This window comes from Amborella trichopoda, chromosome 3 (assembly GCF_054954075.1).
Source record: "Amborella trichopoda isolate Santa Cruz 75 chromosome 3, AtrichopodaSantaCruz75HAP2 v2.0, whole genome shotgun sequence".
NCBI lineage: Eukaryota > Viridiplantae > Streptophyta > Magnoliopsida > Amborellales > Amborellaceae > Amborella > Amborella trichopoda.
In genome coordinates, this window is record NC_142338.1 from 52,553,690 (window position 1) to 52,809,734 (window position 256,045).

At 35.5% G+C, this 256,045-nt stretch overlaps 10 protein-coding genes and 1 long non-coding RNA gene across 25 annotated transcripts; 5 read left to right on the top strand and 6 right to left on the bottom strand.

Moving 5' to 3' along the window:
• Positions 1-8,460: 8,460 nt before the first annotated feature.
• Positions 8,461-23,193, top strand: LOC18429263 (pre-mRNA-splicing factor of RES complex protein). Its single transcript, XM_006838550.4, has 7 exons — positions 8,461-9,843; positions 12,727-12,791; positions 12,928-12,986; positions 20,229-20,332; positions 21,909-21,981; positions 22,064-22,244; positions 22,791-23,193. The coding sequence occupies exons 1-7, from the start codon at positions 8,519-8,521 to the stop codon at positions 22,874-22,876; spliced, it is 1,893 nt and encodes a 630-aa protein (XP_006838613.1). The 5' UTR covers positions 8,461-8,518; the 3' UTR covers positions 22,877-23,193.
• A 1,351-nt stretch (positions 23,194-24,544) lies between these two features.
• On the top strand, positions 24,545-29,189 carry LOC18429264 (dimethylallyl, adenosine tRNA methylthiotransferase). 2 transcript variants are annotated; one of them, XR_016051632.1, is made up of 8 exons: positions 24,545-24,668; positions 24,764-24,910; positions 24,998-25,095; positions 27,825-27,897; positions 27,993-28,053; positions 28,190-28,275; positions 28,694-28,803; positions 28,926-29,189. XR_016051632.1 is itself a non-coding variant. In XM_006838551.4 (8 exons), exons 1-8 carry the CDS (start codon positions 24,564-24,566, stop codon positions 28,986-28,988), a joined length of 723 nt encoding a protein of 240 aa, XP_006838614.1. In that variant the 5' UTR covers positions 24,545-24,563; the 3' UTR covers positions 28,989-29,189. The 2 variants fall into 2 exon arrangements, 1 of the variants encoding a protein (XP_006838614.1); XM_006838551.4 differs by having other exon boundaries at positions 28,714-28,803.
• A 24,835-nt stretch (positions 29,190-54,024) lies between these two features.
• On the bottom strand, positions 54,025-54,684 carry LOC148782956 (uncharacterized). Its single transcript, XR_016051633.1, has 2 exons — positions 54,518-54,684; positions 54,025-54,411 (listed from the first exon to the last, which is right to left on the bottom strand). It is a non-coding gene; the product is annotated as an uncharacterized LOC148782956 (long non-coding RNA).
• Positions 54,685-73,363: 18,679 nt separating this feature from the next.
• LOC18429266 (21 kDa protein) lies at positions 73,364-74,366 on the bottom strand. Its single transcript, XM_006838553.4, has one exon. The coding sequence runs from the start codon at positions 74,285-74,287 to the stop codon at positions 73,670-73,672; it is 618 nt and encodes a 205-aa protein (XP_006838616.1). The 5' UTR covers positions 74,288-74,366; the 3' UTR covers positions 73,364-73,669.
• Positions 74,367-89,248: 14,882 nt separating this feature from the next.
• On the bottom strand, positions 89,249-95,876 carry LOC18429268 (vacuolar-processing enzyme). Of its 2 annotated transcripts, none has more exons than XM_006838555.4 (9): positions 95,589-95,876; positions 94,628-94,792; positions 94,373-94,529; positions 93,912-93,997; positions 93,603-93,802; positions 91,848-91,896; positions 90,933-91,145; positions 90,625-90,831; positions 89,249-89,689 (listed from the first exon to the last, which is right to left on the bottom strand). In XM_006838555.4, the coding sequence occupies exons 1-9, from the start codon at positions 95,796-95,798 to the stop codon at positions 89,501-89,503; spliced, it is 1,476 nt and encodes a 491-aa protein (XP_006838618.2). In that variant the 5' UTR covers positions 95,799-95,876; the 3' UTR covers positions 89,249-89,500. The 2 variants fall into 2 exon arrangements, with proteins under 2 accessions (XP_006838618.2, XP_088717390.1); XM_088861264.1 differs by having other exon boundaries at positions 95,489-95,848.
• Positions 95,877-102,326: 6,450 nt separating this feature from the next.
• LOC18429269 (pectinesterase) lies at positions 102,327-108,643 on the bottom strand. The gene is made up of 2 exons (XM_006838556.3): positions 107,740-108,643; positions 102,327-103,210 (listed from the first exon to the last, which is right to left on the bottom strand). Exons 1-2 carry the CDS (start codon positions 108,620-108,622, stop codon positions 102,519-102,521), a joined length of 1,575 nt encoding a protein of 524 aa, XP_006838619.2. The 5' UTR covers positions 108,623-108,643; the 3' UTR covers positions 102,327-102,518.
• Positions 108,644-118,839: 10,196 nt separating this feature from the next.
• On the top strand, positions 118,840-152,856 carry LOC18426890 (methionine aminopeptidase 1A). Of its 6 annotated transcripts, none has more exons than XR_016051636.1 (17): positions 118,840-118,990; positions 121,372-121,474; positions 121,649-121,699; positions 122,799-122,984; positions 123,950-124,025; positions 124,671-124,718; positions 124,822-124,866; positions 125,958-126,057; positions 142,923-142,978; positions 143,090-143,131; positions 146,489-146,550; positions 146,688-146,786; positions 147,326-147,399; positions 147,534-147,603; positions 147,850-147,915; positions 148,024-148,112; positions 152,716-152,856. XR_016051636.1 is itself a non-coding variant. In XM_088861266.1 (17 exons), the coding sequence occupies exons 2-17, from the start codon at positions 121,401-121,403 to the stop codon at positions 152,737-152,739; spliced, it is 1,158 nt and encodes a 385-aa protein (XP_088717392.1). In that variant the 5' UTR covers positions 118,840-118,990; positions 121,372-121,400; the 3' UTR covers positions 152,740-152,856. The 6 variants fall into 6 exon arrangements, 3 of the variants coding, with proteins under 3 accessions (XP_088717392.1, XP_088717391.1, XP_088717393.1); XR_016051635.1 differs by lacking the exon at positions 152,716-152,856 and adding an exon at positions 150,443-150,647; XM_088861266.1 differs by having other exon boundaries at positions 142,923-142,974.
• Positions 152,857-163,290: 10,434 nt separating this feature from the next.
• On the bottom strand, positions 163,291-169,766 carry LOC18429267 (legumain). Its single transcript, XM_011623409.3, has 9 exons — positions 169,510-169,766; positions 168,547-168,711; positions 168,292-168,448; positions 167,856-167,941; positions 167,547-167,746; positions 165,776-165,824; positions 164,859-165,071; positions 164,563-164,769; positions 163,291-163,626 (listed from the first exon to the last, which is right to left on the bottom strand). Exons 1-9 carry the CDS (start codon positions 169,717-169,719, stop codon positions 163,438-163,440), a joined length of 1,476 nt encoding a protein of 491 aa, XP_011621711.1. The 5' UTR covers positions 169,720-169,766; the 3' UTR covers positions 163,291-163,437.
• Positions 169,767-178,562: 8,796 nt separating this feature from the next.
• On the top strand, positions 178,563-199,857 carry LOC18429272 (methionine aminopeptidase 1A). 8 transcript variants are annotated; one of them, XR_016051637.1, is made up of 18 exons: positions 178,563-178,731; positions 181,160-181,262; positions 181,438-181,488; positions 182,589-182,774; positions 183,740-183,815; positions 184,457-184,504; positions 184,608-184,652; positions 185,718-185,817; positions 189,987-190,060; positions 192,017-192,072; positions 192,185-192,226; positions 195,689-195,750; positions 195,888-195,986; positions 196,525-196,598; positions 196,733-196,802; positions 197,049-197,114; positions 197,223-197,311; positions 199,653-199,857. XR_016051637.1 is itself a non-coding variant. In XM_088861272.1 (18 exons), the coding sequence occupies exons 9-18, from the start codon at positions 190,054-190,056 to the stop codon at positions 199,722-199,724; spliced, it is 633 nt and encodes a 210-aa protein (XP_088717398.1). In that variant the 5' UTR covers positions 178,617-178,731; positions 181,160-181,262; positions 181,438-181,488; positions 182,589-182,774; positions 183,740-183,815; positions 184,457-184,504; positions 184,608-184,652; positions 185,718-185,817; positions 189,987-190,053; the 3' UTR covers positions 199,725-199,857. The 8 variants fall into 8 exon arrangements, 4 of the variants coding, with proteins under 4 accessions (XP_088717395.1, XP_088717396.1, XP_088717397.1 ...); XM_088861272.1 differs by having other exon boundaries at positions 178,617-178,731; positions 192,017-192,068; XR_016051638.1 differs by lacking the exon at positions 189,987-190,060.
• Positions 199,858-218,383: 18,526 nt separating this feature from the next.
• On the top strand, positions 218,384-219,415 carry LOC18429273 (auxin-responsive protein SAUR29). Its single transcript, XM_006838559.4, has one exon. It carries the CDS (start codon positions 218,426-218,428, stop codon positions 218,945-218,947), a length of 522 nt encoding a protein of 173 aa, XP_006838622.1. The 5' UTR covers positions 218,384-218,425; the 3' UTR covers positions 218,948-219,415.
• A 5,760-nt stretch (positions 219,416-225,175) lies between these two features.
• LOC18429274 (TNF receptor-associated factor homolog 1b) lies at positions 225,176-247,610 on the bottom strand. Its single transcript, XM_006838560.4, has 12 exons — positions 247,508-247,610; positions 247,141-247,417; positions 243,630-243,741; positions 243,381-243,469; positions 243,210-243,278; positions 242,967-243,096; positions 239,673-239,831; positions 239,120-239,471; positions 232,849-232,961; positions 229,750-229,897; positions 227,695-228,291; positions 225,176-227,088 (listed from the first exon to the last, which is right to left on the bottom strand). The coding sequence occupies exons 2-12, from the start codon at positions 247,292-247,294 to the stop codon at positions 225,601-225,603; spliced, it is 3,411 nt and encodes a 1,136-aa protein (XP_006838623.1). The 5' UTR covers positions 247,295-247,417; positions 247,508-247,610; the 3' UTR covers positions 225,176-225,600.
• Positions 247,611-256,045: the final 8,435 nt, after the last annotated feature.

The following is a 256,045-nucleotide window of genomic DNA, read 5'->3' on the forward strand; positions in this document are numbered from 1 at the left end:
ACTTCTTATAGAAAAAGGAAAAGACTTCTTACCCATAAATCTTATAAGAATAAGATTGACTTGTTTTAGATTTCTTTTGTTTTTAACCCCTCATTTGAACCGGCACCATCGAGAATGCGACATTCAATAGGATCCTAGTCGCAGCAGCACCATTAAATATGGTACGTTGTCACTAACTATATACGGTTATGTGGTTGTCTGTTTCCATCAAAGTCTTTGGTCTACCCAATAGTCCAAAATGCAACGAAATGTAGAAATGATGCACATCAATGATTTAAAAAACATTGGGTAAGCACGGAATGATGCGGTCTGATACGGGAGTCGGTCATCCAATTCCAGTTTTGCTGATGTAAAAACGGCCTAGTCTAAAAAGAGTAACAATTCTCTGCAACAAAATGATAATTTAGACCGTTAATTTGTCGATCTGAATAGGTTTTTGGCCGGTTCACTGCTGTTTTGTTACATATTTTTTTGCCTATTCATTATTTTTTCTGTACAGTAAACAGAAATCCAAACCGCCATTCACTGATCCATACTAGTTTTTGAACTGCTCGATCCGAGTCACTTACGTTTTGTAAATCAGTGATGTATATAATATGGAACACATTGTCTACACAAAGGGGTCATACACACTCTGCCTCCCCAATGGACGGTTTAGATGCTATGTTCATCCCCCATTGGTCAGTGGCCTACTATCTAGTGAACTAACGATCAATCTGTGCTGTTTCTTGAGGTGAACGAATGGCAGATTTTCTTTTGTGCACCGCATAATATGAACTTTGTGAATATGACATAGCATTACCCTCACATAATAAATCACATTGTCGGAGGGCCTGCAATGAGGGGAGTAGCCCAGCATGGCCCAATCTGCCCGGCCCTAACAAACTAGGCCCTGCACCCCAAAATGGGGCTTGAGTACTAGGCCAGGGCCCGGCCACCACGGCTCAGGGACCTAGGTTTGACAAGGGCCTGGGCCAAGGTTGGCCCAACCCAGCCCTTATTTTCCCTCTTTCGTTAGTTCAATTGAGCCCATCCCCGCCCAAATAGGGTCGGTCCAAGAGAATCCCTCAAGATCGGTACAGAGGAGGGTCGATCTGATACCCAGTATTTATATATATATTTAAACCCCAACGTATACAAAATCCCTCTGCAACATGGTCCCCTAAAATTATCAGTTTAGAGAAATAAATTACCTTGCTGATATTTAATTGTGGAATTAGCAATACGAGTTTGAATTCCAGCTTTAAATTTAAATTTGTAAGCATGCTCAACTTTTTTTTTTTTTGCAAACGATCGTGGTGAAGACATGCATTATCATCATCATCGCCACCATCATCATTCATCAACATAATTATTAATTTGAGAATAAATAAATTCAGATAAGCAACATATAAAGTTGGGTGAGAATTTTTAACTGAATGCAGTGATGAAAACTGCATGATTTCATGTTGGACCTGCTTTTTCTGCGTGGCAAGCATCTTTTCTTACAAAAACACGAGTTCATAGCCACCTTCCACGAACAGTCAACGAAAATAAAAGGACCAGGTAGCATACCGGAAAATGAAAATATAAACAATGTCTAAGAAGAACAATAACAAGGGAAGGGAAATTTATTGAAATATACTTTTTAATGGATTTTAAAATTTATGAAAAATAAACCTTGGGTAAACTGTAAAATAGTTCAAAGATTAGGTGGATTTTGATGAGGTGTTTATAAATAGACCATTTATTTTTTTGTACACGGAGATCACAATCATTTCTACTTATTAAATGTCGAACTGGATGGCTTGGGGTGGGGTGAGTTAGGAAGTCTGAATTTTTTTTTGGAAGTTGTATTTATTTAATGACACTCTTACGACCACCCATTTTGAAATTTAAATGACAATAATGATTGTAACCTCCATGTACAAAAGATAAATGATCTCTTTGTGACCTCCATATACAAAGAAAATCTCCCATAGAATAAACTGTGACAATTTCAAAATGTAAGTTAAAGACAGTAAAGGGCCATGCAGGCTGGCCTGCCTTTGAAAATACAGAGCTAAGGCCGCAAAATGTAGTCGGAGGGCTGGTTGGGGCTAGAGCCTAAACAAGATCGCTTCGCCTTAGCACTATGTTTTTTTTTTTTTTTTTTTCTATATTTATGTATCTTAGACGCCCAGCCTAGCAAGGCCTATGGCCAAGACCCTTCAGACCTTATCTTTGAAAGGCTAACCCAATATGGATCCGAACTAAGGCTTGGGCCTATGTGATAACTCTCGTTTACCTTTGGTACAAAAAGGTCACAACTATACCGCATAAGCCAAATTAGGTGGCTAAGGGAGTGCAATTTTTAGCACAAAAATTGTCAAGCAAAAAAAAACTATTGGGACTTTGAGCATTGTAATGGACATGTTGATTATGGCACAATGAGTAACCATGAATACTTTCTTTGGGAGTGACATATTCCTTCAAATTTTTACTCATATCTGAAGAATGATAACCCTATGAGGACTTCAAAGAAGAGCAAAAAATAATTTGAATAATTGTTTTAGTTGTTTTGAGGCTATTTTAGATATATTATTTATTTATTTCATTGCTAGACCAATTATAAATTTTAAAATATTTTAATTAAAGTTAGTAAGTCTAATTTCCAATTATACTTAAGTGATGAACTTTTGGTTAAACATTTAATTATATGAAAAAAATATTGTTCAAAACATGAAATAGGTAGTATTTAAATGGAGCATGGATGGCCGGAGAGAGATCGTGCATTTCTTTTTTCAGAGAAAAATACAACAATTTTAATTGTATCTGTCCAAACATTAAAAAGGCAGTATTTAAGTGGGTCGTGCACTTCCTTTTTTTTTTTTTAAAGGAAAAATAGAAATAAAATTAGTTTGAAATGGAAGTTTATTCAAATGAAAGCTTCCTACAAGGCCTTCACATTTGCCCATAACAGCACATGAAGTGAATAATCCACGATCGAACAACTACTCTCTCTTCCTCTATATATATATATATATAATATACTAGCAAGCAAAACTTGAGCTCCACGTTCTTTCAATGAAAAAATTAAATGCAGTTTCTCTATTTGATTTTAAAAGTCAACATTATATTTCTACAACTTTTGCTAATGCAAGAAATCTTGATTCTATAAAACTTTCTAATGCAAGAGGTCGTGATTTGTATATTCTATGTTACTGAAATAATCCAAAATTGATAACGATTCACATAAAAGTTTATTTAAAAAGAAAGAAAGAAAATAAAGTATCACGATTCATATAAAAGTTATACATTTGTAGTAATTTAGTAAATTAAGCATTTATAAATAAATGGAAAGGAAATATGCGGATGGGAAAGGTTGAGATTTCACAAGGCCATATCTAATGGCCAAATTTCATATTTTATTTTTATTTCTATTTAAATAAAATATTTATATGAATTTTTGGGTATAGATTTATTTTTATAAAGAGAACTGCATAAAATTTATTAAAATTAGTTTAAATATAAATAATCAAAATACCCCTAAATTTTCTTTAATCCATATTTTTATTCAATATATATATATTTTTTATTTAATTATGATTGTAAAAATGAATCTAAAACTCAAATCTCAGATTAATCTTATTTCTAAATAAAATTATAATAAAAAACAAGGTTCATTTTTTGTCTTTGGATGAGGCTGGTTTAATCTGAAAGTGCTTGTGCCAACCTTAAATAAATACCAAATATTCGGCTCAGTTTTGAAATAGGACAATTTCGGACATTCATGATTCATCAATACAAAAAGAAATCGCGTAATAAACTTTATCGATATATTGCCTAATTTAGAGAAAATCTTGCACTTTATTTGGAATTGTAATCCGAGTATCGTTGGCTAGCTATGTTTTGCAGCATGACAAATGTGTTTTACGCGCACCTAAAAGAATACTTATGTGATTATAATTCCACTACAATTGCAGCTAAATACAGTGGTCCGAAATATCTTCTAATATTTTTAGTTGACTTATAGGAGAAACTCTGGGCCGTCACTTGGTTTGATGGTAAAAAGCTTGGGTAGCCAGCACACTGTACGGGTTCAAGTCTTGAAAGTGCGGGTTCAAGTCTTAAGAACGGTCACTTTGTGGATAAAAAGCTAAAGGTTTCTATTATCATTAATGAAAGAAAGGTAGGGTGCCATTACCCCCACTGACTTCTAAAAAAAAAAAAAAAAAACTAAAAGTTTAGGACCACCCCTTCTACTTTGTTACTGTTGTTCTTAGACATTGTTGGAGGTAAAAAGCTAAAGTTTAGGAACACCCCTCCCACTTTCTTACTGTTGTTCTTAGACATTGTTGGAGGTAAAAAGCTAAGTTTAGGACCACCCCTTCCACTTTGTTACTGTTGTTCTTAGACATTGTTGGAGGTGCATTGAGAGCTTGTTCTTTGACTAGACATTGTTGGAGGTAAAAAGCTAAAGTTTAGGAACACCCCTCCCACTTTGTTACTGTTGTTCTTAGACATTGTTGGAGGTAAAAAGCTAAGTTTAGGACCACCCCTTCCACTTTGTTACTGTTGTTCTTAGACATTGTTGGAGGTGCATTGAGAGCTTGTTCTTTGACTAGACATTGTTGGAGGTAAAAAGCTAAAGTTTAGGACCACCCCTTCCACTTTGTTACTGTTGTTCTTAGACATTGTTAGAGGTGCATTGAGAGATTGTTCTTTGACTCAAGGTATTTGTCTCTTGTGAGTAACTTGACGAGCATGTTTGCCATCTAATAAGATGAAGGGATAAAGATAATAAAAATAGTGCCTGATATGACTTTTTTCTTTAGATGAAGTGCTATTCACCTTTTATATATTTAGTGTGAGCATCAAAGACATGATTTATTGCTAGTCGCATTGCACTGCGATGAAGTGATAGTCACCCTTTATATATTTAGTGTGAGCATCAAAGACATGAGTTATTGCTAGTCGCATTGTACTTTGGTTTGTTGGTGGTATAAGATCAATAAGCTAGAAATGCAATCTTTAAAAAAATTTTCATTGTATAAAAACTCAAGGGTAATGAATGAATATCTCAATACAAAACCATAATACATATATTTCAGCCTACAAACATGGTTTATACACATTTGAATAATAAAATTCAACCTTAATAGGTCCCTTACAAATCCCTTACTCAAAAATTCAATTAAATTGAATACAATATTCAAATATTCACATTGTACATCTCTACAACATATTGCATGACTTGTACTCGCAATTCTTCATTATATAAAAAATATATGATAATTTCAGCTTCATTCTTCATCATCATATATCATAATATCTCATACACATCATACACTTGATTATAATAATTCCATAAGAGTTCAATTCGCATAAACAATAATGCATAGCATTAAAGCTCAAACAACAAAATTAAAAAACTATCTCAATAGTCACACAACATACTCAATTTAACCAATAATGAATCTATTTAATAACTGTAAATACAACAAATTAACATGCAAACATATATGGGGAAGCCATGGTTCGAACCCCTTATGCCCTGGCCGCCAAAAGGCTTTTTGAGAACTTAAATTTGTTACATTATCTAAGACACGTGTGATAATAATAACTCAAGGAGATCAATCCAATGGGAAGCAAATGATCACATTTATTTCACTTAATGTGGATCAAATCATGAAAGAGACATGTATCAAAATAGCCCTTCAAAGTTTGAGAGAGATGCTACACAAAATAAAGAAGTTATGGTGAAACTACACCATGTGGTCCATAAAGGACCACCCAAACTTTTCAACATTAAAAAAGGAACTCAATAGACTATTTCTTATACTCATATATGATGAAATAAATCTCTCGTCAGTTGTAGATTCTCAGTAAAAATTTCAAAAAAATAAGATTAAGAAATCAAGTTGAAACTACTTAAGATCATGTAGTAAGCAAGCTAGTCTACACATACCATGTGTATGGACTACACTATTGCTTTGGGACTCTTCAAATATCAAATTTTCATGGCAAAAAAAGAAGAAAGCTACTGTAAATTAAGAATTACAGCAAGCTTTAATAATGGAAATGATGTAGGAATTAAAAATATGAGAAGAAAAATCAATACCTTAATGAAACAATAGTATGGGCTTGATTACATAAATGATGGACTACTCCATGGAAAAGTTTCAAATGAAAGCTCAAGGAAGAAGATAGCCTCATGAGTGACCACATTTTTGTCAAAGGCTCTCTCTCTCTCTCTCTTTGAAGTGAATACTCAAGTTAGGGTTATAATTGATTACATAAGATACTTTTATACATAGATCATAAAGATGGATTTGATCTTGATCTTTGATGCCTTAGATCAATGGCACATGAGAGACTTTTATCCAAGCCACTCATCCATATCTTATCAGCAAGATCAATGGATGAGCTTTTGACACCTTTCACTCCTTAAAACCTAGGCTTATAGTCATTTTACCTTTACGCCTTTAGCTCTATGTTTTATTTATCATTAAATCCAAATTCATGTTTACACTTATGCTCATGGTTTTTGAATAATTTGTGAGAGTCAATAAAATACAAAGACATGGACAGAAAGGTAATATGGGACATCCACACATATGAATAAAATATTTTATGACACCACCAATAGGATTTTAACAATACTAAAGTTTCATATGGGTTAAGCCTATAAGGTGGTGCCACATAAGATATACTCACATGCTACTAAATCATATGAGTATAATAATATGAATTAAATTAATTCTCAAAATTTCATGACTTCACACATGCCAAAAATGACACATATGAGCAAAAAACAAAACATGTGATTTAAATAAAACTTAAGTCACAACAATATATAACACTTTAAATAACAATATAATATGTTATAACATAATACCAACAAAAGAATTAATGACAAATAGGTCCCCACATAGAAATGACGTCAGCATGATTTTATCCACGAGTGGGGAGGTGGGGGTGCCACGTGGTATCCCTATGGCCACTTGGGATCTATGTGGCATTCCATAGAATGCCCTTGTTTGGTATTTATGCCAAACAATTTTGAAAATCATATTTTATTGTTTAAAAAAAACTGAAAAAATCTCAAACAATTATCTAAATAATTTCTCAATATTATTACATAATTTTCATCAATGTAAAATATTTTCTCATCAATTTTAAATTAATATGGGCCAAAGGTAAATGAGATCTCTAGACTTATAACACTAGTCGGAGTCTTCCATTGAGCTAACTTAAATGACGTTCCATCGGTGTTTCAAGCCGACCCAATGGACCTATGCTCCATAATCTATAGCACAGACACATAAATTGGTCACATCAAAGTCGCTAAGCCAGAGTTTCCTGTCACCAGGGGTCAATGGATTACTGGTGCACCCCTGTGGGACATGTTCCTACTCATATATATGGGTTCTCTCAGAGCACATGCGTACTAGCTCTTCTAAGTCAGATAATACTATAGAAGAGTGTCTTCCCCATATGACTGTGGGTGCACATGCCATGGAATGATCTCGTATCAGGATACTGGCTCATGGCCCATGAGCCAACCATTTCATACAGGGCGAATATTCTTTTAAATACTTGGGTTCTATTATTCTCGATTGGATTCTCCAAGCCCTGGTATATCACATCAACTATCAAACATTTTAATCAATATAGTCCTGATTGGGAGGTGACCCTTATACCTTCCTTAGAGTTCAGACTCTCAAAACGTATACTCTTAATGCCTCAAATACTCGGGGTATATGAATCTGAGCCCCAATGCGCTAAACACCCAAATTCAATCTTTCTCTAACTCCCACTGTGAGTAAGACTATTGGTTTTAAGGCTTTGAAAGACCACATAGCCAATATGATTATCACTCGCTAGTAGCACTGTACTGCACTTTGATTGTTGCGAGTAGAAAACCAAACCAGCCAACACTCAAGAGTAGAGAGGATTGTTGCTTCATTTGTTCCGCTGCACAAATCACACACACTCTCTCTTTGTCCTCATGGCTGTTGACACTAAAAAGAGTCTCTCTCCCCCTTGTCTCGAGAGAGTTTTTACTTTTGATCACCTAATTTGTGGTATGACATGGTTTCTATGCGACCATGTAGAAATGAGTCACCTCCTAAAAACCTATTTTAAAGATAAACTTTTGGACTTAATTTTAAAGGACATGTAATCTCTAACATGAAATCATGAATATATTTTTTAAAATTAAAAATAATAATTTTATTAAAAAAATATTTGAAAAAATATTTTTTTAAAATTAAAAATAACAATTTTATTAAAAAAATATTTGAGCCATTAGTTTCAATGGTTTTTAGGTGAACTTAAAATGGATGCTTCATACCTTGAGACCGCATATTGTTTCGTGCGGGCTGGCCGACATGAAACAATTACCAAACTCTGCTACTCGCAGTACCCGTTATGGTTGGAACCTAATCTCTCGTCATTTGGATTTGGGCTCCATTTTCCCGCTATCTTATTAAAAGCCTAGAAAAAAAAGTGAGAACCAGCGCACCAGCAGGCATCTCTCTCTTTCTCCCTCCTTATGACTTCGGTTTCGACTTCTCTGTCTCTGAAGGACTACCTCAAGAAATACACAGACTCGGACCAGGCCAAAAAGGATAAGACGAAGAAGAAGAAAAAGAAGAAGGAGGAGAGAGAGAAGAAGACCGGCCCTAGTGGCGTACTTGTTGTGGATGAGGACCCAATATGGCATCGACAAGTGGGAGAAGAAGATGATGAGAGAGAAGATGGGGATTGTCCTGATGAGAAACCCCAAGTTGACGAAGATATAGAGGTTAAGCGTATGAAGAGGCTGGAAGAAATTCGTGCTAAGAAACCCTATCTTTCTGTATCTTCAGATGGGAGTGGATGGGTTTCTGTCTCTGATTCAAAACCCAATTCCAAAACCCTTAGCTCAAGTGTTAGAGAAGAATCCCCTGATTTATCACCAGCTCGCCATCCACCCCATTTGCCTTCTTCAACTAATCAAAGACACGATTCACCTGATTTGTCGCCTCCTCGCCAGAATGATCGAAATTTTTCTCCCCCCAAATTGCCTTCACACTCGAGAAAAGATGAATCATCCAGTTTATCACCTCCTCGTCAAAATTATCGAAATTATTCTATACGCAAATTGCCTTTTTCTTCAAATAGGAGGCATAATTTGCCTGATTTATTACCACCTCGACAAAGATATCGCAATTCTCCTCCACCTCAGTTGCCTTCTTCTTCAAATAGGAGGCATGATTCACCTGATTTATCACCACCTCGACAGAGATATCGCAATTCTCCTTCAACTCAATTGCCTTCATCGTCAAAACGACACAACTCGCCTGAGTTGTTGCCTCCTCGCAAAAGGCATCGAGATTCCCCACCCCCCAAATTGCCACCATCTTCAAATAGAAGAAGACACGATTCCTCCAGTCTGTCTCTGCCTCGACGAAGACATGATTCTACTGATTTCTCTCCACCTCGTCAAAGAGGTGGAAATTCTCCGTCTCCCAAATTGCCTTCTTCAGAAACAATAAGACATGATTCTCCTGACTTGTCTCGACCTCGTCGAAGGGGTCGAAATTCTCCCCAATTTCCTTCATCCAGAACTATAAGACATGATTCTCCTGATCTATCTCCACCTCATAAAAAATGTCGAGATTCTCAATCCCAATTGCATGGAGGAAGAGATGGGGGCTGGGGTGAAGTGAGAGACTTGTCGCCTTCGAGGAGAGGTGGGTCTAAGGAGATTGATCTCTCTCCTCCAAGGAAGAAAGCAAAGGATCCGAAAGGGGCTGAAGCTGGACGGTCTGGTCTCTTCATTGCAGGAGAAATCAAGAAGGAGATTGAGAAGAAGAAGAGAGAAGAGTCCTTGAGGTAAATCCTTACAATGCTTTTTATTAGGATCCTCTCTGTGTGCCAAACTATCATACACTGAGTCTGCCTTCATAGGAACACAACTAGCTTCCTTTATGTCTTAATTTGATATGTTTGATATGCAATTATTCAACCTCTTATCTATACATGGAGGGTGGTAATCGAATGACATTGAGGGAATTCTTTGTATCAATAGTTGATATTAGATATGATATTCGGCAGCATGATTTCCATAATACATGAGGTTCTAGGAATTTTGCTTGATAATGCACAAGCCCATGGGGTACCTAGCAGGAATACATTTTGCCAACAATTGAGGGGATTCTGGCTTCTTCTCATGATGAGGTCATTTGATGTAATGGAATTGCATTCTAATATACACTTTTATCCCCTTGGGCATAGCTTCTCCTCTGCATGCTGCTCTGAAATTTAAACATGGGTATGAGGGACTAGCCCACATCTTCAGTATGCTCCTCAATAACATCAACGGAATTAATTCATTCTTTAATTCCTGTATGAATTTGGTTATGATTGACCTTCCAACTGCTCCTTGACAATCAATTGCTCTCTCTAATCTCAAAAATATCCAACTAGTTTTCATTAGGAAAAGAAACAAATTCTCTTTCCATACATGCTGGAACGCAATTCATTTTGCCCCAAATCCCTGCCTAGACACCCAATATTTCAAGCAATGATACTCTCGACCAACATATCCCTAGGACCATTTTGAGATCAGTTTTCTAGATTACACTTAATTACTTCGATGTTTGCAGTCCAACATACCTCGAGCCACGAAAGGCCTATTTACATGTTGCTTGGAGAGAGATGAAGTTTGTGGCCTCCCTAATTCTTTTAGATTTTAATGCCACCTGGAATTTTGCATGAACCTATTGAAAGGCTTAAAGCTATGTTCCTTAATGGTCCCATCCTCCTCTCTTTGGGGGATTAAGGAAAGGAACTTGCATTCATCCCCTTCATCTTTACCTGTTAAGCTCATCAAATACATTCATCATTACTTCTCCCATAGTGACAGTTCTGTATTCCTTGAAGAAAGCTTTGGGAAAGCCATGGGAACCAGGGCCATTATGTCTGGCAAACCAAACTATATGTACTTCTGTGACCTTCTCAAAATAAAATTTAAATATCCACTGGAGGAGTAACTTTTCAAGTGATGAAGGCTGCCAAATCTTATTCACGGGGTATCGCATTTTGAATTACAAGGGCTTCATCCCTAAGATTGTTATTAGCTATGGCCCGGTATGGATAGCCCCCAAAATGCATCTTGTCACTCTTTTGAGGGTATTTTGGACCTTGCCAGAAACATACTAAAGGGTGAGCTTTGTATACCTTATGGGGAAGGCAGACACCCAAAACCTGGTCACTTTTGTGAGTGGAAAGAAAAAAGTTTTTGTGATTGAGATAAAAAGAGGTTGACTTGGTTTTATGGTTTTATCTCACTCGTACTTTTTGACCTTTTGAGTCCCCCCCCCGCCCTCCCCCCCCCCAAAACAAAAAAAAAAAAAAAAAAAAGGTGTGGGGGGTGTGCGCGGATCTGAAATGTAGTTGTTTTCAAAACTGTGCTGATATTATCATAATCTTCTGTATTAATTTTTTTAGAGCATTTCTTCTTTTTTACACCTCTTTGTGTACTGTTGAGATTATTATATGTGTGATCACATTCTTAAGCCAAAGAGTCCTAGAATTCTGTGTACCTTACCTTTAGGACTTTGATATGTATATCTGCGTTCTTTTTCCTATCATAATTAAACCACATTCTTCTTGCATGTCAATGGCACCCATGCCCCTTTGAAATTGTAGTTCTAGTCCTTTTCTCCTAGATCACTATTTCTTGCATCATTTTTCACAAACATCTACACACATAAAACATGTAGGGTTCCTTATCCCCCTGAGTGCAATGTCTAAATGGTTTCTGTGAGGACTTACCCTTTGGCCTAATAATAATTATCCTCTATTTATGGATTTAGTCATGGGTATCTAAATTAAGTTTTACTTCGACCTGCCAATAAGCTGTCTGTATGAGGTGGCTTATTGGTGATTGAGCAAAAATGTGTTTTGTAAAAGGTGACACCTTTGTGAACTGTGCCTTTGTTTTGGACAAATTGGCAGAAAACTATTGATGTCATCAACAAGAGTCTTGTCACCATAGAGCCTTTGAGTTTCTGAGCTTGGCACTTTATACACATCAAACAGGACCTAAAGTTTGCATGGTGACTTTGGAAAAATGTGCCTCACTAGGGAATTGTGCCCGTGGAAAAATGTGTTTTGTAAAAGGTGACACCTTTGTGAACTGTGCCTTTTTTTTGGACAAATTGGCAGAAAACTGTTGATATCATCAACAAGAGTCTTGTCACTGTAGAGCCTTTCAGTTTCTGAGCTTGGCACTTTGTACACATCAAACAGGACCTAAAGTTTGCATGGTGACTTTGGAAAAATGTGCCTCACTAGGGAATTGATATAATATAAGTTGGTCATGGGTATGTTATAGGTGTAGATTTCTAAAATTTTAAGTCTGTTAGCCAAGGAAATTTTCAAAGTTGATAGTTTTTATGTTTTGGTTGAATTATAATATTTAAACTGTCCTGGTGATATCGATGATTTCATGTGGATCGGATCACCTTTGGTCTCATCCTTAACATCTATTTGGGATGCGCCCCATTGGAATCCCAGAACATAAACATTCATATTTGTGCTGTTTCAAATTTACACGTGTATATAACATTCAGAGATGGTTTATAGATTTTTATAGAACTCTAGGGATATTGAATGAGATTCTTTCTATGTCTTGATTTTATTATAGTCACATTGTTTATCGCTCTCAAATGTCTTTTCTTTTTTTTTCTAATTCTATGTTTCTTTTTTCAGGTTCTCCCAGATGGATCCTTCTGTAAGTGGGCGTGGTGCAGAACCTGTTTATCGTGATAAAGAGGGTTAGTTTGTGGGCATAAATGAGGAACTCCTTGTCACTTAGGAAGATAGAATTCGTTGAAAAATGAGTTTGAGGACATAATTACAGTGTTCTATGCTATTAGAAAATTGTAACATTTTTTTTTTTGTATTCTACAGGAAAAAAAGTGTCGATGGAGGAGTATATAAAGTTAAAGCAGGGAAAACCAAAACCGGAGGTATGTATTAAAATGTATATTGCATTTATAGACATTGTTGCTATGGAACCTATTAGGAAGGTGGCTGTGTTTTTCTATGGGTGGGCTAGCAAGACAATATTTGGTTTACCCTTCTGCAATTACATTCCGTTTGGTAGAAGACAATAGTTGGGGATATAAATCTTTTATGGTAAAGCGTTTTATGCCCAAACTTCTATATAATCTTTGGTATCAAAGTCTTTTACATTCTATCTGTGCATGCTAGCATATAAATTAATCAACGAATTGTCTCACAGTGCATTTGAAGAAACTTCTTTTAGCTGATTTCTTGTTTTAGTGACATCAAGCCGAATGAAACTTAGGAAAATTTTACTTGTTCGCTTATGGTTCAAATGTATCCTGAAAGTGCTTGTGATAGAGCATCATGTATTAAGTGTGAACTTTTAAGAGAAATACACTCTCTCACCCTTTATTATATTGGAGAGTGAGGCTCTTAGTTTTTTAAGTGTTATGATTTCCCCCCCTTTCTTTTGTTTTTGTTTTTGGGGAGGCGGGAAGGGGAGGTTGTTGAGTGTGGGTGCAAAGTGAGCTTTTCTATGAAGGTTGCCGATTTTAGTAATGCTCCAACATAAGTGTGGTTAACTTCTGGTTCTGGTTGGATCTGGCGTGCTTAACCATCAGGGTTTCCGAAGTCAACGAAGTTGATCTTCAGAGAACTAGGCATTGAGGCTTCTGACAAATGCTTGGTTTAGGTTGGCAATACTCGCTGTTGACCACTGTACCACAATCTTTGATGGAGTCTTGAGCCTCGAACCTTCTTTAATGCTTTGAACCTTAAGCAAATTATAGAAATTGCATTCCACAGTGAAGAAGATGATATCTAGCAAAGGTCTTATCTGGGGATGTCAGCTACCCAAATGCTAGGATTCTTAGAGAAGCATGGATGCATGAGGTGAGATGAGATGAAGAGCTGATTTTCCAGGACTACAGACTGCAACCAGTTGGAGAAAATCTAAATGACATCAAGCCAACACTATCCCTAGGTTAAAAGAATCCAATTGGAAACAATGTCTGGAATTGATCTGGACTCGAGCTAAATTAAAACCTGACACAAACTAAAAGACAAATATACTTTAAAGGAAACTATTCATTTTTGCTGAACAAAATGAACTATCATGTAGTAGCTATGGGTAATTCTTCTTATTAAGGTGTCGCTTAGGGATAAACATGCAACAAAAATTATTATAGGAAACTCTACCAAAATTAATAGTAATCGGTAGTTATATTTTTCTCATCCAGTGCAATCCTGTGAATTGGTACAGCCAAGTTTCAAATGTTTCTAACTTTTGCTAAATCTTTGGCATCTTGGCATGTCATTTCATGTAAAAATGTTGTCAGACTTAATCCAAATTGTTCACGTTCTGTGATACATTATTTATAATTATTTTAACATGATCTTCCTCTTTTCAACAAGTCATTGAGTAGGATACAAGCGTTTCATCTTTCATATGCTATGAGCACATGCACATCTGATACCATTACAGCAAAACCATCTATTCTGGGACTTCTTTCAATGAATTGTGGTGATCACGCCTCTAGTACCCATGATTTTAAACATCTTCAATGGATAATCACGTCTTAGTTATGAGAACAATTGAAGTTCATTTAGACATGATACGAATGCTTTGGAGTTTGAATAAGTGTAATGAGCCATTTCCTTGGAAACAGAACGGCGAGAAGACTGTTTAAATGCGAAAGAGGAAATTGCATGAAACATTAAAAGAAAGATTGAATCATTTAAATGTTTTTCTAAATGAAATGGCATTCGGAGATATTGAATTTGCTAAGATGCTGCAAACAAGTATGGATTAAGGGCCTCTGATATTCCAGTGCATGCTTGGAATATTAACGCTTTCAGTGCAGTTGGTATGGTCTGATGGTTGGGTTGTGAAAGTGGATTGGGAATCCATAGTTGGAGAAAGGTTTGGAGAAGCTCAAATCAGAATACAAACCTTCCTCCGCCGTTCCAAGTTTCTCTTTTTGTGGTCGACAGAAGAGATTATGACCAAGGATATCAATATTGGAAAACCAACCTACCATGGTCCCTTCATCTAATGCCTCTAGCCTTGATGCAGTCCCAACCTAATGACCCTCAGGGGTAAGTGAAGCCAATAAAAATAAAAAAAGTCCAGGTTCCAGGTGCTCAAGTTTGGCAAGTAGTTACTAGGTGAAGGGCCAAAAGGCTCTTGTTCAAAGAAGGAACTAGATCTGCGGAGGATCAAGAACCAGGGGAAACCAGGGTGCGGGCAGCTTGGGGAAGATGATCCCAGTCAGCAGCCCTGCTGGCAAGAATCTAAAGCGCAGACCAATTAGCAGAGATCATGCGGATTCCTTCAGCACATTAGGATCGAGATATATTGGTTATCCTTGCAGCTACCAAATAACGCAAAAATCTGATCAGAGGAGCATTTAGGATCGAAGTACCCGACATTGGATGGCCTAAAATGATGAATCCACTGTCACAGACTCATGCCAAGTTGAATTGACAGTTAGGATTCAGGTAATGGACATGCGGGAATGGTAGATGGTTGAGATTGAAGGATCCTCCTGCACCATAGTGTGGCAAGCTCAAATGATTGAGAGGATGCATGAGGTCCCCCAGGAGGAAATAATTTTGATTATTTGAGAGTTATCTCAATGTGCCTACCAAAAAAAAAAACAATTAGAATTTATCCTTGTCTTCCCAATTCCAGTTAATCCAATTGCCAAAAATGGACTGCTGCTTATCATACCCCATCCCAACCCAGAAACGTGTAGTGTGTGCATTCGACAGCGTTCCCCCCCTCATGACCAAAGTGACCCTTTTCCACCTCTTACTTTCTCCACCCAAGATTGAGATCGAACCGAGGATGTGTTTTCTCTTAATCCACTAGAACTTTTAACTCTTTTGCCTTCCTAACGAGCCTAAATTACCGATCAGCTCCAAAACCATTGCACAACAGCCTAAACCAAGTTGTGGGACATATTCTTGCTGGACTGCTCTGGAAATCATAGAATACTACTAAGGGTTGAAACTTCATCCAACCTGAATCAGCTGTGATGGATAAGAAGTGCAATCCAAACTCGGGAACATTGAAAGATCAGAAAAATGATATGGCAACAGTGTCTATCGGCCTGGTCTCTTGCTATATCTGTTCATTTCCAGCCCCAGATCAATTTATTCCAAGGTCTGTAGGGACTAAAAGGGCCACTCTAGGTTTTGTGAGGCCACAGTTCTCCTAGGCTTCTAAATGGGACAAGGGTGAAGCTCTAGGAAAACCTCAAACAAGCATTTCATCTACAGTCTTGGTTGCTGGAACAGTTACGTCTATGCGGCAGCATTCATTGGTTGCTCGTCTCCCCCTTCTGCGGGTTTTCTTGCACGTGTTCATGCTTTACAGTCAATTCCTTGGGGACTGGGTGTACCTCTCCACTGGTTGTTCCCTCTTCAAGGTGGGGCAAAAGATGGGCCGATATAGACGAAGAAGAAGAGGGAGACATCTTCACTGATGATAATACTTCAAACTATCATACCACTGATCATGAGGAGAAGTAAATAATAGTGATAGCAGAGGAGAAAATGCCTGATGTAGTGGAGGTTATGGCCTGTCATATGAGGAGGGCATGGAGGATATTGTAGAGGCAATTATATCAAATGCCAAGAAGCAGAAGGAATGTTGGAGTGGTAACTGAAGAACTTGGCCTCCTGTATCAACTATGACAGAGCAACCAATTACATTCATGCCCAGTATTGTAGGTGAACCTTGGCACGACTCAACCCTCCCCATTCTAATGAAAGTCTTAGCATGGAACATTTGGGGCCTGGGACTCCTTCAAGCAGAGGTCCAACAAATACTTTGTCAGGTTATATACACCTCAAATTTTGGCAGTGATAGAAACAAAGAAAAGTGGATAATCTGCAACGAACTTGAGAGCAATTGAGGGAGAAAGCTGGCAGAATGTACGGCTGTCCTAGCAGAAAGGTCCATCTGGGGGAATTGAGTTTCTGTGGCACAGAAACATTCTTGTCAAGGAGCATGTCTTAATGGGCATTTTTGATATCCATTACTTTTCTAGAAGCTGGATCAGGATTCAGATGGGATGGGTTTACAGTTTGCTCTATGGACTGAACCATCTGACTGCCCGAGTCATTTTGGAATGGGTTGAATATAATAGCAAATTGGACACTTCCTTAATATATAAGACACAAGCTCTATGAGGTTATATGAGAGGAGGGAGTAAGACTTACTGCTAGTATGGACGGTTTCGCTGCTTTTATCAATGGACATGGCCTGATTGATATTTCGCTTAATGGAGCCTAATTCACTTTGTAGAACCATTGCGAATTCCCTACGCTTGCCAAAAATGATAATGTCTCTGATATCTCCAGAAGGGGAAGCCCAATACCTAGCCGGCCACCCATGTGCCTTATGAAAGCCTATTTCAGACTATGTCCTGACTCTCCTTGATACGTATTGAGTAGTTTTAGGCCCTCCGCCTCTTAGAATCGAGCTTTATATGGATGGAAAATAAGGAACTTCCAAGGTTGACTGGGAGCTGGTATCGATCTTTCTAAATGACGGGGTGAGTAGGTTTTAGACTATGGACTAAGAAGGAGAAATGAAAGACTTGGAACAGGAGAGTGTTCTCCAACGTATAATCAATAAGGAATCAATTCTCAACCATTAAAAACCTTAATTGCTTGGAGGAAAGTAGAGACATTGGTGGACAAGAGTTCACAGATTATATAAAAGCTAAGGCCTTAAATCCGAGGAAAATGTTTTGGAGGCAATTATCCAAGGGTCAAATGACTCAAGGAGTGGGTCAAAATGCTAAACGTTTCCTGTAGACAGGGAGTCGGGAGAATGCCATTCGAAGTGTCAGGGTGTCTGGCTGAGGTGACTTCTGCAAAGGAGGGGTGATTTGAAGATGTTGTAGGGTTGACCAGCCTTATTAAATGCTGGTGGTTGATGTAGAGAGGGGGGAAAGGGGAAGACACTAAAGGAGGTTTCAGAGAGGGGGGAGCAGTAAAAGAATTTCCTTTGTACACAATCCAATTTTGATATATATGCATGTTAATGTTTCCCCAAAAAAAAAAACAGGAAGAAAATAGATGCATGGATTTGCAGATAAATGACGAGGATGGATTCAGGCATACGTTTCATCAGTCTCATTCTCCATCATATTAGATGATTCTTTTATTTTCTTTCTTTCCTAATAATAGAGGCATTCGTTAGGGTGATCCATTGTCTCCCTTCCTTTTCCCTGTTATAGGGCAGAAGAATCATTATCATCCGAGCCTTATTCCAACTATATGGGTTTGGCTGTGATTAAGAAGATTCATGGGTAAAATATTTTCCAAGGATTGTAGGCAGCAGCAGCCCAGTGATCTCTTATACGTAATATGCATATGAAACTTTGATTTCTGCTGAACCACAGATCCGGCAAGTGGACCGTTTGGGCTATTCCTTAGATCTATTGATGAAGCATTGGCCTGCCAATCAATATGAACAAGACTACCTTGATGGCGGTCAGATTGAAGCTGTGAGACTATAAGATTTGGTGAATTTGAATTGGTTGCCAAACAGATTCCTTGTCGAACAAGTATCTCGGATTCCGCTATTGTGTAGTGGGAAACCTTGCGAGGCATTGTGGGAGATGGTATCGGACAGGTGTTATAGGATATGGCTACTTCGAATAGTAACCCTCAATAACTAGGTGATTGGTTTTTTTGATAATGTTAACATTTGTATTGCTGAGAAAGGGAATTACAATGTATTGTTTCTCCAGGAGAACCCTCTAGACGGGACTCCCGGTAAAAACGTCGAAAACCCTTGTACAATAATAGGATTTCCCTCCTAAATATGATTTACAAAATAAGGCTAGGATAGGGCTTATAATTCCCCCCCCTTCAGATGTACAATGACGAGGAAAACTAAAAAGGCAAAAAGAATGTGGACCTAGTTTGAACTGCCTCGCCCTATCTTCTAGCACCCTCCTTCGCCAGCCGATCCGCGAAGTCGTTGGACGTTGTTTTACCTTGTTTAAGTCAACTCTTCATATCTACCGGTCTATTTTATGTCATTGGTTAGGATGCCTGTGACTTTATTTTGGAAGATCAAGAGGTTGCAAAATGAATTCTTTTGGAAGGGATTCAGCTTTGTCATCTTCTAAATTTTCAAATACCATATGGTCAGCCAGGGGCCCAGGATCCAGTATGCCTCTTGAGAGCTGGGATTGGACTATAGTTGTTAGAGATCATGAAAAGACTGAAGATCCCAATGGCTGGGAGCACCATCCATGCAATGCATATGTTAGGGGTCAGGACCTTCAAATCGCAACCTTTTTGGGGACCTTAATCCCGACCTTTTGGGATCTCAATCCCAGCCTTTTGAGGATCTTGCTCCCAACCTTAGCGAGTGGATATAGTCTGGGACTATGTATGCTATTTCAAATAGGGATCTCTTTATCTATAGCCAGCAAGTATTGCAACTATATTAGAAGTATAACTGCATTCCTAGCTGGGTATTATAAAAGAAAGTCATCAGTTTGGTTGTTGTCGTTGTCTTTAAGGTGGCGATCAAGATCCCTAACAGTGGGGATCGAGATCTCTGAGGGGATCAAGATCCCAAAAATTTTAAAAAATCAAGATCCATTGAAGATCATTTTCCCGGAGCACTTTGCGAGATTCTGGAATGGGGTCATCATCCAGGTTGGGAGATTCTTGCAAGTATGGGGTGGACTTGGTATAAGGAGGACGAAAAGCTTTAACAGAGCCTCATGAGAGTGGTTGTGGAGGTATGTAGTGGACTCATTGGCAAAGGAAGGGACATACAGATCAGACTTTTTAATAGCTCCAGTACCCCAATAATCCAACTATGTAAATTTGTTTTTTCTTTGAAATCTTTAATGTAGTTTGTTCAGATTTTTGAGTTAGAGCTCAATCTATAAGGTTAAGAGATTCACTTTGAATAGGAATCGATTCGTGCCTATTGACTTCCAAATTTGAGGACATGAACTGCCGCAAAAGCTTATTCTTTACATTTAGAACTTGGAGACTATGCTTAGAAATCACTTGGTGATTGCATCATTCTGTTTATTTATAGAAAAACGATATCACTTTTTGTATGAGTCCTTTTGGCATTTTAACTAGAGAATTGGTTCACTTCCAGTCTTGTTGCATATCAAAATGGAAAAAATTCATCTGCGTTTTCTGTTGTTTAGGAAAAGAAGTTGGAATGGGGCAAAGGCTTAGCTCAAAAGAGAGAAGCTGAAGCTAGAGAACAGGAACTGGAACTAGAAAAGAATAAACCATTTGCCCGGAGCAGGTAAAATTGTGTGGCTACAATTATTAATGTGTATGTACATTGTAACTTGCCTAGTGTATTTGATAGAGCTTTGTAAGATTGAATTGCTATGATATGGTTGTGATATTTTTAGCATACTAAAAGACAAAACCCTTACCCGATCTGATGTACCAACAAGGTACCATGTGGGAAACGATGATGATACATATACACATGTATGCATATGCATGCATGTGCATATGTGCAGATGAGCAGGTCTTTGTACCAAATAGGACATGGTGATGACACATAAACACATATATGCATATGCATGCGTGTGTATATGTGCAGATGAGCATCTCTCTGTATCAAATAGGACATGGTGAGATGATACATACACACATGCATGCCCGTGTGGATGTGCAGCATGTATGTGTCTGTGAAAGCAATTTATGAATCCCATAGCAATTGTAAATTCTTCTATTGTTACATTACTCCGGGGCATTGTTGATCAATCCCCCAGCTAGCTGCCACATTTTGCCTCTGCCCATAACAAAAGATGTTTTGAGCTCCTCGATAGGCTGAACACCTTAGGCCATTTTTGGACGGACCATTTTTAGGAACTGGCTCCATTATTTCCTTTGCTCAATTAGGAGTGAGAAACAGCTTAGCTGGGTTTGCTCCACTACTCATGGGTGCGGCCCTTGTCATTATGCTTGCTTATGAAGAAAATTCTGCCACAATGCCCTTAACCCTGCAAAAGGAAGGAGAAAAAAAAAGAAAAGAAAGAAAACTGCTTTTCACTTATTTCCAAATAAACACTTTTCTTAATAGAATTGTTGGGCCGTCAAAATGGGGCCTTAGTCATCACTCACTTGTTGCCAATCATCTCTAGGGAAGATATATACAATAGTTGAGTGGATGATGAAAAACTATAGCACATATATGAAATGGACAGTTAGGGATTGGGAATGGGATTCATGGATTGGGACACCTCCTAATGTATGTGGATCCCAGTCCTTCTCCATGACCATCCATCATTTCACTGAATGTTGATGGCCTAATGGTCTATAGGTTCCCATAATCTGTTTGATTGTAGTTTATTTATGCCATCTCTGAATCCATCAAAACGTACACTTCAATTGTTTTCTCGAGAAAATAGACCTACACTTAATGTATCTCCATTCTTCAGTGGTGTTTCATAAATCTGTACAGTTACCATGTAATTGGGACTTGCAAATTCAGTTTCTTTAATAATCACATTATTTGGGTTCAATCGCAAACTGAACTAATATATTTGGGCTGCATATGTAGGCAAACTGGCAAAGGCATTTTAGTTATTTCTCCTATTAAAAATTGGACTCTCTACCCCTTTAATTTCTTTCTTTGTAATTGCCATGGTGTTAAAGTCCATTTATGTTATTTACGTGTCCCAAAAAGGAAAACTAAGCCCACACTGATGTTCTTTGAAAGAAAAATCCTCTTTCGGGTAATATATTGATGTCCTTTCAATGAAAAAATCCATTTCCATTTTTCTAAAGAAAAGTACTTGATGCTTTTGAGTTCACCTCCTGAGCAATTATAGTTTCATTTGTTTGATAAAGTTCTTGTGTTGCAGAGACGATCCTGAACTTGATAAAATGTTGAAGGAGAGGATCCATTGGGGTGATCCAATGGCTCATTTGGTTAAGGTTTATGTTCTTCCTCTTACTCCTGGTGTTTTTGGATGACTGAAACTGGGAGCAGCCACTAATAGTTTCATTTTAATTCCAGAGGAAGCTTTCTGAGCCAGTCCTAGAAGATCTTGGCAATAATGAGGAAATGAAGGAATCAGGTTTTATCATACCACAAACTATTCCTAGTCATAGTTGGTTAAAAAGGGGAATTCATCCACCTGGAAACCGCTATGGTATAAGACCGGGAAGACATTGGGATGGAGTTGATCGTAGCAATGGTTTGTACTATTACCATCTTTAGTTTGTTTTTGTTTAACAATTTTGTGTTTCCTTGTTGTTTAGTATTTCTCTATTTCGTAGAAGAGTTTGATTTCTTTCCTTGAAAACTATCATTTCAGTTTTACTGGTTGAGAAACATGAATTCATACATGCATAGCAATACAACTCTAGGTGTTTTAGTTTTATTCTAACTGGATCCCTTGGTGTCCTTGCACCTCATGTGGGAGATCATTCGGATTTTCAGAGAATACATAATTTCCTTTTGGTTTCTGAAATTAGGTTTTGTTTGCTCAATAGATTTTTTTTACTTGTCTACCAAATGATTGAATGAACCCTCCACTATCATTTGCCATGTTAAAAGTATTCCATTTTTGGTGAAAAACCTGGCCAGGATTGCCATTTGAATACCATGTGGAACCCTATTGATTCTCTTAAAGAAATTACTCCCTTCTTTTTATGTGAACAGATCACAATGAAAAAGGCTATGAAAACCATGAGAAGGATATGACTTTTGTTCTAAAGTTTAAGCTACTTGTGTAACACAGGTTTTGAGAAGGAGATGTTCAAGAAACAAAACGAGAAACGCGCCAAGGAACAGGAAGCCTATCTCTGGTCTGTGTCTGATATGTAGGAAAAGCCCTGTTTGAATCCTTTTTCTTGGTCTCTGCAGAGAGAGAGAGGACGGTGATAGTCTAAATGCCACTATACTTCCCAAACAAGATTAGTTCATGTTTCCGACGAGAATCCGCTGTCTCTATGTTGGATGTGTCGAGATTAGTGCTTTTTGTACGTTAGTCTTTGGAAGGCTGGCTCCACAATATAATCGAAGATGCTCTCTCTCTCTCTCTCTCTCTCTCTCTCTCTCCCTCTATATCTCTCTACCCCAATTAACTATGGTGAAAATTATTACGCCGTTGTTATAGTGGATCTTGAATACTTCCCCAAAAATTTTTATGCGCATGCACGTACACGCTCTCTCTTTTTCGCCATTTCGTGTTCATGCTCAGCTTGCTTATAACAATGCTTCTTCATGCATTCAAAGGATTATGCATTCCAGGTTTTAGGTGCTTTCTTCTGCAAATCAATGTTATCAGATTCGCTTTATGGTCTCTTTCGGTTTGGTGAGAAAAATGAAGCAATTTGGTGGTTAGGTCGATTCAGGGGAAGTTTTTGGATTTTTTTTTTAAAATAATATAAATAAATTAGATATTTATATATAGAATAACTAATGAAAAATATAAAAAAATAAAAAATAACTTAGTATATATTTTTTTCTTTGCTGGCCGAAGTAGATCCAAAGAAGACCCGAATCATATCTGAGGCGGTTCAAATATGGCTGAACCAGCTTGAATTTTATTGAAGCAGCAGCACTTGGCTTTGCTTCTTTTTGGTTTATGCCCAAAATCCGAAGGCGAAGATTGAAGGCTAATGAATATGATTCACTTTCAAGAAAAAGAAAAAAAAAGAAAAAACAAATGTTTGACAAGCATGGGAGAAAAGAGCATCTATTTTGAAATGCATTTAGGCGGCATAAGGGCGGGTCTCATGATAAAGTCTGAAGACTAAACACAAGTACATGTTCACTAAATTGGAACGCGTTTGGAGAAAGCACAAGTGCGTGAAATTTATGTGTGTTTTCATCACTTTCTTGCTTGCATCTCCAATTAATTGGAATACCTCCAATTACTAATGTCGAATGCATCTTTTTCCTTGGTTCTTATTCTCACTTATGGGAACGTATAACCCAACACTTGCATTAAAGAACGGAAATTAATGCATCTTTTTCCTTGGTTCTTATTCTCGCTCATGGGAACGTATAACCCAACACTTGCATTAAAGAACGGAAATTAATGCATCTTTTTCCTTGGTTCGTATTCTCGCTTATGGGAACGTTTAACCCAACACTTGCATTAAAGAACGGAAACGTTTGGATGCATTAATTCTGTATTTACTTCACATATACTGCACTTGGGTTTTCAAAAAAGTAGACATATGTGTATCTCCCAATGCATAGAGATGGAGTCAAAAAATAGTCCTCACAAATAAATGGTGGAAAAATATATATAATTTTTACTTTGGTACAATTAAAATTTCCATATTTACAACACCTAGTTTAGATTAACAAATCCTAAAATTTTGAATGAAAAAAACCATCTTAAAGATGAAATTTGAAAGGAAGTCGCATATCTGGCTTACCCATGTGAAGGAATTTGAGAGAACCGTCAACGGTTGGAGAAGTGCTAGGACACCAGTGGATAAAGGGGTGCAATTAAAGCTGGGGAGCTCGGCCTATGAGGGTGAGAAACTGATACAGAGACATGGCTTCTCTGAGAAGCAATTTGGTCCCGTCCCTTAATTTTCTTCTTCCCCGGCCGATGAATAACAACTTCAAAACAAGGTCGAGGATCCTCTGCGTAGGATGGGTGAGTTTCTCGCTCTTCTCTCTTTCTATGCCATGCCCCTCTCTCTCTAAGCATGGGTATGTAGTTTCTCATTTGAATGGTTTTGGTTAAGGAAGGACCCCGAGGGGTTGTTGGGTCCTCCTCAGACAGGGCATATTACGAGATTGGAGTTTAAGAGGACGCTCGAAAAAGACGCCGGCGCTCGCGAGGCCTTCGAGCGCCAGGTCCGAGAAGAGCAGCAGCAGCGCCGCACTGCTAGACAGGCAAAACTCTCTCTCTCTCTCTCTCTCTCTCTCTCTCTCTTTCTCTGCCCTCTCTCGCACCTAATTTATGGGTAATTTATGCTTCAGGGACGTGTGGTGCCTGATACAGTTGAAGGCTTAGTGGAATACTTTTTGGACACTGAAGCCCGAGAGCTCGAATTTGAGATTGCAAGGCTGAGGCCTCGGTCTGTATATTTCCCTCAAAGTTTGTGTATTCTCTCTCTTTGTTGGAGTTTTATTCATTGTACAAGTTTTTTTAGGATTTTGAAAGTATAATAGGAGTGTCAAGCATTTAAATATTAAAGAATTATGGCCATGTAAACTTTATGAGCTTAACAGAATGTCCTTGTTGCTGTATACCTGCATTTTCTGTTCGTAATATGTATTTTCCTTATTTTTGGAATATTTTGCAATGATTACATTTATGTTGAATATCTTATTTTATGCATATGACCAGTGTACATAAAAAGGACTCGGCCCTTGGCCAAGGTGAGTTACTCGAGCAAGTACAAGTAACTCAGGCATGTCCAGCTGAGTTTAAAAACTAAAAATAAAGACAAAAAGATATATATATATATATATATATATATATATATATATATATATATATATATATATATATATATATATATACTGTAACCTCCCCATTTCTTACATCAACCGTAAAATGAGGTAGTGGTTAGGTGGGTCGCTCTTGATATGCCTTTTTATGCGAGGTTTCGGTTCTATCCTCACAACTGCTCTTTTTAGAATTCCTATTCTTTTGACTCCTTAAAGGGAGGGCTAAATCTTCTGGAATTTTTTTTTTTTTTTTTAAAGGGCAGTGTTTTTCGGGGGTTCGAACTCCCACCACATTGGCAAATAAGGATACATGCTAACAAGCCATTTGAACCTTTTTTAGTCAAAATTAACATATTGATGTATATAAAGTATATATACATGGGTGTACAATGCACTTGGGTGAAACTTGTTTAGCCCATAGGGCGAGGCCGTGTAATTCGGATGAGTCCAAGTGGACTCGGCCAAGTCCTGGAACACTGCATCTGACTGTTGCATTCATGATGATGTGCTTTGCATAGCTGGTATCACAGAAGTTTTGAAGCTTTGTTTGAAGCATACAGAGATTCTAATACAAAGCATGACAAATTAAGAAAAATGTTTGATCTCTTCAAAAGCAAAGTGATTTCATAATTTATTAAAGAGATGAAATCAAAATCGTCAAAATAAGTCCATATTTCTGTATCAATCATTTGTTCAAGTGAAAGATTGATTGGGAGTGATAGACAAAGAATATTGATTCAGAAAACAGCTGTAGTCATGTGGATGCTTTTAGTGAGGGAGAGGAGATAGGTACACATGCAAATGGCTAGGTATACAAATTTGCAATGTGCTATGAAGCAAATTAGGAATAGTATTAATCTCACCAATTTCATTTCAATACTTCGACAATCAAACTCTTATGTTCACATGACCAATAGTTTTTTAGTAGTATCTACCCATGAAAAAGAAAAAAGAGATAAATAGTTTCATAATCTTATCTCTAAAAGGAGGGATGTGATATGAAATTGGAGTCCAGTATCAGCCCACTGTCTCACTAGTTGTATTTAAGCTTGACCTGCATTATTTTGTACTAAACTTGGACACAATGTCTTATTTTTTGTTTTACCATGGAGTGGAGAATCTCCCAAGAATATTCAATAACTAGTGACCAATCATCTAGGCTGCAGTTGCTACTTATGCACTTACAGAATTTGATGTTCTACAGTTAGAACATGAGATAAGTCGGGTTCGGTTATTTTCAGACATGGCTGTACGTTTGGACCTGAAGGTCTGCATCATGTGGTAGTGGTTAACACTAAGCTTAAAAGGCACACCCACTCCAATCTTGCATTTAAAAGGCATATCCACTCCAATCTTTCATTACTTCAAGTTGTAGTGATGGCTATAAATGAGGCAAGGGAAATACATGATGGCCCATGTACTTCATACTGAACATTGTGGGTTTTTTGATCTTTTATTTTACTTATCAATAAGAAGTTTTCTTCTGTTGTTTTTCTTTAGTTGCAATGTGGAGGATACACCATTCCTGTAGTTACTTCATCATCCATATTGAATAGCAATTAGCAATCTAACTACCTCAATGGAAATCAACAAAGAGGCATACTATTTGGCTTTTGGAATGTGTTGTGCATGATTTCCTTTTATTCCATTTCAGATCAAGCATCTCCTATGTGTGTCTCATTTGCTCAAATGGCTCAATCAGAATTCATTCTCCTTTTCCCCAGGAAACTCCATGTTAGCTTATTTATCTCTGACTATATTTTGTGACCAGAAACTCCCTGATTAGACTAGGGTATAGCCTCCTTTCAGATATATGCATGTTGTACAAAGCTTGTAATCACTTAAAATTCTATGAATGCTTTGTTCATAATTTCTCATCATTCTTCCTTATTGAAAGGAAAAAAAAATCTCTCACAATTTCTAAGGGAATAGCCCTGTTCCCACCCTGGCCCTTACAGATGTTCCTTAGTTGTTTCTAGTCATTGTTGGCAATGATACGACTTTACTTCCTTGGAAATTCCAAGTCTCTTTCTCTCTCTCTTCATAGGTTGTGCCTCTGATAGATGTGCAGATGATCTTTTGTTTTGCATGTTTCCCCTTCTCAAATTTTCACTGGTGAAAAGAGTGGTTAGAGGTCTTGAACAGAATATTAAGCATTCCTTTCAATATAAAGGCTAAAGCTGGGTATCATAAATGTGGGGATGTTCTGATGATCTCAAATTTGACATAATGAATTTAGTATCTTGTATCTGTACCACTGTGTACGTAATGTAACTGGGCATCTGTACCACTATGTACATAATGTAATGGGCAACAAAGGAGAAGGTTCAAATATATAAGGTTCACGCTGCAGGTTGAATGAGGAATTTTTCAAGCACCTGCAATTTGAACTTGGCCAACTACGGTTTGCAGTGACGAAAACTAAGGTTTGTATTTGGCAAGAGAAACTTGCGCATTCTTTTAGATTGGCTCAAATAAAGCCACAACGTTTTATACAATTGAATTCATGATGTACTTGTAGGATATGGAAGACAGATTGATCGAGTTAGAAGCTATGCAGAAGGTTCTCTTGGAAGGAACAGGTGACTGAACTAAATACAAGATGTGGGTCATGGAGAAATTGATAAACTCTCTCTTTTCTTGAAAAAAAGGGTGTCATTCTCCTTTTTTTCCACAATAATCCAGGGACAAAATCAATTTTGTGCTCTTTTGTTGCAGAAGCATATGACCGGATGCAAGCAGACCTTATTTTGGCGAAAGAAAGGTTAGCTAGGATATTTCAATCCAAGGACAAGAAGGCAACGGTATGTTTAGTGGTTTGGAATTCTAAGTTTAGGAGTCGCATGGCCCCAGCATTGAAGCATAAACTTCAAATTTTGTCCAAAATACCATTGTCATCCTTTTTTCTGAATGGGAAAATACCTTAAACTTAATAAATGTTTCCAAAGGGAGATTGGAAAAATGGAATTGGCATTGAAGCATAAACTTTGAATTTTGTCTGAAATACCAGCGTCATCCTTTTTTGAATGGGAAAATGTCTTTATGTTAATAATTATTTCCAATAGGAAATGGGAAAAATGCAATTCAGTTCTTTTCCAGAAAGAATGTGAATGATAAAAAAAGGGGGCTGACATGATTCAGTTCTGACAGTGGTTAAGTACTTCAATGATGATTTTATATTTGTTTTATGTCATGTGTTATGTGTCTCCTAATGAGCTGCAGAAAATTTAACTTTCAACCAGTTGTTGGAGATGGTTGAGAAGAATGAGATCAATAGGTCTTTATTGACTATTCTTGATGAGAATATAGCAACTGCATACAAAGATGACCAGGTGAAGAGCTGGTTTTTCTGTGAAAATGATACCTGATAACTGTTATTTGTTTACCCTTTACAAGTGCTTTGATTTGAATTGTTAACATCTCCTTTCCCTGGGTCTTTCTGTTGATTTTGCAGAAACAAGCGGCAGAATTCATGGAGAAGATTCGTGCTGCTATCCTCAAATACATGACAGTATGAATCTTCAACAAATATATTGAGGAACTCTTCTTGTAACAAATATATTGAGGAACTCTTCTTGTTATTCCTGGTTGTACTGAGCTCCTTTTGTAGGCAGTTTTTCTCTCAGGTGTGTGTGTGTGTTGTACTTGAAACCTTCCGCAACCTTCCTCTTAAGTATATTATTAAAGAGAACATATAATGTTCTCTTTTGTTCGGGTAGGTTGGCCGGTGGGATTCGAACTTAGGATGCTATGCTATAGTTGCTAACACTAACATCTTTACCTGTTAGGAAAATGTTTTGATAGGGCTGTAACCCCATCAAATTAAGTAAAGCCTTAACTCAAACATCACCGAGAATTGCAGTTCTGGAGTGGGAAAACTTTAAAATCGAGTCTAGATAATGTGGTTTCTAGATTTGAAATTCTAATTTTTAGGGCGAGGTAAGGTGTATGTTCTTGTGCATGAGGGTTGACCACCCAAGAAGAAGCCAGGTCATGAAGTTCCCAATACAAATTCCTTACGCATGGAGAGGCCATGTAGGAATCCATTTCTCTATCCGACTCGGTTAAAGGGAAAACAACAGCTTCCCAAAAAATAGAAGGGGGGGCATTTTAGTTAGGACCAAAGGCTAAAACTGGTTCGATCCCATTGTAGTATTCTGTAAAATATTTTAGAAGTATAATTTTCACTATTATAAATGAGAATATTAAAGGTTGTCCTGTTTTCTTTTCAATTCTAGCATGAAAATATTGAAGAATTTTAGAGATTTTCATAGCAAGCATCCTCTATCAAGGTAATAAAATAAGAAGCACCACCAACAAACTTAGCTTTCATAGGACTGCGCACTAGAGTGAATTGATTCACAAATATTTGTTTTTTGTTTTCAAATGTTTTTATTATGAAACCCTTTGCTATTTGCTAATCAAACAATGAGAATAGTCATTTAGAGGCCATCTTTGAGGCTAGGGGGAGATGTTATTTAAGGTCATTCTCACTAATATGACCAAATTGCTTGTGCGATTTGATGGATTTTTCTCAATATTGTTCACCTTATCTAAATTTAAATGCACTTGCATCATGTAAAAAATCCAACACTTGTTTCCTCTTTCCACTGGAAGAGAACCCTATGCAAGCTTTCAACTCCCATTAACAAAGTGATTATCAGCCAATGGAAATCAAATTATGGCGGCGATCTAGAACATGCCGAACATATTTTTCACAACTTTGTAGACGATATGGGTTACAACACATATGTTACTCATTCCTACAAATTTTGATGTGCAAATGTTTTCCATTATTACAATGCCAAGGTCTCCGGACTTTAAAATGCAAAGAAATCTTTCCGTGTGTAGCATGGTAGGAAGTATTTAGTATCATAGCCATTGAGCTAACCAAATTTAAAAAAACGGATCGACGACCCAAATCGTCTACTTCAAAAACTGTCTGGATTAACAAATTGGTCGAGTCAACAAGTTTCGTCCTACCATAAATGTTTAGGTAGCATTCAAATGTTGCGCTACGGGTAGATATTGGAAACTATTTCCGACTTCCCGCGAATAATGGAAACTCAATGCGCTATGGGTGCCTATGACTTCCCGCGAATGTTGGAAACAATTTCTGAATTTCATGGGAAAGAGAGGCAAACAAACAGAGAGAAAGTGGAGAGAGAGGTAGACTTGACGCAAATATTGAGAACTATTTTTGAGTTTCCTGAGAAAGAGACGCGAACAGAGAGAAAGTGGAGAGAGAGGTAGAGAAAAGGAGGTGAAAGAGAAAAGAGAAGGGGAAGGCATGGGCAAGGCTCGACGCGGGCCGCCTCCATGCCCATGCGTTATGGGAGAGAAAGAGAGAGAACTATTTTTGAGTTTCCTGGGAAAGAGACGCGAATAGAGACAAAGGGGAGAGAGAGAGAAGATAGAAAGGGGAGAGTGAGGTAGAGAAAATGGGGAGAAAGAGAAGAGAGATGGGGAAGCCATGGGCGAGGCTCGACGCGGGCCGCCTCAAGTCAGAGGCGCTATGGGCACCTTGTGACTTCACGTGAATATAAGAAACTATTTCCTGGGAAAGAAACGCAAATAGAGAGAGAGGATTCCGCCTGTGTCCTCTCGATAGGTTGAGGAGAGGCGTATTTACGTACGTTCTGGAAGGGATGTTTGTCAGTGCTCTCTCTCAGTCCTTGTTTTTTTTTTGTCAAGAATTATAGGTCATTCCTTGTTTATTTTTTCAAGAATTATAGGTGTTCTGGAAGGGGTGTCACTCAAAAGTGCACCGGGTGAGGCCTCGAGGGTTAATATCCTCTTCAAGCACATCCAGATTAGATGCTATGTTTCCCTCTCTTGAATAACTTATAGTTTATTTCTCACTCTAGTGTTTTAATCTGTTTCTCAATCTGGGTTTAGTTTGGCTCATTCTATATTTTATTTTAGCCTGACGGTCTTCTTAGCTCTTTTTAACTCTTCCTAGCACTCTAGTAAGAGTGAAGAAGTTTTAATTTCAAATTTTAATTTAACCATAGTAAAGTAATCGATGCTCCGTTCTGGTAATCTTGGGACATGTAACCCAAGGGAGTGGAGCAGTATTGGTATCCCCTTCCCCGTCTCCTCATTGGGAGGTGGATGGTGAGGTTTATCTGCCCCCTCTCATTCCCTCCCCTCCTCAAAACTTTAACAAAGAGGTTTGACTTATTAGACCAAGAGATCGAGTATTGTGGAGTGAAGTAGGTTTGTTTATACTAACACCGCATGAGCCAGTTAATATTTTGGGGATTCCATCATTTCATTCGGTTTGGATTATGGTTCCTCCTTTTAATTCTAGTGTTAGTTCTCATTTTTGGAGGATTTTGGGAATTACAAGGGAAGGAAAGACTAATGCGATCTTGCTGGGGAATATATATATATATATATATATATATATATATATATATATATATATATATATATATATATATATATATATATATATTGGCAAAGATCAATTACAAGTAGTCTTATTACAATAATTATTGCTTCAAAGAAAATAAAACTAACAAATCCAAGATCTTAAAAACCTTGATGCCATTGAACTAATTTTCTTTAAACAAAAAAATATCCACAATTCTTATGCTTGATAATATAAAGACAATATAATTAAATATGACAAGAAACAAAAAGAGAGTATCGGAGATTACCTCAATCGGGCTGTGGGTCACGACCATTCGATAGCACGGGATCAATGATCAATGATCAATCTCAATCGGAAAAGCAAGTTTAGGCCAAGCCACATCAATAGAACATGAACCCCTTTGATCACAAACTCAAATCCTGTGTGAATTCGTTTAGCAACCTAGTTTGAGAGAGATGAATTATCTTTTTGTTATACCCTAAAACCTTTAACCTCCATAATTGAGAGATGGGAGAGAGAAAAACCCAATAACCTAAACCTTTAGCCCCTTTTTACAATGTGGGAGAGAGAGATAAAAGATGAGAGAGTGGGACGTGCCCCTTTTGTGCTTTCATGAGAGAAAGATAAACTTTCTTAAGAGATAGATAGAAAGAAAATGTGTAGAGATTTTGGGTAGAGACAATCCTTTTTTTATAGGTTTTGAACATGATTAGAGTTTTTTAGGGTTTTCCTTGGCTTGCTTCTTCATGTGAGATTGAATATGAATAATTGATCTTGGGTGATTTGTAGGGTGAGAGATTTGAACCATCCATTCCATAGATGGGCCATCAATATTATGGAAGGTACTAGAATATTTATCTCTCTTTTCAAAAATTCATTCAAAGCTTCGTCAAGCCAATACCATTCCAAAACACATAGCAACTTGGCCTACAAGCCAAAATCACTTATCACAAAAATAGAAAGCTTCTGCATGGGTGGGGCATGCCACCCATGAGAGGATCTCATGGGCCCCACCATCTAGGGCATGGTAGGCCCATATGCACAATGGGCCTCCATACAATTTTAAATATTTTTAAAACTCAATAAAATAATTTTAGAATTTGTTTGAATATTTAAATCAATTTAAAATCAATATCTCTGATTTTATAAATCCCAATTTGATAAATAAAATATCTAGAGATCTAGAAAAGTTTAAATAATAATTCTAAAATCATATATATTATAAAATAAACATAATTAAATTCATTAGATGGAAAAATGATCTAAATAGTCTAGGAATTAAATCAATCAAACACTGGGGCACTTCACCTTTAACTGTGGATTTCAGGTTCTCCCCTAGAGGCGTGCAAAGGTTACTTAGACCTGATACGATCACAACTCCTATGGCGCATAGGAGTATCTCTCGTACATGCATACGCTTCACCCTAAAAGGTGACTTGCTTTCTCGAAACGGTCTATAAATATGCACACTGTGTGATGGTACATGGATGAGGCTTTGGCCCCTTTCTATGAAGGTCACCATCACACATAAAGGTCACACAGTCTTTCGACTCACTCATCCGGGCATACTCCGACCCCATCAAGGGATGACTCATTAGAACCCTTATTGGTTTATACTCTATGCCATGGTAACATGCATTTTTTTCAACCGACTGGCTTAGATCATCAAGCACAGTCCAGTATCAGCAAACATCGTTTGCTTAGTATGATCTACGAGGGACCACACACCTAATGAGTTCATGTTCTGATATATCATTTCATTTTATAAGCATTCATAAAGTCTTTAATGGCCACACTGACGCAAGAATTGGACTAGATGGTCTCCCATTGTGTAGACCCTTTTATTGCTAACTTTGAATAATGGCATACGATAGATAATATTGGAAATAGGGTGCATAATATGATGGGCATGTTCTGCCATTGGGGTTTCTTTATGTCTGTATTGCTTAGTTGGTAGGGAGTTTGGGGGAGTGAGGGATGGGTAATGCCCATGGTAAAATATGTGTCGTCTCCATTTCTTAGAGTTTGACGCAGATAGTGATAGTGGTTATGTTTGTCACTTTGATCTGGATTTCTAAGAGACCTAATTTGTGCCCCCTACTGATGACGATGACTCTCAATTTTTTGTGAAGTAGACTATGGCTGCAGGATGGGGTGGGGTGGGGTGGGGTGGGGTGGTTCCTTTTTAACATGGGTCTGGGTTCATGTAATGAGATAGAATATCATGGCTTTGAATATAGGGTTGCGATTCTCCAGGAAGCGCTTGGTTTCCTTTTTTGGAGGAAGATTCCCAAACTTTATGTGAGGTGGCAACTACCATCATTTTGTTGTTAGTTCATCCACTACCATCATTTGGTTCATCGTTTCCTTCACGCTTTGAATTTGTTGAGAGCATGAGGTCTGCAGGAGCCAATTCTGGTGGTACACAATTACTTAACCATGTTTCTCCACCTAAATCAAGCAGCTTCTGTGCTGATTTTGGAATGGACAGTGGAATCGAGAAAAAGCCAAGTTCCACTTACTCTAAAGTGCTAGTAATTCTTTAATGACTATTCAAGTTTAGTAGAGTATGGGGTTCTTCATACTTTTGCTATGCATATTTGCAACTCGTTTACAAGGATGGTTCATGTCTACGCATAGGTTGTTGAAAAATCTTGGTTCTCTCTCTTCCTCCTTCTCTCGCTACACACACATGATAGATAAATAAGCCCATCTACATACAAATTTCATTCTACAAGCTCTTTCCCTCTCTCTCCACACACACAAATGTCAGTGCACACGCTGTCTTTCACTCTCTCTCTACACACACGATAGACAAATATAACAATTGACGCACACAAGTCAGTCCAAGAGCAACAGAAATTTGTAGAATATGCACAATTATCGCACGCAAATTAAGAGTACGAATCCAGTGAGGGGGTTTGAATAAGTACGAATTTAGTGAGGGTGTCTGAATAATATGCACAGTTATTACAGGCAAATATTAGGCAACATTCAAATGTTGCTTCTTACTGATAGCATCATGTTATAATTTTTTTTTCTCCCTTCTAATCATTGAATTACTTGATATTATTTTTTATTTTTAAGCCTAAAGATATGTATTACTTAGTTTTTTAATGCACTTTCATCGTTTATGGTTACGTGCATTGTCTAGCATAACTTACGTTTCAATTTTTTTACTAGACTTTTGGGGTAGGGGTGAAATATATAAATCCCCATTAACTGGTAAATTTTCCTATTGATTTTTTTTGTTTGATCTGAAATTATCTATAGTTTGTTTAATCTTATAGTTGACGTTCATTTTTAAAAATTTTAGGCTAAAAAGATATTCTCGGTCGAAATTTTTAACGTATCCTTCTATTGGACTTCCTTTGCTTTATCTGGCATTAGGATATTCGTAGTTAAGTATTTTAAGATTTTCTTTTATCCATCTTCGTTCTTTGCATTATTGGGTAATATTTTGGTTTTAACTCAATGACAAGACTTTGGGGCCAGGGTGAAGTCTGTCGACCCTTAGAGATTTGTCGATTTTCCTTCAGATTTTACTTGTTTCATTATAAATTCTTTATAATTTTGTTGAATTTATGGATTGGTGTTTCTTTTCACTGTAATTTTGGTATGTTATTACAGCACGTTGGATGCGGTGTAATATTATTGTCGTTTTTGTTGTTTTAATAAGATTTAGAATGAGAATCAGGATTCTGACAAAACTGTCTCATTTTATGTAAATTTTGGTTGCTGGTTTATAGAAAATTGCATTACAACCCACCCAATTAGCTGGTTCTAATGCTTGTGATTATGTCATATCAAATATTATGATGTTTTCCTGTGGATTAACTTTAAATGGGACATTATAATTGAATCATATCAATTGAATTTAGGATGACATTTGATATTGGTCGGGAATATAGTTTAAAAGGTCAAATATATAGTGGTGGTGTTTGTATAACTTTTCAGGCATCATTTTTGTTAATGGTGACATTAACTATTGTGAAACAAGTTTTGGGCAAAGATTTAGAAACGAAAAAAAGTTTTTGATGAATGTTTTAGAATGTTCAAAACTTGGGATGGGTAGTTTGACTCGTACCTGTGGGAGACTGGTTTCAACCACTGGCCCGAGTTTTTAAACATTGGTTTTATTTGTTGAATTGATATTCTCTGATAAACGTGGATTATATGAAAATTGATCACGCCTTTACGACATTGTAAATTATGGCATTTTTATACTTCCTGAAATGTTATTAGATATTGACATATTCCTTCTCCATGTTTCACGATTTGTTGCCTATTGAGTTCCTGGACTTTCCTCTTGGATTGCATTAGAGTGATAATCTACACTGTAAAACCGTGGCTTCTTGTGGTCTCTTTTTAGGTTTGGAATGTTTACTTGTGAAAAAAAAGTTTGAGTTATATGCCCTTTACTGCCATCCAAAACTTTCGCTTATTAACAAAGCGGTTGGGTTTACTAGACCATTCCTTCTTCGAAGAGATAGAGATCAGTAGTGTGGAGTGAAGTAGGTTTGTCTGTACTGTTACGATAATGTTTTGGGGATTTCATCATTTCATTCAGCTTCTATTCTGGTTCCTTCTTTTCTAGTCTTAAGTTGTTCTATGGGAAATTTGATTCACGCCTTGCAAGGTAGTCTAAGTTGTTTTATGAGAAATTTGATTCATGCCTTGCAAGGTATAAAGCCAATTCTTTGGACAAATCTTCTTTCAACCAAACCACCCTAAAAATTGAAATATAAAAAATTTAATGAGAAAAAATAAAAATAAATCCCAAACTACCCTTCAAGACCCAAAAATACGTAATTTTTAAATTATGAAGGTCCAATTTTTTTTAATTGATTTCAAGAACCAAAATATGGGGGCGGATAAATTATTAATGTGACTTTCAATAATTTTTACAATTAGTTTGGGTTGTCTCTGGCGATTGAGAGAGCTCTAACGTCATAGTGATGAATTAAGGCGGGAACTGTATACAGAGATAGATCTTACAGGGTAGTGTGAGACTGATAAATCTTACACAATAGTGCGCGAGAGAGATTACACATTAGTGTGTGTGAGAGATATCATAGATAATAATGGTCTGTTTCCTTTTGCTTGCACATTAGTGTGTGTGAGAGAGATCACACATTAGTGAGTGAGAGAGATCATAGATAATAATGGTCTGTTTCCTTTTGCTTGCACATTAGTGTGTGTGAGAGAGATCATAGATAATAATGGTCTGTTTCCTTTTGCTTGCACATTAGTGTGTGTGTGTGAGAGAGATCATAGATAATAATGGCCTGTTTCCTTTTCCTTGAGCATTAGTGATTCGAGATCAATTCATACGAGAGATATAAATATACAAAATAATCATTTTAAATGGAGAACAACCTTTCAAAACCAACCCTTGTGGACTAAATGTGGTACTGGATGCTCAAAAAACATTTTCAATGCATCCAACGTGGACAATGCAAGGAGATGCCATGTAAAAAAGAGAAAATTTTTAAAAAAGAGATGCAAGAGGTGCGAGAGACGAAAGATGGGAGAGAAGTACCTTTTGAAATTTTGAAAGAGAAAAAACTTAGTAATTTCAAAAGTCAAAATTTATGAAAAGAGATGGGAGAGTTTTAAGAAGGGATGTACCTTTCTTTTTTAATAGAAAGATTTATGGCTTCGAGGTAGAGTGGGTCCATTGAACACCCCTCACCCGCATATATTGGAAGACGTTTTGGAAACCTTGAAAAACAGATGCTGTCCAACCGTTTCCAAAATAACGTCACACTTGGTATAAACAAACATGGGAAGTCATACACTTGTAGAAGCCATGTCTGCCGCAAAATAAATAGACCTTGTTGTTTTTTTTTCGCTCATGGTTATCAATGTTAGGTTTGGTGATAGTTAAAATCCCCATGTCTATGTTTTTATTAAAATATAGAGGGCATTATAGTAAAAAGAGAAAGGGTTTCTACATGAGCAAGAAGCTCAAGTGATCCCTTTAAAAATGATCAAAGAAAATATAATACCCATCCCCTTTGGGGTTATGGAAAGGGATCTCCAAGATGGAGATGGGTCTCCAAAAAAGAGAGTAAGAGAGATGCGGTATTCCCATGTGATTTTGGATTAGTTAAGTTTCCACTTCTAAAGAGAAGAAGTATCTTAGTTGCCCTCAAGATGCCTTTTTTTATAGCGGTGGGAAAGATGTTACCTGGTCAGGAGAGCGAATTTAAAAGGAATGATCGGTGATGATTTTTTATCGATGTTTAAAAAGATGTATTATCTCTCATAACAAAAAATTGTAATCTTTATTAAGATAGCGGATTTTTACTTGCCGAAGCCATGGACGTAGCTCTATAGGGTGAACCGTGTAACTCACGTGTTGTGGTGATGTGTTTTTATATTTGCTTTATTTATTACACTCAATTTATTGTTGAATTCATCTACTTCGCATTTAATCAATCATGTACATGATTTTGAGTGAGATTCCAATATATGGGATTCTCAGTTTCACATGCGAGGCGTTCCCAAAAACCCTACCGTCAAAGTCTTTTAAGAGTTTGCGTTCCCAAAAACCCTACCGTCAAAGTCTTTTAAGAGTTTGCAAAAAAAAAACGATGAGATAGCCTTGAGAGAGCACGTAAAAACATCCAAATACATAGTACTTTTAGAGAGATAAGAAGCACCTCAAAACACCGGAATACATGATACTTTTAATGCTATTAATTTTAAGAAAAAGCTTATATAAGGTATCAAGTTAAGGTGCACCTAAAAAACCCACCAGTGAAGCTTTTTTTATATCAGAAAACTCTCAAATCGATCATCTCTACCTCGAGATTCCTATACATGAAAAAAAAAAAGAGAAGGGTTTTTAGTCCTAAAAATAATTCATCTCTTGACACATTATCTGGACCGTCCATTTTCAAGAATTTCAAATGCATATAGATTATCATCACTATTTTTGAAAGTTTAAGGGTCAACTATAGATTTTATATCATCGTAAGGCTTTACAGCATGGAAATTACATTTTCGACACAATTTTGAGGTGCACCTTACTTCAATTGTATAAAGTTGACACCTTATGCAGACCTCACCCTTACTTTTGATGTTAGGTGATAGGGACTCCCCTTAGAGAGCACGTAAAAACACCGAAGCACGTACTAATTTTTGTGCTATTATTTTGGGTATTGGGTGAGTGGGACTGTCGCTTGGCTTAGTTTAGTAGATGTAAATTTTTGACGAGGGAGCTAGACGGTTTAATTCTTATACATTTGTCCCGGGAAACCAAACAGGCTCACTCACCCTTACTTATTTATCGACTTATTTGTTGGACTTTGGATCTGATTCCATACATTCAATTTCTATGCTTTTAAGCATCGACACCTCCAACTCCTGAAAGGAAAAGTATTAAGTAAGACCATATTAATATTTAGTATGAGGTGTTCACAAACAGTTTTGGTAGCTAGATTTTAAATCAGGTTGTTGGAAGTGTACTATTGAGTACATTCAAAATTCAAAAAAAAAATTATCTAGCTTTGTGCTACACCCTCAAGCTGTTGGATTTGACATCTTCCCACCAAGAGTTATTGTGACTTTCTTCTATAGAAAGCAAATGGTCGTATAGTAGAAAATATCTTGGTGGGTACTCATCCCAAACAAACCACAATATAACCCATAAGTTTTGTAACAATTAATTTTAGCTTCTAATCATATTCTATTTGCCGACCCCAAATAGTTAGAAAAAGACTACGATGATGATGTATTATATTCTATTTAGATGTAGAGTTTGCAGCAATTGAAGCTAGAGTTTGTAGCAGGAGAAGAAATACTAGGTTCGGAAGTTTCCTAAACACTGGGAATTGTAGCAGGCAGCGCAAGGAAGTGAAGGGGAAAAGGTTCGGAGCGTGCCACCGCGAAAGGGTTCGGCTTTGCAGGCTTTTGCTACTTCACATGCAAGAGGAAACTCTGGTCACTTATTACTATCCCAATGCCTAATGTAATAATAAGAAGTGTCATTAGTAGTAATAAGGCCCTATCACAATTCCTAACCTAGGGATTCTTTGTGGGCTCTTAAATAAGTCCATGCCACACCACTTCTCATGTGAAGTTGTGGCGTTGGAGTGGAGTGCTTGTGTTTATGTTCTGTTTGGTGTTCCTCTTATTTGTGGGCTGTGTTTGTGGCCTTTAGTGTTCTCATCTATGTATTGTCAAGTTTGTGTACTATGCAATGTTATGTTTCCTCCTGGTTTCAAACAATTGTACTTATGGTTTTCACCCCCTATGTTCAATATGAACAAGGATAGCAAATGTTAGGTCAACCTGGTTTAGTTGTTGGGACCGGTCTTTAAAAAGTTGGAATCAGACTCGGACCTGTTGTGGACTCGAGCTTGAGTCTGACTCCAACTAGGGCAGTTTTATAAAGAAGTATTTAACGATTATGAATCAAACGTTAAGCTAAACATTATGTAAATGGTGACAATAACTCTTGTGAAACAAGTTTTGGGCAAAGATTAAGAAACCATAGAAAGTTTTTGATGACTGTTTTACAATTTTTAAAAGCTTGGACTGGTGGTTTGACTCGTATATGTGGGTGACTGGTTACCCACTGATTCGAGTTTTTAAAGAATGGTTTAACTTGTTGAATTGATATTCTCTTGCAAACATGTATTATATGGAAATTGATCATACCTTTACGGCATTGTAAATTATAGCATATTTATACTTACTGAAATGTTATTAGATATTGACATATTCCTTCTCCAGGTTTCACGATTTGTTGCCCATTCTGTTCCTCACTTGGACTTCCTCTTGAAGTTGCATCAGAGTGATAATCTAGGTTGTATTACTGTAGCTTCTTGGGTTCTCTATTTAGGTCTGGAGGGTTTACTTGTAGAAAAAATTGACTTCTATGCCCTTTAGTGCATTTCAAAAGTTTTACTTATTAGCAAAGAGGTTGGGCTTACTAGACCTTTCCTTCCGTGAAGACAACAAGTAGTGTGGAGTTAAGTAGATTTGCTTATACTGTCACCGCATGAGCCAGTTAATGTTTTGGGGATTCCATCATTTCATTCAGCTTGGATTCTAGTTCTTCTTTTAATTCTAGTGTTAGTTCTTATTTTTCGAGGATTTTGGAAAAGGGAAGGATTTATGACGAGCAAGAATTGGACCAGATGGTCTCATATTGTGTAAACCCTTTTGTTGCTAACTTTGAATAATGACATGAAAATAGGGTGCATAATATGTTGGGCATGTTCTCCTTTGTTCATTGGGGTTTCTTTATGTCTGCATCCCTCTGTTGGTAGGGAGGATTTTGGGGGAGTGAGGGATGGGTAATGCCATTTGTGTCGTCTCCATTTCCCTCTGAGTTTGAGGCAGGACACTTAAGGGTCATGAAAGATTTTCTGATAGTGATAGTGCTTATATTTGTTACATGGTCTAGATTTCCAAGAGACCCAATTTGTACCCCTTACTGATGAGGATGACTCCCAATTTTTTGTGATGTAGACAATGGCTGCCAGATTGGGTGGGGGGGTTTCTTTTTAATATCGGTCTAGGTTTGTAATCAGAGAGAATGTTTTGAATCTGGGGCTGCGATTGTCAAAGAAGCACTTGGTGTCCTTTTTTTAGAGGGAGATTCCCTAAACTTATTGTGAGGTGGCTATCCAAAGAATTGAAGAACCTCTCAGCATTTTGTCGTTAGTTCATCCACTAATGCTGGTGCGACACCATCTTTTGGTTCATTGTTTCCTTCATGCTTTGAATATGTTGAGAGCATTTGAATATGTTGAGAGCATGCAGTCAGCATAGGCTAATTCTGGTGGTACGCAATTACTTAACCATGTTTCTCTCCTAAATCAAGCAGACAGTGGAATCAAGAGAAAGCGTAGTTCCACTTACTCCAAAGTGATAGAAATTCCTTAATGACTATTCAGGTTTGGTAGATTATGGGGTTATTTGTGCTTTTGCTCTGCATATTTGCAACTTGTTTATAACATGCACAGTTAGTGCAGGCAAATTAGGAGTGCGAATTCAGTGAGGGGTTATGAATATTATGCACGACTATTGCATGCAAATTTTAGGCAGCATTCAAATGTTGTTTCTTGCAGATTGTAGCAGGTTATAATTTTTTCTCTCTCCCTACTAATCATTGAATTACTTGATATTCTTTTTTATTTTTAGGCCTAAAGATATTCATTATTTAGTTTTTTGGTGCACTTTCATCGTTCATGATTATGTACATTGTCTAGCATAACTTACATTTCAATTCTTTGATTAGACTTTGGGGGTAGGGGTGAAATCCGTAGATCCCCATGTAATGGTAAATTTGCGATTTTCTTTTTCGATTTGAAATTATTCATAGTTTGTTTAATCTTATAGTTGATGTTCCTTTTTAAAAATTTTAAGCCAAAAAGATATTCTCAGTCGAAATATTTAACTTATCATTTTACTGGCCATCCTTTGCATTGTCTGCTGCTAGGATATTTGTGGCTAAGTGTTTCAAGATTTTATTTTCGTCATCTTCGTTCTTTCCATTGTTGGCAATATTTTGGTTTTAACTCAATAACAAGACTTTGGGACCAGGGGTGAAATCTATCGACCCTCAGAGATTTGTCGATTTTCTTTCAGACTTTCTTTGTTTTATTTTAAATTCTTTATAATTTTGTTGACTTTATGAATTGGTGTTTCTTTTCAAAACTTTAAGCTAAAGAGTATTCATGATTAGGTTTTAATATAATATTGTTCTTTGTATTATCTTTCAATATATTTTAGGCAATTTATTTCATGTAAAATATTTAAAATTTAAATAGTACCGGACATCCATGATCGTCAGATCGGCATAAATTCAATCTAGACCATTGGACTCATATGTTCACATGAGCTACTGGGCTAATTCCCGCTTTTATTTTTTTCTTTTTGGGTTCGGGCCCCATAATTTCTTTTTGGGACCAGATTTGGATTCAACGAGGCTTGGACCTGACCCTACGCCGTTGCCACCCCTAGCACATGGCTTTTGACAAAAGAAAACGGAATAGCACAATATGAATTGAAATTGGAAAATCTTCAAAACGTATATACTACAATTTTTTTTCTTGCAGTTGGTCTTAGCTGCCTATTCAGTTAACAATTGACTGCACTTCAGTATTTAAGGTTTAATGGATTATTTCTGGTAAGTTAAAAGCAAGTAATTCATAAATAGGAAAAAATTGAAATAAAGGACGTTATGTTTTGATAATGTACATTGGATAGAAAGTAAAAGTAATTAATCATGGAAAAACACAGACATGATCAAAGCCTTACTGAAGGAAAGAAAAGGAAGTTAAGGCGTACAGAATTTGAATTTATTAAAAGATGTGTAATCGAGCAAATGGGTTTATATTAAACTTGAACCATTGGAAACTCTATAAGAAAGTTTTATATAAATTTGTAGCTTTAAGGATTATTTCCAATTTTGAACAAATTTTTTGTTAGTAATGTAGTTGTTTCTTTTACGATTGATGTAATATCTCTCTGTCATCATCATCAACAATAAGTGGTCTCTATAAGCTATCTCCTATAATATGATCCACATAACCATTGTGACCCCATAACGATGAGGCATCTCCTAAACTGTGATGGAGGGACAAGAAGGCTGTGAATTTCAATTAGTCAAATGTATGGTGAAAACCACTCCTCTCAATTACTGTCAATGATTGAATGTTGATGAACTACATGATCATGACGACTCAAAATATTTTCGTCTTATAATCTTGGCCGACATTAACTATGTAATCATATAGTATATTGGTTTCCATGCTTTGGGTTGCTCTCTAGAGTTTTTTAATCCAATGCGATTCCTATCAATCATTTTTCATAGTCTACATTGCCGTCATCAGCTCAAGACTATGAGGTAACCTCAGGTTCAACACTATCTAGGAGTAATTTTAGGAAGAACGACCCTAAGAAATAATTTTATGCAGACTCTATATCACCTCAAGACTATGAGAACCTCAGGTTCAACACTATCATAATTTTATATCATGGAATTGAACATAGATCGTCCAATTACTAGATGGTCTTGACATAATTGATACAGAAAGACAGTTATCTCCTATGATTTGCCCATGGAAGCTTGAGAACATCTTCCACCTCCCTGCTGTTTGGCCATATTTTCATGGATTGATATCCATTTTCTATATGAAGACTTAAGCTTTTTGGCTTAAAGTTTCATTCAGAAACTCCTCATGTCCTTCTGGATCTTTGGTTGACCAAATATAATTTTGCAACATACTTTGTTTTAGGCTGCACTTGCGTTTCAATCCGCTCTTCAATATTGTAAATAACCACAAATGCTTACATAAATCTTGAGGGATTGGGTGCGAAGCTTATTTACTAATTTTCAGCTCCATTGACCATGTGGTTTGGGGGAAATCGATGTAGAGGCTGCCTGGGTCATGTTTAGTGTACCCTTTCAATCCTTGTTTTGATTTCTAATCTACCCATGGATAGGACCTCATTGAGCTATATATCACCATCTTCATGATCTGATCTTTATCCCAGCTATTTGGTGCCAACAACACGAATCATGTTATGCATCCGCTCTATCTAAAGTTCTCTAAATTAGACGATAGGTCACCATATCTTTTCTTACTACTTCCATCCATATTCTTTTAGGCCTTTCATTCAACTTTTTTAAAGCCTTTAACTTGAAATAATTGCCCATCCTAACCGGTGTTGTTCTAGTTCGACATTACTCATGGCCGGTTTACCTTAATCTACTTTCCCTGTTCTTATCACCTAGTAGAGCCACCCCTAAGCCTTGGATATATCTATAGTAAGGGGATTGAGTGTAGAACAATCTCTTCAAATTCAAGGGAAAGTATATAATGAGACCATTTATCATTGGTATAAGGTAGTAACAATTAATCTTGACCATTGGATGTGAAATTGGGTGGCAACATTTATTTCATTGACCAAACTCAGAGTCCAAAGAAATTTTTTTGAACTTTGTGTCACACCCAACCTATCAGATCTCACATCAGATGGTTATAAATAATTGTGACCTCATTTTACCGAAGGTAAATAGTCTTATTGTACACAATCCCATAATTTAAACATACTTTGGAGGTCATACTATTTGAAACCTGCAACGACCCTGTATAGAAGCCTTGTTTTAATCTCCAACCCGACATTGATCAATGGCTAAGACAATCCCTCCATATTTTGTTTCATTTCACCAAAGAGTTTGGGAGATATACCCAAATTGAAGTTTTGGGCCTGAAATTCTCACCGGTAGCATCTGAAGAACATAAAAGCCATATATAGGAACAAATCAATTACATCTTTTGCTTAAATCCTTCAAAATCCCTATAAAACGTCTGATGGGGATTAAATTTTGAACATGGTGTTTATGGATTTGATCTACGATCTAGGGGTGGTGACGGACCACGTTGGGTCCGGGTTTGGAAGAACCTGGACATGGCCCCAAAAAAAATTTTTGGGACCAGGATCTAGACCTGATCGGACCCGACCCCAAAAATTAAAATATATATATTGAAATATATTTTAGAAATTTGGACCTAACAATATAATGTGGGATCCAAACCCAAACCTAGACCCAATCGGACCTAGACTCACACCCAAATTGTTCGAGTCCAAGATTTGGACCCAAACTGACATGCTGAAATTGTCCGAGTCCAAGATTTGGACCAAAATTGACCTGCTGGGTCCATTTTTTGGACGCATACCCGGAGCCAAGTCGGGTCTACATGTCAAGTACTCGGTTGATTTCATTTTAATTTGAAATTGTTTGTGTTATCGTATGAATATGTATCTCGGTATCCTAGATAAGTATGATAGGGATCTATCTATAACTGTTACTGGTTGTATCTCTTCATTATGATACGATTAGGTGGTATCTATCCATAACTGTCATAGAATGTATATTTATACTGGTACTCCATATTCTTTATATTGGCCTTCCATATTCTTTAATACATCAATCTACGAAGCGTTCTATGTAGATATTCTAATACTTTATCATGGTGGTCTTCTATATTCTTTATATTGGTCTTCTATATGCTTTGATACATTAATATCATGGTGGTATATTCTTTATATTGGTCTTCTATATTCTTTGATACATTAATATCATGGTGGTCTTCTACATTCGTTATATTGTTCTTCTATATTCCTGATACATCATTCCACATAGGGTTTTTTTATAGATACTTTGATATTCTATCATAGTATCAGAGCCTTGATATTTTGTATAACCTTTATATTGGTCTTTTGTATTCTTTGATACATCAATCTACAAAGAGGTCTATGTAGATATTTTAATATTCTATCATGGTGGTCTTCTATATTCTTTATATTGGTCTTCTGTATTCTATGATACATCAATATCATGGTGGTCTTCTATATTTTTTATATTGTTCTTCTATATTCTTTGATACATCATTGTACAGAGAGTTTTTTTTGTAGATATTATGATATTATATCATGGTATCTGAGCCTAGATATTATGATATTATGTATATTCTTTATATTCTTTTTCTATATTCTTTGATACATCAATGTACAGAGAGTTCTCTGTAGATATTATGATATTCTATCATGGTAGTTTTCTATATTGTTTATATTGGTCTTCTATATTATTTGATAATCAATGTATAGATAGTATATTATGATATTCTATCGTAGTATCAGAGCCTAGATATTATGATATTCTATCATGGTATGGTATTAGAGCCTAGATATTTTGATAGAATATTCTATTATGGTATCAGAGCCAGCCTAGATATTTTGATATTCTATTATAGTATCAGAGCCACTTTGCAAGTACGATGGCATTTGAGATTCTATCATGGTATCATTTGATATGATATTTTATTATGGTATCAGATCCATGAGATTTTATCATGGTATTTGAGATTCTATCATATTATCATAGAGCCAGAGAACCACTCTACGACTATTTTAAAATTCTATCATGGTATTTGAGATTCTTTTTAGATTCTAACATACTATTTGATATTCTATCATGGTATTTGAGATTCTTCTTAGATTCTATCATACTATCTGATATTCTATCATGGTATTTGAGATCCTATCACGTATTTGAGCCACTTTGCATATTTTTTTATTCTATCATACTATATTATGATAGTATGAGAACCACTCTCAGAATATTACGAGATTCTATCATACCATATTATGATATTATGAGAACCATTCTCAGACCTACTGTCGAATTGTGAATCTCTAATATGAGCATGAGCCCTACTTTCGAGTCCTCTCCGCCTAACAACCAGGAATTTCTTGGTCAATTTTAGAAGACAACATTGCCCGATAAGCCTTGGAGTTGATTTTTACAGCTTCACGCCATACCAAGCCTTGAAGATCTCCAAGATGCGTTCCCTCAACATTGGGTCCAAAATAACCTTTACTAATTTTCAATTTTCTGCAATTGTCAAATGCTCGCTTCATGTCACATAAGTATACAGCTGCAATTTCATATTCCTTTGATAGGCGCTCAGCTCCTGCAATTGCTTCTTGTAGTCCAACCTCATTAAGCCCTGCATCCAAGTGACCCTGAATTCTTTGAGATGCGTTCCATGTCGTCTCTCCGTGGCGCACTACAACAATCTATGTTCTATCAGGTGTGAGTGTTCGATGTTTGGTTGATGGAATTGGTCATTTCGACTCTCTCTATTTGCTTAGTACTTACAACCATCTGACGTGAAATCTGATAGATTGGGTGTGTTACAAAATTCGAAAAAATTTCTTTTAAACTTCAAAAAAAATTATTTTTAACTTTGAGCTTCGTCAATGAACTACATGTTATGCGCAAAAGTCTAAACCGGACGGGTTGATTTTGACAAATAAAGTATGATAAATAAAAGCATGAAACACACATACAATGAAATTTATGTAGTTCACTCCAAAAATGGCTATATCTACGGGTATGGCAAAATGAAATCCATTATACTAATGAAATTTACATCAAAGATTTTGGAACATAGAGTTACCTCTCTAACCCTCGACAAAAAACTCAAATCGAGCAAACCATTTCAAACCACTCTTCCTTCTTTCTCTTTATTTTTGACAACCATGATCGACAACACCAAATAGAGACAAAGCAACGAGAAACTAACTTTCTCTCTAACTAGAAGGAACACCACCCAAAATCTTTATAGGAACCGTTTTTCTACAAGAAACAAACCTCTCAATTTTTGAAAGTTTAAAAGATGTATCATCACAATGCTTGTCTCCATATAAAACTCTTTTCTCTCTAAGGGCCAATGCTTGTCTCCATATAAAACTCTTTTCTCTCTAAGGGCCTGTTTGGGTACATGAACTTTAAGGCATGTATTCTTAATATCTTGGATATTGTCAAAATCGACCTTTTGGAGTGTTTCAATGACTTGGATACTTAAAATCAGGAAAATCAAAATCATAGAAATAAGACGTACTTTTCCATGAGTTCATTTCTACACCAAAACCTTTTTTTTGCATTTCCAAGCCCTATGGATTTCACTCATTGGCTCCCCGACCTGAAACATAGGGAGCAATTGGTAGGTATGAAAATTTTGGAAAGAGAATGTACCTAATTTTTTTAAAGGTAGAAAGTATCTCAAAATTTTTTAAAAGAAAAACTATCTCAAATTTTAACTTTTAGAGAGAGAAAGTATGTTAAAATTTTAGAGAGAGAAAGTACCAAATTTTGTTAGAGAGATTAACTACCTCAAATTTTAACTTTTAGAGAGAGAAAATATGTTGAAATTTTAGAAAGAGAAAGTAGGTTAAAATTTAGAGAGAGAAAGTACCAAATTTTTTTAGAGAGATAAACTATCGCAAAATTTTAGAGAGTGAAACTATCTAAAATTTTAAGTTTAAGAGAGAAACTGTCATATTTTAGAGCGAAAAAGTACATGCAAATTTTTAGAGAGAGAATGTACATGCAAATATTTAGAGAGATAAACTATTTCAAAAAGTTTGAAGAGAGAAACAATCTCATATTTAAATTTTTATAGAGAGAAACTATATCAAATTTTAGAGAGTACCTAAAAATTTTTAGAAATAGAAACTCTCAAAAAATTTAGAGAGAGAAACTATATCAAATTTTAAGTTTTAGAGAGAGAAAGTATTCTTAAACTTTTAGAGGAAAACTACTATAAACTTTAGAAAGAGACATGGCCGAAAACATTTAGAGAGAAATATCTATGTTTTTAGATAGAGAAACTATCTCGAATTTTGAATTTTAGAATGAGAAAATATATTAAAATTTTAAAAATAGAAGAGAGAGAAACTACATAAAACATTTTAGAGAGAGAAAGTATTTCAAATTTTTTAGAGATAAACTATAGAAAAATTTATGTTTTAGAGAGAAAAAATATATTAAAATTGTCAAGAGATAAACTATGTCAAATTTTAAATAGAGAAAGTCCATGAAATTTTTAGAGCGAACAACTATCTCAAAAAAGTTTAGCGAGAGAAACTATCTCAAAATTTAAGTTTTAGAGAGATTAAGTATCTCAAATTCCAAACTTTAGAGAGAGAAAGTAAATCAAAGTTTAGAGAGACACTATATCAAACTTTAAAAAAAGAAACTATTTCAAAATTTTAGAGAGAGAAACTATCTCAAACTTGGAAGTTTTAGAGAGAGAAAACATCTTAAAATTTAAGAGAGTAACTATATCAAATTTTAGAGAGAGAAAATACATAAATTTTTTTTTAAAAAGAAGCTATTGAAAAAATTTTAGAGAGAAATTATCTCAAATTTTAGCTTTTAGAAAGAGAAATTATCTTAAAATTTGATAGAAAAGCTATATCATATTTTAGATAGATAAACTACTTAAAAATATTTAGAGAGAGAAACTATCTCAAAATTATTGAAGAGGGAAACAATATCAAGTTTTAAGTTTGAGAGAGAGAGTATTTTTAAATTTTAGAAAGAGAAACTATATTAAATTTTAGAGAGTAAAGCACCAAAAAATTTTAGAGGGAGAAAATATCTCAAAAATTTTAGGTACACAATTTCAAATTTTAAATTTTGGATAGAAAGTATATTAAATTTTAGAGAGACAAACCATATCGACTTTTAGAGCGAGAAACTATCTCAAAATTTTTATAGATTCACTATAAGAAATTTTGAGTTTTAGAGAGAGAAAGTATATCAAAATTTTCGAGAGAGAAATTGTATCAAGTTTTGTTACCAAACAATGGACATAGAAGTGATTGCAAATAATCCATGAATTTTGTATAGTTTATCCAAACAAGAGATTTGAGGAATCCATGACAAAAATCCTTAATATTGAAAATCCATAGATTTCCCTGGATTTCAAATATCTAAGATTCATAATTTTCTCCTATCCAAACAGGCCTTAAGAGAAAAAATTGTATCTTATACACATGAGGCCTTACCCCCATCTCTCTCTCTCTCTCTCTCTCTCTCTCTCTCTCTCTCTCTCTCTCTCTCTCTTTATATATATATATATATATATATATATATGAAATCTCCATTCCCATATCGTGACCCAAATAGGACGCACAAATTATCTGTACTTTCATCCCGTATATATAAGGTTATGAATCCACATAAAATAGAAAACTTCCTATAAATGTCACATATCTCAAAACGAAGAGTCCTAATTGTTTTGGATTTCTATTTTCTTTAAGAAGCTTACCAATATCAATCTCACATAATAAGAAAATATTTCAATCCCATATAATATGAGATTTCTCTATATGGGTGATTTTGAATAACAACAAATCCAACAATAAATGCAGCCACCCAATTTCATATCTAATGATCATATGATTAATTGTGACCAACTTTGTACCAAAATAAATGGTCTCATAATATACTTACATTTTTTAAATGGTCTACAAACGTGTCATTTATAAAAAGGTGCAATTGAGGCTCTAAACAATCAAAGTAAAGCGTTGAGAAACGTGGTTTCAATACTGAAAATCTTTGTGATAGCCTTAAAATATATTATCATCTTTAATTATAAAATTTTAAGCTTAAAAAATAGTGCAGATCGAGCAAATTTATGAAAACTTGAAATATTGAAAATTAACGGTCCTAAAATGCGTTACAAGATGCACTATTTTCAATAATTGAAATCCATTTTTTTCTCATGTCCATGCATCTTGATGTCGAGATGATCAATTTGAGGATATGTGGGCATTAAAGCAACCTCCTCTAGTGAAGTTTTTGAGGTGGGCTCTAATATGATTGTTGAAAGCCTCGGCTCTATATAATAAACCTTTCCCTTTATAAAAAAGCCATTCTAAGATTGGTATTTCTTACACTCATACATGTCTTAAAGTCACTCATACATGTCTTAAAGTCACTCCTACATGACTCATACATGTCTTAAGTCACTCCTACATAGCCTTATCTTTTGTATTCTAGATTACATGTCTTAAGTCACTCCTACATAGCCTTATCTTTTGTATTCTAGATTATCTGCTTTTGTTGGAGCAATTCTTGCTCCCACCTTTTCTACTGATTATGTAATGAATTTTTTTTTGCCAAGTTTCAAGGATCCACATAATGGCTTTATCGACTTCTATATGACCCCTCTCTGTCTCTCTCTACAAAAACGCTCTCTCTCTCTCTCAATTAGCTGAGTCCATTATTATAAAACAAATGTAAGACTTATGAGATACAAAAATAACAAGGGAAATACCTCTGATCGATGTTATAAGCATCAGACTGCTTTTGCTCTCTCTTGTCTCGCCTGCTCTCGAGCTCTCTCTCTCTCCCCCTTTCAAAGCCCTGCTCGAGAAACCCTCATGTGATTGTTTGACTTCTGGCTATGCTGCTAGATGAAAAGTCTCTCCCTCTCGTGTTTGATGGCACAATTTTTGTTTTCATTTCGATTAGAACTTAATGCGATTTTGCTACTACGTTGTTTGCAGCGCCTCTAATCGGAGAGATTTTCAGAGCCAAATCAATGAGGAAACCGTGTGTTAACTTCAAAGTTCAGAGGTAGCAGATGCTTCCCTCATCATCCATCTATGGTGATCATATATTGAAGTTGATGATTGAGAGAGAGGTACGATTGAAGTTGGTGTCATCTGAAGTTCTTATGCTTCCATCTGCATGGAAGAGAAGGCTCAGGGTTAAGCCTTCTTTGAGTGTATGAAACAGACCCCAATTGGGTCTGTACTTTGTTTCTTTTCATTCTATTTCTTTTCTGTTTTTCTTTTTCTTTTTCTTTTGGCATCTTTTGTTTCTCTCTTTTGATTCTTTGTGAGTGGTTGTTTCTGATGATCTATGTGTCTCAAGCTGCTGTGATCGGTGGTTAGGAGAAAGGGAGAGAAAGAAATGCACAACAACGAAGAAGAGCACTTTATTTCCCACACAAAGAACACATGCACACTCGAAAACATCGAGAGGTTACATAGCAAACTCCATCACCCCATGAAGTCCCTTTCTTGGGTAGATGATCTCTTTAACAGTAAATGACATCTTTTTAACAGTCGGCGTAGCAAAAGCAGGCCATGCCAAGTCCATCAGCGTGACAAGCTCCAAACTTGGCCCCCTCCACGGATTGGCATGTCTTGCTGCAAGCGTTGGAATCATCGCAATATCCAGTCCATGACCTACTTCTCCACTTGCACACTTTACCTTCTCCTTCTTCAAATGCTTTATCGCCACAAAAAAGAAAAGCAACAAAAACATGAGAAGTAAGCTTTCCTACTTGCACAATTGTGCCTCAGTATTTCAATTAGTCTTTTTAATTGCCTATATTATGTTGGTAGCAATACCATAATATTTTCTTAAATGCGATGCTTTAAAAGCTAGAAACGGCTCCAGACTTGGGCCGGGCTGAATCGTCCTAGCGACTCCGGCTGCTTCGTGCCAAGACAACATTTACATATATAAAAATTGATGAAAATAGAAAAATATGGAATGCCAGGAAATAAAACTTTTAGAGAATTGTTAGGCATGTTGGTGAAATAGAGTAGAGCTCACAAGGTGCCGGCCCTGTCATGTCCTAGTTAGAGACCGACCCAGCTCAAACCGGGTTGAAGGGTAGCCCAATCACAGCCATATGGCTATTGAACGATAAAGAAAGTAAGGGAAATTGGTCGTTGCCTTGGCCAAGGACTGTCCCATGAGCCATGTTGGTCTAAGCCCTAGTTTTTCAGTGCTAGGCCGAACAGGTTGGGCCGTCTCAAGCCTTGAAAAAACAGAAAATGTGTATATATTCAGGGTACCCCAGGAGAGCGCATTTCTAAAAGCTATCGAGGAAACGCCATTTCATTAGAGAGGCCAGTCTACAGTATTTCCAATAAATCAAACAAAGGAAAAGTCACATTCCACGGAAATGGCTGTCCATGTGAGCCTCTTTTGCCATATTCAAATTTGAGTTGTCTCTCTCCCTCCTTTATTTTGTATGGGAAAGTATATATTGAGGCCACTAATCATCGGTACAAGGTGGTCACAATCAATCTTGACTATTAGATGTGAAATTGGGTCGCTGTAGTTCTTTCATTGAGTTAGCTCAAAGTTCTAAAGAAATTTTCTCAAACATTATCACACACCCAAGCTATCAGATTTCACATTGGATGGTTATAAATAACTGGGACCTCTCTGTACCAAAGGTAAATGGTCTCATTGTATATAATCTCATTTTGCATAGTTTTAAGATGGTTATAGACATTAGGAAAATTTACAGAACATTATGTTTATATTTTAAAAATTAAAAACATAATTCCGCACATTCCATATTTTACACAAAAATCCATCTTTTTGAAAGCACAAAGAGTATTTTAATTTCATAAAGCATAAAGTGTTTTAATTTTATATTTTATCTTAACATCATATTAAGCTAAAATTTGATATATTAATACTTCTCACCATCATACACTTATAAAATGTGTAAAAATATTTTTAAATAAATAAAATAACCTTGAATAATATACACATATCTTGGTTAGCTATTATTTTTCAAATACTTTTTATATGTGTGTGATGGTGAGAAATATAGACGTAGTAAAGTTTAGCTTAATATGATGTATGGATAAAAACATAAAATTAAAACACACATGTTGCTAGAATAAAAAAAAATTGTGATTTTCGTGTAAAATACATATAGAACTATTTTTAATTCAAAACATAAAAGATGCTTTTTATGTGAATTTCTCTAAAAATAAATGCTCCTTACGTGAAGCGGAAATAAGGAGCAGCAAGTAAAAGAGGACAAAGACAGTGCTTCCATTCACAAGCTTCTTCGCCATGTCTCAAATATAACGTAGGAAATACGAGTAATTGGGTTATGGTTATGCAACATTCTCTACATGCATATGGTACTTATAGAGGGAGATTTGATGCATTTTTCTTGGTTTTGGTGGGTGGGCGGAAAGGGAGAGAAACCCCTGTTGGGATTTTGTCTTGTTGGAAATGGAACGAACACTTCCTCGACGTTTCTCACCTCTCGATCTCTCCCTCTCGACCGCGTCGGTATTGTACTCCTCTCCTCTCCTCCCCTGTCGCATTGTGATTGTCCTTTCATTTTGTTTCCTTCTATTCTTCTTCTTGGCACAACAATTGATCATTATCTTCTTCTCTCCACCTTTTCTATGCATGGAAAGAAACCTTTAACGAGTCAGTTTTTAGAGAGAGAGATTGTGTGTGTTTTACAGAGGAAGAATGCTTGAAATCTACAAAAGGAGAAAATAAATACTTAAAGTGAAAAATGGGTGCTTGTGCAAATGTTTGCTAATTACTCCCATTTGTGCTAATTTAAGGACGTAGACACCTTGAGGGTGCGCATTTGTTTCATGGGAATTCTCTCTCTTAAAAAGAGATTTTTGCTGATCCAACCTCTTTTTTATGTTTGTTCTAGAGTGATTTACGATCGGGCCTTAAATTTTTACGTAAAATACGAAGTGTTCCATTTATAGGAAGAATTACAAAGAAAGTCATCAACTAGCCTTTTTTTTGTTTTTTTTTAAATTGTCACTCGGTCAACTTGAATTTTGATTTTTTTTTTTTTTGAGTTTTTTCATTATTGCCCATCGATCAACCCAAATTTTAGGTTAAATAATGGAGTACTGCCCTACTAATAAAAAAACTAAAAAAATCAAAATTCAGGTTGATCGAAGGGCAATTTTAAGAAAAAAAACCACCCTTTGTAATTTCCGCTTGTAACCGGAACATCATGTATTTTACCTAAAATTTTAGGTTATGTACTTAAAGATCACTCTTTGTTTTATGAAAAGGCTTTTGCTTTAGGAAAGGGGCTGGGTTGCGGTGGTAGCAGCATCACGCCCTAATCACCACGTTCTGCTTTTCATTTCCACCAACAGCACCCGACTAATAGCTTAAAAAAAAACTAGCTCCTAAACTATACGAAAAAATGGGTAGAGCCTCTCTTCGCCACTGAATTACCCCCAAAAAAAGAAATGTTCTAAAAAAAAATACAAATCACCCATGTTTCATGGGAAAAGGGGCCATCATACCTTGCAAGGTATAAAGCCGATTTTTCAAATAAATTTTCTTTGAACCAAACACCCTTCAAAAATCTCATATTTTGTTATGCGAAAAATAATGGAAAGAGTTACATAAGGTGCCTATCTTATGCTATTGAAGTGAGGTGCACCTCAAATTCCCCTTGAAGAGAGTATTACTAGTGTTGGAAAACCCTCCAATTTTATTATCTTGTATGGATGTGAAGAAAAAGAGCATTTCAAACCCTCCAATTTTATCATCTTGTATGGATGTGAAGAAAAATAAAATTTCAAATTTTTAAAATTGTACAATATGTAACAAATTATCGGAAATGTCTATTTTTAAGATTTTCAAGTCTTTATAGATCGGACCTATACTATTTTAGAAATTTTAAATGTCATATCTACAAATAAAACTTAAATTTTAAGCCATCATAAAAATTCTAACACTAGAACTACATCTCCAAATAAAATTTAGAGGTGCACCCTTACTTCTATAGTATTAGAGGGAAACTTCACCCAAAAAAGTAGGTGCTCTTCAAAACAATAAGCTTTTTGAACCACGGTGCTTTGGAAAAGGGAAAAGTTTATATAGAGCCGATGCTCTAATCAATCAAATTTGAGTCTAGCTCAAAAATTTCACTAGAAGATATTGTTTTGATGCTCAAATATCCTCAAATTCATCATCTTAATATCAATATGCATAGACATGATAAAAAAATAGATTTCAAGGTTTGGAAATAGTGTATTTTGTAACTCACTTTTGGACTGTCAAATTTCAAGATTTTCAAATTTTCATAGATCTCTCGATCTACATTAATTTTGAAACTTTATAAATAAACATAAAAATATATTTTAAGGCTATCAAAAAGATTTTCGGTATTAAAACCATATTTCTCGACACTATTTGAAGGTAGGCTCTAATTTGATTATTTAGAGCCTGGGCTCTGTACAAACCGCACCCTTTCGAAAATGTGTTTTATCGTATTTCTAGAGAGGGAAGCAGCGGGTTCCTTTTGTTCCATGTTGAAGAATAGAGAAAGGAAAAGTCATGCTTAAATATAAAAATACCGCTATTCATTGTGTTCTAAGAACCAAGGTGATGCAGTCCAGCAATGGGCCACGAAGTATGGGGATGACGATCTGGCCTTCATGGAGCTGCTATCTTTGAAGGGTGCAGTTGGCATACGGATGCATCCGTAGCTATAGAGGTAAGGTGCGCCTGTAAATTTTAACATGGTATATTATTTTGATATAAAATGTTTTTAGGATTATTTCAAAATCTATTTTTATTATTAATTTTAAATTTCAAAAATAGTTAAAATCAAGTAGATCTATAAACATATGAAAATCTTGAAAATGGATGGTGCAGATAATATGTTGTAAAATTCACTATTTCTAAAATTTACTATTTTAAAATCATTTTATTGTTCATGGTCACACATCTTGATGTCGAGATGATCAATCAAAGGGTTTTTCAACATTAAAACTACCTTTTCTTGATGGATTTTTGATGTGCATCTGTAGCTCCACATTATAAGGTAGCAACCTTATATAAACTTTTTCCATTTTTGAAATAGGGTCAAAGCAACGATTTTGATATTGGATCGAAAAGTTATGCCTATGTGAAGTTTGTCTTAATATAGAGTATTTGAGTTCTTATTTTTGTTTCAAACTTGAGTTATTGGTAAAAAATATTATTTTCCTTTGGTTCTTGTAAATTATGTAGTCATTGAAGCTGTATGTTTGTTATCTTCCTTTTTAATTCGAATCAATTCATTATTTTTTAGAACTCTTCATAGGTTTTTTTTTTTTTTGGGTGCGGTTTCTATAAGGTTGCAACCTTAAACAATCCAATTAAGGCGCACCTTAAAATTTTATCATAATATGTAATTTTGTTGTAAAATATTCTTAGTATTATCTTAGAATCTAGTTTCATAACTAATTAGAAAATTTTAAATTCCAAAAATGGTTAAAATCAAGTAGATCTATAAATATATGATAATCTTGAAAATTGCCAGTCTAGATAATTGTTGCAAGATGCACTATTTCAGGGACTCAAAAACTTTTTTTTTTTTTTTCATATTCATACATCTTAATGTCGAGATGATTGACTGGAGTGTTTTTTCAACATTAAAACAATATTTCTGATATATTTTTGAGGTGCATTTGTGATTCTACATTTTAAAGTTGCAATCTTATATAAACTCTTCCCCTTGTTTTTTTGGGAGGAATTTGCATCTTAAGGAGAAAGAAAGTCTAAGTGGAGCACGCGAAGTGTGCAATATACATGTACAAACATATATGGGTGTGCAAAGGTGCTTGAAGAGGTGGCTTTAGCATACTCACATCGGTAAAAGAGGTGGCTTTAGCATGTTCACGTGTATGCTTGTGACTCATTATTTTACCACAAAAATCAATGCTATTAGTGGTAAGAGGGGTATTTGTGATAATTTGGCATACAGTATGTTGGTAATGAGCATGGCTTGGGCAAGGCCAACCCTGGCCCTAATCCCCATAGGGACTGGGCAAAAAAGGCACTAGCTCAAGCCTAGCCCTAGCCCTATTAGAGCCGGTTTGGGCTGCGCCAAATAAATTCGAAAAAATAAAAAGAAGAAATCACAAAGAAAAAGAGGTTGGTTTACATTTGGTGAGAGAATTTGGTTTATATTCAGCATGCCCCTGCCACCATCTCTAGCATTCGAACTGTGATTTATTGATCATGAAGATAGGTTTTTTCGCGATGTACCTTGAAAATCATGTGACTGTTGGGTATCTATCAATTAATGAACTATTTTTTATAGTTGAAATCGAGAACTAAAGAGTCAAACTCATCGTGTAATAAGTGCTTTGGATGGTCACATTGGATAAAGGTAAAAGGGCGCTTTCTCTATCTATAAATGGGAATCGAACGGAGATCTTTTAATTCTGCTTAATTTCAAATCTTTTGTGAACTTTCTTTTTAGAAAATGACAACTCTAGTACTCTAGATTTTGTAGTATTTGTGTATTTGTACAGACAAAATAGTATTAGAAAATTAAATTTTTTTTATATCACGAGGACAAAATTGTTTAGAGAACTTAGATTTCCAGTAATTCTTATCAGTAAAACTAAAAACAAATACGGTCTTATGATAGCAATATTTCAGTACTTAAAAATAAGAAGTGTGCGGAAATTTTTTTTCCATAAATTACCTTATATTGTCCCGTTTCACCCTCCAATTTCCAATAAGACTTCAATAAGTTCATTCTTCAAAATTCCCTTAATGAAACTATGGAGGAATGGTATGGAAGGAAAACGATGTTGGAGTGTCTTTTGGCTAAAGTACTTGACCGTTTCGGCGTGCTAGAAAACCTAATCCATTGGACATGATTTCAAACACTTCATAAGGTCATCACCTTGATGAAAATCATTAATTGAAAAAAAAAACTTGAAAAGCTAAACAACTCCCAAACAAAAAAAAAAAAAACAGTGGCTTGCCAAATGTATATTTTGTTTCACTTTCCTTTTCCATGCTTTTGCATTTGGTGTACTTGGGGATTACCGAGTGATTGACGTATTAGTTTGGGGGACTTTCAAAATTTTGATCCGCTTTACTCACCCCAAATATCAACCCTATTAAATTAAATGATTTCAAAAATCAATTCTCTCTCAAAGTCGGCCTTTAAGCTACCCCTTTGAAAGACAACAAATATAAGGGTTTAAAGAGCTCCAAAACAATTGTTGAAGTTGTTCACAACACGTAACAAATCTCCCTTTGCTATGGTTTATGGGGCCTAGACTAGGGTATTATATGGTTGGGAAAAACCATAAAATCTTTTCCTTTTGGGAATATGAGAATGCATGTTTCATATCTTGCTAAAAGATGCATAGAATATGGACCATGGTAGACAATTGAGACTTTGTTGATAAATATGAATTTTGTTTTGTTCAATCTTTTAAAAAAAAAGTTTATATAAGGTTGCAATCTTAAAATGTAGAATTAAAGTGCACCTCAAAAATCCATCATAAAAGGTTGTTTTAATATTGGAAAGCCCGCTAATTGATTATCTCGGTATCGAGATGAATGAATATGAAAAGAAAAGAAAATTTCGAGTCCTAAAAATAATGCATCTTGAAATATATTATCTAGATTGTCTATTTTCAATATTTTCACTAGTTATAGATCTACTTGATTTGAACCATTTTTGGAGCTTATGATTTTATAATTAGACACGAATATAGATTCTCAAACCATCCTTAGATTTTTTTACACCAAAATTATATTTATGATAAAATTTGAAAGTGTATCTTAATTTGATTATTTAAAACTGTAACCTTATACAAACCACATCCATCTTTAAATCCTATCCTACACCACATATCATCTGCCTAGATGATATTGTAAACTAATATAATATAAAAGACATTTTATTTACTAATAATATGTAGCATATGGGCTTGTCTACTTCAAGTTTTCGACGATCCATTTGAATAAATAATGTTGACGCGTAACTCTAAAGTCTACAAGAATGGTAAGTTCTGACATCTTGATTTATTATTTTATGTGTTATTCTTAAACAAGCAAAGGGAAAACATTCTAACTAATCACACTTAAATATCAAATAATATTGGCAAGCATAGAGTCAAATGCATTATGGATATACCAAAATCCTTCAACGTTGAGGAAAAACAAATGAAACAAAAAAAAAGAAAGAATGTATCCTCTAAATTGTGAGGATGTACAAATAAATAAATAAATAAATTTATTATATATGACACATTACATTATGGCCAAAATAATTTTTAAGAAGTTAGTTTTATTATATCCAACACATTACATTATGGGCGAAATAATTTTAAGAAGTTATTACATTTTACAGTTTTTGATGATAACACACAATGTTTACATAGGGCTGATAACAGTCTGGGACCTGGCCGGGCTAGCCCAAAACCTAAGCCGACTCAAACTATGTAAGGTTAGCCCTAGCTCGAAACTTAGCCCAAGCTCAAACTCACAGTACCGAGTCCCAACCGCAAAATGCCCCAAAAACAAATTGGGCTAAGCTGAGCTGGGCCTTATATAAATATCGGAAAATAAATTTCAACATGGGCAATATATATTTTTTAAAAAAATTGGCCTATCATGCCTCAATGTGGGCCTTAACATGCAGTCCGAACCCGGCCTGAGCCCATTAACAGTCCAATTTGTACGAGCAGAATTTGCATAATAGTAAAAGAGTGAACAAAACAAAGAAAAACACATCGGACTAGGCATATGTGCCGCATAGTACGAATAAATACAATACGGATGAGTTTCATATAAGGTACTCACCTTATACAATACAAGTAAGGCGCACCTCAAAAGTTTGCCTAAAGATGTAATTTCGGGGGTGTCGGGAACCATACAGGTTTCAAAATTCATGTTAAATCTTAATTATAAATTTAAAACTCTTAAAATAATGCAATCGAGCAGATCCATAAATACATTAAAATCTTCAAAATAGATGGTCCGCATAATTTGATATAAGCTGCACTACTTTTAGGATTTGAAATTCATTTTTTGTCTTTATATCTATACATCTCTATATTACGATGATCAATTGAAAGGTTTTCCAACTTTGAAATACTCTATTAAAGTTGCAACTTTACATAAACTTAGGTCATGGAGATAAAATGAGAAGATATGACCTGGCAGTAGGTCGCACATCTTTATTACGGTCCATTGACCCTGTGGACTTTAATCAGTTAAATGCTTATAAAATGCACCATTCCAAGCCCATATATGTTTCTTTGACTTGGCCTTGTTGCTTTTCTTTAATTTTTTGTATTTACTTCAGATTATCTGAAGTCTTCTCTTGACACATTCTCCCATCAATTTCCTATTACTAAATAGATTTTATGCTCCTGATGGAGCAAAGGGTGCATTTGCTCCCTTGAGTAAAACCCCAGCTTGGTGTATCTTTAGACCCTAAATTTTGTGGATATTACCTGTTTATTCTATTTACTAATTAGCTTCACCATGACTAGTTCCAAGCTAGTCATGCCGGTTCCAAGTCTAAAGAATGAAGAAGAGTTGTGCTAGGATGGCAACCAGTGTAAAACTATCGTTACATTTATTTCATGAATCATGATCAAACGTAACATAACATCATCTAACCCTAAATAAAATAGTTGAAATAAGGCTTGGATAATAATAATAAACTTATCTATTAGCTAGTTGAGAAAAAGAGATTGCATAATCAGATCTTAAAAGAGATTCCTTTTATGTAGGTGTTGTGCCTGAGGGAGCAAATGTACAAACTGCCCCTCTCAGGAGCACAAAATAAGCACCATTCAATTTATTTTACCATATTGAAGTCTTTTCATCTTTTGAAGGGAGCAAATGTACAAACTGCCCCTCTCAGGAGCACAAAATGAGCACCATTCAATTTATTTTACCATATTGAAGTCTTTTCATCTTTTGAAGGGGTTATCTTGGATCTCTCTAAAGGATATCTCAGGACCATAAAATAAATAGAGGTCAGGTGCACTTTATACCACGAAACAGAGGTTAAGCATCTTTACACTTCCCCTACGGCCTAGGGATATGGCCACAGTTGTGAGCCCAAATGCCTTATTGGTCCTTCTATTCACCACACTCATTTTCTCTTCAGGTAATGTATTACTATTTCTCTCATTATTCTTCAAACTGCCTCCACTGTTCTTTGCTTTTTGGCATGAGAGATCATTAGTAGAAGTAGTAATCATGATTAACAATCGTATTTCTAGAAAATGGGGTTGGGGCATAAGTGGCTGTTAGGGTACAAATACAATTTTTTTTTTTTAGAATTTTGTATCTATTCAATGACACTTTTACAACTATCTATTTTGAAATTTAAATGACAAGCCTCCATGTATAAAAGATAAATGATATTTTTGTAGACAACTCCTTTTTAAAAAAACAACAATGCTTTTTCCCATTTCTTTAGTAAGGCATGTGGATTGTATTCTTGAAAAAAATACAGTACGTTTGTCTTTGTTCAAAAACCTCTATATGATCTCTCAACTTATGAGAAAACAAATAGTAAGGATGAAGTTTCTATAGGGCTTAGGTCTTATAAAAACAAAATAAAGTTTTGCCTCAAATCCTCATATGGAAAGCACTTTGGGCATCGAAAATCTTCATGGTGGCTCTAAAATCAATATCCAATACCGATAATAAAATTTAAAACTCAAAAAAAGTACGGATCTTGCGGGTCTGTTAATACTTATTTTTAAGGTGAAATGGATGTTTTAGATGATTTGCTGCAATATACACATTATTTTTAGATTTGAAATCCTAATTTTTTTTCACATCCATAATGTTACAGCAAAGATCATCGGTTTAAATGTTATTATCGGTTTAAATGTTTTTCTACACTTAAATTGTACTTTTTGATGAGTTATGAGGTGAAGCTTTACTCATTTTGATAGGCTGAGCATCCCTATAAAACAATTTTCCTTCATTTATATACTTCCACGAAAATATGTTTCCACTCTTTCAGCCAAACTGTAATAATTTAGACTTAAATCTAATTCAGTCCACAACCTTCCCTCAAGCATAATCGCCATGCTGCACCACATCAAAGGCGACTTTGAACGTGTGCGAGAAACCGATATCTCTACATTCTCTTCTCTTGAAAATCAATGGGGAAACGAGGGCTATGGAATTTTGGTCAAGAAGTTCTATGGAAGTACAAATAGGGACAGTAGACCCTCCCGTCTACCATCACGTTGAAAACGTTCTCTCAAGACTGTATTTTGCTCTTTTATTGTTAAATTTATTGCCCCCTTACCATAAAATATGGTAGAAGCCATGAGCCTGACCCGCACAGTGTAGGGGGGAAGGACGTCGATGCGAGCGTGCGAAGCGCTCCTCAAGCAACCTTGCGCACAGGAATGCGCACATGAGTATCACATACTTTGTGTGCTCCAAACATGCACCCATGCTCTCTTTTTTGTTCTACTCTGGTTTCCTCTATTATCTACTCTTGTTTCACTCTATTCTTTATGGTGGGACTAAAACCCACAATTTTTTATTTATTTATTACAAATTTAATACTAAATTTAAAAGTATATTCTTTTGTAATACTACATAATATTTTTCAAAAATAAAAATACTAAAGTGTTCACTTCTTAATAAGATTTGATTTGGAGCTCCAAGAAATAATCAATTCTTTGTAGAAACTTCAAATCCTGAGATTGACTCTAAATTTGTTAAATGGTAGGTTCAGATAGGATTTGGCATGTGATGGTTTAAGACGAATGTGAACTCTTTGTACTAACTGTATAACATTGTTTTTTTGGACACATAAGACCAGATTATAGGAATTCAATCCAAAAATATACATGCGGTGATTCTAGTATTATTAACAAAATTTGGAGTCAAACATATCCTCTTGAATAGGTGTTTTGCCCTAAAGAGCGAGTTTTCAACGACCAATTGCTGGAGTATGCTATACATGCCCTCTATCTTTAAAAAAATCTTTTTAAGAATTTTAACTCAAAACTACTCTTAAGGGTATGTTTTAAGTTTTTATACTAATCAGTGTGTTTTAAGTTTTTATACTAATCCGTTACTTTCTAAAAAAAAAAGTTGAAAATTTCTCATATTGCGCTTGTTTGGTAATTGAAATGCCGTCAATAGTTCCGCATTAGAAAGGTGGAACACATTTTTAGAGTTACTAAACCTGGACAATGGAAGGAATTATGTGGCTCAAGGGAAGTTATTTTAACCCCTAATTATTCCATTTTAGAAACATGGAATAGTGTTCTTTTAAAAACACATGTCCCGAGTACCTAGTACTAAGCTTTGATCGGCAAGATGGTCTTGTTTTGCTTGATCTAGTTGTCTTGCTAAAATGATCATTTTAGCCCTTGTTGTTCCGTATGAAAAGCTAGAATTGTTTTTTTCCTATGAAATGTTTTTTCTTCTCTAAAGCAAAACAATGAAGGAAATTTTTGAAAATAGTACCAATACCTTGCCATGCCAAATGATAAAAATACCCCTAAATGTTCTACATTTTAAACATCAAACAAGAACAATTTTAAATTTTATTATTATTTTTGAAAACGTACCTGATTGATATAGACCTCAAGCTTAATTTACTGTCTTGGGCCCATTTAGTGATATTGTAAAGGTTTTCAACTTTTTTTTATATATTTCGCCTAAATCTTTCTTTATTTTCTTTGAGATGTGTGAAAGAAAGCCCTTAATAATATTTTATATTATCTTCAATATTGATATTCAATGTCTTTATACCGATGTTTAAAAATTCTATCGATTCCAATTAGGTGAGAGATAGAGTGCACCGATGTTGAAAAATCCATCAATCCAGAGAGAGAGCAAATGTTTGAAAATCTGCCAATTGAGAGAGAGAGAGAAAGAGGGATATATATATATATATATATATATATATATATATATATATATATATATATATATATATATATATATATATATATATATATATATATATATATATATATATATATATATATATATAGGCAAGTGAACTGATGTGGGATTTGATCCAATCAAATCTGGTTCATCAACAGGTTGAATTAGTTGGATTGAATTCCTAGAAAAATAAAAAATAAAAAGCAAAAAAAAGAAGAAAACTTTAAGCAATACGAAATATATTTCAAAACCATTATCCTATGTTGTTAGCAAGTCCACCTTGTTAAATCTGCCAACCGACCAAACAAAAGAATATCCAAAATTAATCGTCTACTAATTTCTAAAGCAACTCATATTTTGTTTGAGATCAGACTGGTTAAGGTATCAATTGGCAGTTTGACATTCAGTCGATTCCAGTCCAGTCTTGACAACACTCGATTTTCATGACAAACACAAAAATATCGTCCTTGATAAAAAAAATTCATTGTAGTGCCCCAGGAATACTTGTCTCGCAGAATATCCTTCAACCGAAGCCAATTTGTGCTCAAAGATACGCAAAACTCGGTTGGGTATTTGCTTCAACACAAGACGTTGCATTCTAAGATACATAACTGAAGAGGATGCCTTGTCGGGAGTGTGCGGCCGCGTTCCTGGAGTCGGCTTGTGCGTCTGCTTCTTCAATTGTTCAAATGAAAATCCAAATATGGCCCCAGCCCCTGCCCCTTCACCATTTGCTGTACTAAACTAAAAAAAAAGGGGTTATCTACAAAACGATGGTTTATCTTTTGTATATGGAAGTCACATTTATTCTCAATCATTAGATGTCAAATTGGTGATTTGATGTAGGTCGCAAAGTTCGAGAAATTGTTCTTTGGAACTTTGTGTCTATGCAATGATACTTTTACCATTACCCATTTTGAAATTTAAAGAGCATGAATGATTGTAACTTGCATGTACAAAAAATAAATGATCTCTTTATAGATAATCTCAAAATAAAAAGTAACAGTAAACCCTACTTTTAAAGCTTTTTAGCGCTGGGCAGAACAGATTGGGTCGTCACGAGCCTTAAAAAATTGAAAATGTACATCTATTCAGGGCGCCATTGGAGAGCTATTTCTAAAAGTTAATTAAGGAAACAACATTTCATCAAAAAGGCCAAACCACGGTATTTTCAATGAATCAAACAAGGGGAAAAGTCACATCCCATGGAAACAACTTTCCATGAGGGCATCTTCCGCCTGATTCAAACTTGACTCTGTCTCCCTCGTAAGTTTTGCTTGGTTTTAAGATGGTCATAAAAATAAGGGAAATTTACAGAAAAATCCTATGTTAATTTAAAAAAGAAAAATATAATTCAATGTTTTACACAAAAATCCTCTTTTTTGAAAGCATAAAATGTACTTGAATTTTATATTTTTATCCATACATTATAGTAAGGTAAAATTAGTATGCTCATATTTTTTACCGCTACACACCTATAAAAAATATTTAAAAATAATAAATAACCAAAATACCTGTTCATTATTTGGGGTTATTTTATTTATTTTGTTTTTTTAAAATATTTTTTATACTTTTTATTGATGTGTGATGATGAGAAATACGGACGTACTAAGTTTACCTCAATATAACATTTGGATAAAAATATAAAAGTCAAGTACAGTTTATGCTATAAAAAGTGGGATTTTACTGTAAAATATGAAATATATAGAACTGTTTTTTAATTCATAACATATAACAGGTTTTTTTATAAATTTCTCTAACAATAAATGCTCTTTACCTAAAGCGCAAATGAGGGGGAACAAGTAGAGGAGGACAAAGACAGTGCTTCCACACACAAGATTCTTGGCCATGTCTCAAATATAACGTAGGAAATGTGAGTAATTGGGTTATGCTTATGCAACTTTCGCTACAAGCACATGCTACGAGGGAGATTGGAAACCATTTTCTTGGTTTTCTCATGCAGTTTTGCCGGCTGGGCGGAGTGGCAGAGAAAGCCCTGTTTGACATTTTTCTCTAAATGGAACAGTTCCTCCTCGTTTGTCACCTCTCTCCCAATAAGCCGCATCTAATATGTTCTATTGTAGTCCCCTTCATATGTTGTTATGCTTATGCAACTTTCGCTACAAGCACATGCTACTTATAGAGGGAGATTGGAAACCATTTTCTTGGTTTTCTCATGCAGTTTTGCCGGCTGGGAGGAGTGGCAGAGAAAGCCCCGTTTGACATTTTGTCTAAATGGCACAGTTCCACCTCGTTTATCACCTCTTTCTCGCTCAAAGCCCCATCTACTGTGTCCTATTGTAGTCCTCTCTTGTCACAATTGTATTTGTCCTTTCATATTTTGTTATGCTTATGCAACTTTCGCTACAAGCACTTCCTATTTATAGAGGGAGATTGGAAACTATTTTCATGCAGTTTTGTGGTCTTGGAGTAGTGGAAGCTACATCAATTCATTTGTAGTTGAAGTCATAGCTCTATATTCAGCCTCTTCACTTTAACTATAAGTGAATTGATGTTGCTAAAATATACATTTCGAGATATGGGGTTCCTTACCGTGAATCCAATAGAGAAGTAACTTGCCATTGGATAATACACCATGGAGAGAATAAGGCTGACATTCTTTTTCTCTGGTAATTCAATGGTCGGAGTTGAACTTGAAATACAGTGTTGCATCACATCAACTGCTAACTTGCTCAAGCCCAAGCCCAAGTCCCAAAAAAAGGTTGCAGCAGTCTAGATCTGACCGCAACATTGCAATCATGGAGCCAGTGCTCTTATTCTATAAATTTACTCCTTTTGCATGAACTATCATGCAATCATGTACACATAAGAAAGGGCAAAAGAAAATCAAAATTAAAATTTACATTGTGTCTCATATATTGTTCACAAAATCGCCCAATCTAGCCACTAATCATCTAGTTAGATCGGAACCGATCACTGGCCGGTTCTGGTTTTGGGCGGTTGGGGTGATCAACTGGTATTTTAATAAACAAATTTCAAAAAAATATATATAAATTCTCAAAAATAAAGAATTTGATTTGTAATGCATTTTAAATATTCTTTACATTATGGAAAAGATTAAAAAAAATTTTGGTCAATAATACTCAGTTTTATACTTTCCCATCTCTTTTAGAAAGTTTTAAAAATAGCCTTTGGAAAATATAAAATCGATTAAAATCCATTTTTTCATTAATTTTCAACTTCATTTGAATGTGTTTTGTTTTAATCATTCTTTATATGTTTCTCATATTTTAGTAGATTTTTTTTTATTTTTTTCAACACTTTTTTTACCACCCAAGACTTGCACGGTTAGAGCGGTTGAATCGGCCAATTTACCGGTTGGCCGGTTAAACCGCTTCCAAGCCTATGTTCGATTAATTGTTCTGGTTCGATTTTGTGAACACTGGTCTCATACAAAGTAAAAAAATTGATGTGTAACATCAACAATCGATAGGATAAGAGAGAATAGACTTAGGTAGGCTGGCCATGTATGGCAAATACCCAGTACATCACCTATCAAGAGGTGCAAGTTAATTCAAGTGGAAGGCTAAAAAAAAAACATAAAGTAGGCCTAAAATGGCATAGTTGAAAATAGTGAGAAAAAATAGAGATATTTATAACAGGTATGGCCTTTAATGGAGAAAAAAGACGAATCAAAATTTATGTAGCCAATCCAATTAATTGAAAAAAAAGCTTTGACTATGATATATCGTACACAGTAATGGCATGAGGTTGTAAATTCTAGTACTTTAAATGGTGGTTGAGTAGCTTGGTGTTGGGAACTTGGAAGTATAGGTTTGTGGCAATATTCGTATCTTAAGTAACTACGCACAATTACTGAAGTTAAACCAATCAAATCAAACTCATCTGTTGTGAAGGTTATGTTTAGAAGACTATTTGTTCTGACTGAGCATAGATATGGGTGTTGTCAAAATCAAGACAGTTCCATGGGATATACAAGAAAAAATATCCCGATGAGGACTTTTTGGAAAGCATCATCTGTTCTGTCTTTTCATACTATTGCAAGGGAATTAGCGAAAGACTTATACAAAAAGTTAACCTTTAAAAGAATATTTGCTGTGACTAAGCATGGATGGGACTGTAGTCAAGATCCAGACTATGAATGGGATATTTCTCTCAAGAAAATCATACGTTGGAAAACATTAATTTTTCCATCTTCTCGTACGGCGAAGAGGAAGTAGTAAAGCAGTTATAAAGAATGCAAGATGGTATATGTCCCGGGGATAAATCTCAGCTACCAAATCACTGTGAAACCAATTTCATCTTAGACCACTGTTGCACAAGCCACGTAAGGGGAAAAAAACAAATAAGCATGGGGGTCACATACACAAGCAATAGACAAAAGATTGTAGCCCGCTCTTATTTCACTGTGTACTTTCACAGTATATAGCCTTGAATCCCCCACGAGGAACCGGGCAAGGGATACTCTCACTCATTACTACAATGGCATTGAAGCTCGCACCACATTCATAACACAGATCATCTTCTAACGGTACCCCTGCGTTACTCTGTAGAACTTTGAATGCATGCATATATGGCTCATTAAACAAGGCTGCAAACAATGGTTTGCCCACTCCCCGGACTTTATTTGTCCATGCATGTGAACTAATGTTGGGTGAATATAGTCATTCAAGGCTTTATAAAGGCTTGTAAAATGAAAGTGTGGTCTTTCGTGGACCATACTAAACAAACGATGTTTGTTGATATCAAACTGTGCCCGACGATCTAGGCCAGTCGGTTGGAAAAAAATTTATGTTGTTTGTGCATATAAAAGTAACCGATAAGATCGGAGTATACCGGGATGAGTAAGCCGATGGATTGTGTGACCCTCGTGTGTGATGGTGGTTTTCAAAGACAATGATCAAAGCCTCATCCATGTACCATCACATGGTATACATAATGATAAACCGTTTCGGGAACATCTTTCAGAGTGAAGCTTATGCATGTGTGAGAGGTGCATGTTTGCGTCATAAAAGTTGTGGTCGCATCAGATCTAGGTGACCTGAGCACGTAGCATCCACCAACTGGGATTACGACCCTTGGCTCATCGGTCAGACTTTGGTGAACCACTAATGAGCCCCTATATGGACAATGGGTCATGAAAAATACTGGGTCGGTTGATAAAGCAAGTGTGGACTATAGTCTATAGTTTAAGTTGGAGGGCCCCAGATTATTTATTCTTAGACCATATAGATCCTTATCTCATCTAATGAATTTAATTGTGTTTATTTTATGATGATATGATTTTAAAATTATTATTTGATTTTTTCTAAATTTTTGGATATTTTATTTATAAAATCGAAGATATTGTTTTTTAATATCTTAAATATTCAAATTAATTCTAAAATCATTTATTGATTTTTAATTATTTAACAATAACATTGGGCCCATTGAGCACATGGGCCTAGCATGCCCTAAATTGGTGGGGCCAACAAAGCCACGACATGGGTGGCACGCCCCTATTTTTGGGGTTTCCTATTCGCATGGATGGCAAGTCGTTTTCTATCTTTTATGGGATAAGTGGTTAAAAAAGATTTGAGTGAATTTTTTAAAAGGATTGATTGAGCAAATTTTTTGATAAAGCACAACATTATGATTAATAGTATTTTATTTTATTTATATTAATGGGATAATGGTCAAAGGAAAGATAGAGATAAAAGTTCTTGTACCTTCCATAATATTGATGGCTTGTCTGTAGAATTGATGGCTCAGATATCTCGCCTCACAAGTCACCCAAGATAAATGATTCATATTCAATCTCATGAGAAGAGGCAACTCAATGAAAATCCTAAAAGACCCTAATCTTGTTCAAAAGCCAATAAAAAGGGATTGTCTTTACCTAAAATCTCTACACATTATCTCTTATACTTAATTCTCATCTTTCTCTCTCATATTCCAAAAGGGGGTACATCCCACTCCCCCATCTTTTATATCTCTCTCTCACATTGTGAAAGAACCTAAGGGCTTATGTTATGAACTTCTCTCTTTCATCTCTCAACTATGAATTTATGGCTAAGGGTTTTAGGGTGTAGCAAAAAGATAATTCATCTCTCTAAAACTAGGTTGCTAATGAGATTCACCTAAGTGTTTGGGATTTGTGATAAAATAATTCATAATTCCATTAGAGAGCTTGGCTTAGACTTGCTTTCCTAGTTGAGATTGAAGGTTAATGGTTAATCCCGTACTATCAGATGGTGGTGACTCGGTGTGGAGTATAATAAACCCGGTTGAAGTAATCTCCGATACTCTCTTTTTGTTTCTTCCCATATTTCATTATATTGCTTTTATATTTGCAAGCATAAGAATTTTGGATATTTTTTTTGTGTAAAGAAATGTGGTTTAATGTTATCAAGGTTTTTAAGATCTGTTAGTTTAATTTTCTTTGAAGCAATAGTTATTGTAATAAGACTACTTGTATGTGATCTATACCAAAATAAAAGAAAAACGGTGAAAAGAAAAAAAAAAAAAAAATATTCCCCAATAATATCGCATTAGTCTTTCTTTCAACTAAAACATTTGTAGTCCATTACGATGGTGTAATACTCCTCAGTCCACTAGGTGCACACATGCTCTTCAATATGAGTTATGTTTATTTCCATGCTTGGGGCAGTTACATAATTCAAATTCAAAATGCTCACATATGATCATTACATTCAGTACTATCAGCTCGTCTCTTGCTTACTAACTTACCTCGCTCATCCCTATACACCATCTAGCCCAAGGTCTCGCGCCAAAGATCTTTAACCATTAGCCCACATGTAGCAATGTTGTACCAACCTTGCCTCTCGCTCCATCAAGACTGTGGAGGGCTTCATCTCCCTCATTTAGGTTTGTCACTTCAAAGAACTGGTTTGTTTGGAGAGATAGCTAGGTTTGTCACTTCAAAGAACTGGCTTGCTTGGAGAGATAGCCACATCCCCAGCATAACACAAGCCCACTCAAGACTTGCAAGACCTTTGTGATTTGTTATGTTGTTGAAGGGAATCGCTCACTGCAGGCAAGGCTGGCGAAGGTGGCACAACATGAAGTCGAGTTTTCATTCTTACAATCTCATTTGTTAATATTTAATAAGAAAACAACAGAAAAAGAAGACAAGATGGTAAGTATGAAACTATAGGAAGTTAAAAGTTTTTGGTTGGAACCAAACTTTTAAATTGCTCTTTCATTTTGAGTAGTTTTAATAGGGATTGTATATAACGAGACGATTTATATTTGATGCAAAAACGTCATAATTATTTGTGACATGTGAAATGTGATAGTTTTGTTGTGTCACAAAGTAAAAAAAAATTAGATGTTTAGGTTTAGTCAATAAAATAAATGCAACCGTCCAATTCCATATCCAATTCCATTTCCAAATGGTAAAATATTTATTGTTGGGAACTGAGATTGTTCACTTGGTTGTGGTAGAAATAAATGTCCTTGGTTATGGTTTGGTTGGCATTGAGTGTGTATGGGGAGGCAGTGGGGCTGGACATGTCGTGTAAATAGGGATCATCAAGATAGGTATCTACATCTTCTCTATGCATGATTTCAACTGCCACCGAACAAAATTAGTTTCCGCTTTTTTAACCAATCCGATCTAACTCAGTTACGCTAATTATACTCATTTCTAGCAAGTACCAAGGGTGGCAATGGTCTCGACCAAACCGGGGAGGGATAGATCGGATTTGGGTATGGGTCCAAGCATTAGAGTTGGCGGTTCAGGTCCGGGGTCCAAATCTTTTAGGCCTATTTATTGTGAATTATGGTAGGGCCTTGGTTGAGCCTTAGATTAAACTTTCAGCACAGGGCCTAACGGTTTCAGGCTCAGACCTGCCAGGTCCGAGCCCACTCTACACTGTTTAGGGCTAGGCTCAGACACAAGCAAACTCGAACCGAACCCAGCCGAGCCCGTCAACCACCCCCATGTAAAAGCTTGCTTAAGGTCATAAAATGCTATGATTAAGTTATTAAAAGCTCCAAAAATAAAATAAAAATATTATGATTAACAACCAGCCGCCTATGTAGAACAAATTTTAGCATAGGGTGAGCGTGCGCACTGTTTTTTTTTTTTTTTCTTTTTTTTTGAACGGTAGTATGGGCAGTGTTAAATTAATCACATACATGTGCGCATTGCACTCTCCATGATTGACGCCGTGAATGTCGTAGTTATCCATGTTCATGTCCCCTTAAATTATTGCGAACAAAACGAATCCAAACCAGTCTTTATTAAATACCCAAATTGCCCTCAATTGGGCGAGATTCAATTATTAGCTCTCGCCCCAGAATTTACAAGCTCAAAATAAAAACAAAATTCTGAACAGTTACAAGTTTTGAATTGATAAAGTTACTTTGGTGAAGGATAAATAAATAAATAAAAGCAATAAAGAGATTATTCGAAGACATTTTTGTACGGAATTTTGAATCAAAATGTTCATCCAATAATGTTTTAAGCATTAAGGACCATTAGGCACAGTTCCATGTAAAATAGAATAGAATTAAATAACTAGAAATCATGCATATGGTTTTAACTTTAATACCTAAGAGCTGTAAAGAATGCAAAAATAAAGCTCTCTTAAAAACCCGGGACATAAATTTCCTGAAGCTTTCAAAAACAAAGTTTCGCAGTTCTTTTTTCTTTTTCTTTTTTTGTTAAGGCAACCTTTCACGGATAAATTCATATCACAATGCCAAAACTTGTTTCATATCGCCTGAGCTAAGAACGACAACATTATCTACAGATCAACGGTCAAGATCCGGTGCTTACAACCTGAATCCCCAAATCCAACCGTCCAACCCCTCCCTCAAAAACCACACCACAAAGACCGGTGCTGTATTATGGCTATGGAGTACACACATAGAGCACATACGCATTAAACACATACACACATAAACGACACTACATGTACCTTGCACTTCGTATAGTATACATGTACCCTATCCTCTCTCTCCGTGGCCAACAAAACAAGCCGTCGATCGTCGGATCCTACGGCGCGGGAGCCGCGAGACAATTGACGAGGGCGAGGGCGTTGCTGGTGACCTGCGCGACATTCTGTATCCTCGCCTTCACAGCCGACTTGGTGCTCCCATCAACCCCCTGAAAGCCATCGACGCAGGTGTTTTCGTTCGTGAGGGCGGCGCTTACCCACGTCTGCACATTGCTCATCCGCCACTGGAACGTGCCACCGCCGACACGCCCCATCTCGCCGAGGGAGCGCTTGATCTCGTCGACAGAGTCGCCCATGTTCTCAACGCAGTCCCGTATAGCCCCTGCCTCGCGCGCTCGCAAGCCTCTGGTTGTGCCGAGTTTAGCTACAAAGGACGAGGTGGACTTGGCGCGGGTAAGGCTGACGGAGAGGGCGGCATGGGCGAGCTGGCGAGGGCTGGTGCGGATCGCGGGAGCGTACGCCGAGAGCGACGAGACGCAGAGTGCAGGATACCGAGTGGTGCGGCACGAGGCTCGGATGAAGCTCGTGGCCGCTGCGAGTTGCTGCTGTGAAGGTCTCTGTTGGTCGGACGAGGCGGAGGTGAGGAGGAGCAGCGGAGCTATGCAGAGGAGGAGGAGGAGGAGGAGGAGTCGGGTGGAGAAAGGGGGCCGAGCCATGGAGTTGCTAGTGTCCTTGCTACGGTGCTTTTGATAAGAGGAATGTGGGTTGCGTTAGTAGGAGAGAGTGGTTGGGCCACTGACGGTTGCTTTATAGGTCATGTGACAGGTTTTTAACCTATTTTTGGGTTTTCCCTTTATCAGTCTGATTTTTTTTTTTAGTTTTTTCTTAACCTTACTAGTTTCAAAAATATCAGGTGTACTCCTACTGATGGGGTGATAACTACCTACAAAATTTATTCTAGTTTCGACCTATTGGAACCTTATCCAAAGATAACCCAAATCTTGCTTTTACTCGTGTCTAAAGTTCGGCATCTTGCGTTGGCAATATTTTTTTCCTAGATTAAGGACCTACTTTTTGAGTATTTTTTCAATCTAAATTGAGGTGAGAAGGTTATGAAAATTGGAGTCATCAAATAACTATTTCATGATCCCAAAACATTCAAAAGTTACTATTTCTAAAAGAGATAAAGGCGTGTCTTCCCCACTAATCTACCTTAAAAAGAAAAGGGACCAGCCAAACTGAAATGACCGATTAAAAAGTTTTAAGGCCCAAAATGGGGAATAATCCAAAATTGGAGCCCTATAATCCATGAGCCCACCATTTTCTCCTTTTATCGAATATTGAATAGCAATTGCCACAATTTCGGTTTATTGAAGTCGGAAGGTGCGAACCAATTGAAAAGAGAGCGTCACTTTTGAAGTTCAGGCGAAATTTCGGCTGAATTTCTGTTTCGAATATTTGCTTTGACTGCAAATCTAAACGGTCCTCGCTTTTTTGAAAGTTAAGCGCAAATTTCGGCAGAAGTTCGGGTTTCGGGCACTGCGCTCAAAAAAAGTAAAAAAGCAGACACGATGGAATGGACCATGATACATGAGTGAGTTTGGGAAATGAAGTTGGCTGCATTTACTTCTAAAAATGAGGAGAATAAATGTTGGTCAGACGGTTGAGCTACGATAACTTTTAAGAAGTTCCCAAGATGCCGATGACAATGAAGGGTATGGACTTCAATTTTTTTTCTCAAACCCGTCTCAAGCATAGATGAATTATGTGAGTTGTATTAAGTAGGCAACCAGACTAAACTTTTATCAAAATTTTTCATGAATCTTCAATTTGCCCCGGTCTATTTCAAATTATTCTTTAAATAAATTATTTTTCCTTGTCCTCTATTATGGATTTATAGGCTTTTGTTTTCCATCCAATTCTACTTAGCATTTCCAAGAAATTTATCCCATTGTTCATTTCCTTTACGTTCTCTTATGGTCCATGAAACAAATTAGCTTGGATAGCTCAGTACCCGCCAATTTGAACATACAGGGTTGTTCAATACCAGTACGCATATCTTGGGCCTTTTTTAATATAATTTTTTTAAATGCCTAAGTTAGACATACATAGCCCAAAATTTTCAGTATATCAAAATAATATACATCATCATCATAGTTTTTTTCTAAGTAATTGAGGTTTGCTATATAAATCCCGGTCCACTATTCTGCTCTATTTAAGGTCATACCCTCAGTGATGCTATAAGTCTTCATATCTTTTCGAACTACTTCCAACTATGTTTTTTTGGGCCTACCCCTTGCCTTTTTCAATTCTTCCAGTTGAACTAACTTGTACCTCTTGATAGGTGCTGTACTGGGTCGATACCATATATAGCCAGCCCAGCTAAGTCCACTCCCTCTCATCTTATTGTCTATTGATGCCACACCTAAACTTTTTCAAATGGGTTCATTTCAGATTCTATCCCTTCTTGTCTTGTCAAACATCCATCTCAACATCATCATCTTCACTGCATTCATTTTATGGGTATATTATTTTTTGTCCACTCAGCATTTTTCCCCATAAAGTAAAGCTGGTCTCACAACGTTCCTACATAACTTACCCTTTAGTTTTCTTGGTATGTGGCGATCACATAAAAATCTAGTCACACATCTCCACTTTGCCCACCCAACTCTAATTTTATGTGCAATATCTTCCTCAATCTCTCTATTTTCTTGGATTACCGACCCAAGGTATCGAAAGTGCAGTCTTTTATGTATTTTCTGGCTGTCAAACTTAACTACTTCTTCGTCACTACTCTTATTACTACTGAATTTACATTCTATATACTTTGTCTTAGTCCGGCTAATTTTAAAACCTTTGGATTTATAACTTTATGTTGATGTTGTTTCGGGTCTCATCGATCAAAACTATGTCATCTGCAAACAATATGCACCATGGTTCCTCATCTTGCAAGTACTTAATTAAGTCATCCATAACTAAGATAAAGAGGTACTGGCTCAATGCTGACGGTTTGATGTAGACCAATTGTCACTAAAAACTCACTCATCTCTTCACTAATTATTCGTGCACTAGTTAGAACTACATCGTATATATCTCTCACCAAATCGATGTACTGTCTGGAGACTCCTTTCTTTTTGAAGAAACTACAAATCAAATCTCGAGATATTCTATTATAAGCTTTATCTAGGTCATTAAAAACCATATGGAGGTCTTTTATCTTCGGCTTAAACTTCTCAATTAGTTATCTAAGTAGGAAAATAGCTTCGGTTGTTGACCTTCCTAGCGTAAAACTAAATTGCTTTTCAAATACACTCATTTCATGACTTAGTTGTTGTTCAATCACTCTCTCCCAAAGCTTCATAGTATGACTCATAAGCTTGATCCCTTGATAATTCACACAATTCTATATGCCGGATTTGTTCTTACAAATAAGTACCGCAATACTTTTCCTCCATTCGCCTGACATTTTCTGTGTTCTCAGCACCTTGTTGAATAGCGTTGTCAGCCAGTCAATGCCAATCTCTCTCATGCACTTCCAAACTTCTATCGAGATATCATCTAGTCCTAAAGTCTTTCCTATCTTTATAATTTTCAAAGCTTTTTTCACTTCCAACATCCTAATCATACAAATGTATCTAAGATGTACGCCCTCATTAATACCAATAGTTCATCTATCGCTATGTTCTCATTGTGTTTGTCACTTAATAATTTTTTAAAATAAACTATCCACCTTTCATCGACTTCGTCGTCCTTCACTAAGAACATTTGATCTTCGTTCTTAATGCATTTAATATAGTTTAGATCTCTACATTGTTTCTCTCTTACATAAGTTAAAAAAAAATCAAATACTATTTAAGTCATGCTATTTATCCAAATCAGCCAGATTCAATCTTGGCCTTTCAATGGTAACTAGCAATAATACTATGAAATATCTTGCTCTTAATAATTGGTTGGATGGAGAGAATTCTAGAACTTGTGCCACCAAAGTAGGAAAAATATACAATTCACATTACCTTAAATTCTTTTGGTAGAAGGGCCACATAATCAAGGAGGTGGGATAGGACCCTCCACGCCATTATGGAAATGCAAAGGATGGAAGAATAGGGATATTTTCAATGGTCACATAGTTAGATAATCCTGTTAATGGTAAATGGAGAGTAAAGAGGATAAAAGGTTAAGTGGGGTAAGGGCCAAAGAGGTGTTAAACCGACAGGCCAATAAGTCAGAGACCTGTGAGCGCACATGCAATTTTTCTTGTGATCCATGGGCCATGTTCCTTTTTTCTTCATCTTCTTTATTTATTTATTTATTTTAGGTACGTTTTGAGCTTTTCCACTCAATAGCATCAAGAGTTGTGGAGGAGGATCAGCCGTATTATGACCAGTTGAAATTGAAATTTTTTTTTTTTTTTGTCATGGTGTGAAGATGAAATGATTCTAACTTAGGTCTTTCATCCATTTCAAACCAATGGTCCTAGTTCCTTCACCCTTTCCATACCATATTGTGCCCCCACTAATAATTAATGAGTCTTTATTCTCAAAAAAATATCTTATGACCCGATTAGATATGGAAAAATATACAAAAAAAAACATTTATTCTTTATACAATAAGCTCACAGTCATTTTTATCCATCAAATTTCAAATTAAATGGTTGTGAGTATGTCAATGATTAGACTCAAAAGTTTTTTAAAAAAAAATCTCGAATTTTATGGCATACTCCAAGCCATATAATTTTTACATCTAACGGATAGTAGCAATTGTAACCTTCTTATAGCAAAGATAGATGGTCTCGTAATATACAATCCCATTTGTTATAGTTGGACGAGCATAATATGTACTACTCTCATGGGCAAAAGGCTTACATGGATTTTTTTTTTAATTTTATATTTCTAGGATCTAATGTAGAATCACCAATGAGTATTTGAAAACAAAAAATTGATATGTAGTTTTTAAACGCTTAAATTTGGCCATCTCAAAATTTGGACATTATTTTTTCAAACGCATATAAAATAAATATGAATTTTTTTTTTTTTACATGGACGCTACGTTGCATCCCTAAAATTTGGGGTCCTCAAAATATTCCAATATGTAATTTTCTAGGTGTGAGTAGGAGCATACAATCTTTTGGCTAGAAGGAAAAAGTTCATATAAGGTTGCAACATGTAGAATTAAATATGCACCTCAAAAATCCATCAGAAAAGGTTATTTAATATTGAAAAACCCTCGAATTGATTATCTCGACATCGTATGAATATGAAAAAATATATATATAGAGATTTTGAGTCTCTGAAATAATGAATCTTACAACACATTATCTAGACCGTCCATTTTCAAGATTTCTATACGTTTATAGATCTACTTGATTTTATCTATTTTTACAATTAAAAATTTGAAAATAGAGATGAAACTAGATTTTCAGATAATTATAATAAATTTTTATATCAAAATCAATGCCTCAATTGGATTATTCAAGGTTGCAACCTTACAGACATCAACGTTGACAAATAAATCTCTCTCTCCCTCTTTCATATTTCATATTTAGGATGGTTCTGGAAACTTGTTAGTGTTAACAACTATGTGCCGACTACATTGAGCTTTACTTGTAATTGACGGCGATCCGTCTATAAGTCGTTGGGATCAATATAATATACGTGTTGTATATTATGTTTTATGTGAAAAGGTTTAATGGTCAGCTATGGCTTGGCCTTTTAGACCGTAATCTGTGCCGACAAACATTAAGATTTCAAACAAGCGTCAAAATCAAATACTAGAGATTTGTTACTGACAAAGGGCCAAAAAGAGACTACATTAAAAAATAAATAAAAAAAATTGCAGTTTTTATAGGTCTTTGTGAAAACAAAATAGAGCCTCATTTTGAATTCACGTGAGCATTAGAAATCTATATGATAGCTCTAATATCAATTTACAGCCTAGACTATAAAAATACGGCGGTAAAAAAATGATATAGAGATCATGGATATCTATGAACACTTATTTTTAAGGTGAAATAAATGGTTTAGATAATGTGTTGCATTATACATTTCTTTTTAAAACTAAAAATCGTTAATTTTTTTTTTACAATTATAGCGGTGAAAGCCGAGATGATCATCTGGAATTGAGCTTTTAGGTAGGGATTTACTTATTTGATGGGCTGTAGCCTATCAAAATATTTTTCAAAAAAAAATACCAATAAAGTTGTTTACATTAAATGGCAGTTTAAGTTCTTTTAACATATTTGTATACTGCAACGAGATCTGACGCTAAAGATGTTCCAGTCTGTAGTTAGCCGTACCATTGACGCTAATGAAAAAGTGCAGGTTTTTTTTCTTTCAAACAACAAAAACGCGTCATTTATATGAGTGATTTAAAAACACGAGGTCCGTTCCAACTTGGGAATTGGTCACCCCCATTATGATTTTGTGTATAAATATAGAAAAGATGGTTGAGTTGAGAAAGCAATCAACAGTTTCTCTAAGTAAAACGACGATTTTCTACAGTAAAACAGAAATCCGAACTGCCAATTCACCGATCCGTACTGATTTTCGGCCAGTTGACATTTTCAAGTATTTTTACATCGGGTCATTGTTTTTTCTGCACACTAAAATAGTGCTCTAGACCTCCTATTTACTGTTTTGTACCAATTTTTGGGATGCCCAATCTGATTCACCGATTTAATTTTTAAATCACTGATTTATTTGAAAGTTGGCGTTATAACTTGGACGTACATTATAAAACACTTTAACTCTGATAAAAGATTTGGACATTCACCCCTTTAATTATTGATTCCGTAAATTTTTTGATCCAAAATCCATCTACCATATGGCATTTGCAAGGCCACAAATTTGAATTGGTGCTTTAGCTCCAGCTGACCTACCAAAACCCACCTTATAATTTAGGGACCAAAAATATCTTTTACTGATAGTCAAGATAAGTGAGAAGAACTTGTTGAGCCTACCAAAACCCACCCTATAATTTAGGGACCAAAAAAATCTTGTACTCATAGTCAAGATAAGTGAGAAGAACTTGTTCTTAACCTCTTGCTAATCCCAAACCTTAGCTAAAAACCAAAAGTATCATTCAATTTCGGGTAGTCTTTCATTAAATGGATCATGGCAACACTGGTCCTAGGAAAATTGTTTCGTGAGGGGTGGACCGCATTTCTACATATATGGTCCAGGAAGTGTAAAGCATCCATTTTAAAGATAGCCGCAAATAAGTGTTCTATCTAAAAACAATGGAAACTAGCGGTTCAAATGCTTTCTTACTAGAATTATTATTTTTAGTTTCTTAAACTTATTTATTCTTTCATATTCATGATCTCCATGTTAGAGATTATGTGTCTTTAAAAATTAAGTTTTAAATCCATTTCAAAAATGGATTTATTAACAGGCCCGCATTTCTATATATACGGACTCGGCCGATGAGAAAACAAGCCATATACTGGACTTGGGGTACCTCATGGCCCCAAGTCTGTGGTCTTAGTAGGCAATATGGGGGTACCTCATGGGCCCCAAGCGTTTGGTCTTAGTAGGCAATATGCTGGACTAGGAGTACCTAATGGACCCCAACTCTTTGATGCGCCAGAATGGTTGGGCCCAAGCCAGTTCATCAAGTTTAATGAAGGTGGCAGGGACCACCAGTTTTTGTGAGGCTATAGGACTTGCAAAAGGTCATGGCAGGCACCATTCTTGTCAGTCCAGGTTCAACACAACCAGAACTCATTGGGAAACGTCTTCTTTTTGTCAGATCAACTGGGCCACCATGGAGGCAAAGGCAAAAGCAAAGGCAAAGGCAAATCAATGTTATGAATAAAGTTGTTACAAAATAATTTGGATCGAAGAAAGTAGGGGAGCGTACTATTATGGTTGGGGTTTCTATGAGGCTTAGGCTTTATGAAAACAAAATAAGGCCTCACTTCAAATCATCGTCTGCAAGGTACTTCGGTGACGGAAATCTCTACGATGGCTCTAAAATAAATTTTCAATGTCAGACAATAAAATTTGAAACTAAAAAATGGTATAGATCTTGCAAATCTATGAACGCTTATTTTTGGGGCAAAATAAACCGTTTAGATAATTTGTTACAATATACATTGTTTTTAGAGATTGAAATCCCAAATTTTTTTACAACCATAATGTTCAAGCCGAGATGATTGATGTAAAGGTTTTCTAATATTCAACTTGCAATATTTGACGAGTTATGAGGCGCGGATTTACTTATTTTGATAGGGCTGTAGCCCTTTCATACCATTTTCCCACTATTTAATATTTACCAATGTGCTTACTTTGTGGTGCTCTGCATGGCATCCAAGAACCTTTCCCTCAAAGCATTTATAGTTAGAACTTCGATCAGGAATCTTTTATATGAACTCATTTTGGTAAACGGATCGAAAACCCCTTTCACATGTGCATACCACTTTTATATATATATATATAAACAATGATCCAATTTAACGGTTGTATCATACTAGATAACTATATTTGTGGCATTTGTATGACCTCAAATTTTGCACACACACTATCTTCATCTCAATAATCAATCCCTCCCAAAAAAATGGCTCAATTTGGACCCTAGATATGGTCAAAATGAGTCCCTTCCAAAAACGAATCTAAACCGTTCATTTTGTCAATTTCAAGATCTTAGCCTTTATAAATTCAAAATCAATTTTTTCTTTTTTAACATTGTTCATCTAAGGATAATAAAGCCATCCAAAAAAATTGAAAATGAAAAAAATCCTTCTAAGGCCAAGATCAAAGTATCTCACCAAAATGAACGGCCTATGTTAATTGGGTTAAAAAAATACTTTCTAGGTTGTGTTTTCAATTTTTTATTTTTTTTGTGATTGCTCATTAGAATGAAAAGAGTGTATATTTCAAAATTTGGATCGAACAAATAGCCATAAGATGGTCTTTTAAGGTTGTTGTATTATATTACTATACAACGGTTGTATGAAATTATTGCCCATATATATATATATATATATATATATATATATATATATATATATATATATATATATATATATATATATATATATATATTTTTTTTAAAAGTAAAACTTAACATTACAAAAAACTATAGTGCAATTTGTATACTGTGTCAATCGTAAAAAAGAAGAAGTAAGGCACACCTTCACACTTTGTCAAAAAAATACTTTTGATGTCAAAAATTCTTCCGATAACAACATCTATTTCTACCGTTAATTATGAAATTTAAAGCTTGAAAAATGATTTGAATCGAGCATATCTATAAACATTTGAAAATGTACTATTTAGATAATATCATATTAAATGTAATATTTTTAAGTCTTAAAATCTGTTTTTTTTATTCATATTCTTACATTTTGAGCTGGACCAATTGGTGGGGTTTTTAAAAGTACGCATTTCTATAGTATAAAGTTGATACCATATATAAACTTTTTCAAAGAAAATAAAAAAATCGCAATGATTCATGTCCACTGAATTATTCATTTCCAAGGACACTAGAGGCTCCAATGTGTCCCTCCTGGTGGACCCAGTAGGCTTGAAAAGTACCCAAAAGGCTTAAAAAGTAATAGATAGTGAATAGAAGTCGAAAATGCAGTTGGAGGAAAATGAAAATACAGTTGGAGGAGCCTCGTTAGAGGGAAAAAAAATGGAACTCATTAATCACTTTCGTGAAGGCAGAGGTGGAAGTAATGGTTTGAAAGGGAGTTTCATTTCTTGCTTCCATGTGCTCAACAAGGCCTTTAAGGGGAACTCAAGGAAGACGTCAATTAATTTCAAATTTGTAGTAGCTTTATTTGGTATTATCTATCCATATTTCTTCTTGTCCTTTGAGGACTTATGATCTTTTGCTAGAGCAGATTGATAAACCAAGATTTGTGTCGTCGATTTCAATTAATTGAAAAAACGACTCTGATGATAATGACAATGAAAATTACGATGAATTCATGTCTTCATATCCTTCCTTAAGCTTTCATTCTAATTCCATTGTCACTAAGTTTGGGGGACCGGGGCACAAGGGTACTTGTAAAACCTCACCCTTGGAATCCATGCTCGCCCCATTAATTTGATGGAATCAATTGTTTGGAATCCATGCTCGTCCCATTAATTTGATGGAATCAATTGCGGGACCAACAAATATGTGAGCTTGAGCCATGGAAAGATGGGAAAATGACCAAAATATCCCTAATGGATGAAATATTAAACAATTTATTTATCTTTTATGTTGTTCGAAAGGAACACATCAAAATATGCATTGCTCATGAATTGGAATAGTTGAAAAATGATAAGCATTAAATATAATTAAGTTTAGGGGATTGTATATAATGAGATCATTTATTTTTTATACTGGGAGGTCACAATTACTTACAATCATCCAATGTAAAATCTAATAGCTTAAGTGTGTCACCAAGTTCGAAAAAATTTCTTTTGAATTTTGAGCCTGATTAATGAAATAAATGCAGCCACTTGATTTTATTTTATTTTACAAATAAATGCATCCACCTGATTTGACATCCAATAGTCAAGATTAATTGTAACCACCTTGTGCAAAAAATAAATGGTCTCATTATATAATTTCCCTTAATTTTATTTTCATAAATTTCCTTGAAAACTATTTTTAGAACCAATCCATGGCAAGAAATGCAACACAACATGTTTTTTCTATAGGTAAAGATTTCTATGCTTCCCCTATAACATAAAAGATATATACTTTCCCTTTCATCCAGTCTTTCAATTTAGATCATGTGAGCTACTACTATTTAATCTCGATCCGACGCTTCAGAGTATTTTATTTTTTATTTATTTTTATACTAACTACATGAATATAAAATTTGTAAGTACTATCATCTCAATAGGGCGCACCTAAATAAAATATTTAAAAACTATTTTTGATAAAATACAATGACCAAAATACTCTAGAACTTTCAAGAGAATTTTAGTTATTTTATTTTATTGAGAATATTTTTTTATATTTTTTATAGGTGCAAGTTCAAGAGAGGATTGGACACCGAAATTTTGATGGAAAAATATTTTGTATAAAAAAATAAAAATAAAATATATAGAGGATGACATTGTGATTGGGTCATCTAAGCCATCCATTATTTTATGTTATAGGGGAAGTATAAAAAACTTGCCCTTTCCTAGAGCCCATGAAACGTTAAGAGGGCAAGAAAAAGAATTTAAAGGCTATCATAGACCGCAGAGTGCCACAGTGGTCCTTCTATGCGAATGGGTTTTTTCCATTTCTTTCTTTTTTGAATGAGCCTTTTTTTGTTTTTCCTTTTTTTTTTTCTTTGTTCTTTTCTTTCGCTACTTTTATTTTTGTGTCGAAAGGTACTATGAGCATGAGGCTTTGCCGACATCTTTATTAAGAACTTGAAAGAGCAAAAATGTTTAAGCTTAAAAAATATCCAAGTGTAATGCTCTGTTTACTCAACAAAAGCGCAATCAGTTGGCCTTCTTGAGGTGGTCAAGGCCGCAAAACACCACATGAGGTCTTAAGTTATATTCGTAGAACAATTTTTCCCTATTGAATTAACTAAAAAAACATTACGTTAAAAAAAATTAATTCACATGTGAATTTTTGCCAATGTAGAACTTTCATGAATATTGAATCTATGTTATCTACTTAATCTGGGTAGAGTGAAAAATAAAAGGATTAGGTATAGCCTTTGATAGAGTAGGATGACATTAAGATTTGTGCAGTTAGCGCCAAATAGTTGGTAAAAAGCTATAATAATGATAATGTTGACGACAACTCATAAATTTGGGATAAAGGGAGTCTACAAGTCCACCTTCTTGTCCATTTTGTCTCTCCTCCTTCAATCTTGACCATCCAGCCTATACCATGCAATAGGTTGATCGGCTCAAATAATTTTCTCGCTTTTGGTATTTTATTAAAACAGTAGGTCTATTAAATTTCACTTGAGAATTAGAGCCTCTAAGTTAAATATTTTATGCCTCGAGTAGGTTTCAAGTTGATATATATAAGGGTGCGGTTTGCATAGAGCCGAGGATCTAAACAATCAAAGTAAAGCGCACCTTTAAATAGTGTCGAAAAATATGGTTTCAATATTAGAAATCTTTGTGCTAGCCTTAAAATATATTTTGATATTTAAGTATAAATTTTAAAGCTTCAAAAATAATGTAGATTGAGCAAATTTATGAAAACTTAAAAAACTTAAAGATTGGCGCTAAAAGAATACGTTACAAGATGCACTATTGCCAAAACTTGAAATCCATTTTTTTATAGTGCCCATGCATCTTGATGTCGAGATGATCAATTTGAGGATATTTGAGCATCAAAACAATCTCTTCTAGTGAAATTTTGTAGGTAGGCTTTAATTTGATTGTTTAGAGCCTCGGCTCTATATAAACTTTTTCCTATATAAGTGCTCGCGAGAGTGCTATCATGACAATCCATTTATTTTATGATTTCATTGGAAATCATGTGAAGAGAATTTAGATTGTATCTTGCTATTTATGTAGGTATTTTACAATTAAGAAACAACTGCCTCATGTACACATTGTATATTAATCGATGATAGAATACCCCACTCTCGTGATTTGCTGAATTTATCCGAACGATCCACAAATGACGAAAAGTCACTCTTTTGCCTACCTCAATCTTGATAAATATAAACCAAAGCCCTCAGTTTCTGTTAAGTATGAGTTCGTGTAAGTCTTGAATGGGCACCTCGAAAGGTTGATGCAAATAAACGAATTTTTTTTCGAGGTCTGCGAGCTATGTATCCGCATCTAACTTTAGTCATTTAATTTGATTTAATTTCACTTTAGATGGATAACTAATTGATTTCTTTTCTTTTAGTTATTATTTCCCTTAATAACAAACGATTTGTTATCCAGTCATTTTAACTCGAATAGTAAATAAAAATATATTAACAACCCGCTATTTGGAGGGGTGTGGCAAAGAGGTTACATGGACATTGATATAATTATTTTTAATACGTGTCTAAGGTGTCTGGGATGCTGAGCTAGAAATGCAATGCATACCACTATGTCCATAATTAAAAATTTAAAATATACCGTATGAAATGGTATAACTTTTTTGCAAGAACATTAAAATATGTTTATTGAATTTATATTTCAAAAATAATATTTTATTTTAACACATGAATTTATTCACAATGTCACGTGTAAGAGAGTGGTAGAACGCCATGCTAAGGTAAGTTGTGAGTTCGAATCACAAAACCAGCATTGCAATCTAAATAATAAATACCTTTTATGAAAATTTTAAATACATATTCTATATACAGTTGTAAATAGTTATTAAAAAATAAAATTAAACATGGACGAAAGCAGTTGTGCTGGGAAAAGTTAAAATTTAATTTTTATTTTATTTTTCAAAATAATATTCATTTGACACATATGATGATATAAAGAAACAAAATCCAACACGCTTATACTGTAGAGCAAGATACTTTGGAAACCAACAGTTTTTCACACATGTAGATGAAATCTACAAATCAAAATAATAGATAAAACAAATTTTGGATTCACAAAAGAAGATAAAAAAAAAAGAAGAAGCAAAATGGAATAGTAATTTTTATAAGGACAAAGCATCCTTTTGATAGAAAATGGATCTTAACCTTCAAGAATTAAAAATCTTTTTATTTTAATTACTTATTTTAAGCAAAGGCATTATGAAAAACTTTAGCCCAAACAAATTCCTCGAGCTAGGTGCTCGTGTTACTAAAAGGATACAATGGTAATGAAATTTTTCAACCACAACCTACTTTGGAAGGCATAAAAATTTCACCCCGTGCATGATGGGAAAATTGTATGGTATGAAATTTGATCCACAGCCTACAATGGAAGGCAGCAAATTTTATTACTCCGTGAATTATAGGAAAATTGTATTATTATATAAATAAAATTATGCTAATATCCACTAATTTGAGGTTACGGAAGATTTTGCCAAAAAATTTTGTATTTTATGCATGATCTTTTTTTTTTTTTTCTTTAATATCTGAAATCAAGCTGTCATATAAGGTCAAATGTAACTTGTGATATTTAAAATCATTTGACTTTGGATTTTGAATGTCAAAGGTTAAATTTTTATATACAAAATCAAATATGACTTCAAATCTTGAATATCCAATAATTTTAAAGCCTTTTGTACAACCTTATAGCATTATTTTCCGTATGGTGGTGAAGCGGATTTCAAGCCAAGAGCTTACGGCCCAAGAACCTAAAGTCCTATGCTCATATGAAAAGATTCGATCTTTTCGCATATGACTTTTTGGCCCAACATATTGTATACCTTCAAACTAAACATAGACCAAAGCCCAGACCAAGCTTGCCTAACGGTGTTGGCATTTTTAGTTTTAAAAAATACAGGTTAGCATTTCAAATAGTATTAAATATGGTTTTTCAAAATTCTTAATTAGTAAAGAGAGCGGACGAGTTTAATCCCATGTTGAAAGACAGAATGAAGTTTAAGTGGTACTTATACGGAACGACTCCTATTTTATGTTCATGACATTTAGGTGTATGCGCGAAGCATGCGTCGGCATTCATTCAAAGTGGCACAAATGCACGGGGTCGCTGCTTGCCCAATTTTTACGAGACGCTCCAATTTTCATGAGACAAGACCTAAGATCGAACTCCCCATTCGAAGGATCACTTTAAAAAGCCACCTCTTTCTGTAAATAGGGATTCGAATTGCCCATTCGATATACACTTTTGTTACTCCTCTCTCTCTTCCATTCAATATACACTTACTGGCCTTTTGATGCTCTCTGTGACTTCTGTTTTCAGACATTCCGAGGATAAAACTTCTGCTTTCAGATATTCCGACGATTGTTTTATGGCCAATCAGCTTATTCAATTCTAACCAGCTTGTGGGACTGAGAGCAACTTTTTTTTTCATATTTTATATTCTTTCTTTATTTCTGTAAAATCGATTCCAACAACTCCGACAACCTGAATCAGATTTTAATTAAGAAAAATAGTTTGATTGGGCTGCAACCCGATAAGTAAAGCCTCCCTTCATAACTCGATCCAAAAATACAATTATAGGAAAACCTTTAACATCGATCATCAATACTTGAACATTATAGTTTTGTCAAAAAAAAAAAAAAAATCGAAGCTCTACAAATAATACATATTATAACACATTATCTGGATCTTCGCCTTAAAAATTAATGTTTGCATATCCACAAGATCTGCACCATTTTTTTAATTTCAAATTTTATTATTGGTGTTAGAAATTGATTTTAAAGCGCCTATGATGGAGATTTCTTTTGCCTTCCCGGATGAGGATTCAAAGAAAGGCTTTACTTTGTTTTCACAAGGCCTTAGGCTTTATAGAAACCTCAATCCTTTAATTAATACACACCCCTATTAATGATTCAGTGGCAAAGATTTAACCACGATCTAACACTGGCACTAAACACCATGAACACCTACCAGACTTTAGTACTTGTCTTGACATCCTGCATCTCCAACGACTCGATCGCTGCATTTCTCTCTGTGTTTCTTTTCTAGATTGCTCACTCAATCGATTCATTTCTCTTTGTATTTATTTCTTTTATAGCTTGCTCAGATTCAAACTCATAACAACATGTCCACCTAAAAGCTTGCTTCTTCCAAGAAGAAAGCTTTTGAGCAAAAACAAGTGACCTCAAAGGTGCAATGACCAACAATTGACTAAAAATCATGACCAGAGCCTTTTTCCCAAAGGTCGGCAAATGATCCGACTACATACCATTGACTTAATAATTTTATTATATATTTTCATGAAAAATGTCCCGTTTCATTTCTCTAGACTTTCACTAACAAATAAGAGGCATTCCTTTATTAAAGACACGAGGCATTTATACATGGTAAACCGTGCTTTAGTACTTCCAAGCCTGTTGCTTCCTTGATATCTTTAGCATCACATGCAAACAACTCGTGGGTCACTTTGTGATCAAAATACATCTAGCCACTAAAACCATGATGAGAAGCCACATTCAAAATCCCATGTTTATAGGTTCTTCCACATACCTCCTCACAGGCCTTGCTCATCACCTCCAAAGAGATGCCTTCATTGCAAATGTTTGCAAACGCTCTCATGTGTTTCATGCCATATTGGGTGAGTGGTCCACATTTCTCTTCAAATGCTCGAACCTTTAACATCAAAATAAAACTTGTCAAAAGCTTGTATGATACACTCTTAAATGCAAATTTTCAATAAATTTGGATCAAAGTCTAGTTTCAAAGAGGGAAAAGAATGAAGTTTCAGGTGTCAGACTAAACTTCAGCTTACAATTGTAATTTTCTAAATTTTAAACTCGGAGTGACAAAAATCAGACATGACACAATGGTGATTTAGAGAGAAACTAAACCATCATCTCGGCTAATTCAACAAGATATTACAAGTGAAAATTAATGTAAATATCTTTTCTTGTTACGGCATTAAAAAGATATCCCATTATTCGTGCATGTCCTTTCATTCGGGTTCTTCATTTTTCCCCCAAATTTCGGCACCAGGGTATTTCTTTTTCCGGGTGAGTTTATATTATGAACCTCAAGTTCTGAACCGGTTACTTGTGGTTTTTTAATAAAATAACGGTTTGGAAGTCATGTAACTCGCCCCTTAAAAACAAGTGTTATAGTGGACTCCCAAAACATAATCCCTACCCCTTAAAAGGAGTATAGTGTGCTCCAAAACATGATCCCTTGAGTCAATGACTTGGTACATTGGAAATTTGGATTTTCCTTATTTAAAATAGTCATATCGGATTCTAAAATTGATCCGCAAATTGGAAAAAAAAATAAAAAATATTCAGGGAAAACCTCTACAGTGTGCTCCTCAAGGGAGATACTCTATTGGAAAAAATTAAAGATCTTAGTATTTAGTGTAAACTAAGATCACAAATTTGCATAAATGATACAAATTACAAAGACAATTTTAATGCTGAACACTGGTTTAACTTCCTTAAATACTCATATCTAGGAGATGATCTCGTTATGAGAGTGTTATAATATTAGGATAATTTAAATCTTAGTGGCTTAAGGCCTTTTGATGAAAAGGTTAAGTGTGGATTTAGCGATAGACATACCATGGATTTCAAACAACTCCAGTCATCAACAAGCGCTTTCCCTGATGGTCTCTTTGCTCCAAGAACATTTGAGCCCTTGTCCCAACCAAATAAGAGCCTTCCAATCAAATCAACACTCTTGTCCAAATGTTCTCTATGAGCCATCTTCTCTGTCATCTCGTTTCTGATCGCAACCTTCTCCTCAGAGCCTTCGGTTGATCTCTCGTACTATTGAAAAAAACAGGGCAAGCATTATTTAACACATGCACACACATTTATACATCAAGAGAGGGAGAGTGAGAGAGAGAGAGAGAGAGAGAGAGATTCACCCGCTGCCAAAGAAAGAGTAGATCGGCATCTCTTTGGTTCACAACGTCCATTCTATTGGGTTGTAGAGGCAAGCTGTTATCAGAAAGATTTGCATTTGCTGGGTCGAAACCTTGGTAGAGGTACAACCTCTCAGATTTAATGCTTTTGTCACCGTATTCCATGACATGAGAACCTGCAGTGTATGTGTTGTAGTTCGACGTTCGACTCTTTACCTGTGGTATTTTTAGTTTACAGTGATTAATGACAAATTAACATAAAAAAGAGCAGAGCTTTACATGTTCAATGAGGAATAACTCCAAATATAGAAGTAAATGCAACCCATTGGAAAGGAAACATTCCTAAATAACCAAGTTATATAAAATGGTCGACTTGAATAATGCAAGAATCATCATTCAATCTATCTCATAAAATGGCTAATAGTGAAAACCTTTTTCGAGTCAAATGTGAAGTGCTTACAAATGTTGGTACAATGCGACAGTCTAAGTCGTTCAATCTAGAAATGCAAAGTTGCAAACCATTTTAGTTTCTCAAAAAAAATAAAGAGGGCAACCATTTGCTTCTTAGTTGTTTACAAAGTATTAGGTTCTACATTAAACTATGAATTCATCAGACTAGAAAAACATTTGTACATATGGTACATTGACTTGGCAAATTGCAAATTCTAAGCACTAACAATTAGCTTTTATGGCAACAGTGTGAAAATCTTCCACAAGAAGCAGGACTTACTTATAGCCTTACATTGAGTCAAGTAAACCAACATATCACTCAATTGATGTGGGTTTTTGGTCCCTAGGAAATCAAAATTTACACATTTCTAGAAGCAAATATTTCTTCTCGTACTATACGACAACATTATCAAATGATATCTTCAAGCACACACTCGGGGTTTTGAAGACTGGTTATCTGTTACTCACCCTCACATATTGCTTTTGTATAGTTTCCTCCTTTAGATTGTGCGTTTCACTGCAAATGAAGACGAAACATGTAACCAATAAGCATATGAAAATTAAAGGAATATATGTGTCGAGGGCATAGGAAATAAGATTATATCCTCGTGCACTACTACTATACTTCATATTCACTTTATTGATGCAAAACTCGATAGTTTATTGTCCTTCTCTCTTTAAAATGTTAAAATTATTTTGGGATATTTTAGAACATACAAGGCATTATTAGTTAAGGGAATAAAAAGGAATTACTCCACATTAGTTCCTGTTAATAATTAACATACAATGGAGTGAATTCCACTTGACCATCAAGATAAAAGGTAGAACTAGTTTCCATACAAGAGCTCCATGATGATGATGATCAGACAGGGCATGAAAGCCTCCTTGCAATCATGTTTTTCAGGTTCAACTAGTCTCTCTATAGAACAAACAAAGGCAGCAAGATTGTTGAGGAGAACAGAGAGGTATAGTAACTAAGAATTTGGTAAACTCTAATACATGATATGTTAACAAGACCCAAAATTTTATATAGAGGGGCAGACAGTCTGAACACCTTGGAATGCCACTAGTCAAAGGGATGAGAGCTATGGGAGGGGAGAGCGGGATTACTCCCGTTTTGTTAAAAAGAAAGTCGACATTGGATAATCGAGCCCCTTTGGTTTTGTCCATAGTAAGTGAACACCATAAACCTGTGATTGAAAAAGCTAGCACCACAAATAAGTGGTTGCAAAATTGCCCATTTCACATAGAATTGCTCAAGTTGGATCATGATCTTTAGCTAGGCGAGTCCAGTTCCAGGAACCCCAAATCACCCTGGTTTTGGAGATGCTGCCCCAAACTACTTGAATAAGATGTCAAATGACAACTCACTCTTTGTTACTTGTTACTAGCCCAAAGATATGTTCCTTGGGAGAATATTTTCCATCCACTCCCTTGGGTAAACCTTGTCACGAAATATTTGTAGGACTCCACAGTAACCTCCTTAACCGACCCACCAACCCATAATAGGAAAAGGAGAGTAAAAAATAGACAGATTCTATACGTGCCATGAAAGAATAATGTCCTAACAATAGCTAGAGACTGTCAATGGACAACCAGATCCCAAGTGTTTGAGAACTAAAAGAAATTGTTTTTTTTTTTTAAACGATACTCATATAGTGATTCCAATGGGATCCAAAAATAATAGATCGAATGAATCTTCAAAAGTACCTCTTTTGTATGAGGGACTGTGTGTAGAATGTGCTCCCTCAGGGGCACGGTAGGGGTGTTAGGGGTTTTAATGGGTTGGGTCAGGGCCAAGTCGACCCGACCCGGACCTGACCTTGCTGGGTCAAAGTGGGAGCCAAAACCGACCCAAGCCCGGAAGTCAAGTTCTACATCTAGATACAAGGAAAATCTATATTGTAAATGCATAATATACATATATATTCTGTACAAACAACGGGTTGGTTAGCTTGGTTCAACCTTGGTGGGACCCACTGACCCAACCTAATACGGTTGAGGATGTACCTAGACCCAACTTTGGCCAGGACTAGGTCATTTGGACTCCGTCTCGACCCATCAGGTCCAATATTTGGGTCCAAATCCAGAATTGTCAGGTCAACCAGGTAGGTTAGTAGGTTGACCTAATGCAATTGCCACCCTTGAGCTACCCTTGAGCACGGTATACACATTCTATTAGGATTATTCTACTAAACTGGTTAAGAGAGAAACAAAACACACCTGTCTTCCATCCATGCAACACTATATAGATCTCCTAGACATGTCATGAGTTCTGGAGGTGGTGGTGGATCCATTCCCGGACAATACGTTCCCCAACTACTCTCTTGTGCATTTGAAGCTGTGGTGACATATATGTTGAGATCTTCAGTCATTAACCCTTCAAATATGCTCCCACTCTCACATGCTTCCACATATATTACCTACTCAATAGAAAACAGATTGTGCATTGAGCCATTGATTTTGATTGAACAATTAAGCATCACATTGAGAAAACATCTTTGAATCAACAAATTGGATTGTATGCCCCACCATTTCTTTGTATCCCTTAGACTTGTGTTTCTTCATCAAAACCTCCATGAGATCATTGGCATACAAGAATGGCATATTTGGCATTCCTAATAAGAAAACAAGTTATGATGAGACTATTTGGTACAATTTAAGGCCTAAATATAAATAGGGATTGCGTACAACGAGGTCACAATTATTCCCGCTTGTTAGATGTCAAATTATTCCCGCTTGTTAGATGTCAAGTGGATGGCTTAAAGTAAGTCACGAAGTCCGAGAACTTTCTATATTTATTTTGGAACTTTGTATCTAATCATTGACACTCTTACAACCACCCATTTTGAAATCTATGGGACAAGAATGATATTGACCTCTTCGTACAAAAGATAAATAATCTTCTAGATAAATGGTCTTCTTGTAGAGGATCCCATATGACTAATAAAAGATAAAGCCAAATAAAGGCGGGGAAAGCAAAATTAACTGACCAAGTACACCAGGACCTCCATGATCAGAGTAGTAAATAAAGATCCTATCCTCAGCTTTGCTATTTATGACTTTGCCACTTCCACCAGTGACTGCACTATTGTTTCCCAAGAGGACTGCATACAAGTTCTTTGTATGAACTTGCTTCCCAGTATAGTCCTGTTTTACAAAAAAAAAAATTGCGCAAAATTGAATGCATATACTCTTAAAAGCAAAAAAAAATATGGAGAGTAATTGTGGTATCATAAAAGAAAGACCTTTGGTACACCCGCGTAAACATCTTCTCCTTGTGGGTGGTTTATGATAATTCCTTTCTTTGGATTGAATTCATTATAAGCAATGTCATCATGCATGAAAACTACAATATTCTCCTCTTTAAGACCACCCTTTAGAAGCAATTGATAGGCATGGCAAACGTCAGCCTACAAATCAAAACATGGAGCATAGTTAAAAACATGGAGCATGGTTAAAGACATGGAGCATGATAAATTCAGCCCTCAAAATGGACATCCCCATAGTAGAATACGCAACCCAATATGGGTTTAAGCATTAAAAAGTGGCAACAAATGCAAAAAAGGGCAATCTACACATTTATTCTATCGTACTTCAAATTTTTAAAATAATTATTTATTTTATATTTTAAATAAGTCCCACCTCAAATCTCGTATTGTTCTTAATTTACTTACAGAATAAATTTATTAAAAATAAATAAATAAGTTTATATGAACTTTCAACCTTATACCATTACAGTACAGCACACATAAAAAATCCATAAAAAAAAAGGTTTTCTTATCCTGGAAACCCTCAAATTGATCATATTGAGGATATAAAAAGAAAAAAAAAAAAACAGGATTTCGCTAATGCATCATGTATATCTAGGCTGTCCATTTTCAAAAAATTTAAATAGGAAAAAAAAAGTTTCATATAAATTTCCCTGCTAATAATAATTATACAAAAAAAGAAACAAATAAAAAAGCAAAGAAACAATTCTCAAGCTATTGACTATTGAGCTCCCCCATTATTCCAAAAAATAAAAATAAAAAATAAAAAAACTAACAGACAAACATAGACCATGCACTTGTCCTTTTACTTTTCTTATTTAAGTCACAAATAATCACCAGCGTGTGGTGAGCCTCCACCCTCCATCACCATGAACGAACGGTAAATATAGCACAACAACGATACACGACTTATGCATGCTGAGATTTCCTTCCTTACCTGGTGCCTGTAATTCCCGAAACCAGAGGAACCGGCAACAAGAACGGCCCACCTGGTACCAACTCCCTCACCACCTTCTTTCTGACTTGGCATTCGAATCACCGAGTCGACCCATTCGTTGACTCGGACACCAAAACTTCGTTGCCGGAAAAGTAAGAGAGAGAGAAGTAAAAAGTAGAAGAGTGAGCGACGCAGGCCCGAAGTCGCCATCGGGAAAGGCCGAGCCGTCCGATGATGGATCACCGGATTTTAACGAGGACGGGCTCCTAGCTATGGCGCGTGGTTCTTAAGCAAGAAGACAATCAATGGGTTTGCTTAATAAGGGGTCATGGGTCTTACAAATCTCATAATCCTACTTGGGTCCTCCTATTTTATTTGTTTTCTTTGTGTATATATTTTTAAAGGGCGTGGTTTTTATAGGGTTACAACCTTAAACATTCTAGTTAAGCCGCACCTTCAAATTTTAGCAGTAATTTTGAAACAAAGGTTCTTTAAGATTATTTTAAAATCTATTTTCATATATAATTATAAAATTTTAGATTTTAAAAATAGTTAAAATATAATAGATCTATAAACAAATGAAAATCTAAAAAATGGATGGTCTAGATAATGTGATGCAAGATGCATTATTCTTTGTACTCAAATTCTTTTTTTTTCATCTCGACGTTGCGATGTCGAGATGATTAATTAAAAAGGTGTTTTAATATTAAAACAAAATTTTTTGATGGAATTTTTATGTGCATCTGCAATTCTACATTTAAAGTTGCAACCTTATATAAACTTTTACCATTTTTTATTGAATATTGTTGCTAGGTGAAAGGAATTGAGATATAAGGCTGGTAAAAGATTACGAAATCTTAACTAAAATACATGTTGAAAAGCAAGAAAAGAAAAACTATTGCACATGGTCATGGATGGTATAATGAGGGTTTTATGGGGTAAAAGAGTTAGTGAAGAAATAGGCAAGGTGGGCGTGAACACGTTTAAAGCGTACATGCAAAGGGAGCTCGCGCCACGTAAAAGCGACGTTGTAACCTTCTCAAGCGATTCCCGCCACTTGCTAACGGTCCTGGCCCCACCCTTTGATCTATTAATAAAATTAAAATACATGTGTGCTGTCAAAAGGGCGACATAAACATAAAATATGAAAAATATAAAAGACTATTTTTAATTGTGGATAATAAAATGAAATTTGATTTCGTAAATTTTCCCAAACATGAAACGAATTGTATTATTCCCACCCACCATGAAATTTTTATCCCTTTCCTTAGTTTCCTGCAGTAAGTAACGCCGAAGTAGGGAGGTACACCACAACATTCACCTTACAGAAAATGTGATAACAAAAACAAATTATGATAGAAAAAAACGGTTGCGTTGCCACGTTCTTCTGGCTCACTTTTGTTTGTTACTCTAATTGATATGTTAGAGGTGTGAAAGAGAAGATTAAAAACGGAAACAAACGTAACAACAAAGTAAAAATGAAGAAAATTGATGTAGAGATTAACGAAATAAAAGGCAAAAAGTATACAAAGTGGCCATTTAGTTTTAGTACAACGACTCAAAGAGGTCATAATCACTCTTGTTCATCAAAATTTCAAATCGGAAAGTTATAAATGTATCATTGATTGTATTCAAAGTTCAAAAAATTTTTATCGAACTCCGTGACATATCCAAGGTATTTAATTTGATATCTAATAGCTAGGAGTGATTATGATATCCCTATAACAATGGTAAATATTCTTATAATTGTATATAATCTCAAAAAAAAGGTTAATTTCAGTTAAAAAAAAAAAGAGAAAATGTGATTGAAAAAACACGTGCTTTCTCTTAAAATTTTGGATGTTTCGAGATTACAAGAATCACAACAGAGAGGGAGAGAAAATCAAATATTTACTGTGTTTTAGAAAGCATTGTGACATTGACTATAGACAAGTGTGTAACCCCCACAAGACAAATGAGGTTTTCAAAAACTTAAGGGGAAACTCTAAGATAAGAGATAAAACTGTCTTTTTTGCATAATTCCCACTAAAAAGAAAATGCCATTTTCTTAAAGCACTAAGCTCCAAGCAATGGAAAAATTACATGCATAATTCCAACTAAAAAGAAAATGCCATTTTCTTAAAGCACTAAGCTCCAAGCAATGGAAAATTACATGCATAAAATAGTAGGAGATATTATTTCGATCATGAGGGAGCTACAAATCTACCAATGACTAAATGACAGAAATTTAGTTTTTCATGGAGTAATATTTAGTAAACGACAGAAACAACCCTCTTTCATGGAATAAGGTCCCGTTTGTACAGTCGAACAACGCCATTGAAGGTGGTCTGTGTTAACATATATATCCATATCTATACGGATACATATCTATGGGTATACATCTCTTGGGTACAAATATGTATACACAATACATATGTAATGCACCCAAGAGATGTATACCCATACACCCATACAGATATGTATCTGTACAGATACAGATATATACGCTAACAATGTGTTCTCAGCCTCGTATTTGTACCATGCGATTGATAGAAACCGTTATATCGAGGATAGGCCTTCAATAGATAAGTTATGGAGGTATAAAGTTCCCCATCGAGTCAAAACTTTTTTATGGCTGTTAGGCTTTAAGAGGCTCCTCACCATTGATCGTCTGTGGAGAATGGGGTTCATTCTTACCAATGTTTGTTTGCTATGCAAAAGTGGAATAATTGACCATCTCTTCATCCATAGTCGTTTTGTCTAAACCCTGTGGGATTGGCTATTGGGCTCTGCCAATTGGATTGGCCCGAGACATGCGAAGATACATGACTGGTTGCAACAACTATGGACCCCTCCTTTCTCTGCTCTGGGAGTTCAGCTTTGAAGGATTTAAGTTATTGCAGTCTGTTGGAACCTGTGAAGGGAGCGGAATTTGAGAACATTTGAAAGTCGCAATACGGAATTGACTTCTTTTGTCGAAGCTATCCAGCGATCTATTGCTTTCGGGGTTTACTTCTTTCTATACCTTAAAGTTGTCCCCAAGCCCATGATTTTCTCTCATTACTCACAATTGTTGCTTTTCAGTCCTACCAAATGTTTAGTCTAAAAAGCGCCTCCAGTTGGATGGGTTGAACTTAACTTCAACGACATCGTGTAGTGTCATAGTGTAGGCTATGGGGGCCTCCTTCGAGATCATTTGGGCGAAGTCCTATGGACATACTTAGGGAGACTGCATCAGTATGAGGCCAATGAAGCTGAACTCTAGGTCGTGAGAAAGGGTGTTGCCCTTTTGGACACCTTGTTCCATAGAGTGATCATCGAGGGAGATTAGGCAAATGTCATTTCTTGGTGTTCTTGCTCGAACTCCACCCCTTGGAGGTTGAGCGGCCTTATGGACGAAATTCTTCGAATGCTTAATTTGCTTGAGGTCACGTTCTCTCAAGTTGTTCATAGATTTAATTATGTGACACACTCCTTGGTAAATGAGGCCACCTCTTGACTGAACCATGGTCTCCCACTCTCTTCTTCTCTCCTCTTTCTCTCTCCTCCTTTGATTTCCTTTGTCTCTTTCTCTTTTATTTTTTGTTTTTTTTCCCCTCGTAGCCTTTTCACTATCTTAATAAAGCTCGCTTTTTCTAAATAAAAAACAACAACTCCATTGAAGGATTGAATTATTGGAGTTAATTGTAAATAGTTTTCTTAATAGAGTTGTGAGCGCTTTGGTGGCTTTTTCCTAATATGCATGAAATAAAAAAGCTCCTACTCTTGAATAGTAGAGCAGACCAAACCATGTTCCGTTATACCCCTAAATGGGTTGTGGAGTAAACGAACTTCCTCGTTAATAAGTGATTCCAAACGGGCTTATAAGTGCCGTCCAAACCAAAATGGAGTTTAACAAAAATGAGTCACGAATTAGGGTATATGAGTTTAGGGTTTTCGAAAAAAGTTCAAATAGGTTGCTGACCCAATTAAGTTGAGAAGTTTTATTTAATGCATTACTACCTTAAAGCTTGAAAGATGGAGGTTACCTATTGCTCAACAATTTGGCTCAAAGATATCTTTTAAAAACAAAAAACTTTTCTATTTTTTTTAGAATTGAAATGTTTTGTTCTGGAATGTTTAAATAAATTCTGGATATTGATTTTGATAACCTGTTGGAATGTTAAGAAAGTTTTGGGTACTGTGTTTGATAACAAATATATATTAATATGATATATTTATATTATACGTAATAATATAATATATTATATTATATTATTCATACAAATTATTATTTATATTATATATTATTGAAATATAATTTATATATTAAATATATTATTTAATATACAAATAAAATATTACATAATATATTATGTTGTAAATAGTTAATAGTGAATAGTAACAAAAAACGTTATGAAAGATTAAGTTCATACCCCTATAGGGACTTAAACTTTCATGTTTTAATAAAGAAATGGAAACTTTGTTAGAAGATGTCTTTCATAAAGAAATAAAAGTTCTTGCACGTCAAATGCAAAACTTTTACCAAATTGGAAAGAAATCTTTCAGCCAAACAGATATACCCTTAGGGAAGAAAAATAATAGGAAAAGTATAGAATGAAAGCTTTTACCTTGGTACAAGGTGGTCATGGTTAATCTTGACTATTGGATATGAAATTGGGTAGCTACATTTATTCCATTGACCAAGCTCAAATTTCAAAAGAAATTTTCTCAAATTTTGTACCACAGCCAAACTATCAAATTTCACATCAGATGGTTGTAAGTAAACATGACCACCTTGTATCAAAAGTAAATGGTCTCATTGTATACAATCCCAAAGTAATATAATAGAGATAAACAATGACTATCAAATATCCATTCGACATAACCATATACATCCTTAAAATCGACTAGGGACATATTTTATCCTTCTCCTAGTTTATATACGGAAAGGATTCAAGTTAATTAACCAAGCCGAATGACTCGGCTAAGTCCACTCAGACTAGGCCATGTACCTATACACCCTAAGAAAAGGATAGAAATTCAAAAACATGTAAAAAATTGTTCAAAGTAATTAGAAATAGCAAAAACTAGACTTAAGTAGTAGAAATCATTTAGAGTTATAAAAGTCGAGAAAACTATATAAAAGATGGATTATTGAATAATTTGATTTATACCTTGGAATATTTCAGAAAAACCAAACATGAGAAGAAGATAATAAAGTTGTAGCATGTAGTAAGAAACGATCCCAGAACATCATAAAAAACCAATAAATCATATAAAAATCGTATGTAGAAGATTTCTTAATAAATTGTATGAGTTTTTATAATAAATTTTAACAAGGGCGGGTTGGCGTTTGAAACTTGCCTCGGCCATCGAGTTTTTTGGCTGGGTCCTTGAACAATGAACACTGGTTCAAAAGGCTCGTTTTGGACCAGTAAATGTGGCTTCTTTTACTTTCTAAACATATCAGCAGGGGAACTTTTTCTCCACATGCTTGTTCCTTTCCATTTGGACCAGTAAATGTGACGTCTACTACTTTTTTAACATTCTGGTTTGGGTATCTTTTCAAAACATATTCATTCCATTCCATATTTGAAGCTCGATGCGCTAAATGTGCCTCTATATAGCACTTTTTTTCCTTTTCTAACATGGATGAAATGTATGCAGTGCATTTTCGATGATGCCATTTTTCGTAGTCTTCGTCATGTGGAGAATGTGTGCACTTTTCCAGAGGTATTGAGACAAACTTCAAGGATTCGAACCCTTGATTTCTCTTAGTCAAATTGGTATGTCTACCACTAAACTAAAGCCTAGAACATATTGCATTAGGATAATGCGAACATCGAGATGGCATAGACTATTGAAATCTAATAATCAAGACACCTACATAACTTTGATGGAGAAAGGGAACAAGTGGTTGTAGATCACATTTCAAGTAATAGTTAGGTGGATATTCATATGGAAGTTCATATTTAAGCACGTAGCGAAGATCAGTAAAATTGGCAGGTCAGAAATGTTTTTCGAATAGACCATCTAGATGGATCCAACCCTCACTTAAAGTGAGCCTTCTTTTCTTTTTCGCTCACTTTCTTTTGGAAGGGTAGGAAGAACTGAAATTTAGTTTCTTTTGCACCATCATCATCATCCTAAACGTGTGCAGAAACACTACTAAAAGTTGTTTGCTTTTGGGACCTGCATACGAGGAAACACCACTAACTAGTGACTATTTGGTAATATCTGGAGTAAAAGGAAGCCTACTCTATGAAAGTATGAGGAAGAATATCTCTGCGGGCACAGTCCACATTCCGAACCTATCGTTACTCCGCGGTTATTACTAGTCTTTTCAATGGGCATTGAACCAATGCGACATGAACTCGAGGCCTACATGCAGGAAGTGTCAGTGATTCTTATCCTTTGTTTGAGGACTGCATATAATTTCTTACCCAGTGATGAACTTAGATCTCATGAGGTGGGAGGGAACAATGCACCAGTATCAAGTAAAAGAGCGAAGAAGATTTCGAAATGAATTGCAGACTTGCAGTGAAAGAAAGGAAAATCTTAGCTTTTAAAAAAAAAGGCTTCGACTTAGTCATTATGGTAACAAATTTCTCAGATGATTAAACAAGCTTATGATTATCTTGAGGAGTCAGCTCTATGAGACCCCTAATTGTAAGCCAACATATAAAGAGCCTTATTAGCCAGAGGACAATTGTCTCCATAACCTTGCTTTTCATTCAGAAATTCTAGTAGAAGCCCGAAATGGAGGAGGAGTTGATCTTTTCCGTGGTAAATTCATGATTCAACCTCTTTTATTCACATTTCTGAGAAACCAATTTGCATCAACCTGAGTGCATTTCAAGAATAAATCCATTCATACTTCTGACCCCAATTTAATGGAAGTAAAAAAAAACTCAACCACCAATCCACATACGAAAAATATGAAAGAAAGTTTCGATTCCTGGGTTAGCATCAAAGGTCCAACGTGAAAGGGACTCCAGTGGCCGGAATCCATGACCCTCCATCAAGAAAGCTCCCCACAGAGAACTTTGATGCCTCTGAAGGGCTTGTTATAAAATGATAACCATTCCACTTCACTCTCTTTCCGGTGTTTGAGCCAGGCCCTGTATTCCTATATTCTCCATAATACAATGTGCTTAGAGCGAAATTCTCGCTCCACTCTAGCCAACCAGCCGGATTTATCAAGTCATCAAGAAAGCATTTCAAGAAGATTGTCCTAGCGTGCTTCTGCCATGGCCTCCCTAGATAAGTCGCGAAGGATCCTTGCACAGGGCTCAAGTCAGGGGCCGCTGAAATCCTAGAATTATGGATTGATATACCAGTGTTTTGGTTTGGGTCACTTCTTCCTTGAGCTGTAATGGTGTTCTTTTGCTGGCTCATGGGCCTCCTGACAAAGATGTTGCAGTTTTGGAACACAGCTATGGCATTCCCAAATATGAAGTCGACAGTGCCATATATGTCGCATTCTCGGTAGAACTGGCGCAGGGTGTCGGCATGTAGGGTGTCTTGGTAGCCATCAATGCTGCAACGGTAGAAGGCGGCAAAGTCGGAACTCACCCTTAAGGCCACAGCTTGGTGGTTTTCAGGCCCCGCGGTATTACGGAAAGTCATGTCCCTCGCCATGAAACGGTCCCCGGATACGGCTACAATAGGCACAATAACCACTCAATTTAAGGAATGTTTGGTTGAAGTTAATTATTTCACATATGCCTGTTAAAAATACAAGTTTTGTCAAAAGTGTTCACAAACTTATCAGCAACCTTTGTCATTTAGTTAGTGGATGCTTTAATCACTAATAGTTTATTATTGTTAGGTTTATGTGGCCTTTAAAGTCCTTATGAGTATGTATTAAAATACTTTTATTATAGTGAAACATAAACTCAATGGGAGTGTAGTCCCTCGAAGACCATCCTAAGCGAATGATGTTTGCTTATACCGGACTGTGTTTATCGATCTAGGCCAGTCGATTGTAAAACCCAAAGTACCTGGGCATAAAGAATTAACTGAGGAGCCTTTTGGGTTCACCCTTGATGAAGTCGGAGCTTATGTCTAGATGAGAGAGCCGAGGGACTGTGTGATGGTAGGCCTACTGAGACGGGAGCCAAAACCTCATCCATATTCCATCACACGGCATGCATATTGATGGATCATTTGGAAAAGCCAGATATCCTCCTTTGGGTGAAGCGTAAGCATGTACGAAAGATACCGCTATGCACTATAGAGCTGTAGTCGTATCAGGTCGTGGTGACCTTAACTCGTCTTTAGAGGAGGACTTGTAATCCATAGATTGGGATTGCAACCCCTTGATTCATCGGCCTAACTTTGGTGACCTGCTACTGAGCCCCTGCTTGGACTGTGGGTCATGGGAAACACTGAGTCGATTCGATAAAGCTTGTGTGGTTTGCAGTCCACAATTGAAGGCGGAGTATCTCATTATTACAGATTGAATTTTTAAAACTATATGAATCATTTTCCCATTATATTAATTTAGTTGTGTTCATTTTATTATTGAAATAATTTTAGTTTTATTATTTGAATTTTATGAATCTCTCAATATTTTAATTATGATTTTTGGACTTATAAAAATACAGTTATTGATTTTACAAAGTTGTGAAAATTCAAATATATATTAATTTGTTTTATTTAATTTTAAAATAATATATTTTTATAAAAAAATTCCATAGAGGCCCAAAGTGTATATGGGCCTACCATGTGGCATGTAGGTGGGGGCCCACATGTGCCACAAAAGGGTGACACGATCCCACCCTTTGGATTCTTTGTGATCAAGGTCTTTAATATTATGGTAATTTTGATTTGAGGCATGTGGTCAAATCTTGAAAATGATATAGCGGCCATGGCATATTTTGTAATATGATAAGTATGCTTTAAAAGGGATATGGTCAATTTGAATAGATGGTAAGCATTGACATTATCTTGTTTAAAATTTTTGGTAGTATTTATTTACTTGATAATGTTTGACATATCCTTATGGAATATGTGATATGATCATGCTATTTTTATGGAATGCATAATATCTATTTTATCTAAATATATTGATGGGAAAATGGTTTAAGGAAAGGGGGATAATGGTCCAAGCACCTTCCATAATGTTGATGGCCCATTTATAGAATAGATGGCTCGGATCTCTCACCCCACAAGTCACATTGATCAACGGTATAGACTCAATCTCATGAAAGAGGCAAACTATGAGAAACTCTAAGAAACCCTAAACCTAAATATTCACTATAAATAGCAGTGCTCTTCCCCAATCTCTACACAACCTCTCTCTCGTCTCTCTCTCTTAAAGGGGCACGCTACACTCTCTCTCCTTTGAGTTTCTCTCTCTAACCCTCTTTATCCCAAAGTTTCGAATGGAGGGTCACACCCCAACTCTAGCTACTACTCTTTTTCTACCTATACCTAAGAAGAAACTAAGAGTTCTAGAAATTAGGGAGAAACCTAATTTATTTTATTTTTGGAGGTTAGGGTTTTAGGAAGAATTAGGGTGGTTACATAGTTTGGCCGAAATCAGCTTTTTTTTATTCGAGATTAAAGCTAGACCGCAGATCCCGCTTGGCCGAAATCAGCTTTCCCGATTTGAGATTAAATTTAGACCACAGATCCCGCGTCATTGGATGTGGTGACTCGGTGTGGGGTGTAAGAAGCTCGATTGAAGTAATCTCCATCATCTTTATCTTATACTTACTTGTTCTTTATTTCATATTCTCAAGCACAATATAGGTTGTATGAATAGCATCAAGTAGTTGAGATTTATTTTATTGATGTGTTATTTATTTTAGAATTTTTATTGTTTGTAAGAAGACCATCTGTGAGTGATCTTGCTACCAAAAATATAAGGGATTATTATTATTATTAAAAAAAAATTATATTTTCTCAGTAAAAGATCACATCGGTCTTTCTTTCAATTATGAGAGAGGAATGGGGTGTCACTGACTCATGGGAACATGTTGGGGAGTGGTGCCCTCACCCACACTCCCACTCTCTCTCTCTCGAGCTTGGGTCTGTGTTACCCAGTGACAGCCATCATGTAGGATGGATTTCATGAGTGGGGAGCATAATTAGCAGTATGATTAGCCAAACCAGTGTCTGAAAGCACTACTTGGGGTGAGTATTCAGCCAATGCCCGATCCAAGTACTTGGTCCAAGTATGAGTAACTCGGCCCAAGTAGGTGCCGGATATTGTAGCACCAAAAAAAAGTTTTTTATTAGGTCAAAAGTTATAAAAAATCCAAAAAATTAGGAAATGTATATTTACAGTAAGATTAAGCAAAACACATCAAAATGGGAATAAAAAGGTAGTGAAAAATCAAATTTGAAAAATCAATTTGTAATTGGAAGTATTTTCAAATTGATAAAAAAAAAAAAAGGGAAATATAAAAATAAGTTTTTACGGCCAAAACACTTTTCAATATTTGTCAAAATAATAAAAAATATAAAAAAACATATCATAAATAAATTCTTTATTTTTTGGGATTTTTTATTTTTTGAATTTTTATAATATCCCTATGTGGCAACCCAGGGAAACTCGGGCCCCCATGGTACTTGGGACTCGGATCGAATAGTCAAACACTGGCAAATAAGAAATTGGTAACTCGGTTTTGGTCGAAGAAGTCTAAAAAAGGTCCCCACATTGTATGAGAGCCATAAAAATCGTCAAGGGGAAAAGAATTTGACTGGTTTGGATTTGACTTAAAAAAAAAGTGTGTTTTGATATGGGCATCAAGAAATGACAAGTAACAACGTTAGTTTTCATGTAAAACAAATAAAAATTTTAGTTCTATGTAATCAAATTAGAAGATAGTATACCTACTTTCAATGTAACTAGCGTAAGACACGTTTGGATTGTACGAAAAATTTCGGGAGAAGTATTTTCACGTGAAAAAACTTCCTCATGTAGTTTAATTGTGGGAGTATTTTCATATCATTCACAGTGTCCTTTTTTCGCACCAATTAGCAGCCAATTGGTGTAAAAATAATTTCATACCAAACCATATTAAAGAATTTTTTCACATGAAAATACTAACAGGGACGTATTTTCACACGAACCATGTATATTAGCTGAGAAGTATTTTCACACGAGCCATGTGTGCACTAAATGTTGGTAGGCGAAGAAAGTTCTATTCGGGCACACCAAAGAGATTTAACAAAGAGGGGGAAAATGAATAAAGAGAAGTTTACAAAAATACACCTAACGTTTGAATTGTTTAACATTTTATTTTACCTGGGTGTAATTTGATCAATTTCAAAAACTTTGTTTAATGTGTCGCTTGAATTTTGATAAAAAAAATGGATAATTTGAAAATAGATCAGTAATAAATAGTTCTTGTTTGTAGTTTGATAAATTTCTTGAGAAACGAGAACATCAATTGAAGGCAATTTTAAAATTCTCTTCAAAATTTATTTTGAAGTATTATGTGTTCTCCAATAAATACTATTTTTTTCAATTGATTTTGGGACCTTTATTTTAAAATGCTTATAAAAATCAATGTATTTTGCAAATGGAGTGTACACCATAAGCCTATTCATTTTTGATACCAGGAGGTAGGGTTGGCAATGAGCTGGGCGGCCCGGTCTAACCCTAAAAAACTAAGGCCTAGGCCACAAAAGTAGCCTGAGGGCTGGGCCAGGGCCACAATAAGATCTGCCTTGCCCTGCCCTACCCTATAGTTTCTTTGTTTTTTTAGCTTTTTTTTTAAGCCCAGCCCAAGCAAAGCCAAGGCCCCTTCAGACCAGTTCAAGCCAAGTTGGGCTAGGGACAATCTTTTAGGGGCCTAAATTGGGCTTGGCCCAAGGCCGGTCCGACCCTCTCCAGCCCTACAAGGAGGTCACAATTACTAAAATCCGAAAGCTTAAAGTATGTTGTATAAAGAAAATATATTTTAGACTTTCTGTCCATTCAATAGTATACTCTCAACCACTCAATTTCACATCTAATAGTTAATCAGGATTTTGAATTCTAAAGCCAAAATTTCCACCAAATAAACCCTCTCCTGAAGGCAAGCAACAAAGTAATGCTGCCTGTGAAATATGACTTGAGAGGGACTGAAAAAATTATAGTAAATTCACAGTTTGCATTGGGCAATAAAAATCTATGATTGAAACTTAGTAGCCTTCACCATTTGAAAAGGGAGAGGAGGGTCTAGATATTTACCAAATGTGGCAGAGCTGAAGGTGGTGGAACCACCCCTAACGCTTCTACTCGCTGTGATAATGGTGTTTCCTTTCCCATCTCCAACAAACATCAAATTCTTCATAGAATTGGTGATCTGCACATTCTCATTATAAACTCCTGCTTTCACGTGGATAATAAACCTCTGGGTTCCACTTATCTGATTTGAGGCCACTCTTAGAGCTTCTCTAATGGTTTTGTAGTTCCCCGACCCATCTGCTGCGACTTTCAAGTTTGCCTGAGATGCCAAAGTTTTTGCTTGTAAGAACCTCTGATCACCGACCGATACCCATCCTGGGAATCGATCATGCAAAAATCTGCCATTTAACCGTGTTTTGGGCCCATTAGAAGAGGGCGGCTTGTTTATGGCTAGGGCGTTGCATATAAGCTGGGAGACATTTTTTGCCAGTTTGGCAGGGATTTGGGCTTGGACATCAAGGTCTATGAACCCATTGGTGCATGTCTCTAGGTTGGTTAATGAGGCACTCAGCCATGTCTGGGTGTCGAGTTCGGTGCGAGTGGGTGAGCGTAGGGTTCGGTTGAGGTGAACAATGGTGGCTTTGTAGAGCTCAAAGCAATCAGACCAAGCCACTCGCTCAAGCTTGTTTGTGCATGACTTACTATGCTTGAGGTTGTCAGCTTGGGCTTGGAGGGCCCGGTCCATGGCGGCCTTTACGACCATGTGATGGAGGTTGGCCTTGCTCTTTGGGCTGGGGCTTTGGCCCATGAGTTGAGTGCAAGACTCAGGGTGAGGGGTCCTGATGCACCACCTCTTCACATTAGCCATAGTGCCCTCCACAGTTATTGAAACCATGGCAATTGTGAGGAGCCAGAGCACCAAGTGATGAGCCATGGTATTGACCATTTCTAGTACTAAGGTTGTGGTATATTGTAAAGCTGCACTATGCGTATGCCTTATATGGGGCAACCCCTCTCTCATGCCAAACTTTTTATTTGTCATAGGACTCTTTCATGTGGTTTGTTTTCAAGAATATAATTATAGTTTAAGTCCATCCACCCAAAATAAATTTGAAACAAGGATAGTATTGGGCAATGATTTCATGCAATCGTTGCATAGTAATATGATGCAACGACTTTAAAAGTCTATCTTATGGTCATTTGTTTCATCCAAATGTTGAAATATATACTCTTTTCATTCTAATGAACAATCACAAAAAAAGAAAAAATTGAAAAACATAGGTCATTCATTTTGGTGAGATGCTTAGATCTAGGCCTTAGAAGGATTTTTTCATTTCCAATCTTTTTGGATGATTTTATTATCATTAGATGAACAATGTTAAAAAATAAAATAAAGATTTTGAGTTTATAAAAGCTAAGATCTTGAAATTCACAAAATTAATGGTTTAGATTTGTTTTTGGAGGGGACTCATTTTGACAATATCTAGAGTTCAAATTGAACTTTTTTTTTGAGGGGGGGGTGAGGGGAATTGATTATTGAGATGAAGAGAGTGTGTGTGCAAAATTTGAAGTCATACAAATACCACAAACATGATTTTCTAGAAGTGTCATTGCAATATACTATGAGACAACCATTGCATTGGATCATTGCTCTATAGTATTTGGCACAGCATCATGTAACAAGACTTTTAGGACAGTGTTTGGTTTGTTGAAAATCTCTCTCCATGAGTAAGGCTGCGGTCCGAACCAGCCTTGGCCCAAGCCTAGCTCAGGTCCTAACAAGGGCACCCCGAGACTGGGCCAACTAAGGGGCAATGGCCTAGGCCTCAAAAAAAAAAAAAAAGGGAATATTGTTTTGGGCCAGCCTCTACAAGCTGGGTCTAATAGATTCAAAAAAATAAATAACTAATGGAAATAACGTGTTGGGCAGGCCCCGCCGGCAGCCCTCAGGCCATATTTTGTGGGGAAGCCCCAACATTTAAGGGTTGGCCGCCCAACCTATTGCCACCCCAATCCACAGGCCCTATTTTGTGGGCAAGCCCTAGCTTTTAAGGGTTGGCCGCCCGCCCAACCTACTGCCAAGAGAGCAATCTCCGAGAAATTGGTTTCATACTTTATTGGGAACAAAGTAACTTTTCTATAGGATAACAAATACTTTCTGCATTTGTATCGCAACGTGACTCATGGAGAATCCAGAAGATGGAGATTTTCCAAAAACCAATGTGGACAATTCACAATTGGCTTGATCAATCAAAGTCTATTTTGAAGAGAAATTTCCTATGAACCAAGTATGTCCTTAGTTTAATGGTCATGCTTCCTAAAAGAAAAAATTTATCAAAATACACATAAGAGATGAGATGAACCATTTAATATTTTACCTATTTAAAACTATTCCAACTCGATCTTTTTTTTTTTGTATTTTGAAATTAAATAAAATATGTATAAGTTTTTAATTGTTCATCTCTAATAAGTTGATAGATTTCCCTTCTTAAAGAAAATACGAAAAGGTGTAAGTAAGTATATCAAAAGACGCAATCAACAGATTGATCCTTCTTACTCTTAATCATCATTAACCGTTGGATTTGAAATTGGGTGGAGGAGGATCGGCACAAAGTCCAAGATAAATTTTCTCGAATGTCACGGGGCTCTTTCATTAATTGGATTTTACATCTAATGGATAAAAATAATTGTGACCTCCTTGAATAAAAAATCAATGGTCTCATAATATACGATCCTTAAAATATAAATATTTTATAGTGGGACTCTTCTCACTCTCGGTAAATGCTTGCATAGTTCGCAATACATGTAATGGCAATATATTAGTAAATTTAAAAATCATAAATCGATTCGTACCTGAGCCAAAAAAAAATGAGCCATTGTTATTGATTCGAATTTAAAATAAAGAAATTGGTATGTATGTTTGTATAAGTTTGTGCATACATATATTACCTTTAATTACAACAAAGATTCAGTCCACAATGTATGGTATTCAACTAATAAACCAAAATAAATTCCATGTTGGTGTTCAAGGGACTTATCTCAATGCCAAGATAAAGATAACAAAGAATAATAAATTTGGGTTATTTTTTTTGTTCTCTAAATGCTAAAATATGTTAATATTTTATTTTGTTTGAAAATCAAATCTTTGTTTAATTTATTAAAAAAACGCACCTTTTAAAATGTGTTTTAAAAATTAAATTATTTGTAAAAATCATATTTTAAACATAGTTTCGCTAATTATGAACAACATCTAATCCAAGGAATAAGGGAGTTATATTTCATCAGAGCATAGTGTAGTAAACTGCACCTATAAATTGTCGTACGTGAAATACAACCCTCTAAGATTGAAGGAAAATTTAAGATTCAGTGTGGTTTTCTAAAGTTCGATAGTTCAAAATTCCTTTATAAATTGTACTCTAAGTATTTTCTCAGTTGGATTATTAAAAAAAAAAAAGCATCAAGCAGAATGGTGTGACGCTACTACCAACTTTTAAAAATGCTTCTAAAATATTTGAGTACGATAAGGTCGAGATCGAGCTTCTCCCAACCCGGGGAGAATGATGCAGAAAGAGATTTGGAAAATTCAAAATTTTGGTGTTATTTTTTTGTTTTCTTAAGAATAAGAATTGCATTAGAAAAAATTCGGTGGGAGGATTTTTGTGCATGAGTTTTAGCAAGGCGTGAGTTGACAACCAAGGGATACCTATATTTTGGTTTAGGAAACAGTTTATCTTTTAAAATAAGTAGATTTTATCTTTTATAAAGAGAAGATAACATGAGATTTAGAAAGATACATGAGGATTGAGATTTATATAAGAATTAGATAGAAAGAGATAAAAAAAAGTTTATTTGTGTGGGTTGTTTTATTTATTTATTTATTTTCTTCTAATTGTATTTAAAGGGAAAAAGTCTATCAATATAAAAAGCAAAGATAAGAATTCAATAAATAGTTGATCTTCTAAAGCGATCTTTTGGGGTGGACTCTTTTGCAGACCCTGAGAGAATGTATATTCTCTCACCCTTTATTATTAATATTGTTTTAATTATTTATTCTCTTCATCTCCCTGCATCAATTCCCTACCCTAGTTATTGATAAAACATTAGTACTTATACATTTTTGTTTCAAAATTATATTAGTTTAGAAGATTTTTACATGTGATAACAACATCAAGCATCAAATAAAAAATATAAAATTTTCATCAGTTCAAAGTTTTTAAAAAATATATAAAAATTTTGGAATATGAAATTTATTAGTAATTATGAGATGTCATATAAGGTATTCCAAAGAAAACAATTCTCACGATAAGATTGTGAACCAAAAAATGTATAGAGTAGGTGATTATAAAATTCATATACAATACCAATATACCTTCAAGCGGCAAGGTTTTTCTTGTACAATCTCTCTCTCTAAGTCTTCTTCTACCGTACACATGAAGTAGTACCTTTGAAAATTTAATTAAAAATATGGCAACTTACCTCAAAAGATGCATATGTTAATTGAGCTTCATTAGCGAGAGTAATTACACAAAAATAACATAATTACAAAAATATGAACATAGAGAACAATAAAAATGAATACAAAAAATAAAAATAAAAAATTAATAGAAAAATTTATAGCAAACTATATTCAAATACTATAAAATAATACATTAATGAAATAAGTAAAAAATATCAACGGAGGATGTTAAAGGCAATAGTTAAACCCTATGTAAATCTACTCTACATATATGGGTGGTGGAATACATTTTCTTTAGAATTTTTGAATTCTTATCTCCATTTATGCTTCACAATTCACATATATTGAAAGGCAAAATGCTACTTGCCCATAAGTTTAATATATTTTCAATAAAAAATTTATTTTATTCCCTGAGAGATACAACTAGAAATTTTAGGAAAGCTGTCCTTAAATTTGCTCTTTGCATGGGTATTCTTCTCTATCTACACTTTTTTTTTTTTTTGGGTAAAGAAAAATATATTTTGGGTAAGTAAATTATTTTTGAAAGTAGGCAATGACCCACACCTGTGTCAGTTCAAGTCAACATAAGGCCTGCATCAGCATAAGTCACCATGAGGTCCGCATCATCACAAGTCATAAAAATATTACAAATAACAAAAAAAAATCAATATTAAAAATCTAGAATTCTTGAATTCTTATCTCCATTTAGGCTTCATAATCCAAATATATTGAAAGTCAAAGCTACTTGCCCATAAGTTTAATATATTATCAAAAATAAATAAAATTATTTTATTCCTTTCGAGATACAATTAGAAATTTTAGGAAAACGTTTCTTAAATTTGCTCATAAGACCTATGTCAGCACAAGTCACCATGAGGCGTCAGCACAAGTCATAAAAATATTAAAAATTACTATTAAAAATCACAAAGTAAATTATTTTAAAAAAAAAAAATTACAAAAAAATCATATTTACTATTAAAAATAATAAAAGTAAATTATTTTTGAAAAAAAATCACAAAAAAATTGCATTAGTTTTAAATTTACTATTAACAATCACAAAGTAAATTATTTTTGAAAAATAAAAATAAAAATCAATATTAAAAATCACAAGGTAAATTATTTTTGAAAAAAAATTCACAAAAAAAAAAAATCACATTTACTATTAAAAATCACAAAGTAAATTATTTTTGAAAACAAAATCGCAAAAGATCACATTATTTTTTAATTTACAATTAACAATCACAAAGCAAATTATTTTTGAAAAATAAAAATAAAAATCAATATTAAAAATCACAAAGTAAATTATTTTTGAAAAAAATAAAAAAAAATCACATTTACTATTAAAAATCATAAAGTAAATTATTTTTAAAAAAAAATAAAAAAAAATCACATTTAATATTAAAAATCACAAAGTAAATTATTTTTGAAAAAAAAATCACAAAAAAAATCACATTATTTTTTTAAAAAAAAAAAACCTTTTTTTATGAGAGTCAGGTTTCAATATTAGGATTTGTGGGTTATGGGCTTTTTATCATAGTTAGGTTTCGATCCTAGGTTTTATGGGTTATGGGCTTTTTATCATAGTCAGGTTTCGATCTTAGGACTTGTGGGTTATGGATTTTTTATCATAGTCAGGTTTCGATCCTAGACTTGTGGGCTATGAGCTTTTTATTATAGTCAGGTTTCGATCTTAGGACTTGTGGGTTATGGGTTTTTTATCATAGTCAGGTTTCGATCTTATAGCCTTTTTATCATAATCAGGATTCGATCCTAGGACTTGTGGGTTATGGGTTTTTTATCATAGTCAGGTTTTAATCTTAGGACTTCTAAAAAGTCAGGTTTTGATCCTAGGACTTGTGGGTTATGGGCTCGATCCTATGGGCTTTTTATCATAGTCAGGTTTCAAACTTGTGGGTTATGGGCTTTTTATCATAGTCAGGTTTCAAACTTGTGGGTTATGAGCTTTTTATCATAGTCAGGTTTCGATCCTAAGACTTGTGGGCTATGGGCTTTTTATCATAGTCAAGTTTTGATCCTAAGACATGTGAGTTATGAGTTTTTTATCAGAGCTAGGTTTTGATACTAAAACTTTTGGGTTATGGGCTTTTAATCATAGTTGGGTTATGGGCTTTTTATCAGAGTCCAGTTTCGATCCTAGGACTTGTGGGTTATGTGCTTTTAATCATAGTCAGGTTTTGATCCTAGGACTTGTAGGTTAGGATTATGGGCTCGATCCTATGGGCTTTTTATCATAATCAGGTTTTAATCCTAGGACTTTTGGGTTATGAGTTTTTTATCATCGTCAGGTTTCGATCCTAGGACTTGTGGGTTAGGGTTATGGGCTCGATCTTATAGGCTTTTTATCTTAGTCATTTCGATCTTAGACTTGCAGATTTTGGGCTTTTTATCATAGTCAGGGCTTTTAATCATACTCAGGTTTCAATCCTAGGACTTGTGGGTTAGGGTTATGGGATTGATCCTATGGGCTTTTTATCATATCCAGGTTTCGATCCTAGGACTTGTGAGTTAGAGTTATGGGCTCGATCTTATGGGCTTTTTATCGTTTCGATCCAAGGACTTGTGGGTTATGGGGCTTTTATCATAGTCAGGTTTCGATCCTATGATCATAATCAGGTTTCGATCCTAGGATTTGTGGGTTATGGGTTTTTTATCATAGTCAGGTTTTGATCCTAGGATCATAGTTAGGGTTCGATCCTAAGACTAGTGGGTTATGGATTTTTTATCATAGTCAGGTTTCGATCATAGGACTTGTTTCGATCCTAGGACCTTGTTTCGATCCTAGGACTTGTGGGATGAGTTTTTTATCATAATCAGGTTTCTATCCTATGACTTGTTTCGATCCTATGACTTGTCGGTTATGGGTTTCGATCCTAGGACTTGTTTTGATCCTAGGACTTGTGGGTTATGGGCTTTTTATCATAGTCAAGTTTCGATCCTAGAACTTGTTTCGATTCTAACTTGTGGGTTATGGGTTTTTCATCATAGTCAGGTTTCGATCCTAGGACTTGTTTCGATCCTAACTTGTGGGTTATGGGCTTTTCATCATAATCAGGTTTCGATCCTAGAACTTGTTTCGATCCTAGGACTTGTGGGTGCGCTTTTTATTATAGTCAGGTTTCAATCATAGGACTTGTGGGTTGTGGGTTTTTTATCATAGTCAAATTTGGATCCTAAGACTGGTGGGCTTTTTATCATAGTCAGGTTTCGATCCTAGGACTGGTGAGTTGTTTATCATAGTCAAGTTTCGATCATAGGACTTGTAGGTTATGGGCTTTTTATCATAGTCAGGTTTCGATCCTAGGACTTGTGGATTATATGCCTTTTATCATAGTGGTTACCTAGGACTTGTTTCGATCCTAGGACTTGTTGGTTATCATAATGGTTACCTAGGACTTGTTTCGATCCTAGGACTTTATCATAGTCAGGTTTCGATCTTTATCATAGTCAGCTTTTGATCCTAGAACTTGTGGGTTATCATAGTGGTTACTTAAGACTTGTTTTGATCTTAAGAATTTATCATAGTCAGGTTTTGATCCTATGACTTGACTTGTGGATTATGGGCTTTTTATCATGTAGGACTTTATCATAGTCAAGTTTCGATCTTAGGATGGACTTGTGGGTTATGGGGTTTTTATCTTGACTTGTGGGTTATGGGCTTTTTATCATTTTAGGACTTTATCATAGTCAAGTTTCGATCCTAGGATGGACTTGTGAGTTATGGGCTTTTATCGGTTATGGGCTTTTTATCATAGTCAGGTTGATTATGGGCTTTTTATCATAGTCAGGTTTCGACCTGTGGGTTATGGGTTTTTTATGGGCTTTTTATCAGAGTCAAGTTTCAATCCTAGGCTATGGGCTTTTTAGGACTTGTGGGTTATGGGTTGTGGGTTATGGGCTTTTTATCAGAGTCAGCTTTCGATCCTAGGACTTGTGGGTTATGGGTTTTTTAAGGTTTTTTATCAGAGTCAGGTTGATGGTCAGAGTCAGGTTGGTGGACTTGTGGGTTATGTGTTTTTTAAGGTTTTTTATCATAGTCAGGTTGTTGGACTTGTGGGTTATGGGTTTTTTAAGGTTTTTTTATCAGAGTCGGGTTGTGGGCTTTTTATAAGGGTCAGTTTTCGATCTTAGGACTTGTAGGTTATGGGTTTTTTAAGGTTTTTTATCAGAGTCAGGTTGTGGGTTATGGGCTTTTTATCAGAGTCAGGTTGTGGGTTATGGGATTTTTATCAGAGTCAGGTTTCGATCCTAGGACTAGTGGGCTGAGTGAGGTTTCGATCCCAGGACTCGATCCTAGGACTTGTGGGTTATGGTTTATGGGCTTTTATTGATTTTTTTCGATCCTAGAACTTGTGGGTTATGGGTTTTCGATCCTAAGACTTGTGGGTTATGGGTTTTTAGTCAGTTTTCGATCCTAAGACTTGTGGGCTATGGGTTTTCGATCCTTGGATTATGGGTTTTTAGTCAGTTTTCGATCTTAGGACTTGTGGGTTATGGGCTTATGGGTTTTTAGCCAGTTTTTTATCCTAGGACTTGTGGGTTATGGGTTTTTTATGAGCGTTTTATCAGAGTCAGTTTTCGATCCTAAGTTGTGAGTTATGGGCTTTTTATCAGAGTCAGGTTTCGATCCTAGGACTTGTGGGTTATGAGCTTTTTGTCAGAGTCAGGTTTCGATCCTGAGACTTGTGGGTTATGAGCCCACCACGCTTCCCCTTCCCCTTCCCCTTCCTCTGATGATGTTAACAAATAAATGAAAAAAAAAAAAAACAACCATATGTTCATCAATGCCAACAATCTATATTCTTTTGGAATAATTTACTCTATTCCATAACACATATAAAATAAAGGAATGTGTCATGTTCATCTAAAATTATAAGGAAGCGCTACATGTTCAACGAAACAAATGGTCAATCATCCGTCTCCTTGATTTTCTCTTTAAATATATCTATCTCTTCGATTTTCCTTCTCTATCTCACTCCCCACATACTCCCTTTCTTTCTTTAAGGTCCCTTGCCTTTCTTTCTCTCTATAAATAAGGTCCCTTATTGTAACAACCTACATGCTATAGTTATCAACAATTTAATATTGTAAAATAGGTACCCTATATCATCACGTCGTGAAAGCTTTTTTTTAACTAATTGGAGTTGGCTACACGAATACTGATCCACTATTTTGCTATATTAAGGGTCATACCCTCAGTGAGACCATAATACCTTATATCTTTTTAGACCTATCTGTTGCACTTTTTAATCCTTCATCTTGAACTAACTCGTTTACACATGGCCAACCCACCTAAGTCTGCTCTATCTCATCTCATCGCCTTTTATTCCACACCTCATTTTTTTAAAAAAATATTCATTTCGAATTCTATCATTTCTTGTCCGACCACTCATCCATCTCAAAACTTCTCCCTTTTAAGTACCCTACAAAATCTGCCCAAAACTTACCCTTTATAAGTCGCCTATCCCAATAAAGAAAAAAAGACAAAATATAGACAAAAAATTAATTATTTGGCATTTTACCGATATAATATTTTAATTTAAAAATGCCCATTAAAATACACATGATTTTGACTTAAAATGAAATTGAAGGTATCTTATAATACACTGAATGATATATATATATATATATATATATATATACTTCTAGAAAACCATGTTTGTGTTATTTGTATGACCTAAACTTTGACACACACACTCTCTTCATCTCAATTATCAATCCCAAAAAAAAATAAATTAAATTTGGTTAAAATGAGTCTCTTCCAAAAACAAATCTAGACCATTTATTTAGTGAAGTTCAAGATCTTAGCTATTATAAACTCAAATCATTTTTTTCTTTTTTAATATTGTTCATCTAATGATAATAGAGTCATCCAAAAGATTGGAAATGAAAAATCCTTCTAAGGCCTAGATCTAAGTATCTCACCAAAATGAATGGCCTATGTTAATTGGCTAAATAAATACTTTCTAGGCTGTGTTTTCAATTTTTTTTTTTTTTTTTTGTGATTGTTCATTAGAATGAAAAGAGTGTATATTTCAAATTTTGGATCAAACGAATAGCCAAAACATGGTTTTTGAAGGTTGTTGCTTTATATTATGATGCAACCGTTTCATGAAATCATTGCTATATGTATTTAAAATTTCGAATATTTTAAATATATCCAATTTTTTGACTCCGATTTTTTGAGCATAGTCCAATAGATTCATGATCTCTTTACATTAAGTATTTTTACCAATTCATATTTTTTATCCGATTTTTTTATCTGACTTTTTTAAATAAAAATAATTAGTTTTCGATTTCATGGTGAGCCGATTTATTGATAATCCCCAACTTGCTAACTATGATCTATATTCATTTAAATTTGAAACGTGAATGTTTTCTCTTCCCACCTATGTTTTCTTCTCTCTTCTATGTCACGTTGTTAGAGCACTTATATTAGGCTCCGAAGCTTAAAATATGGGGATGTATCCAATAAGATCATTTACATTTAGTATAAAAAGGTCACAATAATTTATAACCACGTGATAAATAAAATATAAAAAAAAATAAAAATTAAACTTTCAGTTTGTTCAATAAAATAAATGTTACCACTCAATTCCACATCCACCGGTCAAGATTAGTTGTGACCTGTCGAATGGTCAAGATTAGTACCAAACGTAAATGGTCTCGTCGTATACTTCCCCGAAAGTGTGTACCTGTCTTCTCCGTTTCTGTGTCTTGCACATGGTCAAAGAAGCGGCCAACACCCTCTGGTAACCCTATAAGTATCAGACAATTTCCAAACCTTTTTCTACCAGGCGATTGTACGGTCTTTTTGGCTGAACCCTAGGACCTAGGCATGTAAGTAAATTTCAGAGAATCTCCTTTTCAGTTTCTCCATATTTTTGCTTTACTGTGTATTCGTCTTGTTAAATTCGTTAACTTCTTAACTTTCAACATGATGTCCCTGCTTATGTTATGGCAGTGAAGCTCATTCATCTCCTCTTTTGATCTCCATCTCTGTATATAAAAAGATCATTTCTATTTCTCTGAATCAAGGATTTTTCTCTTTGACGTTTTGTGAATGAATTCTTAGTGTTTGTGAGTTATTTGTATATCTCTCTCCCTCAGAGGGAAAAAAAAAAGAAAAAAAGAAAAGAGCTAGTAGCTAATCTTGAGGCTCCAGTTTGTTGCTGCAAGAATCTCTATCATGTCATTTCCCTTATTTGACTAAGTTGTTCAACAAGATTTAAGAAGAAAGAAAATATTAGATGAATAACGAAAAATGTGGTATTTATTTACATGAACACAAATCAGACATATAGAATTGTATGAACTATCATGGAATCAAACTTGTGAGCCACACTATGAAAACTTTGGGAGAGAATGATTGAGACTACAACATGAAATGTGTCTATCAAAAAATCAGTTCGCATTGTGGCAAGGAGGTCTTGAGGTTATTTTCCTACTTAGGCAATTGATTGAGAAGTTTAGGAAGAAGAGAAAAGACCTCCATATAGCCTTTATTGATCTACAAAAATCATGTGATAGAGTACCTAGAGAGTTAATTTGGTCGGTGTTGTAAAAGAAATCAGTTTCTAGGGGATATATTTACATAGTGAGAGATACATACGAGGGAGCGGTAACTAGTATGAGGACAACTAGTGGGGAGACAAGTTAGTTTTCGTTGAAGGAAGGCCTGCATCAGGAGTTATCGTTGAGCCCATGTATCTTTGCTTTTCTATAGCTGCAATAATATGGGAAATAGTGAAGGAGAGGAATTTTGGGCAGTCAAGAAACTGAAGGGGGAGTTTTACTGGACGGTTTTAAGACTATCTATGCTTTATGAGAGGGAATTTGGCCGCTCAAGAAACAACATGTTTATAGATAGAGTGGCTGAGATGAGGATGTTGTGATGGATGAGTGACAAGACAATAAATGATAGAATTCGGAATGAATACATGCAATGGAACTTAGAGGTTGCTCCAATAAGCAATAAGATGAGAGAAAGTTAACTTAGGTGGTTTAGCCATGTGTAGCGTCAACCTAGAATAGCAGCGATTAGGAGGGGTGATTCAGTTCAAGTGGAAGGCTCTAAAAGGGCAAGAGAAAGGCTCAAAAGAACATGTATGGAAGTAGTGAGAAGATATATGGTGGAATAGCGGAACAAGATTCGTGTAGCCAATTCCAAATAATTGGGATAAGACTCGGATGATGATGATGGTTGTTTAATGGTGAAAATGTTACTTCATGTATTTTGAACTGAAAACTGATTGAATCCACTTATATAGTTGCTGAATAGTGAAAGTATTCGTTTTCTTGTTGCCCATATTTAAACTGACAAAATACACATACATTTGCACTCACAAATATTCTTTAATGATCAAGTGCATCATCAATATCAAATGAAGGGAACGTGTGACCTATTATTCTTATGATTTATTTTTGAAATATTAAAGGAAAATGCAAGAGGTGGGTGCATGACTAATGGATTAGTGATTTCTCAACAAGCAAAGAAGTGACAGATATTGATCACATACTGTAGGGGGGTGGTGAAGAAGTTGAGGACAAAGGTTGAATTTTGCAAACACATTTATATATGTTTTCATGTCATGATGCTGGAAACTCACAGGAATGCCCAGAATTGACAGTTTGTTGGTATATTGTCAATTGAGTAAGAGATTCATAGGATTTTATGAAGACAGAACACAATTGAGTGTATGAGGCAGCATCAGGAGCTTTAGAGTTCTCCCCTTATTACCTACTTCTGTCTGTTCTTTTTAGTTTTTATTGAAATTTCGAAAAAAAAAATGTACTTGTTCGTGTATGGTGATATGGAAGAGAAAATGTTTGTCTTTCATGTATGGTGATATGGAGCTTATCTTGTTAATTGTGGTTGCTATGACATTCATTTTTTCTGTTAAAGATATATTTGACTATCAAGATATATTTGACTATCATTGGAGTGTCTATCATATAGGCTGCAGTTCCATGTCCATTGGTTCATGGTAAATCCACTGCAGTACTCATATTCAAATTTCAGCTAATTATCTTGTGGACCATAATATTTATGCGCATCTATGTACTGGAATTTGTTTCAGATTACATGCCATGTGTCTGTGGAGCTCCATAATAATTTTTTTTTCACGTACTTATGCTGTGGAGGTGTTATTCTAGGTTTTTCTCCAACCAAAACATGTTTATATGCATGTTACTTGAGCTTAAGTTTTTTTCTTCTTTAGTTTGTCAGCTTTTCTGTTGATTCGATCAAATGGATGAAGGTTCAAACATCACAAAAGAATCAAGTTTGTCTTGTGCTCGTTGTGGCAAACCAGCTCATCTTCAGTACGTACTTATATAAGCGATATATTTTATGTACTTAAGTCATTATGTTCAAAATCTTTAACCATAATGAACATTTCCTAACATGTAGATCTGATTGATCTTATTTGTTCATGCATAATATTCTTTTCTATAAAAACCATGAGTATATTATTCATCTTGTCTATCTGCATGCAGATGTCCTAAATGTGTGGAATTGAAGCTACCTCGGGGAGATGCTGCATTCTGGTTTGTATGAGTTTCTGAAGCTTCATTTTGTTATTCCTGAAAATACAGTAGTATGAAAAATGTAATAGTTAGCTGAAATGAATGTCATCAACTAGAATATGTTACACATGAAAACCTGCATGTGAGTGATGAAAGAGGACACATGCAATTTGGAGTCGTATTAATGGTGCATCGGGAGCTACTTCCCTCTCTGTAACTTTGTTTTTTCCCCTCCCCATAAAACTTGCTTTATATATTGTATTATCATAATAAAAGTCATTATCTTCTATATCCATTCTTGTCTCACTTTAACGCCCATTTTGAATCTCAAGATGTAGCCACTAGCATTTCCGTCATCGTCTTTTTTTTCAATGGTTTTATCTTTCAATCAACATTGCCAGATACACTCATACCTTATTGGAACTTACGCTAATCATTCTTTGGATATCATGTTGTTCAGTGCTCCTTGCTTTTTCCTAGATTGGGGCCTTGTTATTTTGTCTCAAAATATATAGGTGTTGATATTCGGCTTTCTAGATCTTAGTTGGCACCTGCAAACTTTCTTCCACTGATTTCAATCTGGTTTTTTAGTCGTTAAGCAAGTTTCATTCTGTGATTATGACAAATTTGAGTGAAAATATTCAAATCAATGAAATCTAGAAAACTGGGTTTGAATCGCTACTTCTTCCAATGGAAATGGGGAGACCAGTAGTGAGGAACAAGGATCCCCTCCCGTGTCAGTAAGTCTGCAAGTTTATTAGACTCCCTCCACGCATTTAAAATATCTAGTTTGAAAATTGTGCTGTTCTCATGAATCTAGTGAAAAATATTTGCCAATTGCCAAGGTTTGGAGATCTTCTGTTGGCCCATGCAATAACATTAGATGAATCTCCTTTTTCTGTCAATTGTCCCCCTCTCAATGAATATTATCTCATTCCAAATTTTCTCTGGAACTGGAACTTGGAAACTGTAGTATATTGCTGGTTAATTGTTTCAATATCTGTAGTCACCCTTTCCTTTTCGTCATTTACTTAATTTGGTCTTAGTTAATTTCCCTGGGAAGCCAGGCTGAGCTAGTCATGTACTTATTTCTGCATATTTGAATGTTCCTGCATGCCAGTTCTCAGGATTGTTTCAAGGCAGCATGGAGCTCGCACAAGTCAGTCCACTTGCGTATAGAGTCCCAACCACTTAGAGCTGATGCATCAGATGATCAAACTTCTGCAGCCCTTAAAAGGGGTTGGTTGTATTGCTTAAAGAAAGGCCAAGCTCGAACCGCTAAACTTCCACATTTTGATTGGACAGGGTGTGTATGGAATGATTTATATGTGCAATTGTCTATGTTAGTCTTCTATAGATGGCATATGTGTTTCTGTATTTTACCTTTCAAAATGGACTGGAAGATCAGTGCAAATCGTGATATTGAAGATTTTCTATTATGTATTTCCTCTGCCTATTTATAATCTGTACAATGTACAATATAAAAGAAAGTTTTCTTTTAGATGCCGAATTATCATGTAGTAAATGCTCGTTGAAGTTAGAGTTATGTTGATTTGGTTCATCTTAAATCTTATGTAGGAAGAAGATTTAGTGATGCAACTCTATATTGCTCGCTGATAATCTGGATGACTTTGTACCTATAATTTAGGGAAACTATGGCAACAATAGGTATTAGGGCTTGGTTTTGTTCTGTTTGGTGTGTGTGTTTATGTGCTTGCCTTAGCATATGCGTCAGTTTCTTAAGGCGTGGCTCTCTCATCTCACATCATCCTTTTCTCATGCCTTCTACAACTGCACCATTTACATCCAATTGATTGAACATCACAGATGAATCCCTTATGTATGATGTTTGTTAGATCTGTTCTCTATTTTAGTAAAAAATTTTGCTCCTTGAGCACAATTTCTCGTACTCATGTGCAAGGTGATCCTTATGGTGGTCAATACTACGAGTGGCTTAAGAATACTAATCCTCTTCTTTACTTGGTGTTGTCTGCAATGGTTGGTAAGAGCTATCCATTTTTTCTATTTGAGATGGGGGCTGTGTTGTTCATCAATCACAAGTTATTTGTTGTGAATAATTTTTATGGTGACCATTGTACAAGATAATGTGATGTCCTGTGGATATGATGTTCATATGATTTTCTTAGAAATCTGATTCTATTGCATTGTAATTGTTTTGAATCCTTGCCGTGCTCAGATCTAATGTAAATATTTGGAAATGTTGAACTAAAACTTCTATTATGTATTTCTTTTGAATTGTCATATTCTTAGGACACTAAGACCATTTCCTATTTCAAGTCACCGCTTTGTGCCTGAAGGAATCAACTACCCTGATTGGGCCATTGATGTAAGTAACAAAAATTTATTTCTCTATACTTTATCTACTTTAATGATTGTTTAGGAGGAGGACACTAGGTTGTGGCTGAGGAAAATTGGAAGAAAAAAGCACATTGATAGTGATCATGGATTTTCTATAGTGTACAGTTTTCTATCTGACTATGGGTATATAGCATGCATGTAGCACCCATACCTTTGTGTCTGCTCATCTGCATCTATGAATGGTCATGGGCCTGTGGCTATTGTCAGCCCATGCATAGTGGTTTGTTGCATGTTCTCTGTATTTGTATATGTTAATACTTATGCGCTTACATGCACTCACACACCAATGTGCAAACACAAACAGACAGAGGTAGGGATAAGGGAGGAAGGGAGAGAGATGCAAACGACAATCATGACTATTGTACTGTTGCACATTTTGATTTAGAATGCAGGTGATTTCCAACCAAAATTTATTTGAAAGTGTTTGAGATTCTGGTAGTGACATACTTTTGTTTAATAAAGAAAAGAAAACAAAGTTCTGGTAGTGACACAATTACCTCTTGGTTCTTGCTTCGCCCTCTTCTTGATCCCTAACTTTTTCTTTTGTTTTGAACAAATAGCTGCTTCCTTATTCCCCTTTTTATTTATTTATTTTATGTTTGGTTGTTAATAGGGAATTCCCAAGGTTGAGCCAAGTAGTGATTTGCAGCATGTGGTAGAGGTGAGTTTGCATATGATATGTTTTTAGAAATTTATGATATCTTGGATGTTGATGCTTGTGCAAGCTAACTTCTCATCTCCTGTTGGCATGTTATGGTTCGAAGATAAAAACATCTGAGAAGATTGAGAAAATGAGAGAAACGTGCCGGGTAACTACTCTTAATCTTCATATATTTATCAGTCATCTGTATAAGTATTCTTGTTTTTGTTTATGGTTTTATCATTATTCTTTTCCAAATATTATACCTATATGTATGTCCAAAATGAGTAAGAAAACTAGTATGATCATTCTATATTAAGTAATAAAATATTCAAGGAATGCGACAATGCAGGAAGACTCCTATTTGGCTCCAAACCCATGTACAACCTCCCAAAGATGCCTATGAGTTGCAAAAACTCCAAATGATGTCAATAATTCTTGCAGGCAGGCACAAAAACTATTTTTGTTCTTATAATAAAGGCATTTAAAAGATCAGAGATTCGTAAAAAGAACATTCCTGCATTGGTTATTCCATATGGCTTTCAGTCCCTGCATAATTTCCATGTCTTCAGTTTTTGTCTTAAATGGTTGGCATGGAGGCCATCGGCTCCACAAAGTTTTTGCAACAACTAGTTCATTATGGTCATTCGGGAGTCATTGTCATACAGGTCATCGAATTATGGCCTTTAGGCACTCATTTTTATGCAGGTCATTTCTCTGATTTTTGACAGTTGATCTCAGTGACTAGAACTTAGATTTGGATTTAAATTGCCCATGTAAAGACTTCAATCAATTTTACTAGAAGTCAAATCGCACTAGACTGCTCCAAGTCGAAGACGAATTCCAGGAGCTTCTACACGAGACTGGCCCAGTTAGTTAACAGTCAACCCAATCTGGAATCACTTGTTCTCTTCTTGAGATTAGACAAGCCAACTAAGAAAGTCTTAGTTCATTTTGCATAACATTTTAATGTAACATTCACAATGAAGTTTTATCTTGTATCGGATTTAAATGCTCTTATCTTGTATCGGATTTAAATGCTCTTAAGTTATCTAGGGAGCTGTAAAGTGTGTTTTCAAGACCATATCTTGTTTTTCTGGATAGTTTATTTTATGATGAAAATTGCACAAATACAGTATTGGATTTAAATATTATGGCATCTCCTTATTTCTATAGGATATCTTATAGTTAGGTGTTGCTCTTCTAATTTATTTTATTTTTTTTATCAAGAGTTCATTGTTTTGTTAATATTCTATACAGATTGCAAGGGAAGTTTTGGATGCTGCCGCACGAGCAATTCAACCAGGAGTAACTACTGATGAAATTGATAAAGTGGTCCATGAGGCTACCATTGCTGCTGGTGAGTATCTTATATGAAAATTTTTCTTGGTTATTTCATTTTTTTAAAGTGGATTGTTTTGAGTGCATATAGAAATTCTATTCGCTTATGCTCTCAGGAGATCCAGCATGCTCTTAAAGGAATTCAAATAAAGTTGGATATCTTTTCATTCCCATCTACACACACACACGCATGCACGCACGCACACACCATACACACACACGGAAATTTATCAAACTACAATTAAGATTTGAACTATTTCACATCTTAACCATATGTTTTAATCATATTTCAGCTAGCACATTAAAAAACATCAAAATAAATGGATTTTTAAATTTGTCAAACTACACCGAGGCTAAAATGTTTAAATATTTCGATAAATCTTTTTGAGTTGTTATCTAAATCTCATTATAAAGTTGCCAAAAAATCATATCCATTTCTCCTTAAATTATTCTTTTATATTACATTAAAAAATTTCTGATTTTAAAAAGAAATCTACTATAGAGAAAGAAATGGGAGCAAACATTGAACTGGGTATTTGGATTATCCATAAAAAGACGGTCTTTTTTTTCCTGGGAAAATGGTTAACTATGTATTAGTTTTATCTATTATAGTACCAAAGACCCTGTTGACAACCCACACGGACAGGTGCTCTTTTACAAAATGGGGTACACCAGTAATGAAAAGAAACCGAAAAGAGCTCAGCCCATGAAAAGTACGCTGTTACAAAAGACAGAACAAAGATTAGAGGAAAGAAAGAAGAGAGAACAGAAATAGGACTAGAGGAGAGAGCAAGAAACAGATAGAGAGAGAACTAGATAGAATGAGGAACCTAGGTAGTCTTTAATTTGGGCCTTGAGCTGGTGGCGCACATGCAGCTAGTTGCTCCTTCCTTGGACAGGCTATCAGCTACAGTGTTTACCTCCCTTGGGATATGTTGAATGTGACCTGAGCTATCCTTTGGGGCACCTGCATTTTCTCTGAGGATGGTTGCAAGGTCGGAGATCCTGTCATTGTACACAAACCCCATGCTTCGCAGCAACTCATCCATGTCAGATTCTCCCCTTTCGATCCTTCCTAGCTCTTGGATGTCAGGCTGCACCGGGGACTGGATCTCGGAGTGGAAACCATTGTCTGCATTCTCTCCCTGCTCTACCACACCAGGGTCTTCAGGAACTGGTGTCGATGCTGGTGCAGCCACGAGCACGTGTGATGTGTGGACATTGGGAGTTGTGACATCAGGTTAAAGAACTGGATGGGTGGAGCCTCTGGGGCAGCTTCCTGTGAATTCCAAGGTAGTAGAGTGAAGGGGTTAAAGAAAAAGTTGAGAGATGGGATGAAAGGAAGGAGGATTCCTCCTGATTTATGGAATTAGTTAAGGCTCATCTCTTGTGGCATAGGAGCAAGTGCATCCAGATGTTTGTGGGCGGGAAAATGCTTAGCATATTTGTGATGATGGTTGAAAATAGAGGGTTGAGATGGGAGGCTGGGGACATGGTTTTTGAGAATATGAATAGGGTGGAGGCCATGGTTTAGAGTTGAGAAAGGTGGTCTTGGAGCTGGGAAGCTAGGGCATTAATGTATTGCGCAGGGGATGGGACTGGTGGACGAATTTGTCGGTTCGATGGGGGAAGGGTTTCTAGGAAACAGAGGAGAGTTACGGAGCAGGGCAGGTCCACATAGCAGTGGAAGAGGAAGGATGGTTTGGCCTAAGAGGGGACTGATGGATTCAGAAAGGTCATCTCGAAAGCTGGAAAGCTAGGGAAATTAATGTATTCACAAACGATGGGGCCGGTGGATGATTTGTTGGTTCGATGGGGAAAGGTTCTCTAGGAAAGAGAGGAGAGTTGGGGAGCAGGTAGGTCCACACAGCAGTGGAAGAGGAACGATGGTTTGGCCAAAAGTAGCGACTTCTGGATTGAGATGAAGAAGATGGAGACTTGGATGGGTGGCAGCTTTAGAACCATCAATGGTTTAAAAAACGGCCCGCTTGGCGCCTAGGCGGCCTGGACCAAAAATCCGCAGGCCTAGACCCAAGCGGCCCTATACGAGCGGATGTACCTAGGCGGGCGCCCAGGGCCGTAAGGCTTTTTTTGTCTTTTTAAACACCCAAACGGGCAAAAGGGGTCATTTTGACCCTAAAGTTGTATAAAAACGTAATGGGGTTTATTTTTAACCCCCAAAGTAAAAACAAAGAAGAAAAAACCCTCAATATATGAAAACCCCCAAAGTGAAAAAACTACAGGGTGTTGGGCTTTGGGTAGGCCGCCTCGGGGCCCCTTAGCATTATTTGAAGCCTTGAGAACCATTGGTGTTGAAAGGTCTAGACACCAAAGTTTAGAAACTCGTCTCGGCCAAGGTACTCGGCCCGTAGCCGAGCCAAGTAACTCGGGCAAGTCCAAGGCTCTGAGTGGACTCGCTTGAGTCCATTACAGGGCAAAAGGACCCTTTAAAAAATGAAAAAAAAATAAAAATATGAAAAAATTACATGAATATAGAAAAAGTAAAATAAAACCAAAAGCAACCTTAAAAAATACAAATAAGACCTTTAAAAAGTGAAAAAAAAATAAAAAAATGAAAAAATTACATGAATATACAAAAAGTAAAATAAAACCAAAAGCAACCTTGAAAAATACAAATAAGCTTTAAAGAGTATAGGGAAAATGGATTTACAAAAAACTGATTTATAGAAGGAGAGATTTAAAAAAATGTAAAAAAAAAAAAGAAAATATAAAAATTGGGATTATGGTAGAAAAACACTCAGCAATAATTTTCAAGAACATCAAAATCATATTATTTAATCCAGGTGCCGCTGAGAGTCCCATTGAATGGTCTGAATTTGCTCTGACCCAATTCTGGCATTGAAATCTCATCATATGAGGATTTTCCCTGCTTGAGCAAAAATAGTTGCATCTCTACCTGAATATTGAAATGGACAGTCTGGTGAAAGGCCTTTATTGTATAACAAGCTAAATACATCACTGTAGTGTGCTGTTTAATTTTAAGCCAAACATACTGAGTTTTTTCATCCGCCTCTTCAATTTGAACTTGCTTTCTTAAATGATTATGAATAAGAATAGCCAAACCTCCAGAAGGTCTCCCTCACTTTTCTTGTCTTTTGTTAGGAAAAGAAGTAGAACCAGGAACCGTTAAATGGGGGGTCTCACCATATTTCAACAATACCAAAAATGTCAAGTTTACTGAAAAAAGAAATACTATATATGCTGAGAACTTTATATGTTACAGAGCCATCAATATTAAAAAATCCACAGTGCAAGGACTGAAAGCCCTATTTATTTTTATCTTAACTGCAATATATTTGGCATTCAAGTATGCAACCTTACGTTCTTCTCTTGCTTGTTTAACTTTTTTCTGTTCTATTTTGTTTTGCAAGTTCCTTACATGAAAGATCTTTATTAATCCAGAATTTTTCTCCTTTGAGATTGCATCGATTGTCCCAAATCTTTTCTTTTGCACGCGTATCTCTTAACTTAATAATGATATGACGAGGTCGCTCTCCCTTGTGGCTGATCCTGTATGCTTCTAGAATAGGCTACTTCGGAACATGCATATTGGTGGTAAACAAAGCACGAGGTGCCGCATAGGTGGCAAGGGGGGCTGGCCGCCTGGATGTGCTGTAAGCGCATTAGTTTGAAGGCACCCCACACACACACGCATATGCATGTATGTGTTCTCCAAATGCATACACACGCACACACACACATATATAGGAATATAGGAAAAAGCTTTTGTCAGCCCATGGGCTCATGAAACATGTAAGCCCAACGGCCTAGATTGAATCTGGACCGATCCAATGATCACAATCGTATTTCGTAATTGAATTTTAATTTTTTTCTACATATCCAAATTGCTTAAAATTTGGAGTGTCTATTCTTGAAGTATATTAGAATCTAATAAAAATATTAAAAAAATAATTCACATAAATTAAATTGACCAAAATACCCCTGAAAAGTTATGGGGCATTTTGGTCAATTTACTTTATGGGAATTATTTTTTAATATTTTTATTAGGTGCACCTTGATGAAAAGAGTTTATGCTCCAAATTTCATGCTATTTGGATTTATATAAAAAATATTAAAATTATATTACCGATATACAGTCATGGCCGTCAGATCGGCCCGGATTCAATCTGGGCCATTGGGCTTATACTATTCCATCAACTAGTGGGTTCACCCTAGCATATATAGCAGCCTATCTAGCAGCAAAGCTAGAAAGGAAACAAAGAAAAATAAATAAAGCTTTTATTAAAAAAGATTATTTATCAGAAGAAAATAAAAATATCCGATATTGGTATTTGAAAAGATTTCAACCACCTAGACTATTGGAATTACTACATAAAAAATATAATAAGTTCTTACACAAAGAAAGATTAAATATAGGATTTTTTCACTGGCTAAGAGATCTATGTTTAGAAAGAAATATTACTATTCCCTCTTTCGAAAAAATTCAAACAATAGAAGAGAAGACATATATAAGTACTGATGGTACTACAACAGCTAGTACACATCCACCTGAGAAAAGTATTATACTTAAAGCAGGCATTCCAAAAAAGAATGAGCCTGTACATTCCTCATCTTTCTATGATATAGTGGCCACACCATACAAGGCCATACCGAAAGAAATAAATAAAAAACAAGAATATATACCTCATATTGTAGAACAAAATAATTATACAAACCTATATTTACAATCTCTTGGAAAGCAAACTGAGAGGATAGAGAGAATAGTATCCAAAGAAACACCTACTATATCTCCTATTCCTAAATCAGTATTATTCAAACCACCTCCTGAGTTAAATAAGAATAAATTCCACATTGGAGAAAATAATAAATCCCTTATGGATCAATTAATCTCCAAACTATCCCAACTAGATCTGAAAGGAGTACCTTCAGCTCTAATCAATATTCCTCCACCAACCATCACTTCTCAAATACCTGAGTCGTCTGACAAAGGAAAAGCTGTCATACCTGAGCATGAAACAATGATGCTCACAGAGGAAGAACCCATAATAGAGGATACAATCCAAAATCAGGAAAAAGCATTCATGGATACTACACCTCTAATGGACACCATCAACAAAATAGCTTATGGAAAATATTGGAAACCCATAACAGCCTTACCTTATCATAAGAGACCTACTCCTGTTGACATTCAAATGGAAGAAGATTCAATACAACAGGCTGTATCCTATTCAGGAAGGTCAATAGTCAACTGGCAAATTGATGGACTATCCGAATTAAAAATATTAGATGTCATGAGACATATGACTATCTATGCCTCTGCAAATAAAATGGCAGGCAACCATGATCAAGAAGTTGCCAAAGCAATAGTAAATGGATTTACCGGATGGTTAAGGGGATGGTGGGATTTTTATGTGGATGACGATACCAAACAAAGGATTTTAAACAATACTAGACAATGGACTGGAAGAAATGAACAAAATCAAGAAGTTATATATACAGAAAGTGACGCTGTCAATACCTTGATATACACAATTACTTTACATTTTGTAGGCAGTGCCTCATTACTAGCAGCAAGATCAGAAGACTTGCTATCTAATTTACGCTGTCCTACTCTTTCTCATTATAAATGGTATAAAGATGTATTCTTTTCAAGGCTATTAATACGAGAAGACTGTCAGCTAGACCATTGGAAGGAAAAATTTATAGCTGGTCTTCCATATCTATTTGCAGAAAAAGTCAAGGAAAGACTTCGCAAAAAACATAATGGAATAATAGTATATTCATCATATACACTCGGAGAACTCTCCGCAGAAATATGTGCAGAAGGTTTAGCCCTATGCACCGATATGAAATTAAAAAGACAAATAGATAAACAAAAGCTCACCAAGAAAAAAGAACTTGGAGATTTCTGTGAGCAATTTGGCTATTACTTAGATAGAAAAAATATGCCTGATTACGTAAAAAAGAAGAAGAAAAAATACAAAAAAGAAAAATATATTAAAGCCAAAAAGAAGAATAAGGACAAAGAATATTATAAAAAGACCAAGAGAAAATTAATTAATAAATTTTCCCCAAATACAAAGAAAAGGAAAAAACTCCCAGTATGCTATAAGTGTGGTAAAATAGGACATTATAAACACCAATGTAAATTAAAAAAGAAAATAGACTCATTGAATCTAGATGATACAACCAAATCAAAATTAAAAAATATAATATCCTATTATTCTTCCTCCTCTACTTCTAGTGGATCTTATACGGAAGAAATAGATAGTAATGATCTTGATCTTATAGGATCAGATAGTTCTTATACTGAAACCACTACAAAATCATCAGAAGACTGTAGTTGTCCATTACCCCAACATAATGTTCACACACTCACTCAGGAAGATAATTTTATTCTAGACATTATAGACAAAATAACGGATCCTGAGGAAAAAAGAGCTATCCTCAGAGCCTAAGCCTCCTCTAAGCCTGTGATAATCCCTGAAGCCTTCAAAACCCTCTGAAGCCTTCAATAACCTCTGCTACCTGTAACCTCAGACCTCTGCCTGTAACCTCAGACCTCTGCTACCTGTAACCTCAGACCTCTGCCGGTAACCTCAGACCTCTGCTACCTGTAACCTCCGACCTCAGACCTATGCTATCTGAAACCTCTGTTACCTTGAACCTTAAACCTCACAGTCACCCCTGAACCAAACCTCTGCCATCATATACCTGTGAAAACCTCTGCAACAGTTCATATTGTTCCTAGCCGGAGCTATCTTCGCCCTCATAGCTTAACCAGGTTCTCTCTTACCTCACTCTATACTAATGTGTGATTGTAATCTCACAAATTTACCTTCGTACTGCCCTCATCACTGGAAATTATAATAATTTGTTCTTTATTCTTAACTCTAAGTTTTGAAGATGAAGATGCAGTTTTACCAGTAAGATTCTTTATGATATTTGCCATCCGTAGGTTGCGGATAATGACAATCTGGACATTCAGTGGCCTTAGCTTTTTTCCCTAAGCGGCTCTCCTGGCCTTGGCGGTACTTTTCGCATCGGCGTTCACTTGTCTCTTGTCTTAACTCTCGGACCAACTTTCTTGGTGGTCAATCTCACTTGGTTTCTTATAGTAAAATGGAACTTTATCTTAACCTATGGAGTGAAAAGAACAGTTTTACAAATTCTTCAGTTGTAACTGTTTGCACAGTTCCACTGTGGAATAGTTCTACTGTTGTAATTTGTTTGACAGTGTATCACTGTATGACTCTGATACCACTTTGCGCCAGGATCTACAGCACTGTCATTTGCGTCGTTTTGGACGGCTTTTTATTTATTGGATTTTATGTTTCAGGTTTTCAAGTCTTATTTTTGAAAAATTATAAGCGGATAATTATAACAGATATGTAAACAGCAAGCTGTTGTAAGTTATTAAGGATTGTAAAATTCTATAATAATTTAAACAGAATAATATGATTCCTATGAATGGAACTATTGAGATATCAAGTACAATCCACTGAGCGTAACTAGTGTTACCTATCTTAATATTGAATAAAATTTTAAACTGCATAACAGGCAGACATATATTTTTACAGGAAATCACACTAGCATCTTATTAATAATCACACCTGTTTACAAGATGAAAGCAGGGAAATATTACAGAGAAGGATATTACATGAAAACAGGAAATAAAATAGGGAAATAAAACAGAGAGGGATAAAACAGAGCAGAGTAAGTTGGAATTAAAGTAAGAGACTTACTGAGCACACAAACAGTAACTGGAAAACAATTTCCAGTGATGAGGGCAGTACGAAGGTAAATTTGTGAGATTACAATCACACATTAGTATAGAGTGAGGTAAGAGAGAACCTGGTTAAGCTATGAGGGCGAAGATAGCTCCGGCTAGGAACAATATGAACTGTTGCAGAGGTTTTCACAGGTATATGATGGCAGAGGTTTGGTTCAGGGGTGATTGTGAGGTTTAAGGTTCAGAGGTGACTGTGAGGTTTAAGGTTCAAGGTAACAGAGGTTTCAGATAGCATAGGTCTGAGGTCGGAGGTTACAGGTAGCAGAGGTCTGAGGTTACAGGCAGAGGTCTGAGGTTACAGGTAGCAGAGGTCTGAGGTTACAGGCAGAGGTCTGAGGTTACAGGTAGCAGAGGTTATTGAAGGCTTCAGAGGGTTTTGAAGGCTTCAGGGATTATCACAGGCTTAGAGGAGGCTTAGGCTCTGAGGATAGGAGAGGAGGTGAGAGGTTAGGCCCTGCCTTCGAAGAGGAGAGGCTGCCTTCTTATATAAGGCTCGAAGGGAATCAGTGGAACAGCTGGCACCGCCTAGTGGATGAGTAAGGACAAGAGAGAAAAGGTGTCGGCAGAATACATCCAAGGAGAGAGGAGAACAGCTGGCAATTAGTGGATGAGAAAAGACAAAAGAGAAAGAGAGTGTCGGCAAGATGCGACAGAGAGGAGAGAGAAAGGTGTCGGTAGAAGGCGACAAGGGAGAGAGAGAGGTGCTAGTGGACAAGCATAGGAGGATACCCTTTGTACAAAAGGACAAAAACAAAAAAGCAAAAAGTATCTATGCACAGTGGCTCTTTTGGCCCTATTACAATTTGAGTATATCGTTTGCTGTCGGTGGTGGGGCCCTTGTTTGTCTCATATGTTGTCTTGCTATTGTCGTTTATCAGTCCTGGATGGTGACGTCATGGATGATGCATTTATGGTCTCTGACTGAATTCTTCTGGATCATCCTCTTCCGGATCTGTTTCTTCTGGATCTGTTTCTTCTGGATCCTTCTGATTGAGTTGAAGATACCTATTGGTGTGTAATGGAGAAGACTGCACTGTTTCTTCGGAAGATGTAGGTTTTCTTCCTGCTTCAGCAAAGATTTCCTTCATTTGTTTCTCCAGTTCTTCTTTGGAGGCATGTGGGTTGGTTTGAAGCATATTTCGAAGATAGGTTGGAAAGTCAAAAGAAGTGTTTGGAGTATTTGGGTTTTCCTGGTATATAGGTGCTTTAGGTGGAATTCTTTTTGGAGTGGCTTTGGTGAGATCCATTTGAAAGATATCCCACCATTTCACAGAGATGGTTTTTCCCAAACGAGGGATGTATGTATAATCGTTGGAAGTATTGGGTGAGATGGTATAATCCCATTTCATAATCCAAGGGATTTGATACAGGGCCATAAAGTAAAGGTGAGTGTCAACTGAATTATTGATATTATTGTATTGTATAAATTGCTCTTGCAACTCCTTAAAAGCAGGAGGTAAAATCATAGCAGTTGATTCCCACACAAAATACCAGTTTTGAAACCAAGTGGGGAACCTTTCAAAAATTGGTAGCCGGAACTGTAAATACCAGCTATGAGTATTATTAGGGTTTTGATAATAGAAAAATTTGTGCCAAGCTTCTATGTACTCAGCATATTTGAAATACTTATAAGAAAATTCAGGATTTTGTAATTTCTTTCCTTGTGCGGGATTAGAACCCCACTCAGTACAAGGAAGAAGCTTTTTTATTTGTACTTTTGAATAAGCTATGATTCGGGTATTCTGTTGAAAGTAGTGGACAACAGAGATGGACCCTGTTTCCATTAGAATGGCTTCGTAATACTCTCGGGTCTTAACCCCATTAATAGGATTAAGATGATTTAGTAGGTATAATGGTGCAAGCTTGCTTGGATCCATGTGAACCTGATGTTCATCAATGGTAATGTCCATTAAAAAGGCTCTTTCGATATATTCTGATCTTGGAATGTTGGTAGGAAGAGTGGATTTGGACTGGGCTGGTGAAAATGTAGGAGTTGAAGTTCGTGCTTCTGGGTATGTAATTTGATGAACTGGTGATTGAGATGGTGAACGAATATTCAGGGGTGAAGGTTCCCCTTCATATGGGACTAAAGAATGCATGGGTTGTTTTCCCCTTCATTAGAAGACCCGAATTTCGGGTCTAATTCTTTACCCGATTTTCTGACTCGTGAATTTTTGCAGGGGGGGCCACACTGACACCAACGACGAATCACCACTTTCACTTGCACTTCAATTATTCCAAGATAACCTATCTGATAAGGATCTTTCATCCTTAAATATGGGCTCCCGAGGCAATACTCGCCGGGGAAAACAACCCATGCATTCTTTAGTCCCATATGAAGGGGAATCTTCACCCCTGAATATTCGTTCACCATCTCAATCACCAGTTCATCAAATTACATACTCAGAAGCACGAACTTCAACTCCTACATTTTCACCAGCCCAGTCCAAATCCACTCTTCCTACCAACATTCCAAGATCAGAATATATCGAAAGAGCCTTTTTAATGGACATTACCATTGATGAACATCAGGTTCACATGGATCCAAGCAAGCTTGCACCATTATACCTACTAAATCATCTTAATTCTATTAATGGGGTTAAGACCCGAGAGTATTACGAAGCCATTCTAATGGAAACAGGGTCCATCTCTGTTGTCCACTACTTTCAACAGAATACCCGAATCATAGCTTATTCAAAAGTACAAATAAAAAAGCTTCTTCCTTATACTGAGTGGGGTTCTAATCCCGCACAAGGAAAGAAATTACAAAATCCTGAATTTTCTTATAAGTATTTCAAATATGCTGAGTACATAGAAGCTTGGCACAAATTTTTCTATTATCAAAACCCTAATAATACTCATAGCTGGTATTTACAGTTTCGGCTACCAATTTTTGAAAGGTTCCCCACTTGGTTTCAAAACTGGTATTTTGTGTGGAGATCAACTGCTATGATTTTACCTCCTGCTTTTAAGGAGTTGCAAGAGCAATTTATACAATACAATAATATCAATAATTCAGTTGACACTCACCTTTACTTTATGGCCCTGTATCAAATCCCTTGGATTATGAAATGGGATTATACCATCTCACCCAATACTTCCAACGATTATACATACATCCCTCGTTTGGGAAAAACCATCTCTGTGAAATGGTGGGATATCTTTCAAATGGATCTCACCAAAGCCACTCCAAAAAGAATACCACCTAAAGCACCTATATACCAGAAAAACCCAAATATTCCAAACACTTCTTTTGACTTTCCAACCTATCTTCGAAATATGCTTCAAACCAACCCACATGCCTCCAAAGAAGAACTGGAGAAACAAATGAAGGAAATCTTTGCTGAAGCAGGAAGAAAACCTACATCTTCCGAAGAAACAGTGCAGTCTTCTCCATTACACACCAATAGGTATCTTCAACTCAGTCAGAAGGATCCAGAAGAAACAGATCCAGAAGAAACAGATCTGGAAGAGGATGATCCAGAAGAATTCAGTCAGAGACCATAAATGCATCATCCATGACGTCACCATCCAGGACTGATAAACGACAATAGCAAGACAACATATGAGACAAACAAGGGCCCCACCACCGACAGCAAACAATATACTCAAATTGTAATAGGGCCAAAAGAGCCACTGTGCATAGATACTTTTTGCTTTTTTGTTTTTGTCCTTTTGTACAAAGGGTATCCTCCTATGCTTGTCCACTAGCACCTCTCTCTCTCCCTTGTCGCCTTCTACCGACACCTTTCTCTCTCCTCTCTGTCGCATCTTGCCAACACTCTCTTTCTCTTTTGTCTTTTCTCATCCACTAATTGCCAGCTGTTCTCCTCTCTCCTTGGATGTATTCTGCCGACACCTTTTCTCTCTTGTCCTTACTCATCCACTAGGCGGTGCCAGCTGTTCCATTGATTCCCTTCGAGCCTTATATAAGAAGGCAGCCTCTCCTCTTCGAAGGCAGGGCCTAACCTCTCACCTCCTCTCCTATCCTCAGAGCCTAAGCCTCCTCTAAGCCTGTGATAATCCCTGAAGCCTTCAAAACCCTCTGAAGCCTTCAATAACCTCTGCTACCTGTAACCTCAGACCTCTGCCTGTAACCTCAGACCTCTGCTACCTGTAACCTCAGACCTCTGCCTGTAACCTCAGACCTCTGCTACCTGTAACCTCCGACCTCAGACCTATGCTATCTGAAACCTCTGTTACCTTGAACCTTAAACCTCACAGTCACCTCTGAACCTTAAACCTCACAGTCACCCCTGAACCAAACCTCTGCCATCATATACCTGTGAAAACCTCTGCAACAGTTCATATTGTTCCTAGTCGGAGCTATCTTCGCCCTCATAGCTTAACCAGGTTCTCTCTTACCTCACTCTATACTAATGTGTGATTGTAATCTCACAAATTTACCTTCGTACTGCCCTCATCACTGGAAATTGTTTTCCAGTTACTGTTTGTGTGCTCAGTAAGTCTCTTACTTTAATTCCAACTTACTCTGCTCTGTTTTATCCCTCTCTGTTTTATTTCCCTATTTTATTTCCTGTTTTCATGTAATATCCTTCTCTGTAATATTTCCCTGCTTTCATCTTGTAAACAGGTGTGATTATTAATAAGATGCTAGTGTGATTTCCTGTAAAAATATGTCTGCCTGTTATGCAGTTTAAAATTTTATTCAATATTAAGATAGGTAACACTAGTTACGCTCAGTGGATTGTACTTGATATCTCAATAGTTCCATTCATAGGAATCATATTATTCTGTTTAAATTATTATAGAATTTTACAATCCTTAATAACTTACAACAGCTTGCTGTTTACATATCTGTTATAATTATCCGCTTATAATTTTTCAAAAATAAGACTTGAAAACCTGAAACATAAAATCCAATAAATAAAAAGCCGTCCAAAACGACGCAAATGACAGTGCTGTAGATCCTGGCGCAAAGTGGTATCAGAGCCATACAGTGATACACTGTCAAACAAATTACAACAGTAGAACTATTCCACAGTGGAACTGTGCAAACAGTTACAACTGAAGAATTTGTAAAACTGTTCTTTTCACTCCATAGGTTAAGATAAAGTTACATTTTACTATAAAAAACCAAGTGAGATTGACCACCAAGAAAGTTGGTCCGAGAGTTAAGACAAGAGACAAGTGAACGTCGATGCGAAAAGTACCGCCAAGGCCAGGAGAGCCGCTTAGGGAAAAAAGCTAAGGCCACTGAATGTCCAGATTGTCATTATCCACAACCTACGGATGGCAAATCTCATAAAGAATCTTACTGGTAAAACTGCATCTTCATCTTCAAAACTTAGAGTTAAGAATAAAGAACAAATTATTATAAATGATATTGAGGAAAATATTTAAAATTGGAATATTCCTAAGGTACCAATACATGATGTTTATAATAAAGGAACATTTAAACTTAAGATGGGTTATGCCATCAAGACTGTAGAAGAAAGTCTATCAGTAACACAACATCAAGAAGACTTTCACCTACTCTCGAAAAAAGTAATCGAAAAACATAAAGAAAATAATTACAAATATTTACACATTGGCCTCATTCAAATAGCAGTAAAACCTTTGACCCGACCAGGGTTGAACACTTCTGTGCTTGTATGCCTAAGAGATACAAGACACAATATATTCGCCGACTCTCTACTTGGCATGGTTGAATCCAGCCTCTGTAGCGGTCCAATTTATTTTAACTGTTTTCCTAATTTTTCTGTTTCTTTAACCGACCCAAATATCCTAGATATATTGACAATAAATCTCAAAACACATGGATTCAATATGATCCATGGTTCACAGAATCTTGCTATAGTCTATAGAATATATTATAAGGTCATGAATACATTAAGTCCCAATACCTTAAAACTTGATCAAAAGGATCAAACAATTTTGTTCCAAACAAATATAGAAAAATCTAATATGATAGTACCAAAAACCATAAAATGGTCAGATATAATTCTACCTCAATCATGGGCATTACAAAATGCCAATCAACCACAAGAAATTCCTCAACATCATATTCCCAACCATATCATCGAACATACAGATGGAAATGTAGAAATACAATTTCAAACTACAAATTTACAAGTCCAAGATGATATTGACATCAATAGGAAGAGAAATAGTAAAAATAAAATACCAAGTAGAAAATCTATTTCTCACAACCCAAATGTAATTATACTACCTCCTCCTAATCAAATGTCTTCATCCAATTCAAAAATACAATTTCAAGGAACACATAGGACCAGAGATAATATTGTAATTCCAACATATACATCAACATCTCATCCTACAACTTCTAATACTGAACCCAGTATAGAAGAATTACAGGACTTCCAAGTTTGTACATTACAACTTGAAGATGATAATAATAATACTCAATATTCAGAAGAATAAGGACAAAGAATATTATAAAAAGACCAAGAGAAAATTAATTAATAAATTTTCCCCAAATACAAAGAAAAGGAAAAAACTCCCAGTATGCTATAAGTGTGGTAAAATAGGACATTATAAACACCAATGTAAATTAAAAAAGAAAATAGACTCATTGAATCTAGATGATACAACCAAATCAAAATTAAAAAATATAATATCCTATGATTCTTCCTCCTCTACTTCTAGTGGATCTTATACGGAAGAAATAGATAGTAATGATCTTGATCTTATAGGATCAGATAGTTCTTATACTGAAACCACTACAGAATCATCAGAAGACTGTAGTTGTCCATTACCCCAACATAATGTTCACACACTCACTCAGGAAGATAATTTTATTCTAGACATTATAGACAAAATAACGGATCCTGAGGAAAAAAGAGCTATCATTACCCAATTTATCAATATTACAAAAAATAAATCAAAATCATCATCTATTCTTAAAGATCCAGATGAATATAATTTCTCTGCTATTATCAAAAGAGTAAGTGATCAACATACCTCTCAAAAAGAACCTACAATCTCTGATCTCAAAAAAGAGATTAAAGAAATAAAAACTGAAATAGTACAATTGAAAGGAAGAATTCAAATATTAGAATTACAACAAATGTCTCAACAGGATTCTGAGACAGACGAAATAGAATTCAATGATTTGGTTACAGATAATCCAATAGAGACTATTGATCCAATAGAAACTATTGAGTCCTCAAAAGAGTTAACACTACCAACTCCTTCAGTTAATTTAATAAATAAAATAGTTGTCCAAAAATGGTTTGTCCAAGTAAAAATTATTGTTGCCAAAAATTATAGTTTTGAAACATCAGCCCTTATAGATTCAGGAGCTGATCTCAATTGTATCAATGAAGGACTTGTACCTTCAAAATACTTTGATAAAACTACTCAAATACTAAATACAGCAGATGGTAGTCGATTATTTATCAAGTATAAATTATCCAACGCCTCTGTATGTAATAATCATCAATGTATCGATACACCATTTATCATGGTTAAAGGATTAAGCCAATCAGTAATTCTAGGAGTTCCATTCCTAACATTGCTCTATCCTATAACCATTGATGAAACAGGGATTTCATCAACAATTCAAAATATTCCAATACATTTCAACTTCATACATAAACCTAAATTAAAAGAATTGAATAATGTCAAAAGCCAATTACAAGACAAAGAGAGATTTCTTTGTACACTTAAACAGGAAGTTAAATACAAAGTAATTGAAGACCAAATACAAACGCCTTCAATACAACAAAAAATTTAATCAATACAAAAACGAATAGAAACATCAATATGTAGCGAACATCCTAATGCTTTTTGGGATAGGAAAAAACATAGTATCAGCTTACCATATGAATCAAACTTTACTGAAAGCCAAATCCCTACTAAAGCTAGGCCAATACAAATGAATACTGTTTTGTTGGAAATTCAATTTTGCACCCTAGATATGGTCAAAATGAGTCCCCTTCAAAAATGAATGCCGACCGTCCATTTGGTGAATTTCAAGATGTTAGCGTTTATGACTTCAAAATTATTTTTTTCTTTTAAAACATTCTTAATTTAATAATAATAAAGCTATCTAAAAGTTTTGAAAAGGAAAAAGATCCTTCTAAGGCCTAGATCTAAGTGTCTCACTAAAATGGATGACCTATATTAATTGGGCAAAAAAAGTACTTTTTAGGTTGTGTTTTCAAATTTTTCTTTTATGTGATTGTTCATTAGAATCAAAAGAGTGTATATTAAAATTGTTGTCAAAGAAATGGCCGTAACATGATTTTTGAATATTGCTTCATTATATTACTTTAGATCCGTTGCATGAAATCACTCCTTGGAGAACTCTTCACTATTGAATCAAATTTCACAATTGTAACGCGATAAATGTAAGATTGAACTAACAATTACAAAGATTGAACTAACAACTACAAGGAGCAAAAGATAATAGCAATGGCCTATTCAAAATCCAAATATCTTCTCGAATTCTATCATCATCATCATGCAAACCCTATCCCCATTATTTGGGGTTTGCCACATGAATCTTGGTCCTCCATTTATGAATCCTATGCAAAAAAATTAAATTTGGGAAGATTTCTCTAACTTCTTGAGTTTGTTTTATCTTTTTTTAAAAAAAGAGGGAGTACTTCTAATTTTGATTTTCTTTTTTTTTTTTAAATTCTTAAATAGTTTTCAGGGATTACATTACGCCCTGCCAAAAAAAAATTGTTCCCCCTGAAAAGCAGAAAAAAAGGCCCATTCACCCTTGTCATAGGGCGGTTTCTGCTAAGAACGACTATGGCTGGTACCTGCCTAAGGGCCCACCTCGTCGGCCTATATATGGAGCTTAGGCACCCACTACCCTTTGATACACCGGCCTAGGCGCGATGTGGACTGCTTTTCTTTAAATTGTTGCATGTTCATCCTTGCCAGTGAGTAATAACAATGTATTCTTAATCTTCTTTTGTTGCTTCATTAGGTTTTTATTTGCCTGTATTCCTCTCAAGGAGTAAATCTCCCTTTAAATATTCTCTGAATTTCTGTCAAATTCCTTGGAAAGCAGGCGGTACACTTTCATTATTGAACAAAGACAGTAGTTCTTACTCATGATTTTAGATTACTGAAATCTTCTCAACACTGAGCAGAATGGTCTGTTTGTGCAGGCGGATATCCATCACCCCTGAACTATCATTTCTTCCCAAAGTCGTGTTGCACGTTGGTATTTTGTTTCTTTAATATCACTAGTTATCTTAGGCAATTACAGAGAAATTAAAGAACTGTAGTTTCCTTTTTGTTGATAGAAATGTAATTGTTCTTGCTAATTTTGCAGGTCAATTAATGAGGTTATTTGCCATGGAATTCCAGATGCCAGGTATACACCATCATGTGCAATCCATATAACTCTGCTCCAGCATAAATTAGGATATAATGTCATGTGAGACACTTTATTTTCTAATATCTTGTGTTTGAAACCTAATTGAGGTCCTTAGGAAATTGAATTAACAAAAGTATTTTAAATGGAAGTACAACACTACAAAAAGATTTGTCTTTCAAACTGAAGAGGTTGTCTTTTGATGAGTTGATTTCCAAAAAACCCATTCACTTCTATGATTGCATTTTGAGTCTGATATTCGGATATCTATTGCATTGTTCTATTGGAAGTTAGAACTTGATTGAAAGACTTTGGTGGGGAAGTGGAAGTCGAACCCTAGTCAACATTGTTCAATCACCTGCAGGAGTTAAACAAAGAATGTTGGAAAGGATATGGCTTGGGTTTTGCCTTGCCAAATCTTTTAATCCTTTTGTAGTTTGGAGGCCCTTTGAGCAATTGAGCTTGTCTCTTTATTGCCTCTTTCTTCACTCTTCATCTTAAAGCCTCGTTGGTTCCTTGGAATTGTTTGTCTTGAGGAGATGCTTCTCTTGAAATTGGTATTCCCTAGAATTAGCATCTCTTGGACTATGGGTGTCATCTGTTTGGATAGCATTCAATAAGAACCCTGGAAGATGTATGTCCATTGTTTGTATTGTTTTAACATTATTATATCATAATAATCAAGGTTTGAAAAATCGATGATCTCGATCGTAATCGCCTGATCCAGATCGGATTTTGCCCTGCCCGTTGTGGATCCTGTAATATATCGTGATCTAGCCGAATCCTCCCAAAATCGGCTGATTCAGAGCGGTCTGTACCGGTTTTGTCAGAGAGAATCAGACGCTTCAATCAGATACCATGTTTTCAATTTTCAAATTTACAATTCTTAAGACTGGATTGGGTTTGTTGGAAATCACTGCAACTCAATACTTATGTATTTTCATCAAAATACTAAAAAACTCCTCACCAATAAGGTTTGTTGGAAATACATAAAAATATATTTTTATGAATACTACTTTTTTAATAAAATCTAAAAATAGATTTTAAAGAAATTCTTAAAAAAATTTTAATGCCAAATTTTGCCTATCTGACAAATTCTTCAATCTGGATTATCAATCCACCGATTCGACCCGGTTTTTGGGATTGACGATCTAGGAGACCTGTCTGTTTTTTCAAACCTTGATAATAGTATTTTAATATCATCATTCTCATAGAGGCTTTTTCCCAACTACTTGGGGTTGATATCCTGGTTCATCATTCCGCTCTATTAAGAGTCGTACCCTCAATGAGGCCATAAGTCCCTATATCTTTTCTCACTACTTCTAACTATGTCCTTTTGGGCCTACCCCTTGCCCTTTTTGAGTCTTCCACTTGAACTAACTCGCACTTCCTAACAGGTGATGTATTGGGTCTACGCCACACGTGGCCACCACCTAAGTCTACTTTCTCTCAACTTAGCACCTATTGGTGCTGCACCTAAATTCTCTCCAATGTATTCGTTTCGAATTCTATCCCTTCTTGTTTTCCACTTATCCATCTTGTCATCCTCATCTCGGCTAGACTCATTCTATGGGTATGTTGTTTGATTGTTTATTGACTGCCAAACAGTCCACCCTATAAAATAAAGTTGATCTCACAGCTGTCCTATAGAACCTACCTTTCAACTTCATTGGTATGCGGCAATCACATAGAACTCTGATTGGACATCTCCACTTCGCCCACCCAGCTTTAATTTTATGTATGACATTTTCCTCAATGTCTCCATTTTCCTGGATTATTGACCGAAGATATCGAAAGTGTGCTCTTTTTGGTATTCTTGGCTGTCAATCTCCTCTTCTAGAGCATCCCGCAAAAGTTCTAACTTCGTGTTGACACCATTGTGAGTCTCATCAATCAAAACTATGTCATCCATGAACGACATGCACTACGGTACCTCATCTTGTATGTGCCTAGTTAAGTCGTCCACAACTAAGACAATGCTGACCCTTGATGTAAACTTATTATCACTGAAAAACTCACTCGTCTCTCCACTAGTTGTTCGTACACTAATTAGCGCTCCCTCGTACATCTCTCACCATGTCGATGTAGTGTTTTGAGACTCTTTTCTTTTTCAACACCCATCAAATCATTGGGGTAAGGTTTAGATGATGATGATGATGATGATTGTATAATATTATATATTATTATATAATTAGTATTATATAAAATAATTAATAATTATATATAATTATTGTATCGTTAATACTATATATCAATATTATTATTTAATATAATATTGTATAATATATATATATATATATATAGTAACTAGAGTGTGGTTTGCATAAGGTTGCAATCTTAAATGGTCAAATTAAGATGTACCTGCAAACTTTGTCATGAGATGCAACTTTGGTGTCGAAATTCTTAGGATGCTGCAAGAATTTAACTTTTTCTCTAATTATAAAATTTTGAACTCCAAAAATAGTTCAAATCAAGCAGATCTATAAATGTATGAAAATCTTGGAAAGGGACAATCCAGATAATTGTTGCAAGATGTACTATTTTTAAGACTTGAATATCTCTTTTTTTTTTTAGATCTCGATGTCGAGAGGATCAACTTGATGTTTTTCCAACATCAAAAACTAACTTTTTTCAAAGGATTTTAGAGGTGCACATTAATTCTACATTTTAAAGTGTTGAGATAAACTCTTTCCTTATAATTATTATATATAATTATTAGAATATATATTGATTATTATATCTATTAACTATTAGATTAATATTTTGGTGGATCACATATCTCCATGTTTTGGCCTCAAAAGATCGATACAGATATCCACATGAAGACTGAAATCCTATCTCCGGACTGCAACCAAAATGCAGAAATGCCTTGTATGAGTGCTATCCATGGAAATGAGTCTCCTGGAAACCCATTTACCGGAACCAAACAAGCCCTTATGGAATTCATGTCCCTAAGTGTCTCCTCATGAGCTAAAGTATTTACAGAGCCAGACAACGTTTCTATTTGAAAGCAACAACTGATTAGTTTGCCATATTATATTTAATCCTTTCAAAATGGTCAGGTTCTCTTTGTTTTTTTCCTTTTTCTTTTTTTTTTTGGTGTATGATCCTTCAAGGAGATGGATTTTAGAAAATTAGGGAGGGGCCATGTAGTAAAGTCCCACGTGTTAATATTTTATGAAATCTTTTACACAAGCATGCATGTGTATGCTGAATTGATGAATGCTGAAGTACCTCTATTTTCTCAAGATCTAGTTTGCTAAAGATGATTGAATCCCACAAGTTATTATGTAGATTTGTAGTTTTGGTCTATGATGCTAGTTGCCACGAAGTTCATCTGCTGTTTTTCCTTTCCAGGAGACTCGAGGATGGGGACATTGTAAATGTTGATGTAACAGTCTACTATAACGGTGTTCATGGTATCTAACAATAATTTCCTTTAATCCTAGTATATATACTAGTGGCATTTGTTCACTTTTGTAGGTGATAAGAATGTGTTGGCTGAATCATACTGAGCAAAACTTGTTTATAATAATAATATTCGTCCAATCTGTAGGTGATCTCAACGAGACATATATTGTTGGGAAAACAGATGAAGCTTCTCAACAACTGATTCAATGTACATACGAGTGCTTGGAGAAAGCAATATCTATAGGTATATGGTGGAAATGTATTCCCCCAGCTTGTCTAATGAGATGTTGCATTTATTCCCAGTTACCACATCCTAAAGTTGTGCTTTAACCTGTCTCATTTTCAAGAAAAAGGACTGGGAACCATTGGTTTGTTTCTTCCTTTTGTCCTCATCATACAAGTTGGTTTTATAAAAGGAGCAGCATAACAAGGAAAATGTTTATCAAATGTCTCCTCCTCTCTCCCATACAAAAGTTTCATGTTGCAAATCAAGAACCTCTTACACTCTGAATGGGCTGTACAATATTTTCTTGGTTACAAATCACAAACATTACTATACATACTGGAACTTCCCTTCTCCAAATCCTGCTGCCATAAAATAAACGGGAATGAAGAATGTGTAGTTCAGTACTTATTTTATTTGGTGGATAGATATGCATCAAACTTTAGCTTCCCTTATTTGGCTGGTAAGTCGTATCTGTTGTTGGATTTCGAAAGTGATGATAGTGTATAAGTACTACGTGTAATTTTCTGTTTATTTGGCTGCTGTTCTTTTCAATGCAGTTAAACCAGGAGTACGATTTCGTGAAATTGGGGAAGTTATCAATCGGCATGCATTGATGTCAGGGTTCTCAGTGGTAATGATGATATTGTTACTTCTCGACTCTAGAAAGCGTCTTGTTTGTGGAAATCTTATGCATATTGAATCTTTTGTTTTTCTTCTTTTCTATATTTGATCCTCATGATATTGCCCCGTTATTTGGGAAATCAGGTGAAATCTTACTGTGGTCATGGCATTGGGGAGCTTTTTCATTGTGCTCCGAACATTCCCCACTACGGAAGTATCCATCAGTTGATGTCCTTAACAAAATGCATTCATATTTATTTATTTTTCTATGTTTTAATATTTGATCATTTGAACAGAAACCCTTTAATACATCATCATTGCCTAAAGGAACTGCCAATAAAGTAATTATAACAGAAGCGCAGCATCATATGACTAATGTAGTGTAATGCATTTGAGCTTTTACCTCTTCTCAATCTATCTACCTACAAATGTTTGCCATTGTGTCCTTCACATGAAGCAGAGAATAAAGCAGTTGGGGTGATGAAAGCAGGGCAAATCTTTACAATTGAGCCAATGATAAATGCAGGTCATTCTTCAAGATTCTATACTTTCTGTGCATTTTGGTTTAAAAAGAAAAAGAAAAATGGAAAGCTTTCTTACCCTTTGTGTAATGAGAAATAATTTTCTGTTGTAGGAGTTTGGCGTGATCGAATGTGGCCAGATGGATGGACTGCTGTTACTGCAGATGGCAAGCGAAGTGCCCAATTTGAACACACCCTCCTAGTGAGTAGTCATATCATTTACATATCCTGCCTTTGGTTTGAAAGATAACTTAGTACAATGGATAGGCTTCATCAGTTTCATTTATAATGCTTTTTAACAATGTTTAATTGGAAGGCTTTCTGCGTTCTCCTTGACATTCCGTATGAATAAACAACAATTATTTGAATATTGAAAATGATCCGATAATAGTATGATTGTAGATAAAGTATTGGGAAATTATCAAAACTATACTTTCTTTTTTAGATTATTAGAAATAAACCCCAAAATTTTTAAAACCTCATCCATACTTCTTTTATCTACTGTTTGCGTTTTTTGACAAAAATACCCTTCACGGTAGTCTTAAATACGTGAAGGCATCACTGTCAACTAAAAACATGATGGACTTTCAAACACCATAATGATTATTGGGTTACTAGAGATTATAGAGCAGCACAGCCGTGATGCCTCCCTTGACCATCACAGTATTTTAACACTGTGATGATTATGAGCGTTCTGGAACTTTAAAAGCATCACAATTTGTAGAATGCCGTGATGCTTTCTTTGTACGTTAAGACATTTGAAACACCGTGATGCCTCATTTGACCATCACGGTATTTTAAACGCCATGATGGTTACGAATGTACTGGAACTTTAAAATCAACACGGTCTGTGGAGTGTTGTGATGCTTTCTTTGTACATCACGGCCTTTGAAACACCGTGATCTCCCTTGACCATCATGACGTTTTAAACACTGTGATGGTTATTTGGGTATTGGAACTTTAAGAGCATTATAGGCTTTTCGCCACGACCATCACGGTTCTAGGTCGACCGTGATGCCTTCATGGATCCAAGACTACCGTGAAGAGTATTTTCATTAAAAAAATGCAAACAGTGGAGAAAAGGGGTATGGATGAGGTTTTGAAAATTTTGGGGTTTATTTCTAATAATTTAAAAAAGGTATATTTTTTTATAATTTCCCAAAAGTATACAAAGTAATTGCAGCGACGCTGGTCAATTCTTCATTATTTATACATGTAACTGTTAATAGCTTTATTTAGCATAGTTAGTAAGACTGTTTAGAGCCAGTGTATTTTCAAAAAGATTATTTTTCTAAGAAACATCTTTTTAAAAGGTGTGATTTTCAAAATAAATTAAAGGAAAAAATTTATATAGGGTTGCAACATCAAAATGTAGAATTAAAGGTGCGTCTCAAAAATCCATCATAGAAGGTTGTTTGGATGTTGTAAAACCTCTAAAGATCATCTCGACATCGAGATGTATGAATATGAAAAGAAAAAAAAGATTTTGAGTCCACGAAATAGCGTGTCTTGCAACACATTATCCGGACCGTCCATTTTCATATGTTCATAGGCTTACTTGATTTGAACTATTTTTAGAGTTTAAAATATTATAATTAGAGATGAAAATAGATTCTCAAGCCATCCTAAGAATTTTTTATATTAAATTATATTTATGATAAAATTTAGAGGTGCATGGCGCCTTAATCGGATTGCTTAAGGTTGGAACCTCATGCAAACCACACCCTAATTTTAAAGATGCTTCATTTTTCAAAGAAAATCAAACGTAGTTGTATCATACCATTATTTAAAAGAACTTCTGAAAAACCTTCTTAGAAGTTCTTTTGTTTTACTTGTATCTTTTTCTCTTTGCTCTTGCATTTGATTTTCCAAGTCTCTATGATAGAACTTGGTATTCATATGTAGCTTCAACCAAATTTAGTTTGTGGGATGAGTTTTACTTGGGCAAACGTTAAAAGGTCTTATATTGATCTTATATTTGATTACTTAAACCAGAAAGGAAAATTTTATGTGATTTACTTATAATATTATCCTCCCCCAACAAAATCACCCAAATAACACTTTATAAAATTTTCCCCTTTCTAACTCTTTTTTGAACTTCACTCCTGGTGAGAGATGTCGGATTTCATTTATGTACAGGTATCTATGAAAGAACAAATGAATGAAGATTATGTACATCAAATAATTGATATGAGAATAGCATGTTTGTTTCGTGTGAAAATATTTGTCGAGAAATATTTTCAAATGAAAGAATTCCATCATGTGGTTAGATGTAGAAATATTTTCACGCCAATTGGTCTCAATGCATCTTTTCACACCAATTGGTAGTGAATTTATATGAAAATATTTTTGCATCCAACCACACGAAGGAATTTTTTCTCGTGAAAATATTTTTTGGAAAATATTTTCATGCGAACCAAACATGCCCAATTGATTTACTCTTGAGGGAGATTTATAAACAAACACTATTTGAAAAAACAAAGTACATTATGAGTACATAAAAAATAAATTCATCTCTTAACAATGTTGCAGGTAACCGAATCTGGTGTGGAGGTTCTAACAGCACGTTTGCCTTCTTCACCAAATATGTTCCCTTTGTTATAAACAATTTTAACTCTTGTTTTGCAAATTGTCCTTTGTAGCACATAATTGAAACTCATGATCCACTCCCATGCAACATTCAAACAATGCATCAATCTGATGATACTTTCAACAAAGTCCCTTTTTTATCCAGAAAGATATTTTTTTGCGCAATTTTGATCGTGATTACTAAATATCTGTATCAATGAGTATTGAACAATCGTAGTCTTGAGGTTCCAATAACCAGGTATCTTGGAGTTTCAACGCATTTGGCTGTTCACTTATATAGTGGCACTCTGTTGTCTCTGCCCATTCCTTTTATCGATGGATGTCATGATTGTACCCAATTTGCAATGGAAAAAGTTTATATTGAGCCGAATCTCAAAGCAATCAAATTTGAACCTACCAAATAAATTTCACTAGAAGATGTTGTTTTGTTGCCCAAATATCCTCAAATTGATAATCTCGGCATGGACATCAGAAAAAGAAAAAAAACAAAAGGATTTCAAGTTTCGAAAATAAGGCATTTTGTAATGCATTTTTGGACCTTCAATTTTAGAGATTTCCAAGTTTTAATAGATTTGTCGATCTACATAATTTTTTAAGCTTTAAACTTTTTAAATAAATATAAAAATATAATTTAAGGTTATCATAAAGATTTCCGGTATTGAAACCACATTTCTCGACACCATTTGAAGGCAGGTTCTATATACAAACCGCACCCATTGGCCTTAAAATACTATGGAGATTCATTGTGGCTAAATAGCGGGTCGGCTCGTGAAGCGGCAAAATGGTCTTTAGTTTCTCCGTCTCTCAGCGTTAATGCGGATCAATTCCTTTACAAACCATGCAAAATTACCAGAGGTTATTACTTAATATCTATTTACAAGTAATGAAGAGTTTGAAGCACCCTATCCAACACATATGCCTCTTTCATTTGCTTGTCTAAAAACATGATTGCAATTACACGATTCCTCCGTCTCCTTGAGATTGGTAATCACATACCAAGGTATTTGTTGTTCATCTCTACGCGATTTGGAAAGCATTTAGGAAAGGAAAATTGTTCAATAGGGCTGCAACCTTATCAAAACTTGTAAAGCTTCACTTGATAACTCATCGAAAAAATTTGAATTTCAAGCTCTAAAATTAGTATATATTTTCAAGTTCTTAAAATAGTATACATTGTAATTGTCTATTTTGCCCTAAAAATAACCGTATTATTTTTTGAGTTTTGAATTTTGTTGTCATTATTGAAAATTGATTTTAGAGCCATCATAGATATTTTTCTTGCCAAAAGTACTTTCTAGGCGAGGTTTTGAGGTGAGGCTTTGTTTTGTTTTCATAAAGCCTAGCCTTATAGAAACCTCATCTTTTAGATAAGGAAAATTGTTTCATGTGGGCTGAACTGCATTTCTACATATGCGGACCAAGAAGTGTAAACCAATGTGTTATTTCTAAAAATAATGGAAACTAACTGTTCAAATGTTTTCTTACTAGAATTATTATTTCTAGTTTTAAAACTTATTTATTTTTTTGATTTTCATGATCTCCATGTTAGAGATTACGTGCCCTTGAAAATTAAATCTTAAATTAGATCTATTAAGAGGCCTGCATTTCTACATAGAAACCGGGTCCTTTAGATAATCTCCTTCTACAATCATTTCTAAGATCTTCAGTCCTTGCGATATTGCCTTCTTTTGGGCTGTTATTGGCTCTATCTTTCCCACCTGGGCATCAGCCCTATGTGTCTGGCCAATCGCTCAGCATTACCCGATTTTAGGGTGTACAAAATAATTTGTTGGACTTCAAGAAATACCTCACCTCTCTAACCTCTTGGGAACATATTCTTTTAAATTTTAAGATAAAAGGGCAATCTCTCTCTGGCTTCAGCCCATTCCGATGGACACTAGAGAGACAAGTAGGCGAAAGTTTTTTTTTTTTTTTCTTAACAATGTTACTTAATTTTATTATTCAAAAGGGAGAATACAAAATGTCAAGGAGGAAGAACATCAGAAACTAAAATGGATTGAAGAGTCGCACCCTTCTTTCCAATGCTATCCTCAATTGAATTTGCCTCCCTATATACATGTTGAAGAAAAGACTTGTACGAGGCTTTTGACAATTGAATTTGCCTCCCTATACACATGTTCAAAAGAAACTTGCAAAGTAGAGCACATATCCATAATTAGGCAAAAGTTATTGACCTCGTTTCTTTTGCAATCCAGGTTACTTCGCCAGTTGGGAGATGAGTCTAAAAAGATTCTTAAGATTTTGAGCCTGTTTAGATGAAAATTAATCTTGTTATATGGATATTATCCTATATCAAATCAATATATTCTGCATAATATTATATAGTTGTTGGTACATACTTTGTATTACATGTACTCTTACTTAATTATTTAACATTCTTGGTACAGTTATTTTTAACTGTTTCGTCTATAAGTATGTGATTTTCAATAAAGTACTTCGAATAGAGTAAAAACAACTTTAAAAAACGACAAACACATATAAAATTGTTTTATCTCACATAATTTTACATACTACAAAACAAATGATAATTTACTATCAAGATTAATTTTAGTGGATAGTGAATTATCAGTGATAATGAGTACATCCAAACAAATCCTTTCAGAATATTGTACCGCAAGTTTATAGATCTATCATATTGGCACTAGTTTTGGAAGCTCAAATTTCATAAACATGGACCAAAATGAGTTAATATGGAGCTTTTCATGTTGGAACTGCTATTTCCCATAAGGTTTTGACATGTGGCTTTACTCTTTTGATATGAAAAATTGTTTCATGCGGGCTCAATCGCATTTCTACATATGCGGTCTAGAAAGTGTAAAGCATCCATCTTAAAGATGGAGGCAAGTAGGTGTTCCATCTAAAAACAATAGAAACTAACGGTCCTAATGTTTTTTTACTAGAATTGTTATTTTTAGTTTTTGATTTTTAATTTTTTTTTATTATATGTTCATGATCTCCATGTTAGAGATTACATGTCCTTAAAAATGAAGTCCTAAAATCCATCTCAAATGTAGATTTATTAAGAGGCCAGCATTTCTATATATGCAGGCTTGGCCGCATAGAAACCGGGTCCCTTTCATATAGGGGGGGGTTTGTATAGAGCCGAGGCTCTAAACAATCAAATTAGAGCCCACCTTCAAATAATGTCCATAAATGTGGTTTCAATACCGGAAATCTTTGACTAGCCTTAAATTATATTTTTCTCTTTAATTATAAAATTTAAAGCTTAAAAAATAGTGCAAATTGAGTAGATCTATAAAAACTTGAATAAATTAAAAATCGACTATCCAAAAATGGTTTACAAGATGCACTATTTCCGAAACTTGAAATCTATTTTTTTCTCAAATCCATACATCTTGATGTTGAGATGATCAATTTGAGGATATTTGAGCATCAAAACAACCTTTTCTAGTGAAATTTTGGAAGTAGGCTCTGTTAGTACCTAGGCTCTATATAAACTTTTTCCTTTGATATAAAGCCTATGCCTCATGCTAATTGCAACCCACAAAAAGTGATCCTATGGTTTTGTCATCAGAAGCAAATGTACTACATGTTCCTGCTGGACCATAAAATGTTATTCTTCAAAATTGAAAAATCGTTCGGGACGCGTAGAAATTCCACAACCGTGTGAGAAGGTCTTTGCTTTGATTTGTAATGCGCCGCGCGCCTTTGACAATGTAAAATGGCTTCCCATTGTTTTAGTCAATAGGACGATGATGTTTCTTTTAGTCAAATGGGCTTTTAATTTTGTCCCCCGCTAATTCGCCAATTTCTTGAGGAAAAGTATATGCATATCCTAAATACATAAATCATAAATTGGTTGAAGAAGTGTACATAATGTGTACCACCTGTGTGTGGAAAAGTACACACCATCGTTGACGACGCAATTGGATACTTGCTGATAGTCATAGCCGTCAGCTATAAGTTGAGATGAAGTTCAATCGGATAGTTGAAAATCAATGGTGTGTGTTTTCCCATATTAATTTCCTTAGTTGTCCAAATCTTGAAATTTTTTTCATTTTTGGATGATGGAAATCAACCTAATGCTGCCAAAGTCTTGCTTCGAGTCGCAAAGTTTATGAAAAAATTTATGTGTGATCAATAGCACATTCAGAGCGGTCTGATTTTATATATGACAACTAAACTTTTATAAACTTTTTCCTTATATTAAAGTGCAATTCTCAAAAGTGTTGACTCCAGCCCTTAAGTCAACCATAGCAACTAAAACTTGATTTATATAATAAACTCGTTTTAGTGTTCACATTTAATTGTAAAACTCCAAAGTTTAAACAAACACCTTTCAAAGTTTAAACTTTAAACAAATATAATGACTACTCCTTTCTTAAAGGGTTAGCAACCCAAAATAACAAAAGTTTAAAGAAAAGGAACTAGAAACATGGAGCCGACCTCAAAAATAAAAGAAGCACCGATTCGTTCAACTGTACAGTGAAATTTAATCGTTGAAAAAGAAAACTAAAATCAATAAAAAATAGATTAGGCAATAAAAATGATATCAAAATAAAATAAAATAATAATTGGATGGATGGATCGTGAATAAGATTTGTAATTTCAAAAAGCAAACTCGGAATTTCACAACGTTTAAGACCGTTCCAACTTAAGAATATTACTAGTGTTCATATTCATGATTATGACCAAGGCAATTTCTGTCTCGAAGAAAAAGTGAGTGATGCCATGGTTGAAGTTGACTTGGTGGAGCCATGTTTATTGCTCTACTAGAATTAATCAAAGTAAGGTCAGAGAAGTAAGGCCGGAGTTAATTTTTATTGTATTTTGGAAGATGACATGATATTACTTGTTGAGTTACGTAGCGGGAAATTATGCACATTCTCAGTTGACCAGCCCGGTTCCATTTTTTTACTCTGCTCTCCAATTGTAATGTCTCTCTGTGGAGGAGCCTTTGCCTCTCTTTTTAGCGGAAACCACCTTTCCACCCTATTGAAAAACTAAAGAAATTGACGTGAAAAGATCTGAAATAGCAAGTGGGTATACAATACAATTGCCCCTATGAAATAAAAAAGAGATTAATGAAGAGTGATTTACGTACGGATTTGAGTTTATTTAAAATACTAAATTGTTATTTTTCTAAAATTGTCCCGTTTGAGGATGGTATCTTTGGACCGTATTTTAATTTATTTTTTTTATTTTTTTTTGTTAGTAAAGCACTGTCTAAGCGGTCCGATGTTAGAATACTCGAACCGCTCTTTGAACTTAACAGGCCTCAGTTTCTGAGTAGTATGAGGTCCCCATCCTCGGACTGCTCTTTCTTTCTTATTTTTTGATAAAAACGGCGATCTGATGTCCCCATCCTCAAACTGTGCTTTATTTCTTACTTTTTGAGCAAAATAGCAAACCTCGGAACACTCTCTAGACTAAGTAGAACTTAGTTAGAGGCCTTACCCATCTTCGAACTGCACTTTATTTCTTATTTTCAAGAAAAATAGCGGTTTGAGGATGGGACCTCATACCTCTCCACATAGTGGTATGACGATTCTAACCTCGGATCACCTGGGTACTGCCCCTGAAGCTTCGGGCGCTGCCCTACTAACGAAAAAACAATAAAAAATTAAAAATTAAAATACAATCCAAAGACATCTGAGAGACAATTTCAAAAAAAAAAAAAAAAACATTAGTTGACTGACCTTAATTATAATTTCCAACCGGGATCATTTCATATTTTAATCAATTATTTTGGATCTGTATATAATTTACTCATCAATAGATGAATGACAAGATATAAGAACTCTGAAGCTGACCTCTTAAGAGAGAGACCCGTGGTGAGGTCTAGAAAGAGAGTATAATGAAGTGGGGGAAGCTTAGATAAGAGAATACACACGTATCTCACCTCCGGCAAATTTCCTACAAATTAATAAAACAGGTGCATAATGAAAATTGCATCTTTGATACTTCAATTATTAGAAAGCATGGATCCTACCATGCAAATTAGATAGAAAGGTGTGGTTAGCACCCCCAATTGTCAGGACGTGAAAAAACCATAGGACATGCACAACAGGTGCATGGAATGCTTAGCAAAAAAGAGTACGCATGTATCGGGTTGTACTATTTTTTAACGTTAAAAAATAGTATAAGAAATAAGCATGAAATACATACCACATGAACACAGAGATTTACGTGATGCACCCTAGAAATACTACACCCACAGGCATGACAAACTAAAATATATTATATCGAAAGTTAAATTAAAGATTCCCCTTGACAAAACTTAGACGAGCAAACCTTTTTAGAACCACTCTCCCGACGGACACCACATGTCGTTATTCTTCTATTTACTTCTAGTAACCATTACCGACAACACCAGATACAAAAACACAAAAACAACAAAAAACTAACTTTCTCTTTAACTAAAATTAGAAGCCAACTAAAATCTCTATGGGAATCGCTTCTCTACGAGAAACCAATATTTCAATCTTCAAGAGTCTACGTGAGTCACCATCGCAATGTTTCGCTCTATAGGAAGTTCTCTTCTCTCTAAGGGGAAGTCACATTTTCGATGTGGTGACCCAAATGGGTCATACACAGTGTTTAAAAAAACGCCGAGTCGAACCGGACTCGCCCGGTTCGACTCGAGAATCGCTATGGGGGGATCGAATCGGTTAAAAAAACGGAATCAAGAATCGGACGATTCTGCACAGTGACTCGCCGATTCACTGTACGGAATCAGCGAGTCCGTGAAGAACAGAGGTTGCACAGTGTTCTTCACGGGATTCTTCGAAATTTGTTATTTTTTTACCATTTTTCTTGTTTTTTTTGGCATGTGATTTAATTTGCAGGCTGTAAACAGCTTTATTCAGCTTTTACATGGATTAAATGGTTGAAAAATTTGGTGTTTTTGGATCACGAAACTTGCATTTTTAGGGTTTTCGCCTTTCCTTGTGTTTCATGGCAAATAGGACATGAATCTTTCAAAATTTGTAGGCATTTTGATCGTAAAGTTGTGCATCAAAACCTTTTGTTACTAATTTGTGATAATCGTTGAGAAAAACAGAGTTTTTTGGAGATTGAAGGCTTCGGTTCACAAAATCAGGTAAGAAGTTTGGGTTTTTTTTTTTTCCACCATATGATTTTTTTCACGACATATTTTGAAGATAATGAGTTCAATTTGTAGGGTTTTTAATCTTTATTGTGTCTATTATGATTTAAAATTTTCAATTTTATGTAATTTGGTCAATTACAGCATGAAATTTGAGATGAACACAGAGATGTCTGCGGAACCAAAATTCCGCTGTTTTTTTTTTTTTTTTCCTCCTTTTGATATTTGTTTCATGATATATTAGAAATAATGTGTTAAAAATTTAGGGTTTTGATTCCTTATATTGTTGTTTATCAGAAAATGTACTCAATTGGATGTAATTTATTCACTTAGAGGTGGATTTTTGAGTTAAAATGGCTGATGTAAAATGGCTCTGTGAAGAACATAATTTTTTATTTTTATTTTTATTTTTATTTATTTATTTATTTTTTGTAATCCATGATCGAATGTTTTGTAATACTTGATCGATTTTTTTGTAATCCATGATCGAATTGGTTTTTTTTTTTTTTTTTTGTAATCCATGATCGATTTTTTTTTTTTTTTGTAACCCTTGATAGATTTTTTTGTAATCCATGATCAAATTTTTTTTAATCCATGATCGAAATGTTTGTTTTTTTTTCTTGTAATCCATGATCGAATTTTTTGTTTTATTTATTTTTTTTGTAACCCATGATAGAATTTTTTGTAATCCATGATTGAATGTTTTGTAATCCATGATTGAAATGTTTGTTTTTTTTTTTGTAATCCATGATCGAAATGTTTGTTTGTTTTTTTGTAATCCATGATCGAATTTTTTGTTTTTTGTTTTTTTTGTAACCCATGATAGAGTTTTTTGTAATCCATGATTGAATTTTTCGTAATCCATGATCGAATTGTTTTTTTCTTTTTTTGTAATCCACGATCGAATTTTTTGCTTTTTTTGTTTTTTTTTTTGTTGTAATCCATGATCGAATTTTATGTAATCCATGATCGAATTTTATGTAATCCATGATCGAATTTTTTGTAATCCATGATAGAATTTTCTGTAATCCATGATCGAATTTTTTGTAATCCATGATCGAAATGTATGTTTTTTTTTCTTGTAATCCATGATCGAATTTTTTGTTTTATTTATTTTTTTTGTAACCCATGATAGAATTTTTTGTAATCCATGATTGAATGTTTTGTAATCCATGATTGAAATGTTTGTTTTTTTTTTTGTAATCCATGATCGAAATGTTTGTTTGTTTTTTTGTAATCCATGATCGAATTTTTTGTTTTTTGTTTTTTTTGTAACCCATGATAGAGTTTTTTGTAATCCATGATTGAATTTTTCGTAATCCATGATCGAATTGTTTTTTTCTTTTTTTGTAATCCACGATCGAATTTTTTGCTTTTTTTGTTTTTTTTTTTGTTGTAATCCATGATCGAATTTTATGTAATCCATGATCGAATTTTATGTAATCCATGATCGAATTTTATGTAATCCATGATCGAATTTTTTGTAATCCATGATAGAATTTTCTGTAATCCATGATCGAATTTTTTGTAATCCATGATCGAAATGTATGTTTTTTTTTCTTGTAATCCATGATCGAAATGTTTGTTTTTTTTTTCTTGTAATCCATGATCGAATTTTTTTTTTTTTTTTTGTAACCCATGATTGAATTTTTTGTAATCCATGATCGAATTGTTTTTTTCTTTTTTTGTAATCCACGATCGAATTTTTTGTTTTTTTATGTTTTTTTTTTTTTGTATTCCATGATTGAATTTTATGTAATCCATGATCGAATTTTATGTAATCCATGATCGAATTTTTTGTAATCCATAATCGAATTTTTTGTAATCCATTATCGAATTTTTTGTAATCCATGATTGAATTTTTTGAAAATTTGTGATTTTCTTTTTTTAATCCATGATCGATTTTTTTTTTGTAATCCATGATTGAATTTTTTGAAAATTTGTGATTTTTTTTTTTAATCCATGATCGAACTTTTTGAAAATTTGTTAATTTTTTTTTGTAATCCATGATCGAATTTTTTGAAAATTTTCTGTACTTTTTTTTTATTATTTCTTTTTATCCATGATCGAATTTTTTGAAAAATGATGATTTTCCGAAAAGATGTGAAAATCGTGATAAGGTTTTGATTATCATGATGTATTAAACCCAATTTTTAATTTTTATTGTTTGAGTTTGCTGTATTTTTTTTTTTTCCATGATCGAATTTTTTGAAAATGATGATTTTCCGAAAAGATGTGAAAATCGTGACAAGGTTTTAATTATCATGAGGTATTAAACCATATTTTAAATTTTTATTGTTAAAGTTTTTGTTGAAAAAATTGTATGTTGATAGATTATTTATGCAAAAAAATGCATGTTGTTATATTTTTAATGCAAAACTGTATTTTTTTTATCTATTGTTCATGGATTTTTAGTTGGAATGACTGATGTTAGCTGGATCTGTGAAGAGGGTAGCAATCAAGGTGCTCTCCCAGACATGTTCTGCTACTGGCTGTGAGCGCAACTAGAGTACGTTCCAATGGTTGCACACTATTAGGAGAAATCGACTCGCTTCTGAGAAGCTTCATAAACTAGTCTACGTTCATTATAATTTAAACCTCAGGGAGCGACAAATAAGAAGAAAGCTTGAACACTATGGGCCGATAGACTTAGACACAATATTTGTCACAAACACAGCAGATCAATGGATAGTAGAAGAGGAGCCAGTGTTGCACAAGAGAGCGTTCCTTGAGGCTATCGGTGATGCAAATCTTGAAGAAAGTGATGAGCAGCATGAAAGAGGAAGCAGCCAGCCAACGTATCCACAATTCGTCGGAGATGTCGGTTATATTGCACCTAATGAGGGAGAGTGAGAAGGGGGTCTAAGAGAAAATGAGGGAGATGATGTTTCTGAGGCCACCCAATCCCAGCTATATTATTCACATATCGAGTGCCAACAGTAACGGTGTAGGGATGAACACGGCAGTGCAAGTGAGCATAAAGGATGGACAAGCTTCGGGGATTTTGGATTGGGAACACAACAAAACACTAACACTCAGGGATTTGGGAATAGTCAGACGCCTGCTAATATCGATGATTCGTTTTTAGATCGAATCAATGAATTGTCTAACTAATTCAATCAATGGCACCAGCGTGACCAAGAAGAACAACAACGTCGTCTATCATTTTATTTTTAGATCGTATGTTACTAATTTTATGCTTTATTGTAGTCCATGTATGTTGATATACTTATTCCATGATAATTCTATGTTTATCCTTTTGTGTGATGTAAATTAAATGCAGAATGGCGGTTCATGCAGGGAAAGAACATATCAATATTCGCATATTCATTCAAAAACAAGAAAATTCTTAATGGAGTACCCTCATTTCTTATTGAATTCCTAAAAAACAATATTTATAATGAATTTTAATAATTTTTTCGGATTTTTTTGAAATTTTATTGTGACCGATTCACCCGATTTCCGATCCGTACCGCCAATTCGCCAATCCGTATCGCCAATTTGCCGATCCGGATCGGTTTTTAGGGTGCCCGATCCGGATCACCAATCCGTTTTTTAAACCATTGGCCCAAACAAATTCTTCGAGCTAGGTGCTCGTGTTACTAAAAGGATACAATGGTTATGAAATTTTTCAACCACAACATACTTTGGAAGGCATAAAAATTTCACCCCGTGCATGATGGGAAAATTGTATGGTATGAAATTTGATCCACAGCCTACATTGGAAGGCACAAAATTTTATTACTCCGTGAATTATAGGAAAATTGTCTTATTATATAAATAAAATTATGCTAATATCCCTTAATTTGAGGTTACGGAAGATTTTGCCAAAAAATTTTGTATTTTATGCATGATCTTTTATTTTTTTTTCTTTTAATATCTGAAGTCAAGCTGTCATATAAGGTCAAATGTAACTTATGATATTTAAAATCATTTGACTTTGGATTTTGAAGCGTCAAAAGTTAAATTCGATTTTGAAGTGTCAAAAGTTAAATTCTTATATACAAAATCAAATATGACTTCAGATCTTGAATATCCAATAATTTTAAAGCCTTTTGTACAACCTTAAAGCATTATTTTCCATATGGTGAAGCGGATTTCAAGCCAAGAGCTTACGGCCCAAGAACCTAAAGTCCTATGCTCATATGAAAAGATTCGATCTTTTAGCATGATTTTTTGGCCCAACGTATTGTATACCTTCAAACTAAACATAGACCAAAGCCCAGACCAAGCTTGCCTAACGGTGTTGGCATTTTTAGTTTTAAAAAATACAAGTTAGCATTACAAATAGTATTAAATATGGTTTTTCAAAATTCTTAATTAGTAAAGAGAGCGGACGAGTTTAATCCCATGTTGAAAGATAGAATGAAGTTTAAGTGGTGCTTATACGGAATGACTCCTATTTTATGTTCATGACATTTAGGTGTATGTGCGAAGCATGCGTCGGCATTCAAAGCGGCACAAATGCACGGGGTCGCTGCTTGCCCAATTTTTACGAGACGCTCCAATTTACATGAGACAAGACCTAAGATCGAACTCCCCATTCGAAGGGTCACTTTAAAAAGCCACCTCTTTCTTTAAATAGGGATTCGAATTGCCCATTCGATATACACTTTTGTTACTCCTCTCTCTCCTCCATTCAATATACACTTACTGGCCTTTTGATGCTCTCTGTGACTTCTGTTTTCAGATATTCCGAGGATAAAACTTCTGCTTTCAGATATTCCGACGATCGTTTTATGGCCAATCAGCTTATCCAATTCTAACCAGCTTGTGGGGCTGAGAGCAACTTTTTTTTTTCATATTTTATATTCTTTCTTTATTTTTGTAAAATCGATTCCAACAACTCCGACAACCTGAATCAGATTTTAATTAAGAAAAATTGTTTGATTGGGCTGCAACCGGATAAGTAAAGCCTCCCTTCATAACTCAATCCAAAAATACAATTATAGGAAAACCTTTAACATCGATCATCAATACTTGAACATTATAGTTTTGTCAAAAAAAAAAAAATTGAAGCTCTACAAATAATACATATTATAACACATTATCTAGATCTTCGCCTTAAAAATTAATGTTCACATATCCACAAGATCTGCACCATTTTTTTAATTTCAAATTTTATTATTGATGTTAGAAATTGATTTTAAAGCGCCTATCATGGAGATTTCTTTTGCCTTCCCGGATGAGGATTCAAGGAAAGGCTTTACTTTGTTTTCACAAGGCCTTAGGCTTTATAGAAACCACAATCCTTTAATTAATACACACCCCTATTAATGATTCAGTGGCAAAGATTTAACCACGATCAAACACTGGCACTAAACACCATGAACACCTACCAGACTTTAGTACTTGTCTTGACATCCTGCATCTCCAACGACTCGATCGCTGCATTTTTCTCTGTGTTTCTTTTCTAGATTGCTCACTCGATCGATTCATTTCTCTTTGTATTTCTTTTATAGCTTGCTCAGATTCGAACTCATAACAACATGTCCACCTAAAAGCTTGCTTCTTCCAAGAAGAAAGCTTAAGAGCAAAAACAAGTGACCTCAAAGGTGCAATGACCAACAATTGACTAAAAATCATGACCAGAGCCTTTTCCCAAAGGTCGGCAAATGATCTGACTACATACCATTGACTTGATAATTTTATTATATATTTTTCATGAAAAATGTCCCGTTTCATTTCTCTAGACTTTCACTAACAAATAAGAGGCATTGCTTTATTAAAGACACAAGGCATTTATACATGGTAAACCGTGCTTTAGTACTTCCGAGCCTGTTGCTTCCTTGATATCTTTAGCATCACATGCAAACAACTCGTGGGTCACTTTGTGATCAAAATACATCTAGCCACTAAAACCATGATGAGAAGCCACATTCAAAATCCCATGTTTATAGGTTCTTCCACATACCTCCTCACAGGCCTTGCTCATCACCTCCAAAGAGATGCCTTCATTGCAAATGTTTGCAAACGCTCTCATGTGTTTCATGCCATATTGGGTGAGTGGTCCACATTTCTCTTCAAATGCTCGAACCTTTAACATCAAAATAAAACTTGTCAAAAGCTTGTATGATACACTCTTAAATGCAAATTTTCAATAAATTTGGATCAAACTCTAGTTTCTAAGAGGGAAAAGAATGAAGTTTCAGGTGTCAGACTAAACTTCAGCTTACAATTATAATTTTCTTAAGTTTTAAACTCGGAGTGACAAAAATCAGACATGACACAATGGTGATTTAGAGAGAAACTAAACCATCATCTAGGCTAATTCAACAAGATATTACAAGTGAAAATTAATGTAAATATCTTTTCTCGTTACGGCATTAAAAAGATATCCCATTATTCGTGCATGTCCTTTTATTCGGGTTCTTCATTTTTCCCCCAAATTTCCGCACCAGGGTATTTCTTTTTCTGGGTGAGTTTATATTATGAACCTCAAGTTCTGAACCGGTTACTTGTGGTTTTTTAGTAAAATAACGGTTTGGAAGTCATGTAACTCGCCCCTTAAAAACAAGTGTTATAGTGGACTCCCAAAACATAATCCCTACCCCTTAAAAGGAGTATAGTGTGCTCCAAAACATGATCCCTTGAGTCAATGACTTGGTACATTGGAAATTTGGATTTTCCTTATTTAAAATAGTCATATCGGATTCTAAAATTGATCCGCAAATTGGAAAAAAAAATAAAAAATATTCAGGGAACAACTCTACAGTGTGCTCCTCAAGGGAGACACTCTATTCGAAAAAATTAAAGATCTTAGTATTTAGTGTAAACCAAGATCACAAATTTGCATAAATGATACAAATTACAAAGACAATTTTAATGCTGAACACTGGTTTAACTTCCTTAAATACTCGTATCTAGGAGATGATCTCGTTATGAGAGTGTTATAATATTAGGATAATTTAAATCTTAGTGGCTTAAGGCCTTTTGATGAAAAGGTTAAGTGTGGATTTAGCGATAGACATACCATGGATTTCAAACAACTCCAGTCATCAACAAGCGCTTTCCCTGATGGTCTCTTTGCTCCAAGAACATTTGAGCCCTTGTCCCAACCAAATAAGAGCCTTCCAATCAAATCAACACTCTTGTCCAAATGTTCTCTATGAGCCATCTTCTCTGTCATCTCGTTTCTGAACGCAACCTTCTCCTCAGAGCCTTCGGTTGATCTCTTGTACTATTGAAAAGAATAGGGCAAGCATTATTTAACACATGCACACACATGTATACATCAAGAGAGGGAGAGTGAGAGGAAGAGAGATTCACCCGCTGCCAAAGAAAGAGTAGATCGGCATCTCTTTGGTTCACAACGTCCATTCTATTGGGTTGTAGAGGCAAGCTGTTATCAGAAAGATTTGCATTTGCTGGGTCAAAACCTTGGTAGAGGTACAACCTCTCAGATTTAATGCTTTTGTCACCATATTCCATGACATGAGAACCTGCAGTGTATGTGTTGTAGTTCGACGTTCGACTCTTTACCTGTGGTATTTTTTAGTTTACAGTGATTAATGACAAATTAACATAAAAAAGAGCAGAGCATTACATGTTCAAAGAGGAATAACTCCAAATATAGAAGTAAATGCAACCCATTGGAAAGGAAACATTCCTAAATAACCAAGTTATATAAAATGGTCGACTTGAATAATGCAAGAATCATCATTCAATCTATCTCATAAAATGGCTAATAGTGAAAACCTTTTTCGAGTCAAATGTGAAGTGCTTACAAATGTTGGTACAATGCGACAGTCTAAGTCGTTCAATCTAGAAATGCAAAGTTGCAAACCATTTTAGTTTCTCAAAAAAAAATAAAGAGGGCAACCATTTGCTTCTTAGTTATTTACAAAGTATTAGGTTCTACATTAAACTATGAATTCATCAGACTAGACAAACATTTGTACATATGGTACATTGACTTGGCAAATTGCAAATTCTAAGCACTAACAATTAGCTTTTATGGCAACAGTGTGAAAATCTTCCACAAGAAGCAGGACTTACTTATAGCCTTACATTGAGTCAAGTAAACCAACATATCACTCAATTGATGTGGGTTTTTGGTGCCTAGGAAATCAAAATTTACACATTTCTAGAAGCAAATATTTCTTCTAGTACTATACTACAACATTATCAAATGATATCTTCAAGCACACACTCAGGGTTTTGAAGACTGGTTATCTGTTACTCACCCTCACATATTGCTTTTGTATAGTTTCCTCCTTTAGATTGTGCGTTTCACTGCAAATGAAGACGAAACATGTAACCAATAAGTATATGAAAATTAAAGGAATATATGTGTCGAGGGCATAGGAAATAAGATTATATCCTCGTGCACTAGTACTATACTTCATATTCACTTTATTGATGCATAACTCGATAATTCATTATCCTTCTCTCTGTAAAATGTTAAAATTATTTTGGGATAATTTAGAACATACGAGGCATTATTAGTTAAGGGAATAAAAAGGAATTACTCCACATTAGTTCCTGTTAATAATTAACATACAATGGAGTGAATTCCACTTGATCATCAAGATAAAAGGTGGAACTAGTTTCCATACAAGAGCCCCATGATGATGATGATCAGACAGGGCATGAAAGCCTCCTTGCAATCATGTTTTTCAGGTTCAACTAGTCTCTCTATAGAACAAACAAAGGCAGCAAGATTGTCGAGGAGAACAGAGAGGTATAGGAACTAAGAATTTGGTAAACTCTAATACATGATATGTTAACAAGACCCAAAATTTTATATAGAGGGGCAGACAGTCTGAACACCTTGGAATGCCACTAGTCAAAGGGATGAGAGCTATGGGAGGGGAGAGAGGGATTACTCCCGTTTTGTTAAAAAGAAAGTCGACATTGGATAATCGAGCCCTTTTGGTTTTGTCCATAGTAAGTGAACATCATAAACCTGTGATTGAAAAAGCTAGCACCACAAATAAGCGGTTGCAAAATTGCCCATTTCACATAGAATTGCGCAAGTTGGATCATGATCGTTAGCTAGGCGAGTCCAGTTCCAGGGACCCCAAATCACCCTGGTTTTGGAGATGCTGCCCCAAACTACTTGAATAAGATGTCAAATGACAACTCACTCTTTGTTACTTGTTACTAGCCCAAAGATATGTTCCTTGGGAGAATATTTTCCATCCACTCCCTTGGGTAAACCTTGTCACGAAATATTTGTAGGACTCCACAGTAACCTCCTTAACCGACCCACCAACCCATAAAAGGAAAAGGAAAATAAAAAATAGACAGATTCTATACGAATAATGTCCTAACAATAGCTAGAGACTGTCAATGGACAATCAGATCCAAGTGTTTGAGAACTAAAAGAAATTGCTTTTTTTTTTTTAAAAGATACTCATATAGTGATTCCAATGGGATCCAAAAATAATAGATCGAATGAATCTTCAAAAGTACCTCTTTTGTATGAGTGACTGTGTGTAGAATGTGCTCCCTCAGGGGCACGGTAGGGGTGTTAGGGGTTTTAATGGGTTGGATCAGGGCCAAGTCGACCCGACCCGGACCTGACCTTGCTGGGTCCAAGTGGGAGCCAAAACCGACCCAAGCCCGGAAGTCAAGTTCTACATCTAGATACAAGGAAAATCTATATTATAAATGCATAATATACATATATATTCTGTACAAACAACAGGTTGGTTAGCTTGGGTCAACCTTGGTGGGACCCACTGACCCAACCTAATATGGTTGAGGATGTACCTAGACCTAATACGGTTGAGGATGTACCTAGACCCAACTTTGGCCAGGACTAGGTCATTTGGACTCCGTCTCGACCCATCAGGTCCAATATTTGGGTCCAAATCCAGAATTGTCAGGTCAACCAGGTAGGTTAGTAGGTTGACCTAACGCAATTGCCACCCTTGAGCTACCCTTGAGCATGGTGTACACATTCTATTAGGATTATTCTACTAAACTTGTTAAGAGAGAAACGAAACACACCTGTCTTCCATCCAGGCAACACTATATAGATCTCCTAGACATGTCATGAATTCTGGAGGTGGTGGTGGATCCATCCCCGGACAATACGTTCCCCAACTACTCTCTTGTGCATTTGAAGCTGTGGTGACATATATGTTGAGATCTTCAGTCATTAACCCTTCAAATATGCTCCCACTCTCACATGCTTCCACATATATTACCTACTCAATAGAAAACAGATTGTGCATTGAGCCATTGATTTTGATTGAACAATTAAGCATCACATTGAGAAAACATCTTTGAATCAACAAATTGGATTGTATGCCCCACCATTTCTTTGTATCCCTTAGACTTGTGTTTCTTCTTCAAAACCTCCATGAGATCATTGGCATACAAGAATGGCATATTTGGCATTCCTAACAAGAAAACAAGTTATGATGAGAGTATTTGGTACAATTTAAGGCCTAAATATGAATAGGGATTGCGTACAACGAGGTCACAATTATTCCCGCTTCTTAGATGTCAAGTGGATGGCTTAAAGTAAGTCACGAAGTCCGAGAACTTTCTAGTTTTATTTTGGAACTTTGTATCTAATCATTGACACTCTTACAACCACCCACTTTGAAATCTAAAGGACAAGAATGATATTGACCTCCTCGTACAAAAGATAAATAATCTTCTAGATAAATGGTCTTCTTGTAGAGGATCCCATATGACTAATAAAAGATAAAGCCAAATAAAGGCGGGGAAAGCAAAATTAACTGACCAAGTACACCAGGACCTCCATGATCAGAGTAGTAAATAAAGATCCTATCCTCAGCTTTGCTATTTATGACTTTGCCACTTCCACCAGTGACTGCACTATTGTTTCCCAAGAGGACTGCATACAAGTTCTTTGTATGAACTTGCTTCCCAGTATAGTCCTGTTTTACAAAAAAAAAAATTGCGCAAAATTGAATGCATATACTCTTAAAAGCAAAAAAAAACATGGAGAGTAATTGTGGTATCATAAAAGAAAGACCTTTGGTACACCCGCGTAAACATCTTCTCCTTGTGGGTGGTTTATGATAATTCCTTTCTTTGGATTGAATTCATTATAAGCAATGTCATCATGCATGAAAACTACAATATTCTCCTCTTTAAGACCACCCTTTAGAAGCAATTGATAGGCATGGCAAACGTCAGCCTACAAATCAAAACATGGAGCATAGTTAAAAACATGGAGCATGGTTAAAGACATGGAGCATGATAAATTCAGCCCTCAAAATGGACATCCCCATAGTAGAATACGCAACCCAATATGGGTTTAAGCATTAAAAAGTGGTAACAACTGCAAAAAAGGGAAATCTACACATTTATTCTATCGTACTTCAAATTTTTAAAATAATTATTTATTTTATATTTTAAATAAGTCCCACCTCAAATCTCGTATTGTTCTTAATTTTACTTACAGAATAAATTTATTAAAAATAAATAAATAAGTTTATATGAAGTTTCAACCTTATACCATTACAGTACAGCGCACATAAAAAATCCATAAAAAAAATGTTTTCTTATCCTGGAAAACACTCAAATTGATCATATTGAGGATATAAAAAGAAAAAAAAAAAAAACAGGATTTCACTAATGCATCATGTATATCTAGGCTGTCCATTTTCAAAAAATTTAAATAGGAAAAAAAAAGTTTCATATAAATTTTCATGCTAAGAATAATTATACAAAAAAAGAAACAAATAAATAAGCAAAGAAACAATTCTCAAGCTATCGACTATTGAGCTCCCCCATTATTCCAAAAAATAAAAATAAAAAATAAAAAAACTAACAGACAAACATAGACCATGCACTTGTCCTTTTACTTTTCTTATTTAAGTCACAAATAATCACCAGGGTGTGGTGAGCCTCCCCCCTCCATCACCATGAACGAACGGTAAATATAGCACCACAACGATACACGACTTATGCATGCTGAGATTTCCTTCCTTACCTGGTGCCTGTAATTGCCAAAACCAGAGGAACCGGCAACAAGAACGGCCCACCTGGTACCAACTCCCTCACCACCTTCTTTCTGACTCGGCATTCGAATCACCGAGTCGACCCATTCGTGGACTCGGACACCAAAACTTCGTTGCCGGAAAAGTAAGAGAGAGAGAAGCAAAAAGTAGAAGAGTGAGCTACGCCGATCGGATGTCGCCATCGGGAAAGGCCGGGCCGTCCGATGACGGATCACCGGATTTTAGAGAGGACGGGCTCGTAGCTATGGCGCGCGGTTCTTAAGCAAGAAGGCAATCAAGGGGTTTGCTTAGTAAGGGGTCATGGGTCTAACAAACCTCCTAATCCTACTTGGGTTCTCCTATTTTATTTGTTTTCTTTGTGTATATATTTTTAAAGGTTGTGGGTTTTATAGGGTAACAACCTTAAACATTCTAGTTAAGCCGCGCCTTCAAATTTTATCATAATATGTAATTTTGAAGTAAAGATTCTTTAAGATTATCTATTTTCATATATAATTATAAAATTTTAAACTCCAAAAATAATTAAAATATAATAAATCTATAAACAAATAAAAATCTAAAAAATGGATGGTCAAGATAATGTGTTGCAAGATGCATTATTCTTTATACTCAAAATCTTTTTTTTTCCATCTCGACATTGCGATGTCGAGATGATTAATTAAAAGGGTGTTTCAATATTAAAACAAAAGTTTTTGATGGAATTTTTATGTGCGTTTGAAATTCTACATTTAAAGTTGCAACCTTATATAAACTTTTACCATTTTTTATTGAATATTGTTGCTAGGTGAAAGGAATTGAGATATAAGGCTGGTAAAAGATTACGAAGTCTTAACTAAAGTTGTTGGAGATGAATTAAATGCGATAAGAAACGATTTTCTTTTTTATGTTTCATGAATCTAGAACCTGTATTATATTTTTACAAAAAAATGATTATTTTTAGGGTGTAGTTTCTATAAAGTTGCAACCTTAAATAATCCAATTAAAGGGCACCTCCGAATTTTATCATAATATGTAATTTTGGTATTAAAAATTATTAAGATTACCATAAAATTTGTTTTTATTTTTAATTATAAAATTTTAAATTCCAAAAACGCTTAAAGTCAAGTAGATCTATAAACGGTCTAGATAATATGTTACAAGATTAGTATTTTTGGGACTCAAAATATTTGCTTTTTCATATTCATATATCTTAATGTCGAGATGATCAAATAGAGAGTTTTTCAACATTAAAATTTGGATTTTTTATGTGTATCTTTAACTTTATATAAACTTTTTCTTTACTTTTATGATGTAGTTTTGAAGGAGATCTAGAGCGTGCATTCCATGGACATTTGTCACTTATTCTTTTAACTATGATTTCAGGTTGCTTGCTCCTAGTGTTAATTTTGATCAGTCTCCACGTCAATCTGGATTGCCTTGGCAAAAAATTAGTTAAAAACTAAAAATAAATAAAAGGAGGGATTAGGGTTAGAGACTTAAATCACCGAGAAATTGTTCAGGATAAACGATTCTCGATCGGGAGCTCTAGATTTTAAACATTAACTGGAGAAAATAAATTCTAAAAAATAAGTTTGTTTTTGCCTTCGAATCTAGTAGAGTTGGCAAAATTTCCCCGATTACGCAGTTTAAATGGTCATTTGAATTTTTAAAATACATGTTAAAAAGCAAGAAAAGAAAAATATGACACATGGTTATGAATGGTATAATGAGGGTTTTATGGGGTAAAAGAGTTGGTGAAGAAATAGGCAAGGTGGGCGTGAACACGTTTAAGCGTACATGCAAAGGGAGCTCGCGCCACGTAAAAGCGACGTTGTAACCTTCTCAAGCGATTCCCGCCACTTGCTAACGGTCCTGGGCCCACCCTTTGATCTATTAATACCCTTTATTTTATTTCAAATATCTAAACTGGCCCCCACGTATTCTTACCAAAAAAAAAAAAATTCATATGTGTCACCCTTTATTGATCTAGAAACTGGAAATATGTCGAATATTTGAAGGGATTGTGTACTATGACTATTTTTTATTATTATTTGAGAAATTTTATTTTAAATTTGAAAAAAATTTATATATGTGCGACGCTCTCAACCATCATAAAGTTTAAAGCTTTAAAAATAGTGTAAATAGTGTAGATCGCGAGAGATATATGAAAATTTTCGTAAATTAACTGCCAAAAAATACGTATAAAATATACTATTTCCAAAACTTGAAATCCATTTTTTTCACATGTCCATGCACCTTGATGTTGAGATGATCAATTTGATGATATTTAAGCAACAAAACAACTTTTTTTAGAAAAATTTTTGATGTAGGCTCAAATTTGATTGTTTAGAGCTTACGCTTTATATAAACTTTTCCCTAATTGAATGTATAAAAATAAAATTAAAATACATGTGTACTGTCAAAAGTGAGACATAAACATAAAATATAAAAAATATAAAAGACTATTTTTAATTGTGGATAATAAAATGAAATTTGTTTTCCTAAATTTTCCCAAACATGAAACGAATTGTATTATTCACACCCACCATGTTTATCCCTTTCCTTGGTTTCCTGCAGTAAGTAACGCCGAAGTAGGGAGGCACACCACAACATTCACCTTACAGAAAATGTGATAACAAAAACAAAATATGATAGAAAAAACGGTTGCGTTGCCACGTTCCTTTGGCTCACTTTTGTTTGTTACTCTAATTGAAATGTTAGAGGTGTGAAAGAGAAGATTAAAAACGGAAACAAACATAACAACAAAGTAAAAACAAATGAAGAAAATTGATGTAGAGATTAACGGAATGAAAGGCAAAAAGTATACAAAGTGGCCATTTAATTTTAGTACAACGACTCAAAGAGGTCATAATCACTCTTGTTCATCAAATTTTCAAATTGGAAAGTTATAAATGTATCATTGACTCCATTCAAAGTTCCAAAAAAATTTATCGAACTCCGTAACATACCCAAGGTATTTAATTTGATATCTAATAGCTAAGAGTGATTATGATGTCCCTATATCAATGGTAAATATTCTTGTAATTGTATATAATCTCAAAAAAAAGGTTAATTTCAGTTAAAAAAAAAATGAAAAAATGTGATTGAAAAAACACGTACTTCTCTTAAAATTTTGGATGTTTCGAGATTACAAGAATCACAACAGAGAGGAATAGAAAATCAAATATTTACTGTGTTCTTGAAAGCATTGTGACATTGACTATAGACAAGTGTGTTACCCCCACATGACAAATGAGGTTTTCAAAAACTTAAAGAGGGGAAACTCTAAGGTAAGAGATAATACTATCTTTTTTGCATAATTCCAACTAAAAAGAAAATGTCATTTTCTTAAAGCACTAAGCTCCAAACAATGGAAAATTACATGCATAAAATAGTAGGAGATATTATTTCGATCATGAGGGAGCTACAAATCTACCAATGACTAAATGACAGAAATTTAGTTTTTCAGGGAGTAATATTTAGTAAACGACAGAAACAACCCTCTTTCATGGAATAAGGTCCCGTTTGTACAGTCCAACAACTCCATTGAAGGTGGTGTGGGTTAATATATATATCCATATCTATACGGATACATATCTATGGGTATGCATCTCTTGGGTACAAATATGTATACACAACACATATGTAATGTACCCAAGAGATGTATACCCATACACCCATACAGATATGTATCTATACAGATACAGATATATACGCTAACAGTGTGTTCTCAGCCTCGTATTTGTACCATGCGATTGATAGAAACCGTTATATCGAGGATAGGCCTTCAATAGCTAAGTAATGGAGGTGTAAAGTTCCCCATCGAGTCAAAACTTTTTTATGGCTGCTAGGCTTTAAGAGGCTCCTCACCATTGATCGTCTGTGGAGAATGGGGTTCATCCTTACCAATGTTTGTTTGCTATGCAAAAGTGAAATAAATTGACCATCTCTTCATCCATTGTCCTTTTGTCTCAACCTTGTGGGATTGGCTATTGGGTTCTGCCAATTGGATTGGCCCGAGACATGCGGAGATACACGACTGGTTGCAACAACTGTGGACCCCTCCTTTCTCTGCTCTGGGAGTTCAGCTTTGAAGGATTTAAGTTCTTGCAGTCTGTTGGAACCTATGGAGGGAGCGGAATTTGAGAACATTTGAAAGTCGCAATACAGAATTGACTTCTTTTGTCGAAGCTATCCAGCGATCTATTGCTTTCGGGGTGTACTCCTTTCTATCCCTTAAAGTTGTCCCCAAGCCCATGATTTTCTCTCATTACTCACAATTGTTGCTTTTCAGTCCTACCAAATGTTTAGTCTAGAAAGCGCCTCCAGTTGGATGGGTTGAACTTAACTTCAACGACATCGTGTAGTGTCATAGTGTAGGCTATGGGGGCCTCCTTCGAGATCATTTGGGCGAAGTCCTATGGACATACTTAGGGAGACTGCATCAGTATGAGGCCAATGAAGCTGAACTCTAGGTCGTGAGAAAGGGTGTTGCCCTTTTGGACACCTTGTTCCATAGAGTGATCATCGAGGGAGATTAGGCAAATGTCATTTCTTGGTGTTCTTGCTCGAACTCCACCCCTTGGAGGTTGAGCGGCCTTATGGACGAAATTCTTCCAATGCTTAATTTGCTTGAGGTCACGTTCTCTCAAGTTGTTCATAGATTTAATTATGTGACACACTCCTTGGTAAATGAGGCCACCTCTTGACTGAACCATGGTCTCCCACTCTCTTCTTTTCTCCTCTTTCTCTCTCCTCCTTTTATTTCCTTTGTCTCTTTCTCTTTTATTTTTTCTTTTTTTTCCCCTCGTAGCCTTTTCACTATCTTAATAAAGCTCGCTTTTTCTAAATAAAAAACAACAACTCCATTGAAGGATTGAATTATTGGAGTTAATTGTAAATAGTTTTCTTAATAGAGTTGTGAGCACTTTGGTGGCTTTTTCCTAATATGCATGAAATAAAAAAGCTCCTACTCTTGAATAGTAGAGCAGACCAAACCATGTTCCGTTATACCCCTAAATGGGTTGTGGAGTAAACGAACTTCCTCGTTAATAAGTGATTCCAAACGGGGCTTATAAGTGCCATCCAAACCAAAATGGAGTTTAACAAAAATGAGTCACGAATTAGGGTATATGAGTTTAGGGTTTTCGAAAAAAGTTCAAATAGGTTGCTGACCCAATTAAGTTGAGAAGTTTTATTTAATGCATTACTACCTTAAAGCTTGAAAGATGGAGGTTACCTATTGCTCAACAATTTGGCTCAAAGATATCTTTTAAAAACAAAAACTTTTCTATTTTTTTTAGAATTGAAATGTTTTGTTCTGGAATGTTTAAATAAGTTCTGGATATTGATTTTGATAACCTGTTGGAATGTTAAGAAAGTTTTGGGTACTGTGTTTGATAACAAATATATATTAATATTATATATTTATATTATACGTAATAATATAATATATTATATTATATTATTCATACAAATTATTATTTATATTATATATTATTGAAATATAATTTATATATTAAATATATTATTTAATATACAAATAAAATATTACATAATATATTATGTTGTAAATAGTTAATAGTGAATAGTAACAAAAAACGTTATGAAAGGTTAAGTTCATACCCCTATAGGGACTTAAACTTTCATGTTTTAATAAAGAAATGGAAACTTTGTTAGAAGATGTCTTTCATAAAGAAATAAAAGTTCTTGCACGTCAAACGCAAAACTTTTACCAAATTGGAAAGATATCTTTCAGCCAAACAGATATACCCTCAGGGAAAAATAATAGGAAAAGTATAGAATGAAAGCTTTTACCTTGGTACAAGGTGGTCATGGTTAATCTTGACTATTGGATATGAAATTGGGTAGCTACATTTATTCCATTGACCAAGCTCAAATTTCAAAAGAAATTTTCTCAAATTTTGTACCACAGCCAAACTATCAAATTTCACATCAGATGGTTGTAAGTAAATATGACCACCTTGTATCAAAAGTAAATGGTCTCATTGTATACAATCCCAAAGTAATATAATAGAGATAAACAATGACTATCAAATATCCATTCGACATAACCATATACATCCCTAAAATCGACTAGGGACATATTTTATCCTTCTCCTAGTTTATATACGGAAAGGATTCAAGTTAATTAACCAAGCCGAATGACTCGGCTAAGTCCACTCAGACTAGGCCATGTGGGTTATGGTTTATGGGCCTTTATTGATTTTTTTCGATCCTAGAACTTGTGGGTTATGGGTTTTCGATCCTAAGACTTGTGGGTTATGGGTTTTTAGTTAATTTTCGATCATAGGACTTGTGGGTTATGTGTTTTTAGTCAGTTTTCGATCCTAGGACTTGTAGGTTATGGGTTTTTGATCCTAGGGTTTTTTAAGAGCTTTTTATCAGAGTCAGTTTTCGATCCTAGGACTTGTAGGTTATGGGTTTTCAATCCTAGGGTTTTTTATGGGCTTTTTATCAAAGTCAGTTTTCGATTCTAGGACTTGTGGATTATGGGTTTTATGAGTTTTGGGTTTTCGATCATTGGGTTATGGGTTTTTAGTCAGTTTTCGATCATAGGACTTGGGTTATGGGTTTTTAGTCAGTTTTCGATCCTAGGACTTGGGTTATTGGTTTTTAGTCAATTTTCGATCCTATGACTTATGGGTTATGGGTTTTCGATCCTAAGACTTGTGGGTTATGGGTTTTTAGTCAGTTTTCGATCCTAAGACTTGTGGGCTATGGGTTTTCGATCCTTGGATTATGGGTTTTTAGTCAGTTTTCGATCCTAGGACTTGTGGGTTATGGGCTTATGGGTTTTTGGTCAATTTTTTATCTTAGGACTTGTGGGTTATGGGTTTTTTATGAGCGTTTTATCAGAGTCAGTTTTCGATCCTAGGTTGTGAGTTATGGGCTTTTTATCAGAGTCAGGTTTCGATCCTAAGACTTGTGGGTTATGAGCTTTTTATCAGAGTCAGGTTTCGATCTTGAGACTTGTGGGTTATGCGCCCACCACTCTTCCCCTTCCCCTTCCTCTGATGATGTTAACAAATAAATGAAAAAAAAAAAAAAAACCATATGTTCATCAATGCCAACAATCTATATTCTTTTGGAATAATTTACTCTATTCCATAACACAAATAAAATAAAGGAATGTGTCATATTCATCTAAAATTATAAGGAAGCGCTACATGTTCAACGAAACAAATGGTCAATCATCTCTCTCCTTGATTTTCTCTTTATATCTATCTCTTCAATTTTCCTTCTCTATCTCTCTCCCCACATACTCCCTCTCTTTCTTTAAGGTCCCTTGCCTTTCTTTCTCTCTATAAATAAGGTCCCTTATTGTAACAACCTACGTGCTGTAGTTATCTCAATTTAATATTGTAAAATAGGTTCCCTATATCATTATGTCATGAAAGCCTTTTTTTAACTAATTGGGGTTGGCTATACGAATACCGATCCACTATTTTGCTATATTAAGGGTCATACCCTCAGTGAAACCATAATACCTTATATCTTTTTTGACCTATCTGTTGCACTTTTTAATCTTTCATCTTGAACTAACTCGTTTACACATGGCCAACCCACCTAAGTCTGCTCTATCTCATCTCATCGCCTTGTATTCTACACCTCATTTTTTTTCAAAAGTATTCATTTCGAATTCTATCCTTTCTTGTCCGACCACTCATCCATCTCAAAACTTCTCCCTTTTAAGTACCCTACAAAATCTGCCCAAAACTTATCCTTTATAAGTCGCCTATCCCAATAAAGAAAAAAAGACAAAATATAGACAAAATATTAATTATTTGGCATTTTACCGATATAATATTTTAATTTCAAAATGCCCATTAAAATACACATGATTTTGACTTAAAATGAAATTGAAGGTATCTTAAAATACACTGAATGATATATATATATATATATATATATATATATATATATATATATATATATATATATATATATATATATATATATATATATATATATATATATATATATATATATATATACTTCTAAAAAACCATGTTTGTGTTATTTGTATGATCCAAACTTTGACACACACTCTCTCTTCATCTCAATTATCAATCTCAAAAATAAATAAATTAAATTTGGTCAAAATGAGTCTCTTCCAAAAACAAATCTAGACCATTCATTTAGTGAATTTCAAGATCTTAGCTATTATAAACTCAAATCATTTTTTTCTTTTTTAATATTGTTCATCTAATGATAATAGAGTCATCCAAAAGATTGGAAATGAAAAAGCCTTCTAAGGCCTAGATCTAAGTATCTCACAAAAATGAACGGCCTATGTTAATTGGCTAAATAAATACTTTCTAGGTTGTGTTTTCAATTTTTTTTTTTGTTTTGTGATTGTTCATTAAAATGAAAAGAGTGTACATTTCAAATTTTGGATCAAACAAATAGCCAAAACATGGTTTTTGAAGGTTGTTGCTTTATATTATGATGCAACCGTTGCATGAAATCATTGCTATATATATTTAAAATTTCGAATATTTTAAATATATCCAATTTTTTGACTCCGATTTTTTGAGTATAGTCCGATAGATTCATGATCTCTTTACATTAAGTATTTTTACCAATTCATATTTTTTATCCGATTTTTTTATCTGACTTTTTTAAATAACAATAATTAGTTTTCAATTTCATGGTTAGCCGATTTATTGATATCCCCAACTTGCTAACTATGATCTATATTCATTTAAATTTGAAACGTGAATGTTTTCTCTTCCCACTTATTTTTTCTTCTCTCTTCTATGTCACGTTGTTAGAGCACTCATATTAGGCTCCGAAGCTTAAAATATGGGGATTGTATCCAATAAGATCATTTACATTTGTTATAAAAGGTGATAGATAATTTATAACCACGTGATAGATAAAATATAAAAATAAAATAAAAGTTGAATTTTAAATTTATTCAATAAAATAAAAGTAACCACCCAATTCCACATCCACCGGTCAAGATTAGTCGTGACCAGTCGAATGGTCAAGATTAGTACCAAACGTAAATGGTCTCGTCGTATACTTCCCCGAAAGTGTGTCCCTATATCCTCCGTTTCTTTGACTTTCACATGGTCAAAGAGGCGGCCAACACCCTCTGGTAACCCTCTAAGCATCACACAATTTCCAAACCTTTTTTTAGCAGGCGATTGTACGGTCTTTTTGGCTGAACCCTAGGACCTAGGCATGTAAGCAAATTTCAGAGAATCTCCTTTTCAGTTTCTCCATATTTTTGCTTTACTGTGTATTCGTCTTGTTAAATTCGTTAACTTCGTAACTTTCGACATGATGTCCCTGCTTATGTTATGGCAGTGAAGCTCATACATCTCCTCTTTTGATCTCCATCTCTGTATATAAAAAGATCATTTCTGTTTCTCTGAATCAAGGATTTTTCTCTTTGACGTTTTGTGAATGAATTCTTAGTGTTTGTTAGTTATTTGTGTATTGCTAGGCAAAAACTCTCTCTCTCCCTCAGAGGGAAAAAAAAAAGAAAAAAAGAAAAGAGCTAGTAGCTAATCTTGAGGCTCCAGTTTGTTGCTCCTGCAAGAATCTCTATCATGTCATTTCCCTTATTTGACTCAGTTGTTCAACAAGATCTAAGAAGAAAAAAAATATCAGATGAATAACGAAAAAGTAATGTGGTATTTATTTACATGAACACAAATGAGACATATAGAATTGTATGAACTATCATGGAATCAAACTTGTGAGCCACACTATGAAAACTTTGGGAGAGAATGATTGAGACTACAACATGAAATGAGTCTATCAAAAAATCAGTTCGCATTGTGGCAAGGAGGTCTTGAGGTTATTTTCCTACTTAGACAATTGATTGAGAAGTTTAGAAAGAAGAGAAAAGACCTCCATATAGTCTTTATTGATCTATAAAAATCATGTGATAGAGTACCTAGAGAGTTAATTTGGTAAGTGTTGTAAAAGAAATGAGTTTCTAGGGGATATATTTACATAGTGAGAGATACATACGAGGGAGCGGTAACTAGTATGAGGACAACTAGTGGGGAGACAAGTTAGTTTTCAGTGAAGCAAGGCCTGCATCAGGAGTTATTGTTGAGCCCATGTATCTTTGCTTTCCTATAGCTGCAATAATATGGGAAATAGTGAAGGAGAGGAATTTTGGGCAGTCAAGAAACTGAAGGGGGAGTTTTACTGAACGATTTTAAGACTATCTATGCTCTATGAGAGGGAATTTGGCCACTCAAGAAACAACATGTTTATAGATAGAGTGGCTGAGATGAGGATGTTGTGATGGATGAGTGACAAGACAATAAATGATAGAATTCGGAATGAATACATGCAGTGGAACTTAGAGGTTGCTCCAATAAGCAATAAGATGAGAGAAAGTTAACTTAGGTGGTTTAGCCATGTGTAGCGTCAACCTAGAATAGCAGCGATTAGGAGGGGTGATTCAGTTCAAGTGGAAGGCTCTAAAAGGGCAAGAGGAAGGCCCAAAAGAATATGTATGGAAGTAGTGAGAAGACATATGGTGACTTATGGTCTGACTGAGGATATGACCCTTGATAGAATGGAATAGCGAAACAAGATTCGTGTAGCCAATTCCAAATAATTGGGATAAGACTCGGATGATGATGATGGTTGTTTAATGGTGAAAATGTTACTTCATGTATTTTGAACTGAAAACTGATTGAATCCACTTATATAATTGCTGAATAGTGAAAGTATTCGTTTTCTTGTTGCCCATATTTAAACTGACAAAATACACATACATTTGCACTCACAAATATTCTTTAATGATCAAGTGCATCAACAATATCAAATGAAGGGAACGTGTGACCTATTATTCTTATGATTTATTTTTGAAATATTAAAGGAAAATGCAAGAGGTGGGTGCATGACTAATGGATTAGTGATTTCTCAACAAGCAAAGAAGTGACAGATATTGATCACATACTGTAGGGGGGTGGTGAAGAAGTTGAGGACAAAGGTTGAATTTCGCAAACACATTTATATATGTTTTCATGTCATGATGCTGGAAACACACAGGAATGCCCAGAATTGATAGTTTGTTGGTATATGGTCAATTGAGTAAGAGATTCATAGGATTTTATGAAGACAAAACACAATTGAGTGTATGAGGCAGCATCAGGAGCTTTAGAGTTCTTCCGTTATTACCTACTTTTGTCTGTTCTTTTTAGTTTTTATTGAAATTTCGAAAAAAAAAATGTACTTGTTCGTGTATGGTGATATGGAAGAGAAAATGTTTGTCTTTCATGTATGGTGATATGGAGCTTATCTGCTTAATTGTTGTTGCTATGACATTCATTTTTTCTGTTAAAGATATATTTGACTATCATTGGAGTGTCTATCATATAGGCTGCAGTTCCATGTCCATTGGTTCATGGTAAATCCACTGCAGTACTTATATATTCAAATTTCAGCTAATTATCTTGTGGACCATAATATTTATGCGCATCTATGTACTGGAATTTGTTTCAGATTACATGCCATGTGTCTGTGGAGCTCCATAATAATTTTTTTTTCTCCTTCTTATGCTGTGGAGGTGTTATTCTAGGTTTTTCTCCAACCAAAACATGTTTATATGCATGTTACTTGAGCTTAATTTTTTTTCTTCCTTAGTTTGTCAGCTTTTCTGTTGATTCGATCAAATGGATGAAGGTTCAAACATCACAAAAGAATCAAGTTTGTCTTGTGCTCGTTGTGGCAAACTAGCTCATCTTCAGTACGTACTTATATAAGCGATATATTTTATGTACTTAAGTCATTATGTTCAAAATCTTTAACCATAATGAACATTTCCTAACATGTAGATCTGATTGATCTTATTTGTTCATGCATAATATTCTTTTCTATAAAAACCATGAGTATATTTATTCATCTTGTCTATCTGCATGCAGATGTCCTAAATGTGTGGAATTGAAGCTACCTCGGGGAGATGCTGCATTCTGGTTTGTATGAGTTTCTGAAGCTTCATTTTGTTATTCCTGAAAATACAGTGGTATGAAAAAATGTAATAGTTAGCTGAAATGAATGTCATCAACTAGAATATGTTACACATGAAAACCTGCATGTGAGTGATGAAAGAGGACTCATGCAAATTGGAGTCGTATTAATGTTGCATCAGGAGCTACTTCCCTCTCTGTAACTTTGTTTTTTCCCCTCCCCATAAAACTTGCTTTCTATATTGTATTATCATAATAAAAGTCATTATCTTCTCTATCCATTCTTGTCTCACTTTAACACCCATTTTGAATTTCAAGATGTAGCCACTAGCATTTCCGTCATCGTCTTTTTTTTCAATGGTTTTATCTTTCAATCAACATTGCCAGATACACTCATACCTTATTGGAACTTACGCTAATCATTCTTTGGATATCATGTTGTTCAGTGCTCCTTGCTTTTTCCTAGATTGGGGCCTTGTTATTTTGTCTCAAAATATATAGGTGTTGATATTCGGCTTTCTAGATCTTAGTTGGCACCTGCAAACTTTCTTCCACTGATTTCACGCTGGTTTTTTAGTCGTTAAGCAAGTTTCATTCTGTGATTATGACAAATTTGAGTGAAAATATTCAAATCAATGAAATCTAGAAAACTGGGTTTGAATCGCTACTTCTTCCAATGGAAATGGGGAGACCAGTAGTGAGGAACAAGGATCCGCTCCCGTGTCAGTAAGTCTGCAAGTTTATTAGACTCCCTCCACGCATGTAAAATATCTAGTTTGAAAATTGTGCTGTTCTCATGAATCTAGTGAAAAATATTTGCCAATTGCCAAGGATTGGAGATCTTCTGTTGGCCCATGCAAGAACATTAGATGAATCTCCTTTTACTATCAATTGTCCCCCTCTCAATGAATATTATCTCATTCCAAATTTTCTCTGGAACTGGAACTTGGAAACTGTAGTATATTGCTGGTTAATTGTTTCAATATCTGTAGTCACCCTTTCCTTTTCGTCATTTACTTAATTTGGTCTTAGTTAATTTCTCTGGGAAGCCAGGCTGAGCTAGTCATGTACTTATTTCTGCATATTTGAATGTTCCTGCATGCCAGTTCTCAGGAATGTTTCAAGGCAACATGGAGCTCGCACAAGTCAGTCCACTTGCGTATAGAGTCCCAACCACTTAAAGCTGATGCATCAGATGATCAAACTTCTGCAGCCCTTAAAAGGGGTTGGTTGTATTGCTTAAAGAAAGGCCAAGCTCGAACCTCTAAACTTCCACATTTTGATTGGACAGGGTGTGTATGGAATGATTTATATGTGCAATTGTCTATGTTAGTCTTCTATAGATGGCATATGTGTTTCTGTATTTTACCTTTCAAAATGGACTGGAAGATCAGTGCAAATCGTGATATTGAAGATTTTCTATTATGTATTTCCTCTGCCTATTTATAATCTGTACAATGTACAATATAAAAGAAAGTTTTCTTTTAGATGCCGAATTATCATGTAGTAAATGCTCGTTGAAGTTAGAGTTATGTTGATTTGGTTCATCTTAAATCTTATGTAGGCAGAAGATTTAGTGATGCAACTCTCTGTTGCTCGCTGATAATCTGGATGACTTTGTACCTATAATTTAGGGTAACTATGGCAACAATAGGTATTAGGGCTTGGTTTTGTTCTGTTTGGTGTGTGTGTTTATGTGCTTGCCTTAGCATATGCGTCAGTTTCAAAAGGCGTGGCTCTCTCATCTCACATCATCCTTTTCTCATGCCTTCTACAACTGCACCATTTACATCCAATTGATTGAACATCACAGATGAATCCCTTATGTATGATGTTTGTTAGATCTGTTCTCTATTTTAGTCAAAAATTTTGCTCCTTGAGCACAATTTCTCGTACTCATGTGCAAGGTGATCCTTATGGTGGTCAATACTACGAGTGGCTTAAGAATACTAATCCTCTTCTTTACTTGGTGTTGTCTGCAATGGTTGGTAAGAGCTATCCATTTTTTCTATTTGAGATGGGGGCTGTGTTGTTCATCAATCACAAGTTATTTGTTGTGAATAATTTTTATGGTGACCATTGTACAAGATAATGTGATGTCCTGTGGATATGATGTTCATATGATTTTCTTAGAAATCTGATTCTATTGCATTGTAATTGTTTTGAATCCTTGCCGTGCTCAGATCTAATGTAAATATTTGGAAATGTTGAACTAAAAATTCTATTATGTATTTCTTTTGAATTGTCATATTCTTAGGACACTAAGACCATTTCCTATTTCAAGTCACCGCTTTGTGCCTGAAGGAATCAACTACCCTGATTGGGCCATTGATGTAAGTAACAAAAATTTATTTCTCTATACTTTATCTACTTTAATGATTGTTTAGGAGGAGGACACTAGGTTGTGGCTGAGGAAAATTGGAAGAAAAAAGCACATTGATAGTGATCATGGATTTTCTATAGTGTACAGTTTTCTATCTGACTATGGGTATATAGCATGCATGTAGCACCCATACCTTTGTGTCTGCTCATCTGCATCTATGAATGGTCATGGGCCTGTGGCTATTGTCAGCCCATGCATAGTGGTTTGTTGCATGTTCTCTGTATTTGTATATGTTAATACTTATGCGCTTACATGCACTCACACACCAATGTGCAAACACAAACAGACAGAGGTAGGGATAAGGAAGGGAGAGAGATGCAAACGACAATCATGACTATTGTACTGTTGCACATTTTGATTTAGAATGCAGGTGATTTCCAACCAAAATTTATTTGAAAGTGTTTGAGATTCTGGTAGTGACATACTTTTGTTTAATAAAGAAAAGAAAACAAAGTTCTGGTAGTGACACAATTACCTCTTGGTTCTTGCTTCGCGCTCTTCTTGATCCCTAACTTTTTCTTTTGTTTTGAACAAATAGCTGCTTCCTTATTGCCCTTTTTATTTATTTATTTTATGTTTGGTTGTTAATAGGGAATTCCCAAGGTTGAGCCAAATAGTGATTTGCAGCATGTGGTAGAGGTGAGTTTGCATATGATATGTTTTTAGAAATTTATGATATCTTGGATGTTGATTCTTGTGCAAGCTAACTTCTCATCTCCTGTTGGCATGTTATGGTTCGAAGATAAAAACATCTGAGAAGATAGAGAAAATGAGAGAAACGTGCCGGGTAACTACTCTTAATCTTCATATATTTATCAGTCATCTGTATAAGTATTCTTGTTTTTGTTTATGGTTTTATCATTATTCTTTTCCAAATATTATACCTATATGTATGTCCAAAACGAGTAAGAAAACTAGTATGATCATTCTATATTAAGTAATAAAATATTCAAGAAATGCGACAATGCAGGAAGACTCCTATTTGGCTCCAAACCCATGTACAGCCTCCCAAAGATGCCTATGAGTTGCAAAAACTCCAAATGATGTCAATAATTCTTGCAGGCAGGCACAAAAACTATTTTTATTCTTATAATAAAGGCATTTAAAAGATCAGAGATTCGTAAAAAGAACATTCCTGCATTGGTTATGCCATATGGCTTTCAGTCCCTGCATAATTTCCGTGTCTTCAGTTTTTGTCTTAAATGGTTGGCATGGAGGCCATCGGCTCCACAAAGTTTGTGCAACAACTAGTTCATTATGGTCATTCGGGAGTCATTGTCATACAGGTCATCGAATTATGGCCTTTAGGCACTCATTTTTATGCAGGTCATTTCTCTGATTTTTGACAGTTGATCTCAGTGACTAGAACTTAGATTTGGATTTAAATTGCCCATGTAAATATTTCAATCAATTTTACTTGAAGTCAAATCACACTAGACTGCTCCAAGTCGAAGACGAATTCCAGGAGCTTCTACACGAGACTGGCCCAGTTAGTTAACAGTCAACCCAATCTGGAATCACTTGTTCTCTTCTTGAGATTAGACAAACCAACTAAGAAAGTCTTAGTTCATTTTGCATAACATTTTAATGTAACATTCACAATGAAGTTTTATCTTGTATCGGATTTAAATGCTCTTAAGTTATCTAGGGAGCTGTAAATAGTGTTTTCAAGACCACATCTTGTTTTTCTGGATAGTTTATTTTATGATGAAAATTGCACAAATACAGTATTGAATTTAAATATTATGGCATCTCCTTATTTCTATAGGATATCTTATAGTTAGGTGTTGCTCTTCTAATTTATTTTATTTTTTTTATCAAGAGTTCATTGTTTTGTTAATATTCTATACAGATTGCAAGGGAAGTTTTGGATGCTGCCGCACGTGCAATTCAACCAGGAGTAACTACTGATGAAATTGATAAAGTGGTCCATGAGGCTACCATTGCTGCTGGTGAGTATCTTATATGAAAATTTTTCTTGGTTATTTCATTTTTTTAAAGTGGATTGTTTTGAGTGCATATAGAAATTCTATTCGCTTATGCTCTCAGGAGATCCAGCAAGCTCTTAAAGGAATTCAAATAAAGTTGGATATCTTTTCATTCCCATCTACACACACACACGCACGCACGCACGCACACACACACGCACGCACGCATGCATGCACGCACACACACACACGGAAATTTATCAAACTACAATTAAGATTTGAACTATTTCACCTCTTAACCATATGTTTTAATCATATTTCAGCTAGCACATTAAAAAACATCAAAATAAATGGATTTTTAAATTTGTCAAACTACACCGAGGCTAAAATGTTTAAATATTTCGATAAATCTTTTTAAATTGTTATCTAAATCTAATTATAAAGTTGCCAAAAAATCATATCCATTTCTCCTTAAATTATTCTTTTATATTACATTAAAAAATTTCTGATTTTAAAAAGAAATCTACTAAAGAGAAAGAAATGGGAGCAAACATTGAACTGGGTATTTGGATTATCCATAAAAAGACGGTCTTTTTTTTCCTGGGAGAATGGTTAACTATGTATTAGTTTTATCTATTATAGTACAAAAGACCCTGTTGACAACCCACACGGACAGGTGCTCTTTTACAAAATGGGGTACACCAGTAATGAAAAGAAACCGAAAAGAGCTCAGCCCATGAAAAGTACGCTGTTACAAAAGACAGAAAAAAGAGTAGAGGAAAGAAAGAAGAGAGAACAGAAATAGGAATAGAGGAGAGAGAAAGAAACAGATAGAGAGAGAACTAGATAGAATGAGGAACCTAGGTAGTCTTTAATTTGGGCCTTGAGCTGGTGGCGCACATGCAGCTAGTTGCTCCTTCCTTGGACAGGCTATCAGCTACAGTGTTTACCTCCCTTGGGATATGTTGAATGTGACCTGAGCTATCCTTTGTGGGCACCTGCATTTTCTCTGAGGATGGTTGCAAGGTCGGAGATCCTGTCATTGTACACAAACCCCATGCTTCGCAGCAACTCATCCATGTCAGATTCTCCCCTTTCGATCCTTCCTAGCTCTTGGATGTCAGGCTGCACCGGGGACTGGATCTCGGAGTGGAAACCATTGTCTGCATTCTCTCCCTGCTCTACCACACCAGGGTCTTCAGGAACTGGTGTCGATGCTGGTGCAGCCACGAGCACGTGTGATGTGTGGACATTGGGAGTTGTGACATCAGGTTAAAGAACTGGATGGGTGGAGCCTCTGGGGCAGCTTCCTGTGAATTCCAACGTAGTAGAGTGAAGGGGTTAAAGAAAAAGTTGAGAGATGGGATGAAAGGAAGGAGGATTCCTCCTGATTTATGGAATTAGTTAAGGCTCATCTCTTGTGGAATAGGAGCAAGTGCATTCAGATGTCTGTGGGCGGGAAAATGCTTAGCATATTTGTGATGATGGTTGAAAATAGAGGGTTGAGATGGGAGGCTGGGGACATGGTTTTTGAGAATATGAATAGGGTGGAGGCCATGGTTTAGAGTTGAGAAAGGTGGTCTCGGAGCTGGGAAGCTAGGGAATTAATGTATTGCGCAGGGGATGGGACTGGTGGACGAATTTGTCGGTTCGATGGGGGAAGGGTTTCTAGGAAACAGAGGAGAGTTACGGAGCGGGGCAGGTCCACATAGCAGTGGAAGAGGAAGGATGGTTTGGCCTAAGAGGGGACTGATGAATTCAGAAAGGTCATCTCGAAAGCTGGAAAGCTAGGGAAATTAATGTATTCACAAACGATGGGGCCGGTGGATGATTTGTTGGTTCGATGGGGGAAGGTTCTCTAGGAAAGAGAGGAGAGTTGGGGAGCAGGTAGGTCCACACAGCAGTGGAAGAGGAACGATGGTTTGGCCAAAAGTAGCGACTTCTGGATTGAGATGAAGAAGATGGAGACTTGGATGGGTGGCAGCTTTAGAACCATCAATGGTTTAAAAAACGGTCCGCCTGGCGCCTAGGCGGCCTGGACCAAAAATCCGCAGGCCTAGACCCAAGCGGCCCTATAGGGCGGATGTACCTAGGCGAGCGCCCAGGGCGGTAAGGCCTTTTTTGTCTTTTTAAACTCCCAAAAAAGCAAAAGGGGTCATTTTGACCCTAAAGTTGGATAAAAACGTAATGGGGTTTATTTTTACCCCCCATAGTAAAAACAAAGAAGAAAAAACCCTCAATATATGAAAACCCCCAAAGTGAAAAAACTACAGGGTGTTGGGCTTTGGGTAGGCCGCCTCGGGGCCCTCTAGCATTTTTTGAAACCTTGAGAACCATTGGTGTTGGAAGGTCTAGACACCAAAGTTTAGAAACTAGTCTCGGCCAAGGTACTCGGCCCGTAGCCGAGCCAAGTAACTCGGGCAAGTCCAAGGCTTCGAGTGGACTCGCTTGAGTCCATTACAGGGCAAAAGGACCATTTAAAAAATAAAAAAAAATAAAAAATATGAAAAAATTACATGAATATAGAAAAAGTAAAATAAAACCAAAAGCAACCTTAAAAAATACAAATAAGACCTTTAAAAAGTGAAAAAAAAATAAAAAAATGAAAAAATTACATGAATATACAAAAAGTAAAATAAAACCAAAAGCAACCTTGAAAAATACAAATAAGCTTAAAGAGTATAGGAAAAATGGATTTAAAAAAAAATTGATTTATAGAAGGGGAGATTTAAAAAAAATCTAAAAAAAAAAAGAAAATATAAAAATTGGGATTATGGTAGAAAAACACTCAGCAATCATTTTCAAGAACATCAAAATCATATTATTTAATCCAAGTGCCGCTGAGAGTCCCATTGAATGGTCTGAATTTGCTCTGACCCAATTCTGGCATTGAAATCTCATCATATGAGGATTTTCCCTGCTTGAGCAAAAATAGTTGCATCTCTACCTGAATATTGAAATGGACAGTCTGGTGAAAGACCTTTATTGTATAAAAAGCTAAATACATCACTGTAGTGTGCTGTTTAATTTTAAGCCAAACATACTGAGTTTTTTCATCCACCTCTTCAATTTGAACTTGCTTTCTTAAATGATTATGAATAAGAATAGCCAAACCTCCAGAAGGTCTCCCTCACTTTTCTTGTCTTTTGTTAGGAAAAGAAGTAGCATTAAAACCAGGAACCGTTAAATGGGGGGTCTCACCATATTTCAACAATACCAAAAATGTCAAGTTTACTGAAAAAGGAAATACTATATATGCTGAGAACTTTATATGTTACAGAGCCATCAATATTAAAAAATCCACAGTGCAAGGACTGAAAGCCCTATTTATTTGTATCTTAACTGCAATATATTTGGCATTCAAGTATGCAACCTTACGTTCTTCTCTTGCTTGTTTAACTTTTTTCTGTTCCTCTATTTGGTTTTGCAAGTTCCTTACATGAAAGATCTTCATTAATCCAGAATTTTTCTCCTTTGAGATTGCATCGATTGTCCCAAATCTTTTCTTTTGCACGCGTATCTCTTAACTTAATAATGATATGGCGAGGTCGCTCTCCTTTGTGGCCGATCCTGTATGCTTCTAGAATAGGCTACTTCGGAACATGCATTTTTCTTCCAGCAATTTCGGAATTTCTTCAAACAAGCCTTCATCTTCTCGTTCGGGAACCCCAACCAATCACAGATTGTGGGCTTTTTCTCACTTTTCCTCCTTGTCTTTCCTGGTTTCAGAGATAGCACCAACATTTGAAACATTGCCATCAGTAGTTCCGATCCTCGAATCAATTTACTTCAAACTTGTTTTGAAGATCTCGAATCATAGGCATTGTTTCAATTTTCGCATCTAGCTCTAACATTTTCTTAGGGACTTCTTAATGCTTGTTCTCTAAGAGATTCAGAAGGAATTTCATGTGTGTAATGAAGTCCTCCACCATGGTTTCAAGATGGTTAATTTTTTTTGTCATCATCTCCTATTCAATCTTTGGAATTGTAATCATTTCCATTTCTTCAAGAGTAGTTTTCCCCGTTCGTCTGTCTCCCCAAGGCATCTGTTAATGGGGCTCGCTCGAGGGCTCATACACTTTGCAGTAACAAGTATATATAACTTCATTTTAGACATTGTTCTGTTATGTAAAGATTAGCTTTTGTTTGGGAAACCTTTCTAATCAATTGTAATTCCATGGTTCAATATTCAGCAAGGCATATTGGTGGTAAACAAAGCACGAGGTGCCGCATAGGTGGCAAGGGGGGCTGGTCGCCTGGATGTGCTGTAAGCGCATTAGTTTGAAGGCACTCCATACACACACGCATATGCATATATGTGTTCTCCAAATGCATACACACGCACACACACACATATATAGGAATATAGGAATATAGGAAAAAGCTTCTGTCAGCCAATGGGCTCATGAAACATGTAAGCCCAACGGCCTAGATTGAATCTGGACCGATCCAATGATCACAATCGTATTTTGTAATTGAATTTTAATTTTTTTCTACATATCCAAATTGTTTGAAATTTGGAGTGTCTATTCTTGAAGTACATTAGAAAAATAATTCACATAAATTAAATTGACCAAAATACCCCTGAAAAGTTTTGGAGGCATTTTGGTCAATTTACTTTATGGGAATTATTTTTTAATATTTTTATTAGGTTCACCTTGATGAAAAGAGTTTATGCTCCAAATTTCATGCTATTTGGATTTATATAAAAAATATTAAAATTATATTACCGATATACAGTCATGGCCGTCAGATCGGCTCGGATTCAATCTGGGCCATTGGGCTTATACTATTCTATCAACTAGTGGGCTCACCCTAGCATATATATATATATATATATATATATATATATATATATAGGTGAATGAGATCACCGTGTTATTATAATATAATGAAACCATGCTTCTAGAAAATCATGATTGTGGCATTGGTATGACCCCAAATTTTGAATTTTGCACACACTATCTTCATCCGAATAATCAATACCAGAAAAATAAAATTCAATTTTGCACCCTAGATATGGTCAACATGAGTCCCCTTTAAAAATGAATGCCGACCGTCCATTTGGTGAATTTCAAGATGCTAGCGTTTATGACTTCAAAATTATTTTTTTCTTTTAAAACATTCTTAATTTAATAATAATAAAGCTATCTAAAAGTTTTGAAAAGAAAAAAGATCCTTCTAAGGCCTAGATCTAAGTGTCTCACTAAAATGGATGACCTATATTAATTGGGCAAAAAAAGTACTTTTTAGGTTGTGTTTTCAAATTTTGCTTTTATGTGATTGTTCATTAGAATCAAAAGAGTGTATATTAAAAATGGTTGTCAAAGAAATGGCCCTAACATGATTTTTGAATATTGCTTCATTATATTACTTTAGATCCGTTGCATGAAATCGCTCCTTGGAGAACTCTTCACTATTGAATCAAATTTCACAATTGTAAAGCGATAAATGTAAGATTGAACTAACAATTACAAAGATTGAACTAACAACTACAAGGAGCAAAAGATAATAGCAATGGCCTATTCAAAATCCAAATATCTTCTCGAATTCTATCATCATCATCATCCGAACCTTATCCCAATTATTTGGGGTCGGCCACATGAATTTTGTTCCTCCATTTATGAATCCTATGCAAAAAAATAAATTTGAGAAGATTTCTCTAACTTCTTGAGTTTGTTTTATCTTTTTTAAAAAAAAGAGAGAGTACTTCTAATTTTGATTTTCTTTTTTTTTTTAAATTCTTAAATAGTTTTCAGGGATTACATTACCCCCTGCCAAAAAAAATTGTTCCCCCTGAAAAGCAGAGAAAAAGGCCCATTCACCCTTGCCATAGGGCGGTTTCTGCTAAGAACGACTATGGCGGGTACCTGCCTAAGGGCCCACCTCATCGGCCTAGATATGGAGCTTAGGCACCCACTACCCTTTGATACACCGGCCTAGGCCCGATGTGGACTGCTTTTCTTTAAATTGTTGCATGTTCATCCTTGCCAATGAGTAATAACAATGTATTCTTAATCTTCTTTTGTTGCTTCATTAGGTTTTTATTTGCCTGTATTCCTCTCAATGAGTAATCTCCCTTTAAATATTCTCTGAATTTCTGTCAAATTCCTTGGAAAGCAGGCGGTACACTTTCATTATTGAACAAAGACAGTAGTTCTTACTCATGATTTTAGATTACTGAAATCTTCTCAACACTGAGCAGAATGGTCTGTTTGTGCAGGCGGATATCCATCACCCCTGAACTATCATTTCTTCCCAAAGTCGTGTTGCACGTTGGTATTTTGTTTCTTTAATATCACTAGTTATCTTAGGCAATTACAGAGAAATTAAAGAACTGTAGTTTCCTTTTTGTTGATAGAAAATGTAATTGTTCTTGCTAATTTTGCAGGTCAATTAATGAGGTTATTTGCCATGGAATTCCAGATGCCAGGTATACACCATCATGTGCAATCCATATAACTCTGCTCCAACATAAATTAGGATATAATGTCATGTGAGACACTTTATTTTCTAATATCTTGTGTTTGAAACCTAATTGAGGTCCTTAGGAAATTGAATTAACAAAAGTATTTTAAATGGAAGTACAACACTACAAAAAGATTTGTCTTTCAGACTGAAGAGGTTGTCTTTTGATGAGTTGATTCCAACAAACCCAATCACTTCTATCATTGCATTTTGAGTCTGATATTCGGATATCTATTGCATTTTTCTATTGGAAGTTAGAACTTGATTGAAAGACTTTGGTGGGGAAGTGGAAGTCGAACCCTAGTCAACATTGTTCAATCACCTGCAGGAGTTAAACAAAGAATGTTGGAAAGGATATGGCTTGGGTTTTGCCTTGCCAAATCTTTTAATCCTTTTGTAGTTTGGAGGCCCTTTGAGCAATTGAGCTTATCTCTTTATTGCCTCTTTCTTCACTCTTCATCTTAAAGCCTCGTTGGTTCCTTGGAATTGTTTGTCTTGAGGAGATGCTTCTGTTGAAATTGGTATTCCCTAGAATTAGCATCTCTTGGACTATGGGTGTCATCTGTTTGGATAGCATTCAATAAGAACCCTGGAAGATGTATGTCCATTGTTTGTATTGTTTTAACATTATTATATCATAATAATCAAGGTTTGAAAAATCGATGATCTGGATCGGAATCGCCTGATCCAGATCGGATTTTGCCCTGCCCGTTGTGGATCCTGTAATATATCGTGATCTAGCCGAATCCTCCCAAAACCGGTTGATTCAGAGCAGTCTGTACCGGTTCTATCAGAGAGAATCAGACGCTTCAATCAGATACCATGTTTTCAATTTTCAAATTTACAATTCTTAAGACTGGATTGGGTTTGTTGGAAATCACTACAACTCAATACTTATGTATTTTCAACAAAATACTAAAAAACTCCTCACCAATAAGGTTTGATGGAAATACATAAAAATATATTTTTATGAATACTACTTTTTTAATAAAACCAAAAACTAGATTTTAAAGAAATTCTTAAAAAAATTTTAATGCCAAATTTTGCCCATCCGACAAATTCTCCAATCTGGATTATCAATCCATCGATTTGACCCGGTTTTTGGGATTGACGATCCAGGAGACCTGTCTGTTTTTTCAAACCTTGATAATAATATTTTAATATAATATTATATTTTAATCTCATCATTCTCATAGAGGCTTTTTTCCAACTACTTGGGGTTGATATCCTGGTTCATCATTCCGCTCTACTAAGAGTCGTACCCTCAATGAGGCCATAAGTCCCTATACCTTTTCGGACTACTTCTAACTATGTCCTTTTGGGCCTACCCCTTGCCCTTTTTGAGTCTTCCACTTGAACTAACTCGCACTTCCTAACAGGTGATGTACTGGGTCTACGCCACACATGGCCACCACCTAAGTCTACTTTCTCTCAACTTAGCACCTATTGGTGCCACACCTAAATTCTCTCCAATGTATTCGTTTCGAATTCTATCCCTTCTTGTTTTCCACTCATCCATCTCATCATCCTCATCTCAGCTAGACTCATTCTATGGGTATGTTGTTTGATTGTTTATTGACTGCCAAACAATCCACCCTATAAAATAAAGTTGATCTCACAGTTGTCCTATAGAACTGACCTTTCAACTTCATTGGTATGCGGCAATCACATAGAACTCTGATTGGACATCTCCACTTCGCCCACCCAGCTTTAATTCTATGTATGACATTTTCCTCAATGTCTCCATTTTCCTGGATTATTGACCGAAGATATCGAAAGTGTGCTCTTTTTGGTATTCTTGGCTGTCAATCTTAACTACTTCCTCTTCTCTACTCTTATTATTACTAAACTTGCATTCAATTTACTCTGTCGTAGTCCCGCTAATTTTAAAACCTTTAGATTCTAGAGCATCCCTCAAAAGTTCTAACTTTGTGTTGACACCATTTTGGGTCTCATCAATCAAAACTATGTCATCCATGAGCGACATGCACTACGGTACCTCATCTTGTATGTGCCTAGTTAAGTCGTCTACAACTAAGACAATGCTGACCCCTGATGTAAACTTATTATCACTGAAAAACTCACTCGTCTCTCCACTAGTTCTTCGTACACTAATCAACGCTCCCTCGTACATCTCTCACCATGTCGATGTAGTGTTTTGAGAGTCTTTTCTTTTTCAACACCCATCAAATCATTGGGGTAAGGTTTAAATGATGATGATGATGATGATTGTATAATATTATATATTATTATATTATTATATAATTAGTATTATATAAAATAATTAATAATTATATATAATTATTGTATCGTTAATACTATATATCAATATTATTATTTAATATAATATTGTATAATATATATATATATATAGTAACTAGAGTGTGGTTTGCATAAGGTTGCAATCTTAAATGGTCAAATTAAGATGCACCTGCAAACTTTGTCATGAGATGCAACTTTGGTGTCGAAATTCTTAGGATGCTGCAAGAATTTAACTTTTTCTCTAATTATAAAATTTTGAACTCCAAAAATAGTTCCAATCAAGCAGATCTATAAACGTATGAAAATCTTGGAAAGGGACAATCCAGATAATTGTTGCAAGATGTACTATTTTTAGGACTTGAATATCTCTTTTTTTTTGTAGATCTCGATGTCGAGAGGATCAACTTGATGTTTTTCCAACATCAAAAACTAACTTTTTTCAAAGGATTTTAGAAGTGCACATTAATTCTACATTTTAAAGTGTTGATATAAACTCTTTCCTTATAATTATTATATATAATTATTAGAATATATATTAATTATTATATCTATTAATTATTAGATTACTATTTTGGTGGATCACATATCTCCATGTTTTGGCCTCAAAAGATCGATACAGATATCCACATGGAGAATGAAATCCTATCTCCAGACTGCAACCAAAATGCAGAAATGCCTTGTATGAGTGCTATCCATGGAAATGAGTCTCCCGGAGACCCATTTACCGGGAACCAAACAAGCCCTTATGGAATTCATGTCCCTAAGTGTCTCCTCATGAGCTAAAGTATTTACAGAGCCAGACAACGTTTCTATTTAAAAGCAACAACTGATTAGTTTGCCATATTATATTTAATCCTTTCAAAATGGTCAGGTTCTCTTTGTTTTTTTCCTTTTTCTTTTTTTTTTTGGTGTATGATCCTTCAAGGAGATGGATTTTAGAAAATTAGGGAAGGGCATGTAGTAAAGTCCCACGTGTTAATATTTTATGAAATCTTTGACACAAGCATGCAGGTGTATGCTGAATTTATGAATGCTGAAGTACCACTATTTTCTCAAGATCTAGTTTGCTAAAGATTATTGAATCCCACAAGTTATTATGTAGATTTGTAGTTTTGGTCTATGATGCTAGTTGCCACGAAGTTCATCTGCTGTTTTTCCTTTCCAGGAGACTCGAGGATGGGGACATTGTAAATGTTGATGTATCAGTCTACTATAACGGTGTTCATGGTATCTAACAATAATTTCCTATGGTCCTAGTATATATACTAGTGGCATTTGTTCACTTTTGTAGGTGATAAGAATGTGTTGGCTGAATCATACTCAGCAAAACTTGTTTATAATAATAATATTCGTCCAATTTGTAGGTGATCTCAACGAGACATATATTGTTGGGAAAACGGATGAAGCTTCTCAAGAACTGATTCAATGTACATACGAGTGCTTGGAGAAAGCAATATCTATAGGTATATGGTGGAAATGTATTCCCCCAGCTTGTCTAATGAGATGTTGCATTTATTCCCAGTCACCACATCCTAAAGTTGTGCTTTAACCTGTCTCATTTTCAAGAAAAAGGACTGAGAACCATTGGTTTGTTTCTTCCTTCTGTCCTCATCGTACAAGTTGGTTTTATAAAAGGAGCAGCATAATAAGGAAAATGTTTATCAAATGTCTCCTCCTCTCTCCCATACAAAAGTTTCATGTTGCAAATCAAGAACCTCTTACACTCTGAATGGGCTGTACAATATTTTCTTGGTTACAAATCACAAACATTACTATACATACTGGAACTTCCCTTCTCCAAATCCTGCTGCCATAAAATAAACGGGAATGAAGAATGTGTAGTTCAGTACTTATTTATTTGGTGGATAGATATGCATCAAACTTTAGCTTCCCTTATTTGACTGGTAAGTCGTATCTGTTGTTGGATTTCAAAATTGATGATAGTGTATAAGTACTACGTGTAATTTTCTGTTTATTTGGCTGCTGTTCTTTTGAATGCAGTTAAACCAGGAGTACGATTTCGTGAAATTGGGGAAGTTATCAATCGGCATGCATTGATGTCAGGGTTCTCGGTGGTAATGATGATATTGTTACTTCTCGACTCTATAATGCGTCTTGTTTGTGGAAATCTTATGCATATTGAATCTTTTGTTTTTCTTCTTTTCTATATTTGATCCTCATGATATTACCCCGTTATTTGCGAAATCAGGTGAAATCTTACTGTGGTCATGGCATTGGGGAGCTTTTTCATTGTGCTCCGAACATTCTCCACTACGGAAGTATCCATCAGTTGATGTCCTTAACAAAATGCATTCATATTTATTTATTTTTCTATGTTTTAATATTTAATCATTTTAACAGAAACCCTTGAATACATCATCATTGCCTAAAGGAACTGCCAATAAAGTAATTATAACAAAAGCGCAGCATCATATGACTAATGTAGTGTAATGCATATGAGCTTTTACCTCTTCTCAATCTATCTACCTACAAATGTTTGCCATTGTGTCCTTCACATGAAGCAGAGAATAAAGCAGTTGGGGTGATGAAAGCAGGGCAAATCTTTACAATTGAGCCAATGATAAATGCAGGTCATTCTTCTAGATTCTGTACTTTCTTTGCATTTTGGTTTAAAAAGAAAAAGAAAAACGGAAAGCTTTCTTACCCTTTGTGTAATGAGAAATAATTTTCTGTTGTAGGAGTTTGGCGTGATCGAATGTGGCCAGATGGATGGACTGCTGTTACTGCAGATGGCAAGCGAAGTGCCCAATTTGAACACACCCTCCTAGTGAGTAGTCATATCATTTACATATCCTGCCTTTGGTTTGAAAGATAACTTAGTACAATGGATAGGCTTCATCAGTTTCATTTATAATGCTTTTTAACAATGTTTAATTGGAAGGCTTTCTGCGTTCTCCTTGACATTCCGTATGAATAAACAACAATTATTTGAATATTGAAAATGATCCGATAATAGTATGATTGTAGATAAAGTATTGGGAAATTATCAAAACTATACTTTCTTTTTTAGATTATTAGAAATAAACCCCAAAATTTTTAAAACCTCATCCATACTTCTTTTATCTACTGTTTGCGTTTTTGACAAAAATACCCTTCACGGTAGTCTTAAATACATGAAGGCATCACTGTCAACTAAAAACATGATGGACTTTCAAACACCATAATGATTATTGGGTTACTAGAGATTATAGAGCAGCACGGCCGTGATGCCTCCCTTGACCATCACAGTATTTTAAACACTGTGATGATTATGAACGTTCTGGAACTTTAAAATCATCACAGTTTGTAGAATGCCGTGATGCTTTCTTTGTACGTCAAGACATTTGAAACACCGTGATGCCTCATTTGACCATCACGGTATTTTAAACGCCATGATGGTTACGAATGTACTGGAACTTTAAAATCAACACAGTCTGTGGAGTGTTATGATGCTTTCTTTGTACATCACGGCCTTTGAAACACCGTGATCTCCCTTGACCATCATGACGTTTTAAACACTGTGATGGTTATTTGGGTATTGGAACTTTAAGAGCATTATAGGCTTTTCGCCACGACCATCACGGTTCTGGGTCGACCGTGATGCCTTCATGGATCCAAGACTACCGTGAAGAGTATTTTCATTAAAAAAATGCAAACAGTGGAAAAAAGGGGTATGGATGAGGTTTTGAAAAATTTGGGGTTTATTTCTAATAATTTAAAAAAGGTCTATTTTTTTATAATTTCCCAAAAGTATACAAAGTAATTGCAGCGACGCTGGTCAATTCTTCATTATTTATACATGTAACTGTTAATAGCTTTATTTAGCATAGTTAGTAAGACTGTTTAGAGCCAGTGTGTTTTCAAAAAGATTATTTTTCTAAGAAACATCTTTTTAAAAGGTGTGATTTTCAAAATAAATTAAAGGAAAAAATTTATATAAGGTTGCAACATCAAAATGTAGAATTAAAGGTGCGTCTCAAAAATCCATCATAGAAGGTTGTTTGGATGTTGTAAAACCTCTAAAGATCATCTCGACATCGAGATGTATGAATATGAAAAGAAAAAAAAGATTTTGAGTCCACGAAATAGCGTGTCTTGCAACACATTATCCGGACCGTCCATTTTCATATGTTCATAGGCTTACTTGATTTGAACTATTTTTGGAGTTTAAAATTTTATAATTAGAGATGAAAATAGATTCTCAAGCCATCCTAAGAATTTTTTATATTAAATTATATTTATGATAAAATTTAGAGGTGCATGGCGCCTTAATCGGATTGCTTAAGGTTGGAACCTCATGCAAACCACACCCTAATTTTAAAGATGCTTCATTTTTCAAAGAAAATCAAACGTAGTTGTATCATACCATTATTTAAAAGAACTTCTGAAAAACCTTCTTAGAAATTACCTTTTAGTTCTTTTGTTTTACTTGTATCTTTTTCTCTTTGCTCTTGCATTTGATTTTCCAAGTCTCTATGATAGAACTTGGTATTCATATGTAGCTTCAACCAAATTTAGTTTGTGGGATGAGTTTTACTTGGGCAAACGTTAAAAGGTCTTATATTGATCTTATATTTGATTACTTAAACCAGAAAGGAAAATTTTATGTGATTTACTTATAATATTATCCTCCCCCAACAAAATCACCCAAATAACACTTTATAAAATTTTCCCCTTTCTAACTCTTTTTTGAACTTCACTCCTGGTGAGAGATGTCGGATTTCATTTATGTACAGGTATCTATGAAAGAACAAATGAATGAAGATTATGTACATCAAATAATTGATATGAGAATAGCATGTTTGTTTCGTGTGAAAATATTTTTCGAGAAATATTTTCAAATGAAAGAATTCCATCATGTGGTTAGATATAGAAATATTTTCACACCAATTGGTCTCAATGCATCTTTTCACATCAATTGGTAGTGAATTTATATGAAAATATTTTTGCATCCAATCACACGAAGGAATTTTTTCTCGTGAAAATATTTTTTGGAAAATGTTTTCATGCGAACCAAACATGCCCAATTGATTTACTATTGAGGGAGATTTATAAACAAACACTATTTGAAAAAACAAAGTACATTATGAGTACATAAAAAATAAATTCATCTCTTAACAATGTTGCAGGTAACCGAATCTGGCGTGGAGGTTCTAACAGCACGTTTGTCTTCTTCACCAAATATGTTCCCTTTGTTATAAACCATTTTAACTCTTGTTTTGCAAATTTTCCTTTGTAGCACATAATTGAAACTCATGATCCACTCCCATGCAACATTCAAACAATGCATCAATCTGATGATACTTTCAACAAAGTCCCTTTTTTATCCAGAAAGATATTTTTTTGCGCAATTCTGATCGTGATTACTAAATATCTGTATCAATGAGTATTGAACAATCGTAGTCTTGAGGTTCCAATAACCAGGTATCTTGGAGTTTCAACGCATTTGGCTGTTCACTTATATAGTGGCACTCTGTTGTCTCTGCCCGTTCCTTTTATCGATGGATGTCATGATTGTACCCAATTTGCAATGGGAAAAGTTTATATTGAGCCGAATCTCAAAGCAATCAAATTTGAACCTACCAAAAAAATTTCACTAGAAGATGTCGTTTTGGTGCCCAAATATCCTCAAATAGATAATCTCGGCATGGACATCAGAAAAAGAAAAAAAAAAAAAAGGATTTCAAGTTTTGAAAATAAGGCATTTTGTAATGCATTTTTGGACTTTCAATTTTTTAGATTTCCAAGTTTTAATAGATTTGTCGATCTACACAATTTTTTAAGCTTTAAACTTTATAAATAAATATGAAAATATAATTTAAGGCTATCATAAAGATTTTCAGTATTGAAACCACATTTCTCGAGACCATTTGAAGGCAGGTTTTAATTTGATTGTTTAGATCCTAGGCTCTATACAAACCGCACCCATTGGCCTTAAAATACTATGCAGGTTCATTGTGGCTAAATAGCGGGTCGGCTCGTGAAGCGGCAAAATGGTCTTTAGTTTCTGTCTCTCAGGGTTAATGCGGATCAATTCCTTTACAAACTATGCAAAATTACCAGAGGTTATTACTCAACATCTATTTACAAGTAATGAAGAGTTTGAAGCACCCTATCCAACACATATGCCTCTTTCATTTGCTTGTCTAAAAACATGATTGCAATCACGCGATTCCTCCGTCTCCTTGAGATTGGTAATCACATACCAAGGTATTTGTTGTTCATCTCTACGCGATTTGGAAAGCATTTAGGAAAGGAAAATTGTTCAATAGGGCTGCAACCTTATCAAAACTTGTAAAGCTTCACCTGATAACTCATCGAAAAAATTTGGATTTCAAGCTCTAAAATTAGTATATATTTTCAAGTTCTTAAAATAGTATACATTGTAATTGTCTATTTTGCCCTAAAATGGATTGAAGAGTCGCACCCTTTCTAAAATGGATTGAAGAGTCGCACCCTTCTTTCCAATGCTATCCGCAATTGAATTTGCCTCCCTATATACATGTTGAAAAAAAGACTTGCACGAGGCTTTTGACAATTGAATTTGCCTCCCTATACACATGTTCAAAAGAAACTTGCAAAGTAGAGTACATATCCATAATTAGGCAAAGGTTATTGACCTCGTTTCTTTTGCAATCCAGGTTACTTCGCCAATTAGGAGATAAGTCTAAAAAGATTCTTAAGATTTTGAGCCTGTTTAGATGAAAATTAATCTTGTTATATGCACATTATCCTATATCAAATTAATATATTCTGCATAATATTATATAGCTGTTGGTACATACTTTGTATTACATGTACTCTTATTTAATTATTTAACATTCTTGGTACAGTTATTTTTAACTGTTTCGTCTATAAGTATGTGATTTTCAATAAAGTACTTCGAATAGAGTAAAAACAACTTTAAAAAACGACAAACACATATAAAATTGTTTTATCTCACATAATTTTACCTACTACAAAACAAATGATAATTTACTATCAAGATTAATTTTAGTGGATAGTGAATTATCAGTGATAATGAGTACATCCAAACAAATCCTTTCAGAATATTGTACCGCAAGTTTATAGATCTATCATATTTGCACTAGTTTTGGAAGCTCAAATTTCATAAACATGGACCAAAATGAGTTAATATGGAGCTTTTCATGTTGGAACTGCTATTTCCCATAAGGTTTTGACATGTGGCTTTACTCTTTTGATATGAAAAATTGTTTCATGCGGGCTCAACCGCATTTCTACAGATGCGGTCTAGAAAGTGTAAAGCATCCATCTTAAAGATGGATGCAAGTAGGTGTTCCATCTAAAAACAATAGAAACTAACGGTCCTAATGTTTTTTTACTAGAATTGTTATTTTTAGTTTTTGATTTTTAATTTTTTTTTATTATATGTTCATGATCTCCATGTTAGAGATTACATGTCCTTAAAAATGAAGTCCTAAAATCCATCTCAAATGTAGATTTATTAAGAGGCCAGCATTTCTATATATGCAGGCTTGGCCGCATAGAAACCGGATCCCTTTCATATAGGGGGCGGTTTGTATAGAGCCAAGGCTCTAAACAATCAAATTAGAGCCCACCTTCAAATAATGTCCATAAATGTGGTTTCAATACCGGAAATCTTTGACTAGCCTTAAATTATATTTTTCTCTTTAATTATAAAATTTAAAGCTTAAAAAATAGTGCAAATTGAGTAGATCTATAAAAACTTGAATAAATTAAAAATCGACTATCCAAAAATGGTTTACAAGATGCACTATTTCCGAAACTTGAAATCCATTTTTTTCTCAAATCCATACATCTTGATGTTGAGATGATCAATTTGAGGATATTTGAGCATCAAAACAACCTTTTCTAGTGAAATTTTGGAAGTAGGCTCTGTTAGTACCTAGGCTCTATATAAACTTTTTCCTTTGATATAAAGCCTATGCCTCATGCTAATTGCAACCCACAAAAAGTGATCCTATGGTTTTGTCATCAGAAGCAAATGTACTACATGTTCCTGCTGGACCATAAAATGTTATTCTTCAAAATTGAAAAATCGTTCGGGACGCGTAGAAATTCCACAACCGTGTGAGAAGGTCTTTGCTTTGATTTGTAATGCGCCGCGCGCCTTTGACAATGTAAAATGGGTTCCCATTGTTTTAGTCAATAGGACGATGATGTTTCTTTTAGTCAAATGGGCTTTTAATTTTGTCCCCCGCTAATTCGCCAATTTCTTGAGGAAAAGTATATGCATATCCTAAATACATAAATCATAATTGGTTGAAGAAGTGTACATAATGTGTACCACCTGTGTGTGGAAAAGTACACACCATCGTTGACGACGCAATTGGATACTTGCTGATAGTCATAGCCGTCAGCTATAAGTTGAGATGAAGTTCAATCGGATAGTTGAAAATCAATGGTGTGTGTTTTCCCATATTAATTTCCTTAGTTGTCCAAATCTTGAAATTTTTTCATTTTTGGATGATGGAAATCAACCTAATGCTGCTAAAGTCTTGCTTCGAGTCGCAAAGTTTATGAAAAAATTTATGTGTGATCAATAGCACATTCAGAGCGGTCTGATTTTATATACGACAATTAAAAGTGATTGTGATTATATTGTAAAAACACAAATACATTTAATATATGCAGCCTAAAAATAAAACTATAGAAATATTTCTTCATCTTGGCGTGAACCTTTTATGCATTGATCATAGTCTTTGCCCTCGAAGTCACAAGTTTATAACATCGTTGCACATAAACGTCTTTTGTTGAGTATTAAAGAGTTGCTGTACAATGAAGCTTGGTTGCAAAAGGTTGCAACTTTAAACAATCAAAGTAAGGCGCACCTCTTCATTTTTTTTTATAAATGTAAGTGTGGTGTCAAAAATTCTTAGGATCACATGAAGATCTAATTTTATATCTAATTATAAAATTTTAAACTTCTGAAATGGTTCAAATTAAGTAGATCTATAATGAAAGAAAGACCTATGTGATCTTTTACCGAAGAATACATTTTTTTTTTTTTTTTTTCACCTTTTTCTTTTGGCAAAATATCACTTACAGGTCGTCTTTACTATAATAAGATAAATTTCAAAATAAAATCAACACAGCAATAAAACCAAGATCTTAACAATTTGATGTCATTGAAACAACTATGCACTATGCTTGAGAATAAAAGATAAGATTGTAAGAAATAAAAAAAGCAGAGTGCTCGAGATTACCTCAACCGGGCTTATTACACCCTACACAGAGTCATCACCATCCGATGACGCGGGATCAACGGTCTAGCTTCAATCTCGAATCGGGAAAGCAAATTTTGGCCAAGCCACACCAATAGAACATGAACCCCTTTAATCACAAACTCAAACCCTAGGTGAATTCTCTTAGCAATCTAGTTTGAGAGAGATAGATTCTTTTTTTGCTAAAAAAAAACCCTTAGCTGTAAATCTGTAAATCTATATTTGAGAGATAGGAGAGAAAAACTCCATAACCTAAACCCTTAAGTTCTTTCACAATGTTAGAGAGAAAACAAACATGAGAGAGTGATGCTTTTTTACTTTTTGGGATATGAGAGAGAAATTATGCCCGCTTTTTGGGATATGAGAGAGAAATACGAGAATTAGGTACAAGAGATAAAAGTGTAGAGATTTTTGGGTAGAGACAATATATTTTTATAAGTTTTCAATAAGATTAGGGTTTCTTAGGGTTTTCCTTAGCTTACCTCTTCTTGTGAGATTGAACATAGACCGTCGAGCAAAGATGACTTGTGGGGTGAGAGATCTGAGCCATTCATTTCATAGATGAGCCATCATTGTGACTTGTGGGGTAAGATATCTGAGCCATCCATTTCATAGATTGGCCATCAACATTATGGAAGGTGCATGAACCATTATCCCCATTTCCTAAACCATTTTTCCATCAATATATTTAAATAAAATAAATATCATCCATTCTATAAAATTACACGATTTGTGTCACATATTTCATAAGGATATGTCAAATAATATCAAGTAGATAAATACTACTAAATATAAATAAGATAAGATCCATATCAATTCAAGTTGACCATATCTCTTTAAAACAAACTTGCTAAAAGTCAATATATCCCTTCCAAGATTTGACCACATGCCACAAATCAAACTAACCTTATCTTAAAAGCAAACAAGATGATCCAAAGAGGGTGGGGGGGTGCCACTTTTTTGTGACACATGTGGGCCCCCACCCACAAGCCACATGGTGGGCCCATGTGTATTATGGGCTCCCATGGAATAGTATAAAAAAAATATATTATTTTTAAAATTGAATAAAAAAATTTAAAATATACATTTGAACTTTTATAACTTTGTAAGAACAATAACTGTATTTTTATAAGTCCAAAAATCACAAATAAATATTGAGAGATTCATAAAATTCAAATAATAAAACTAAAATTATTTCAATAATAAAATGAACACAATTAAATTAATATGATGGAAAAATGATCCATATGATTTTAGGAATCCAATCTGTAATAACGGGATACTCTACCTTCAATTGTGGACTACAGACCACACTAGCTTTATCGAACCGACCAAGTATTTTCCATGACCCACAGTCTAAGCAGGGGCTCATTAGCGGGTCACCAAAGTCAGGTCGATGAATCAAGGGATCATAATTCCAGTTTGTGGATTACATGTCCTCTTCTAGAGACGAGTCAATATCACCATGACCTGATGCGACCGCAGCTTTATGGCGCATAGGGATATCTCTCGCACATGCATACGCTCTACCCAAAGGTGGATATCTGGCTTTTCCGAACGATCTATCAATATACATGCTGTGTGATGGAACATGGATGAGGTTTTAGCCCCCATCTCAGTAAGCCACCATCACACACAAGGGTCACACAACCCAAAGGTGGATATCTGGCGTTCCCGAACAATATATCAATATACATGCTGTGTGATGGAACATGGATGAGGTTTTGGCCCCCATCTCAGTAAGCCACCATCACACACAAGGGTCACACAGTTCTTCGGCTCACTCATTCGAGCATATTCTCCGACCTCATCAAAGACTAACCCATAACCTCATAGGTTTGTTCTTCATGCCCAGGTAACATGGGTTTTTCCCAACCAACTGGCCTAGATCATTAAGCACATATCGATATCAGCAAACCATCGTTTGTTTAGTGTGATCCAGGAGGGACCACACTCCCACTGAGTTCATGTTCCACTATATCATTTCATTTTACAAGCAGCCTTTAAAGGCCACATAAACCCAACAATAAACATATGAAAATCTTGAAAATTGATAGTCTAGATAATGTGTTGCAAGATACATTACTTTGTAAACTCCAATACTTTTTTCTTTTCATATTCATACATCTCGATTTGGAGATGATCAATTAGAGGATTTTTCAATATCAAAACAACTTTTTATGATGGATTTTTGATATGCACCTAAATTCTACCGGCTGCAACCTTATATAAACTTTTTCCTTATATTAAAGTGCAATTCTCAAAAGTGTTGACTCCAGCTCTTAAGTCAACCATAGCAACTAATACTTGATTTATGTAATAAACTCGTTTTAGTGTTCACATTTAATTGTAAAACTCCAAAGTTTAAACAAACACCTTTCAAAGTTTAAACTTTAAACAAATATAATGACTACTCCTATCTTAAAGGGTTAGCAACCCAAAATAACAAAAGTTTAAAGAAAAGGAACTAGAAACATGGAACCGACCTCAAAAATAAAAGAAGCACCGATTCGTTCAACTGCACAGCGAAATTTAATCGTTGAAAAAGAAAACTAAAATCAACCAAAAATAGATTAGGCAATAAAAATGATATCAAAAAAAAATAAAATAATAATTGTATGGATGGATCGTGAACAAGATTTGTAATTTCAAAAAGCAAAATCGGAATTTCACACCGTTTAAGACCGTTCCAACTTAAAAATATTACTAGTGTTCATATTCATGATTATGACCAAGGCAATTTGTCTCGAAGAAAAAGTGAGTGATGCCATGGTTGAAGTTGACTTGGTGGAGCCATGTTTATTGCTCTACTAGAATTAATCAAAGTAAGGTCAGAGAAGTAAGGCCGGAGTTAATTTTTATTGTATTTTGGAAGATTACATGATATTACTTGTTGAGTTACGTAGGGGGAAATTATGCACATTCTCAGTTGACCAGCCCGGTTCCATTTTTTTACTCTGCTCTCCAATTATAATGTCTCTCTGTGGAGGAGCCTTTGCCTCTCTTTTTAGCGGAAACCACCTTTCCACCCTATTGAAAAACTAAAGAAATTGACGTGAAAAGATCTGAAATAGCAAGTGGGTATACAATACAATTGCCCCTATGAAATGAAAAAGAGATTAATGAAGAGTGATTTACGTACGGATTTGAGTTTACTTAAAATACTAAATTGTTATTTTTCTAAAATTGTCCCGTTTGAGGATGGTATCTTTGGACCGTATTTTAATTTATTTTTTTTATTTTTTTTTGTTAGTAAAGCACTGTCTAAGCGGTCCGATGTTAGAATACTCGAATCGCTCTCTGAACTTAACAGGCCTCAGTTTCTGAGTAGTATGAGGTCCCCATCCTCGGACTGCTCTTTCTTTCTTATTTTTTGATAAAAACGGCAGTTTGATGTCCCCATCCTCAAACTGTGCTTTATTTCTTACTTTTTGAGCAAAATAGCAAACCTCGGAACACTCTCTAGACTAAGTAGAACTTAGTTAGAGGCCTTACCCATCCTCGGACTGCACTTTATTTCTTATTTTCAAGAAAAATAGCGGTTTGAGGATGGGACCTCATACCTCTCTACATAGTGGTATGACGATTCTAACCTCGGATCACCTGGGTACTGCCCTTGAAGCTTCGGGCGCTGCCCTACTAACAAAAAAACAATAAAAAATTAAAAATTAAAATACAATCCATAGACATCTGAGAGGCAATTTCAAAAGAAAAAAAAAAAACATAAGTTGACTGACCTTAATTATAATTTCCAACCCGGATCATTTCATATTTTAATCAATTATTTTGGATCTGTATATAATTTACTCATCAATAGATGAATGACAAGATATAAGAACTCTGAAGCTGACCTCTTAAGAGAGAGACCCGTGGTGAGGTCTAGAAAGAGAGTATAATGAAGTGGGGGAAGCTTAGATAAGAGAATACACATGTATCTCACCTCCGGCAAATTTCCTACTAATTAAAACAGGTGGATAATGAAAATTGCATCTTTGATACTTCAATTATTAGAAAGCATGGATCCTACCATGCAAATTAGATAGAAAGGTGTGGTTAGCACCCCCAATTGTCAGGACGTGAAAAAACCATAGGACATGCACAACAGGTGCATAGAATGCTTAGCAAAAAAGAGTACGCATGTATCGGGTTGTACTATTTTTTAGCGTTAATAAATAGTATAAGAAATAAAACATGAAATACATACCACATGAACACAGAGATTTACGTGATTCATCCTAGATGCACTATACCCACAGGCATGACAAACTAAAATCTATTATATCGAAAGTTACATTAAAGATTTTAAGACGTAGAGTTACCACTCTAACCCTCGACAAAACTTAGACGAGCAAACCTCTTTAGAACCACTCTCCCGACCGACACCACATGTCGTTATTCTTCTATTTACTTCTAGTAACCATTACCGACAACACCAGATACAAAAACACAAAAACAACAAGAAACTAACTTTCTCTTTAACTAAAATTAGAAGCCAGCCAAAATCTCCATGGGAATCGCTTCTCTACAAGAAACTAATATCTCAATCTTCAAGAGTCTATGTGAGTCACCATCGCAATGTTTCGCTCTATAGGAAGTTCTCTTCTCTCTAAGGGGAAGTCACATTTTCGATGTGGTGACCCAAATGGGTCATACACAGTGTTTAAAAAAACGCCGAGTCGAACCGGACTCGCCCGGTTCGACTCAAGAATCGCCATGGGGGGATCGAATCGGTTAAAAAAACGGGAATCGTCTGGTTCTAGAGAGAACCGGACGATTCTGCACAGTGACTCGCCGATTCACTGTACGGAATCGGCGAGTCCGTGAAGAACACGGGTTGCACAGTGTTCTTCACGGGATTCTTCGAAATTTGTCATTTTTTTATCATTTCTCTTGTTTTTTTTGGCATGTGATCTAATCTGCAGGCTGTAAATAGCTTTATTCAGCTTTTACACGGATTAAATGGTTGAAAAATTTGGTGTTTTTGGATCATGAAACTTGCATTTTTAGGGTTTCCGCCTTTCCTTGTGTTTCATGCCAAATAGGGCATGAATCTTTCAAAATTTATAGGCATTTTGATCGTAAAGTTGTGCATCAAAACTTTTTCTTACTAATTTGTGATAATCGTTGAGAAAAACAGAGTTTTTTGGAGATTGAAGGCTTCGGTTCACAAAATCAGGTAAGAAGTTTGGTTTTTTTTTTTTTTCCGCCATATGATTTTTTTCACGACATATTTTGAAGATAATTAGTTCAATTTGTACAGTTTTTAATCTTTATTGTGTCTATTATGATTTAAAATTTTCAATTTTATGTAATTTGGTCAATTACAGCATGAAATTTAAGATGAACATAGAGATGTCTGCGGAACCAAAATTCCGCTGTTTTTTTTTTTTTTTTTTTTCCGCCTTTCGATTTTTTTTTCATGATATATTAGAAATAATGTGTTAAAAATTTAGGGTTTTGATTCCTTATATTGTTGTTTATCAGAAAATGTACTCAATTGGATATAATTTATTCACTTAGAGGTGGATTTTTGAGTTAAAATGGCTTATGTAAATTGACTCAGTAAAAAACAGAATTTTTTTTTTTTTTTTTTTTTTTTTTTTTTTTTTTTTTGTAATCCATGATCGATTGTTTTGTAATACTTGATCGATTCTTTTGTAATCCATGATCGAATTTTTTTTATTTTTTTTTGTAATCCATGATCGATTGTTTTGTAATACTTGATCGATTTTTTTGTAATTCATGATCGAATTTTTTTTTTTTTTTTTTTGTAACCCATGATAGAATTTTTTGTAATTCATGATCGAATTTTTTGTAATCCATGATCGAAATGTTTGCTTTTTTTTCTTGTAATCCACGATCGAATTTTTTGTTTTTTTTTTTTTTTTTGTAACCCATGATAGAATTTTTTGTAATCCATGATCGAATGTTTTGTAATCCATGTTCGAAATGTTTGTTTTTTTTTTTGTAATCCATGATTGAAATGTTTGTTTTTTTTTTGCAATCCATGATCGAATTTTTTGTTTTTTGTTTTTTTTGTAACCCATGATAGAGTTTTTTGTAATCCATGATTGAATTTTTTGTAATCCATGATCGAATTGTTTTTTTCTTTTTTTGTAATCCACGATCGAATTTTTTGTTTTTTTTTGTTTTTCTTTTTTTGTAATCCATGATCGAATTTTATGTAATCTATGATCGAATTTTTTGTAATCCATGATAGAATTTTGTGTAATCAATGATCGAATTTTTTGTAATCCATGATCGAAATGTTTGTTTTTATTTCCTGTAATCCATGATCAAATTTTTTGTTTTTTTTTTTTTTTTTGTAACCCATGATTGAATTTTTTGTAATCCATGATCGAATTGTTTTTTTCTTTTTTTGTAGTCCACGATCTAATTTTTTGTTTTTTTTTGTTTTTTTATGTTTTTTTTTTTTTGTAATCCATGATCAAATTTTATGTAATCCATGATCGAATTTTATGTAATCCATGATCGAATTTTTTGTAATACATGATCGAATTTTTTGTAATCCATGATCGAATTTTTTGTAATCCATGATTGAATTTTTTGAAAATTTGTGATTTTTTTTTTTTAATCCATGATCGAATTTTTTTTTGTAATCCATGATCGAATTTTTTGAAAATTTGTGGTTTTTTTTTTTTAATCCATGATCGAACTTTTTGAAAATTTGTTAAATTTTTTTTTTAATCCATGATCAAATTTTTTTTTTGTAATCCATGATCGAATTTTTTGAAAATTTGATGTACTTTTTTTTTTTATTTCTTTTTATCCATGATCGAATTTTTTGAAAAATGATGATTTTCCGAAAAGATGTGAAAATCGTGATAAGGTTTTGATTATCATGATGTATTAAACCCAATTTTTAATTTTTATTGTTTGAGTTTGCTGTACTTTTTTTTTTTTTTTTTTTCCATGATCGAATTTTTTGAAAAATGATAATTTTCCGAAAAGATGTGAAAATCGTGAAAAGGTTTTAATTATCATGAGGTATTAAACCATATTTTAAATTTTTATTGTTAAAGTTTTTGTTGAAAAAATTGTATGTTGATAGATTATTTATGCAAAAAAATGCATGTTATTATATTTTTAATGCAAAAATGTATTTTTTTTATCTGTTGTTCATGGATTTTTTAGTTGGAATGACTGATGTTAGCTGGCTCTGTGAAGAATTGTTTTTATTATTAATTTTTTAATGTAAAAAATGTATGTTCTTGATAATTGAGTTGTAGCCATGTTTGGAGCTTGCGTTTTGTATTATATTATCCTGAATGTTTGTAATTGATATGTACGAAAATATTATTGTCAATAAAGGTATTTTGCAATAACAAATAACAACAAATATGACTACATGAACTACGGCAACATATTATCACTACACATGGTGATTATTTTTCTTTTTGAAATGTCAAGTTAATTTTATACTTTTTACATCTTAAAACAGTTGAATCATGTCAAGATTTGCAGAAGACCCTGCATGGCAACATGGGGTCAGACTTGATCCCAACAAGAAAGACAAAATTATTTGTAATTACTGTCAAAAAGTGATAAATAATGGGGTACATAGGTTCAAGCAACACTTGGCAGGGCTTAAGGGAGAAGTTTCTGCATGCACTAGTGTTCCTAGTAATGTAAAAAAACAGATGGCGGTAATTCTTAATGCTAACAAAGGTAAAAAAATTGTCAAACATAAAATGAATGAGGAGATAGCTAGTTTATATACACCATCAAGCAGGAATGATACAGAAGAGCAATATAATAATGACCTAGAAGAGCAATATAATAATGAGCGGGACATGGCCACAAGATTGAGTTTACATGAACAATATCAGAGGAAACGTGGGTTTAGAATGCCCGGTGGGTCTAGCTCAGACATGCATGGTGGGCCTAGCTCAGATATGCATGGTGGGCCTAGCTCAGATATGCATGGCGGGCCCAGCTCGAGCATGTATGGCGGGCCCAACTCAAATATGTATGGAGGGGTTGGTGGCAATATGTATCAAGGAGAATCAGTTGTTGAAGAAATTGTTTCTAAGTTACCTACGAGTGCCAGTATTGCAGATCATGGTCGTAAAGACCCATTTATCTCAAAGCCTAAGTCACAACAGATGACCCTAAAAGGCATGGTTAAAGGTACAAGAAACATGTTAGGGAGATATGTTGGTAAATGGTTCTACGATAAAAGGATTCCCTTTGATGCAGCCAATAGCCCATATTTTCCACCTATGGTCAGTGCAATCCAGAGAGTCGGATAAAACCCCCGACGGCATATGAGCTCAGTGGGCCAATATTAGATGAAGAGGTGGAGGAAGTTAAAAAATTGATTGAAGAATATAAACAGAGTTGGCCAAGGACATGCATTACTCTCATGAGTGATGGTTGGTTGAATAAAGTTAGCAAAAAGGAGTTTTTAAACTTCTTGGCCTATTCCCCAAAAGGTACAGCTTTTTTGTCTAGCAAAGACGTATCAGGGACGAAGAAGGATACAAACTTCTACGTACGACTATATGATCAGATAGTGGAGGAGGTGGGAGATCAGCATATAGTCCAGTTTATTACGGACAATGCGCGTGCATGTGTTTCTGCGGGCAGCAAGTTGATGGATAAGAGGAAGCATCTAGTATGGACCCCGTGTGCTGCACACAGCATCGATCTTATGTTAGAGGAGATCGGTGAGATCAAAATTGTGAAGGAGACTCTACAAGAAGCAAGGTTGGTGTCGAGATTTATATACAACCACTCTAAAACTTTATTTCGGTTTAGAGAACAATCTAAGAAAAAAGAGATAATCAGGCCTGCCATAACCCGCTTTGCAACCGATTACTTAGCTGTGGACTCCATTCGAGAATCTGAAGGTGCATTAAAGAGATTGTTTACCTGTGAAGAGTGGTTAAATGACCGCCTCTCGAAGTCCAGTACCGGTATAAAAGTGGACAACATAGTCTCACATAGGCGGTTATGGTTTCGATGTTCCAGTATTGTAGAGGCCACTGCCCCTTTGGTCACGATGTGAAGAATGGTAGATGCTGACAAGAAAGCTACCATGGGTATTCTTTATGAAGGTATTGAGAGGGCGAAATCAGCTATTGGGGAGAAGTGTAATTTTGCTAGCAAAGTGATTGAGATTATAGAAAGGAGGTGGAACTCCAAATTTGGACGTCCAATTCATTATGCTGGTAAATATATATTTGTATCATTACAATGTTTCAGTTTAAATCATTTTTTTATGAAATTGTAAATGACATTTTTTTACCTATATATTTTTTAGGTTACTACTTCAACCCAAAATTTTTCTATTTGACACCTAAACAACCCCTCAAGATTATGGAAGGGGTCAGATACATTATTGCAAGGTTGGAGAGAAGCCATCGAAACCAAGTAGCAGCAATACAAGAGGTATTATTTAATGTTTAGGTAAGAACTTCATTGAGTTATTATATTTGTGAAGAATAATGAACTAAAACGTAATATATTTGTTTTAGCTTGCTATGTATAGGGATGCTATAGGATCCTTCGGAACTAGACTTGCCAGAAATTCTCGAACTATGATGGATCCAGGTTATCCCCTCACTAATATTTTATTCATTCATATATTTAATCTTATGAATTGTTCTTGCCCTTACAATGCTTTTTGCATTTTAATCCAGCTGAATGGTGGGAGATATATAGTACTTATGCACCTCACCTAAAGAGGATAACAATCAAGGTGCTCTCCCAGACATGTTCTGCTACTGGCTGTGAGCGCAACTGGAGTACGTTCCAATGGTTGCACACTACTAGGAGGAATCGACTCGCTTCTGAGAAGCTTCATAAACTAGTCTACGTTCACTATAATTTAAACCTCAGAGAGCGACAAATAAGAAGGAAGCTTGAAGACTATGGGCTGATAGACTTAGACACAATACTTGTCACAGACACAGCAGACCAATGGGTAGTAGAAGAGGAGGAGCCAGTGTTGCACAAGCTAGCGTTCCTTGAGGCTATCGGTGATGAAGATCTTGAAGAAAGTGATGAGCAGCATGAAAGAGCAAGCAGCCAGCCAACGTATCCACAATTCGTCGGAGATGTCGGTGATATTGCACCTAATGAGGGAGAGTGGGAAGGGGGTCTAAGAAAAAATGAGAGAGATGATGATTCTGAGGCCACCCTATCCCAACCATATTATTCACACATCGAGTCCCAACAGCAATAGTGTAGGGATGAGCACGACAGTGCAGGTGAGCATGAAGGATGGACAAGCTTCGAGGATTTTGGATTGGGAACAAAACAAAACACTAACACTCAGAAATTTGGGAATAGTTAGACGCCTGTTAATATCGATAATTCGTTTTTAGATCGAATCAATGAATTGTCAAATGAATTCAATCAATGAAACCAGCGTGACCAAGAAGAACAACAACGTCGTCTATTAGTTTATTTTTAGATCGTATGTTGCTAATTTTATGCTTTATTGTAGTCCATGTATATTGATATACTTATTCCATGATAATTCTATATTTATCCTTTTGTGTAATGTAAATTAAATGCTAAATGGCGGTTCATGCAGGGAAAGAACATATCAATATTCGCATATTCATTCAAAAACATGAAAATTCTTAATGGAGTACCCTCATTTCTTATTGAATTCCTAAAAAACAATATTTATAATGAATTTTAAAAAAAATTTCGGATTTTTTTGAAGCTTTATTTTGACCGATTCACCCTATTCCCGATCTGAATCGCCGATTCGCCGATCTGGATCGATTTTTTGGGTGCCCGATCCGGGTCACCGATCCGTTTTTTAAACCATTGGTCATACATATTCTTTCATCTTTCATCATCATCATATATATATATGGGTTTGTTTAGAGTTAACAACCCCTCAAAATACAAAGGTTCAAGTGAGAAGGGGTTGTGATAGGTGTATTTATCAAAACAATCATTACTTTTTTATTACACAATTATTTAAATAGGTAACTTTACAATTAAGCAAGGGCAAATTTGAAATTTTACAATGGCATTTTGAAAGTTATAGTCTTGGAACTTTATTTGTATAGTGCCCTTATCATTTAGTTAAAATTTCAATTTTACTTCTTATGGAGATAACAAAAATACCATTTGTCTTGTAGCAATATTTACAAATTTGCCCCACAAAAGTAATTTTTTTAAAAAAAATAAACAACAAAATTAATAAATCCAAGCTTCACAACTCTCTCTATCTTGAACCTTTGTAATTTGAAAGGTTGTAAAGTTTAGAATATTATATGAATGATTTCATGCAATGGTGGCATAGTAATATAATGCAACAACCTTCAAAAACCATGTTAGGACTATTTGTTTGATCCAAATTTTGAAATATACACTCTTTTCATTCTAATGAAAAGTTACAAAAAAACAAATGAAAACGGAACATAGAAAATATTTTTTTAACTCTATTAACATAGGTCGTCCATTTTAATAAGATGCTTAGATCTAGCCCTTATAAGGATTTTTTCTTTTCCAATTTTTTTAGATGGTTTTATTATCATTTGATAAACAATATTAAAAAAGGAAAAACTGATTTAAAGTTTTTAAAGACTAAAATCTTAAATTTAACCAAATGAATGGTTTAGATTCGTTATTGGAGGGAACTCATTTTGACCATATCTAAGGTTCAAATTGAACTCTTTTTTTGGATTGATTACTGCGATGAAGAGAGTGTGAGTGCAAAATTTTGGGTCATACAAATACTACAAACATAGTTTTTTATAAGTGTGGTTGCGTCATACTATGATACAACCATTACATTAAATTACTACCCATATATATATATATATATATATATATATATATATATATATATATATATATATATATATATATATATATATATATATATATATATATATTAGAAATCCACACTAAATAGGAAACTTTCTTACATATATCTAAAAAACCAAGAGATATATCCAAGAGTCTTAATCTTTTTGGAATTTTATTTATTTTAAAAAAAATATCTGAATCCCACATAATATGGAATTTCCTTATGTGGGTGATTTTGGATCGTGCCAAATCTAACAATCTCCACCTTGATATCTCCACCTTGATATCAAAATCACTAGCTTATCATGCCAACACCTAGTTTTATAAATTATTTTTTGTCAAATAAATTTCTTCAGCATTTTTGCTGAAAAATAGTATTTGCCATCAAATCTCTCCACCTCAAAATTTGCATTCAAAACGTTTACTGCCATAGGGCTCTAATACTACTTATTGTGCGTTAAAGTTTTAAATCCAACGAGTTGATTTTTTGGCAAATAAAGTACAATAAAAAAGAACCGATAATAACAAGTAACAAATAATAAAAATAAAGCAAAAAAAAAAATACCATAAAAAATAATACAAAAATTTACGTAGTTCGTCACAGATGTGATTATATCGACGGGAAAAAACAATCGATGTTATAGATGTAATTTTCCAATAAATCAAATAAAGATTCATCACATATGTGACTACATCCACGGGCAAAGACGATCGATGTCATAGATGTGACTACATCCACGGACGAAGACGATCGATGTTTTCCATTAAATCAAATAAAAAAAATTACAAGATATTTACTTGATAGATGAAGAGACACATAGCTCAATATCCCACCAAGCCGTCTTCTCACTACAATTTTCTCCATACAAAAACCTCCAAAATTTCCTTTTATTGCTATGGATCTTTGTCTCGCGACAAAAGCAACTTAATATAGAGAAAATGAATACCTCAAAAAGTTTATTAACTTTATGAAAAGTTAATTTTATCTTTATTCATGTGGACTAAAGGCCCATCTTAATCTAAGTATAACTTATTCCTATAAATTTCTAAATATTAGGCACTACCCAATTAAATAGAAAACCTAAAAGGTAACTGACCTAATCTTATAGAATAGGGAAAATAATCTTTTAATATTTGGGATTAAAGACAAATTATCAACCCATCGGACCAATCCCACCAATTCCCGATCCAAATCAAACAATTATAATCTAGGTCCACATTTTTTAAAAGATTGTATACTATGGGACCAATTATCTTTGTTGTTAAGGAGGTTACAATTGTTCATAGCTATTAAATATCAATATTGAACATCTTGGCTTGTGATATAAGGTTTGAGAATTTTTTTTTGAACTTTGAGCTTAATCGATAATACACTCACAACCGCCCAATTTAAAATCTAATAGAAAAAAATGATCGTGAGCAGCTTGCGTTAAAAAGAAAACCCAATTATTTCTTTAAAAAAAATTTTAAAAAAAAATGGCATGTGTTTTGATCGTCCGAAATTAAATAAGTGCGGATTAGTTAAGGTGTTTAAAGCGGTTGGTGAGGGTGCCACGTTTAGTGATGAAAATTAACAAGACAAAATATAGAGAAAGACGAAAGAATTTGAGAGAGAGAGATTATATTGAGAGAAAGACGAGAATTTGAGAGAGAGAGAGAGAGAGATTGCTCTTTGTCATATGAGAGTAGAGAAAAGATCCCAAGTGGTAAGATAAAGAGAAGAAATGGCATTGGACCAACAAAATGATCTCTTTCTACAAAATAGGGTTTGTCTCTAGGCTACATTTTGGTGAAATGGATCCGACCATCTTCAAGTATCCACCAACTAACCTAACCTAACCTAATGAATGCATACAAATAGCCAGAACGGACCCAAAAAAAAGCCCCAACCAAAAATCCACAAGATATCTTCTCTCTCTAAACAAATGGAAAGCAAAATCTCTTGTATCTGCTCAAAATCACAAAGATACAAAGAATTATTGATGCAAGTTTACATTAATGAATTATTTGGTTATCCGAATCTTAGGTGAGTTTTATTGAGAACTTTCAAAGGGCGAGGCGAATATAGGGATTAAGTTGTTAATGTAGAGAGAGAAATAATATGGTAGATAGGGGATATTGGAGGATATTTAAGCGAGAGGCAGAGATTGCCCCTCTTTTGCGAGAGAGAGAGGGAGGAGGAGGAGCGGGTCCGCAACGATGAGTGTGGAGAGAGAAAGGTAAGGGTGCCATTTGAAGGTAGAGAGAGGTAGCTGTTTGCTGACTTCTGAGCCCCACCTCTCTCTTCTCTCTCCTCACCTATTGACTGCCTGCCCTTTGGAGCGGGCAACTCCGAAGCCCACCACTGCCTCCTTTGACCCTTCCCATCTCTCCCTACTCAGAAGAAACCACCCATTCATTCTTCCCACCGTCTCTCTCTTACGCTACCCCCCCATGCTATAAAAGCACAGATTCTTCTGTAAAGCCACCGAGAGATCTTGGGATTCCAAAACAGAAACTCCTCTTCACAATTCTTGGCTGGCGTTGGGTTGAGGGAGCATCATTTGTTGAAGCTTTTGACCCCCTCTACCCACCGCCACGCCCTCCCTCTTGAAACCCCCAAATCCATGAATCTCCATTTTATAGCAGCTTCTCTCTAGGATTCTATTAACTCTCGAAACAACCTCGAAATACCGGAAAATGGATTCCTATAACTCATGAAACTTATTTTTTCATGGTCTAGTTCATTTGCGAGCCATGTCTAACACCCCAACTTCTCCCTTTGAATTTGGACTTTTTCTCTCTTGCCTCACCATGCCCATCCACGATCCTTGGCCTCTCTCTTAACTCCCCCACCTCTCTTTCTCTCTCTATCTCTCTTTCTCTCTCTAACCACAATGGGCCAGACTAGGGGCTTTCGGATCGGTCGCAAGCTGGTGCAATTGTGGAATTCGGCCTGTGAGAGCAAGAATCAAACACCACGATACACGCGCTTGAATCCAAGCAACCACAGCAGTTGCTGCTACAACAATCACAACAGAAGGCACACATGGGTCACAACGCTGAAGAGAAAACTGAAGAAAAATCCCCTCAAAATGGATTCATCTAAAATGGGTAAGACTCTTTTGAGTGGTTTTGTTAAAAGAGAAATCAGAGAAGAAGGTAGTGTATGCAAGGGGAAAACAATCCCAAAGGGCTACTTGGTTGTGTACGCTGGGCAGAGAGACGACGACCATCGATTCTTGGTGCCAGTCGTGTATTGTAATCACCCTTTGTTTGGGAAGCTCTTAGAGGAGGCAGAGGAGGAGTATGGATATAACAGCTCAGGGGGCCTCATCATTCCATGTGGGGTGCCTGAATTCGAGTGTGTTAAGACCAAGATCGCTAGTGAGAGTTGCAGAGGCCTCAAGAAGAGATAGAAACCTCCCTCTCTCTCTCTCTCTCTCTCTAGGGTAGGTGGGTGTGAGCCGTGAGTTTTGACCCCAATTGGGGCCATGGCCTGTTTAAGCACCGTTGTGTTCAGTGTACCTGTATACAAATTTTTTTTTGTATATTGGGCTGATTTTCTTTTGCTCATGTAATTCCTATAGTTCCCTCAAATCTTCGTTTGGAAAGCACTTTGGTATAAGACATCATCTTTACGGTGACTCTAAAATCAATTTTCAATACAGATAATAAAATTTGAAATTTAAAAAATTAATATAGATCTTGCAGATTTGTTAACGCTTATTCTTTTGGGTGAAATAGATGTCTTAGATGACTTGCTGCCATATATATTATTTTTAGAATTTTAAATTCTAATTTTTTTTACAACCATAATGATCAAGTTTAGATGATCAATTTAAAAGTTTTTCAGCATTTTAATTGTAATTTTTGATGAGTTATAAGGTGAGACTTTACTTATTTTGATAAGCTTGCAATCCTATCACACCATTTTCCTTTTCTATATCTTTGTGTTATGTGCATTTGTTCTTATATACAAATGGAAGGGCATTCATGAACGGGGACACATTTATGTATCGTAATATGTTACACGATAGTCATAGACTCATAGCTGGTGAGTACACGACATTTGAGTCCAGGATTAATCTGAACCATACAGCAGCTAGAATGGAAGGTGGATGACCCATCATGTGCCACGTAGAGTGCATTGTGGCCTAAGATGCGTCTTTTATTTCATGTATCTAAGGGTGAACGTTTCACTTGCCCAAGGACGGACTGGTACATGCATTTGGGGGATTTTAGGGGGCATTTTCGTCATCTTATCTTTGGCACATGCATATTTGGGGAACTTTAAGGGTGTTTTTTTGAAGAATTTTACACAATCATACTATTTGCATTTGGTATTGGGAAGCCACAATTATATACAACCATCTAATATGAAATTTAATAGCCTGGGTGTGTCACAAAGTTCAAAAAAAAAAAATTGAACTTTGAGCTTGGTCAATAAAATAAGAGAAATGATCTTATAGGACTTTCCCCCATCCATGTGTGTAGGACTCCAAAAGATCATTATTAAATTTGGCACAGATCCATAAAAAAGTCAAATCTCATACCTATACAATAACTTTTACAAATATATGTACCAACTTTAATAGTGATCATTTGAGGTCCTATACACATGGGTCGGGAAGGGTCCTATAGGATCATTACTCATAAAATAAATGTAGCCACCAAATAAATGCACATACATTATTTTGGCTTCCTAGACCTATGCAGAAGCGTATAAAAATAAAGTCAAGAAAAGCCCCAAAAAAAGGCTTTTTGGAATTTGGAAAATGCAAGGGTGGCTAGATCAAGTCCTTTACTAATTCAAAATCAATCTTTTATTAGTTACTCATCTAGCAATGATGATGCAATTTATATAACTTAGAAATAAACAAATCCTCCGAGGGCATCAATCACCATCATCATTATTTTAGCCTCATCCGAACTATTTAGGGTGGACTACATGAATCTTGTTCGGTTATTTTGCTCAATCAAGGGCTGAATATTCAATTTTTAAAATTGAAAGGTCAAATTTGTGAAAAATTTTACTTTTTAATTGCTCTCTCTCTCTCTCTCTCTAGTTCTTTGCCCATGTAAATGTCCATAGAACTATGTTTTAAATATTTTAATGTCATTTAAAAATATATATATAGCTCATCAGATAAAAAGCAATGCTTAATTATTTAACCATGTTAAAATAATTTCTTATTTTTACTAATTTCCCATTGATTAACTTTTTAGAGTCTTCCACTTGAACCAAATTATCCCTCTTAACCAATGGCGTTTTGGGTCGATGTTGTACCCCCTAGAGCGCCCATCTAATACTATTTTTTCTTCTTAAATTGGATAGTAGGTATTTATTGCATTTTCTCTCTTTCTCAAAAATAGATGAATTTTTGTTGTTTCTTTTTCCGAAATCATTTCAAGATCATGTTTATCATATCACATTCTCATTTGAGATGAAACAAAAGCCCTTGACACCCCAAAAATAGAAGAGGCATGCAAATGTTCATATTATAACATATAGAAAAGTATACAATGAGACCAATTATCTTTGGTACAAGGTCATTGCACTTAATCTTGACCATTGGATGTGAAATTGGGTGGCTACATTTATTGTATTGACCAAGCTCAAAGTTCAAAATAAATTTTTTCAAACCTTGTGACACATCTCAGCTATCGGATCTCACATCAAGTGGCTATAAGCAATTATGACTTCCTTGTATGAAAGGTAAATGGTATCATTATATGCAATCCTGTAAGATTATAGGTTCATACCAATAAAAGTTTTTTTAGTAGAGGATTATACCACGTAGACATCCACCATCTATTCCATTTGATGGACGATGGGGGTTAACCCTACTCATACTTTATTTTTTAAAAGATACGTAGCCACCATGGCTGACACAGTCATCATCCTTGACCATGAAAGGGAAGTAATACAAACGTACCTGCTTTGGCCGTTACATAAAGCAATCAGATTAGGTTTTCGAAATGGTCACTTTCCTTATAGAATGGCAACGAGACAGGGTCCCCACAGTACACATCATGTGCTCTTACCCTTAATCAAGGGCACTCAAATATATTAAATAGAGGAAAATGTTTATATAAGGTTCCGACTTTATACTATAGAAGAAAGTTGCACTTCAAAAATCTTATAGAAAAGATTGTTTTTGAAATTGAAAAACCGTCCAATTGATCATCTCAACCTTAAGATGTATAGATATGAATAAAAAAAGATAATTTCAATTCCTAAAAATAATGCATCAAGATTGTCTATTTTCAAAATTTTCATGTGTTCATAGAATTTTTTTTTTAAGATGGCTTTATAAACAAAATAATGGTTTATTAGGTCCTATTACTCACAATACTAGGATTGAATCATGGAATTCGACCAAGAATTACCACTACCTAGAATCGATATTATTTTAAAATGCACACGTATACAAAGAAACCATATATTTTTAGTACAAGAAAGTCACAACCACTTTTATCTATCATATTTCATCAGAATTCAAATTAGGTGATTATGAGTATGTTCTTTACTAGACTCAAAGTTATAATAAAAAAATTTGAACTTCATGATTTATCCTAAGCTATCCAATTTGACATATGACTCGAAGTAATTATGACTTTTTTGTCACGAAAATAAATGATGTTATAGTATACCATGCCTTTTAAAATATTCTGCCCAAAGAGAGATGTGCTTCTGCTAAGAAAAAAAAGGTGGTTAGGTTCCAATTTACGAAATGCTGTTTTGGCTTTGCAGGTGCAAAAGTGAAAACTCCAAATTCACAACCAAGCGAGAATGAAATACGCCCATCTTTCCATCATTTGCAGGAGGAATAAGTAGTGCATCTTCTCCTTTACTTTTAGCATTCAAAGGAAATAATGACGGTTCAAATCCTCATGACTCGTGAGGCTTCACGGGCTTTGTGCACATGTAACTAACTTCCCTTTATTTTAACTATCTTTTATTGTTTGTATGGGTAAAATTGGATGCGTGTTGGTACATGGTGGCTTTTTTTTTTGTAAAAGTAAGGTTGTGAAAGATAGTGTCAAAAACTAGCACATCTTTTAAGATAGTATTCAATCTACACTATCTAAGTAATGAAAAAGTTTATATGAGGTTGCAAACTTAAAATGTAGAATTATAGATATACCTCAAAAGCCCATCAAAAAATGTTGTTTTAATGTTGAAAAAACCTCTAATCGATCATTTTGACATCGAGATGTAAGAATGTAATATATATATATATATATATATATATATATATATATATATATATCGAGTCCTAAAATAGTGTATTTTACAATACATTATCTAGACCGTCCAATTTTAATATTTCCATATGTTTATAGATCTGCTTGATTTTAATCATTTTTGGAGTTTAAAATTTATAAGTAGATATGAAAATAGATTTTGAGAATCTTAAGAATTTTTTCAGCAAAATTACATGTTATGATAAAATTTAGAGGTGCACTTTAATTGGATTGTTTAAGGTTGCAACCTTATAGAAACCACGCCCTCTAAATAAAAGGTGCATTTTGTATAAAGCCGAGGCTCTTTCTAGTGAAATTTTTTAGGTAGATTCTAATTTGTTTGTTTAGAGCCTCGGCTCTATGTAAACTTTTTCTCTAAAACTCTTTCCCTAAATAAAATGGATGGTATAGATTAATGCAACTTTACTTCTACAAAAAAAAGTTGCAACCTTATATAAACTTATTCCATAAAATCTAAAGAATAAAAAAAAGGTCCATTTGTTCAACTTTATTTGAAAAGGTTGGATAGTGTAAATTTGACTTATCTTTTAGAACAAAGACAGTGTCAACATCTTTTAAAATAAGGCTAGGTTTATATAATGTTTCCTCCTTATACTATAGAAGCTAGGCATACTTCTAAATTTCGTCTGGAGATATAATTTCATTATTAAAATCCTCATGATGGCTTGAAAATTTGTATTCAACCCTAGTTATAAAATCGAAGATTCCAAAAATGATAAAAATCGAGCAAATCAAAACACTAAAAAACCCTGAAAATAAATGGTCCAGATAACTTGTTACCATATGCACTACTGAAAATAGATGGTCCAGATAATTTATTACAAGATGCACTGTTCTTTACACTTAAAATTCTTTTTTGCTTTATATTCGCACATCTCAATGTAGAGATGATCAATTAGAAGGTTTTCCAACTTCAAAACACTCTTTTCTACTGATTTTTTGTGGTGCACCTTACTTTTACAGTATAAAGTTGCAAGCTTACATAAACTTTCTCCTTCCAAATAATGTTAAATCTATATCATCCAAATAAAATGGATGTATATATTATTGCAAACTCATAAAAAATTTCAATAGGCAATTAACCATATACATCATTTGTCATACATCAATGGCTCCTCGTACAATAATAATTGTATATAAATTCACAAAATATGGGAACAAACAAGAAAAATAGGGTTTATATCCATCGGCTGATGCACCTAACCATGCCCCTCCTTTCAAAGTCCGTCGTCTTATTTTCCCAGGTCGATAATCTCCACCACAGCAATAATGAATTTTAAAAATAGTTATTTTTTTTTTTTTTTTACCATTCACATTATTTTTCATATATCATTCGTTGTGCACTATTTTTTTAGCTTGACAGTCATGAATAGAGAGGTGATCTAGTGTGCCTTGAAAGACCTTTCTAATTCTGAAAAGGGAATATCACCCATGCTAAAGCAATTTGAAGGTGAATCCTGAACAAAAGTGTGCTATTGACTTCCACGGGAGAACGAGAAAAGGCAGTATGCATCCATTTGCCTAACAAAAAGTAATGGCTGATGGCGATGCACATGACTCGAGATGGCATGTGGAAGAAATATCCTCTTCTAAGGTTAACTATACTACGCTCAATTTGACATGGCAAATCCACCGCCATAAGCATTTATACCTGTCCCTATAGAGAGAGAGAGAGAGAGAGAGACTCAACATTTAGGTTATGCCATGTTTTGGTGGGTCAAGCTCACTTGGGGCAACAAGTAGTGCCGTTCTAACCTGAAGGATTCAATAAGAGGTTTAGAGCTTTTTGCACTTGTAAAATTCTCCTTTCAATTCCACAAAATGAACCACTTAGTTATACTGATCATAGCATTCCTCAAAGATCTATGATTCTTTCAGTTCCCATCCCTAGAATCATTCACACCTGGTATCTTGAGGAATGCATTATGGTTGTATGGTTTCTTCTGCCATAAACAAGATCATTCGCACTTGAACAACACAGTCGAAATGGCTCCACAACTCAAAGCCTGCTTGCTCATTAAAACCCCAATTTGTTGCAATGCGCATAGCGTGTTTAATCCACATCTCAACAAAGTGCATGCTTTTACAGTAAAAGCCAAGGAATTATTCGAAACTATAAATCCAAAATAACCCCTACCCTATTATGTCCCGACTGAAGAAATCAATTTGGGGAAGAAAAAGAGAAACAGAGGGGCAGACTCATGCACCAATAACAAATCGAGCACACTACCTGTTAGCCATTAAGCTACTTGTATGCAACATATCTACTCATTTAAAGGGGCAGCCAGCCCTTTGATTTCATAATTAATCCTGAGGAATTTACAGAAGTAGTGGTGTATAGGCCAATATATTATCCCCAAGCTCCAGATAATGGGGAAAACAACAATAGTCTTGACCATAATTACTTCTAATAGTGGCTATTAGTACCCTGTCAATACAATTCTTCCTTAAAAAACTGACAAGAAATGGTTCTTTATTTTTCAAGTGAAGATTTAGAAAGTGAGAAATTACCTAAATTATAATAGAACAAAGGGGGGAAACAAAGAAATAAAAGCCAATTAGAAAGGGAAATAAAAGCGCAATTAAAGAGGGCTGGCCAAGATAACAGCACACTCACTCTATAAAATGTGTTCCTTTTCCTTTTTCTCTCTTTTTGCCCTTTGTTGTTGTGAGAACCAGGATTACACCTCACTCTTTAAAGCACAGAGAGAAAGCCAAGCCTCCTCAAAATACATTATTAAATATCAAGAAGAAAAAACCAACCATCACCAATAACTTGAATGGACGGTCAGGATTCGCATCAATGCTCAGGCGGCCGGTACATCGAGTACCCACAACTCAAAGTAGCGTAATCATCGATAGATGAGGAGAAGGGGTGATAACCATCCAAATCCATAGTCATAGTAGAAGAGAGCTGATGAAGCTGATTGTGATGATGATGATTATCCACAGCCCCCCATTGATGCCCTAGTCTATCCGGCTGGCTGAAGGAACGGAGCATGTATGCTCCTTGATGATGCCCATCACTCTCACCACCCATCAACATATTCAATGGGTCATAAGCACTACGGTGCATGATCCCTTGGTCCAAGAACCTCCTCTCAAAACCACAATAGTTGAGAGAGGACGGGCCCGCCATATCCATGCTCCCCATCAAACTACCTGTCTGATGAAGCTCTGATAGCTGCCGATTCACGGTTTGTGCACTATTATTGCTTGGTCGCTGCAATATGGCACTCACAGCAGCCACCTTGTTCATGTTATACTCCTCATCGAGAAGCGAATTGATGATATCAAGATGAGGGAAGTCATCAGCTGAGGAGGAAGTTGTGGGCCCCAATGATAGCCTCTCATCCCCATAGTGCTGATGCTCTTGCATGGGTCCCATCCCTCGTGCATGGCCATGGCCATGACCATGGGCATGGGCGAACATATGGGTGATGGATGGGGGTTCCATCACATACATGCCACCTCCATCCTCTTGTTGCAATCGAGGAGGAACTGAAGGGTTACTTTCATGTAATAGCAACTCAGGTGTGACCGTCCCAAAGGTGAACCCTGGTGTGGACCCCACAACGCTTTGCGAAGGCTGCTCCTTTAAAGAGGCGTTGGCATTGGCATTGGCATGGGCATGGGCATTATTGGTATAATGCATGTTAGATGGGTATGATGGGGATGGGAAAATAGGTGGAGGGAAGACACCACTACCAGTAGTTCTAGCTTTTCCCATAATAGCATTACGGTATGAGTTGGGAAGGGGTAGTGTGTTGGTGCTACTACATGATGGGGGCTCAAAGGCCATGCCCAAGCGTCCAGATGCACTAACCGAGCGAGACAATGGGGGTACACTTTGAACCAGAGAGGAAACTGGAGGGGGGGGGGTGGTGGTGGTGGTTGGTCTTGGACCTGGGATTAAAGGGGCACTCAAAGGCCTTGACAATGATGAGGAGGCTAATGTGTGGGACCCAGCAACAGGAAAGTTTGATGGGGAAGCAGAAGATGCAGAAGGGGACACCTTGGTTGGTTTCTTAGAGACCAGTTGTTGAGTTGGTGCGGTGTTACCAATGAAGTCTCTGACCGCGACCGATTCAGTCATCGAAGAGCTAACTGTGGCAATGGCTTCCTTTGGCTGAGTGGTGCTCATCCTTGTGTCATGTGTGTTTGAAGTTGGGGCCTCATGGGGGGTTGATGATTCTTCAGCTCTCTGCAGTTGCTTCGAGGGCCTGTCCATGTCAACATCAACTCGGTTCTTGACATTCTGCTTACTTCGTGAAAGTTCAGCTTCTTCCTGATTAATTCCCAAAAGAAATTGAATCAGAACTTTTGTTACTTTAAGCAAGTGTAATGCCCAAATCCAGTAAACTTCTATGCCAGCATGCAATACTGAAGGCCTAATCCAAACTAAAATTGTGGCAATAATTAGAAAAGTTGGGAAAAAAAATCTTCAAAATAAAAATAACTGAAAAATGAGAGTACGATATTGTTCCTGTTCAGAGGACAGAGCCTTAGGCAAAAGTGGGATAAGGCTTGCTTCCAAGTCCTTAGAGAAAGAAGGAAGAGATGAGGTGAACGGAGAAAACAAAAGCCAAAAGAACGGGTAAAAGGAGAAGTTTCTGCCATATGATCACTTCATTATTTTTCCAAAACCCACAAACTGCCGCATATGTAACACGTGTGTGTTAAGATAAACAAGCAAATCTCTAAAACACTGGTGATCCATTGAAACCTGCGACTAAAAGCTGCCAACAGTATGTAGCTGAGAAATGGTAACCAGTATTCAGTGGCCCAGGCGATATGCTTTTCATCGAAGAAAAAAATATAGCTAATCAACAAAAAGTTATAATCAATCTGTAAATGCGGTTCTATTGGTATCATTGACACACTCCACTTCTACCTTATCAGGTAGACTTTGCTCAGGCCCGTTTGAACGATCCTTAAAAGAAGGAAGAGAAGCTTCTGATTTTGGCCCACTACCCCTACCATTGCCACCACGAGCAACATCCGATGACCTCTTAGGTGATGTTTGGCTCTTGGGTTGCTGCAATGAATTTCCCTTATATGGTCCATTCGAAACGACAGATGGGATTGAGTCAGTAGAACATGTGGAGGAGCTATCATCCATCGCAGATCGGTTCTTCTTCCCATTTTGTCCATTTTGGGTGGGTGGGCAGCTGATACTACTACAACAGGATTCAGCAGCATTGTGCATCTCTGATGTATCGGTGTCCCAATTGACTGGACCAGCATCTCCATCTTCCATATCAGGTCCAAGGGGACCAGACACATCATCCCCTGTGTCTGACACACCAGAGGCTTCCCCTTCCAGGAGGTTAGATTTTTCAAGGATAGACTGCACCTGCTTCAGGGACAAGTCCTCCGAGCTTTCATCATGAGGGCTTTTTCCTCTCTTATGTTTATCTTGCACAACCACATCGGACCTCTCTTCTCTTCCTCTATCCTTGCCTTTGCCACTGCTCCGCCGCTGTTTGCTCTGTATAAGAACAAATATGTGATAAAGATAATTAAAGGAATCTTAACGAGTATGTGAAAAAGTGGGTTAAACTTCACTGTCACAGTACAAAAAAAAGATAAGGACTGTCCAAGAAACTTACACAGAATAAAGAATAGAATGACCAATCAATTGGGTCAATTCAGTTAAATAAGAAATGGAAGCAACTTTTCCTATTTATGAACAAAGGTGCATTTGGTAATTTGTCAAACAAATCCAGGCACTAATGTTTATAATCAAAAGCATAAAGTGTGACTGGACCATAGGCCATTGGCTGGAATCTTATTTGGGCTCACCAATCAAACTGTGTGTTACACGTTGACAAAGGCTTACAACACTAAAACCCTTATAAAAATCAGGCATATATTTACATCCAAAACAGAATATCAACTCTACTTCCAATATCTCAAAATGATTTAACCAATGCTAGCATCCTTCCAGATAATTTTACACCTAAACTGTTCCAGTCAGAATATCCATGCCATGTACCTTTTCAATTGTTGGATATATTCACATTATTATGAAAATACTTGAACACCACCCAGTGGCTATAGAAAATCTAAAATCCATTTGGCCATCACTATCCAATGAACTGATGGAAGATAGTGCATAGTGGGAACCACAAGAACAAGGCATGGTACATAGATGGGATTTCTCCAAAGTCCCTTGGATTATTGCATACTTACCCTACAAATATCCATGCCATGTACCTTTTCAATTGTTGGATATATTCACATTATTATGAAAATACTTGAACACCACCCAGTGGCTATAGAAAATTTAAAATTCACCGATCTGGATAGGGATTGCCCAAGAATGTTCTAGTACTTGGGCTAGATCTGGATCAGGATCACCAATTCATTTACTCTACAAGATATAATACATATATGGCATAACTTATAACACACAGGATTGATGCCTATTTTGGTCAGCATAAATGACTCATTTCTGTAAGGTCCGAAGTTTAAAAACCTCATAGGAACTTGTATTGTTTATATGTACTGTACCATATGGTATATATAACATACTATTTTGTTTTTAATACGAGCCCCCCCAAATAGTTGGGATAAAGCTTAGATGATGATGATATTGTTTTTAATATATGGTTTTTAAGCTTGGGTTTAAATGTTTAAGAAAAATAAACTGAAGGTTCGAACCACTAGCCTCACAGTTGGTAACTGTGAAGTCAAACTTATAAAACAAAGTGTGTTATTTGCTAAATTCCTATATTATATATTATACATATTTGTTTTCCCTTTTTCTTTTCTTTTTTGCCAGACTGGTTATCCGGAATGGTATCAGTGGGTGAACAATCCAATCTAGCAATCTGTTTTTCAAATGATTGGCCAGAAGTATCCAACAGCAAGAGCCTATCAACTTTAATGGAGCAGGCATAATCAAAGAGAACAAAGGAAGTACACATTTGTAAATTTCTTAGACCTGTTTTTTCTTTGATCGTTTTTCTTTTTCAGCTCCACGCTTTGCCTTGTGCTCAATTTCAGCTTGCCCCGCTGCCTCTTCCTCACGAATGAGTTCCTCTTGCCTCATCAAAGCAACAGCTTCCTGGTAAGCAACTTCAATCCTATGGCTGCAACATGAAATCCACTAATTGTAGCAAGAATAGTTGAAAATCAAAGTAAAGTGTGCAAGAGTGCGCATCACCTTTCAAAATAAAAGACTGCACATAGTACAAGTACCCCAGGGAATACTAGGATTATGAAATACACTTAAAACCTAGGAAAACATCTTCTAAGTACATATTAAGTGACTTAGCTTTTATTGTTAATAATTAAATCTAGGCATACATTCCCAAATATAGCCATAATATGTTGGGCACGAATAGTATACTATACTCCTGCAGGAGTATAGTTTACATTTACTCCCTTTGTCAGAGACCTACTTGAGAGATTTTTCGAATTTGAAATTTTAGGAACCACCTAAAAAGCACTAGATGATTATTTTCAAAGGAAGAAAAATTGAGACGTAGTTTTCTAACACTTAAGATCTCACCCTCTAAAAATTGGAAACCACCTAAAAAGCACAAGATGATTATTTTCAAAAGACAAAACATTGAGATTTAGTTTTCTAACACTTAAGATCTCACCCTCTAAAAATTGGATGGTCTCTATTCAATCTTGAGACATTATTTCTTCAAGCCCTAAATTAACCCTAGTGGGGTTTTACCCGAGTGAGTTAATGGACAGTGCACTCCCAAGGGAGTATAATATCTTTTGGCTAATACACTAGAGAGCACATCAGGTGAGTGGCCCTCAAGTGGTGTGTCCCCCAGCCCCCCCTGTTGGATTGATCCTGGGAGATGATCCACATCATCCAGCGAGTCCACTCATTTCACTCATTGATTAGTGTGGAACCCTATGTGATCACTGCAACGGTGGGGAGGGCACACATAAGGGCGCTCCTAGTGATCATTCCCCATATATGTAAAGAAAATATATATTGTGCATTGATGGCCACGAGTCCAGCCAGGTTTTTAATGGACTGAGGATCTGAAACACATCCTAAATCACTGAATTTCCACCTTAGTTCCATGAATTTGAAGCTCCAAAAGTAGCGCAGATCTGACAATCTGCAAACAATTACAATGAAAGGATAAAAAAAAAAAGGAGTTCAACATAGACTACTTATGAGGTTCTTTTCAAATTCATAATTGTAGGGATCAAGATTATCGACTTATGAAATTTTGGATCCAAAATCCATATCTAAAATCGATTTTGGAATGCAAATGCACCAGAATAGGTGTGTTGGCTGACACACCAAAACGAAAATGTTACCCATACATAAGGAATAACGCCAATTAGAGACAGACATTGGTTGCTAAAGGTTATAATCACCAATAAGGCATATCCGAAGTTCAACACATTAAACAAATCCCTATCCTGCGATCCTTAATCCTAGACCAGCATTTGCAAAATAAAAAAAAAGAGTAAACCAAAATGAAAAAAAACAGTAAACCACTAATGGAATCCTATAATGCAATTAAGATCTCAATAACAGGACCAGTAGTCCTATAAGGTTTGAAAATTTGAATATTTCAGGTCTGTAATGCTCAAACATGACCGGCATCTTACCACTACCTCTCTGGATATAGAGAAAGGCCCCTAAGCAACACAAATGGAGAAACTCATAAAGAAACAGATTCATTAATAATACAAAAAGTCAGGCTCATGTAAATGCACACTTGTTGTCAGAAAGAATACATCAGTGCACATCCAGAAATGTACCCCATCGAAATAATGCAATCATAGTTTGAAGCAGCAACTTGCTAACATGCCTCCCAAGGTCGACAGTTGTTAAGAAGCCCTAGGGAAGATAAAAATTATTTACAGATGCACTAACATATCAATATATATTTTTTTTTTTTTTTTTTTTGACAAGGCTACATAGGAATGGAACTTGAGACATTGGGCTATGAAAACCTAGCCACTACCGTCTTGACCCAAGCCTGTTTCCTCATATCAATATACGTTTAGTCAAACAAAGTAAGTTCAGTTCAAAGTATTAGGCATCAATTGTTCAAAAGTATAATACTTATTAAAAAGAAAAATTAAAATACAAAAATCACAATAACAAACCAAAATAATAGAAACAAAACCATTAATGAAGAAAAAAACCAGTGTGTGCACAAGCACATAATATATACGAAATCTTCCATTCAAATTACGTTGCTAAAATACATAGTTTGTAATTATACATAGTTTGTAATTTATAACAATTATGGTAACTGAAATGAGATGATGATCAATGTAGACTTACAAGAGTCAAAACTAAAAGAAAAGCTACTAACTCTAACAGAAAGAAGCAATACTAAACAAGTAGTTTTATAGGCCACATTTGGATGAACCATTTAAAGTTGATAAAAAGACGTATAAACCCCTCTCTAGAATTGAGATGCCAAATAAACCCTCATGTCCATGAGAAGCCCATGAACCCCCTCTGATGTATGAAAAATGATGTTTATCCCCCTCCCCACCTATTTCACTGTCCAAATTAGAATATTTCTCCTTTTCCTCTTTTTAAATGACCTAATCGTCTAAATGGAATTTGGGATGCCATGTTAAACTACTTGTGAGGTGTTTTAAACCACTTGTGAGATGACAGAGAGCACGAGAGAGAGAGAGAGAGAAATAAAGATGAGGGTTCAAGGGAGGTCGAGAGAGAGAGAGAGAGGGTTGAAGGGGTCCACAGATGATAAAGAGAGAGAGGAGAAGCTTTTCTAGGGTTTGTATGACGGTGTCACTGCAAAAAAGAAAAACGAGAAATATTGCAATTTGAACAATTAAAAAGGTAGGAGGGGGTTAAAGGTCCCTTTTTAGAAACATGCTTATTAAGAAAATACAACTGAAACACCCCAACTCTACCCAAAAGAAATTACATAATTCTAAATATATTTCTTGCTAGATTTGTTAGCCTGCCCAAACAGGACCCTAATCCTCTTAAATGTTCAAACTATTGCTGCTGAGGAACGTGTAAATGCTTACTTTTTTGATAAATAGAATATAAATAATATGCTCTAGCTACCTAAAAATATGAGCTAGGACAAAGATTTCCACTGTCCTCCTTCCAAGCTCGGTAAGACGCCTTTCATCACGCTCAATAGAATCTTTGTTGAAGTCCTCTCCAGAATTTCCTTCCTAAGAACATCAAAGCAATAGTTGCAAAACTGTTAGACGAACAGAAAGTTCTTTGAGATGCCTCATGTGTGTGTGTATGTGTGTGTGTGTGTGTGTGTCAGACAAACAATAAAGTGCTTTGAGATGTCTCATGTGTGAGTGTATGTGTGTATTTCAGAAGAACAGAAAGTGCTTTGAAATGTCTCATGTGTGCGTGTATGTGTGAGTGTGTGTGTAGATAGAGAAACTGAGAGAGAGAGAGAGACAAGAGAGGGAGAGAGATGCCTCCAAAAAGCTACAGATGAGGTATACCACTTAGAAACACAGTAGAACTCTTTAGAGAGCTAGAAGTCAAATTTAAAGAATTTAATAAGAGCAAATAATAACTGTAAACATGGATATCAAGCATCTGCCACCCATCCTTGCCTATCAGATTAATAAATGTCAAATGAAAGTCCTTCAATGCATACAACCACCATCTTCCCCCAACCTCTCACACCAGATAAAAAAGCAGAAAGTTATGAGATACAAAACAAGGGAACTACAAGAGTTAAATTTTCGGGTGAAAAACAAAGTCAAGAACTCATGTACAAGAGTTTGAGGGAATTTATTTCTACGAAAAATGAGAATAGCAATTCACTCAGTTTTACATTAGACTGCAATCAACGTAGTCTTTAAATAGGAAATGTGCATCAAATGAACAAATCAAAATACTCTTAAGTGAAATGTCCAGCATTTGAAGTAGCTATTGTTGAATCATATAAGGATACAAGCAACATTCCTGTGCAGTTATGATTTTCTTAATTTAAGATAATATAATGTGTGCATGTTTGTGTGTAGTATAAAGAGCACTACGAAAGTTCTCCCATTCACATACAGTACATATAGGAGGCCTCTCCCAGCCGCTCCTAAGGTAGGGAGCTTTGGCCACGGATCAATCCCAGGCTCCTGCTCCCACTCCTAACGCCTGTTGTCCTAAAATTATTCCTAGCATGGGTTCTTACCCAAGGGAACATATACTTGCAAGAGCATATGATATTTTGAATTGAGGATTATCCAACACAAGGAAGCTTCTCTAAAATATGGATTGAGAATAGATCTTCCAACAAAACCTTCATTTGGAATGGAAAGAGGGCAAGAATTTGGTCGATACAGAAGGAACTTCAATTGGAACACAATACCCTGCAGTGCTGGCACTCGATTTCTTCAAAAAGCTCTTTATGGCTTCCTCTGGCCCAAGCCATTGATGGCAGACCTATCCTTCCGATCTATCCCCCACAAGAAAAGCAGTCTGGCTAAAGAGAGCCTTCTCCAAAGAGGAGATTCTCAAGGCCATCAAAGATCTTGGGCAGGATCGAGCCCTGGGGTCGAATGGCTATCCGGTAGCCCTCTTCAAAACCTTCTAGGACTCAATTCGACCTGACCTGCTTTCCTTTCTGGAGGAATTCTACACTACGAGTCATCCACAAAGCCATGAACGCAACCTTTATTGCTCTCATCCCAAGTCAAGGGGGCTAAAGAACTCGAGGATTTCAGACCGATTAGTTTAATTAACAGCACATATGAGATCCTCTCCAACGTCCTTGCCTCAAGACTCAAAGGTACTTGGTTCGATCATATCTCCACACCAGGGGGCTGTCGTCATAGACCACCAGATCCTCAATGGAGACCTTGTGGCCCATGAATGATTTCAGTCAAGACACCTCTCCAAGGTGCCGAGTGTGGTCATCATAAAGTTAGATTGGCAGAAGGCCAACGACCATGTCGATTGGGCCACTCTCGACGAAACACTCCATAGGATGTCTTTGGTGATCGTTGGAGGGCCTGGATTTAAGGTTGTATCTCTAATCCATTCTTCTTTGTCCTCATCAATCGCTCACCCAAACAATTCTTCCCCTCCTCTAGAGGTCTCAGTCTCTCAGACAAGAATACCCTCTCTCCCCTTTCGTCTTTGCCATTGTTGGTGTAGTCTTGAGCAAATCATAGTTAGGATGTATCAACATGGTCTGCTAGAAGGCTACAATATCAGGAACCAAGCCCGATGATCCCACCTCCAGTATGCGGACGACACCCTCCTCTTTCATGGAGCGACCCACCAGCAGGTCAATCCTCTTCTACTGCTCCAAAATGCTTCGAGCTGGCCACTGGCTTCAGGGTAAACATGGCCAAATCTAAGATGATCGAGGTGTCTTCTAATGCCCAAACAATCAGCAACCCTGCCGACCGATGGGGATGCTTCATCGACTCTTTACCGTCCCTCTAAATCGACCAGCCCAAACAATGGAATGGAGCCACATCAAAGACAGATTCGACCGGAAGCTCACTGGTTGGAAGGGCCGCTTCCTCTCCTCCCCGGGTAGATCAACCTAAGCAAAGCAACCTCTCCAACGTCCCCATCTTTTAGACATCGCTATTGTAGATGCCCTCCATGGTAGCTAATCACCTCGAGCAGCTGACGAGAAATATGCTATGGCCGGATGAAGGGGGAATGGCCTGATGAAGGGGGAAGCAAGAAAGACCATCTTATATCGTGAGACAGAGCATGTTTGCCTAAACACCTTGGAGGGACTAGGTATCTGTAGTTTCAAAAGGAACAATCTGGCTCTTCTAGGAAAATGATGGTGGTGCTTGGCCACTCAAGAGAACAACATGTGGCAAGAGGTCTTCCACCACAAATACCACGTTCAATCCTCAGATGGCTGCCATTTTGCAGCACTGGCGACCGACCCTCAGGAACATGGAGATCCATCCTCTGCAGCCTAAATCCCTTCAAAGAGAACATCATATTCCGGTCTGTGCAGGTAATAGAGTCAAGTTTTGATCGGGCATCTGGAGAGGCAATACCACTCTACAGGAGCGATTCCCCAACTTATTTCCCCTTGCCCAGAACTACCAAGGCTCAGTTACCAACCACCATGAGACCATGGGTTCCTCAAGAATTTGGAAGTTTAGGAGGCCTCTAGCGGATAACGAAATGGATGTCTTCCTCCCCATGTCCTTCCTTCAAACCATTTGCCTCCGCGCCCCCAACCCTAAAAGCCCCCAAAAAAAAAAACCCAAAAGAAAAAAAACAGGGGGAGGATAGGATCATTTGGTCTCCTCCTTTTACCGCAAGTGCCATGTGTCACCAACTCTTCCTGCCTCACACCACCACACCCCCCCCCCCCCCTCCCCCCTTTTTTTTTCGATCACCTCTAGGGCCTGGCTCCACTTCATTCCCCCTAAAATCCAAGTTTTCAACTGGATCACTCTATCTGAAAGAGCCTTGACTATGAAACAGCTAAAAAAAATAGGGGAATGCCCATTCCAAACACATGTGCCACGTTCACAGCAGACAGAAACCAATGGCCACCTCTCCATCCACTGCAAGGTGGCATGGGCTCTCTGGTGTTGCAGGCAGGGGAGGGCGCTTTTGCAACTCTTCAACTGGTCATGGGTGACCCCGAGATTTGTCCCACACCTCTTCAGAACTTTACACATGCTTCCCTGGTTGAAGTTGGGTATTCTTCTATGGCAGGCCTCCAGAGCGGCCATGTTTTGGATGATCTGGATGGAGCAAAACAACAGGATTTTCCAAGGAGAAAAGGCTACGCTAGATGCCTTGAGAGACTGGGTTAAAGAGTCGGCCATTTTCTGGCCAAAAACCCACAATCTTTTCAAGAACTTCTCTTACAGAGATTTCCATCAAAATTAGTAGGTCATGCTATACTTAAGGCCCACCCATATCACCCGTGCTTCTCTTCGAAGACCCCCCAAACCTGCTTATTCTAAACTAAACTTCAATGGCTGCTCCCTAGGCAACCTTGGCCCAGCTGCGATTGGGGGCATTTTCCGAGACCACGAAGGACGGACTCTCTTCTCCGTCTCTAAGTTCATCGTCCACCGCCAAGGACCTAGCCCTTCTTAAAGGTCTCAAGAACACAGATCCTAGCTGGAGTACAATTTTGATCACTGAGGACAACTCCAAGAACATCATTACCTAGGCATCAGGTTCCTTGGACTGCCCCTGGAGAACTAGCACACATTTTTGATGAAATATTCCATCTTTGCAGGGATAGGCACATCTTATAGAAGCATCGCCTGGCACAAGGCCAAACTTTAAAGTTGAGCTCCCTCAAACAAAAGTCATTCCCGCAGCAGCAGAGAACTCGCAAAAGAAGAATCGAGTCAAGATGAGTCACCGGAACCATTTTGGCACCCTTTTGAGCTCCTGGTTCCGTGTCTATTTTGTTGCCCACATTGAATGTATAGCTTTTCTGATTCTCTCTCTTCTTGTATAGCCCATCATTCATTGTATACAGCACCCAGTCTGTGGGTTGCCATTTTTTGTAACTCGTAACCCTTTTCTTTCAATACAAACATTAACAGATTCAAAAAAAAAAGGAAAAAGATGGGTGATGAATGGCATTAGACCGTATTGACACCAAACTTGAGACTTGAAAGATGATGAAACATGAGAATTTGTAAATTTGATTGCCACAAGTCTTCATTAAGAGACAGCGGATGAATTAATATGGGGTAATTAAGATATATTTTCAGGAAAGACAAAGTAAAAGACTTTATCCACCTAACAGCAGAGTTAGAAGATAAGGTCCTCAGAACAGGTCCTCACATGGTTGGTAACTTGGCAAAGAGCTCACCATACACCATTTAACAGAGGCACAATAATTATTTTTGCACCAAATGGAGGCAGAAATGTTAACCATTTATTTTGAAACTATATGGTGGCCATGGAACTATAGTCCTTTGTGTTAATGATGTTTGAATACACATGGTTATGGGCAAGCTCAGCTCCATTTTGATTTGCTAACAGAGTGGCATACACTACAAATCCCTAGTAGATGCAAGATATTATAGTGAATAACAATTCTCGCAATCCTTTGGACAGTTTGGGGTGAACGAAACAACTAATACTTTAGGAGTCATAGGATGGAGACTCACAAATTGCAAGGCAAGTTAGAAGCTCGATTATCGAGTGCGAGAAAATTAGAAAAGAGTTTAGGGTTCTCTCAGTAGATGACTTTCAGTCCCACTTGATAGAAGCTCTAAAAGAAACCTGGAATGGCAGGTATAGACGGCATATTGAGAGATTGTCAAGGCCGAGTCTTAATGACCTATCAGTGTTTCAAAAAGCGCTAGGCGGCACCTGGGAGGTCGGGGGGTCCAGGTCACCCAACGGTCGGACGGGTGCCCAAAACCTGGGCAGTCCAATAATAAAAAATTGGGTTTTTCTCTCTCTAAAATAGGCTCTAATGGGTTTTAGGTTTTAAATGAAACTAAAACCGACAATTTGGCACCTTTAGTATTAAAAAAATGACCCAAAAATAATCTCAACGAGGGGCATTTCTGCCCTTAGGCGGGGCGCAGGCCCTAAGAGGCCGCCTAGGCGGGTTCAGGCGGCTGCCTAAGCGGGTTCCCAAGCGCCCAAAGATATCTGCTTTTTTGGGGCGCCTAGGCCTGGCTGATGCGCCCAGGTCCCCCAGAACCGCCTAGGCGGCCGCCCTGGCACTGGGCGGTCCGCTTTTTGAAACATAGTGACCTATTCAGTACCCCAAAAGATAGTGATTTGGAAGATGTTAAATCGAATCAGAAGTATGGAACAGCAGAGGCAAGAAATGATTACAGATGAAGACTCTAGCGACCTTATCAATTTGGGACGTAGGCAAGTTAAATGGCCATGGAGGCTTTAGGAGGTCTTTAAGGAAAAATAGGAAAGGATTAAAGGTATGAAAGTTATTTTTAACCATATTTTCATGAAGTAAATCATGAGGCTAATGCACTTGCCAAAGCAGGAAAAGAGAAAGATAGCTTGGTGGTGACTGATTTAAAGTATAGAGGGTATCAGGCCAGAGACTATTGTCTCCTTTAATGTAAACAGGCCCAATTCTGTGTATTCCAAGGATTTATACTTAAATCAATTTTGTGAAGAATAAAACAAAACATTTTGATAACGATCAAAAAAACAGGAGCTCACTAGAATACAATCTTTTTTTTCTTTTTTCTTTTTTTTTTAATGTTGACATAGCTAACAAGAGTACATTCATGATAACTCAGACATTCTAAAATAATTATAACTATCAGTTCTCTAAAACCACCAAAAAACATATGCTATATGGAAGGAAAATATTTTGTGCAAATACCAAAAATGCAACCACAGAATCTCTCATATTCTAGCTTACTTTAGTACGATTTTGGGGACCCTTGTCATCTCTTGATGGAGGCAATGGCTCTGTAGCAACTCTCTCAAGGAGAATGAGCACATCATCAGCCAAAACAAACATATCTTTCTCTTTATGAACTATTGGGGATGGTGTCTCTTCAAGCTCCACCAATTTTGTCCAACCCTTCTTATTCTTACTCTGGTCTTCAAGAGCCAATAGACCACTGTACAGAGAATCCATTACCAGGGTAGAAGTGACCTCCTTCTCTATGAAGAAGTGTTTCACAACTATTTTCAAGATTACATCTGCTTTCTCTCTTGACATTCGGCGCCTAGCATTTTGGTCAACTCCCAACCAAAAGGCACGAAAGCTGCACACAGATCATATAGTTAAAAACTCATATCAGCCTTAGGAAGCATGAAAGACATGGAGATGGCTATAAATAAGTAATAGAACTAAACCAAATACAATAATATTACTAGTCTTTCGTGTTCTCCAATATAATGGCAGGTGATTTGCATCATACATAAGTTGACAAAGTTTAAATTACAATTAACACAACAGAGACTACCTTGACCACCTCATTTCATCCTCAATCAACTTCCCAAGCTTGCCCCGCCTCTCCTCAACAAAACGTCGGCATATACCTTCTACATTTGTCAGATATACACGAACAAGTTCTCGCCTATATTGGCTATCAAGACAACGAAACAGACGATTTGATTTCTCCCTGAAATATACAAAAACCAAGGTGGAGAAGCTTATCATAAAGGTGAAATCAGTCTATATGAGATGCAAAAACCTAAAATGATAGGCTAAGATAGTCACTTCTTTATTTATAATTAATGTAGCAGGCATATCTTCATCAAGGTTATATCAGAGAAAATACTAACAGTAAGTAACCAGTTCCCTTCTAAGGAACTAAAAGCCTCCCAAGCTCTAAGAACAGACAGCTCAAAAACAGTTGAGGAGTATTAATCTGTTATTTATGGGATATGTTTTCACCACCTTGAAAAGAATAAATGCAATTCAACCAAAAAGTAACCTAATCAATAAGACGTCAAAAGAATAAATTATCTGATTAGGGTGTCTTCTCACTATATAAAATTATCTTACAAAAGATAAACCAATCATCAATTCCAAATCATTTAAACCCATTCAGAACAAAAATACATAAGAATCTCACAAAAAGGACACCATATCCTTCCTCAATGGTATTACAAACTTCACTCATTCCTTCTCATATACCTCTCCATCAGTCTGAAATCTGCACTTTGTGCAGCAAGATGTCCACTGCTCTATATTAATAGTTCAAAAAAGAAGGAAGCGATTATTTGAAGGTGATTTCCGAAATATTGACGATTGTAGATACAAAAAGAATGTGCATACCAATGAAGCTAGAGGGCAAGTTCTATAGGATAGCTGTGAGACCAGCTTTACTTTATGGGGCGGAATGTTGGGCAGTCAAGAAACAAGATACCTATAGAATGAGTGTAGCTGAGATAAAGATGTTGAGATAGATGAGTGACAAGACAATAAAGGATAGAATTCGAAATGAAAATATTAGGGAGAATTTAGGTACAACACTAATAGGCGACAAGAGAAAGTAGACTTAGGTGGGTTGGCCATGTGTGGTGCAGACCCACTATAGTACCTGTTAGGAGGTGCGAGTTAGATCAAGTGAAAGGTTCAAAAAGGGCAAGGGGTAGGCTCAAAAGGGGTTAGAAGTAGTGAAAAAAGATATGGGGGCTTATAGCCACACTTGTATGGGCCTTAATAGAGCAGAATGGAGGACCAGGTGTCGTGTAGCCAACCCCAATTAGTTGGGAAAAGGCTTTGATGATGATGATGAAAGAAAGTCCTACAAATTCAGGCATGCAAGACTAATGTGTTTTAGCATCAAAATACCATAACAAACACAGAAACCATGGAGAGGATGGCCATGGCCCTCAAGGAAACATTAAGAAATATTTGGCAGGTCTCCATGACAGGAACATATTGAACACGTTATCCCCATTGCAACTCAAAAACGTGAGGACTTAGAAAGCAGAAAAGACGTTTGTAGCGTGAAAAAGCATGTCAGCATCATGCTTGTTTTGTCAAGGGAAAATGACATGAAACCCCCCCCCCACCAATAAATAGGGGCAAAAGACCTCACCCTCCTCCATATGTGAGCTCTCCCTCAACTTTTTGAATCTTCTCTTTCTCAAGTCTTCTCTTTCTCATAATCCTTTTGTTCTTTTGAATTCACAAATGATTGGGTTCGTAGGATTTTTTGCATCTGTAGCCCTTCTCTTTCTCAATGCTTCTCTTTCTCATCGCTTCTCTTTCTCATCATTTTCTTGGTCTTCTTTGAATACAAAATGATTGGGCTCATAAGCTGGAGATGTAATGTTACATGGTGCTGGATTTTTTTGGTGCTTTTCCAATCAGGCCTACAAGAAACAGTGTTGTAGCTTCATCTTATTCCTCTTCTTCAGTTTGAGGTGCAACGGAAAAAACTTCTCTTCCAATCCAAACCAACAGCAAGAAAGGCCCAAGTAATAGTTAGAAGCTCTTTGAAGAGGAAAGAGGAAGATTCAAAAAGGCCCAAATCCTCTCCATAACAGATCTAAAGAAGAGAGAGAAAGTTACCAATATCTAATAGATTAAAAAAAGAGAAAGGCACAAGGAGAGAGAGATAGAGGGGACCCAATGTTTAGGGAGAGGAAGGTACACAGAGAGAGGGGCCATATAGTTAGAGAGTGAAAGGGTAAGAGATGAATGATAAAGGGACCCAATGGGCAATCTTGGTAGAAAAAATAGGAGCCCCCTTCACAGAGTACGGTGAGGGGTTCTTGGTTTTAAAAGAAAAAGTAAGGTGTGTGGGCATCCTTACCAGAAGGGAGGGGAGGTTTTGGGCCCCATCCCTTCCGAAGGGGGAGTTATGTCTATTTCCCGTTCATTAGTTATGGAGGGATGAGAAGCAACCAGAAATCAATGGGATTGGGAGACTGATTACAAATGGAACTAATCTATTCTAAGTAAACATTTCCCGAATCTTGGCTCTTCTCTTTCCTTTTTCTTTTTAGTACTACCGAAAGCAGGAAGATTTTTAGTTACATCTCCGCGTTGTGCGCCTGAAACAGAAGGGCAATTCTTCATACAGTTACAGCTATTCAAAAACAAAGTCTTACATTTCTTCAATAGTCAATAAATGTTTGTTTGGCAAATGAAGTAGGAGACTCTCAGTTGATAAGGTTGCATGGTGAATTAGGATTTCCCAGGACAAATATGGGAGGCAGAGAATGGTTGGGGTGTGAGGAACCAGGGTAGGGGTTGTGACGGGGTATTGATGTGATGGGTTCAATCTTCAGTGAGGGGTTTAGAATCTGGGTCGGGTATGGGACAGTTAAAGATTATGGTTGGCGAGAAAGAAGGATTAAATAGTCTATTTTGCTCTTCTCCAAGATATTGGTGCACATCGAAGCTAAGATGAAGGAGTGCTTCAAGAGAAACAGGGAGTCTAATTTGGTGTTCGAATTCAGTCAGAAATGGGCGGTATTTTGTCAGTTGCTGGCATTGTCAAGGCATTAACTGGGTGATGCCAGCATCTTAAGCAGTTGGGATTGTTGTTTCCACCCCTAGAGGAATTTCTGCAATTATTGGAACATCTGGAAGGACTGATATGCCTACATTTTAAAATGTAGAAGGCAGAATGAGAAAAAGGTAGAGAGGATTCACGTATTAGTTATTTCACAGGATCCTGCTCGGGATAAGTGCACAGAATTTACTAAGTAAGAGTACACAACACACTTAAACAGGTTAATTTACTTGTCAAAAATAAATAAAATGACGCCATTAGTAACAGAAAAAAAATGCATACCTTATCACCTGAACTTGCGCTTTGATCACTAGAGTGTCTCCAACAATAAACCCATCCAACACTTTTGATAACTCCATAAATTTCTTCCATCCCCAATCATGTTCTTTCTTCCAGAAGCGATGCAGCGTATCTACGAAAATTCCCAAAAGTCGACAAAAAGAGAAAACTCAAAAGCAACAACTAACCAGGCAAGATCACTCTGCCACCACTTAATACACGATCATTTCATATTTCATAACTTACCTGAGTACTTGGACTTCTTTGGATCTTTATTCACCACAGCGATTGTAAATTGTGCAAAATGACTCCATCCTACCAACCAAAAAAGAAAATAAGAAACAAAACAGTAGGACATACATATTCATAGCACAAAATAGCCAGACTAATACTGATGCCATTATCTATATGGAACACCTGGATAAAGCTTGTCATAATTAGCAACGCAGAGAAATAGAGAGAGATGGTTGCACACGTCACAGCCTTGGGGATACACTAGAATATACCTGCACATGTATTCAATCAAACCTCTCATTGCAAGCAAAATATAGAACAATTTAATTATGAGCTGCAAGCAAGTTGGTATCAAAATAATGCAAGCAAGTTGGTATCAAAATAATGCAGAAAGTGTATACAGACTCCAAAACCACCTAGTTAAAAGCTTACCATTTGAACCCGCCAACCTCAAATGCATTACTTCGGAGTTCTCTTTTGCTGATTTGTGAGAAGTTTTCTATCTTCCATGTGAACTTTCCATATAATTGTGATGGCTTGGGACCTGCACAAACATCACATTCGTGGTTTCATTGTCAATATTGACTAACATGGAAAAGGAGGCAACAGAAAAAGAAACAGCAATACAACTAAAGACCATCAAGGAGGAGACACCTAACTGACAGAAAACAGTGCTATTCCTAACTAGAGTCCCCCCCTGATCCACTCCAAACTTAAGCATAGTAGACGATGCCCCATTTCCCACCCTAGGAACATCAAGGAGATGACCACTAGTCACAAAGCTCATGAATTTAAGTGAAAATGTTCATCACGCACCAAAAGATAAATGCATCTCTATGGGCCGTTTTATCAAATTCAAGTAGTCCCAGGCAACTAAAGTAGGGTGGTGGGGGCAAGAGGGCAGATACCAGCATCTATCTGAAGCGCAACACCTCAGCCTCTGTGGAAGCACACAAACCTAAGGACTTGAGAGGGACTTCACCATCCACCTTTGATAATCCAGGAGAAAACCTCCTACCCATCCTAGACATGTGTTGCCCTACCAACAAGCATCACAATTGACCTCGAAAGAACTAAGGAGAAGGCCCTGTCCATCTCAATAAAGGCAATCCATAGGAGGAGTGGAGGATAAGCAGTGGCCACCATCTTTTAGTGCCTTTGTAAGTTGATTGGACTATGGCCCCAAAAAACAAACCAAGCTGAGACCAAGATAGTAACTGAATCTCAAATTCTCTCAAGAAACCACAACTTCCTTGTCCTGACCCATCTGAAAATTGCTGCAATTGCATTCCTCCTAACTGCCCCAAAAGGTAGAAAGGAAGCACACCTTTAAAAGAATACGAACTTGTCAATGGGAACAGCATCTAAGGGCAATTCGTCAAAAATATATCTTTCGAAACAGGCCTCACCCAGTCAAAGCCAGATATCTTTCACAGAAAAGACCAAACAAATGTTCAATATCTGAAATAAACAAGAAGATTATACATGGACTAAACCTCATTGGACACAAAATAAATCCCCACTCGAAGCAGTCCTTGTGAAATATTTTCCAAACTAACAAGCTAACCACATGGTGTACCCTCTATAGGATTGTAGGACAAGAAGGCCCCGAATAGTTTGAGTTAGAGAGCGACGATCATCAATGAACAGTACCACAATAGCTCAATATGAGGGCCTCATATAGGACACGACATGACTCCACCCCCAAATCCAAACCCTCTTATATGCAGCAGTCCTCAATTTGTAAACCTCAATGAGTTCCTTAAAGAGAACTAACTCACTTAGTGCCCCTCCACTTCAGTGTCTTTGAGTTTCATGTGGAGAAGTGGCACCAAAAGACCTTCCTCCAATTCTCTCAAAGCAAAAGGATATGCAGGTATCATGATTCATGACTCCCAACAATCTGCAAATGAAGTCCTGGATACACAGTCTCAAGGGGCCTATTATTGCACCACATTATTCTAGAAACCGATATGGCATCCGTCTACCATCACTAGTTCGATAACTTTATCAAACTCCCTATAAACACACATCCCTCCCAATTCCAACAAATCCGAAGAGCTTCTAGGCAACTCCTAGCTAAACGTGTTAAGGACATATTTCGTAGCTACCATTCTAAAGTTATCCTGCTCTCCTAGCCTCTGGAACCAATTACCAAGAGAAACCCTGTGGATTACTAACAATCCCCTGGTCCCTAAACACCCACCCTCTTAGGCCAACAAACCTCCTCACATTTCACAAGGTTGAACTGATGCCTCTTGCAAAAGCCCCTAAATAGAAAATTATCCATGTTAATGCTCCGAAGTCTAAATTACCTGCTACACCACCAGGCATCTGACAGAGAGACAAAGTACACCAAAATGATGAAAAGGATGGCCATGATAAACGAAATCCTACCTTTGAGGGATATGAAATTGCTTAGACATGCTAGGCTCCTCTTAAGGTTTCCAATAGACCCTAAATTACCTATGGTCGCATTTCTGTCCTTAATAAAATAGAAATAGCACATCCACTCCGTTGAACATAGTTGCATTTCAAAACAATTAGTTAATGACAAGGGAACAATTGAAGACAAAGGTTAGAATTAGAATTAAAAAGTTGACGTCCCCCACACTCACCTAAAGAGAGATGACGCACAGTTTTCCCTTATATATATACATATTCATCCCTGCTTTAGTAATCTGAGGTATCTAAAACTAAAAATGGATGGAAAATCTCACCAGAAAGACAGCTTAGTTCTTATGACCATATAATTGGCAAAAGACAAGTATGAGATGAGCACCTTGCTTTATTTTGCTCTAACGAGTCCGGGGTATATCAAAATAACAACTGGGGTATAATGATATACATAGATATTTGAGAGAACCAGCCCCTTCACTAGCATTACTGCCATCAAACACGACATCAGTTATTAAACTGGGAGGTGTTCATGCTTGTAGGTTAGTTGATAGGGGCTGCTAGTTCACGTGCGTTGTCATACAGAGAGAGTGTGTTAGATTACTATGACTCGAGCTATAGGAGCAAAATCCAATGATTCCTCCCCAGACTCTTTAACCATGACCCATTTCTCACATTGAAAGTCCCAACGTGTTCCTAATGTATGAATCATTTTTTTTTTATCACTAGAATGTACCAGAGGATTTATATTCAAGTATTTTTTGAAATTCTGTTTGAAATAAGCATGACAAGCCTCAACTTAACCAACTTTAGGCAATTAAGAAAATTGATGTGCATGTGAAGAGGATTTCACAAGCCCCACAAGATAGGTTGACACGCAATAAAGAAATATGACACGAGATAAATAAATGGGAACCGACAGAATCAAAGGGCAATTAACCAAGCATTCCGAACAGTAGCCATGTCAAGTTTCAAATTTTTCGGTTGCAACTATAGGTATTAATTTATAAAGCCAACGAGCATATAATGGCCTCCTCAACAATCATCACAAAGGCTGCTACTCTAAACTTTCTAGGATAAATATTGAGCGATTACCACAAAAAATTTCTTAAAATTTAGCCAATTCACCTGATGAAATGTGCATAAACCCTTAGACATCAATAAAAATACTACACTAGTTACTCAATTCAATTAACCCAAAACATCCTTTTTGTTTTCAGTTCTCATAGCTCGACAATAGCCAAAACTTTTCAGACAAGAGGGAGGGAGACAGAGAGAGACAAGGAGCACAGCAATAATAATTCTGGCAAGATTAAAAAGAATAAAAAGATAGTTCCCAAAATAAAGAAGTGCTAATAAACACATGCAGCTCGGAATTAGACAATCAGCTAAACCCTAGAAAAAAAAAAGGCACACCTGAACAAACACCGAGGTTTGAGAGAGAAAGGCCTGCCTTTTGGTAACAGGAGCGTCATGAGAGAGAATACTTTCTCACAACAAACATCTGGACGATGAAAGGGATAGATAAATTGAAGAAAGCACATACCGGTGTCCTCCATATCATCAATGTCCCAGTAGGCAGGGGAAGTCGATGGCGTTCCATTCTCGACCTGTTCACAAGATCTCCATTCCGAATCACCTGATTGGCATCGAACAGAGATCGAATCCGACCCATTATCCTCGCTCAAGCTCCCAGCCATTTTCTCTCCCTGAACCCGATATGCACTCCCTCCCTCCTCTCACTCCCTCTGTCCTCTGAACCTTTCTCTCTCTCTCTAACTCAATCTATCCGATTTTGATGATACCCCAAAACCCAACTTCACCTGGAAAAGAACACCGCCGCTCTATCACGCCCAATGAAAAGGAAAGCGAATAACATGTTAGATAGAGAGAAGAGGATTGGGATGCAATACCTAGTACCAATCAAAACCCCAGCTAGAGAGAGAGAGGGGGTATGGATGGATTGACTGTTGCAGGTGATGAATCGTGAAACCCCCCCGATGGAAAGACCAGGCCAGGGAAGAAATGGAAAGGGCCGCAAGATTATGTTTATGCAAGGGTTTCTCTCTCCTCTCTCTCCTCTTTCTCCCTCTAAGCCAGGAAAAAAAAAAGGGTATGAAATTGTAACCCCTCTGTCTCTCTCTTAAAATAATTCATTGAAGTTAAACCTTTTCGGCTATTTAGCCCCCTCGTCGACTTGGATTCTTTTACCCAAAAAAAAGTACGAATATATACATTTAAAAAAAAGGACGAATACGTTACTAAGACCACACACGAGCGCTGCAGAATGAAGAGTTCGTGCTCAAACGCATCTCGTTTTTTTTTCTTTTTTTCTTCTTTCTTTTTTTCCTATGAGACTTAAATAGCTCAAAATGAAGGAGAAAATTAGAAGAAAGGAAGTCGTGTAAGCTTATTGGTACATGTGGTTATGTTACATGAATATAGATACGTGTATTAGCTTTCGATTGATTAAGATAAGCGTTAGAAACGCTGATATATGCCTTTTAAATATGACACATTACCATGTTATTTGAAGAATAACAAGATAAGATTATGGGTAACATTAAGTACTTTTATAATGATGTTTCAATTATAAATATTTTAAAAAATTGACACGTCAATAGTGGGAATAGAAGTATCTAGGTTATTAAAGTTCTTGGCACATGTTTTGTATCCCAATGTCGCTTAATACATGTGAAGTTATGTTACACGAATACATATACTCGTATTAACTTTGGATTCATTAAGATAAGAGTATCATAAGCGTTAATATATGCCTTCTAGATACGACACATTCGTATACTATTTGAAGAATAGTGAGGCATAATTATGAGTGACATTAAGTGTTTTTTTTAGTGAAATTTTAATTATAAATATTAAAAACAATGATATGAATATAAGTATCTAGGTTATTAAAGTTCTTGACACATGTGTCGTATCCCACTGCCTCGACATGTTAAAAAAATCAGGGACATGCGCATCCATGTTATGCAGCTTTTGGGTCTTTCGCTTGAGGATATTTGAATGTAAGTATACGATTTCTCACACTTTGATTTCTAAAAGTAAATGACAACACTTTGATTTCTAAAAGTAAACGACAGGGACCACGGAGAGAACAATAATGCACACTTTGTCCAAGTGATCGAGTTCATTCCCCACATCAACATAATTTAAACATGTAATCACACTGAGAGGTAGAGATCCAACTAGAATTATGATCAATAATTTCCTTTCGACTCACTGGGTTTAATTTAAGCTTGAAACCATGAACATGTGTTTTTTTGCAATAGATAAATAAATGGTTACCAACACATTTTTTGGCTTCTTTGGTACATTGTCACAACATTTATAGTGACTTCAAAACATTGCTTCCACTTCGTTAGGGTTTGAGACATCCATCTTGGGTATATCCCCAGTAAAACTATTTTCACCCCCCCTAATATAAAATTGAATGTCCAAAATAGTGCAGAACCATGAATTTCAAAATATACATTACAATATAGACTATTTTTTGGGCTTAACATTCATTTTTATTCTCTTCCGTAATCGTCGAGCTCAAAATAATTGTTTTTGCATGTTTTTGAGCATCAAAACCATATATTTTAGTAAGATTTGAGATGCGGAATTATAAAGTCTTGGCACTACAAATTACTCGAAAGGAAGCCAAATGCCAAGCGATTTGGATCCGGCTTGATAGACTTATTGGTTGCCCAATATTCATCTCCAAGAAAAATCCTCCCCCTATTCCACAAAAAGAAAAAAGCCGGCATATGTAGCAAGCACATCAAAAGTTCCAAAACACCTTGTCACTTGAGGTATCAAACGAGCATGTGAATTATAGCCTTTTAGTAGCTAGGACCACATCGAGGAATCTCGTGCAGTCGAGTGTAATACGACTTGCATTTCGTAGGGGCTGCAATCGGGTCGAGTTGCTAATTCCGACTTTAACCAACTCAAGTGGAGATCTGTCGGGTCGTTAATCCGAACTTTAACCAAGTCAAGCCCATGGACCCAAACCTTGTTGGGTTTAGGTATGTGGCACTCAGACCAAGATTGCAACACTGTAGCATTGATGTCCATACATATTGGATCAGCCTTGTCCTGTATATATTCATAAAACGAGGTCAGCCCAAGCCCATTTCAGACCCCAACATAACTCCAACAAATCAAAACCAAACCAAGACCTAGTTAGGTTCCAGATCTCATAAAGCTTGACCTAAGCCATGTTCGGTCAAACCCAATTGACACATCTATTATATATTTTATTGGTAATTCAGTGGGAAATACAGGCAGTGGTTTTTGAGCTGACAATAAGAATGGAAGCTACAACGTGTAATTGAGTTATGGGGAGTGCTATCACCACGATCCCAGTCCCCTTCTACGTAGAACTACTTCACTGTATTTTGCGCCTTTATAGATATTTCTTTACACAACTGACACAGCTCGTTGTACTTTGCCATGTGCGTGCAAAATGTGGCCATGGTATCAACCATGCGTATGTTATACCCGAATTGTTAAACAAACAACCATGGGTATTTTATTGAGAAAGTTAAAGCACTTTGGAAAATATTGGGGGGTTCAAATCATTTAATTTAGATAAATTTTATCAAAATACACCTCATATTTCAACTATTTAATATTTTATCTTATTTTTTCTATTATCCTAAGTTAAAATCATGTGTATTTTGATGGGATTTTGAAATCAATTAAAATAGAAAAAATGCTAAATAGTTAATTGCTAATAAATTTCACTTTAATTTATTAGCTAATTTGATAGTTTAAAAGGTCAGTTTGCTCCACCTCATCAATTTTTTTAGGGCAACGATCTAATGCAACGGATGTATCATAGTATAATGCAACAACACTTATATAAAACTATGTTTGTGGTATTTGTATGGCCCAAAAATTTTCACTCTCTCTCTCTCTCCATCTCAATGTTCAATAAACAAAAAAAGAAGTTCAATTTAAACCCTAGATATGGTCAAAATTAGTCATCCAACAATGAATCTAGACCATTCATTTGGTGAATTTTTAGATCTTAACTTTTCCAAACTCAAAATCATTTTTTTTTATTTGAACATTGTTTATCTAATGATAATAAAGTCATCTAAAAAAATTGAAAAAAAAAATCATTCTAAGGCCTAGATCTAAGCATCTTATCAAAATGGACGATTTATGTTAATTGGGCTTAAAAATACTTTTTAGGTTGTATTTTTTAATTTTTCTTTTTTGTGATTGTTCATTAGAATAAAAATAATGTATATGTCAAATTTTGGATCAAACAAATGGCCCTAATATGTTTTTTGAAAATTGTTGCATTATACTACCATACAACCTTTGCATGAAATCACTGCCCTTGTTTTTATATAGAGGCAAATTATTTAAAGTCTCAAAAAGACATTAATGTATAATACCAAATAAAAAGAAGAATTAGTTGGATGCCATGGTTTTTGGTTATGCCCAAAATGGTTATGACACTCAAACTCTAGACTTCTTTAGCTCGATGCAAAGAGAAGGTGTTCAACCCGATAAAGTATGTTTCCTCAGTGTGTTCTTGGGACTCTAAAAAAGGTAGAGAATTGTTCTATAGTTTCATAATTCAGTCTGGTTTTGAGGCTGATGCATCAGCAACGATTACACACGTAGAGATGTATGGGAAATGTAGGAGCATGGAGATGGTCGGCCTCTTCTTTCATCAAACTATGGAGAGAAATGTGATTCTATGGAGAGGTGATTTTATGAAGTGCCATCACTGTCCGCTATGGCATATGCATGGCCATGAGAGAGAGGCAATCTCTCTCTATGATGAGATGATAAAATTTGGCATGAAACCCAATGAGGTGATGTTCAATTGCATTCTCTCAGCTTGTAGCCATTCGGGTCGTCGACCTTCTTGGTGGAGCCGGCCGATTGTTTGAGGCTAAAAATCTCATAAAAACCATATGCCCTATGAACCTGACGCTAGTATTTGGACAGATTTGCTTAATGGCTGTAAAATTCATGGTAATATGCACTTCAGAGAAAGAGTTTCACAGAAGAATATCCTATAAAATTCTGGACATTGAAATTTATGGTAATATCCTATAACATTCTGGACATTGAAATTTTAGTATTAATCAACATGGGAAGCATTAGGACTGAATGGGAGTCCAAGAATCAACCAATAAAAATTATAGGAACATGCAAGTGTGCAAGTTTTCGAGTACATATTTATATGTTTTTTGGTCATAATTAATATTTGTTGTTGAATAACCATATATCAAGCCAAATACCAGGGTAAGGCCTCATCTAGATGCTGAACAAACCATGGTTCATGCATTTTTGGGTGGAATTAGTGGCCAATCCATGTGTCAGTGGCCTCATTTACCTCCTTTTTGGGTATGCACGCACTTGTGGAATGCTGCTGCTTTGAGTGGAATAAATACAGAAGAATTCCATTTTTATCCAAACCACAAAACACCACATATCAGTGAATCTCAAACCACATATTTCTTCGACCACAAGCTGCAGTCAAACCGGCGGCAAACCATTCAATTTGTAATTGTGGGAGATACTCCCATATGCTCACACAAGTAAATGCCTGCCCATTTCGAGCTATGACAATCAAGAGCTTTTCTAATTATTTATTTGGATAATTAAAGGAGATCTCTGAAGAGGTGCTCCTATGAGGAATATCCTCTAACTTGTCTTTGATACTCCAAGACCAATGGATGCCTTACCAACCCTCTTGATTACGTTAAGAAGACATCCTACTGTTATGATGTTCCAAGAGTACGATATGAAGAGCACCAGACCACAAATGAAAGCTACTTTCATTTAATTATGCAACCATAGTCAATCAAACACTTATCCTTTCTTCACTTATCATTTGGAAAGTTCAACAAGACCTAAACAAACAGGTTCTTCATAGGAAGAACAATCATCGGTCGACTACACTCAGGCAAGTACATTGCCAAATTACTAATGAAATTCCCATACAGTTTCCCTGTAATCCTAGTTATATAGCTTAGCTCAAGTTTTTTAGCCAATAGCGTTTAGGTGCAAAACCCCATCTAATACCAAAGATCTTTGACTCATGTAGGTGACCACCTAATTAAACCCAAGTGAAGTTCACATTGATGGTGCTTCAAGTCCATCCAGTAGCAGGTTTGGAGATCTATTTAGAGGCTATTTACATGTTTGGGGTTGAAGACAGGAGGAATTCACAATCAGAGAAAATGTATGATTTACTTGAGAGCATGGCCTCACAAATAAGAGAATTCGTTTATGTTCCTTCGACTGAATTTGATATGAAAAATCTAAATTTGTTGTTCTTTTCTATTTGTTTTTAGACGATCTATCAAACAACTGGTGTGCAATATCAAAAAATCAAATATAGTGTATCATATAAACATTGTAAATTTTTAATAAGATATCATAAGAATATATTCCAGAATTAATCTTTTTACCTTGAGAAACCCTAATATAAATATAGTAAAACCAATTCTCAGAGAGAATAAAACCATAGATCAGAGAGAAACGTAACTGCAAATATCTTAAATAAAATAAATAAGAAACATATGGCAACCAAAATATTTAAATTAGAGTTCCAGTTACTGTAGAAAATACCCTAAAATTTATATCTCAGTTTCAATAAATTTCTCCATCTCAATAAAATTTTGATATGAATCCATAAACAATGCAACACAGATAAAGAGAATCAAAACTAAAACCCAATAATCTTGTAAATGTGATTTCTATCAGCCAGTTTTCAAAGCATGACTGAAATTGATTGTTCAATGATTTTATGGTGACAAAAAAGAATACAAAAAACTGTACAAAGAGAAAAGGAATATTGTGTTTTAAGATTTGTGGGTTTTTGTACTTGGTAGAAGTTCAGTAAGACTGACAAATTTTTGCAACAATACAGAGCAATGACTTTGTCGAAAATAAAAATTCAAGTTTCAGTAAATAAATGGTTCCGTTTTACCTCGGCAAAAATTCTGAAAAAATTTAAATATATCATAACTATGGAAGAACCCTAGAAGCATGTCATTTGTTGTAGAAATTTTTTTACTTCCAACCCTAAAGATCAAAATCTAATGAGATGCAGAGAAGACATTCCAAATATTGCATCAATCAAAATACCAAGAAATAAAAATTTTCAATGAAAGAAATACAACAGATGTGGGAATAAGTTTATGTATTGAAGTGGTCGAAATTTAGGTCAACAACGATTCCAAATAATTTCAACTACATCATAAGTTTGCAAGAATCCTAGGATCCATTCATTTGTTGTTAATATATCAATACTCCTAATTCTAAAAATTCAAAGAGATGAAAATTTACGGAGACGACGTAGATAAAACATTCATAATCTTGCATCAATGAAGATTCGGAAAATAACAACTTCAATCAAAGAAATACATGGTGGCAAAAATTTGGTACACTTATGGGCATGTACTGTGTATTTAGTCTCTCGCATGATCAATGCATATGGACAAAAATTGGATTTATGTCTATCATATATTACAAAGTTAATTATGAAATTGATTCTTTTAACAAAAATACACGCATAATATTCATAAGATAATTGTAATACTTTAAATTTGTGGACTACCTATAATATAGTTTGAACATTCACGAGTTAAGGAAAGCCGCGAGCTACCGAGCTCTATTTACTTGACGCGTAAGCTCCAACTGTAGCTTACGCTTTATAACATACGGAAAAGTTTATATACAGCCGAGGCTTTAAACAAACAAATAAGTGGCCACATCCAAATTTTCACTAGAAGATATTGTTTTGATTTTCAAATATCCTCAAATTGACCATCTTGACATCCAGATGCAAGAACATGAGAAAAAAAACAAAAGATTTCAAGTTTTGAAAATTATGTATTTTATAACGTATTTTTTTACCATCAATTTTCAAGTTTTCATAGATTTGTCAATCTACACTATTTTGAAAGTTTTAAATTTTATAAATAAATATATATATATATATATTTTAAGATTAGCCTAAAGATTTTCAGTATTGAAATCATATTTTTTGACATTATTTGAAGATAGGCTCTAATTTGATTGTTTAAAGCCTAGGCTCTATATAAACCACACCCATACATATAATTTTATCTTTTTCTAATATAAGTTAAGTGAAGGATAAAGTTTCATGCTTTTATTGTCCTTTTCTCAATATGGATTTTGAAAGGCAATGCATTATTGGAAATGAGTAAACAATTGAGAGAGAATATTTATTATTATTTTATTTTTTATTTTTTATTATTAGTTTTTTTTTATTTTTATTTTTGAGGTTTGAGAAACTACACTCTAGAGGAGATTGATTATTAGAGAGGTCAAGAGCTTTTGTGAACCTACAGGGGCGTGTATTGCACAATTGATCCTTACAATAGAATCCCGATTAAGAATATATTCAGGATCTCAGAATTTGGAGGTAACATCTTGAACCCAACGACCTATCTCAAAAAATTCAAATCACATGTTTTCATGTGCTCAAAAGGAATGATATTTCGGGCAAGATCCTAAAGCTCAATTTTTTTTTTCTTTTTTTAATATAAATTTATTTAAAAAAATTAGGCACATGTCCCCCCAAATTCATGATATATAAAATATCTCTTTTAAATTTTCTTTTTTATGCTCATACCTATATTTTTATTTTTTGTTTTAGATTGAGTTGTTCCTTCTTCAAATTTAGAATGCTCAAAGTTTAAGTTTATTTCCAACGAATTATCCCAAATACAAATTTATGGCATTGAAGATTCAAAGATGAACTTCTTTTCTCCAAAAAATAAAAACACCAAATAAATAAGAAAAAATATACCTTGATTTTTAGATTTCCATACTCATTTCCTTCACTTTTTATAATTTATTTACTAAAATAGTATTCGCGATAGTTTTAGGACCGTGAAGACATCACGATAGTCTTACGATCGTGATGGTAATGGGCAATTTAGTGTTTTGAGATGTCATGGCAATTAAACAAAGCCAATGGCCATTAAGAGGCATCATGTCACTTAAAAAGCCGTGATAGTTGTTAAGAGTTCTTATACCCCATGACGAAGGTATAACGGTTAAATTAGAACTGTAATAGTCCAATAAACCATTACGGTTCTTTAAGTGTTGTGATGCTGCAAAACTACATTTGACTTACAACCCCGTCATGACCATCACATTTTTCAATAGATCGTGATGCCTTTACGATTCGAAGACTATTGTGAAAGCTATTCTCGTATACTCAGTCAAAAAAAAAAGTATGGATGAGGTTTTTAAAAGTTTGAAGTTATTTATAATAATAAAAAAATTAAGGTATATTTCGATAATTTCCCAAAAAAAACAAATTTCATATCTTCCTTAAAAAAAAAAAACTCAAGACCTTTAAGCTATAGTTAGATTTGTAAACTTCATACATTCAAGGTGTGAAGTTTATTTTTGAAGGTAAACTTTAGGCCTTCAGT

Excerpts from the sequence above, each read along its gene's own strand:
- LOC18429273 (XM_006838559.4), top strand. The coding sequence starts at position 218,426 with ATGGGCCAGACTAGGGGCTTTCGGATCGGTCGCAAGCTGGTGCAATTG.
- LOC18429263 (XM_006838550.4), top strand. The coding sequence starts at position 8,519 with ATGACTTCGGTTTCGACTTCTCTGTCTCTGAAGGACTACCTCAAGAAA. Across the intron at positions 12,792-12,927 it reads TGTTTATCGTGATAAAGAGG|GAAAAAAAGTGTCGATGGAG; the intron begins GTTAGTTTGTGG and ends TGTATTCTACAG. Across the intron at positions 12,987-20,228 it reads AGGGAAAACCAAAACCGGAG|GAAAAGAAGTTGGAATGGGG; the intron begins GTATGTATTAAA and ends TCTGTTGTTTAG.
- LOC18429272 (XM_088861269.1), top strand. The coding sequence starts at position 181,189 with ATGGATGAAGGTTCAAACATCACAAAAGAATCAAGTTTGTCTTGTGCT. Across the intron at positions 181,489-182,588 it reads CGGGGAGATGCTGCATTCTG|TTCTCAGGAATGTTTCAAGG; the intron begins GTTTGTATGAGT and ends CCTGCATGCCAG. Across the intron at positions 195,987-196,524 it reads GGAGAAAGCAATATCTATAG|TTAAACCAGGAGTACGATTT; the intron begins GTATATGGTGGA and ends TTTTGAATGCAG.
- LOC18429274 (XM_006838560.4), bottom strand. The coding sequence starts at position 247,294 with ATGGCTGGGAGCTTGAGCGAGGATAATGGGTCGGATTCGATCTCTGTT. Across the intron at positions 239,832-242,966 it reads GCGCAAGTTCAGGTGATAAG|GGAGAAATCAAATCGTCTGT; the intron begins GTATGCATTTTT and ends TGTATATTTCAG. Across the intron at positions 228,292-229,749 it reads AACGATCAAAGAAAAAACAG|AGCAAACAGCGGCGGAGCAG; the intron begins GTCTAAGAAATT and ends GTTCTTATACAG.
- LOC18429266 (XM_006838553.4), bottom strand. The coding sequence starts at position 74,287 with ATGGCTCGGCCCCCTTTCTCCACCCGACTCCTCCTCCTCCTCCTCCTC.
- LOC18429268 (XM_006838555.4), bottom strand. The coding sequence starts at position 95,798 with ATGGCGACTTCGGGCCTGCGTCGCTCACTCTTCTACTTTTTACTTCTC. Across the intron at positions 93,998-94,372 it reads TGGAGGTCCTGGTGTACTTG|GAATGCCAAATATGCCATTC; the intron begins GTCAGTTAATTT and ends TTTTCTTATTAG. Across the intron at positions 89,690-90,624 it reads GGAGTTGTTTGAAATCCATG|GTTCGAGCATTTGAAGAGAA; the intron begins GTATGTCTATCG and ends TTGATGTTAAAG.
- LOC18429264 (XM_006838551.4), top strand. The coding sequence starts at position 24,564 with ATGGCTTCTCTGAGAAGCAATTTGGTCCCGTCCCTTAATTTTCTTCTT. Across the intron at positions 24,669-24,763 it reads GGATCCTCTGCGTAGGATGG|GACCCCGAGGGGTTGTTGGG; the intron begins GTGAGTTTCTCG and ends TGGTTAAGGAAG. Across the intron at positions 28,054-28,189 it reads GGTTCTCTTGGAAGGAACAG|AAGCATATGACCGGATGCAA; the intron begins GTGACTGAACTA and ends CTTTTGTTGCAG.
- LOC18429267 (XM_011623409.3), bottom strand. The coding sequence starts at position 169,719 with ATGGCGACATCCGATCGGCGTAGCTCACTCTTCTACTTTTTGCTTCTC. Across the intron at positions 167,747-167,855 it reads CTAAGGGATACAAAGAAATG|GTAATATATGTGGAAGCATG; the intron begins GTGGGGCATACA and ends TCTATTGAGTAG. Across the intron at positions 165,072-165,775 it reads TACAAAAGCAATATGTGAGG|GTAAAGAGTCGAACGTCGAA; the intron begins GTGAGTAACAGA and ends AAAATACCACAG.
- LOC18426890 (XM_088861265.1), top strand. The coding sequence starts at position 121,401 with ATGGATGAAGGTTCAAACATCACAAAAGAATCAAGTTTGTCTTGTGCT. Across the intron at positions 143,132-146,488 it reads CATGGAATTCCAGATGCCAG|GAGACTCGAGGATGGGGACA; the intron begins GTATACACCATC and ends TTTCCTTTCCAG. Across the intron at positions 146,787-147,325 it reads GGAGAAAGCAATATCTATAG|TTAAACCAGGAGTACGATTT; the intron begins GTATATGGTGGA and ends TTTTCAATGCAG.
- LOC18429269 (XM_006838556.3), bottom strand. The coding sequence starts at position 108,622 with ATGGTCAATACCATGGCTCATCACTTGGTGCTCTGGCTCCTCACAATT. Across the intron at positions 103,211-107,739 it reads CTTCAGCTCTGCCACATTTG|CCGTATCCGGGGACCGTTTC; the intron begins GTAAATATCTAG and ends TGCCTATTGTAG.